The 263,738-nt window shown below is 46.6% G+C and overlaps 38 protein-coding genes, 2 long non-coding RNA genes, 2 other non-coding genes and 1 pseudogene across 77 annotated transcripts; 23 read left to right on the forward strand and 20 right to left on the reverse strand.

Moving 5' to 3' along the window:
* Positions 1–18,336: 18,336 nt before the first annotated feature.
* On the reverse strand, positions 18,337–21,671 carry LOC112889651 (annotated as a pseudogene).
* A 729-nt stretch (positions 21,672–22,400) lies between these two features.
* Positions 22,401–22,487, reverse strand: TRNAM-CAU. Its single transcript is given in 2 exon segments — positions 22,401–22,436; positions 22,450–22,487. It is a non-coding gene; the product is annotated as a tRNA-Met (tRNA).
* A 1,717-nt stretch (positions 22,488–24,204) lies between these two features.
* LOC112889642 (glutathione reductase, cytosolic) lies at positions 24,205–29,566 on the forward strand. The gene is made up of 17 exons (XM_025956376.1): positions 24,205–24,361; positions 24,469–24,630; positions 25,208–25,272; positions 25,396–25,465; positions 25,576–25,647; positions 25,747–25,950; positions 26,264–26,337; positions 26,428–26,511; positions 27,050–27,137; positions 27,222–27,303; positions 27,628–27,701; positions 27,849–27,956; positions 28,056–28,120; positions 28,585–28,698; positions 28,905–29,004; positions 29,106–29,159; positions 29,241–29,566. The coding sequence occupies exons 2-17, from the start codon at positions 24,496–24,498 to the stop codon at positions 29,334–29,336; spliced, it is 1,485 nt and encodes a 494-aa protein (XP_025812161.1). The 5' UTR covers positions 24,205–24,361; positions 24,469–24,495; the 3' UTR covers positions 29,337–29,566.
* Positions 29,567–30,278: 712 nt separating this feature from the next.
* Positions 30,279–33,686, forward strand: LOC112878975. The gene is made up of 2 exons (XR_003225918.1): positions 30,279–30,783; positions 31,776–33,686. It is a non-coding gene; the product is annotated as an uncharacterized LOC112878975 (long non-coding RNA).
* A 5,699-nt stretch (positions 33,687–39,385) lies between these two features.
* LOC112879584 (3-ketoacyl-CoA synthase 12-like) lies at positions 39,386–41,338 on the reverse strand. The gene has a single exon (XM_025943887.1). It carries the CDS (start codon positions 41,155–41,157, stop codon positions 39,772–39,774), a length of 1,386 nt encoding a protein of 461 aa, XP_025799672.1. The 5' UTR covers positions 41,158–41,338; the 3' UTR covers positions 39,386–39,771.
* A 7,540-nt stretch (positions 41,339–48,878) lies between these two features.
* LOC112890028 (transcriptional corepressor LEUNIG_HOMOLOG) lies at positions 48,879–56,724 on the reverse strand. 2 transcript variants are annotated; one of them, XM_025956857.1, is made up of 18 exons: positions 56,557–56,724; positions 56,350–56,382; positions 56,164–56,261; positions 54,891–55,000; positions 54,514–54,809; positions 54,324–54,399; positions 54,116–54,227; positions 53,495–53,544; positions 53,096–53,398; positions 52,886–52,984; positions 51,893–52,111; positions 51,658–51,799; positions 51,484–51,593; positions 51,239–51,388; positions 50,679–50,834; positions 50,456–50,572; positions 50,080–50,277; positions 48,879–49,393 (listed from the first exon to the last, which is right to left on the reverse strand). In XM_025956857.1, exons 2-18 carry the CDS (start codon positions 56,379–56,381, stop codon positions 49,250–49,252), a joined length of 2,412 nt encoding a protein of 803 aa, XP_025812642.1. In that variant the 5' UTR covers position 56,382; positions 56,557–56,724; the 3' UTR covers positions 48,879–49,249. The 2 variants fall into 2 exon arrangements, with proteins under 2 accessions (XP_025812642.1, XP_025812649.1); XM_025956864.1 differs by having other exon boundaries at positions 52,886–52,981; positions 56,557–56,723.
* A 2,749-nt stretch (positions 56,725–59,473) lies between these two features.
* LOC112882653 (desumoylating isopeptidase 1-like) lies at positions 59,474–61,012 on the reverse strand. Its single transcript, XM_025947761.1, has 3 exons — positions 60,713–61,012; positions 60,519–60,616; positions 59,474–60,433 (listed from the first exon to the last, which is right to left on the reverse strand). Exons 1-3 carry the CDS (start codon positions 60,719–60,721, stop codon positions 59,731–59,733), a joined length of 810 nt encoding a protein of 269 aa, XP_025803546.1. The 5' UTR covers positions 60,722–61,012; the 3' UTR covers positions 59,474–59,730.
* A 108-nt stretch (positions 61,013–61,120) lies between these two features.
* On the forward strand, positions 61,121–62,317 carry LOC112882662. Of its 2 annotated transcripts, none has more exons than XR_003226693.1 (2): positions 61,121–61,575; positions 61,754–62,054. XR_003226693.1 is itself a non-coding variant. In XM_025947771.1 (2 exons), the coding sequence occupies exons 1-2, from the start codon at positions 61,390–61,392 to the stop codon at positions 62,209–62,211; spliced, it is 576 nt and encodes a 191-aa protein (XP_025803556.1). In that variant the 5' UTR covers positions 61,121–61,389; the 3' UTR covers positions 62,212–62,317. The 2 variants fall into 2 exon arrangements, 1 of the variants encoding a protein (XP_025803556.1); XM_025947771.1 differs by having other exon boundaries at positions 61,822–62,317.
* LOC112882580 (phospholipid--sterol O-acyltransferase) lies at positions 62,204–70,846 on the reverse strand. 11 transcript variants are annotated; one of them, XM_025947729.1, is made up of 17 exons: positions 70,500–70,639; positions 69,215–70,256; positions 68,719–69,026; positions 68,085–68,220; positions 67,112–67,256; positions 66,414–66,583; positions 66,243–66,319; positions 65,533–65,746; positions 65,258–65,432; positions 64,608–64,707; positions 64,416–64,510; positions 63,845–63,896; positions 63,691–63,762; positions 63,376–63,544; positions 63,057–63,170; positions 62,882–62,966; positions 62,204–62,805 (listed from the first exon to the last, which is right to left on the reverse strand). In XM_025947729.1, the coding sequence occupies exons 4-17, from the start codon at positions 68,185–68,187 to the stop codon at positions 62,724–62,726; spliced, it is 1,653 nt and encodes a 550-aa protein (XP_025803514.1). In that variant the 5' UTR covers positions 68,188–68,220; positions 68,719–69,026; positions 69,215–70,256; positions 70,500–70,639; the 3' UTR covers positions 62,204–62,723. The 11 variants fall into 11 exon arrangements, 10 of the variants coding, with proteins under 10 accessions (XP_025803514.1, XP_025803481.1, XP_025803488.1 ...); XM_025947696.1 differs by having other exon boundaries at positions 68,085–68,262; XM_025947703.1 differs by having other exon boundaries at positions 68,085–68,262; positions 69,215–70,343; positions 70,500–70,631.
* Positions 70,847–71,405: 559 nt separating this feature from the next.
* Positions 71,406–74,884, reverse strand: LOC112882648 (protein ECERIFERUM 1-like). The gene is made up of 7 exons (XM_025947747.1): positions 74,726–74,884; positions 73,481–74,536; positions 73,220–73,327; positions 72,306–72,506; positions 72,105–72,203; positions 71,813–71,986; positions 71,406–71,717 (listed from the first exon to the last, which is right to left on the reverse strand). Exons 1-7 carry the CDS (start codon positions 74,783–74,785, stop codon positions 71,538–71,540), a joined length of 1,878 nt encoding a protein of 625 aa, XP_025803532.1. The 5' UTR covers positions 74,786–74,884; the 3' UTR covers positions 71,406–71,537.
* A 5,714-nt stretch (positions 74,885–80,598) lies between these two features.
* On the forward strand, positions 80,599–81,617 carry LOC112889632 (cytochrome c1-2, heme protein, mitochondrial-like). Its single transcript, XM_025956365.1, has 3 exons — positions 80,599–80,869; positions 80,942–81,161; positions 81,266–81,617. The coding sequence occupies exons 1-3, from the start codon at positions 80,691–80,693 to the stop codon at positions 81,374–81,376; spliced, it is 510 nt and encodes a 169-aa protein (XP_025812150.1). The 5' UTR covers positions 80,599–80,690; the 3' UTR covers positions 81,377–81,617.
* On the reverse strand, positions 81,603–87,621 carry LOC112889570 (protein PHOSPHATE STARVATION RESPONSE 1-like). Of its 6 annotated transcripts, none has more exons than XM_025956310.1 (14): positions 87,242–87,617; positions 85,972–86,030; positions 85,800–85,889; positions 85,272–85,579; positions 85,068–85,190; positions 84,378–84,815; positions 83,880–83,997; positions 83,383–83,781; positions 82,960–83,170; positions 82,735–82,811; positions 82,612–82,651; positions 82,405–82,462; positions 82,112–82,181; positions 81,603–82,002 (listed from the first exon to the last, which is right to left on the reverse strand). In XM_025956310.1, the coding sequence occupies exons 7-14, from the start codon at positions 83,952–83,954 to the stop codon at positions 81,808–81,810; spliced, it is 1,125 nt and encodes a 374-aa protein (XP_025812095.1). In that variant the 5' UTR covers positions 83,955–83,997; positions 84,378–84,815; positions 85,068–85,190; positions 85,272–85,579; positions 85,800–85,889; positions 85,972–86,030; positions 87,242–87,617; the 3' UTR covers positions 81,603–81,807. The 6 variants fall into 6 exon arrangements, with proteins under 6 accessions (XP_025812095.1, XP_025812072.1, XP_025812103.1 ...); XM_025956287.1 differs by having other exon boundaries at positions 85,005–85,190; XM_025956318.1 differs by having other exon boundaries at positions 82,956–83,166; positions 84,378–85,190; positions 87,242–87,621.
* Positions 87,622–87,653: 32 nt separating this feature from the next.
* LOC112889610 (protein PHOSPHATE STARVATION RESPONSE 1-like) lies at positions 87,654–90,038 on the reverse strand. 3 transcript variants are annotated; one of them, XM_025956345.1, is made up of 6 exons: positions 89,719–90,038; positions 89,221–89,338; positions 88,724–89,122; positions 88,297–88,507; positions 88,076–88,152; positions 87,654–87,992 (listed from the first exon to the last, which is right to left on the reverse strand). In XM_025956345.1, exons 2-6 carry the CDS (start codon positions 89,293–89,295, stop codon positions 87,885–87,887), a joined length of 870 nt encoding a protein of 289 aa, XP_025812130.1. In that variant the 5' UTR covers positions 89,296–89,338; positions 89,719–90,038; the 3' UTR covers positions 87,654–87,884. The 3 variants fall into 3 exon arrangements, with proteins under 3 accessions (XP_025812130.1, XP_025812138.1, XP_025812123.1); XM_025956353.1 differs by having other exon boundaries at positions 87,660–87,992; positions 88,297–88,511; positions 89,719–90,025; XM_025956338.1 differs by having other exon boundaries at positions 87,667–87,992; positions 88,301–88,511; positions 89,719–90,022.
* Positions 90,039–90,808: 770 nt separating this feature from the next.
* LOC112875658 lies at positions 90,809–93,811 on the reverse strand. Its single transcript, XM_025939593.1, has 9 exons — positions 93,644–93,811; positions 93,295–93,393; positions 92,780–93,219; positions 92,465–92,666; positions 92,204–92,371; positions 91,548–91,648; positions 91,390–91,458; positions 91,256–91,299; positions 90,809–91,150 (listed from the first exon to the last, which is right to left on the reverse strand). The coding sequence occupies exons 1-9, from the start codon at positions 93,809–93,811 to the stop codon at positions 91,080–91,082; spliced, it is 1,362 nt and encodes a 453-aa protein (XP_025795378.1). The 3' UTR covers positions 90,809–91,079.
* A 181-nt stretch (positions 93,812–93,992) lies between these two features.
* On the forward strand, positions 93,993–96,524 carry LOC112882761 (60S ribosomal protein L23). Its single transcript, XM_025947900.1, has 4 exons — positions 93,993–94,133; positions 94,964–95,248; positions 96,021–96,062; positions 96,213–96,524. The coding sequence occupies exons 1-4, from the start codon at positions 94,121–94,123 to the stop codon at positions 96,293–96,295; spliced, it is 423 nt and encodes a 140-aa protein (XP_025803685.1). The 5' UTR covers positions 93,993–94,120; the 3' UTR covers positions 96,296–96,524.
* LOC112879159 lies at positions 95,528–95,661 on the forward strand. The gene has a single exon (XR_003225984.1). It is a non-coding gene; the product is annotated as a small nucleolar RNA snoR137 (small nucleolar RNA).
* A 267-nt stretch (positions 96,525–96,791) lies between the features above and the next one.
* Positions 96,792–98,507, forward strand: LOC112882703 (glutathionyl-hydroquinone reductase YqjG). Its single transcript, XM_025947823.1, has 2 exons — positions 96,792–97,607; positions 97,695–98,507. Exons 1-2 carry the CDS (start codon positions 96,883–96,885, stop codon positions 98,140–98,142), a joined length of 1,173 nt encoding a protein of 390 aa, XP_025803608.1. The 5' UTR covers positions 96,792–96,882; the 3' UTR covers positions 98,143–98,507.
* Positions 98,508–98,886: 379 nt separating this feature from the next.
* LOC112882712 (nicotinamide/nicotinic acid mononucleotide adenylyltransferase-like) lies at positions 98,887–101,031 on the reverse strand. 7 transcript variants are annotated; one of them, XM_025947858.1, is made up of 10 exons: positions 100,848–101,031; positions 100,678–100,760; positions 100,463–100,548; positions 100,297–100,380; positions 100,077–100,170; positions 99,905–99,984; positions 99,668–99,769; positions 99,519–99,572; positions 99,280–99,344; positions 98,887–99,200 (listed from the first exon to the last, which is right to left on the reverse strand). In XM_025947858.1, exons 1-10 carry the CDS (start codon positions 101,015–101,017, stop codon positions 99,155–99,157), a joined length of 864 nt encoding a protein of 287 aa, XP_025803643.1. In that variant the 5' UTR covers positions 101,018–101,031; the 3' UTR covers positions 98,887–99,154. The 7 variants fall into 7 exon arrangements, with proteins under 7 accessions (XP_025803643.1, XP_025803663.1, XP_025803650.1 ...); XM_025947878.1 differs by having other exon boundaries at positions 99,514–99,572; positions 100,848–101,029; XM_025947865.1 differs by having other exon boundaries at positions 98,887–99,180; positions 100,848–101,028.
* A 50-nt stretch (positions 101,032–101,081) lies between these two features.
* On the forward strand, positions 101,082–102,546 carry LOC112882764 (60S ribosomal protein L37-3-like). The gene is made up of 4 exons (XM_025947914.1): positions 101,082–101,209; positions 101,299–101,434; positions 102,136–102,237; positions 102,322–102,546. Exons 1-4 carry the CDS (start codon positions 101,207–101,209, stop codon positions 102,369–102,371), a joined length of 291 nt encoding a protein of 96 aa, XP_025803699.1. The 5' UTR covers positions 101,082–101,206; the 3' UTR covers positions 102,372–102,546.
* Positions 102,547–102,749: 203 nt separating this feature from the next.
* Positions 102,750–104,048, forward strand: LOC112882755. The gene has a single exon (XM_025947886.1). It carries the CDS (start codon positions 103,113–103,115, stop codon positions 103,905–103,907), a length of 795 nt encoding a protein of 264 aa, XP_025803671.1. The 5' UTR covers positions 102,750–103,112; the 3' UTR covers positions 103,908–104,048.
* Positions 104,049–104,861: 813 nt separating this feature from the next.
* LOC112902920 lies at positions 104,862–108,018 on the forward strand. The gene is made up of 2 exons (XM_025972119.1): positions 104,862–105,837; positions 106,519–108,018. The coding sequence occupies exons 1-2, from the start codon at positions 105,581–105,583 to the stop codon at positions 106,625–106,627; spliced, it is 366 nt and encodes a 121-aa protein (XP_025827904.1). The 5' UTR covers positions 104,862–105,580; the 3' UTR covers positions 106,628–108,018.
* Positions 107,291–107,806, forward strand: LOC112899130. The gene has a single exon (XM_025967479.1). The coding sequence runs from the start codon at positions 107,291–107,293 to the stop codon at positions 107,804–107,806; it is 516 nt and encodes a 171-aa protein (XP_025823264.1).
* A 316-nt stretch (positions 108,019–108,334) lies between the features above and the next one.
* Positions 108,335–110,966, forward strand: LOC112902904. 2 transcript variants are annotated; one of them, XM_025972099.1, is made up of 9 exons: positions 108,336–108,631; positions 108,722–108,781; positions 109,027–109,074; positions 109,168–109,300; positions 109,407–109,483; positions 109,833–109,928; positions 110,007–110,077; positions 110,494–110,584; positions 110,686–110,966. In XM_025972099.1, the coding sequence occupies exons 1-9, from the start codon at positions 108,404–108,406 to the stop codon at positions 110,800–110,802; spliced, it is 921 nt and encodes a 306-aa protein (XP_025827884.1). In that variant the 5' UTR covers positions 108,336–108,403; the 3' UTR covers positions 110,803–110,966. The 2 variants fall into 2 exon arrangements, with proteins under 2 accessions (XP_025827892.1, XP_025827884.1); XM_025972107.1 differs by lacking the exon at positions 109,833–109,928 and having other exon boundaries at positions 108,335–108,631.
* Positions 110,967–111,720: 754 nt separating this feature from the next.
* LOC112902894 (alcohol dehydrogenase class-3) lies at positions 111,721–115,318 on the forward strand. The gene is made up of 9 exons (XM_025972089.1): positions 111,721–111,914; positions 112,048–112,184; positions 112,517–112,563; positions 112,655–112,980; positions 113,495–113,577; positions 113,656–113,731; positions 114,442–114,599; positions 114,710–114,871; positions 114,969–115,318. The coding sequence occupies exons 1-9, from the start codon at positions 111,875–111,877 to the stop codon at positions 115,083–115,085; spliced, it is 1,146 nt and encodes a 381-aa protein (XP_025827874.1). The 5' UTR covers positions 111,721–111,874; the 3' UTR covers positions 115,086–115,318.
* Positions 115,319–115,618: 300 nt separating this feature from the next.
* On the reverse strand, positions 115,619–118,153 carry LOC112902883 (2-(3-amino-3-carboxypropyl)histidine synthase subunit 1). Its single transcript, XM_025972079.1, has 2 exons — positions 116,675–118,153; positions 115,619–115,961 (listed from the first exon to the last, which is right to left on the reverse strand). The coding sequence occupies exons 1-2, from the start codon at positions 118,074–118,076 to the stop codon at positions 115,930–115,932; spliced, it is 1,434 nt and encodes a 477-aa protein (XP_025827864.1). The 5' UTR covers positions 118,077–118,153; the 3' UTR covers positions 115,619–115,929.
* Positions 118,154–118,615: 462 nt separating this feature from the next.
* On the forward strand, positions 118,616–122,749 carry LOC112903396 (carboxyl-terminal-processing peptidase 2, chloroplastic). Its single transcript, XM_025972654.1, has 13 exons — positions 118,616–118,891; positions 119,331–119,661; positions 119,765–119,917; positions 120,328–120,410; positions 120,499–120,707; positions 120,871–120,939; positions 121,039–121,154; positions 121,255–121,330; positions 121,405–121,446; positions 121,731–121,839; positions 121,986–122,083; positions 122,172–122,265; positions 122,371–122,749. Exons 1-13 carry the CDS (start codon positions 118,802–118,804, stop codon positions 122,497–122,499), a joined length of 1,599 nt encoding a protein of 532 aa, XP_025828439.1. The 5' UTR covers positions 118,616–118,801; the 3' UTR covers positions 122,500–122,749.
* Positions 122,750–123,100: 351 nt separating this feature from the next.
* Positions 123,101–125,591, reverse strand: LOC112903406 (exosome complex component CSL4). 2 transcript variants are annotated; one of them, XM_025972673.1, is made up of 7 exons: positions 125,354–125,591; positions 125,205–125,279; positions 124,459–124,547; positions 124,187–124,271; positions 123,887–123,968; positions 123,657–123,777; positions 123,101–123,389 (listed from the first exon to the last, which is right to left on the reverse strand). In XM_025972673.1, the coding sequence occupies exons 1-6, from the start codon at positions 125,531–125,533 to the stop codon at positions 123,689–123,691; spliced, it is 600 nt and encodes a 199-aa protein (XP_025828458.1). In that variant the 5' UTR covers positions 125,534–125,591; the 3' UTR covers positions 123,101–123,389; positions 123,657–123,688. The 2 variants fall into 2 exon arrangements, with proteins under 2 accessions (XP_025828458.1, XP_025828451.1); XM_025972666.1 differs by having other exon boundaries at positions 123,665–123,777; positions 125,354–125,590.
* A 339-nt stretch (positions 125,592–125,930) lies between these two features.
* Positions 125,931–131,696, reverse strand: LOC112899354 (receptor-like serine/threonine-protein kinase ALE2). 2 transcript variants are annotated; one of them, XM_025967827.1, is made up of 8 exons: positions 131,280–131,695; positions 129,878–129,991; positions 129,704–129,793; positions 129,137–129,511; positions 128,797–129,054; positions 128,051–128,440; positions 127,422–127,662; positions 125,931–127,041 (listed from the first exon to the last, which is right to left on the reverse strand). In XM_025967827.1, the coding sequence occupies exons 1-8, from the start codon at positions 131,347–131,349 to the stop codon at positions 126,375–126,377; spliced, it is 2,205 nt and encodes a 734-aa protein (XP_025823612.1). In that variant the 5' UTR covers positions 131,350–131,695; the 3' UTR covers positions 125,931–126,374. The 2 variants fall into 2 exon arrangements, with proteins under 2 accessions (XP_025823612.1, XP_025823690.1); XM_025967905.1 differs by having other exon boundaries at positions 126,375–127,041; positions 129,137–129,508; positions 131,280–131,696.
* Positions 131,697–140,545: 8,849 nt separating this feature from the next.
* Positions 140,546–144,465, forward strand: LOC112901253 (FT-interacting protein 1-like). 2 transcript variants are annotated; one of them, XM_025970135.1, is made up of 2 exons: positions 140,546–143,444; positions 143,549–143,904. In XM_025970135.1, exons 1-2 carry the CDS (start codon positions 141,016–141,018, stop codon positions 143,655–143,657), a joined length of 2,538 nt encoding a protein of 845 aa, XP_025825920.1. In that variant the 5' UTR covers positions 140,546–141,015; the 3' UTR covers positions 143,658–143,904. The 2 variants fall into 2 exon arrangements, with proteins under 2 accessions (XP_025825920.1, XP_025825911.1); XM_025970126.1 differs by having other exon boundaries at positions 140,546–144,465.
* Positions 144,466–145,212: 747 nt separating this feature from the next.
* LOC112901268 (haloacid dehalogenase-like hydrolase domain-containing protein At2g33255) lies at positions 145,213–147,914 on the reverse strand. Its single transcript, XM_025970148.1, has 5 exons — positions 147,404–147,914; positions 147,243–147,285; positions 146,358–146,418; positions 146,056–146,190; positions 145,213–145,679 (listed from the first exon to the last, which is right to left on the reverse strand). Exons 1-5 carry the CDS (start codon positions 147,795–147,797, stop codon positions 145,494–145,496), a joined length of 819 nt encoding a protein of 272 aa, XP_025825933.1. The 5' UTR covers positions 147,798–147,914; the 3' UTR covers positions 145,213–145,493.
* A 3,464-nt stretch (positions 147,915–151,378) lies between these two features.
* LOC112878825 lies at positions 151,379–157,382 on the forward strand. The gene is made up of 3 exons (XM_025943055.1): positions 151,379–151,789; positions 151,961–154,761; positions 156,820–157,382. Exon 2 carries the CDS (start codon positions 151,964–151,966, stop codon positions 152,987–152,989), a length of 1,026 nt encoding a protein of 341 aa, XP_025798840.1. The 5' UTR covers positions 151,379–151,789; positions 151,961–151,963; the 3' UTR covers positions 152,990–154,761; positions 156,820–157,382.
* Positions 157,383–171,436: 14,054 nt separating this feature from the next.
* On the reverse strand, positions 171,437–173,754 carry LOC112899139 (uncharacterized mitochondrial protein AtMg00810-like). Its single transcript, XM_025967490.1, has 4 exons — positions 173,679–173,754; positions 173,417–173,510; positions 171,563–172,565; positions 171,437–171,451 (listed from the first exon to the last, which is right to left on the reverse strand). The coding sequence occupies exons 1-4, from the start codon at positions 173,752–173,754 to the stop codon at positions 171,437–171,439; spliced, it is 1,188 nt and encodes a 395-aa protein (XP_025823275.1).
* Positions 173,755–173,919: 165 nt separating this feature from the next.
* LOC112899148 lies at positions 173,920–175,248 on the reverse strand. Its single transcript, XM_025967500.1, has one exon. The coding sequence runs from the start codon at positions 175,246–175,248 to the stop codon at positions 173,920–173,922; it is 1,329 nt and encodes a 442-aa protein (XP_025823285.1).
* Positions 175,249–180,853: 5,605 nt separating this feature from the next.
* Positions 180,854–182,612, reverse strand: LOC112879616 (GDSL esterase/lipase At5g33370-like). Its single transcript, XM_025943959.1, has 4 exons — positions 182,314–182,612; positions 182,033–182,160; positions 181,664–181,906; positions 180,854–181,548 (listed from the first exon to the last, which is right to left on the reverse strand). The coding sequence occupies exons 1-4, from the start codon at positions 182,546–182,548 to the stop codon at positions 181,048–181,050; spliced, it is 1,107 nt and encodes a 368-aa protein (XP_025799744.1). The 5' UTR covers positions 182,549–182,612; the 3' UTR covers positions 180,854–181,047.
* A 9,050-nt stretch (positions 182,613–191,662) lies between these two features.
* On the forward strand, positions 191,663–200,769 carry LOC112899157 (CLIP-associated protein-like). The gene is made up of 19 exons (XM_025967509.1): positions 191,663–191,750; positions 192,317–192,843; positions 193,351–193,516; positions 193,823–193,984; positions 194,102–194,199; positions 194,446–194,520; positions 194,616–194,684; positions 194,758–194,843; positions 194,914–195,031; positions 195,601–195,699; positions 195,814–196,132; positions 196,248–198,016; positions 198,176–198,232; positions 198,363–198,467; positions 198,575–198,649; positions 198,738–198,806; positions 198,971–199,039; positions 199,281–199,382; positions 200,238–200,769. Exons 1-19 carry the CDS (start codon positions 191,663–191,665, stop codon positions 200,388–200,390), a joined length of 4,206 nt encoding a protein of 1,401 aa, XP_025823294.1. The 3' UTR covers positions 200,391–200,769.
* Positions 200,770–202,543: 1,774 nt separating this feature from the next.
* On the forward strand, positions 202,544–207,852 carry LOC112878797. Of its 4 annotated transcripts, none has more exons than XM_025943013.1 (6): positions 202,544–203,061; positions 204,514–204,680; positions 204,792–204,868; positions 204,962–206,713; positions 206,820–206,973; positions 207,061–207,852. In XM_025943013.1, the coding sequence occupies exons 2-6, from the start codon at positions 204,527–204,529 to the stop codon at positions 207,705–207,707; spliced, it is 2,784 nt and encodes a 927-aa protein (XP_025798798.1). In that variant the 5' UTR covers positions 202,544–203,061; positions 204,514–204,526; the 3' UTR covers positions 207,708–207,852. The 4 variants fall into 4 exon arrangements, with proteins under 4 accessions (XP_025798798.1, XP_025798801.1, XP_025798800.1 ...); XM_025943016.1 differs by lacking the exon at positions 202,544–203,061 and adding an exon at positions 203,504–203,599; XM_025943015.1 differs by lacking the exon at positions 202,544–203,061 and adding an exon at positions 203,802–203,936.
* A 6,575-nt stretch (positions 207,853–214,427) lies between these two features.
* On the forward strand, positions 214,428–216,050 carry LOC112886099 (tubulin-folding cofactor A). Of its 2 annotated transcripts, none has more exons than XM_025951881.1 (4): positions 214,428–214,568; positions 214,751–214,904; positions 215,617–215,703; positions 215,783–216,050. In XM_025951881.1, exons 2-4 carry the CDS (start codon positions 214,752–214,754, stop codon positions 215,879–215,881), a joined length of 339 nt encoding a protein of 112 aa, XP_025807666.1. In that variant the 5' UTR covers positions 214,428–214,568; position 214,751; the 3' UTR covers positions 215,882–216,050. The 2 variants fall into 2 exon arrangements, with proteins under 2 accessions (XP_025807666.1, XP_025807673.1); XM_025951888.1 differs by having other exon boundaries at positions 214,463–214,568; positions 214,652–214,904.
* A 603-nt stretch (positions 216,051–216,653) lies between these two features.
* LOC112886085 (uncharacterized protein sll0005) lies at positions 216,654–221,115 on the reverse strand. The gene is made up of 13 exons (XM_025951864.1): positions 220,708–221,115; positions 220,458–220,607; positions 220,101–220,277; positions 219,853–219,996; positions 219,647–219,752; positions 219,411–219,559; positions 219,201–219,326; positions 218,902–219,045; positions 218,692–218,779; positions 217,891–218,264; positions 217,369–217,695; positions 217,021–217,236; positions 216,654–216,935 (listed from the first exon to the last, which is right to left on the reverse strand). The coding sequence occupies exons 1-13, from the start codon at positions 220,906–220,908 to the stop codon at positions 216,801–216,803; spliced, it is 2,337 nt and encodes a 778-aa protein (XP_025807649.1). The 5' UTR covers positions 220,909–221,115; the 3' UTR covers positions 216,654–216,800.
* A 918-nt stretch (positions 221,116–222,033) lies between these two features.
* Positions 222,034–224,834, reverse strand: LOC112886089. The gene is made up of 4 exons (XM_025951873.1): positions 224,568–224,834; positions 223,293–223,363; positions 223,046–223,181; positions 222,034–222,281 (listed from the first exon to the last, which is right to left on the reverse strand). Exons 1-4 carry the CDS (start codon positions 224,731–224,733, stop codon positions 222,193–222,195), a joined length of 462 nt encoding a protein of 153 aa, XP_025807658.1. The 5' UTR covers positions 224,734–224,834; the 3' UTR covers positions 222,034–222,192.
* A 166-nt stretch (positions 224,835–225,000) lies between these two features.
* On the forward strand, positions 225,001–229,413 carry LOC112878136 (NADH dehydrogenase [ubiquinone] 1 alpha subcomplex subunit 9, mitochondrial). The gene is made up of 12 exons (XM_025942557.1): positions 225,001–225,234; positions 225,300–225,408; positions 226,465–226,529; positions 226,607–226,692; positions 226,772–226,856; positions 226,939–227,009; positions 227,860–227,991; positions 228,141–228,256; positions 228,393–228,516; positions 228,603–228,671; positions 228,760–228,880; positions 228,958–229,413. The coding sequence occupies exons 1-12, from the start codon at positions 225,123–225,125 to the stop codon at positions 229,092–229,094; spliced, it is 1,227 nt and encodes a 408-aa protein (XP_025798342.1). The 5' UTR covers positions 225,001–225,122; the 3' UTR covers positions 229,095–229,413.
* A 6,385-nt stretch (positions 229,414–235,798) lies between these two features.
* LOC112881728 (myosin-6-like) lies at positions 235,799–248,797 on the forward strand. Its single transcript, XM_025946563.1, has 39 exons — positions 235,799–236,091; positions 236,694–236,822; positions 236,983–237,126; positions 237,251–237,396; positions 237,550–237,706; positions 237,803–237,861; positions 237,957–238,116; positions 238,205–238,354; positions 238,442–238,578; positions 238,656–238,802; positions 238,923–239,024; positions 239,772–239,829; positions 239,925–240,026; positions 240,492–240,529; positions 240,639–240,765; positions 240,858–241,028; positions 241,110–241,241; positions 241,322–241,431; positions 241,535–241,595; positions 242,396–242,573; positions 242,684–242,889; positions 243,636–243,755; positions 243,857–243,955; positions 244,436–244,648; positions 244,862–245,001; positions 245,126–245,240; positions 245,333–245,371; positions 245,462–245,545; positions 245,615–245,785; positions 246,171–246,326; positions 246,409–246,594; positions 246,715–246,849; positions 246,922–246,992; positions 247,072–247,171; positions 247,244–247,300; positions 247,572–247,628; positions 247,761–247,841; positions 248,126–248,208; positions 248,290–248,797. Exons 1-39 carry the CDS (start codon positions 236,089–236,091, stop codon positions 248,402–248,404), a joined length of 4,539 nt encoding a protein of 1,512 aa, XP_025802348.1. The 5' UTR covers positions 235,799–236,088; the 3' UTR covers positions 248,405–248,797.
* A 980-nt stretch (positions 248,798–249,777) lies between these two features.
* LOC112892668 lies at positions 249,778–255,952 on the forward strand. Of its 2 annotated transcripts, none has more exons than XM_025959804.1 (6): positions 249,778–249,949; positions 251,212–251,457; positions 251,848–252,378; positions 253,332–253,393; positions 253,461–254,013; positions 254,368–255,952. In XM_025959804.1, exons 2-6 carry the CDS (start codon positions 251,281–251,283, stop codon positions 255,658–255,660), a joined length of 2,616 nt encoding a protein of 871 aa, XP_025815589.1. In that variant the 5' UTR covers positions 249,778–249,949; positions 251,212–251,280; the 3' UTR covers positions 255,661–255,952. The 2 variants fall into 2 exon arrangements, with proteins under 2 accessions (XP_025815589.1, XP_025815595.1); XM_025959810.1 differs by lacking the exon at positions 249,778–249,949 and adding an exon at positions 250,057–250,346.
* A 527-nt stretch (positions 255,953–256,479) lies between these two features.
* On the forward strand, positions 256,480–260,078 carry LOC112893735. Of its 2 annotated transcripts, none has more exons than XR_003228915.1 (4): positions 256,480–256,770; positions 257,679–258,001; positions 259,343–259,458; positions 259,627–260,078. It is a non-coding gene; the product is annotated as an uncharacterized LOC112893735 (long non-coding RNA). The 2 variants fall into 2 exon arrangements; XR_003228906.1 differs by having other exon boundaries at positions 256,481–256,770; positions 259,357–259,458.
* Positions 260,079–263,738: the final 3,660 nt, after the last annotated feature.

The raw sequence follows: 263,738 nt of genomic DNA on the forward strand, positions 1-263,738 counted from the left end.
GAAAAAGGAAAAAAAAGAGAAAGGAAAAAGGGAGGAAAGGAAAGGAAAGAAAGAAAGAGAGAGGGATTGGAAAAGAAAAGAAAAGAGAAAGAGGGGAAGGCGTGCCGGCGCCGGTCGCGGCGGCGACCGCGGCCGGTCGGCCACGCGCGCGCGGGGATTCGCGCGCGGCACGAGGAGCGCCGGCGCAGAACGCGGCGGGTGATCGCGTGCGGGTCGGCCACGCGTGCTCGGCGTTCGCGCGCTGCGCGAGGAAAGAGTCGCGCCAGCGCTATTCGCGGAAGCGGTCTTGTGTGAGTGGTGCGGGATTGGGACGGCGGTCAAGTCCGCTGTCGGTCGTCAAGGTTAGAGTTAGGGTTTGACGACGAATGGTTTTCATTGAAACATTTAGCGCGTGGTTTAATTTGGTAAGTTTTCAGGCGTCACAAACCTACCCCACTTAAATGAATCTCGTCCTCGAGATTCGGCTGGCTCCTAAACAGATGGGGAAATTCCTTCTTAGAGCCTCTTCGCGCTCCCAGGTCGCTTCTTCTACTCCGTGTCTACTCCATTGAACTCTGCATATCCGTACTTCGGAGTTTCTGGTCCTCTAGCGACAGTGTCTAGAATCTTGACCGGCACTTCCTGATATCGCAATCCGGCTGCAGGTCTATTGTTCCACCAGCACATGTTCTCCTCGGGTTACTCTCAGACACCTTCTTAATTGCGAGACTGAACACTGGTGTATATCTGACATTCTTCTGGTAACTCTAGTCGGTATGCCACGGCTCCGACTTCTTTAGAACTGATACGGTCCAAGTATCGAGGGGCTAATTTTCCTTGTACCTGAAATCTTCGTGTCCCTCGAATGGGTGAGACTTGAGATAGACAAAATCGCCTGGATTGAAGCTTATTTCCGCCTCTTCTTGTCTGCTAGCTCTTTTGTCGGGACTGGGCTGCTTTCAGTTTCTCGCGGATCTTCCGCTACTTTTTCTTCTGCCTCTTTTATGAAGTCGGGTCCTCTAGGGCACGTTCTCCAACTTCCGACCACATTAAGGGAGTTTTGCACTTTCTTCCGTAGAGGGCTTCGAATGGCGACATCCCAGGCTGGCTTGGTAACTATTTTGTACGAGAATTCTGCATAGGGCAGACTCTGTTCCCAATCGTTTCCATAGGTCAGGACACATGCTCTCAGCATATCTTCCATGATCTGATTCACCCTCTCGGTTTGACATCCGTCTGTGGGTGGTATGCGGAGCTAAAATCTAACTTAGTGCCCATGGCTTTATGTAGGCTTTTCCAAAACCTAGATGTAAATTGGGTCCCTCTATCCGAGACGATTCTGCTGGGCATTCCATGTAACTTCACTATTTTTCCACGTAAAGTTTTGCCAGCTTTTCTCCACCATAAGTGGTCTTACGGGTATGAAATGTGCGATTTAGTGAGTCGATCCACTATTACCATATGGAATCATGTCCTTCTGTGTTCTGGGTAGGCCACTACGAAGTCCATTCCTATTCATCCCATTTCCAACCGGGATGGCAAGGGTTGCAATAATCCTGCTGGCTTTTGATGTTCGGCCTTGATCCTTTGGCAGTATCACAGTGGCCATAATCTTGCATATCCCGCTTTCATCCGTTCCACCAATATTTTTGCTTATGTCCATATACATTTTGGTGGATCCTGGGTGGATAGAGTAGGCCGAGTATGGCTTCGTCCATGATTATTGCCGGAATCTCCATTCTGGGGTACACAAATTCTATCCTCGTACCATAAGTTCCCTTATCGTCCACTCTGAAACCCGGTGCTTTGTTTTCTCCAGTTTGTTTGCGAATTTTACTAACTCTTGATCCGAGCTTTGGGCTTCTCTAATCTTATCCTCTAATGTTGATTGGACGTTTAGCACTTGGCTGGAACCTCGAGGTATAATGTGCACATTTAATCGTGCCATTTCCTCTCGCAGAGGGTCATTCGTGGGCCCATAGGATTTCCGACTTAAGGCATCGGCTACCACGTTCGCCTTTCCGGGGTGATACTGAATTTCCAGATTATAGTCTTTGACCAACTCCAACCATCTTCTCTGCCTTAAATTTAAATCTGGCTGAGTAAAGATGTACTTTAGACTCTTGTGGTCGGTGTAAACCTCACACTTATTTCCGATCAGGTAGTGTCTCCCAATTTTAAGGGCATGCACTACGGCTGCTAGTTCCAAATCATGGGTCGGATAGTTCTGCTCATGAGTCTTGAGTTGGCGGGAGGCATATGCAACGACTTTCCCGTCTTGCATCAGTACGCACCCTAATCCTTGTCGGGATGCGTCACAATAGATGACAAAGTCCCGATGAATGTCCGGTAGGGTCAGCACTGGGGCGGTTGTCAACCTTCTTTTCAACTCTTGAAAGCTTCTTTCACAACTTCCGACCAGGCGAACTTCTTCTCCTTCTTAAGAAGTTCCGTCATGGGTCGGGCTATCCTGGAGAATCCCTCGATAAATCTCCGGTAGTACCCAGCTAGTCCAAGAAAACTCCTGATTTCACTAACATTAGTCGGTTGCTGCCAACTGGATACTGCCTCGACCTTTTCTGGGTCCACTGCTACTCCTTCCGCGGTTAGAATGTGACCAAGAAAGCTACTCTCTCCAGCCAGAATTCGCACTTGCTGAACTTGGCATATAACTTATGTGCCCTCAGCTTTTCTAATACTACCCGCAGGTGTTGCTCATGTTCCTGAATACTCTTAGAGTAGATAAGTATGTCGTCGATAAAGACTACGACAAACTTATCCAGCTCGTCCATAAACACTTTGTTCATGAGGTTCATAAAATAGGCAGGGGCATTGGTTAGTCCGAAGGACATTACAGTGAACTCAAACTGCCCGTAGCGGGTGACAAAGGCTGTTTTGGGGATGTCACTTTCTCTAATCTTGAGCTGGAAATACCCTGATCTTAGATCGATCTTCGAAAAGTACTTAGCTCCCTTTAGCTGATCGAACAGGTCATCAATCCTGGGAAGAGGGTACTTGTTCTTAATGGTAACTTCATTCAGTGCCCGGTAATCTACACACATCCTCATACTCCCATCTTTCTTTTTGACAAACAGGACTGGGGCTCCCCATGGCGACGAGCTTGGTCTGATGAAACCAATCCGTTGCAGTTCTTCTAGTTGCTTCTTTAATTCTGCCAATTCAGAGGCGGCCATCCTATAGGGTCTCTTGGCTATCGGAGAGGTTCCGGGAATAAGGTCTATGACGAATTCTATATCCCTGTCCGGCGGCATACCGGGAAGCTCTTCAGGAAATACATCTGGGTATTCGTTTACTACCGGGACTCCTTCTAAGGGCTTGGCTTCCATGCTAAATACCATTGGGTCAAATTTACTATCCCGGGTACGGCAGATCACTTGCACTCCTTCGTGGTTGGTTAGGTGTACCACTTTATCAGTGCAGCCTATGAGACCATTGTGTCGGCTTAACCAATCCATCCCAAGGATCACGTCTATTCCCCCAGGCTTAAGTACTACCAAATCTGCTAGAAAGTCTACCCCACTTAAGTTGATCCTTACCCGTGAACAACCTAATTGGCAATTGATGTCGCCTCCAGGCGTCCGGGTTAATAGGGGTGTTTTTAGTAGTACTGTAGGTATTTTGTGTTTCTCCACATAGCTCGAGGATATAAACGAGTGCGATGCTCCAGAATCGAATAATACTGTCGCCAGGGCTGAGTTGACTAAGTACTCACCGAGCACTACTCCCTGAGCTTCTTGAGCCTCCTGCGCGTCGATGTGATTGACGCGGGCTCGTCCAAATGATTGCTGCCTCACTTGCTGGCTGTTGTCGTTGTTGCGGACGGGCACTCGGTTGGCACCGGTCAGGGCTGGTCTGGGCCCGTTCACCGTGTTGGAGAAAGTCGACGTTGCCGGCTTATTCTTGGCGTAGGGGCAATTGGCGATGAAGTGCCCTGTCTCTCGGCAGTTGAAACAAGCCCTAACATTGTTGTTGTCGGGGGTGGCCTGACTTGCATTGCTTTGCGGGGCCCTCGAGGTATTCTGGCTTCTAGGCGGGGCCTGTGATCCTGTCACCTGGGACTGAGTTCTATACTGCATTGGGGCCTGAGTTCCTGGTGCAGTATAGCTGGAATTTCTCGGCTTCTGGAAACGGTCTTGTTGGCGAGCCTTACTTTCCAAAAACTTGCGTTTGTTGTCCTTTCTTTCTTCGGCCTTGGCCCTTTCTGTGAGGATGGCCTTGTTCATCAGGGTGTTGAAGTCCGGATAGATCTGGGGAGTAAGCAAGGTCCGGAGCTCTGGGCTTAGCCCCTTCTTGAACATGTCTTGCTTTTTGTCGTCGTCGTTCACCTCTTCCGGCGCATATCGGGCCAATTCTATGAACCGGTGGGTGTATTCTTCCACCGACATGCTCCCTTGTTGTAGTGCGCGGAATTCATCCGCCTTGCGCTTCATAGTGGCCGAAGGGATGTGGTAGCGGCGGAACTCTCTTACAAATTCTCCCCAGGTGATGGTAGAGGCATCCTCGGCTGCGGCACAATAGTTTTCCCACCAGGATAATGCCGTGCCGGTGAGCTGATGGGCTGCCAGTAGGACTTTATCCCGGTCCTGGCATTCGAATGGTTCGAGCTTCCTCTGAATCACTCGCAACCAGTCGTCCGCATCCAACGGGTTGCTGGATCCGGCGAAGGTGGGTGGCTTGGTCCTTAGGAAGGCCGTCAGCTTGTCGTTCATATTCTGCCCTCGTGGCTGCCGGTTAATGAGGGCATTCGCCAGTGTCTCCAGTATGAGGGTCTGGTTATGGATGATCTGCGCCAGGTCTCCGAGGGGTGGGGGTGGTGGTAGTTGTTCTCCTTCTTGACTTCCCCCTCGGTTCTGGCTTACTTCTTGTTCTCCTTGGGGAAGATCTTGTTCAACGGGATGTGCTCCGACACTAGCGGCTACGGGGTTCCGGCCACGGGAGGCCCTCGCGACATTCCGGGGGGTCACCTGTTGATTGGGTAAACTAGGGTTACGATATGTGATGTTTAAGTTGTTTAATTCGTATGCATATAAGGCAGAATCTACCTTCTGCCGGTAGCTATATAAACAAGCAGCATACAACAACACAGCACACAACATCATGAGCACAAACATCTTTATTACTACCAGGAGGTACAACTTAGGGTGAGACTAGGTCTCGTGCTACTCGTCCAGGGTCATTTCCCAAGGCACGACTTAAACAAAAGGGGCTGGGGTGTACACCGCTAGGGTGGCGTCGGTCATTCTACTCGCGGGGCAGGCCTTCTTCTGGGGCGGAAAGCGTGAGTGATCCCTGCTCGCCTTCCTCTGGATTTCCATTGGTCGAGGGTTGCGCCGCAGCGTCTCCCTCGACGGCGGCAGCAGAGCTTTCAGGGTTCTCGGGTGGTGTTGGTGTGCTTCCAAAGAGCGTTCCCCATCCTATGACGGGTGTCCCGAGTAAAACATGGTCTTCTCCAATTGCCGGGACTGGCGTTCCGCTACGGGTCCAATCTTGCATACACCGGTCTCGAGCTTGCCTGAGGCTTTCTTGGGCTACGGCTTCGCTGCTAACCGCGGCTGCGGCTCTTGCCTCAGCATGGGCGGCTCGAATCTGTTGCAGTCTCACTGCGAGCTCTGCTTGCTCGGCTCGATGGGTCTGCTCCCTCAGAAGGTTGGCTTGCTCATCAAAGAGATGGTCCAGGGCGGCTAGATAAGTAGCCACTTGGTACAGGGGGCTTTCTTCGTGGCGGCGTCGTTCCAGGTTTCTCATGCGTGCTTCCCAAACCGGGGTTCTGATGGCCGGCGGGAAGAACCTCGCTGGTGTGGGGGCGAGGTGTTCTTCAAAAATCCGGCACAAATAACGGAGCGTTTTCCTGATGGCCAAGGGGTAGGTGTCTTGGTGTCTAAACCCTGTGGCGGTCGCTCGCCAAGGCTGGATGTCGGGGTAGCGGTTGCTCCTGGCGATGACCAGGATCACCCTGCAGCGGAGGGTACCATGGTGCTCATACTCTCGGCTGTAGTACCTTGGACGCTCCGTAACGCCAAGGTCCTCCAGGGTGTTGATCAAGAGGCTGGGGAATCCAGGTGCGGCTTGGCAATCGCCCTGGGTCCATCCTTCCTCAGCCATCTGAAATAGAAACAGGGTAAACAATCGGGTACAGGTGCAAAAGGGAGTAGATGATATTTATTATTACAACAAGGGTGGTACAGTTTTCATGGATACGTGATCATTAGGGTAGGGTTCCAGCTCGGGGTGCTAATCCTATCACGGGGATTCTTCCTCGGTCCTGATAGAGCGCTTCTTTATTGGAAGGAACCGATCCATCTCGTTTTCGGTCTGCGTACCCTTATCCCAATGGGTCTCCATGGGTTCTTCTTCTTCTTCCTCGATCCATCCACCTATTCCGTTGCGGTTCTCGTACTCTTGCATCTGGGCTTGGAGGGCGGCTAAGGAGTACTCGGCGTTTGCGGCTCTTGTCCGTTGTTCCTCCAGCTCCTGGGTTAACTTTTCAATCCCATGGATTAGCTTCTTCAGTTGTGCCGACTGTTCGCGGCAGAGTGCATCCAAGCCAGTAAGGTAGATGGATAGGTGGGAGACCGCATCTTCTAAATCTTCTTCTTCTCGTCCAAGTCCCCTCATCCGGGCAATCCAAGTGCGTCCACTTCTTTCAGCGGGTGGGAAAAATCCCATAGGAGTCCGCTGAAGGTAGTGCCTGTAGAGCACACGTAATCGGCGCAGGGCTTTACGGGCGGCCTTTCGGTAGGCGTCGGGGAATCGGAAGCCCTTTGTGGAGATGAACCAAGGGTCCACCTCAGGGTAGCGGGTGCTTCTTTCCACAAAGATCATCGTGTCGCACCGAAGGGTGCCACCGGAGATGTATTCTCGGTAGGCGTACTCCGGCGTTTCCATGACCCCGACGCGTTCCAGGCTGAGCAATAGTAACTTGGGGAGGCCGGGCTCTGCGTGGCAGATTCCGCTAACCCATCCATTGCCAGCCATCTGGAACAAAGCAAAGACCAGTGGTGAGTGCTTGTGCAGAAAAATATCTAAACCAGGATAAGTTCTAGGGTCTGAAAAGGGGTCTCGCTCCTGGGGTTACGTCCTACGGCCAGCCTACGGCTCTGATACCACCTGAAGCGTCCCCCCATCAGGGGAGACTTAAAAGTGTCACTTTATCAGTCCCAGGAGGCTGATAACACTTTTATTACATCAGATGGTACATCACCGTACGATTCTACGCGGTAATGGGCAGTGAAGCGCCACTATCGCGAGGATTACAACCAGAACCCACACAACTACACTGACTACGAACAAGGATCATCAGAGTCTTGCGCCATGCGGAGCTCCAACGGTGACCTCACCCACAGGCAAGACTGGGTGCAGGACGGGACCCTACTCGTCGTTCTCGGGGTTGTAGTCGGGATCCTCCACTGTAAAGTAAGAACGGGGTGAGTACAAACGTACTCAGCAAGTCCAATCACACCCACGGGGGGGGTTATAACAGAATTAGATGCACAGGATAATCCAAGGGTAAAGTTACGGTTCTTTTGCGGAAACACATTTGTATGCAGGGGTTCGTTTAAAAGCATTTTTCAAAACAAGTTTTTCAAGCCTCTAAGAACGCACAATGTCGATCTCCACGGATCCAAGTTTCAGGCCGCTACCGGACTCCCCGTCCGTCGTAGCACACAGCACCATTGCCGGATACTTTTCAAACAACTCACACCAGTTCAACCATTTCCCAGAGAGAAACACTAGTTATGTGACCACACCGTAACCTGCCCAATACCGTGGGCACGGCTATTCGAATAGTTTTCTAACTCTGCAGAGGTGTGCAACTTTACCCACAGGCGGGGTACCACAACACGAGCACCTTGGTGCCGGTGCAGATCCCATCGAAGCCCTTACCCACCGTAGCTAGACCTGACTAGCCACCACGGGATCTATCAAGGGGTCATTCGACCTAACACCGAGGTTTAACCGGGGCGTAAGTCACACAGAGCTTATCCCGTCTCCTTGATCACCCGTTGCTCCCAGCTCTCCCGATGGCTATCAGACTAACTAGTGGGGTTAGGCCAAGCCGTTGCCCATACAACGGTCCAGTGGTTCGCACTACGAGAAGCTAGGTGAGATGTCACATCAACTCGGTCCTTAGGGGTGACAAGATGGATATCTCCCATCCACGCTCAACCACACAGGTACGAGCACACCAACGGCAATTCACACAGAAATGCCATCCATCTCATCTAACTCGCTTTTCAAAACCACATTTTATCCCTTTCCACACACACGCATTTTCTTTATAAATCAGGCAGTCAAAATATAGTTATTTCAAACAGGGGTGGCTATCCTACCGGGTTTCCAGCACGCAAAACAATGCAATTTTATAAAACAGGCCATTGGGTCGTGTTTATAAAAACTAGGACAGAAATATGCATCAAAGGGCGGAATTGAACTTGCCATCGTCAAACCCTTGCGGAAAGTCCTGATCGGAGCACTGTCCTTCGGGTTCGGGGTCGCAGTACTGGTCCTCAGTTGCTTGGTCGCGGTCGGGAACCTCGTCGTTCACTCCATGTCCTACGACGCAAACAAACAGACACACAATCAAGCGAAAGAACTAAAAGCTTTTATCGTTGGGCTTGAATCGGAAATAATTTAGTTACGGAGTTAGGGGTGGTATCTCTAGGTGGTATCTTAATGGCATGGCTGAAAACTATACTAGAAAGGGTGTGGTAAAGTTTCGGGTCAATCGGAGGTCGTTTCGCACATAAAATGACGCGCTAAAGGTGGTTTCCGGGCTCAAACGGGGGTTCGAGGGCTTGTTCGTAAATATCAGAAAAGAGTAGGGATCTATTTGCGAATCTTAAAAATATTCTAGGCATGCTAAAAGGTTGTCAAGTATATCTAGATGTATGCATTGGAGGGTTCGAATTGAAATACAAAACAGGCGAGGTTTCATTTGTAAAACGGGAACGGATAAGGGTACTCTTAGAGAGGGGGGGGGGTTTTCTTTGGAAAACAGAAAACGGCAGGGGGTTTTGGGCAAAATGGTTTCTTCCTCCTCTCCTCCCCCGTGACAAAAACAGAGGAGGGATTGGGGGGGCGCCGGCGGTGGCTTGACCCGGCCGGCCGGGGCACGGCGGCGGCCCGGGAGTGGGGGAAAGCGGGAGGGGGGCGCGGGGAACCCATCCCCGGCCTTACCTCGGGCCGAGGTGAAGCGAGGGGACGCCCCCACGGTGGGCGGCGGGCGGCAGGGGAGGTTGTGGCGGCGGCGGCGCTGTGGGCTCGGGGAAGGGCAGCAGGTGGCGGTGGAGGCCGTGGGGAGGCGGCTGCGCGATGAGGGGGGGGTTTTATAGGGAGGGGACGGCGGGAAGGAGGCCCTCGGGGAGGTGGCGACCGGTGGCTGCACGGGGCGCCATTAATGGTGCCCCGGCGGCTTGTGGGCGTCGTCGAGCGGCGAGGGCGCCGAGGGCGGGGCGCTGTGCGGCCACAGTGGCCGGAGGGGACGGCGTACGCGCGGCCGGGCAGGGCGCCAGCGACGGGCGGCGCGGCACGCGCCCTTGCGCGCACGGGCGGCGCGGCGAGGCGCGGGCCAGGGCGGGCGTGCGGCGACGGGTGGCGCGGCGAGGCAGTCAGCGCGGTACGCGGGCACGCGGAGCACGCGGGGTGGGCGCGCGGCAGCACGGCCGGGCACAGGCGCGGCGCGGCCTGGGCGGTGTGCGGGCGAGCGGCAGAGGAGGCCGGGAAGGGAAGAGGGAGAGGGAAAAGAGGGAAAGGAAGAAAGAGAGAAAAAGAAAGGGGAGAGAAAAAGGGGAAAAAGAGAAAGAGAAAAGAGAGAAAAGAAATGGAAGGGGAAAAGAGAAAGGAGAGAGAGAAGGGAAACGCGTCGGCGCCGGTCGCGGCGGCGACCGCGGCCGGTCGGCCACGCGCGCAGGATTCGCGCGAGGAGAGAGGAAAAAGAGGAGGAGTCGCGCCGGCGCTAATCGCGGCGGGCGGTCGCGCGTGAGTAATAGACCATTGAGCGAAACGGAACGGGACAACGTCCCGTTTGGGTTTTAGGGTTTCGACGTTGAACCGTTCTTACGGATTACCCTAGCGGACGAGCAATGCGGCGGACAGGCTCGCGTCGGGCGTCGGCGTGACGGCGAAACAGAGAGAATCAGGGTTTTACGACGATTACATTTTCGGCCAGGGTACTCTAACGCGTAGTTTTAAATTTGCAAATTTTCAGGGTGTCACAAGGACCCTGCCCAGCAGGCTGTGCTCTGGCACCAGCGGCTGCGGGGTTCCGGCTACGGGAGGCCCTCGTGACGCTCCGGGGAATCATCTGTTGATTGGGTAGAGTGGGATTACGATTAGGTGATGTTTAAGTTGTTTAATACGTATATACGGCGGAATCTACTTCCTGCCAGTAGATATTTAAACAAGCAGCACACAGCACACAACATCACACACAACGGGCACAAACAACTTTATCACTGCGGAAAAAGGGGGTACAGCTTGGGGTAGGGCTAGGTCTCGCACTACTCGTCCAGGGTCACGCTCGAGGGCACGACTTAGACAAAAAGGGGCTGGGGTGTACACCGCTAGGGTGGCGTCGGTCATTCTACTCGCATGGTGTGTCTTCTCCCGGGGCGGACAGGGTGAGAGGTTCTTGCTTGCCGTCTTCCGGGTTCCCATCGGTCAGGGGTTGCATCGCAGCATCCCTTTCGTCGGCAGCAGCAGAGCTTTCGGGGTTCTCGGGTGGGGCTCATGCGCTCCCGAAGAGTGATCCCCACCCTATGACGGGTGTCCCGAGTAAAACGTGGTCTTCCCCTATCGCCGGGACTGGTGTTCCACTTTGGGTCCAATCTTGCATACGCCGGTCTCGGGCCTGCCTGAGGCTTTCTTGGGCGACTGCTTCGCTACTGACCGCGGCTGCGGCTCTCGCCTCGGCATGGGCGGCTCGGATCTGCTGTATCCTCACCGCGAGTTCTGCTTGCTCGGCTCGATGGGTCTGCTCCCTTAGAAGGTTGGCTTGCTCATCAAAGAGTTGGTCCAGGGCGGCTAGGTAAGTGGCCACTTGGTACAGGGGGCCTTCTTCGTGGCGTCGTCGCTCCAGGTTTCTCATGCGTGCTTCCCAGACTGGGGTTCTGATGGCCGGCGGGAAGAACTTCGCTGGTGTAGGGGCGAGGTGTTCTTCAAAAATCCGGCACAAGTAACGGAGTGCTTTTCTGATGGCCAAGGGGTAGGTGTCTTGGTGTCTAAACCCTGTGGCGGTCGCCCGCCAGGGCTGGATGTCGGGGTAGCGGTTGCTCCTGGCGATGACCAGGATCACCCTGCAGCGGAGGGTACCATGGTGCTCGTACTCTCGGCTGTAGTACCTTGGTCGCTCCGTAACGCCAAGGTCCTCCAGGGTGTTGATCAAGAGGCTGGGGAATCCAGGTGCAGCTTGGCAATCGCCCTGGGTCCATCCTTCCTCAGCCATCTGAAACAGAAACAGGGTAAACAACCTGGTACAGGTGCAAAAGCGAGTAGATGATATTTATTATTACAACAAGGGTGGTACAGTTTTCATGGATACGTGGTCATTAGGGTAGGGTTTTTGCTAGGGGTGCTAATCCTATCATGGGGATTCTTCCTCGGTCCTGATAGAGCGCTTCTTTATTGGAAGGAACCGATCCATCTCGTTTTCGGTCTGAGTACCCTTATCCCAGTGGGTTTCCATGGGTTCTTCTTCTTCTTCTTCGATCCATCCACCTATCCCGTTGCGGTTCTCGTATTCTTGCATCTGGGCTTGGAGGGCGGCTAAGGAATACTCGGCGCTTGCGGCTCTTGTCCGTTGTTCCTCCAGCTCCTGGGTTAACTTTTCAACCCCATGGATTAGCTGCTTCAGTTGTGCCGCCTGTTCGCGGTAGAGTGCATCCAAGCCAGTGAGGTAGATGGATAGGTGGGAGACTGTGTCTTCCAGGTCTTCTTCTTCTCGTCCAAGTCCCCTCATTCGGGCAATCCAAGTGCGCCCTCTTCCCTCAGCGGGTGGGAAAAATCCCATAGGAGTCCGCTGAAGGTGGTGCCTGTAGAGCACACGCAGTCGTCGCAGGGCTTTACGAGCGGCCTTTCGATAGGTGTCGGGGAAGCGGAAACCAGTGGTGGAGATGAACCAAGGGTCCACATCAGGATAGCGGGTGCTTTTCTCCACAAAAACCATTACGTCGCACCGAAGGGTGCCTCCGGCGATGTACTCACGGTAGGCATACTCCGGTGGTTCCATAACCCCGACGCGTTCCAGGCTGAGCAATAGTAACTTGGGGAGGCCGGGCTCTGCGTGGCAGACTCCGCTGACCCATCCATTGCCAGCCATCTGGAACAAGGCAAAGACCAGTGGTGAGTGTTTGTGCAGAAAGTTTCTAAATCCGGACAAGCTCTAGAGCCTAAAAGGGGTCTCGCTCCTAGGGTTACGTCCTACGGCCAGCCTACGGCTCTGATACCACCTGAAGCGTCCCCCCATCAGGGGAGACTTAAAAGTGTTGCTTTATCAGTCCCAGGAGGCTGATAACACTTTTATTACATCAGATGGTACATCACCGTACAACTCTTCGCGGTAATGGGCAGTGAAGCGCCACTATCGCGAGGATTACAACAAAAACCCATACTACCACTCTAACTACGAACAGGGGATCATCAGAGTCTTGCGCCATGCGGAGCTCCAACGGTGACCTCACCCACAGGCAAGACTGGGTGCAGGACGGAACCCTACTCGACGTCTCCTGGGATATAGTCGGGATCTTCCACTGTAAAAGTAAGGACGGGGTGAGTACGAACGTACTCAGCAAGTCCAATCACACCCGCGGAGGGGTTATAACAGAATTATATGCACAGGATATTCCAAGGATACGGTTATGGTTCATTTGCGGAAAACTTGACTTTATGCAAAGGTTCGTTTCAAAACATTTTCAAAATCAAACCGTCAAACATCAAGGAGCACACGGTGGTGATCCACACAGGATCCAGTGTAAAACTGCTACCGGACTCCCCGTCCGCCGTAGCACACGGCACAACTGCCGGACACTTTCCAAACAACACACACACACACCAACCCATCCGTTCCCAGGGAGAAACACTAGTTATGTGACCACACCGTAACTTGCCCAATACCGTGGGCACGGCTATCCGAATAGATTTTAACTCTGCAGAGGTGTGCAACTTTACCCACAGGTGGGGTACCACAGCACGAACACCTTAGTGCCGGTGCAGATCCCATCGAAGCCCTTACTCACCTTAGCTAGACCTGACTAGCCACCACGGGATCTGTCAAGGGGTCATTCGACCTATCTCCGAGGTTTAACCGGGGCATAAGTCACACAGAGCTTATCCCGTCTCCTTGATCACCCGTTGCTCCCAGCCCTCCTGATGGCTATCAGACCAACTAATGGGGTTAGGCTAAGCCGTTGCCCATACAACGGTCAAGTGGTTTGCACGACAGGAAGCTAGGTGAGACGACACATCAACTCGGTCCTTAGGGGTGACAAGATGGATATCTCCCATCCACGCTCAACCACACAGGTACGAGCACACCAACGGCAATTCACACAGAAATGCCATCCATCCCGTCCGACTCGTTTCTCAAATCCACATTTTTACCCTTTCCCACACGCATTTTCTTTATAAAATCAGGTGGTCAAGGTATGGTTGTCACAACAAGGGTGGCTATCCTACCATGGTTACGGCACGCAAAACCATGCAATTTTATAAAACAGGCCATCGGGTTGTGTTTATAAAAACTAGGACAAAAACATGCATCAAAGGGCGGAATTGAACTTGCCATCGTCAAACCCTTGCGGAAAGTCCTGATCGAAGCACTGTCCTTCGGGTTCGGGGTCGCAGAACTGTTCCTCAGTTGCTTGGTCGCGGTCGGAACCCTCGTCGTTCACTCCGTGTCCTACGACGCAAACAAACAGACACACAGTCAAGCGAAAGGACTGAAAGCTTTATCGTTGGGCTTGAATCGAAAATAATTTAGTTACGGAGTTAGGGGTGGTATCTCTGGGTGGTTTCTTGATGGCATAGCTAAAACTATACTATAAAAGGCGTGGTAAAGTTTCGGGTCGATCGGAGGTCGTTTCGCGCATAAAATGACGCTCTAAAGGTGGTTTCAGGGCTTAAACCGGGGTCCGAGGGCTTGTTCGTAAATATCCGGAAAGAGTGTGGGCCTATTTGTAAATCCTAGAAACACCCTAAGCATGCTAAAAGGTGTCGAATATGTTTAGGTTTATGTTCCGAGGGGTTTGATTTGAATTAACGGGAAGGGTGGGGCTATTTTTGCAAAAAGGCCAATAGTGTGGGGGCTATTTTAATCAGTTAGGGAAGAAGGGAGGGGGTTAAGGGCAAAATAGCCCTCTCTTCTTCCTCTAGCCGTGGAAACAGGGGAGGGAGAGGAACAGGGCGCCGGCGGCGGCCCAATCCGGCCGGCCAAGGCACGGCGGCGGCCCGGGGGTGGGGGAAAAGAGGGAGGGGGGCGCGGGGAACCCATCCCCGGCCTTACCTCGGGCCGAGGTGGAGCGAGGGGACACCCCCACGGTGGGCGGCGGGCGGCGGGGAAAGCTGTGGGCGGCGGCGGCGCTACGGCTCGGGGAGGGGCTGCAGGTGGCGGTGGAGGCCGTGGGGAGGCGGGCTGTGCGGTGGGGGGGGTTTATAGGGAGAGGGCGGCGGAAAGGAGGCTCTCGGGGGGGTGGCGGCCGGCGGCTGCACGGGGCGCCATTAATGGTGCCCCGGCGGCTTGCGGTCGTCGCCGAGCGGCGTGGGCGCCGAGGGCGGGGCGCTGTGCGGCCACAGTGGCCAGGAGGGGACGGCGCGCGCGCGGTCGGGCAGGGTGCCAGCGACGGGCGGCGCGGCACGCGCCCTTGCGCGCGCGGGCGGCGCGGCGAGGCGCGGGCCAGGGCGGGCGTGCGGCGACGGGTGGCGCGGCGAGGCGGTCAGCGCGGTACGCGGGCACGCGGAGCACGCGGGGTGGGCGCGCGGCAGCACGGCCGGGCCAGCGCGGTGCTCGGCCTGGGCAGCGTGCGGGCGGGCGGCAGAGGAGACCAGGAAGGGAAGAGGGAGAGGGAAGGAGAGGAAAAGAGAGAAGGGAAGAAAGAGAGAAAAAGAAAGAAAAAGGGAGAAAGAGAAAAGAAAAAGGGAGAAAAGAGAAAGGAGAGAGAGGGGGGGAAACGCGTCGGCGCCGGTCGCGGCGGCGACCGCGGCCGGTCGGCCACGCGCGCGGGATTGGCGCGCGGCACGAGGAGCGCCGGCGTTAATCGCGGCGGGCGGTCGCGCGCGAGCGACAAGCCCTCGAACGATGCGGAGTGACGATCCGGTTAGGGTTAGGGTTTTGATCTCGAACCGTTTTTACGATTTATTCTAGCGCGTGAGTGGTGCAGGACGAGACGGCGATCGGGTTCGCGTCGGCCGTCAGTGGGGTGGCGAAACGGAGAGAGTCAGGGTTTTACGAATAAATTTTTGGTCCGGGCACCTTGACGCGTAGTTTAATTTCGAAATTTTTAGGGCGTTACAGTGTCAGGCTAGAACGCTGGTGTGTCCACGTTCTGGGTATGGTAGTAGGCTCAGCCGGATGGTGCGCGTGTGTGTGCTCGCATTCGTGTCCGGAGTTGAGTCCAGCATGACGTGCGGCGCGTGCTGGTGGTTCAGTAGGAGTTGCAGTCGCAAGGATGGTGAAGCCGTTGGCCATGGCGTAAGTAGCGGAGGAGAGCGCGACATGGCTTGCGGGCAGAACGGAAGACCGGCTCTCATAGAAGAGTTCGTGGCTCAGACGTGGAGAAGGCCGGGTCGCTAGGGGAGTGCGCGTGCGGCGCGCCAAGTTCGCTGCAGTGGGTTGCGTGGGCGCTGCGTCGTCAGAGGGGCTATAAAGGGCCGTGTAATCCTTGTGTGCAAGGTTGAGTCGAGTCCTTTGATCCAGTAGCAAGCCAACGTACAGGCCGTGTGGTGGCCGGGGCGTTCGTCGCCAAGTTTGTGCTCGTGCACTGTTTATCTTCCTCCTCCGTCTGGTGTGGTGAGAGAGTGATCTGAGGGCTCAATTCCAACAGGCTTAACCAAGCCACGCGGATCCGATCCAAGCAGCCTTCTTTCTTCCTCGCCAATTCAGCGCCGCCCAATCATGTTTCGAACCCACTCGATTCGATTCAGCAAATGGAAATACAGTATGCCAAATTGAATGTCTAGAATGTCCTGGATTGTTCTAGAGTAAGAGGAGGGAGGTAAAAAGAGGAAGAAGATAGGAAATCTAGCCTATGCTAGCCTCGAGCATATGCTCGCCTCGAGCGTGAGCTCGCCGCTGCCGGTTGCCCGGTTCTGGTCCATCGACAGACTCGCCCAATGCAGTCTCCCCTCCTTTGTATTGCCCGTCGCCAAGTGAACTGGGCCAAGGCAAGCCCAGCCCATAATCCCTTCAAGGCCCATTGGCAGGCTCCTGACATCCTTCCCTCCTTGAAACATCCTTAAGCTCTGAACCAACTTCATCATCTATGTTATTACCACATGAAACTCCAGATGCACTGAATGATAACCAACATCGTGGAAGCAAAAGGATAGCTTCCATTCTGTCTGATACTGATCCATGAACTGCTTGATCCTCCAGCAATTTTTCATTATCCAAAACCCATTTCTTATAAATTGCAAGATGAAGGCACCTCCAACCACCAGGATCACATGGCACTCGCAACCATTCAGTTTTATAGACAGCATGGCAATCCACATCGAGCTTAAGATCTTCCATGTTGCAACACTCAATAACATGAATCCAGGCATGGTTGTCATTGATGGTCAGCTTGGTGTCTTTGATGCCCATTGCTCTTCTTTCAACACAATAGTGCTCATCAAATGTCTTTTTATGCTCGGAGAGACCATAATGTTCTGGCACCAGAATAGCACTCTGAAGCAAGTCTTTGTACTTGTCCAAGCCTTCTATTTGGATATCTTGATCTGTCCAGATTAATTCAACAATTTGATAGGAAAACAAGTACTTCTGAAACCAATGTAGGCTAAGCAATTTAACCAATTCCACAGAAAGTAAAAATCCTCAATGAATATTGCCAAGCCTGGAGCTTAACTTGATTTGCCACAGAAAGTAAAAATCCCACCATGTTTGTGCTGCTCAAATATTTTCCCTTTAGCAAAACTTCCTATTCTGCATTCGTGCAGATGGTCATATGTCTGCATAGTCTCTGATGCTGATATGCTTGAATCCAAGGAACTGTTGAACCACTCAAGAGCCAGTTCAACTCCTCTCTCCAAAGACAATTGCTGCAAGAGTCTCCAGAATCCAAGCATAAAAACAGAGCTGTGTTGTTGTACTTCAGCGAAAAACCAAACCTGATGCAAACTGGTTTCACTTGCAAGCACCACATGACCAACAGAATATATCATCAAACAATAGTATGCGTCAAATGTTATGTTTTCTTCCTGATGCAGCTGGCCAAAACTCCATACCCATTGACTGGGTGTATCATCAAATAGAGGACAATACATGGAGCAGGTGGTGGCCATTGTTGTGGCAGTGACCACCCACCATATAATTGAAACTGCTTCAATTTGTTCTGAATGACACTTGATGCAGTAACTGACAATATGTATTGCTCAATATCTTTAGGTAAGAGAGTAAGAGGAATATGAATTACACTTCCATAGAGCAACTGATGCAAGCCTAGATCGCCAACTGCCAGCACTGGACTCTTGAGCATGATTTGTTCAAGCACATACTGAAGATAGTAAACCCATGTCATCTTTTCCTTATTGCAGTCCAGCCCAACCACAGCAGAAAGATAGTCAACCAATGAATGTATACAAATGATGCCATGTGGAACATCCACTGCTAGCCATTGCTGTTGTGATTGCCTTCCAACTTGATAGCAGCTAAAATTGAAAGATGGCCAAGGCATAGGACGTTGCATCAGACTGTTATCATGAACATGTGCTAGTGCTGGTGGTGACCATCGTTGATACAGCTCTAAGCACTCACTCAGATGAGCATGTTCAGTAGTAGGAACATGAGCCTTAGTCTTGCCATCATCCAGTGAGAAAGCATAAGGATTATGGGTCAATACCTCTAACAGGTTCTGAAATCGTGAACTTTCATTTATGAGAAGATGGGTGCCAGCCTGCCAGGACTTGAGCAGGGTGTTGCTCTTGCGGCGGGGGTGACCGCTTCCCCTTCACGCTCGGCGCCGACAGGCTCAGCTCCGCCACTGGATGATGGCGAGCCTGGAGCCAACTACACACGGATGGACGCATGCGCAGCAATAAATGGTTCAGTGCCAAGGTAAATAGCGACATCTCAAGCTCTTCAGAGTTCAGAAGCCATTGAAAAGATCACACTTTCATCTTTTTCTTTGGAAGGAAAATGGCCCCAAAGGGGGTAAACTTTGAATTCAGCATCAGATGCTCCCACAAAGTTTGGCCCGAAAATTCCAGTACAGAGATTTTTCAGCATGGACAGTCAGCATAATGTCAAAACTCTGAAATTTACACATAACACTGCAGGACAAGTGTTACAGCCATCAGCACTTCCAGTTCCTGATCATCTTATTTCTCTGGTCTGTAGCCAGAAGGATGACTGATCGCTCGATTTGCCAACTGGGTTCAAGCTCATCCCTTGTAGACGAGGGGCTTGTCAATCCACCTGACACGACATCCGCAGGCCTGCAGCATCTGGAGGAGCTCTGGAGAGAGCACAGACCTCAGCCTGCCCAACAGCTTCAGCTTCTTGAGCCTCCCGCAGGAGGCTTGCAGTGCCATCTCGAACCCCTCGATGGAGACCCAGGAGAGGTGGACCATCTTCACGTCCTGGAGGCACCTCAGGATACCCAGCAGATGGCCCAGGCCCAGGCCAGTGACTTGGCAGTAGGATATGGTAAGCTGCAAACAAACCAAGGAATACAATTTAAGGTCCCTGGTGCTTCACAAACTGCAAAAGAGAAGCCAAAGTTGTCGAGTTCTTTACTTGTCTGAGATTTTGGGAGTATCTTGAAAGAGCCCAGAGGCCAGCATCATCCACGGAGTAACAGCACTTCAGATCTAGTTCTATCAGGCTAGGGCAATCAATGGCTATGGAGGTGATCCCGATGCCTGTGATGCGCACCAGGCACCTCAGCTCAAGGTTTGTGAGCTCTTCCAGAGTGCTTAGGTGCTTCAAACCAGCATCAGTGATTTGGGTGCAGTAGCATAGGTTTAGCATCCTGATCCTCTTGCAGCCATGCGCTAAAGCTGCCCGCCCTTCATCAGTAATAGCTCTGCAACTGTGAGGAAGAGGAACAAGTGCATTTAATTTTCAGTGATCGATGATTAACTGGTAAGTAATTACTAAACCATATATAAACATCAATTACCGGTATAGATCAAGTTCTGCAAGCTTTCCACAGTTTGAACCTATGTAAACAAGGTCTTTATCAGAAACGCTCGAGCAGAGGCCAAGCTTCAAGATTTGCAGTTCTTAGTAGCTTGCCAAGTGCTGCAGAGCTGAAAATGTGGGACTTTAAATAATGTAGCTCGAATGTAATGATAAACTATGAGAGAAAAACAATTGAATACACAGCTATCTTTCAATTACCCTCATCATTAATGCGGCAATCAGTGAGGTCAATCTCCTTAGGAGCAGAGGGTTCCGATTCGCTCTAGTCCCTTCTCGTTTATAAAAGGGCAGGACTCCAACTGGAGGCATTCAACCATTCTACAGTTCTCGGCGATTGCAGCAAGGGCATCATTCTTAAGAAGATGGCAACATGTGACGTCAATAGTCCTTAGGTAGCTGCAATTGACAACAAGTGAAGCGATACCATCATCTGTAACACCATTGCATCTGCTGAGACCAATTTCAACCAGGTTCTTGCAGCTGTCACCAAAGATCTGAAGATTGAGGCAAAGATTTCAAGGCCGTCAAGTCTTAAAACAGTCAAAGTCTCGCCTATTGTTGATAACTTGGATAGGAAGCAAGTTTCTATCTCCTGCAAGTGTAAAGCAGCGGGTGAACAACCACTGGAAGTGTGAATTTTGACTTTTAAGTGATATCGTGCATTTGCATCATCTGTTCTCGAAAAGCAAAGAGCAAAGGAACTATACTCACATGCAAACTGTGTCCAGCATTTATTTTTCGGATAAATCTTTGACTGTCTATGAGTAAAGCTAAGCCCTGAGAAGTCACATGGTGGCACCTCAATACATCAATACTCTGGAACAGATGAGGTTGAAAATGCAATACAAAATATCAAAAAAGAGAGAGCGAGAGAGAGAGGCATTATAGTATACAAAGTGAATCATACAGGATCTGCATCCCTGCAAGGTGATTACCTGCAGGGAGTTGCCTGCTCTTAGCATTTGTAGGCCATCATCGTCTATAAACAAGCAGCCGACCATTGCTATCTCCTCTAACTTCTCAAGAGTGGAGAACGATCTAAGGGATTCACTGCTCACCTGCGAAAACGCCGAAAAGGAGAAGAAATTTGAGCATTCTTAGATTTTCACAGTAAGAAACAATCATAACCATCGAGCGGCCAAGCCCCATTAGATATATCCATTGGAAACCAGATAGCAGGAATACACATGTCATGTATTCAAAATAGACAAGTAAATCTTACACTGCGGAACAAATTTATGGACAGAACCTAAGTAAATTCAATAAAGTTCTATTAAAAAATTTAATCCTCTAGCATCTGAAGCCAAAATACATTGTAAACATTGAACAAGTAACATCAAGATGCTGAGCGTTTCAGATTACAGAAATTTTAGTCACATTGTCTCAAGCTATCATTCTTTTCGGATATCATTTTCCATTTGAACAGGCATCCAATTTTTAATCAAACATTGTACCTGCAAGTAAATGCTGAATCTTTCCATCTCACTTGATTCACACATGCAAAACAGAGTCAAACATCCCGCTCAACGAAGTAAGAAGAATCATAACGTCTGAAGGAAACAGCATCCTGCTAACATTGCAGTATTTGCAACTCATTCTAGTTATTTAGCACATGAATGTACACTTTGAATCCTCGAGAGGTGATGTCACAAGCAATTTCAATTGAATCGGTTAGAGGCTTCACAGCAATATCAAAAGAGTATTTTCGTGCCCCTATCATGTTATACTAACCAAAGAGACTGACGCAAGTTTCAATGCTACTTGAGGTAGGACATGTCAACGCTGCGGAGATCAGGGCACTTGTTGGCGAGCAGCTCGATGCCAATGTCGGAGATCTCGCGGCACCACTTAGCGCTGAGCCTCTGCAGCCCGGGGCACCCGACGGCGACCTTGGCGAGCCCGACGTCGGTGACGCCAAGGCACTTGTCCATGACGAGCTCCCTAAGCCCCGCCGCCGCGGCGAGGGCGGCCATCTCCCTGTCCCCGGCGGCGACGCAGTGGGACATGTCGACGGCCTCCAGCCGCGGGCACGCCGCCACCAGCGCCTCCCGACCCCGCTCGCGCGCGCCAGCCGCACCCGCCGCACGGCCAGCTCGGCGGCGCCGCCGGGCGCTGGCAGCAGCGCCGCGGCGAGGGAGGCGTCGTCGAGCCCCGCGCAGGCCGAGAGGTCGAGCGCTGGCGGGCCGCCTCGCGCCGCGTCTCGCGGACCCCTTCCTCCGGAATCTCGCGCTTGGCTTGTTCCAGTGCCGGACCGACGTCGTCGCGCCGCCGCGGTTCGTGCCCCTGTCCGCCGCCGGCGCGCGCCTCCAGCGCTCGTTCACCGCGCTCGTGGACGGCATCTCCCTCGCTGCCAGGAAGGCGGAGAGGTTGCTGGGAGTGACGCCGGATGGGCGGATGCTCCGGGTGGAAGCTAACAGCGAGACGATACGGGCCTACTGCGGAGGAGACGCCGACGGCGAGCGACGGGATCGGCGGCGGCAGGCGGCGTGGGGGATGGCTGCGACGGGAGGGAGGGGGAGGCGGCAACGGCGACTGGCGGCGCGGTGTCGGAGGCGGCAGCGCAGGGGGGAGAGAGAGAGAGAGAGAGGAATGAGGGGCTGGGGGGCGGACGCGCGCCGCGCAGCAGGGGCGTCGGGGGTTCTTCCGCAAAAACGACGGCGGGCGTCTTTTTGCAAAATTGCTGTCAATCCCGAATTTTCTCTTCTTCGCGTTGAAACATTTTGAACATCAGGGAGTTTTGCGTAAAAACGACGAGCGAATTTACTGTAGCTGGAGGGCGTCCCTGGACTGCGGGTTGAATTCAGTAAACAAGGAGGATGTTTTTGCAAATAGTCACGTGCCTGCCCTGCTTATGGACGGCCGGATCGACCACGATCGAACGGCTGCGAGAAAAGAGAAGCGCTGCTATTTTGGCAAGCTAAGAATTTATACATGACGTAAAATACAACGCTCAGATATAGAGAATCTTACAAATAATAATATCTTAAAACCTCCTCCAGCCCGCATAGTAATACTAAGAGAAGGAAAAAACATAACCAAAAGGAGTTGGGGTGAGAGAGGCTCGAACTCTCGACCTCAGGATAACTCAAATTAGCTATGAGACCTACGCGCTAGCCAACTGCGCCACCACCCCTTTGTTGTTATTACGATCTGCATTTGGACAGAGATCATCTGAAGTTCTTGTGCCATCATTCCATCCATATTTCTTTATATATTTAGGGTTCAGAGTTCGGATGAAGATAAAACGATGAGGTCGGCACCCATGCTTGGTTTTCAATTCTAAGCTAATCAAAATATTAGATGCTTCTACAAGAAGGAACGTGAAATGAAAACTGAGTACATCATGTGCAGTGCTGAGAAAAGAGGTATGGAGAATGGCTATTGCAGTGCTGTGCCGTTTTGAGCTATCTTCAGCATATCACTTTATAGCACTTTGCTAATGTTAAGGTTTCATGTATTAAAGCTCAAGGTTGACCTAGCATAGGTCTAGCTAGCTCTGTTCAGAAGTAAGCATGCCTTGAAGTCTGAAGAGTTCGACATCTACACATGATTCGAGTGCTCCAGTATAGCAGCAATGAGTGCTCCTCCTAAATCCTGTCTAGATACACTGAACATAAGCTCGCATCAGGAACACACGCGCGGCATAGACTGCACCACGTACGCGGTGAGAATGTAGCTCAAGATCAACAAGAGGGATGAATCGCTGGCATGCCACGGTGGAGGCATTCAGTCGTACCAACGCAACAAAAACGAGCGTAATAATAAACCGCAAGCTAGATGTTCCTTGCACAAGACTCTGACAGGTCAAGCAGCCACTTGCCTTTTCTTCTGCAGCACAAAGCTCTGCATCTGGGATGTGCAACGTGTCAGCCTCCTCTGCAAGAATCTGCTCCACGCACGCTATCCACGCGGAACATCCACAATCTTACAGTTACCCTACTTGCGTTGCATCCCATTTCAGACCTGTATAATCAATGTCCTTTGCTGAGAAATTTCGGTGCGGTTCTCTCGGGCATCCATCTGAGAGCATGAGACGTTTCAAATTCGAATCGTACCTTATGTCCCTGAATCGAATGACTCCCTGACGAAGCTGTTGTTTTGAATTTTATCTGAATCTCGTGGTTCTGAGTAACTGAATTCTGACGAAAGCTGTTACCTTGCGGTAGACAAACCAAACACGATGAGCAGGAGCAGCGCAGGAGCGGATGCGTGCCATCCGCAGGAGACCCGGGGGACGTCATCGGTGATGTAAGCTCGCACCCTAGCCGTCTGATGATCGCCGCCGCGTGTGAAGACCAGCGGGGGCTGCCATAGGCGGGTCAACAAGCTTAACGAATTCAGAGGGGTTCTATTGTTTTGACACATAAGTCCCTCCGTTTTTCACTAATCCGTAGTTTCTCCTTTGATTTAATTATTAATTAGATTAGCAGCAACTCGCAAAAAGAAAATTAGATTAGCAGCCAGACAATGAACGTCTGTACCTTGTCCTTTGGCTAGATGGAACGAAGCGTTAAATTAGACATAATTGATGGCACCTGTGAGTTGTGATAAACAAAGTAGCACATATTATATAGTTGTTAGTTGTTGGCGATGTTTCTTTTGTTGCGCTGTAGGAAGCTTCCCAACGCTGATTAATTAGAATCATCTGCTTTATCGGTAGAAACAGTGCACAGTCTTATGCGTGTTCGTTCAAAAAGAATACTTAACGTATATTTTTCAATTGGCACTTAACACCAGACGAAAGCAGATTTGATGATCTTTCTTTTTCTGAAAGAACAGATTTGATAATCAAATAGTTAAACTAGAGGGACCTTTGTGTAAAACCCAACACAGTAGTAGTTGCGATGCAAAAATGGAGTTGAGCCGAGCATAAACGGAACCCGTGGAATCCCGCAAGGCCACAGACGAGCGCCGCGAAGCTCCGGAAACGAAGGCGAGAAGGGAAGCTCACGATTCTGCTGCCATCTGTTCAGAACTTAAGATCCATCCAATCCAAGCGCGTCGCAGGTGTGGATTTTTGTATGATACAAGTTTGTTTTACCGGCGAAATCTCGACTTGTTTCCTCCCACTTCAGTTTTGGAGACGGATTTCTCAAAATTCAATTGCGCCCTAGGGTTTTGTTCCGCGGCGTTGAGAACCCATGGCGAGGAAGATGCTCGTCGACGGGGAGGCACCTGTCGCCGACGGCGAGCAGTACGACTACGATCTCTTCGTCATCGGGGCGGGCAGCGGCGGCGTTCGCGGTTCTCGCACCGCCGCCTCTTTCGGAGCTAAGGTTGGTTATCTCCACCCTTCTGTTATCCAATCTGTGCCTCCTCTTCGCCGTGACGCCAAGACCACCCGCACTCCTCCCTCCTGCCCTCGCCGCGTGATTGACGCGGATTGTTCCCCATCGGTCGCTACTCCCATGGCCGGCGGCTGGCACCCGCTGACCGCTGCTGCCCTGGAGCATATTGTATTAGATGGCTGCCGCCTACCACTGACCCACCCGGCCCTTGGCTTGCTAGTTGAATTCCGTGGCCGCGCGTTGAATGATTGTGTCCGTTCTATTCTAAACGGTTGGGTAATGGATGCAGCTGTTATGCTATCATATGTTCTTGGCCCAGCTCTGTTGTTTTGATCTTCCCCTTCTTTTTCCCGAGGCCAAATTTTGAAATGTTGTTAGGCTTGTACAAGTTCCTTCACTTTTGTTTGGTTCTCTAATCATACCTGCCTTTTTTTTCATATTAACATATTACCACAGTGAATATCCTTCTTTATTGTATCGTGTCTCAAGTCCCATCAGGTGATATTGGTGTATAGTTTGAGTTTTATTGCTCCTGGAATTTGATTGGTTCTGAAATTTGTGTCAGGTTGCTATTTGTGAGCTCCCGTTTCACCCTATCAGCTCGGATTGGCAAGGAGGACATGGTGGGACGTAAGTATCACCTAATCGTTTCTGTGCATTTTTGGTGCTCGATTAATACATACAGCTAATTCTGCTAGGTATACTGATGCGTTCGAATTCTACGTGCTCATAATGATCTGATTGCTGTCCTAGGTGTGTGATACGTGGTTGTGTTCCTAAAAAGATATTGGTGTATGGTGCATCTTTCCGTGGTGAATTTGAGGTTAGTCGCTTTACTGTCTTACCCTCATGGGAGAACTATTGTACTCAAAATAGTTCAGAAGCTGATGATGTGGAATCTAAGAACATGCTTCTTTTGGGTGTAAAATGCAGGATTCGAAGAATTTTGGGTGGGAAATTAATGGAGATATTAACTTCAATTGGAAAAAGCTATTGGAAAATAAGGTCAGGTCTTAACCTCAACTACAAGCACATCCTCCACAGCTGCTAAGCATGATAGGAGTGCCATACTGCCCAAGGTCCTAAAATTTTTCTTCTTTGCAGACTAATGAAATTGTTAGATTAAATGGAGTATACCAGAGGATCCTTGGCAATTCTGGTGTGACAATGATTGAAGGGGCAGGAAGTTTAGTTGATGCTCATACAGTTGAAGTTAGCCAGTCTGATGGTTCAAAGCAAAGGTATACAGCAAAGCACATCTTGATTGCGACTGGTAGCCGAGCTCAACGTGTCAACATACCTGGAAAGGTCTGTAAGATCCCCCAACTACTTTTGTAACTTTCTTTCTTGTCCTGATTGATTGTACTGATACTTGTTTGTTAGCTCGTTGATGCTGAACATCAAGGAGTTTTGGATTCCAATATGCTAGATTTGCCACTGCATGTTTGAAAAGGGTCTTGCACCATGTTTCTTTCTTTGAAATGTTTTGAGCGAGGCAAACATTACCTTTTTTAGACAGCAGTGCCATATTTGTTATGTTTTATATTGTTTGTTCATTTTCGGTTTGTCCTAAATTTATCTGGTGGATTATTCTAACTCTAGTGAAAATAATCTTTTGCAGGAGCTGGCTATTACTTCAGATGAGGCCTTGAGTTTGGAGGAGCTTCCAAAGCGTGCTGTAATCCTTGGTGGAGGGTAGAGTGCTATGCTGCAATTTTAAAAATATATTGTGCTGTTGATACCAATTCTCTGACATACCGCTGTCCATGTGGCCGGACAACACAGATATATTGCTGTTGAATTTGCTTCTATCTGGAGGGGGATGGGTGCAGAAGTAGATTTGTTTTATCGAAGGGAACTTCCTCTAAGGTATGTAGTTTAATCCTGTAATGGCTAGCACAGTTTCTTGTTCAAGCAATACTTCTGTCCTTACATTCAGGTTATGATCGTGTGGTGCTACTTTTGAACTTAGGTAGTCTATTATCAATCATCGTCGTGTATACAATTTGATTATTTTCTGTGTCAATGTGAACATTCCTAGTAATAATCCTATTGATCTATTACGGATTCTGCTGCTGTGACAGTACAGAGAATCTTATAGTACAACAATACAAAATTATGCTGCACATGCACATGAACAACCCACCATGAATAGTATATTTATGGGGATGATGTATTTTTTAGCTTGTAACTACTAACTGTGCAAATTATTAGTCTTATTCTGGATCCTGGACATATGAATCAGCTATCTGATTACAACACGACTGCATAGCAGGCATTTATTATCTAGTGTTTTGAGTTGTATGATACTTTCAAGTAAAGAAACAGGAAGATTGTTGTGAGATTAATGTGGACAGTAAACGCGGGCATAACCATAATGATACATTATCGAACTGACTACTTGCAGAGGTTTTGATGATGAGATGAGAGAAGTTGTTGCAAGAAACCTTGAGGGAAGGGGAATCAAATTGCATCCTGGGACAAATCTGTCTGAGGTGATTTGAACTTAATTAAGCCCTATAGTGCATTTTGATTTCTCAATTTTAAGTTCGATCAATTTCGTTTTGTTTAAACCACAGTTGAGCAAAACAGCTGATGGCATAAAAGTTGTAACTGATAAAGGAGAGGAGCTCATTGCGGATGTTGTTCTATTTGCTACAGGTATTTAGGAGATCCCCTTAGTTGAAACTTATCTTCTTTGTCGCACTTAAACATTCCTTTAGAGATCTGTCTTGAAACTGTATGATCTTCCTTGGTGGCATATTTATTCCAACCAGAAATTTGGATGTATTTTACAATACTTCTAACGATTTAGTACCATAACAACAAAAAATAAAAGAAAATATCTGTAGCTAAATAAGACATAAAACTGGCAGTCTTCTTATTTGCTAATGAGTCAGTGATTTCAGATTTTCTTACCCTATGTGGAACCCACTATTATAGTGTTGAATACTATACCCATACATGGTATTTAATTGATTGCAGGGCGCACACCCAACTCCAATAGGCTGAACTTGCAAGCTGCAGGTGTTGAGGTTGACCAGATTGGAGCCATCAAGGTTGATTTTTCTTTCTTTGCTAGCTGTTTCTTTCTTCTTTGTTTGTTGGGCATATTTACACCTGGAATTTACTTCTGATATTTCTTCGATGTGGATCGTATATTTTGAGTAATTTAATTTGGTTATTTTGATGCTTTCTCTGTTTAGGTTGACGAATATTCTCGTACATCTGCTCCTAGTGTATGGGCTGTAGGTGATGTAACAAACCGGATCAATCTAACACCTGTCGCATTGATGGAGGCTACTTGCTTTTCCGTAAGTGGCTGTGGTAGTTTATAACGCTCCAGCAGAAATCGGTTAAGTTCTCTTGTCTGTAACCAGCAATTGTTTACCTTTTCACGTGTTCAACTGCAGAAAACTGTGTTTGGTGGCCAGCAAGTTAAGCCTGATTACAGAGATGTTCCTTGTGCTGTTTTCTCGTAAGTCACAATCCTGATTGCTTATTGTTGGATGTTGCTGTTTCGATTTTCTTAAATCTAAGTTGCAACGCTGCATAGCTGCTATGCTTTGCAACTCAATTGTTGCAGTTTTGTAGTCTTGTGTTTTTCAAAACACCTATGGTGTACGTATACCTATGGTGTATGTGTTTTTTTTCTTTGTTATGTTTCCACTTTTAAATCCATTATCCATGCTGATGAAATGCTAAACAGTACTAAAGATGTGCACAAATTACAGGAGTGAATAAAGAGGTCTTAAATTCTGAATTGTTTAGGATGTCTCTGAGCGATAAAAGTTTTACATCTAGTTGATGAACTTATTGTTCAAAGAAGCTTTATGTTTTAATTGATGCAATTTTTGGCTGCTGCTGCTTTCTTTAGAGTTTATGCTTTGTATCCATTACTATCCCTCCCATAATAACATGGGACTCTATTATGTTCAATAGCATTCCACCGCTCTCAGTAGTGGGCCTCAGTGAACAGCAGGCCTTGGAGGAAGCCAAGGGTGATATTCTTGTTTTCACTTCATCATTCAACCCAATGAAGAACAGCATATCCAAGTAAGTATTGTGAATAACATGAAGTCACCAGGGAAATGTTTTCTTCTTTGCACGACTTTGCAGGCTTCAGACTGTGCACTCTGACATGTATTTTTAACTCACATTCAATATGGGTTGTTCCTCTGTTTTCATTTGGTTCTCATGGGCTCTGCTTTGTACATTTTATCTCCTGTGGCACGGTTTGTAACCCTGCTATGTTTTTCTAGGCGACAGGAGAAGACTGTCATGAAACTGGTAGTCGATGCTGAAACTGAAAGAGTACTTGGTGCGTCCATGTGTGGACCAGATGCACCTGAAATTATCCAGGTAAGCATATGCACAATTCATTTGTTACTTTTTCGGTGTTTGGGTTCCTTCTCCCTCTTCACTTTTGGTTTCTTATGACTGAGCTTCGGCATGATCCCCAGGGCATTGCTGTTGCACTTAAATGTGGAGCCACCAAAGCGAGCTTCGACAGCACGGTATGTTTGTTTAAAGAGGCACCTTGCAGTAAAGCAGCTGTCAATATCTAGCGGTTAATGGTGTCCCCGCTGGCTTTTCAGGTGGGAATTCACCCTTCGGCTGCTGAGGAGTTTGTGACCATGCGGACCTTGACCAGGCGCGTGAGCCCGACTTCCAAGCCAAAGACGAATTTGTAAGCAACATCGGTGTCCTGGGCTACACATGTAATAGCTGTTTGATACGCAGACTCTGTTTCCATTTTGGTCATTTTACGTCATTCGAACTGGAACACCGTGTATTATAAAGGAATAAGATTTTCGTGTAACAGCCATATTTTTTGTGATGGTCTTTTCCTTTTCTTTTTGTTGCGCACACAAAATAATGAGATCGTGAAGCTTCATTGGTGAAGTTTGACATCGGCGCCTCTGCCCTGTTCTCTTGACCCTAATGAAAAGCTTATGAACCTATTGTCGTTTGTTACTCTCGTACGAGAACGGTGCTCGTACGTTGTTACGGGTAATATAAGTGCTTGTACGTTGCTACAGGTAATATAAATTTTATTCGGATTTATACAAGACCACCAATTTTGTGAAAATCCGAGACCACTAATTTTATGCTCTTTTAATTCACTGTGTATAGACCGCGCGAAGCATTCCATGTTGTGACCGCGCGAAGCCGGTTCTGATTGAGATTCCGATCTATTTATCCGGAATTAGGATTTTTAATTGACGGACCAAGGAAATTACTGTAGAGATAGAACTAGGTGGTGAAATTACATGATGTAACACTGAGCTTGTTTTTAACCACCCAGTCTCTGTTCGTATTAGTAATAGTTTAATGGAGTAAAGCACTTGTTATCTGCACCCGATTCTGCCCAGGCGGCAGTGCTCTTTCGATTGTAGTACGAATTACTTCATCAAGTGTTCTTCACCGATAGTAGTACGAATTACCTGCGGTAACTAAGTTCTCTGACGATGCTTAGCATTTTTTTTGTTTGGATTATAAACTTATTAATGTTTAGCTTTTTGTTGATGCCATACTACATCATCAGTTGCTGATGTGTCGCAAGAACATTACTATCCACTGTCGAAACAAATATTCGTTAGAACGTGCACTTGGCACAAATGTGTGTTGTTGGATTGTCACGGCAACCGCAACAGATCGAGTCCCCCCGACGCATGCGCTGGGACTCATGCGAGCGAGCCCGCCCACCGCCCCTGATCCCCTCCGTCTCAATCCCCGGCGAGCTGAGCAGGCCCGTCTCTCCCCGCACCCCTGATCAATGGAAGCTCCAAGGCGGCGGCGAGATTACAAGACGGAGCGAGTAGTCGTCAGCCAGGCCCCGCGCTGCCGCCTTCTCAATTTCGAACCCAAATCGCCAATTGCTCGCCGCGCCACTAGCGCTAGCTTTTGCCGCACCGCTGCTTCCTCCACGCCCTCCCATCAGCGGCCTCCTCCTCCACGCCCCTCCCAGCAGCGGCCTCCTCCTCATAGTGGAGAGGCTACTCGCGCTATTCCACGCAGCCGCTTGTGCCGACCAGATCCGGGTGGGGCTGCGCGGGGGCAGATGTGGACGACGGCGAAAGCGGTGGCCGGACTCGTCGACAGCTGGGGCCGGTCTTCCCCTCGGCGCGATTACCCTCGGTGCGGAATCCTCCTGCTTCCTTCTGCCTCTGACCTGGTTGTTCCTCATCGCGCCGCGGGAGAGTTAGGAAACTGGAAGCGCATCCACCGCCCCATGTCCTCGGTTCGCGTGCGCTTCGTCGACGCCACCATCCAGCAATAGAAAGCCTTTCGTGATCTCTAGCAAACCATTCTCGACGCTGCTTTCGTTATGGCCGTCCCGTTCCTAGATTTTTTTTCTGAATTATTTACGTTTTTTTCTCCTTCAATCCTGGATTTAGGGTTTGTGGGAATTGCCGAAGCTGAATTGTTTAGTGTATAATTTTCGTGGACTTGTAGGGACATGGCAGTTTTCTCATCGTTGCCCCATACAATGCTCGTAGAATGAAACTAAAATAAAGTTTTACTTATTATGTCTTGCAGTTGCAGCGGATTTTAATACCAAATCATTTTTTCATTATTTGAGGAATATCAGATATTAGATTTCTTCCAAAAAAAATGTCAGATATTAGATAGAAACCCCAAGTACATGCTCAGGTTGTGTTGTGATGGATCATATGGCCCCTTGTTTGAATAGTTTATATTAATTGAGTTAGTCTGCAAGAATTAAGCCTATTCCTGTGGTTATGAATTTGACGTGCCTTTTCTTAGTACAAAACACAAAGCAACACCAAGCCATGGAAGGTAACTGGCAATTCTCAAAGATGTGTTTGTGCCCCTCAAGGTTTCTGGATAGAAGTTGGCTCAATATCATATGATATTATGTACAAAATTAATGTTAGTTTTGGTATTTTTGTTGTGTTCAAATATACTCAGAACTGCTAATAGTCTTGTGTCCTACTATCCATGATAATTATTAACTTTATTAGGTCTTTGTGCATTCAATGTAATATTTTAAGAGCAGTAAACCTTGGCAAATGAAAACATGAAACATAAGCCTATAATTTTATTTCCTGCAGGTATACATTCTCCATTATTTGTCTGAATGTTTTAATGATTGTGTTTTGTGGCAGTTCAATCCAAACCTCAAGAGTTGAAAAGATATCAATTTGTAGTTGAATTATCATGGATGAAGCACATTGCTTGATAGATCCTAATTCCTGGTAAGTTTTGCACTCAGAACATGTCCTTTGTATCTGGCTTAGGGTTTAGTGCTTTATCTCAGCCTAGTACATATTCTTTTATGGTACCAAGTTTAAATTACAATGCATCCATGCATTACATGGTACCAAATTTCATGTCACATCCATAAGGTGCTGCACACTGTAATATTTTACGCTTGTTACTCGCCTTTATTGACCTTATGTGCAAATGCCATTGTTAGTGTCGGAACAGCTTATGTTTCCTTTTTAAACTTATTTTGTTAACGCCACACCCTTGCTATGTCGAATATGTTTTGTTAAATTATAAGTGCTGCTGTTTAGGTGCTTACAATTGTTAGGGTCACTGTTCATGTGATTTGCAATTAAGTGGGATCTAAATCTGGTCATTGTTTACTCCATGTTTAGAAGTTTAGGTAATTTATGAGACTGTTCAGGTGCCAGGTCATCTAAATGTGGTGTGTGACAAGATTTAATTCTTTTAACTTGATGTTTCTGAACTGGAGGTAAGTTATAAAATTGTTTTATATGGTGAGTTATCTAAATGCATGCATTTTGCAATGCAATGTAAACAATTGTTTTGTATAGTAATGGAAGGATGAAATGATAAATAAGGATTCAGGATTGTAATAAACTTGCTACTGTCAGTTCAGTGCTGTATTTGAACATGCAACCAACTATTCTAGCTTTGATGAACAAGAAATGATGAATTTGTAGGTTTGCCATATGGAAATGATGAGAGTGCTTTTCATAGGACTGTAAATATAATTCAAATTTAATTGGTGGACATAACTATTAATTGGAAACCTTGTAGGTGTCTTACTTACACTCAATTATTTTTGTGGAGTATCATATAATGGTGAAGCTTGTATCTAGGCACTGTAATTATCATTTATCACTTCAAACCATATACTTCATTTATTTATGTCTTGTAAACAACATAGGATGGCTGATGAAAGGAATGTCAGACCCCATGGTATACATAGTAATACACTGTCCATTGAGGATTTAGTACACTTTCAGCCCCCATGTCAAACCAACAAATATCGATGTTAATGGATTTCACCTTCAAAAGTACATACATGTCATTATAATTATGCAATATATATGGAAACTAAATAAGGAGAGGGGGAGTGACATTGCATTATGCAGTAATTTACTACGCTTTTATGGTCCACATTGTGATATTTGATTAGTTAGCAGCAACTGAGTTATGTATTTATGATGCATTTAACAGTGACAAGAATATGTCAGTAGTCTGTTAAACTATTACTCTGTTGTGGTGGTATATCACAATGATTGATTTCATATTCATGAATATAACATTATTTTTTTAATATAACATTTTAGCTTTACCCAACCTTCTGCTCTTCTCAACTGATTTAACAAATGTTTCAGTACTAACTTGGCATATTATTTTGTGATTAGCTTTACCTAAAACTTCTTCCCCACTAATTACCAAATGGTTCTTCGGAAATTAAAGTGACATTTATGTTGTTTCTTTTCATCTTGTCCTCATCCATTATTTTTACACCACCACTAAAATTTCTTAGTCCAAAACAAATGTCCATCATAGAATGCCCTTCCATATATTTATTTTCCTTGCGCCATAAAGTATCTGTTCCTCAGCAGTCACTTGGTTTACATTATTCATATAGTTCTCTTAGGTAATATGACTACTCTTCATTGTTGTACCTCTTTGCTATGTTGTTATGCGGCAAACGTTTGATCTGATAGTTTGGAAGTGTTCGGACCTATTTGGTATGAATGCGAACTAAATTCTAAAATTCCTAGCTGAATAAGTCACAGAATATTTGTTGTCAAGAGGATGTACACGTCCATTCTACCACCGTTATCTGAACTGTGCTAATTTTTTATTTTGTGTGTGTGTGTGTGTGTGTGTTTTCTATACAGATCCGTTCAGAGAAGCATGTGTGGCTAATTATTGTGATTGCAGCAATTGTATAGTTCTCCGTTTACGCTCGCTTAAAGATGATGCATCACGAAAGGTGGAACGTAGCAAAATTCTCTGTGTTCGGGCTGCTCATTACGCAATGGTAGGCTCAATAGTAAATCTTATATGCCACCGTCGGATCAACTTGTCGTATTAGCGCTGCAAGAAATTAATAGGAGAGCGTAGTTGTTCAGGGAACCAGCATAGTACGATGGAGTTAATGTGCCAGCCTAGTACGATGTTCAGATCCAACTTGGTCCAGAAGGCCCGTGTATCGGACCAATGGTAAATGACGGCCCATCCTATATTGACGCGCAACTTGGTCCTGAAACATGGGTCCTTGTTGGGCCAATGCGGGCCCATATTGACGCAAAACTTGGTCCATAACTTGGCCTGCTAGCAGCCCGCCTGTTAACCGCATGGGCCTTTGTTGGGCCAAAACTTGGTCCATAACTTGGCCTGCTAACGGCCCATATGTTAACCGCATGGGCTCTTGTTGGGCCACAACTTGGTCCATAACCTGGCCTGCTAACGGCCCAAATGTTAACCGCATGGGCTCTTGATGGGCCACAAGTTGGTCTATAACTTGGCCTACTAATGGCCCATACTGACGCATAACTTGATCTGTAACTAGGCCTGCTAACGGCCCATGCTAACGCGGGCCCATTAAAGGCCTATGGTAACCGCAAGGGCCCTTACTGGGCCAGTGCAGGCCCACATTGACACAACTTGGTCCATAACTAACCTTACTGGGTCAGTAAAGGCCCACGTTGACGAATAACTTCGTTCGTAACTGGGCACGATTAACGATAAGTCCAACAGTTTCAACTCAGAGGAGCTCAAGTAGTTTGGATAGCTCAGCAAATCAGTCCTCTATTAGGTTAGTTTCGCCTTGCGAAGCCGCAACCAGGTCCACAAGTTACACATGCGCTTCGCTGGTCCAATCTATTTCATATAACTAAGCATTATTCTAACAAACATTATTTTTATCCCAGGACTGAGCATTAGCATAAGATGCCAGATTTTATTTTCCCACGTTTAGCACTGGCACTGGCACTGGCACCAGCAGTGTCCGTAAGCACTGGTTTTCACCACGTTATTTCTTTCAAAAGTCCCATTAATACAACCACGTCCAAAAGTCCCATTAATACAACATGTAACAGAATATTGTAATCGTACAGTGTCCGCCTGTCCGGTTAGGTTCATAGCCATTGTACAAAAGTCAGGAGCTTGGTCTTTCCTTGCTGCAATTGGGAAATCAAAATAGGTTAATTCATACGATAATTTACATTTTGTAAATATACACAAACAACTCAGGCAATTTTGCAAACTCTAGGCTCAGATATCAACGACGTAGTCGTATACATAGAATATGATGGATTTATATTACGAAAGAGCATTTCACAACGCAAACTTTGATAAGAGATTTTGGGCTTGGAAATCAGAAAGCAGAGGATTCAGGAGTATGTAAAGAAGAGGAAACATTTACAGCATTTTACAAACTTTAGAACATGCAGCTACAGACAGCAACCACGTGATGTTACTGCTGAAAATGATAGAGCAAACTATTGTAGATTAACACATACCTCAGGATTTGGGGGTTGGACTGTTGGGAGCATGCATATAATTTCAGAAATCAGCACCCTAGAACCAAACTGGTTACCATAATTTAAACCGTTTGCACTTGAAGCTAAGAATAGGTAATAACATTTGAATTCAAGAATTAGTAATAGTATCTTTGAACAGAATGCATTCTGCAATTTGAATCAGCAGATATCATCAGTATGAAAATAGGAGCTCTGCAAAATGTATGTCAAGAGTACACAGTGGTCCACAAAGTTGAATGATGGTGAACTACCGAGAAACCTAAGCACGCAACATATATCATATAATCGCTAAATATTTAGCCTTTAAGGTAGCGATATTTTGCAGTGTCAGGTAACTAAAAGTCAATCAGCAGGAGTTGATTGAGCAATTACAGAGATGGTGCAAGTCAACAATTGTAACAGTACTTGTATTGCCAGATCAACTGTAAAGCCAAGCATGTTAACCATCCATAATATGGTAACTAACAAATAAAGGATAAAAGTCTTCTCTGACATCATGGCAGCACAGACAGATACCATACAACTCAGTTTTTATTTCATATTTCATAAAAGCACAAGAAAATGTTCATGGCAGCCTTACTTTAAAAAAAAAAGGATCACATTGTTGTGTAAGCTAATCTCTGTTCCAATTCCCAGCATGAATGTAATAAAGCTAGTGCATCTCAGAACATGGACATGATGATGAAGTCTTAAGTGGTGGCTCAATGCAAGTAGCAAGTATAATTCAACCAGCAGCAAGCAAAGTTGCTGGTAACACAAGTTGCCAGTAAAGGGTGGACGACGAGGGGCTGACATGTTGGTCTGGCTGATTAGGATGCTTCTTCAGAATAAAAGTTGATTAGGTGGAAGATGATACTTTGGATTTTAAACTGTTTTCAATTTCAGGATGAAAAATAGAAAAGAGCTGAGGACTCAAATTGGACTTCTACTTAGTTTGTCACATATCCAGCCTGCAGGCTCCGTATCTAGGCGCCCATCAACTGCGGAGATGTAAGAGAAACAATCGCACACCAAGAACCCCGTAAATTGGAGAAACTATACGATGCTCTGGTCTAAAAAAACTATACGAGTCGAGTCATGACACGAGACGCGATCGGCGCATCGGGCTGCCGACACAAGACCAAAGCCCCTACCTCAGCGACAAACGGAAGGAGCGCACGAAAACCCTAGCGACAGGCGCACGGGAGGATGAATCTGCCCGCACGAGCTCTAACCCTAGGGCAAAGCATCTGCTGCGAGGAAGGAAGGGGAGGAAGGAAGGGGGTGGAGAGAAATGGCGTGGGCAGCTGATCCCTCACCTGTCGGGCGCGGTCGCTTCTCGGAGGCAGCCCCATGCGCCCGTAGCCCCCGCCGCCACCGGTGCGCAGGACTCGTGCGCGCCCGGCAAATCGAATCGAAACGTGCCCGGATCGATCAGCGGAGTCGACGAGGAGGAAACAGCCAAGTGGGGTGGGTTAGGATTTGAGGCGGAGCATGCTCCTTCGCTTGCCTTCGGGGATGGGGAATCGCAGATTGGGGATTCGAGGGAGGCAGGGAGCGCCGGAGCGGAAGGTAGAAGACTCTGGAACAAAGCTGTCCGAACTCCGAACGGGGGAAGAAGGGCGGCGCGATGCGGCTGCGGCTGGGTTCATTCAACTGCTATGGGCCAATAAGGCCTGACCAAGTTTGGTCCAAGAGGCCATTCGTTTTGGTGGGTTGAAATGGACTGAACTTTAGGTACTTGTGTGGCCCAAACCTCTTTTTACTAGTAAGTTAGAGAGTATGGTTGTTTCTCTGCATCTGAGGCGGCGGATTTTTCACGTGTCTTTTTACTAGGTTCTTGGTGTCACACTTTACTATGTTGTATATTGGATTATTGGCCGTAATTTCGAAGGCAACGGTGAAGGCTTTCCAAGTCGCATCACGAGCAATCGTAGCCGTGCCGTGGTACCGTGAAAAGGAGAAGGCTGTAGTTAAGTCAGGATAGCCTCTGACTGCAATCAGTTTGAGCAGATGAGATGGTACCCAGGACAGGCGTGCAGCTTGAAATGATGAGCTAGACGTGCATGTGCATGAAGACCAGAAGTGGCAGGGTACTGTTTACCTGAGCTAACACGATGTGAAGTTTCCATGGAGCTTCTGTGCCATTGGTCTATCTGTAGTTGTTTCTGAGGGAGAAGGGTCAGCCGCAACCAACATCAGGTCGCTGTCCAATTCAATATGCTATGCAGGTGACCGATTTCATTGTGCTGTGTCCTCAGATACGAACTAATGTCGTGCAACGAAATGGACCTATATACAGGGTGGCGATTTTATGGTGAGGGAGAGTCAAACAAGCATCGCGGGGCGGGAAATGCCCCCGTGGTGTTCACGTGAAGTGCTTCAACTACGAAAGGGAAAGAAGTGGTAGTAAATCGGCAGCGGCTGCTCTATAATTGCATTGGCTGGTGGTCGAGACGACGAGCACCGTAGCGAATCCGGCGTCTGCCGGCCGGGCCAGGGCCACACCGACGACGCTGGACGCCGGGCGGCGGCGCGCCGCGCGCGTTCCACCGACCCGCCGCGGGGCATCCTATCGACGCTTCGTTCACACATGGGGCGCCCGCGCGTGCATTCACGCCCGCGGCGCCACCCCGTCGCGGCTGGCCGGCTGGGCGCTCAGGTTCGACGTCGACGACGACCCCGGCGCAGGCGCGCAGCGGTGGACAGGCCCCATCCTCGACGGGGGGCGAGGAGCATGCATGCATGCATCTGTTTGCATTGGGCTTTGGACTGGCGCGGCGCCAGCTAGCTTCGTTCTAAAACTCAGTAGCGCAACACTGTCCCGGGCCCCGCGTGTCCGCCGCTACAATTCACTGGCAGCATTGACTAGGAGAGCAAGCCTTCATCTATTATATTGGCTATCTATAGGTGACAATGTCCTTGCTGTCTGTGTTCCAGCGCAAAGCAGCAATCCAGAAACGCCCAGCTGAAGCAACAGCGACGACGAGCTACCACTGGTCCAGCCTCATCACCACGGGCCAAGCAAGCGGCACAGTGCTTCCATCGCCGATCGATCCTAACCAGAGCTATACGATATGCAACGGGTAGGTCATGCTGTCTTCTGTTCGTTGGTGCGACTCCGAACAGGTGGATCATGCACCATGCATGACGCTGAGTAGTGACGAGCGAGACACACATGCATGGCAAGGCATCCTTGGAAATTAAGCATGCGCTGGCTATTAATCGGGTGGTGGGGGCGATCGGGCCATTGATCCCGCGCGCGCAGCCGCAGCGAAGCATGAATTCAGTTGATCGAGATGAATGGTTTAGTAGGGACGCCACCATACATGTTGGCCTGCGCCTCCTCCATCTCACTGTACGACGTGCCCGCCAACTTGCTGCCCCGTGCCACAGTTGCCGATCGTACAGCACGTCCTCTCACAACGACTCCCTGGGCATATGCCTGGAGGCTGCTAACTCTAACCTAGCTGCAACTCCATCCAGAGCAAGTTGTCAAGATTGAAGTAGCCCTGTGTGGCTAGCTATGTCTGTGTAATCAATGGCGCTGGCGTCCCTGTTCAGGCCCATGTTCCTGCGCCTTCACATCACATCGGTTACCTTTCTCCGATTGCAATTGCACGAACGCCGGCCAGCAACAGCAAGGCAATATTAATGGCCAGCGCCGTTGGAACGCATGTCCCTGATCCATTCATGTGATGGATGGGAGTGCCATATATATCTATCTGGCGTCCGAAGCGTAATCGCCAAGCCAGCGATCAATCAATGGTTCGATGCATGGAACAGGGCATGCAGGATGGCATGCATGCAAAAGGACTCCACCAAAGTCTCTCTCATTCGGCGACCGAATGAACAGTGGTTTTCTTCTTCTTCTTCGTCGTCGTCGTCTTCTTCCTCGTCTTCCTCCTCCTCCTCCTCCTCCTCATCATTCAACAAAATCAGTTGAGGAATTAAGCAAATAGTTACAGCTCGGATGCAGGGGATTGATAATGAAATGCATATGTTCCTGTAAAGGTTGAGAGCCGCATATACACATATATACATACATACATACAAATGTTCCCTGCTACAACACATTTGTATATCTTTCTTTCTTTCATGCACCACCGTACCCTGCTACACTTCTTCCTTCTTCACAGGGCATACTTCCAAGCATGTACAGGTGTGATCCCATGTAGAAATAGTACGAGACAAAAAGAAAAGGAATTACAGCCACCCGAACCCATCTGTGTACCTTGTTGACCTTCCAACTAAATAACCAATAATAATCTTAATTTTGCCTGCCGCGGCGCAGAAGGATATAGAGCCGAGTGAGAAATTTAATCTTTAGCAACCACGCAATATTAAATTATAGTAACTCAATAGATTATTAAAAGACGAAGCCGCCACCCTGGCCCTGGACGTCGTTGACCCACCCGAACTTGTCCATGTAGGGGTTGACCAGGGTCTCCGGCGGGTACTCGTCGATGCAGTCCTCCCATGCGCCGGCGTCCGCGAGGTCCCTGCTCACCTCCCAGTAGCAGCTGTTGCACTTGAACCCGGACCCGAAGGTGACCATCAGCACCCTGTCCCCGCGCTTCAGCCGCCGCTTCGCCTCCATGTACGACAGCACGTACCAGAGGCTGCTCGCCGACGTGTTGCCCCACCGGTGCAGCGTCATCCTCGCCGGCTCCACGTCGTGGGCGCTCAGCCCCAGGCTCTTCCGCACCGCCTCGATCACCGCCGTCCCGCCGGGGTGGAGGCAGAAGTGGTCCACGCCGGTCCTGAAGTCGATCTTGGGACCCTCCCCCTTGGCCGCCGCCTTGCGGCGGAGGAGCTTGCGGATGAGGAGGCGGGACGCGAACCGCGCCAGCTCGCGGGCGGGGAGGATGCGCGGGGCGAGGCGCTGGAGGTTCTCCGTGAAGGCGCGCACGGCGGCCTTGGGGAGCGCCTTGCTGAGGCTGACGCCGAGGCGGCCGTCGGCGTCCTCGCGGTGCACGGCGGCGGCGTGCGCGTCGTCGTGCGCGCCGATGTTGGCGCGGACGAGGCAGCGGAGCTCCATCTTGGCGCGGTCCCGGAACGCCGGGTCGTTGGTGAGCAGCGCGGCGGCGCCGCCGCAGCGGAAGAGGCAGTTGCCGAGCATCATGGACTTGTCGGTTCCGACGTACCAGTTGGGCGCGCAGGACTCGGAGGTGACGAGGAGCGCCATGGTGCGCGGGCGCGTGAGCATGACGTTCCGGGCGAGGTCGACGGCGATGAGGCCCGCGCTGCAGCCCATCCCGGAGAGGTTGTAGGCCATGACGTCCTCCCGCATGCCGAAGTGGCGCACGATCCTGGACACGAGCGAGGGCTCCGGGGCGAAGGATCCGACGTTGAGGACGACCAGGTCGACGTCGCGCGCGGCGACGCCCGTCTTGGCGAGGACGGCGGCGACGGCGTCGGCGAAGAAGTCGTCCATCTCCTCGAGCGCGTCGGCGAGGGTGGGGCGCTCCTCGCGGCCCTCGAGGACGTTGCGCGGGCAGTAGGTGTGCTCGCCGATGCCGGAGTTGACGATGACCTTGAGGAGGAAGCGGTACTCGGAGAGGCCGAGGCGCTTGTTGCGCTCGATGACGGCGCCGGCGGTCTCGGTGGTGACCTTGCGGTCGTCGGAGGGCTTGTGGCAGGCGTAGTCCAGCAGGTAGCAGCGCGCGCGGCGGCGGCGCGACACGGCCTGCCACGCCAGGTACGCGGCGGCGTGCGCCAGCAGCAGCACGGTGAGCAGGGCGAGCAGCTCCATGGATGGAATGTGACGGTGGGTCGGTCGGTCACGGTAAGTAAGGTCACACTAGCTAGCTACTAGTACTAGCGAGTAAGGTGGCTGGCTTGGCAGGAAATGCGTGTGGCGTTTATATAATAGACGAAGCTGGATCGGAGGCAGGTGCTGGGACGGGCCGGGGATGATGCGCCGTGGGTCGAGCGTATACTTGGCTTGCGGTTGGTTGCCTGGGCTGGGTACGTATATTTGTATATCCGTCCGAGTTTTTGGAGAAGGTTATATTAATGCGGTCGCCGCGCCGCAACCAACTGCTAACTAACCACTGGCTCATTTTTTAAAATATAGGACGTCTAGGATTTTAAATTTTATCGGTTTGTGCCAAATTTGTCCCAAATCATACACAGATATTTTTTTTCCCACACTTCCTGTAGTACCCCATTTTGGCCATACACGCACACACGTGACAGAACCAGCAGGTACAAATTGCAGCGGAGACCCGACTTTAATTTGCACCCTTCCAACCTTAGTTAGCTTCACGGTGGCCATAAAACGCGCGGGGCGGCCGGGCTGGCTCCTGCACGTACACACGCTCTCCGTGATCGACAAGACGAACATGGAGCATAACCATACATGGCCGACGGATGGATCTACATGGGCTGTGCGTTCTGTACTGCTGCTTTTGTACCACCGCCTCTTTTGTGGACCAATTTCAGCTTTTATTGGAGTCACGGTCTATCGGCCGCGGCCGGTCACGTACATCAGCCGGATGCCTGCATACTTTTTCACAATACCAGCACACTCTTAACTAAAACGTCGTGCCCCAATTACCGAGTAGCTGTGCACCGTGGGTTCGCACTAGGCAACCCTAGGCCCTAGCCTAAACGCGCACGCGTAGTAGTAGCTGCAGCCTGCAGCTGTGTATTTACGCTGGCTACCGGCTCCTCTGACTCCAGCGGCGGTGCATGCAGCAGGTGCTGGATAGTGTAAAACTAACCGAGCCACAATACAATAGCGGTTGTTGCTTGGTGCTGTACGTCTCAGGCATCATTCAGGCCAATCGATAAAAGAAAAAAAAAGGGGAAAAAAAAGCTTCTCCATGCACTACACTACTATGTGGGATGGACGCTTACACGTAAATTAATTTGCAAAGGTCCGCGAGACCAACCTTCTGCAGCAGCAATACCAATAATGCAATGCGGCACAGGCACGCGTGCATTTTTGGGCATTTGGCCCGGCCCGGCCTGCATTATTTCCATAACTGCACGCAGATGCACAGCACAGTCACATGGTGTGTGTCAGGCGATTTTTCAAGAGAAAGAAATGGTGTCTGCCACAGCCAGAAGAGCCGCCGGTACACGTACGTGTGTACGGCAATTATATCGCCCTCGCCCACAGATCGACGTTGAATCCGGCTGGCATTTCAGCATCAGGAGATCGTCACGTGCGTACGTACAGGGGCAGGTATGCTGTACACTTGTGCTGCTATAGCCTATAGCCAGCCAGCTGCTACATACAGGCCAGTCCAGGGATGTGACTTTGGAAGGGCTGCTTCTGGATGCATTTCAGCGTCTCCTTCCCTTCCGCGGGGCAAATCGGAATGCAAAACGCGCATATACACTAACTCTGAGGTCAGTCTTGGTAGAGGTTTTGTAATTAATTAAAAAAATTTACAGGAGTAATTATAAAGAGAGAGAAAGGAAAGTTTTAAGGCAAATTTGGTAATATGCCCTAGTTTAGAAAAGAACTAGGGCAGAAGCACTACCATATCATATAAGGAAGAAAAGAATGTTAAAGTCATACACGTGTATGATTACATAAATAAAAGCTAAATACGGTACTCGAAGAATGACTAATATAGGAAAACTAGGATACAACCGGGGCTCCACAGGCCCTGAAACGCAGCTGCATTTAATCTTTGATGAGTTGCAACACAACACCTGCCCTGCAACTTTTCCGTCGAAGACGCGCCTGTTTCTCTCCTTCCACATGTTCCAGCCCGTGTACATGAGGACGGCTGCAACCTGTCTTTTTTTCCTCTTTGGACAATGAGCAAAGCTTCTAATTTCTCAATCTTAGTAACTGTACAATAGAACTATATTGGTCTAAGTGGATACATTGCGCACGGCTTGAATCGTCCTTGCCGGAAATGACGCTCCAATTTTAATTTCAACAAACATCAAGGAGCAGAGACCACCCGTTCTCGCCCCAGCAAGCTAGCTCATTCAAAGGAAGGTTTGACTGTACCCCTGCTGGATCAACCAAACCCAATGCAAGCACGTGCAGTTGTGCATGGAGAGTTGGCCGGTAGAGAGTCCCGGCCCGTCCGTGTCCCGATCCACAGACGATCCATGGCGTGCAGGTTTGCCCGCAGATTTCTGCTTAGATCGCGTAGCCGGAAAGCGCCCCTCTACCTCACGAGGAAACCAGTTCGTCCTCCAGTCCAGACTCCAGATAGAAAGCGCAGGCGGGGGAGCAATTTGCACTCGCATGCACCACCTCCTTCCTCCTCCTGCCAACAGCACACTGTTATGCATGTTGGCAGCGAGATCAACATGCGCTGCTAGCGAAACGGAGCTGGCTGTGGCTAGCTGCTGCCGGTAGCCGGTAGGTAAACCTGTCGGCGGCCGATGGATCGGAGGCTGGCCAACCGGCCGGCCGGTACTTTGCTTTCTTCTCAATCTATCTTGCGAGCGTTTCCTTTATTTCCTAGCTCGCTCGGTAGGAGTAGCTCCTTGTTGCACTGCATTGTTGGGCGCCGGCGATCGATCGCTGTTGTGCTAAGAGTATGTACGTGCACTCTCGCTCGTGGCTGGCAACAATTTTGTCATGGGCAGGACGACCTTGCTGCTATCATATTCAGACTTTCAGACATGATGCATCATATCGTTCTCCATGCTAATAAAGGATCGGAGCAGTTTGTTGATATCGGTCGCGGTTAGCTTTCGTTCGCATTATGAGGGCTCGGGCTAGGCGATTTGGCAGTGGTTGGGCCTTTGTGTCGTCGTCCGTGCTTGCTGCTGGATCGGATAGCACAAGTGGCGTATTAGCTGCTTGTTTCAACCTCTCGAAGCAAGCTTACTTCAGCTATCTTGTTTCCTTCTACTGCAGTACTATGCTGCAATTGTTGCAGGGGTAGCTAGCTAAGAAATCCTATTCAAGTACAGTAATGTGGAATGAGTTGAATAATCGGTACTTCTTTCGTTCTATCCTGCATGAAACCTTTAATGTTCACTGACTTAATTTGGAGTGACAGTTAGCAGATAGCTGGTTGCCAATTGAATTGACGACCTGATCACGACCTCGATCATGACACTTGCAGTAACACCAGCCCCAACAAATTGCAGACGTGCCTGCATCGATCAAGGTACTACAGGCCGGCATCCATGGACATGGACCACCATCCCTGAAACTGAATGAAGTTCGACTCTTGTTTTCTTTCTTCGGTCAGAAGAAAATCATACTACTACTGTAGATCTATCTTATCTCGCGGATCGGAGACGAAGCCTCTCGATCCGTCCGAGTCAATTTCGCACGCAATACAATTTATTTCACTCGATCGCGTGTCAAAGAGTCGATCCCGAGCAGCTAGGTCATCTCTCTGGGGTACAGTGAAGTTACTTGTGCCATTTTCCGATCGTCCTTATTGGCCGGATCTGTCGATCAAGTTGGCTGCTCTGACTTTGCGCGTGCGACGCGCGGCATGATAAATGCAACTACCGACGCGTATCCCTCTCAAAATCTCTCCCCCACAAGATCGATCCTAACGAAAACCACGAATTAAACAAATGCAACTATATGCAAGGTTGCTGAAACGTACACTCCAGTAGAGGCTACATATAGGAGCGTCAACGCAATGCAATGCAAGGTGGGCCGGCCTTGATTGTATCACTGTGTATCATGCCGAGTACAGTACATAGCTTTCAGGCTAGCTAGCTAGGGAGTGTACGTCGAACTAGCAAACGTTAGCTGAAGGCCTGAAGCTGGGCGGCCGCCCTTTTCTAAACAGTGAATGTGGATCTGAATGACCAGAGCAGGCGATGGTACATGTATAAACAGATTTTATTTATTACTTCTAAATAAATAGTAAGATTTTTTTAAACGTGACGTGATTAAATTTTAGCCATCCGAAATCACTACATACGAATTCTGCTTGCTTGTGTGATCCGGCCGGCGGCCACGTGTCTAGCCGCCGCCTCTAGGTAGTGTATTATACACGCGTGAAGTCAGCCAACACGAGGAGGAGCATTGAAATGCACTGTATTACGGGGCTATGTACATCGGACACCAATTATAAGTATTAAATATATGTTAATTATAAAATTAATTGTATAAATGAAGACTAATTTGCGAGACGAATCTATTAAACTTAATTAGCTCATGGTTTGGCAATATTATGCTATAGTGAATGAACTATTAATCGCTCGGATCGAAACGGGTTCTTAGCCACCGGATCCAAACAGACCCGTACATTCCCCCTCGAGGATGAGACGACACAAAAACAGGGAGATCGAGCAATGCTGGCGCCTGGCCGACGTTGCAGTAAAAAGTCTTTCACCTAGGCTACCTACCGCCTTTTGGAACCGAAACCGCGTGCGCCTGAAATGAAATCTGTGTGCAGCGGCGGCACCGGCAATGCTAGCTAGTGGCGCTACGGCAGTCGGCAGAGCAGGCCACCCGGATCAGGATCGGATGCGCTTTCATTTCATTTACAACCAAGTACTGACGGGACGAGGATGGATTTTGCTACGATGCCAAGGCGATACCGATACGAGGGTACGTACCAGTACTAGGGGTCCGTAGCAAGCAGGGCATCAAGTTGCCAGCCAATCTTCGGATCCTGACACGGGATCCGGTAGACCTTGCTAGTTTCTGCACTCGGCCTGCATCTAGGCAAAATAACATCCTGAACCGGAACCTCTGCATGTAGTCATGTCGACGTTGCAAATGAACGAGCGGAAGGTTGTTGGAGAGGGGGCTGACTATACGCACCTACCAAGCTGGCCCGGCCCGAGCATATCAAGCTGGCCCACCTGGCCCTTGCGCGTGATCCAATAGAAGAAAAAGCCGCGTCCGGCCTGACAAGACCGCGCCAGGCCCATTTGCGCGCATTGGCCGGCGCAGGAACACGGACTCCAAGCGAATTTTTTTTAAAAAAGGGTTAAAAAAAATTTTAAATTCGAAAAAAGGGGGGCCGATTTGGAAAATTTCTAAAAATGGGTACTTCCCGCCCATCCAACGGGCGGGAGGCGTGGGGCCGGAGGTTCCCGCCCATCCAACGGGCGGGAGGGGCCTGTTCGCAAATAAGAAAAAAAATTTATTCGCGAAGAGGGACCTCCCGCCCAACCAACGGGCGGGAGGTCCCTTTTCGCGAATAAGAAACTTTTCTTATTCGCGAACAGGCCCCTCCCGCGGCGGCAAAGGCATCCCGCCCGCCCAACGGGCGGGATGTGCCCTTTTCTTATTTTTTATTCGAATTTATATTTTATAAACTATTTAAAATTCATATTTTTTCAAATACAAAATTTTTATTCACCATACTCTCGTGTAAATCAAAGTTGTGTAAATTATACGAAATTAGTCATGTAAATCAAAGTTGATCGAAATGATAATTATAAAGGACTTACAGCTCGAACATGCGGCAGTACCGCTGGACGCTGCGTGCGATGCTGCAGAGGTCGATGGGCCAGCTGTGTATACGTGGGCGGACGCATGAGATGAACTGGAGACCCCCTCGTCATCTCTGCTGCAACACGCCAGTGCACGTAACGCTCGCGTCAAGTTACCATGAATCCGACGAAAGCTCTCTTTGTACTGTGCCTCCGGTACACGTACTCCACGGTCAAACAACGTGATCTGAGATGCAGCTTCGACCTCCGTGCAGTGGATCAGATCGATTTGCATGAGTAATGAGAAGCAGAGTAATATTGTTATTGATTTTTTTAAAAAAATTTATATGTATACAAAAGAGTATGGCAAATAATTCTTGTATTTGAAAAAAATATGAATTTTAAATAGTTTATAAAATATAAATTCGACCAAAAATAAGAAAAAGAGCACATCCCGCCCGTTGGGCGGGCGGGATGCCTTTGCCGCCGCGGGAGGGGCCTGTTCGCGAATAAGAAAAGTTTCTTATTCGCGAAAAGGGACCTCCCGCCCGTTGGTTGGGCGGGAGGTCCCTCTTCGCGAATAAATTTTTTTCTTATTTGCGAACAGGCCCCTCCCGCCCGTTGGATGGGCGGGAACCTCCGGCCCCACGCCTCCCGCCCGTTGGATGGGCGGAAAGTACCCATTTTTAGAAATTTTCCAAATCGGCACCCCTTTTTCGAATTTAAAATTTTTTTTAACCTTTTTTTAAAAAAAATTCGACTCCAAGCACGACTCGAATTCCACTAAAAAAGGAAAATAAAATACGACTCCAATAGAGGAAATTTTATTGGCACTTTGCATGTTCGCATCCAGTCTCTCCAGGTTACAGTTACACGCGGATCATCACCATCATCATCCATCTATGGCAAGACCATCACCTCGCACTTGGGGTCGCCCTCTGGCTGTATCAGGATCCCGCTCGCGCCTGGACCCGGAGCAGGAGGAGGCAACGGCGAGCGCTAGCATGACGGCTGCGAGGGCCAAGAGGAGAGGCGGCCCTTTCCCAAGGACTGCCGCTGCCATCTCCTTCCTTCCTTGCACCGCTTCTCCTCTGAACAATCTGGTTTCTCCGTGCTTGCTACGCTGGTGAACTCTGCGTTTTATACTAGTATAAATGTGCATTTCATTTCTCACCCATTATTGGCTGGTAGGTCCGTGTAGATCGAATAGGATCTGCGAGATTTTGGTACGGTACTCGACGAGTAAGATAAGCAGCAAAGATACAGGTTAGTTATTCATCTCATCCACCGGAAACAGACCATGCCTGCACTGCTCCTTTTCTTTTTCTTTGAAAAAAACCTAAGATCGTGTCCATTGATTTTCTAGTGCTACACGCCTCGTGGGCCAAGGACACACGCAGGTCATCTCATCTCTGCGTAGAGTAGAACAAGAGGTTTTCAGGCGGACACGACGGGGCAGCAGCAGTAGAACTGGAGGTCGGGCTTGGCAGTGCAGAAGCCCTTCTGCCGCAGCCCGACGTTGATGCGGTGCTGCGTGCAGTCCAGGACGTTGCAGGGCACCATCACCTCGCACGCGGGGTCGTCATGCTCATGCATCACCATCTCGCCTGACATGGCACCTCTTGCGGTTGCTCCACAGGAGGAAACCAGAAGCGCCACCATTACCAGAGCAAACAACGACGGCGCGGCCATTGCTGCTTCCCTTCCCACTTCCCAGGTGGTAACCCGCTTTGTAGGGGCCTTGTTGCTAGCATTACAAACCTGCCTGTCATTTTTGAGGTGTCTGTCATATCCGATGTAAAAGTCTGAGATGTTTTGCATTAATCACCGCGATTTTAGCAGCCTGAACGAATAAATACTAAGCGAAAACACAGAATAACTAATTCCTTCATTTTGACCGCTGAGGCAAGTTCTAAATTGCGTGTCTGCGTCATACAGCATGGCAGCAGATTTCCCCCTTATCGCGCATTAAATTTGCAATCCGCTTATTAAATTTGATATCGTCCTAATGGTTGTGATTCCGGCAAGATATGGCATTATGCGGGCACGCATTGCAGCAGTAGGGTTAACTCAGCGTGTCATTCAAGTAGACCAAACACACAACAGGAACAAGCCGCGCAAATTCCCAACCAACCATCAAGGGCCAAATGCAGCGAGTTCCAATTGAAACATATAAGAGTTACATATGATACAGCATAAATAAAAATAGAACAGGAGGCCACCTTTCAGCCAAAGTTCTATTCTTCTTTTTTTTGTTTCTGAGCTACACAAACGACCTATCAGGATAAATACAACACATCCACAAACTCGCTGCACTAAGTACTTAAACAGCTCAACCGTGACAGGCAACCAGCTGCCGCTGCTACTACTACTACCCACTCTTATTTGCCTGAGTACAACACAACAGCCCACGCCACCAAGCTCACCAGCATCTTATGCCTCGATCCGACAAATCAATTACCGGGTTAAGAATAAAGCTACCTAGATTCATTATTTTTGTTGCTTTGTTATTTCCACACCTTGACAGAGTGGTCATGGCTTGCAGAAGCTACCATCCCGGTGACTGGTGACTGTGCCAGCGCAGCAATTAGACCTTCATGAGCTTGTACTGTCAGGCTCTGGTTCTTCACCATGTTCCATACCTCCAGAGACTGCATGATAAGAATTTCAGTGAGAAAACTTCCAAAAAAACATGCTAAAGAGCCATGTGACATGAGTACATTGCAGACTATGCCCCTTGACCCTTGAGAAGGGAAAAGTGGTACTGCTAACAAAACTGGACAATATACAGTGCACTAACAAGATTTCAATTGCATCTCGTTGTTAATACTCCCACTGAATATGTCATTTCAACGCCTTCACTACTTGACAAGTGTATGCCATTCTAAGATTGCTTGGCAATTAAACATCTGAATATGTTGTTTAAACTTATTTACAATTTGATAAATGTACTTCAATCTAAGATTTCTAGGTAATTTCACCTCATTTGTTCCAGTTTTATCCTTCATCAATTCTATCATTGACTAACTTCTTTTCCGTGCCTTGTTTGCCAAGCGCACTTTAGATAGGATTAATTGAGGTCAGGATGGTCCATACACCTCAACTCCTTAGTTCCTGTGCCCCACTCTAAAACATCTTACGCATTTGTGATCATGGGGATTAGGAATAAACATCCAGCGTCAAGTGTATTGGACTACATATTCTTGTCAACAGAGACGAGGTAAAATACTACCACAACTAGGAGACACAAGTTTAGCAGTAGAAACACACAACGACGTACGCTTCCTCAAAAAGGCTGCTTTGTAGTGATGGCTAGGTTCAATAAAGTCACAATTACCTGGTAGCCTCCAATAACCAAGAGATTGGTATAGCTCGGGTGGAACACACAGGAATGGAACTTGTTTCCATTGGAGCTAAGCTCATGAATGCACTCTCCTGATGATATTGACCAAACCTTAACTAGGTCCTGACTGACAGAGGCAAGATATTCCCCGCTGTTGTCCCAGCACACTGACTGCACATCGGTGTTATGACCCTGAGATTACAAATCAAGTACTTCAGTTTCACATCATAGAAAAAAGAGAGGAGCTTCACTACTCCAAAACAGAGAAAAAAATTATATCTTAATGAAGTTGGAATTTGAGATGTGCATGTGCAGGGTTCTAGTGAAGTAAAATGTAGCAAGGGAACTTTTCGAACAAAGGAAAGAGAACCTGCAGAGTGTATTTTTTCCCATGCGTCTCAATATCAAATATGGAAACCATGTTTTCAGCAGCCGCGGCTAAATATTGTCCAGCATTAGGTTGAAACCGAACTTGGGCAGTACCACCCTGTACAAGACAGTCGGATAAAACTGTAAGTTACTAAATTCATAGATTCGTTTTTTTTCAAACACTCATTCGGGAAACTTCAAAGGGTGGAAGGAATATCGACAACCTTTATGGCACGCATACACGTAAGCTGGGTCACATTCCAGTATCGGATTTCACCATTGCCATCACAAGAGCACAGAAGATCTGTTTTCTTTGGATGGAAATCTAATGATGTGACCTGGAAGCTATGCCCGGTGAACGTATGCAGAGAGAATCCAGGCTGCAAAACATTTTAGCATAAGCTATACTGTACCACATGCAAGTGCAAACAAATACTTAAGATTCAAGGCAACGCAAGTCACACAGATGGCATATTTTACCCATTATATTGGTGCATTGAATTAGGATGTTCATAGTAGAACATAATTTGGAAGATCAAAACACAAAAAGAAAAAAATATTTATATGCCAATTCATACATGACATGGTTGCACCTTGTTACCTTTTGTGCCATGGGACAATATGGATTAGTTGTGATCACATTACAGCATCCACTAATACTCAAACAAAGTCTACGACTGTACTTGTGTACAAAGAGCAAAAGCATAATTGTAGCGTTGCTATAGGAGGAATAATAGTAGTACAGCACAATATCCATAAACCCTATCAAGGACAAGTAACTTACATCTGCAGCATTCCATAGTTTAATAGTTCTATCGAAAGATGATGTCGCCAGATGATTAGAGTTTGGCCTGAAACGGACATCAGTAATAATAAGACCATGCTCTTCTGATGTATACTGTGTCTGGAAATTTTCCATGTTCCAAAGTACAGCCTACAAAAAAAAAGTACCAGTCTCAGAACATTAGAGGTTCCAAAAAAAGTGCAACTTCTAATGGAACCAAAATCATAATTGCATGAGAGTTTTACCTTCTTTTCATGTCCAGCGCTAGCCAAAATCTTGCCATCTGAAGAGAAGTGGCAGCAAACAACTTTGCTGTTGCTTGTGCGCCAACAATTAACTTCACTGAAAGTAAAACCTAGAAACAGAAAAGCATGTCATTTGATGTTTGCAAAACCAATCAAGAACGTTACAAATATTACCTTTCGAAGTGGTTGGGTTAGGCTCTGCAGGACTTCTTTTGAGTGCAGCAAAAATATCCCTGGCATCTCCATCATCGTTGGATAAGAAGGATTCAACATTATCATCCAAAGAGCCCACGTCACCAAACTGCTCAAGATCATCCTGCCACATAGAGCAATCAGGTTACCAATCCATATCATATAAAGATTGTTTACATCTGAGGGTATACTTTAAATTAAGAGTAAAGGCTCTAACCATTTGATTTGAAGAGGATGCAAGTCCAGTTCCATCCGCACCATACATCATTAAATTCTTCGGAACGTGGCGCATATTACCAGCCATTCCAAGTCCATCCCCAGGCGTATGTGTGGATGGTGTAGATGGTGGAGAATTGGTTGAAGGACCCACAGTGTTTCCTGTACCAGTACTATTTGCTGGTCCTGATGATGCAGGCTGCTTTCTTTTTCTATTGTTCTGGAAATAACAAATAATTACAGAATATGGAGCATATAAGATAAATGGCAAGCATATCGTTTCATAATAAGAACCAAATTGCAATAACTCACGCAATTGAAACAAATAAACTGAAAAATATCTGAGTGCTCAGTATTAGTCATCACAAAAGTGAAATACTTTTCCAGGGATTATAGAGTATATATGCACTCATTAAAGAAACAAATTCTTTGTTACTAATTGGTGGGGGCTGGGACAAATTTCAAGCTAGGCAGGCTGTCATGCATTATGTGATTGCTTTATGGAGCAAATGGCACAGAAGGATAATTGCACCAATCAGGCCCATAACTACATGGACCCTGGTCATATCATGCTAGCATGGTGCCTTAAATTAGGATCGACCAATCTGGAGTCTTCAGAAATCAGAACAAACGCTCCTATTCTTCTACTTATGTTTTATTGTTCCCTTAATTTTTTTTTTTTTTGCTATGAAGGTTGCGGAGTTGTTAGAATAAGAACCATGGAATTTCCGAATAAGACCATAGTACACTCATGGAACCACCCCCATTTTGAGAAGAATGGTAAAATGCACATCACCGCACCATCTGGTGTTCTTTTAAGGCATTCTCAGATAAATGTCTTAATTCCATTGGCACTCTATATCTAAGTGTTTCACAATAAGTTTAAATTTGTTGATAGAAGTGCTGCAGTAGATGCTCGAGGGGAAAAGACCACATGTGAGTTAACAACCAAGAATAGAACATGAAATACATAGGTTGGGCATACTGTCAGTACCTGCTGCATTTGTTGGTGCTGGCTCTGCTGCTGCTGCTGCTGTTGGTTCTGCTGCTGCGGCTGCTGCTGCTGTTCCTGTGGTTGCTGTGAAGATGTCTGCTGCATGTGGATACTTTTTCAGATATATTGAGATCCTGACAAACTAGAGCCAGAAAATATACAGATTTAAAAGACAAACTCAATGAAAGCACACATCTAAAGCAATCCGACCTTCATGAGATACTCCTGGTCTGGTCTGACTTTGGGTGAACTGGATTGCATAGGGGAACTAATACACACATCAGTTCCAGCAGGTTGTCCATCTTTACCATTCAACCCACTCCTGGTCAGCGCTGTAAGTCTACGGGGATCAATATCCCCATAATTAGTTGAGTTGCCAAGGTTCCCTTGTGCTTGGGCCTGTGCTAAGTATTGCTGCTGCTGCTGTGGTGACATAAGTTGGAACTGTGACTGTGTTGAAAGAAATGGCTTCTGCATTTGAGCACCTAGATTCGGCCGCAATTGATCAATTCCCTGTAAGATGGTTGCATGGATATTCACAGGTGGTCAGATTCCGAATAGAGACATGGGTGTATAAGGTTTTTTTGTTGCTGCGGCTGCAGATCTTACAGTTAATGGCCAGCCCTTCAATGGTAAACCACTCACACCTTGGTTCAGTCCTGTTGAAAACAGAAGGTATCTCAGAAATGTATGATAATCTTGAAATGAATGCTTCACATTATATACACAAGACCCCCCTAAAAAAACCTCAAAAATTATATACACAAGAGAGTCCCCAATCAAACAAAAGAAAAAACATTGTAGTTATTTACCACTTACTTGCCAAAATATACATATGTTACAACATTATAATGGTATGTCACAATCTAAGCTGTTGAAAGTAGATAACACAACAGCAAAAACTTTTAGTCCCAACTCCCATGGAAGTTGGGGTAGGCTAGAGATGAAACACAACAAAAGCCAGAAGAAAGGATAAAGAAAAGGTAAAAAGAAAAAAACGATATATCAATGATAGTAAGATAGCAAGAGGGGCATGGTTCAGCAGGCATGTGGATTGCTGATTTGGGGGACAGAAACTAGTGCTCAAAGCTACATTTGGGGGACCATGTTGATGTCCAACACGTCACTTATTCCATCATTTGTGACTGCAGCGATAAAGGCCAGGTGTTCTAAATAAGGTCCCTGTATATCAGAGTGTGGAACTTGCAACAAACAGGGGAAAGGGCTCACCTGCACCACTCAATCCAGGTTTAGGCTGAATTATTCCCTGTCCATATAAGGATGATGGATCCATGGGCAAAGATCTCTGAGGTACTCCCATGTTACCTTCGCTCTTAATATCCTGTTAGAAAGAACACCCAAGTTATCAGCGCATAAATTTAGTGAACTACTGAAAGTACTTGTAAACTGAATAAACAAGGTGTAACCAATAACCCACAATTGTTTGCTGATTCCGAGCCTGGATTTGCTGCAGAGTTGTAGACACATTTCCAGGAGTCCCCGGAACTAATTGCCTAATTCCACAACATGGTAAGTTGTGTGAGTACCGCAAACATATCAGTTTTAGCTTATCCTTTTTTTTCCTTTTGTAGAAGTGCATAAGAGAAAAATAGGAGTCGGTGGATCACCCTGCATGGTTTGTTGCAGCTGACTTCAGAAGAGCCATTCTACTAGCATCAAGAAGCTGTGATCCCTCAGAATCCATTGAATGTGGGTGCTTCAAGCGCTCTTCATACATCTTGGCAGCTAAAACACTAGCTGTTGATGGCCCCAAAATGCCATCAGAGTTTAAAGCATTTATTGGACCATTAAGTGAAGGATGGCTTGCATTAGTACGCTGAAGTTGAGCATGTCTTTGCTGCATAAGTTGCAATTGCTGCATCTGCATCTGCTGCTGGTGCTCTCTTGCTTTTATTTGTTGTGCCTATATATCCAACAAAGATTTACAACCAGTGAGATAAAAAACAACAACAGATGCATTGTAATTTAAGCAATCCCAAGCTACCTCTAGGTATGCCGCTGCAACTTCAGAATGCTTTTCATTCGTCCTTGCTATGAATATATCCCAAAAGACAGACCACCACTCAAAGAGAAACCCTCCAGGAGCATCAATTGCTGCATTGCACTTCACAAGTCAAGTATGACATAATGATACTTCGAGTAGGCTACAAAGTCTTTTAGACCCAAAGCAAGATAGGTAAACTGGAGATGAAACCCAACAAAGGGCACGAGAGCATAAAAAATAGGTAATAGAAAGAGTAGCAGTAGTAACTGATAGCCTAGCTCATCGTTCAGGCACATGGATTGCTCATTTGCAGGCTCTCCTATCCAAACTTCAAAGACAGTTATTTGGGTATATTCATATTACATTCTCTTGAATCTCTCTGTACTGCCTCTTACCATGTAAGGTTTCATCCACTCAAGAACAAGCAACAAAGTAATTATTGAACTATTTGAACCTTCAGGAAGAACACTTGAGCAAAACATAGCATGTTTGAGATAATTAGATTGGATGGCATTGGATGAAATAGCAGCAGCATTTAGCAAATCATCACTAATAGCTTATTGGCGAGTAGGGACTATACAGATGCGTAATATTAAATATATGAATGCTACTCATGCAGCTTCTATTTTGCATGCATCTGCGATCCATCCATACAATAACCTCATGCACTTCACAAGTACAAATGTGAGCTGTTATCTAAATCAATATGCTCCGAGGCAAAAAAAAAAAAAGGAAAAAAGAGTAGCAGAAATAAAATGAACTACTGCATTTAGAATTCTGAACTTATTAAATTTCGACTAGAGCACTGTTGAGAACATAACAAAAAGTTAGTTACATCACAGGATGTGTCAATTCCCGACTCCATCAAATCCATGTCCATGACCATGCAAAAATATCATAGCACGCCGCAAATCCTCTCAATAACAATAGCTAAACTACAACCATTATGTGCCTAGATAGGGAAATAAAATCAAGTGGTTTCTTCCGATGTTATGCACCCATCTCAGTCTTCACCAACTCCCATTCAGCTTTGAAACCACCATATTACTTTAGAACTTTCTGACCAAATAGCCCTCAAAACTATCCAGCCCCCTTCAACTTTGACACTATATAACCCTCTTTGGCTGAAAACCAATCTAGAAGAGTATCACATGGCCTACTTCAAAATTCGAATTCACACCCCACCGATAACTAAGCTCCTGTCGCAATCAAAACGTAAACCAGCACAAATGCGAAAGGGCAAAGTAACAGAAGCGGAGGAGATGATGATTACCGACTGGATCAGCAGCAACCTTCCCCTCTGCCATGAAGGCCTTCGCCGTCGTCTGCAGGTTCCTCTTCAGCAAATAGTCATAGATATACACGTCAAGCCTGCACGACAAGCACGAGAATCGATCAATCACAATCGAACGGGAAAAAGCCGCATAAACCAACGGGAATACACTTCAAAATCGCTCACATCTTATCCGCTTCCCAGTTGCTCTGCGCCATTCTGCATTGTTGGATCCAGCATAGGACATGGGTGTACACCCGACAGTTTTTGCAAAAAATTCGAGTTAGTAGGTAATATATGGTAACTGGGTCAGATCCGAGTACAAATAGCTTTGTTAGGGTTTGGGGGTGCTCCGTTTCGCACAGCGGAAGGGAAAAGAAGGGGCGGGCATACCTGGCGGATGCTCGTCGCCGGCAAAGGGCCGGGCGGAGACGTGACGAATGGCGCCGCCGCTCGCCCAGGCGTCGCCGCCCGGAAAGGAAGACCAAGGGAGGAGAGAGGCAGAGGGAAGAGAAAGGCCGAAAGGGGGGAAGAAACAGAGATGAGCCTGAGGGGGAGGGGCTGTCACCGAGCCGAGCTCGAGCGAGCCTGCCACTCCAAGCTCGAGTACGATAGCATCTCGAGCCGAGCTCGATCCGAGCGTGAGATCCCGCCGGGCCTACAGCAAAGCTCGAACTATAGATGATCGCGAGTATGGAAACAAAGTCATTCTTCCAAATCGCAAGCGCTCGAGTCCATAGAATAACTTGCCAACACTAAGAAAAAAGACGCATCCAAAAAAAATATCACCGGCGTGGAGGTGCCAAAAGGAAGACACATTATCCCTTATTCTTTTAACATTTGCTACAAAGTTGAGGTCTCCGAAACAACTTTGTAATGTTCTTATTATTACTTAGATGGAGGGTGATTTGCTCCTGTAATACTAACGTTTTTCAAAAGAAATATGTTGGGAACAAATATTTATGCTTGCTCGTGATAATCTAAAAATATAAGGGTCGAACTGCAATTTGGAGGTTCGGAGCCGGAGGAGTAGGCTCGGAGGCATGGGGATCGGCGTGTTTGATTAGGTTTGGATTACCGATACTGGAAGCAAAACACCAAGCACGGGGTCTGACCAGTCATGTGAAGGGAGGAGATGACGTGTCTGTGAGTGGCTAGGGTGGTGGAATGGCTGCTGTCTGCCACGGGATTCGTGAAAGATAGGGTGAGCTGGTGACCTTTCACAGTGACGATGTCTCGCACGTTTGGTATTCCTCCTAAGCCCAGCACATTGCTAAACTGTTAGTATTACCGTGTAGGTTGTATCTTGTATGCACATTGTTAAGCTGGCGCTTAAACTGTTAAGCATTTCTAATCAAGCATACAACCCAACTTTGGCATCAGACATAACATGACATTTTACTATACAGACCGGTCCATTTTTTTTCCATTCATTTTTTCCCTGCCAATAGAGAACACGTCCTTACTGGCAGGGGCGAAGCCATGCCGAGTGCACATGCACCGGGAAAACCCAAAAACTCGGTGATTAGCATCTTAATTTTACTGCAGATAAGGTTCTTTTACATATGCACATTATGTGTACATTAAGCTTCGCCCCTGCTTACTGGCTGACCGGGTTATATTTTCGGCCGCTTGTTCCTGTTTCCACTCCTTTCGGTGGGTGATTGGTTGAATACTAGTCAGGGGACTAGTCTTCTCTAGGCAAGCTGTCGCGGTTGATCGGGTTGGTGCTGGTAGTTTTTATGGCTCTGAGTGGTGATGTTAACGGCCTGCCCTGCCTAGGTTAGCAATATCCCATTGCTTTCTAGGGGAGTCTGCATCAACCATACACCATGCCTTCCTTGGAACCTAGTAGGAATAGGAGTAGACTTTTTTCAACTTTTTTCCGATCCATCAATCCTGACTGTCCGGAGGTTTTTCCCGTCCATCAAGCCTGGCCGTCCGGATCGAACCGTTGGTTATTTTCTTCTACTAGCAGTGGAGTCGCTTATTTTTCATCGTCACACGCGCGATCACTATTTTCGCTCTCGTCTCCTACCCACCCATCTCCACCTGTCCCTGCAGCATCCTTGCCACTTGGTTCCCTACCCACGCCAAATTATCTATCGTGTTGCCTTGATAGTCTGTATTCATATAGAGATGGGTTTAAATTCAGTGGATACAAACCCACTGAATTTTGCAGGTCCAAACCCAAACCCAAACAAGATATCTAAATTCATTAAAAAATCATACCTGTGATGGGTTTAAATTTTGCCCAAACCCGTACCGGCGGGTTAACGGGTACTCACGGGTCACCTGTAAGTCTACACTTTATTATACTAGTCTTATTATAATCAATAAATTTAATACGATAAGCATCAAATTTATAGCGCATAGAAATATATAATGAGCAACAATTTAAAAGTTACTCGAGGAAATAAAAATATAAATGACAAGTTCTATATTCAAATGATCACTATACAAAGTCACCAATCCATCGTATGCATATACAAACGCTGCAACTGCAAAGCAACAATATCCCTACCTACCATCCAAACATTCAAAGTTCACCAAGATAAGAAGTGGAGGAGAAGGGATATTAAGTTCACTATAAATTCACAAAATAAAATGACAATTGCACTAGGTTGGATCGGGTTTGAAAAATTTATAGATTTATAGGTTCGGATATTGTAGGAACAAACCCGTACCTCTCAACCCGACGGCTAGAATTTTGTAACCCTTAACAAACCCACGGATCTAAAAATTTGATCCAAACTCGTACCCTAATGAAGTAAAATCCATCGGTAAAAATTTGGAGGCTAGTGTATGCTTCCTTCGTTTATAAATATAAGATTTTCCAATTAAACACTAGACGGAGGGGAGCGGGTGAACTGCATGGTCTCCTTGTTGATTTGGAATTTTAGCCGCCATGGGCCACGGATCTAGATTTATGCATCCAGTTTGCACTATAGTCAGGGAGAATAGATTTATGAATCTTAATGTGAATTTTATTAGAAATTTATGAGCATTAAATAACATATCACATCAACAATTTTGCTAATTTGACAGTATTATCACGAGGAGAGAAGAGAGAGTCTCATAAGTAAGATTTGAGGAGTTTTATCATCCAAAAACCCAGCTAGCAGTTACCAAACTTTTAATCAGCTTAGTAACTATCCGACAAAATTGTGCAATGAACTAGCCTAACAGCTAAATGCAACGATAGCGTGGAGCTGGAGTAGCACCCTTACTCTGCACTGATCGATTGATCAACTGCTAGCAGTCAATGCAACAATAGCACAAATGGCACTGCTCTCGTCGAGCAAAAACAACAAACCAGAATACTCGGACCGGTTGGTAGAACTAGAACATGCATGGATCAGACACTCGCATAACATAAATAAAATTAACGCATCTTGTCAAATTAACCACCCATCGGATAGGCGGCAAGTTCGGTCGCAATTAAAAACCGAATTAATCTTAACCATTGTCCAGACAGGCAATCTTCTTCTTCGTACGGAGGCACCAGCAGCACGCAGTTGACAAATTCTCAAGCCAAAATGTTGCTGTTCGCAACCGCATCGCCGCCTAGCCCTGCTGCATGGTGGCGGCGTCGCCGTGGCGCTCCATGACCCGGCGCATCGCCAGCGCCGCCGCCTCGCTGGCCCGCAGCGTCCCGCTCGCCATGATGGCCGCGAACTCCCTCATCACCTCCTCCTGCACCTTTCCCCTCGCGCTCCCGAGCGGGTCAGCTGCAGGAGCAGGAGTGGGAGCGGGAGCGGGAGCTTCCTTCGAAACATTCTCTGCCACCGCCGCCGGCGCGGGCTCTTCCGGCTTGGCGGCGGCGGAGCTAGGAGTCGCGGCGGCCTTCTCGGGCGCCGGCACGGAGACGGAGGCGGGCGTGGGCACGAACTGCGTGGCCTGCGGCGCGGCGTTGTTCCGCAGCGTGGACTCGAGGTTCTGGATCATGGGCATGATGAGCGGGCCCATTGGGCTGGACATGACCTCGGCAGGGAGGTTGAGGATGTAGTCGGGGATGCCGGTGCCGACGAGGAACTGCGCGACCTCGTTGCTGAAGTTGTTGCAGTTGTGGGTGAGGAGGCGGTACGTCTCCGCCGTGTAGCGCGGCGCGATGGCGCGGAGGTAGTCCTCGAACACCTCGCGCGGGAGGTGCGTGACGCCCAGCTCCACCACCCGCAGCGGCCGCCCGTACGGCGTCGAGCCCGCCGGCGTCGACTGGATCCCACCGCCGAAGAAGTACTCGTTCCCGTACACCACCACGCCCGTGTGCCTGTTGGATCGATACAGGAACGGTCAGAGACACCGGCGCCAGGGCTCAGATCCGAGGGAAGGGAGCGGGGGAGCGGCGGGCTCACCAGATGGCCTCGATGGGCTTGCCGAGGAAGGAGGTGGAGAGCTGCCGCGCGAGGCCGTTGCTCAGGTCGTACACGTTGAGCGTAACCTTGTACCCCTCCTGCCGCCATTAACGACCACCGCCATCAGATCTCTCTCCATGATTGTGTTGCGCGTACCCAGCAACGAGTAGATCGAACAATTGAACAGGACTTACCTCCGCCATTAGCCGATCTCCGTGCAGATCGAAGTCGCAAATTCGCAAATCCCTTCAAGAGTCGGGGGTCAATAGACGCAGCTGCACCGGACAAAGCGCGTGGATCTGGCGGGCCGGACGGGGTAGGCGAGGCGCTCGATAAATAAAGCAACGCGGTTAGATTAATGGAGGAAGCTTCTGGAGCCGTCTGGTTTCCAGGCGCGGGGTCGTTGGAGAAGGAACGGGACTGGTTCCAGCTTGCGGGGAAGTGGGAGGTCTGTGGGTTGGGTTCTCGCGGGCCGTTGGATGGGGATCGGGCGGACCAGGGGGGGCGGGCAGGTAGGCAGGGAGCTTTCGTGGAGGATTCCAAGGGTGTGAGGAGAGGGCGGGGATCTTCTGGAGCGGGGAGGGCTCGAATCCGATCCCGACGCGTGGTTGGCGATCGCACTGCTGGAATTGTGCTCGTGTTTCTGTAAAAAAAATTTCAATTGCGATGACGTGACGCCGTTTTCAGAGCCCTTTGGCAGCACTTCAAACCCGGCTCCACGCGAAGTTCTGCCAAACAGGGTGGAGGCAGCCGGTTCCACGGAATAAGCCCTTGAAAAATATGCTCTCTAAAGTCTAATGATGGAGGAGGAGCCAGCTCCTCCGTCTCTCCTATCGTCTTTACCCCTGAGCTCGTCTACTCGTGAGGGTGGATGGGGCTCAGCCGCGGGAGCACCACCGGGGCGGAGGCCGCCGGCGGCGCAGAGGGAGGGCGCGGAGAGGAAGGCAGGCCCGTAGCGCGCAGCGAGCAGCGGGAGGGAGGCCGGCGCGAGGAGCGCGCGGCCGGCCGCCGGTGGCCGGAGCATGAGGAGCTGGTGGCGTGTGCAGCGAGGGAGAAGGTAATAAAGAGGAGAGAAAATGAGAAGAAAAATTTAGAAGAAAAAATAAGAATAATTTGGATATTTCACCTTTTAGATAATATGAAAAGGTTATTTTGTCAAATGTTTTTCAAAACAGTTTCAGTCTAAAAATTCGCTCCACCAGAGAAATTGAAACTGGAGCTTTTTTTTTTTTTAGGAACCGCAGCCGTGCGGAACCTCATATAGGTGGTCTAGAATTGTGGTCTTTTGTGTGCGAGACTGCAGGTCGGTCTCACTCAGCCCTCGTGCTCGCTTCGAATCCACACACGATACACGCAGTACACGAACCCGTACAGCCGGACAATAGACACAGAAACCGTCTGGAGAAAAAAGAGAGGGAGAGAGGAGCTTCACGTGCATCAGGCAGTCAGCAGATTTGATGGAAGCACACCACACAGCAGCGTGGAACAGACATCAGAATTTAAGCCCAACAAGGAAGGTAGTAGATGGCAGTCGTCCTTGGACAGAACTTCGATACCAAGCAAAGGTGATACGATCATTCATCGCGTCAATGATTTCCCAATAAGCTTTTCAAAAAAAAATTATTTGCCAATAATGTTGAGCAGCAAACATTCATTTTCTGGAGGACGCATCACAATCAATGTGGTTAATTGAGCACTAATTTTTTTCTGACTGCGCATCTAGAGCACCTTCCTTGTAAGAGTCAATTCGCAACTCTGGTTGATTTCCCAGATAGACATAAGTGTTTACAATACACACCAGTGTGATCTCATGGCACCTCCAGGACGCCGAAAGTACTGGTGCTACAAATGGCTTCTACATGGGCTGAAAACAAGAACAAAACTATACACTCCTGGGAACGACGACTTCCATCTTCAACCAAAATTAGTTAGGGGAACGTGTAGTTTCAGCTTGCACATGTCCGGCTTCAAAGATTAACAGTACCAAAATGGCCACCAGCCCACCAGAGCAAGAGTTGACCTGTTTGGTTGGGCTCTAACTGATCCTGGCTTCTACCTTGCCGAGTATTTCATTCGCAAATCAAAATGGGAAATCAAATATAATTCCCATCCAGTCGACAAACTACAATATTTGATGTCACTAGAACATGTCAGGTGCAGTTTCCATCAACGAGAGCAAAATGGAATGAGGGCGATGCACATACTTCAGAGATACTGTTGGAGGAGGTTAGTTGATGTATTTTTCAGTCTGCAGCTCATTCCCAGATGCACATCACCAAATATATACCTGGATTTACAGTCACTAAAAAAGGGTGCTTTGTTGCCGTAATTGAAAAGGAAACAAAGAAAAACTGTGTGCGGACCTGTATTCGCAGTGTTCTGGAAAGCCACACCGAGCCTTTCCGTAGTCCCAGCGGCAGTCTTCGTTTCTCAGTGGACCTCGGAAAGCTGTTTATACACCTCCATTAGTGATTTGGAAAGCTGAGAGTCAAACCAGGGAATGACAATGCTGTTTGGGGAGTTCAAATTGAAGCAAACCTTTTGTCACAAATTTTGATTTTGAATCAGGATGCATGTCATGCCACATTTCAAGCCACAGCTCACGCATTAGTACTGGCGTCCTAACAATATTCCTGTGATTTGCTGTAAAAACTAAGTTGTATATGAATGTGGAAAGAAAGAAAGTTATGGAGAATAAGGCAATACCGCACACAAAAAGAACATATGCCTGAGCCTGTGTAAAAATATGCTCACATGAAGAAGCACAAAACTTCCTTAAGGGGCTATGCAGAATGACAGGTACAAGGAAAAGTGCTACAGCTATATAAAATAATAGAAAAGAATACTAGATTTGCACCTTTATCGAGCTCCCAGACCGCCGTTCTCCATCCTGGAAGACTTTCCGCATCCTCATAATAGGTTATGTACTTCACATGCGGAGCCCTCGTCATGTTTGGTCGTACATCCTGGCCAGCGTGGCGATCGACATTCATAATTGTTTGCAAATCAGATCCATCATGTTCTGCCTTCAAAAGGAGAAGAGGATAGTTAAGGAGGGCAACTTAATGTTGTGATATACCGCAAGATATAGTCTATAACAGTTGAATTAACCAAAACGAATATACTAATAGACAGGCCACACAAGTTCACCATAAGGAAGAAAATAAAATACCTGTGGAGCCCTTGTTATGTTCACTTTTGGTCCAAGCCAATTCTTGCACCATGAGAGGGAGTTGTAGGATACCTGCCATGAAACAGCTATTCATTTGCTTAACTAAACTGGTTTAGATCGACATGAATTAAGAGTTTTATTTGGCAATACATACCGTTCCATCACCACTGGAATTGTTAGGCTTTCCAGAAACAGAATTACCTGATCTGGTAAGAACAAATAATGTTACAAGTGTGTTGTAAGGTAAATAACTAAATATCTATGTAGATCAAAATTAGTGCCATGAATTTTGTGATAGTACAAAGATAAGAACTGTGGGTTCTATCTAGAAAACAAAAGCTACGAAAATATTGTCTGAAAACTACTATATCCCTCTGTTTCAAAGAAAAAAAAGGAGAAAAAACAACAACGTTCTTGTTATATTGTGAGCCATCCAATGTCTCTTTGATCCCTGACTCTGAACAAAAGTTAAATATGGAAACATCATGATACCGACTAGTGAGTGAATGAAAATCCGTTTTGCTCAAAGTAGCAATAGCGTGACTGAGTGTTCCATTTATCTTCAGAATTAATAAATGTATAGAAGAGCCATTTGGATACTCTAGATGAAAAGTTGCAATTAGATATCTTGAGCAAATTTACCATGCAGAATCAACCATTGACAGATGGATATGAGACTAAAATGATACTAAAGACTTCTCAAAATCAAGTTACATGAAACCTGCCTTGAAATTAGGGACCCTTCAAACTCATAAATAATATCCGTTATTATCCAGTTGTCTGGATATGGTTTGCCACTTGGTGCAAAATAATATCCTACCTGCTTGATAAAAAAGAAAGAGTTAAGGAATGATACTGTAATTTGAAGCAACATAAAGTGGGAGACTTTACTATGAATATATATACCGCAATCATACCTCAGTCTTTGAATCAATCCCGTAAATGCAAAATACATTCTTAATTGGAGGTCTTTCCCAGGGTGTGAGAGGATTCAGAACTGGATCGCCCTGATAGTACCTGAGATCAACACAGATCAAGATGCAATGTCTTAGACTCGCAGTTACCACCTAACGATTTAAATCAAGAATTTGTCTAGTCAGTACATGACAAATATCATAAGTAAACCCAAGCCTGAAACATTGTATTTTATTTGTTTTAAAGACAACAGATGTGGGAAATACAATATAGCAGCAATTGGATAAAGGCCTGTTTAATCCCTTGCCTGTTAGTGATTTCATATATATGGTAGCTAGGATTGTTTTCCTTAACCACCTAGCCATATATAATTATTTAGGATTACTGCCTTAGATGTCCATATTCCCTTGTCGTATATTGCTGCTCACCGCTCCACAGGGGCGGAGGCAGAAAAGTGCGGTTTGGGGGGGTGGGGGGTGTGTGTGTTGGGGGGGGGGGGGGGGGGGCGCTCTTCTTCTGCCACCCCACTGCTCCTCTCCCTCAACTCTTGCCTTGCCTTGCCTAACCTTTACTTGCAAGACATGGGGGAGGATGCATGCTCACTCGGTTCGTAAAAGGAATCAATCAAAACCCCCAAAAAATGTAGACTTACTTCTCAAGCTGATAAACAAGTGCCTTGCTTTGAGGGTCATAATCCTCTATTGTTTTGAACAAAGTGCCATCCGAAACTTCTCTGGCAGAAAATGACAGGAGAGTTGGCTTTCCGCACTCCATGCTGGATGTTATGTCCTCCGTTATGTCCGTAATGGATGGGTATGGCCCCATATCTGTGATGAAAAACGAGGAAAGGGGAAAAAGGTTAACCTACTTAGTGCAAGTAAAATCTTAAACATCACATCAAGAAATCAAACGATTATTACAGAGAACCTCGAACTGAAGGAACCTCAATATTGACGAGGTCTGTGGGCCATCCAGAGTAGTCTGAAATATATTCAGCTTCATCGCATTGTTGTCTGTGGGGACAACCTCCCTTTCCCTCAAAAAAATGCTTCCAGTAAATATTATCAGCTTTGCAATATTTTGAGAATGGCATAAGCCATAAAGATGAACCAAATGCATTAAACATCAATCGTGCTGTGCCCTGAAAACAATGTAGTAATTATAAAAATGTAAAAACAAAGACCTTGCAACAAGAACTGCAGCAAGCTAAGTGGACAATTGTGATAATTAACTCTGGACACAATTGGACTCTTACTCTGTCTAGTGAAACATTAAGTGGAATGATGAAAGGTAACAAATAATATAGTTCACGTGAACATCTAGGAGCATACTTATGAGCTGCAGATGCAGGGAAGAAGAACAAGAAGAAAAACTGTTGCCACAATATTTAGTGCATGGGCCAGTAAACTTAAAGTTGAAAGTTTCAAGCTTACACAGTTATGTTTATGGAAAATCAGAAATAAACCTACTGGGTATTAAGAAGTAGAAGAGTCAGCTGTAAAACCATAAAGTCAATACTATGTTGCAGAAGAAAAAAAAAACGTGTTAAACCTGTGGTAGCAGAACAGGGCATTCAATGATGGGGAATTAATAATTTATTACAATAAAATGAAACTAAATTTCGGAGGATGACTGACCTCACTGACTGGAAGACCAAAAGTTGTTCCAGAAAGAGCAGCTCTAACTGCTTCAGTAGAGCCGAGAAGAGGAGCACCTAAAAACACAAAACTGGAAAAGTTGAGGACAAATGGATAAAAATAATGTATTGTATGGTAATAATAAATTAATATTCCTTCTAGTTCACATACCAACTGCAAAATATGCATGTATATGTTCGTCAAGCCACTTGATATAGTGCTTGGGAGCAATTTCTAGTTTCAACCACTCCAAAAAGTAGCGAAAGACATTATTTCCCATCGAATGAGCAAATACCAAAGATGGCCCTCCTCGGAGTTTCAAAGCAATTTCAAAAGTTAACCTGCATCAAAAGGAAGGTATGTAATTTTTCAAAAAAAGGAAGGTATGAGCATCACATACTCCGTTCTATCCTCGTGCAACAATGAATTCCCCCTACACCATACATCTATGCTCAGCATGAGTTCTTCTCCATTGTTTCGGAACTCCATATTTGCTTGAATAAAACTAAGAACAAAATATGACAAAATAAGAACCACGCAACAAAGCTAATCATTCAGCAATTGGTCACCTGCATGTTGCAAACACATGAAATGCAGCACACCTTTGTATTACTTGTACCGACAACAACTATGTCAGAGGTTGATTTGAGACCTTTTAGAATTGATAGGGCCAATAAAGAAAGTATTTAGATTTAGTTCAGAAGTGGTCACACACTCACACCAATGCTAGAGGAAAAAATGCAACGTAACTAAAACAGTATTAATGACTGTAACCTAATTATATACTTTTGAAACACCTAAAGATCTAGACACTATCAGCAGTGAGGAATTTGGTTGCTTCATAGCAAGTTGAGGCAAGTGTTACAAACTTTAATTTGTGAAAGTACAGATCTCTCTCCTCAAGCATTGATGGTGGCAGTCTCCAATCGTAAGGAACAGCAATAATTGCATTAGCTTCAATGCCAAACTCTACACACCATTTGACCCATTCTTTCCATACTGAAGAAAGAGGACCTGAAACCTTGCCCAATAAAAACATATCAGTATAAGGTGTTTTCCCTCTTCTCCTATTCCTTCATGAATGAATGAGATGGATAGCTTCACAATGTGCTAACAAACATGAGTACTGAATGTGGCCTTTCTAACAGGACTATTCCTAAAATGTAAAATGCAATGCCAATATCAAAGTTAAATACAGGAAGTTGCTATTTGAAAATAGATGCACATAAATTCTTTTCAAAGAAAGAAACAAAGGTCTGCAAACTTGAAAATATCCCATCCTCAAAAACTATCCTAAAAGGCAGGAACATTACTCTAGCAGTTCAATTTGTATAATATCATCTGCATCAGATTGAATAAGAACAATTACAGTGGTAGATGATTGTGCATGCACAAATTAATTCCAGTTCTTTAGCTTACACCAGAGGCTAGGATGTGATTCGATAGTGGCCAATACTTTAGTGTACCACCTATGATCATTAGTTAAATCAGATGCCATGTTTTCTGTTATCGTTTCAGACACCTTAGTTCAAAACTTGCAAAAAAGATGTGGAAATAAACTTCATTTCCCTCAATATGGATTAGCCTGACTTATGATATAAGATAGCTCAGCTGGTCAAGGATGTGGTGAATACCCAGACCACCCAAGTTCAAGTCCTCGTCGAGGCGAATTTGGCGACTATTTCTTCTCAATTAAAAAGACACCTAGTTCCTCCTAAGTTTTTCTTTTAATTTTACGACAAAACTGCAGATTATCGTATAACAGATGATTCCTACTATATAACTCATGGCTAGAAACTGCGATGTCAGTGCTAAGGAAAATAAGTAAGGTATAAAGTTTACCTGTTATATAACCAGGGTCCAACTCTGTAATTGCAGAAAGACCACTATCAGGCCTTGACTTGCATTCCGGATGGTCTGTCTGATTATAGGGTTCAAGCAGCATGCACTTAAGCCAGCAATTTACAGCAGAGAAAAGCTGCACCATATTGAACGTATCAAAACCAAGTGGTTAGGATACCTATCCATAGAAGAAGAGCAAATTTAGCCTCTATACACTACACAAGATTTTACTTTAAACCTGACAATCATCACAAAGGCTATTATGATCTGGTTTTGGACAAACAAGGCATTGCCATGTGATGAAATTACTCACATATGCTATTCATGGTAGCATACAGGCATTAGAGAATAGAGACTATACAGAGTAGTGAATGGTTACTAGAGAAACTGTTCACAGCTGCTCAAGTTAAGCCTCTTCTTTTCGCTGTGGGAAAATGAGGATGAATTCAAGCAGCTACTGCCCCCCAACCTCCCCAATGCCCAGCTTTATTAGAAAATGATGTAACAGAGCAGTTTACAATGATCAATTGCTTGGGATTCCAGCTAACGTTACAAGTACAAAAGTAAAAACTACATGAAGCACTACTGAACTTCAAAGTTTCCTTAATATGCGGCAAACTCTCTCGACCATTACCTGATGAAAATCGGCTAAGGTAACACTAATCTGGACACTAACCAACGAATTAACAGAACCAGAGCAGAAGGTCGGCTTTGCTGCGCTCCATCGACATGAATGCACAGTCTGGGGTCATGCCACAGAACCGACCCTCTCCACCAGCTTGTAGATAAGCTCTTCTACTCCTTGCATTTCTTTTGCCTTTACCAGCATCTTCCAGTTGTTCAGAAAGACAAGCATCTTGTGGATAACCACACTAGGAGAAGTCAAAAGCCTGTCACTGAATACCATGTTGTTCCTGGTCTTCCTAAGTGCCCACATTGCACCTGCACAAACAGATAAGAATTGCATTCTTATTTTACTACTTTCATCTCTGAACATTCTATCATACAAATCAATCCGGTAGTCAGGCAGGATCCTCCAGTCCAGTATTTCTTTGGAAAAATCCCATAGAAACCTCGCAATTGAACACTGGAAAACAATATGATCTGTTGATTTTGGTTGACCGCATTACCTTGCATAAATTGCCACCAGACCACTTCCTTTTCTTAAGCTGCATAGCTGATTGAATTCTGTCATGAACGATGATCCACAAAAAGATTTGAATCTTCAAATGTACTCTACACTTCCTCATGCCTATCATTTGTCAGTCTTTAACTCCACTGAAGGACATGAATTAATGGAGTGATTCGGTGGGATATTTGCCTGAATTTTAAAGCACGACTAACGGTATCTCTCCCCTGGTTGATGACCACAGAGCTCAACAAATGCTGAAGCCTCAACCATTAAGCCATATCTTCTTGCCGCAAAGCTCTTCTGAGATTAATTTGCCAACACCCCTCAACCATACCTCTTGTTAATTGACACATTTGGGTCATCACAGATCTGGAATAGCTGATAAAACTCAACTTTTAAGGTGTAATTACCCAGCCAAGTACCCTCCCAAAATCTGGTTTGCACTCCAATACTGACTTTCATAGCTCTCCCAATCTGGTACCATTGTCTCACTTCAAGTATACCTCTCCAGAATTGAGAACCATTGATCCTCTTAATCTGAAATATACTCTTCTGACCCAGATACTTCCTCCTCAATAGTTCACAGCATATGCTATTATCTCCCCTCTCTAATCCGTCTATCCACTTGGCCACTAAGCAAACATTCATAGCTCTGACAACCATGAAACACAGCCCACCAAAATCTTTTGGTCTGCTCAAATCTCCCATTTCACCATATTATGATGCTTCCTTTCCTTGCTAGTCCCTTGCCAGAAAAATCTTGATCTTGCTGTATCTTGTTGCAGGTAATTTCCCTCATAAAGCAGATGGACCCTCATTGTATCCAAAGGAACACTAGACAAGCATGAGTTGATTAGAATTGGAGATATTGTCACACTTCCATGTGCTCAACCTCTTCCCAGTTTTAATTGCTGGTTCTGTGGTATCCGACAAACCAAAGGTGTTCCGAAATTTTTCGTCGGATATCCATTTCCAGAGACAGTTAGATGTGTCGGGCCAGTACCAGTCTATCCCAACAGAAAATCGTCCCGTCTCCAAATCTATAAATAGACGATCATTTAAAAAGGCAAAGTATGGAGACAAACAATTTCCTAGGCTGCTCGTCGTGGACCCGTGTATGAGTATATCTACGTCACGCGAACAGACAAATAAACCAAACCTATTAAGAGAACCAATAGAAATACAAATACTAAACCCTGAATCGCAACAGTAACTAGCACCAGCAAAAGCAGAAATGAGGAATTACGAGACGGGTAGGTGAGATGCAGGACATGGATACCAACCTTGGCGGTGTCGAGCCAGACGGAGTCGAGGGGGTTGAAGTCGAAGGGCGAGTAGGGGCAATCCAGAACCGACCACGCGCGCAGCTGCGTCGACGCGAACCCCGGGATGATTATCCCCGACAGCTTTCGGTAATCAAACTCCGCCCCGCCGTCGCCTCCATCCACTCCCACGGCCGCCAGGGCCACCGTAGCCAGCGCCGCCAGCGCTGCCGCGACGACGAGGTCGCCGCGTCGGCGCCGCCGTCGAGGCATCACGGGCCGGTTGGTTGGCTGTTCCGGTTGGAATGGCCCGTGCGCGTCCAGCGCGTGCGTTGAAGGGGATGGGAAGGGGACGGCGTTAGGCGATCTGGGCCGTCCGTTTTGTCCGAGGACAGTTGGGATCTCGTTCTCGGCTTCTCTCGAGCCGTGGGGCCCAAAGCCCCAAAGCGAGGGATAGGTGGGAGGCTGGGAGTGGGTGCGGGCCCCGGAGGAGCGTCTCGAACTTGGATTGGAGGCGTGCTGGTCATCGGAACCGTCCGATGCCGAATCGATGGTTTACATCGATCTATCTTGTCACCTTCCCGAGGAGGATGGGTCAAAACTCCAACCGGGAGAAGTCAGAGTCGGACTGCCAGTTCGGGGCCACTCCGGCGAGCCACGTGTGTGGTCACTGTCAGTATGTGTGATTCCGTTAGGGCAGTGGGCCCGCAGTTGGTACGACGCGCTGTTGGGCCTGGCCCAAGTAATTGGTACCCGTACATCACTCAATTTTGTTCTTCCAGGCAATTTTAGCCTTGGGCCGAAATGCACCCTTGCCAATGTCTAGAGTAGTATGGAACGACGAAAGAGGATCGATTACACACTCGCGATGTTCAATAAGCTATTTTTTTAATCGGAATATTACTCATTCCATTTTCCAGTAGAAGAAACCAGCACATCTCAAGCCACGCATTACGCTACTACCACTTCATCGTCAGCAGCACAGAGAACAATCCGACACGCTTTCGTCGTTGCCATGGCACCGCCGGGATCGGAGCTCCATCCTCCTATGATCCTATATCACTTGGCGACGGCGGCGTCGTGGCGGTCGTAGGGGCGGAAGCCGTGGGCCAGCGCGGCTTGCCAGGCCTTGTCGACGCCGGTGACCCTGGCGCCGCACTCGTGCGCGTCCCACTTCTCCAGCGCGTGCACGATGCCCGCCGCGCGCCACGCGCTCATCACCCTCCGCGGCAGCCAGTTCTGCGGGCGCGCGTGCACGGACAAACAGGTTAGCGTATGCAACCAGGCAAGCAACGGCAATGGCAACAGCAACCAAAGAAATGGCGTTCACGCACCTCGCAGGCATGGAGGTTCTCGAACGAGTCCGGCACCACCAGCGCCGGGGTGCTGTGGTAGACGCAGTCCTCGCGGATCGCGTTGGGAGGGAACTGCGAGTAGGGCACGAAATGGACGCCGGCCTGGGCCTTCCACTGCTCCTGATCAGTCAGCTTGTCGCCGACGAGCCATACCTGCAGTGCCAGATCCGAGTTACCACTTACTACTGGACATGCTATGACAGGAGCTGTGACTAGTGACTACCCAACCGTAGAGCAAGGTTAAAAAAACAACAACAGAAGATGTAGTTACCTTGCTGCTGTAACTGCTAGAAACAAGCAGGTGCTTGTGCAGCTCTGGACGTAGCTCCTGCGTCAGGCAGTCATGCAGATCCTTGTCCACCATCTGAACCTGCTTCGACCAAAGGATTATAAGCGTCATGCATGACAAACTATAAAACATTGCAAATTGAAGGATCATTGTTATCATATAGTGTGTTTCTCGATCTGGTACCTGGATTTCCTGTTCGCAGAGAGCCGAAGCCAACACGGTGGTGACCTTGCTCGCGTCTCCCAGGAAGAGCACGTCCTTTGTGCCAGGAGGGATCATGTGGAGCACGGCGGCGACGGCCAAGCTGGCCCCATCGACGATCTTGGTCTTCAGGTTAGGTTTCCTGATGACATATAGCTCTCCGTTCCTGTTCAACTCGTTTGCCTGCGCAGACAAAGCTGTTGTTATCAGCACCATTTCCGTCCTTCGCTCTGAAGAATAACCATATTACTACTCTTCAATTAGGCACTGCAGATTCACAGCTAGCATTCTTTTTTCTACGGCCAGTGAAAATTTACATCGTCCGTGACCGTTTGGATCCGGTTGACTGAACTTTAGTTCCATCACATCGGATATTTAAATACTAATTAGGAAAATTAAATATAAGCTAATTATAAAATCAATTGCATAAATGGTGGCTAATTCACGAGATAAATCTACTAAGCCTAATTAATTCATCATTAGCATATGTTTACTGTAGCACAACGTGGTCAAATCATCGACTAATTAGATTTAATGGATTCGTCTCATTAATTAGCTTTTACGTATGCAATTGGTTTTTCAATTAAATTATATTTAATACTTCTAATTAGTGTTCAAACAAACGCGGCGGGACAAAATTTTAGTTCGAAACTAGTACGCCAATTTAAGAGAAGCAGAGCGGCATTGAGGATGGGTTGTTGCAAAGAGTTGAATGCGCACTGCTGCTCTGGGTTACTACTACGGCCTGCAACTTTCAGACTTTATATACTGCTGCTGCCAACATGCACGGTAAATCTTGCAAATGCGCTGTGAATGGAAAGTGCGTGGAAACATTGAAGGCAGTTAACTTGGCACGTACGACGGACTAGGCAATCAAGAGAGGTGTGTGCATGGACCTGGTTCAGTAGACCGAGCGTTAGCACCCTGGCGCCACTTGCTTCTGCATCTGCCACGGCCTTCTCAATCAAACGCCCGATCGCATGCAAACCTTCCTCCGACAAATACTGCATGGCACCCAAAAAGAGAAAAAAAAAGACACTTATTATTTTCCTTTTTGAACTGGAAAATAAACACACACTATCGCGTTCCATTGCATTGCATGCACACAGGTGATGGTTTTTAATAAGGAACAAGGCTGCCAATTATAGTACCAGTACCTGGGGGGTGTATCTTGGGACGACCCATGTCTCGATGTTGAGCTTGTCGAGCCTGTTGGCCTCGGCCCTGAAGGTGCTCCCGAGGAGCGAGGTGAGCTTGGCCAGCGGGGCCGCCCCCCGCAGGCGCAGCCTGGAGGCGAAGGGGGCGGCGAGCGGCGCGGCGGCGAGGGAGGCGAAGCCGAGGCGGAGGTGGAGGACGGAGTCCGGCGTGGTGAGGTGCGTGAGGTGGACGACGTCGGGCGCCTCCTCCCGGCCGTGCAGCGTGCGCTCGTACAGGTCGTCGCTCGACTTGTCCAGCGTCCCGTACAGGTAGTCGTAGAGCGGCATGAACAGCGAGTAGTTGGTGCGGAACTGCGTATGGTGCAGCGAGTGGAAGGATGGCGTGTACATGAGGTACTTGAGTGGAGGGAAAACGTCGAAGAGCATCTTTGGGACGAGCTCGAAGTTGCAGTGGCCGAGGTAGTTCATGAAGTCGATGTAGATGAGGTATCCGTTGGCCACGGCGACGGAGGCGGTGCCGGTGCCCACCATGGTGAGCAGCGGGATGGCGAAGAGGGCGAAGTAGACCACCTCCTCCGCGAAGGGGTGGATGACGGAGGTGATGGGCTCCGTCACGATGGACGCGTGGTGGTGCGAGTGGTAGCGGGTGTAGAGGTAGTGGTGGTGCAGCGCGCGGTGGAGCCAGTAGTAGAGGAACTCCACGGGGCCGACGTGCAGCAGCGCCGCCACCACCAGGCCCTTGGAGTTCCACCACGGCACCGCCTGCGCCGCCGGCACCGCCGCGTTGATCACGTAGAAGAGCAGCGCCGTCAGGAGGATCTGGTCGTCCCAGTTCCTCTCCCTGTCCACCTGGTCGAAGTCCAGGCTCTTGTTCACGATCCGGTGCTTGCTCCTCGCCGTCTGGTGCCGGGAGACGCTGATCCACAGCTGGCTGTAGAGGAGGCGGAGGAGGAGCACCGGCAGCACGGCGAAGCTGAGCAGGTCCCTCTCCTCGCTGCCGCTCGTCGTCATGAACCTGTACGTGCTGCGCGCCGCCCATGGAGCCACCAGCGCGTACTGCAGTACGTAGTTTCGATTCAGGCATCAGACAGAGCATTATCGTCAGCGCTACTACTACATTATTATTACAGCAAGTTTCTTTCTTCCCTTGATTATCGCGTGCATGCACGGTGACACTCAATTTGGAGGATCTGCATGCGATCGACAGCAAAATGTGAGCAATTAAAATGGCTTGTATATGCGTACCTTGTAGCTTCCAAGATCTTGCCATGGCCAGCGACTGAGGGGTCCAGGTCTCGTGGCCATCTGCCCCCTCCTTGCTCTCGCTCCGCTCCCGGCCCTAGTAGGGGTAGCTAGCAGCCTCCTGCTCTTTGGATCAGAAAGCTGGCCGCGTGAGGTATAGTATGTGGGATTGGCACTGGCACGGGTATGTATGTCCATTGCTGGCTTTATATAGAAGGGAGGAATGGTGCGACCACGGCTGTGTGGTCTCACCGTGCAGTGCCTCGTCGCTGACAGGTAGGCCCTGCCTTTACTACTCCATCAATAATTTATACATAAACATAGGGTTAAAAGAACTAATAATAGCTTTGTTCCAAGTTAAACTATTTTGTATTTAACAATTATACATTAATAATATCTATAACAGCAAATAGGTATATATATATATATATAGTCCAAAATCGACTAACTTCCGTTGGCCCGAGTTGGAAAAGAAACATTTGTTTGACCATAATAATCGTAAAATGCCTAGTACTAGCTAGGAGAGGTGTGGTAAAGTACCTGTTGTTTCATCCCCTTTTAATTTATTAAACCAGTACGTACAACGTCGTGCGTGAATTATTAATGTACTACAATGCCAGTAGTAGCTTCTGGCAGGCCCGACGGTGGAGCGCGGCCAATTGGATCCAGTTATACGTTGCCCTGGCACGCATCTTCATCGGCTAGTTTCCTTTTCTCCCTCCGCTAGCTCCGTCCGGCCCATTGTCGTTGCACGTTTAATGCATGTGCAGCAGAGCATCCGAGACACGTACGAATGGTCATGCATGCATGCATGATGCACCGCCTTGTGGTTCTTCACACTATTTGCGTCTTCTCTTCATCTCTGGATGACTGGATCTCTCTGCTCGTTGCGTCCCAAATCGTTCCGGACAGTGTCACGCGCGAACTGCTACCAGCTCGTGTGGTTGCCCATTGCCTATTGGCATGGCATGGCACCACCTTGTTACAAAAAAAGAAAAAAAAAAGAGAGGACGTGCAGTGCATGCGAGCAAAGCATGACAGACAGCGACGACCTCCAGTAGGACATGCAGCAGCATGCAAGTGCAGATGAAATTTGGGCTGACTGGCACGTGGGCCCCCCACGCTCGGCGTTGCTCCGGCTGGCGGGTGGGGCCGGTCGTCCGACGCGACCCACGCCCCACCTCTCTCACCATTGGGTGGCTCTTTGGTATAGCACGTGGAGCCATGTGCGAATAGCAGGCCGCCCATCTCGGCCCATTGGATCTCGCTCTACGTACTTTCTTTCTTTCCTAGATTCCACCGAATATTTTCCTTTGCATGGCAGCATGGGTCTACAGTTCTCCAGATGAACGAGGAATAATTTTAGACTGGTGCACGCATGGGCGCAACTTGAAAAGACTAGCTAAGCTAGGTTTTTTTTTTGAACCAAAGAAAAGATTTGGTATAGTTGGTGGATACGTAGAATTCAAAGCCAGATCGACTCGGCACAGTAGCAGCATGTTCCTACTGCTACTACTACTAGCGGACTAGCCGCCAGTGTTTGACCAATGCACGCAGAAACCTTTACTACTCTGGCTCCTCCAGATTCACACAGCTTTTGGTGGCGTCTGCCCGCAGACCCCTGCTAGACAGTAGTCGCCTGCTTCAGGCCTGCTGATTTCTGCCCGGGCCATTACTCCATATACCCGTTTCCCCATCTGCATTCGGAATTTATTGTTTCCGACCTCCACTCCAATGTCGTAGCTAGCAGTAATAAATGGCGCCCGGCCGCCGCTAGATATTTCTTTCACAGCGCGCAGTATAACGGGAGGTGCTGCATCGCATGGGAGCTGAGGGATCGATCACACAACGCAGTGCAAGCTGTTCTTCCTCTTTCGACCTTTAATTTGGCCAAAAGAACGCATGGATTGGTACCGCAGGCACATCCAGCAGTTCAGTTGATGCAAAAGCAATGCAAGCTTTGGGATCTGGACTCCTGTACGTGGTCACTAGCTATCTGTACACAGCAGCGCAGGAGAGATCCTGCATGCATACGATGTGAATGAATGCTGTTGATTACCTACTCCAGCTTTGCCGCCAATTACCGGGATCCCTATTAATTATATGGGTCCGGAGCATGCAGCGCGTACGACGACGACGGCGTTTAATCGACCCCTGTCGCCAGTGCAGACGCACAGCTAGCATTTCTTCCAAGGAACTAACCTAACCACCTTGTCTCTTGTCCGTATCCATCATCTATCGCCCATGATTATGCATCGGCCGCATTCACACTGATTAAATTGCATGTTGTACTGCTGCCCATCTATCAAATCGCGGAGATCAGCTAGCGCGACCCTGCCGGCCGGGGCGATCGACGACGTCCGATCCGACCAAAGACCATGCATGAATGGATCGGAATAAAATTAAAAGATATGTCTTGTCAGCAGCAAAGACACATGCACGGTGCAAACAGTACACCTGCTAGTGAAATATATGTACATACGTACGTACGAAAGCCAAGGCAAGCCAATGAATTAAGGTCTCCGATCCGGACGGAATGGCCTTGTTGGGCACAGCTATTACATTGGTCCTCATCAATTCCTTGATTGCACGTACAAATAAATTAAAGGCCCGCTATTACGCCTCTGCTGGATCGTCGAACGAGGACCAGCTACCACCGTCTTGCATGCGCCGACTGCTTCATCATCTCACTCTTCAATTCCCGGCGGCTGGCACCCGATCGACCATCACCGTCGATCTGTACCCTGCAAGCTAGGCAGCTAGCTAGCAGCCGCCGGATCGGATCGGAGTCCGTTGACGTCGCTGCGGCCTGCGGGGAGCCTTTGAATCCGCGGGTCGAGCACGGACGATGCATGCACTGCTCGTTATTCTTGCCAAGCCTAGCACCCAGAAAGAAGTTGCTCCGATGCTGCAGCACTACTGCGCATGCAATTTCTTCAAGAATCAGTACCTACGGCTTCCGAAGAACTGGAGTGATGAGGCGAGTTAGCTCACCACCAAGTTATTACCATACGATACGATACGAATTACCATAGTATATATGGCACGCAACTAATATAAATATATAATACCAGCAGCATATATACACTTACTGTACTGCTACTCTACGTTCCACCAAGAAAAATATATCTACATACAGCTTCGATCGAGACAGGACTGGCGGCACCTCCATCGCGCGCGGTCCCCACGGTCCCCGATCGAGAGCGGCTGGCACCGTGCAGTGGCCCGCGGCGGCCGGAGCCGGACCCGGGCAAGGTTGATGTCGCCAGTAGCTAGCTAGGGGCCGCGCCGCAGATCGGCGACACGGCATTGCCTCCCGGGGCGCGGTGGACGCTGCCATGCACGGCAGGTCGGCAGGGCCGCGCGCACGGCCCTGTCGTCTGCGCGCGCCTGGCCGGGCTGGAGCGGGGACCCGGCGCCCTCGTGGCCTCGTGAGTCGTGATCAAGGAGTAGCCCTGATCAAGAGAAGACCCACTGCAAATGCAGCTTCACCGCCGCCCGCTGCTGTGCTAGCGCGCAGGCGCAGCGGCGTGGTCGTCGCAGAGGGGGCCGGACACGGCGTGTAAATGCCGAGCAGCAGGCCTGGCTGGCATATGGCGGCCGGCGTAGAGCATGAGGCTGCTTTTCTTCGCCTGTCTGTGGGCGGCGTGGCGCCCATTGTACTTGCGGTAAACTCCGGCGCCCGCGGTTTCCATCAGATCTACCGCAGAGTGCTTGCAGCTGCACCATACGAACGGTCTGCTGCTGTGGACCTGTAGCTAGCGTGCACGAGAACGCAGGTGCAGGTCCTCAGGCGACGATCGGAACAGTACTGCAGGTTGGGTGCCCGTCGGAGACCACCGTTTGCACCTGGCAGTAAAAACTAAAAAGGTTTGAGGGGTGCTGGACGAACAAAACTTTTTTTCTTAACAGTGAACGCCACGACATAAAGAGTCCGGGTCCAGGAGAGATTGCCGAGCCCTAACATCACACTGATCCGAAGGCACTAGGCCCATAAGCCCATCCAAGAGTCCGGGACTCAACAGACTGGGCCTCACATTCGCTTTAGGCTGCGGGCTGCGACTGATCGCCCGGCAGAGCCGACAGGCTGAGCTGAGAATCAGACGAATTTTTTTAAAAAAAAGTTAAAAAAATTAAATTTGAAAAAGGGTGCCGATTTGTAAAATTTCCAAAAATGGGTACCTCCCGCCCGATCAACGGGCGGGAGGCGTGGGGCCGGACACCTCCTGCCCATCCAACGGGCGGAAGGTGCCAAATCTTTTTCCAGGCCCCTCCCAAGGGCCTCTTCGCCAATAAGGTTTCTTATTCGCGAAGAGACCCCTGACGCGGCCGCGGGGGCATCCCGCCCGCCCAACGGGCGGGAGGTGCGGGGCTTCTACGGTGCGGAGGGGTATCCCACCCGTTGGGCGGGCGGGAGGTTCCCCTCCCAACAAAGAAAGGGAGGAGAGGAAGAGAGGAGAGGAAGCGGCGAAGCCCTATTCACACGTCAGTTTGGATGTATATTCCAGTTCTAGTCGTAAAATTACTTGAAAATAATTACTTGAAAATATATTTCAGGCTCAGGATCTCCATCCTTTGGCTGGGCAGTACGAGGTGTCGCGCTGCCTGGAGGCATATCTGTTATGGTTGTTCGGCTGGACTCTTTTCTGCAGCTCTAGCGGCAACTATGTGGACAAGGTTCTCATCTAGTACGCGCGTGCGATTGCGGATGCGGAGCCGGGCCAGGTACATGAGTAATGTCAAGCTGCAGGAGTACGTAGGAGGGTGGCTAGACGCACCTGACAATGTGTGGGACGAGCCGCAGCCATACACAGAGGCGTCTTACGTCTCTCCTGTCGGATTCGACGCCAGCTGCTCCGTATTTTTAGGGCATTATTCAGCATGTGTGGTCGATGGGAGCTCCTGCACACGGTGGTCTGTTCGGTGTGCCGGACTGGGACGGCGGCTCCGTCAGTTTGTCGGAGTTGGAGGGCGGCGGCGCCGGGCCAGACATCATTGGCCCCTCCCAGACGTATGACGCTCCACCTCCACAATCCTAGGATGACCCGTTCACGCCGGTGCCTCCTCCGCCTCGTTCTCACCGTGCTCCAGATGCACTCACGTACTCGGAGGGACACATACGCCGACGTCCTAAGACTAGAGGGAGGAACAAGAGAGTGTGAGGACCGGGACAGACGGAGTAGATACTCCTGATTCGGTGGATTCTGTATATTTAAACTATTTTTTGTATCATACTATTTTATTTTTAATGGCTTGATGTATCGTACTATCATAATATTTGGATTCTACGTTGCAAAACGTTATGCTTAACCATCTTCATATGAGTTTTAGATACCGTAATCTTCTTCGTAAAATTGAACTGAAATTTTATATATATACAAAAGAGTATGGCAAATAAATCTCGTATTTGAAAAAAGTATGAATTTTAAATAGTTTGTAAAATATAAATTCAAACAAACAATAAGAAATCCGCACTGTTGGACACCTCCCGCCCGTTAGGTGGGCGGGATGCCTTTGTACGCTGTGGGAGGAGCCTCTTCGCGAATAAGAAAAGTTTCTTATTCGCGAAGATATTCGCGAAGAGACCCTCAGGAGGGGTCTGGAAAAAGATTTGACACCTCCCGCCCATTGGATGGGTGGGAGATGTCCGGCCCCACGCTTCCCGCCCGTTGATCGGACGGAAGGTACCCACTTTTAGAAATTTTCCAAATCGGCACCTTTTTTTCAAATTTATTTTTTTTTATTTTTTTTTTAAATTCGCCCCCTCCCTCGTACGCTCGTCGTGTAGCTTGCCGTGGATCTCACTCGCTGGCACCGTGTCCACACGTCATCAGATCCAGATCCAGAACTCGAGCCAATGCAGCCCACCACATGCGGCCCTTCCACAAATCCTAGAGCTACTACCCACCAACCACTTGCGGCAGCGACCACCAGCCATTGGAGCTCGCGTCGCAACTGAACATCTGCAATGGCTGCGGCGAGGGCCTTCGCGAGCAAGCTCCTGCGGCCGCAGGGGATCACGAGCGCCCACCGGCTCTCCGGCATGAGCGTCGGCGCGTTGGCCGGCTTCTTCAGCGCCGCAGCCGTCGCGTCGGCGTCCGACGGGGGTAGCAACGCCTGCCCGGCCTACCCGTGGCCGCAGGACGGGTAAGCTCACCTGCACCGGGCCACCGGCGGGTCGCCGTTGATCAGTTTTCCCACGACTTCCTGTCTGAGCAGGGCGCGGGGCGGGCAGAAGGTGTTCATGCAGCACGACTGCGCGGCGTGCCACTCCATGCTCCCGTACGCTGGCCTCGCCGAGGCCGCGGCGGGACGCGGCGAGGTGGAGGCCAAGGTGGCCGAGATCGTGGTCGTCCACGAGGCGGCGCGGCCGGAGCCGGCAGCAGCGACGACGCTCCATGGCGGCGCCTGCCCGCCGGACCTCTCCGTCATCACGAAAGTAAGCGGCCATTCTGTTCTGTTCTCCCTCAACCACCGTACCTCTCCTGCTGCTACCACTCCATTGCTGATACAAGTTGCTCTGTTCTGTTCATGCAAAATCAGATGCTGGAAGGGCTGCACCACAACAACCTGTTCAACGCCGAAGAGCTGAAGAAGAGGATGGCGCTGCCTAACCCAGTCTGGCTGCAGCTCCTTCAGCCGTACCGTACATGAGGAATCCCCAGGCAATCTGAACGCCACATTCTAGCGACGTGCTCTGCTGCAGTGTGCTTGTATTTCTGGGAACTGTCATGTGTAAAAATAACATTGGAACCGTGCTGGATCCTGTCTTAATACTGAAAGAAACAAACCATATCGCGTCAAACTGTATTGTGGTCTACGTTATGTTGTGACAGTAGTCAAGAGGCACAATAAAATGATGCGAGCAATATGGACGAAGTTTCTGATGCTGAAAGGAATCAGGTCAACCTGGATTGACTCTGAATCGATGAGCCATAACTTGCTCTCACACTGTCTACAGCACAACCATATTTGTCAAGGGCAAAAAAATATACCTTGCAACGTGAAAATCTGTGTCCCGAAGGCAACTCATACTCTAGCAAGAAACCAATAAGTTTGCAGCCTGTGAGCTGCGAATCATTTTCTCATAATCTGTGTTCCGCTGAATGTGTGCATACTGTCCATTCTTCACGTTCTTTCTTGTTATCCGAAACCTGAAGGAATCGATCTTGAAACCCTGGTAATGCTCCAAGCTTTTTAAGGCTCTCATTTTGCTTCACAATTATCATTTCAAGGTACTTGCTCTGTTCCTCTACTTGCAACTGCAGCTTTCTTTGGATCTGTGTAAAGGAAAATATAAGTGCGTGCCCATCTGCATGCCTTCTCTTTCTTGTAGGAGTTCCATTTTCCTTTTTAACTAGCATCTGATTTTTAAAAGAATACGCATACCTCAAGTTGTTCATGAAGTTGTTTCTGCAAGGTAATCTGCGCCATCAAGCCTTCAACATTCCCTGTGCCTCTGCAGTAGCCATAGAATTATAAATGCTAACTGAATCTTAAAAAGAACTTCACTATCAGTGGCGGGCATAGCAAATTGAAAAATATATCCTGAACCTAAAAGGTTGACTAAAAATTCATTCACGCAGGCAAATAGGTGAAATCTGATGCATTACTGTCTACAAAATAGGACAACATCCTGTCTACTTTATAACAGCAGGAAAGGCCAGTAAAAATCATCTCACTTTAACTGCAGAGTGGACACTTCATCCGTTTGGCTGCTTCTCCGTCCAGGCACACCTGCTGGAAGGATAAAAGGCATAAAATTGTAATTAATTCAATTTCTCAAATAACAGTTTGCCTGCATAATCCTATTCACTCCTATATGAAAGGCATTATATATGATGCAGGATGAATTCAAACTGGTATGACACATAGAGACACAGACTGACCATCTGATGATTCAGGTCGATGTTGCACCGTACGGTACTTCTGTAGAACAATAATACATGCCTGTCAGTAAAAGGAGAAGTGTGGTACAGAAGCTTTGAAAATTTGAAGAAATAAATAGTTACCTGCAGATGACTTTTTACATGGTATATAGTTAATCCTTCGACCTTCATAACCTTCTGGACTGCTTTTGGAGTTGCTTCTGCCGGAACAAAGAAAAGGAATGAAGTCATCTGGCAATAAGGGTACGACAACTCGCAACGTGACAGAACAAATTGAGACTTGCACTTGAGTGACAAAAGTATGATAAACATAAAACAGATCTTAGAGAAAAAGCTTTAGCAACCTACTTTCGCTCCCCCCCAGCTTGTTAACAGCATCAACAAAACGCTCATGGAGCTCAGGTGTCCAGCGTATCCTTGACTTTGGAGCAGAATTTGAAGAAGGCAGGTTGTCAGTGCAAAGTTCATCACAGTTGAAAGGATTCGGTAGACTTCTTTGAGTACGGCAGTACGGATAACTTTTAGGTGTGGCTGGTGTTGCACTTCTTGCATCAACTGTCTACAAACAAGGAATATTTCTAGCTGCATTCAGCATGCAGGATAAAGTCCACTAATTCAATTTGCAAAATGAAGTTCACTATTGTTCTATGGCAGAACAGGCAAAAGAAAACAAAACAAAGGAGAGGAAGGAATCAAGAAATAGTTAGGCCATGGAATGAGCAAAACATTATTATGTCCAGATACTTTCAGCACAGATTCAGCAGAACCTACATTTTTGGGAAGCTGCATGGAACTCCCAGATGAGAACCACTCATTTTGCAGTGCAACACCGCCAACACGAGTGTTAGGATCGGTTATGATGGTGTCTTGAACTTGTTGGCCAAAGGCAGTCACGTTTTGTGGATTGGGAAAACCAACACTTGATGGATAATCAAATAAACCTAGGAGTTGTTCTTGGTTCGAACTTATCTGTTCAGATACTTCTGGAAAATCCATCATTAAAGGCCTTGAATTACACAGGAGCGATGAATGTGTTGACAGCAATTGAGTATCAGAATCAGATGGCTCAGTAACATATGGCCCAGAACAAAGCTTCCCATTTGATGATTTATTGATGGCATGAAGGCCTGAGGTGAAGTTGGGAGCTAACATACATGTTGACATGGTGTCCTGTGCAGCCATAGAAGTACCAATGAGGTGACAGATCTAATAGGCAGTTTGCTTTCACCATAAGATGATCTCTGCTCTGCAAATCTAGGAAATGATACCTCTGAGAGTGCTGGTACTACTGTTATAGCTGATGAAAGACATGGGGGAACTGTTCCATTGTAAAGCCGATTCATGGTTGATGTATGGCTGCATGCGGTACCTACCCATCAGTTCAATCTGTTGAAGTGAAGAGATGTATTGCATCAATCTTGTGAAGGAAATCATTGGAGAAAACAAAATTACTTCTAGTGACTGCAGCCAAGCAAAAGACTGTAATCATGATGTAATAGAGAACAAGCTGCAAAGGATTGAGGAACACATCTGATATGAACTGTGAAGTTAAACCACTCCTTAAATATAAAGACAAAAAGGAAAAGATGCGTTGAACAACTGGTTAGAACAAGATACACCTATTAAAGCAGTTTCTGACAAGAGTTGATAAATGCCATGAAGAACACAAGGAAATATAACATCAAAGAAAGAGATCATAAGCGAGAAATCAGACATAAAAATTGCAACAAGAGTAAGCTGGAATTGGCACCAGGGTTACTGCTTACTTGTTTCTTCAGGCAATGGAATCGATGAAGAGGTGTTGCAAAACTTTACACTCACATCATCAAGAATTATATATTGTTTTTCCTTTCAGACGTCTAGGGTGGGGACAATGGTTCTGGAACTGCTACATGTGCCCCTTGTTTTATATGATCACTAAACTAATAGTCCACTGCCATCCCATATTGCAGCAACGTGAAATCCTATTGCTTGATGGCAAATATCAGTTTCCAATCAACCACCAACCCTAGCTGATTGGTCACTGAATATCAATGTGGCAGTGAATGCTGCCTGCCATGGCTTCAAAACAGGGCAGTGAGCCAGCCAGAAATTTGTTTCCCCAGGACAACACTAGACTGTCTAGACATCACATTGTAGCAAGTTCCCTTCATCTGAAATAGTAACATGAAACCATGGGATATGTCTACATGACAACATCCACACTGTCAAAAAAGAAAAAAAATGAGCCACACTCTCCAACAGCAAGGATCAATATACTGTCCCCTTAAACAAACAGCATCTTTAACTTGTTTTTCATTCTAAACAGATGTTCAAGCTGAATAACACATTTTGGAGGGGGCAAAAGTAGCAAAACTAGTAAAAACATCTCGAAGACTGGTTATTCCATCTACCTTACATTGCAGGATCCACAAACAAAATTGACCACATTTAGATGGGGGAATAGCATAGCATACTATGGCTTGGAATTAGCATCGGGTTCAGATGAAGTGGTTGAGGTGGTGGTGGATTTGCGGAGGTCGTCTATGATGTCACCAAGCTCTCGCCGCGCGGACTCCCTTCCAAACATGAAGCCATACCTGCAGCAAAACAGGTGTGGGAGATCTAGCATGCTCAGAGCGAGAGTTCGCAGGGGATGCTGGATTATCAGGCTGTGTTACCAGCAGGAGACGGCGGAGAAGACTCCCGCGGCCGCCACCGTCTGCAGCAGCGTCAGCTTCTTCGCCTGCATCGCCCGCTGGGATTCGGGAGGGATGGGAGTCTAATCTGCGCGAAGCCCACGCAAGCGCCCTCGGCGAGTTCTCTCTGCTCTGCCCACGCGAAGATTCCGCGCGAGGCGACCGCCGCCTCGGGAGGAGGAAGTTGGCCGGGACAGCGGCGGCGCGGCAGATTGTGGGAGCGGGGAGGTAGCGGCCGCCGACGAAGAGGAGGGGGCTTGCTTGCGGCTTTAGCCAAGCCCACGGCCCATCTACAAAAATATTCATAATTTGCATCACATTAGGTCATGAATTATCAAGATGCCACAATGTAACTGTAAGAGAAGCACTCACTAATTTGTCTAGAGAAGGCAAAATAAAATCAAAGAATGCTTTACAGTGAAAAAGTACTTAATTTGCTCCATTCATGCCTTGCACTGCTATCAGATGACCATAAATTCTTTCTACTTTAGTCAATCCAACGTAGCTCACCTCTTTTCGAGGGGATGGACCGACGGATGTGTTCAGAGTTCAGCAGTGGCCCTTGACCCCTTCTACAACCAGTCCAGATGAGTCCAGCAGCTGAAAATAAGACAAAATATGAAGTGGGCGCTTGTTCAAGTCCCAAATTCAGACGAGTACAGCAAGAGCCGAGAGAACTTACAGTCCGTTCCTCAATGCAGTGAATGGATGACGCAAAGCTAGCTAACTACTGGGACGTGCCTGCAGGAGAACAGATAAGAACACATAAGAAGCGCTTCAAATAAGGTTGCATAGGTGTGCACAAGGTGCAGATATATGTGTGCTTTATGTTCCTGCACCATGGCAATTGCAACAAATAATTCTAGACTGCATCAATTCCTACTAATCAGAAGGTTGTAACAGCAAGAAACATAGATTTCCAGCAAAAAGAAAATTTCAGCTACAAAAAGAACACCTTCAATAATGGGAAAATTAATACCCCAAAATCTCAGTGAAAACCTCGCATAGATGTAGACAGGGTGAGCAGGATGTTACTTGGTCAGCTATACATGAAAGAGGGGAACCACATTGTGTAGAAAATGTACCGAGGATCTCAGTGGTGACTCTCTCAGTAGACATGAAAATGCTAGTTTAGGGATCAACACCAAGTAGCATCGAAATATGCTCAGTTTCATCCTAAACCAGGTTGATTTGAAGTGGCAAAGAGTGGGAGCATTTGGTTTCAGCAAGAACCTGATGTTTTATATGCAAACTTGTTAACTACTACTCCCTCCAATTCAAAAAAAATATTTTGTTTAGGAATCCTGCCAGCCAAGCTTTCCTTTAACTCTTTTAGGGTTCTAAAGTGAAAAATATTAAAACTATACTCTTGTTTACTTCAATGATCAAGCACTATGAAGCAACAACTGCAAATAAAATGGATAAACATAGGGCAATGGAGGGTGTACAAACCAAAAAACATATGACATTTATCCTCAAGCAATACAACCAAGACATCACACACAGAAACAAAGTGAGTCAACGACAACATGCTACAAACTTTCTGTTACTATTTCGAAGACATGAAAGATGTGCATGGCACAAAAATTTCGGTCAAAATTCAGCAGAATACAATAGATTTTCAGTCAGGAACTCCAATTTGTGCCAAATTAGTCAGGGCCAAATCAAGTAGGACAGCCAGGGCAGAGTTCATGTCGTATGTCCTAAAAGTTTGGTTAGTGCCAAGGACTAACAGAGTCGACATCCAAAACCTGCACGAGGCATGTGAACAGTCTGGTACTGAATCTCAAGGCACCGACAACAAATTCTGAGTTGTTTCACATGAACACATGGAAGAAAACTGGTAAATAAGTGTAATAAACTATTATGAACCCAATTTGAACAATCAGATAATGGAACAATAGGCATGACGATCTCTGCGGCACGCACGGTTAGTGTGGTTGGCACGGTACCTGCGACGTCGTGGCCGGAGAAGATGAAAGTGGTCGTGGCCTTGTAGTCCGCGAAGAGCCCGTCGCCCACCGACGCCGCGGCGGGAGCCTGGGCCGAGGCCGAGCCCGACCTTGCGCTAGATCTAGATCCGGATCGGAGGAGTGGGCGAGGGGCGGGCGCGGCACGAGGACGGGGGGGGGTGTGGCACGAGGTCGGGGGTGGAGGCGGTGGCGGGAGCTCGGCGGCGTCGGGGGGCGCGGCGGCCGGCGCGGCTGCGGGCGCCGCGGCAGGGACGTGCGTCGGGGCGCGGCAGGGAGGCGCGGCAGGGAGCCGCGTCGGGGGGAGGCGGCCGGCGGCGGGGGCGCGTCGGGGGGCGCGGCGGGCGGCGGCGGGGGCCGCGTCGGGGGGCGGCCCGGGGGGGCGGCGGGCCGCGGGCGGCGGCGGGGGCGCGTCGGGGGGGAGAGGGAGAGGGCCGGGGAGGAGGCGCACGGGGGAGGAAGAAAAGAAAAGAAGCGAACCGTTATCACTTAGCAGTGGCAACGCGGGTAATTACAGAGCGCGAATCGGTAGAATCTGCCCAGACCCCCGCTGCCTCCTCGCACTTGCGGGAATCGGTGGATTCCAAAAAATCGCTGCAGCTGTGGAACCCCTTTGGTTGCGTTTTCAGATTCTGTGAAGCGAATCGGCATGGAAAATTGGAACCAGACGGACCCATAGAGACACAGACTGACCATCTGATGATTCAGGTCGATGTTGCACCGTACGGTACTTCTGTAGAACAATAATACATGCCTGTCAGTAAAAGGAGAAGTGTGGTACAGAAGCTTTGAAAATTTGAAGAAATAAATAGTTACCTGCAGATGACTTTTTACATGGTATATAGTTAATCCTTCGACCTTCATAACCTTCTGGACTGCTTTTGGAGTTGCTTCTGCCGGAACAAAGAAAAGGAATGAAGTCATCTGGCAATAAGGGTACGACAACTCGCAACGTGACAGAACAAATTGAGACTTGCACTTGAGTGACAAAAGTATGATAAACATAAAACAGATCTTAGAGAAAAAGCTTTAGCAACCTACTTTCGCTCCCCCCCAGCTTGTTAACAGCATCAACAAAACGCTCATGGAGCTCAGGTGTCCAGCGTATCCTTGACTTTGGAGCAGAATTTGAAGAAGGCAGGTTGTCAGTGCAAAGTTCATCACAGTTGAAAGGATTCGGTAGACTTCTTTGAGTACGGCAGTACGGATAACTTTTAGGTGTGGCTGGTGTTGCACTTCTTGCATCAACTGTCTACAAACAAGGAATATTTCTAGCTGCATTCAGCATGCAGGATAAAGTCCACTAATTCAATTTGCAAAATGAAGTTCACTATTGTTCTATGGCAGAACAGGCAAAAGAAAACAAAACAAAGGAGAGGAAGGAATCAAGAAATAGTTAGGCCATGGAATGAGCAAAACATTATTATGTCCAGATACTTTCAGCACAGATTCAGCAGAACCTACATTTTTGGGAAGCTGCATGGAACTCCCAGATGAGAACCACTCATTTTGCAGTGCAACACCGCCAACACGAGTGTTAGGATCGGTTATGATGGTGTCTTGAACTTGTTGGCCAAAGGCAGTCACGTTTTGTGGATTGGGAAAACCAACACTTGATGGATAATCAAATAAACCTAGGAGTTGTTCTTGGTTCGAACTTATCTGTTCAGATACTTCTGGAAAATCCATCATTAAAGGCCTTGAATTACACAGGAGCGATGAATGTGTTGACAGCAATTGAGTATCAGAATCAGATGGCTCAGTAACATATGGCCCAGAACAAAGCTTCCCATTTGATGATTTATTGATGGCATGAAGGCCTGAGGTGAAGTTGGGAGCTAACATACATGTTGACATGGTGTCCTGTGCAGCCATAGAAGTACCAATGAGGTGACAGATCTAATAGGCAGTTTGCTTTCACCATAAGATGATCTCTGCTCTGCAAATCTAGGAAATGATACCTCTGAGAGTGCTGGTACTACTGTTATAGCTGATGAAAGACATGGGGGAACTGTTCCATTGTAAAGCCGATTCATGGTTGATGTATGGCTGCATGCGGTACCTACCCATCAGTTCAATCTGTTGAAGTGAAGAGATGTATTGCATCAATCTTGTGAAGGAAATCATTGGAGAAAACAAAATTACTTCTAGTGACTGCAGCCAAGCAAAAGACTGTAATCATGATGTAATAGAGAACAAGCTGCAAAGGATTGAGGAACACATCTGATATGAACTGTGAAGTTAAACCACTCCTTAAATATAAAGACAAAAAGGAAAAGATGCGTTGAACAACTGGTTAGAACAAGATACACCTATTAAAGCAGTTTCTGACAAGAGTTGATAAATGCCATGAAGAACACAAGGAAATATAACATCAAAGAAAGAGATCATAAGCGAGAAATCAGACATAAAAATTGCAACAAGAGTAAGCTGGAATTGGCACCAGGGTTACTGCTTACTTGTTTCTTCAGGCAATGGAATCGATGAAGAGGTGTTGCAAAACTTTACACTCACATCATCAAGAATTATATATTGTTTTTCCTTTCAGACGTCTAGGGTGGGGACAATGGTTCTGGAACTGCTACATGTGCCCCTTGTTTTATATGATCACTAAACTAATAGTCCACTGCCATCCCATATTGCAGCAACTTGAACAACATATTCTCTTAATTTAGAAAATGACAATTATCAAAACCAACCAGCTATTTTACACCCAACCTCTCCCACAAGCAACATGTATTCCTTCAATTCTTAAAAGCTTTACATTTCTCAAGATAGATAAACTAGGTTGCTAGTACAGTGCAGGAACCTGTGTCTTCAGACATATCAAGGCCAACTGTTTATATCAATAAAGCCAGTTATAACAAATTTCCAACATCTGCCTTGCCTAATCTTCTGTCTGATGCGCTAACTATGTCGATGAAGCAACGTCTATAATAAATTCCAACAATGAGCTTGCAATCTAGGAGTTCTTTTTGGGCAGCTATATGCTTTGGAGTTGACAAATCCAATTTGGCATGTACCCAGCCTCCATTGGAAAGCTGGCCTCACAACGCCCCTTTATAAACTAAGTTTTATCTTTTGCCTTTATCCACCATCATGCATCTTTTCATTTCAAACAAAGGAGTAGCAGAAATATAAAACTGAAAGGTCTTAGGGACCTTATTAATTACATTAGGAGTTCTGATCTGGTGTAGGTAGAATCTAGAAGCAATTAAGGGGGAAAATAATTGAGGAAAGAAGTCAACTGGGCATTACTTGGTTTACAGAATGAAAACGTTAGAAACTTTAACAGAGGTAAAAATTAACTAGGCTGATGTCAGACACTGTTTGCAGTCAGCTTATGAGACTGGCTGAAAACTAAATAACAAGAAAAATTCGTATTACAAAATTATTTACGAGTCACCGCCAATATTTGACGCTTCACCGTAAAAAACTTAAGTTTCATGTTCAGAAAGCACAAAAGGAAGAGAAGAATGAACAATATATGAGCAAATCACATGAGTCAACATGGGAAGAATCTAGTAGCAATCTCTCATTACTCGTCATATTGAAAACGGAAAAGAGGAGCAAGAATTCCTTCAATCCCCAGATCTACATATAAGCAACAGCCATAATCGGTATCTCTTTCAGTTCAACTGTCCCATCAAGCAGAAAGGCGAAACCAATTGATTTTCTGCTGTTCAGACAATCACAGCCATACATGTGAAATACTATTTGCAGTGAGCTTGGAAATCAGGCACTCATTTAAAAATGAACCATCAGATTTGACGCACACATTGCTAATATTCAGCATAATCTTGAACTATAACTACTGTCACTATGGCACAGTTAGATGAGGTTGTTGAATATGGAATGTGTAGAGACATCGAATCCTCTCAGTAATCTCACCTAGAAGGGGAAAAAAAAAGCTTCAGTAGAAGAGTTTGGAGCACATGAGTGCTTATTTCAATTGAAATCTGAACAAGGGAGCAGCTGCAACTGTAAATTACTTACAGTTATGATGCTGCTCTATTCCATCTCCTCTGCAGCAACACTTTCTGAAAAACAGTCAACATCAGCACATAAGAACTAACACAGGAATTTGAAATGTGACATATCTTGCATCAACTCATTTCTTAATAACATACCGATCTGCAGGAGCAGCTTCATGAAATTGTCTATCTATTTGAGCAAGGTATATCTGGAACATGGTTGACCTATACGATCCATTACAACACCGACCTACCATTAAAATGATCACAAAAATAAACTTAAAAGGGCATCCTGAGGTAAGAAGTAAGCTCACCGTGGTGGTACTGCTGCAGCGGTAAGAACTGGAGGTAGAAGCCATAATATGGAGGGTTTACTTCGTAATGACTGACTTGCATACTCAAGAATATCCTCTTCCTGTAAGTTCAAAACTTTGGTAAACAGGGGCGTAGCTAGCTGTAAATTGACCCTGCTGCACCACTCAAGGAGTATATATAAATTTGCAGAAACATACAGTGAATATGAGTCTAGGCACTAACAGCTTTGAGAAAACAAAAGATTGTAGATACCAATAAAAATAATTCATGCCCTCTTGCTAACATTATGGCCTGCTACACGCTTTTATTTCCTGAGAGATCTCTAAAATACATGCTAACTATAACTACTATAATGCAGTCAATTCTAAAGAAGTTTTTCTACATTAAACAAGTTCTAAGGCTAAAGAAGCTGCACCGATCGATCATAGGCCCTCCTCGGATTCCAGTCACAGAAGGACAGACAGTTGACACAGACACATTACAGTACTATTTAGGTTAACCTTTCTGAATTTATTTCTTAAGTTGTACAGATATCTACTGGGTTTTGAGGCTACAATCCCCACTTTTCGAAGCTCTCAGTGAAATTAATGTTTCCAACATACAAGAATACTCGACAAGATCTCGCAACATGACATAAGATCCGAATAGGAAGAACCTGCAAGTCAAGAAGTTTGTCTTGGCATTTGTCCTGAGAAGTTCCCTGAAGCAACTGGTGCAGATCAGCATACTGCTTGGATATAGGAACTAAACAGAAAGTGTGTGTCATGAAGCCCTCTATCATTGGATTCCATTGCCTTGAAATCAAACCCAGAAAACATAGCTCCTACAAAGGCAGTGCATACATGTTTATGTGACAATGTAGAAAGCTTATGTACCAAAAGCGTTTACAATCCAAGACCAGACCATAAATAGTTACCATGATTTCGACAAGACCATTTTGACTAGATTCTTCAAAACCTTTTAAGGGCTCAAACACTTTCATCCACTGCTCTTTGGGAGCTTTAAAAATCAAACTAGCTCCAGACATGATCCGAATGGTTCTATCATCAAGCAGATATGCCAAGCACTTTGCTCTCCATTGCTTCCACATGAGAAACTCATCAACCATTCGAGATGTTCTGCGTAATAACAATTTTGGATAAGTTCAAACTGAGGCATGCTGTGATGAAAAATAAATGACACAGGAATGTGGATTAACAAGAGAAGCAATACATAGCATGTGAATGTTTACTTCGGTATTGCTGGGGTGCACAGCTTATTACTTGCATCATCAAAGCTGTTCTTTTTTACACTGTTCAGAAGTGTTCCCAGTCCTCTCTCAGACAAATAAGAACATGATGCCGAATCCAGCCCTTCCAAAAATTCTTTAACTAGAATCTGCGAATGGCCCATGGATTCTGCATACAGTTCATCAGAACTAGCGGGAAGCCCAACATCACGAGCATTGCTGCTCTGTGTAAAAGATAAAGAATTCATAACCAATATTGACTTAGCATACTCTTGGCATGCATTGCGCACACCACTAGCACAAATGACATCAGTATCCATCTCAACAACTGCTTCAAGAAGAGCACCAAGATTTTCCACACACATTGCTCTTGCTTTCAGAAAATGTCGTATAACCAATACCCTTGCAGTGGAAAGGGTTTTCGACCGCATAACAGCAAGACCCTGCCAAAGAAAAGTGCATCACTACACGCAAAACCCCTGAATCAACACATATACCGTACAGTTTTGGACAGGCACCTTCGGAAACTCCGGACTTGAAGTGAGCTCAACGAGGGCTGCATCGAGTTCTCCTGCAGAATCCTCGTAATGGCCTGATACACGCAGGTCCTTGAAAACCTGAACACAGTGCAGGCACAATTGAGCAACTCAGGAGAAATGTCTCGGACGAACTGATTGGCACTACTTCAAATTACATTTATCGCACAAATTCTGCAAATGCATAGCATACGCAAGCGGCACAGTGAATGCGGGATTTTGAACTCCGAAGTACGCGAGCCACCTTTGAACGGGGAAGACAATGGCGTCGAAGGAAGGGCAGGAGCCGAAGCTAGTGCCCGGAGCAGTTAAGAGAGGAATCGCTACTGACCTCCTCGAAGAAGAGAGCCCACCGGAGGGCCTTCTTAACCTCGTCGGAGCTCCAAGTGGCGGCGGCGCCGGACGAGGTGCGGCCGCCGGCGAGGACGAGGACGTCGACGAAACCCCGCACCAGGCCGAGCACCTCCTCCATGGCCACTGCCGCGTGCGCCCACCCCATTTTCCTAGTCCCTTTCTCACAATCCTGACTTTGGCAGGGACTAAGGAGCAACAAATCCTTCACCTTTCACTTTGCATTCAGAACCCTATACTTATTCATTTTTGTTTTTTAATCACGAAGGGACATCGTTTATTTGTTTGGTTCTAACACTGTGCTGGCCTGAGGACCCGAAGATGCGACTAGAAGTAATAAGGGGGTAATTGAAAACAATAGCAAAACCCTAAAGACCCCCGCCGTATAAACGAGCAACCCACCCCCTGCGCCGCCGCCACTCAGCGCCGCTTGCGTTTCCTCCTCTCCGCCTCCAAGATGTCGAAGCGAGGTAAATTTACTGCTCCTTTTCCGAATGGATCATATGCTCGATACTTTGCTGTTTGTGTTGTTGTAGTTTCGTATGCTGGTTAGATGCTTCGATTTGATGGTTTGCTATTCTGATGCATGAATCCTTTTTAAGGGAGTAGATCGTCTGATGGCGGCAGATCGGTTTGGGATTATTTATTTTTCTTTCACAAATTCTTGATGTTGATGAAATAATCATGATTCAGATACTTGGATCTGATGTTAGACGTTGAGCTTTATATCTTAGATGTCACTCGTGGTTTAGGATTGTTAAATCCCTATACTAGCGTGCAGCTCTAAGCTTGTAACAGATCACTTTCTTTCTTGTCGTTGGATCCACTATGAGATTGGATGATGCTTCTATGTTTTGATTATGCTGTTTAGATGGCTGTGATGGAAGACTCATCTAACCTAACATGCATAGTTGTTAAATGTTTAGCTGCTGGCAATCCTTCTATGAGAAATAAGAGCTGTGGAAATGTTCAATCTGCCCTAGCTGTAAGTATATAAGAGATATGTTTCCGGTCCAAAGTATTCTGTAATTGATCTTAAGTGAAGCATCTGAGTTGTGACATGTCACATTTAAGTGTTGGTGTTTGTACATTTCATCGTTTGCTCAGGTTGCTCCTATGAGTTGCAAATCAGATGAGAGCTTCATCTAAACAAACTATGAGCATATCGTGTAATTAATTCAACATAACTGTGCTTTATATGTCATTTTGTTTAATCTAAAGCTTAGGAACTTAGTTTACAACCAATGTACCAGAGTTCTGTTCTCTAAATGTGTGCTTGCTGTTGTCTTTTGAACTGCAGGACGTGGAGGTACTGCTGGTAACAAGTTCCGGATGTCACTGGGTCTACCAGTGGCAGCCACTGTGAACTGTGCTGATAACACTGGAGCCAAGAACCTGTACATCATTTCAGTGAAGGGAATCAAAGGGCGCCTTAACAGGCTTCCTTCTGCCTGTGTTGGTGACATGGTTATGGCAACTGTGAAGAAGGGAAAGCCTGACCTCAGGAAGAAGGTGATGCCAGCTGTCATTGTGAGGCAGCGCAAGCCATGGCGCCGAAAGGATGGTGTCTACATGTACTTTGAAGGTACATCTCATATCATGACTGGGTTGATTGACTTGGCAAGGGTTTAATCGTTTGAGCTAAAGTGACTATAGCTCTCTTGAAATTGTGACTTCTTTTCATTTGGTTTTTCTTTAGAATCTGCAGTATATGGATGGAGCTAACATTGTACTTTGAGATCACTATTCATATTGATCAGCACACTATATTTGTTCTCTGCAATACATTATTCTGGGAAGTTATGATAGGAAACTTGAAAATCTCCGGAAACAACCTCAGCGCACTATATCAATATCTGGTAGTGTTGCTTCGTTACATAAAGAGTGACCTTCCTGTTTGGTCATTTGTCAGGAGGAAGCATTGATGTGACTTTGCCAGTATTAAACAGCATTGTGCATTCTTCTGTCGCACAGTGTTACCTGTCTCCTGGCACATGTTAAAGTATTCGGGGCACAATATCCAGGACTTTGCATTTGCCCAGATAGTATGTTCCCTATATACCTTCTGCTTGGAGGTACCCCATCATAGACACTAGACAATTTCTGCAAGTGATGTTACATTAGGGCTGGATTGATCCTAGCGAGTCCTGTGCTAATATAATTTGGTCTGATTTACAGTTGCTTTGAGCTTTATGTTTTTGCTTTACTTCACATTATCCGAGTGAACTGGACTCTTAGACCTCTGGTTCATCAACATTTTATATCTACCTGCTGCTGTTTGCACCATTTAGCTTTTATAAGATCACACTGATATGTCATGGTTCATGTTCTAATGTTCTGTTTATGTGATATTCCAGACAATGCTGGAGTGATTGTGAACCCAAAGGGAGAGATGAAAGGTACACACTGAAACTCCCTGTATTTTTGTATGCATCGCTAATCTGCAGTAGGATTAGTTGTAAGTCGTTCCAGAATATTAGAAATGTTTAAAGTTATGCTAACTGATGTTTGCTCAGAGCAATCAGAATGATATGTATTTCCTGGTGTAGGTTCTGCCATCACTGGACCTATTGGAAAGGAGTGCGCTGATCTGTGGCCCAGGATTGCTAGTGCGGCAAATGCGATCGTCTAATGGAAGCAGCTAGTTGAAGTTTAATCCATAGCATTTCCTTGTGTTCAAGAAGAGAGCGAGAGTTCTTAGCTAGTTGAGCTTTTGTTTCCCAGGATGGTGTTTGTGTTGCCGGATCGTTTTCTCTGTTAGCTTTGAAGACAATTCTCTCGATATCGATAAGAACCTGTTACTTAGACTGACGTTCGGCAGAGTTCAATGTTTACATGTTCTGATGTGGCGTGCTGTTTCATTGATATTGCGTTGCGCTGTGCAGCATTCAGTGAGTTCTTTACGTTGCTATCGCCGTCGGATGATTGTCTGACCAAGCCATGCGTTGTGGTGGGACAAAAGATGATAATCTTTTTGTATCCTTCTCGTAGTAGTACTGCCTTCAAAGCTTGTAAAATGGATTGGATTAGAATCGCTTAAAAATTCTAGCTCGTAACTCGGCCAATATCACTCTACTGGGCCCAGGCTGATAATACCCACTCTCAAGCAAAAGCGGACAAAATTGGGCCCGGCCCATCCCCAGCATCGTTTCTCAGCGGAGAAAGAGGACGAGGTGGAGAGCCCTTCTTCTATCTCTCCGGCGGCGAAGCAAATCAGCCATGTGGGCCACACCACCTCAGCCGCTTCCCCTCCAACTCCAGCGACCACCAGGTCCGCCGCCTCGTCCCTTCCTCACTCGCCATCGCAGCAGCCGCCTCAACCGCATCGCCGCCTCACAGGACCCCCTCACCTCCCTCTCCAGCCTGCTGTGGGGTCGCGCGTTGCCCCCGGCGCAGCTTGTCCTCGCCGTTCGCCACGGCTGGACCGCCGCGTGGCAACTCCTCATGCGGCAGCTCGCGCCCTCGGACCCCGAGACCGGCGCCTTCACCCGCACGCCGTCCCGCTTCCCCGCCGTCGCGGAGACGCCCAGCTCCCGGCTCCACCTCTACGTGGGCCTCCCCTGCCCCTGGGCCCACCGTGCCCTCGTCGTCCGCGCGCTCCTCGGCCTCGAGGCCCGCCTCCCGGTCTCCGTCGCCGTCCCCGGTGACGACGGCGCGTGGTCCTTCACGCCGGACAGCCCCGACGGGCTCTACGGGAAGCGCAAGCTCCGGGAGGTGTACGCCGTGCGGAGCGGCGGGTTCGAGGGCAGGGCGTCGGTACCGATGCTGTGGGACGCCGAGCGCCGCGAGGTGGTGTGCAACGAGAGCATCGAGATCATCAAGTTCCTCTGCGGCCTCGCGAACGCCGACGGCGGCGGCCTCGACCTCCGGCCACCGGAGCTGCGCCAGGACATCGACCGCTGGTACGGCGTCATCTACCCCAGCGTCAACAACGGCGTCTACAGGTACAGCAAATTTTCTGCAGCACTGCCCAGATCAAGCTATCAATTTTCAGCAGCTGAATTCTATGCCAATGGCTTTCAACGACGCAGGTGTGGATTTGCACAGAGCCAGGCGGCGTACGACGCCGCGGCGAGCGAGCTGTTCGGCGCGCTGGACAGGCTTGAGGCCCACCTCGCCGGCTCCCGCTACCTGTGCGGGGACAGGCTCACGCTGGCCGACGTGTGCCTCTTTACGACGCTGATCCGGTTCGACCTCGTGTACAACACGCTGTTCCGGTGCACCAGGCGGAAGCTGGCCGAGTACCCCAGCCTCCACGCCTACACGCGCGACATCTACCAGATGCCCAAGGTCGCCGAGACGTGCGACATGGAGGCTATCATGGCAGGATACTTCAAGACCCTCTTCCCCCTCAACCCCGGCGGGATCCAGCCCCTCCCGCCGGCGAGCTGCGACAGCGAGTCGCTCTTGAGGCCGCACGGCAGGGAGGCCTTGTCCTCTGCTGCTGGCACGCCGCTTGAAGCAGCTGGTGTTTCCTAATTCAGGATATGAACAATGCTTCTGAAGAACAGCAGAAAATAGTTTACACGTGCTGTACCGTTTACTGATGCTGCACAGGGTCAAAGAAATCAAATATGTTCTCAAGATCTCATCGTGTTTTCTATTCATGTTTATGATACAGATCTTATAGATTAAGATAGAATCCGTTCTGCTCAGTTCCCCAACTGTGAATTTCCATACTACTTGCAAATCCCTGGTGTAAATGGCACACCTATGTGGAGTTGTGGACATGTAAATTCTGTAAAGCAACTCATGAGTTGCGTAAAAAGCGGACTTATCAATTAACGGCATATGTTCTGTGGGATGTAACTAATTGCTCATTACAAGGTGAGTTGGTTGTACTATATTTCCCTAAAGATGCTTCATAACTGTGTGCAAACCGAGACATAGGGCCTGTTCGTTTTCTACCTCTAAACTTTAGACCCATCACATCAAAGAGAATGTTGCTATTTAAAAGTATTAGATAAAATCTGTTTATAAAACTTTTTGCACAGCTGGGTGCTAATTCGCGAGACAAATTTAATGAGCCTAATTAATCCATAATTTGCCACAGTGATGCTACAGTAATCATCCACTAATCATGGACTAATATAACTCATTAGATTCGTCTCGCGAATTAGCACTGGGATTCTGCAATTAGTTTTGTAATTAGACTTTATTTAATACTTCTAAATGACAAGATTCTCTTTGATGATGTGATCCCTCTAAACTTTAGGCCCCAGGAAACGAACACACCCATATTTGATTTATCAACCAGTACAGGACAGCATTTCCATAATCCTAGTTCACAATATGTAGCACTTGCTTCTGAATATTTTCTATTTAAGCCAAACTAACAAAGATACAAACTGCTCCTTTTATTTCATGGTGTTTTTCTGTAACCCTTTTATTTTCTCTTTCAAATGAAATTTCCACAATTGCTCAACATGCCCGATCCAGATGTTATCTGGAGATAGCCGTCCACAGCCCATACATGTTGATTACGAAGAAGTCATTTAACCGCATGATAGTAAAAACCTGCATCAAAACCACATGTTCTAAAGCTGATACATTGCATGGGTTGCCTACATTTATGATATATGTTACAGGATTAAAAAGAACTGTATGTTAAATTACCTCCAAACACCATTATCATCACAAGGGTGTATCACTGCCTTCAGCTTCCGTAAACAGCTTGTGTTCTGTAATGTATTCAATTACTTCATCGCAAGTAAGATACTTTATCGACAGGCATCTCTTTATGCAGTCTCTGAAATTTAGCCATACATAGATGTGTCTCAAGGTTCGAAAAACTATTATTCATATGATAGCATAAAATTATCCACAAACCAATGTCTGTAAAACTGATACCTTACTCTGGATGAACTGATTTGATTTGGCACAATCTCATCGACTGAAATGATGTTATCCTGAAAAGGAGTTAAGAAATGAGCATACACGAACAACATCAGTAAAAAAGCTTATACTGCTCCCATTTTAAAATCCTCTGACTACAAATTTGCACCCTGCATTCTTGCAGTATATCACTGCCGGCTATCAAATTGCCAACATCTTTTCCTTCCCTGCGTATACATATGACACCAAAGTCCCTGCATATAGTTCTGACCTGGAAACAAAAGTCGGTGTCATCAAAGTAAATTGATATACAATGAAAACCAAAGTGAAACTAACAAGGGCATCATAAGTTTGTGAAAAAGTTGCAAAAGCTTTTATTGTTGTTAGCAAAGTTCAAGATTTCTACCTGATCTGGGATCCAAACTCCTGGAGTGCTGAATGACTCAAGCAAGTCAGAACCACATAAAAGCATTACCTTCAGGCTGCCTGAAATAAAATTCTTTCTCACTACATATTGAATGTAATACTATGGAAAAAATGAGGAGATGAGGTGCTATGTTGGAGAAAACAATACTCACTATATATACCTTGATCAGCTAAACCATCCCTGCACAAAGAGTTCCGAATTCTCGAGAGGACAGTCAAAGTGCGCTGATAACCTTTCTGCATGGCCTATGAAGTACAAGGCATAAACAATACCATGTATGAGTTGTTGCCATATCAAAATTACAAATATCTACATTATACATGGCAAAACCCAAGGAAACTTATGAGTGAGAGCATGTAAGATCAAATTACCTCCCATGGATCAACCATCACGAAAGATGAGCTTTCGCACGCAAGTTCACAAAAACGAACCCGGTGAGCAGCCGGTAAGAGGTCCTAAACAACTTTAAATCTGAACTCAGTTAAAAGAGCAGCAACTCTCAGTTTCATATGCTTTTTGCAAAGCCGCAATAAATACCTTCTTCTTATAAGCATCATTCACCGGAGACATGTAGCCACCCAACACATAATACCCTCGCTGCTGAAGTTCATCCTTTGCCAGTTCTACAGGAAACAGGGAGAACAAAAGCTTCACTGCTCGATGCCTCGATCCCAATCAGAAGCTGAAGGGGTACCAAACTACCAAAGCAATCGATACTCGATAGGCAGCAGAATTCAAACTTTGAAGCTTACCAAACATGCGCAGGTGCATGTATGTGGGAGGATTGAAGCTCCCGGTGGCCACGAGGACGACGCCGCCTCGGGTTCCTCCGTCCCTGCCGCATCAGAGAATTCGAGAATCAGATGACAGCCGAGTCCATCCATCACGCGATCTAAACAAACAAAGCCCAGATTTTGGTTACCTTCTCAGTTCAATGGATAGCTTGTCTCTCGGGAGAGGCACCTCCACTCCCACCTCGTCCATCGCCGGCGAGAGGGTCGCAGGCGGCGCTCGCCGTGCCCCGTGCGCTCGCTCGTCGCGCTGTCGGCTCCGATGGGCAAAGCAGCTCCTACTTGTGTTATGGGCTTCCATGGGCCAGGGCCTGTTAGTCACGGAATAAAAGGCTCATGAAGAAAGCATACTGGCATTAGGCCCATCCAAAGCCCACCCTGCGGACTAACCCTTCCGGCTGCTCTATAAAAGCTCGCCCCGTCCGCTGGCTAGGGTTTTGGTGAGTTCTCCTCGGCGGCGGCGGCGGCAAGCGAAGAAGGCGACGGCGAAATGGTGAGACCGCATCACTAGCTCTCATGGCCGCACCCTCGAGCTCTTGCATGGATCAGATGCGCTAATCGATCGTTTGTCGTTGCGTGCAGGGCAAGGGTACGGGGAGCTTCGGCAAGCGCCGGAACAAGACGCACACGCTGTGCGTGCGCTGCGGCCGGCGTAGCTTTCACCTGCAGAAGAGCACCTGCTCCTCATGCGGCTACCCCGCGGCCCGCATCCGCAAGTGTAAGATCCCTGGGTGCTTTCTCCTTCTCTGGTTCAGTTTTCTTATGTCCGCAGTAGCCGTCATTGCTTGTGCCCGGGATCGTTGCTCTTACCAGTGCGAGAGTGCTTCGTTTTGATTGATATACGTTTGGGATGTGTGCTAATTGATGAAATTGAATGCTAATTTTCATGGTTAAATTGCTGGATGTGCCTTGATCTTTCAGAAGTTATTTATTTGTGTGGTTTGTTAGTATACTGTAAAAGCAGCTATACGCCTATACCAATCTGAACCTTCATGTTTCTCGCCTGTAAGCCCAAGCTGCCTACCTGATTTGACTTATTGTCTTCATGCTTGTGTTGGCACTTTAAACTTGCTTAAATAGTTGTACTGAGCTCTAAGTCTTTGGACGTATGTTACCCTTGTATTTTTTCCTTTTAAGGAACTGTGTGATTCAGTTATGGCTCTAACTCAGCTACTACTGTTTCATCTCTACTAGTAGAAGTTGCTATGGCTTTTATGATTTATCCAAGTTGTGACATATGTTACATATTTTTTATGCTCGTGAAGTGTGCAGATCTCGGGAGCTACAAAATTATTAGTTGCCCGTTGAAGACCTAGTAAATTAGGTTCTATTCACATGTTTTGCTAGCTTTTTGCATTTTTCTAGGAAATTTCATGTAATTCTCTGATTCTGTTATTTCTGCTTCTTCCAAAAAATCAGACAACTGGAGCGTGAAGGCTATTAGGAGGAAGACTACTGGCACAGGGAGGATGAGGTACCTTCGCCATGTGCCCCGGAGGTTCAAGAGCAACTTCAGAGAGGGTAAATCCTTGCTCACCTCTTGTTACGCTGTGTGATCCATTGGTTATTATTGTACTAAACTACCTCTTGGCAACAACTTACCAGGAACTGAGGCTGTATCAAGGAAGAAGGGAGCTGCTGCTGGCGCCAACTAAGTGTGTTCTCCACTTATGCTAGGCAGGACCGTGGGTCAATGAATCTAGTGTTTTTGTTGCTTTACTTCTATGTTCCTAAATTGAGAGGCAAACGATGCTTGTCTATGTTATTTCATATCCTGGATGTTAAACCTTCTGTTTTGAATGTCGAATCATGCCAGGTTGTTAGTTGTCACCCTATTTACAGAATTAACTCTACATCTGCCTGTGTGATGATGTGTTACGTTTACAGCTATGATTTCTGTGACTCTGATGATGAATTGTGGTGCTTGATTCTGTTTGTTTGAGGAGTAGAATGCCCATTTGCGATGGTCATTTGGTCTGTAACGTTTGTCTAATGGACATCGTGAATTGTTACATTGATGATAAATTGTTGATACGTGGGCATGGCTATCGTGTCATCGTGAGCTTGTGCTATGGTCTATCATCATCCAGGTGCGCGACGCTGTCCGCCTTGTTGTTTCTGTTACTCGTGGTGGTGAAACCAGTGCAACTTGAGAGAAATCAGTTTGCTAGCGACTTGGCGAGGGTGCTGGCGTTGTTGGTAACAGTTCAAAGGAAATCCCATCTGGAACGCGCCAAATTTATTCGCAGCAGCGTTGGTGCCAGCTCTGCCGCACCCTAAACTTGTCTTCGTTTCTTTGACGTCCTACAATTACCCCCGCTCTTAACCGACTGTGTCTCAAGCTTCCAAATTTTTGTTTCCTTGCCTGTCTCGTTCCACGCCTCCCAGCCGGCGCAATGTCGGCGGGCAGAGGACACGGCAACGACTCCCTGAGGTCACCGCCGTCCTCCCCGCTCCACCTGCTGGAGGTCACCGTCATCTCGGCGCAGGACCTGCACCGGCGCCGCCTCGGCCGCCGGGTGCGCGCGTACGCCGTGGCGTGGGTGGATGAGGCGCACAAGCTGCGTACGGACGTGGACCGCACCGGCGGCGCGGTGCCCACGTGGAACGACCGGTTCCTGTTCCGCGTGGACGACGCGTTCCTGCGCTCCGACACGGCGGCGGTCACCGTGGAGGTGCGCGGCGCCCGGAGCCTGGGCGGCGACGCCGTGCTCGGCCTCACGCGCATCGTGGTGAGCACGTTCGTGCGCCCCGGCGGCCGTGGCCGGCAGGTGGCGGCGCTGCTGCTCCGGCGGCCGCGCTCGCTCCGGCCGCAGGGCATCGTCAACCTGGCCGTGGCGCTGCTGGACGCCACCCACGCCGCGCGCACCGTGCCGCTCTACGACGCCCCCAGCTCGCCCGACGCGTTCGCCGTCCGGGACCTCGTGATGACGAGGCCGGCGTCGCTGTGCAAGATCGCCGAGTGCAGCGAGGAGCCGGACGTCGACGAGGACCAAAGCAACCAGGCGTTCATCGACCACTACGGGTACCTGGAACCCAAGGGCGCCGCCGTGGAGCAGAGGAAGCTCGAGCAGAAGCTCGAGAAGTGGAAGGCCGACCTGTCGCCAGGCCCCAAGGAAGGCAGACGCGGCGGCGCCCGGAGATGGGGTCGGGGCTTGTGCTTCCGCAGCAGCGGTGAGTGGGATAGGTAACATAGCACTGCCGCATGGGAACGGCGTGACAGGATGCTCGTTCTTACCGCAAAAAGTCTTTGATTTGTTCAGATTGTTTAGGTTTTGCCACAGTTTTTCGACTTCAGTATCTATCTAGTATTATATATGTAAAAAACTTGCAAAAAAAAATAAAGAGGGCTCGTGTGCTTGTTCTTCTCTATGTTGCTCGGTGTGTTATAATTACCAGAGCTGGCGATGATCAAAAGTTGACAGGATGTGGCTACAATCTAAACAAACCTGAACCAGTGGTCTCATTGTGCTCGGTGGGCTCAATGTGGCGACGAACCGCACGGACGACGTGCGCATGATCATGCATGTCGACGAGACACGCCGGCGGGCAGGAGCCTCGCGCGGGGCGTCTGGACCACGAGGTCGAGTCCGCATCAATCCTTCGCTATTCTTCCTCGAGATGTGATGAGGAACAAAGGCGGCGGCCGGGGCAGAATACCTGAACACGAAGTCCTCAGCGAGGCCGCTGCCTTCCCGGGCGGCGCCGGGGCGCTCTCTGAATGGAGCTCAGCTTAGCGCATCACGCCGGGGAATGGCGGTCAGGCGCGCAGTTCGGCGTCAGCTCTGTGGCGCTGCTCGCGTCGCTCATACAGACGGCCTCGACGGCCGCACGTGCGGGCAATGTACGCACGCTAGCTAGCTCATGGCGACGAACCGCGCGGACGACGTGCGCGTGATTATGCATGGCTACGAGACACGCCGGCGTGCAGGAGCTACGCCGGGGCGCCTGGACCACGAGGTCGAGTCCGCATCAATCCTTCGTTCTTCTTCCTCGAGATGTGATGAGGAACAAAGGCCGCCTCCGGGGCCGAGGCTGAGCACGACGTCGTCAGCTAGTCCGCCGCCTTCCCGGGCGGCGCCGGGGCGCTCGCTGGATGGAGCTCGGACCAGCGCATCGCGCTGGGGAACGGCGGTCAGACGCGCGAGGACGATGGACCCACTCCCTTCCGGCAACCAGTCAGGTCGATCTTTGGCCGTACGAGGCCGATCTGACGACCAGGAGAGGCCAAGGGGTGGACGGTATGAAATACCGTCCGCCCATGTCCGGCGTTCCTCGTCGCGCGCGGCTTACCGAGACGCTCGAAGCGCCGCCGGTTACCGTTCTGCACGCCCGGCGACCGGACCTACACGTTCCCGCAATTGCTCGAGCGCGGCGTGCGGGTGCCGGTGAGGTGTCTGATGGGAGCCCCTGCCCGCCTAACGGGTCCATGTCTTCTCCCGGCGCGGGGCGCCACCGGCGCACGCGTTTGCGTGGCGCGGGATGGGGACGCTCGAGCTCTGCGACGACGATGGCAACGGAGCTTGGAAGCACACGGGTGGGAGTCGCTCCGACGAGGCCGTCCGGTGCAGGGTGTCGGCCGCGCGCGGATGGGTGTCCCGTGTCCGAGGAGATAATGGATGGAGGCGTTCGAGACGCGGGCGGACGTGCGCAGCTCCGCTGCGTTGACGCCCGCATGGGCGCGCAGGACGGGCGGCGGCGACGAGCGTCGCCTCCTGCTTCTGCCGAGGAGATGACTTTGTGTGGTGCTTCAGGTCCAGTACGCGTCCGGCGCGCGCGTACGAGCGTCTCGTCGCCGACCACGTAGCCGCGCCCGCGGTGCCCGTGGCGCGGAGGCGCGGGCTCGCGCCTCGCGGTCACCGCGATGGTGTCGCAGGAGGAGGCCGCGGCGGCGGCTGTCGAGGAGGAGGAGGTCGCCGAGGGACAGTTGCTAGAGCAACACGAGGTCGCGGAACAAGAGCAGCCGAAACAGGAGAACGATGGGGTCGTCGAGGCCAGCTCGGACGACGGTGCCTCGTCGGAGGCGCCGAGCACCACCACCACCCAGCTGTACTTTGGGAACCTGTCGTACAACTGCGACAGCGCGCAGCTTGCCAGTTTGCCAGCCTGGAGATGGTCGAGGTACGCCTGCTGTTCACTCAAATGCCCAAATGCTGGGGGCGTCTATTTCTCGCACCTGCGACTGCGAGAGGAGCAGTCGCAGAAACGCTCGCTCCCACCGCGGCCATCTCTTCCCTGTCTCCGGCGGCGGGACTCCCGCCGCCGGATCCACTGCCCGGTGCCGCCCCTGCCCGAGCTAATACCGTTCCCCCGCCTGGTCCCTGATCCACCGGATGTCTAGCCGCCGCCCGCAACCCGCCACTGCAGCCGGTCTTCCCTTCCACCCCTCCCCCGCTTCTAAGGCCGCCGGTGACCCCCTCCCCAGCAACCCTAACCTCCCAAAGTCCGGCCGCCGCAGCTCGCCGGAGAAGAAGCACAGTAGCGGCGCGGCGCCTTCTGCGACAGCACGCATCGCACCCGCGCGCGCGATAAATAATTGCCGCGCAAATGTGCGTCTGCTTCTGTAAAAATTTAGAGGCCGAACAATCTTTGCCTGTGCGTCAACCGGATGTCCACGTACTATAGTAAAATACCTTCAGGATTTTATTATTAGATTGTCCAGTAATTTTACTACGGCATTTCATTTCACGTTTTAGTATAACCCAAAGCCTTGTTATTGCTGAAGAATAGCGTCATTAGGGAATTGTTGCAACACATGTTTAGGTAGCTTGCAACATTAGAGATGGGCTAATTTGATCTCAGAACTTCCATGTTTGGTGCTGTACGATCGTACCACGGGAAGAAGCCGAGGGTTCGCCTCCGTGACAATAACCACAGTTCAAGACTGCGAGCTGGTCATCAAGAACCATAGTTCAAGGGGCAGTGGGCAATGGTCCATAGTTTCATCCTCTTGGAACTAGGGCTTTTCAATCTGTCTAAATTGTGAAAGTGTTTTGATGGCTCCTCTGATCATTGGAGCACCAATTTGGTGGATCCATGCACTGGTGCACATTTGAAGCTGCTGTTGCGGAAAGCCTTGATAGAGTCGAGTCTGAAAGCATCAGCGGTACGCAGATGGTCGTCGCAATACTGACAGATACATCACCCTGGTCCCTGGGGATGAAGTGTCTGTCTGTGTCTAGTCTCCACAAATCACAAAACCGGGTGTTGACAAAACTCATCAGTGCATGCATCATATGCGGATGATGGCCATCAAATTTGTTTCAGTTTACGCGAACTGACAAGTAAATGGATGTCGTTCTTGAAGTGATTTGCAATCTATTCGGACATAAATGTTTCAAGTCACGGCAACCATACATAGGCAGAGACACATTGAGTAACATACAGCATGAGGAGAGATTTTTGCCCAGGAAAGAAAAAACATCGCAAATGGAGAGCCACATGTGTTGTGTGACATGTCCGGATCTCGTTGGCGGCGCCAGGAGCCACCACCACATCCTGCACCGGACACCTCCCCGCCACTCACTCGCCACGCCTCAGTAGTCCGTCCCCACGCCAGAGCGACCGTGGCACCATGGCCATCTCCACCGCCTGCAGCATCCGCCTCCACGCCGCCCCTCCCTCTCGCCGCCGCGGCAGCGTCGTCGCCTCCGCCGTGCGGATCGACAGGCGCTCGGCCGTCCTGCTCCTGCTGTCCGCGGCGGTGCCGGCTGGGACAGCTCCTCCGGCGAACGCTGCGGGCATCGGGCTCTTCGGCATCCGCAAGAAGCTGGAGCGGGCGGAGGAGTCAGCGGCAGAGGCTGTGCGGGAGGTGGAGGAGGCAGCAGCGGAGGCCGCGGCGATCGGAGGGGAGGCAGTGAAGGAGGCAGCGGTGGAGGCCGCGGCGGTCGGAGGGGAGGCAGTGAAGGATGCGGTGGTAGAGGCGGAGAAGGAGGCGAGCGAGGTTGCAGGTAAGGGACTGCAGCTGGTGGCCGGCGCGGAGCTCGCCGGGGACGGTCTGGTGCAGGCCGCGGTGGTCGCCGGCGCCGAGGCGCTCGGGGTTGTCGTGGGTCTGTCCGTGGTCAATGGCATCCTGAAGCCCGAAGCTTGACAGAGAGACAGAGCATGCGAGTGTTGGGCCTTGTAGATTAGGCTCAATGAAGTGTCTGGGCTTAGTTATTCCAGTGCTCTTGTAATTTCTGACGATTTTATGATGTAAATAAGAGTGCGGAGGGCAGTAGATGACTCACTTTGCCACACCTATTTCTATATTCCCCCCTTCTTCGGAATAAGAGGATGGATCATGAATTTGAATTTGTAGCACAAGCGGTGTATTTCCTTATAGTTATCGAAATGGCTCTTCTTCTTTTTTGTTTTTCTGGCCACGTGTGAGAAACACTGCTAACAGTGACCCGTTGGATGAGATAGATTTTTTTTTTTTGAATCGGTTGTATTGTATGGGATATATATATATATATATATATATTTGATTCAGTATGGGATATATTTTGGTTTCGTGCCTGTTTGTCCAGAAGATCCCTCCGGCTTCCATTGGAAGGGAAGAGATAGCGTGGGCCCAACCGGAAGAACTAGACAATTCGGCCCGGAAAATATATCAGAAACTATAGCAAATGAAAAACAGGGGGCTAAAACGAAACACACACACACACACACACACACACACACACACACACACTGCCGTTTTCGAATGGCCACGGCCGTCCTCCGCCGCCCACTCCTCGCAGCGCTCCTTCCCGCCGCCGGCGGCGCTGCCGGACCCTCCCGGTTCCATATCCGGAGACGTCGGTCCCAGCATCCTGCTCTCGCCGTGTCTTCCGACTCCTCCAAGCCCGTAGCCTCCACATCGTCCTCTTCTGCCGGCGGCGACAACCCCGAAGAGGAGCCGCCTGTCCTGCCGCTCCTCCAGGAACTCGCGGTAAGACGACATCCTCATCTATCCCTTTTCCGTATCTGACTCCTCAAAATTTCAGCTTTTGAATTGTTTCCATGTGCTGTCTGATTGCAGGACTGCTTGGTTCTTCCGCCCAAGCTCCTCTCTCAGCTCCCCCGTGACCTTCGTCTCGACGTAAGCGGCTACTTTGGCTCATCACCTAGTTTTAACATCTGCTATTTTATTCCCACATAAGTTAGCAAAATGACAAAATCCATTGAGAATTTTGTGCTCTACAGGAAATATTATTTTTAGCACAGAAAGAATTTCAGTAGATTGTTATTGTATCATAACAGTTAGTTACACTGAAATGCTAATATCTAGTACTAGAAAGTATGCTTGATCAATCTGTTTCAACTACCTGTTTTCCTTTCTTGAAGCTCAATGATGCCGCGTTTGATCTCTCCAATGGGCCAGTTCTTGATGAGGTGGGGACTAAAAACTCAGTAAATTGGATGTACTGAAGGTTTTAGTGTAACCGCACTAACAATGCTTATATAATCGTTTCTGCTGAGAGATAGTGTGGCCAAGAAGTTGGGGATCTGCTCCTGAACCTGGCAAAAGCATGGGAGTTGGCTGATACATCAACATCAAATAACCTTGCCAAGCAGCTGCCATCAATGGAGCCCTACTTGACGTGCAGCGCTAAATCAGGCATGAACTGCATCCATATGATGTCACTTGTCAAAACTCGCGTTCGATGCAATTTTCTGTCTTGATTGAAGGTTGTGTCCCTTGCTGTTTGCTTTACATAGTGTAGCATTTGGCAAGCGGCTGGTGTCAGCTGGAAGGAGATTTCAGTCAATGGGGCAGTACGGCCAGGGAGAACTCAAGAAGGTTAGTTACTTGCTCACACTCTTACCATGCTTCTATTAGTTATGGTAGGTCTCCTTATTCCTGGCTAACTACCTGATGACTGGGATCAAATATCGAATTGGTTCCACAGAAGCATTTTTTTTTTGTAAAAAGTTGATTCCAACACGACAACAATATCTACAAAGCGGATGTATTAACGGCAGATCTTACATCTGAATATTTTTCCCCTCGAAATCATCCTGTCGTAGTGGCTCAGCAAACATTATTTCTTTTTCTGTGTTATTGCTAACTTACCCTGTATCAAACACTGTCAAAGATTGAACCATGAGGCATGTGAAAAATGTAATATTTATCTCTAGTACTTCTGTAGATTGCTGAAACAATGATCAAGAATGGTAAGCTACTATCGACACGCCCAGTAGTTCAATCTGATGTTCAGGCTATGAAAGAAAAAAGAAAGCTGAAGGTAAGAACCTTTATAAACTTTAATAACACTTACATGACCTTCGAGCATGGCTTAATTATCACCCCTTTCTCTGGCTAGTTTGGAGAACTCGAGTTCGAACTGACTGCTGAGAAGGCCAATATTGGTGCTGCAGTAGGAGCGGTTTTCGGGTAACATTCAGCCTAGCACACCATTTCTTCTGTTGAAAGTACAATTTGGAGTTCTCTAGAGTTATATTGGTAAATTCTCATGTATTCCTGTGAAGCCAGTTGGATGATATGTTATTCGATATAATATTAATGTTTCTCTTTCATCTGGTGATGTATTATATGATGACATGATTATCTGTAAAGATTCTCCTAAGTTATCTGCAGTTAGTCAACACCATTTGTAAAATGGATAGTCTAGTTGCATCCCCTGATTTTGGACACACCAATATTTTTTTATCTATTTTGTTCTTACCATATTATCTAAAGAACTCAGCCCCACATACTTTGCGTTATCATTGGAACGACCTACTGGCTTGTTTAGTGCATCTCTCATATTAAAAAGTAAATCACATCTGACATTTGTTTTTTTTGTCCAGATTTATCTCATGGCAACTAGCACAAGGCGTGCAAGGCATTCCGGACGGTACGACGCAGTACGCAAATGACAATGCCTTGCAGCTGGCCAAGGTAAAAAAAAATAGCAACCTGCTGACTACAGATTCCTTGAGTTTGTCAGTTCTATTCGACCCTACAGCTAACTTCTCCCGTACCATTTTGTCCTAACACAGTCGCTCAGGGTCGCGCTGCTTGTTCTTGGCTACACTTCTACCGGCCTATCCTTATTTGCAGCTCTGGGGCTGCTGGTGCTAGCCCAGCAGATAAACTCCGAGAACAAGTCAGAGTAGCTGGCAAACTTTTTTTTAAAAAAAAATATTATGGATGCCTTTGTATGCTCGAATACGGCAATGTTCATAACATTCTGGCATGTGACACTGGACCGTGCATGGATCAATCTATTCAATTTTCTGTACACAAGAAACAAACATCCAGTTATTGTGAGTTCGAATAATCGGTGGCAAGCAAGTCAGCCAGCTTGGGACTGGCTGAAGAACACATAGCTAATGCGCTTGTGCCTTGTGGAGTTTAAGGTAGATCTGCCCTTGTACTGGTTCCCAAAGAATGCGGAAGAACGCAACACGGAACTGCTTTTACTCGGAATTGTGTCAGAACACTAACTTAAGCATTACTGATATGGTCTCTGTTATAAGCATGATGGTTTCTGTGCAAGAAAGGGTGTTTTTCAAGTGGAGTAAGAGCATGACCTATGAATCTTCAAGCTCAAAAACAAACAGAGATTGCGCAGGAACCAAGAGTTGACTGTACCTTCTTCTTCTTCTTCTTTTTTTGAGGAGACTAGGTGGAGAGCATCCCACCTCTTCATTCATCATGGAGCTTCTTGCAAGCTTGCAGAACATGCGGTTCAGCGATTTACAATAGCCCCAACACAGCATAACACAACACGACACCTAGAACAGGGATGGAACAACATACATACAGCTCAAGAGATATGGTGACGACACAAGCTAGAAAGACGACCATCGCCGACGAGAGCTGGCCACCGAACAACATAATCGCAAGATACGTCATGGTCATTGTGTATCCGTACCACCATCGTAGCCGGAGTATCTTTTTGATCCGTGTGGATCTTTTGTTTGGAAATTGGGAGCAAAATTGCTCCAGCGAATCTCGGACGGATGATCTGTCTGGCGCGGCTACATCCGAATAATTTGGAAAGCCCAAATCCAGGCGGGCCCGGCCCAGTTCATCCTCCACGGCTCCGCCGGCCGCTCCTCTCTTCTTCTCCCCTCCCTATATCCCCGAGGACCTCAGCCACATCCTCCGCTGCGCCTCTCTAGTCTCCACTGCTCCATCCATCGCATCTACCACCCAAACCCCAAACCCCCACGGAAGGAAGCAATGGCTTCCTCCACCCAGGGTCAGGTCATCACCTGCAAAGGTAACCTGATTGATCTTGTCTTGCTCTAGGTTTTTCGCATCGGTGGTGGTAGCGTGCCAGTGTTGTTTGCTGTTCCTGCAACGTTTGATTTGATCTGGCGTGGGGGGATTTAACGGCTGCTGCGTGTGTGCAGCGGCGGTAGCGTACGAGCCGAACAAGCCGCTCGTGATCGAGGACGTGCAGGTGGCGCCGCCGCAGGCCGGCGAGGTCCGCATCAAGATCCTCTCCACCGCGCTCTGCCACACCGACCACTACACCTGGAGTGGAAAGGTTTGTCTTTGTCCCCCGCAATTCACGCTCACATGGGTTTTTTCTTCCAATCTAGGGTTCCTGGAATTCTATTTACTGTTCATTCACGCTGGTTTGAGTGATAACCACTGTGGCAAACTGGCAGTCCTGAAATAATTTTATCAAAAATATAGAGATCAATTTTAGGGCATGTTGTAAAGTCCTTTTTTCCCCTACATTTCCTCCAACTGAGAGTAACCTTGGGGAAGAGATTATTTTCCAGAATGCTGAACCGGATCAGTGTTGGATAATGCTGCGCTATTCTAGGAGATTTGTGATCATATCAACTGTATTAATAACCATTTGCTATGCAGGATCCTGAGGGTCTCTTCCCCTGCATTCTTGGCCACGAAGCTGCTGGGTAAGCATACTGATTTGTTTCAGATTCATACACAACTATGTATAATAGTTGGGATGTGATGGGCATCTTTTTCTTTTTCTTATGTCAATAGAGTTGTTGAAAGTGTCGGTGAAGGAGTGACTGATGTGCAGCCTGGGGATCATGTCATTCCTTGTTACCAAGCAGAATGCAAGGAATGCAAGTTTTGTAAGAGTGGAAAGACCAACCTCTGCGGAAAGGTTCGTAGTGCTACAGGGGCAGGTGTCATGATGAATGATCTCAAGAGCAGGTTCTCGGTAAATGGAAAGCCCATTTACCATTTCATGGGAACATCAACATTCAGCCAGTACACTGTCGTGCATGATGTAAGTGTTGCAAAGATCAACCCACAGGCACCTCTAGATAAAGTCTGCCTGCTTGGCTGTGGTGTTTCTACCGGTATGTTCTTGTATCCTAATAATGGCTAATTCAAGCTACATATTTATCCATTTGCGCACTGCTAAGTTTTGAGGATTCCTTGATCCGCTCAGGATAGTTTCCCTGTCACATAGGTTGTTTAGCTTCATGCTAAGTAACTTTGCATGCAGTTATATATTTGTGTTCATCAATGTCATGCTGCATATTTTTATTACTAGCAATGCATTTTTTTCTTCCTTGTTAACACCTGAAATGCAATAGTTAGCATAGTTTTTTTTCTTGACGTACTTTTCATCAAGTTAACCCTGGTTTTGATCTCAAAACAGAAACTCACATGCCATTTGTGTCTGTGATGATGCAAATCCCTGTTCTTATTCTGTGAAATGGATTAATTATAAATAATCATAATGTTGTTACATTGTTTGAATTACTGACCACATATTTAGCACTTTCACATACTTTTCAGTATACTAATTTTTTCCCCAGTAATAATGAATATTTAGTTTATCTATATTAACAAAGTACAATCATCCAGGTCTTGGAGCAGTGTGGAATACTGCAAAGGTTGAAGCTGGCTCTATAGTTGCTGTTTTTGGCCTTGGCACAGTTGGACTTGCAGTAAGTTTCTCGTGTTGGTTCGTGCTCATAAACCTGAGTTGGTGAATAGGATTTTGTCTTCTGAGCTTTATGTTTTAGGTTGCTGAGGGTGCAAAAGCAGCTGGTGCTTCTCGGATTATTGGCATTGACATTGATAGTAAAAAGTTTGACGTTGGTATGGTTTATTCTTGTGATAATTATCATCAAACCTTTTTTCTTCTCTCATGTTGTTTTTTATCAACTACCAACTGGTGAAATGAGCAATTCAAATTACTGTGTTTTCAAGGCATTGAGATTTGAGAGTGTTTTTCTCATGCGCAACTTGTGGAATCTATTATTAAATTCTGTTGCTTGATACAAATGGGGAGTGCCCACCTTTGTCTAATGTGGAATAGAAAATCTCGGTTACGTTTTGTATTGCTATATTCAATAATTTCTACCATGTAAACAGTAATATTTACCACCAGCCAATAGAAGTTTGAAGACATTTTGTTCATAAAGTGCAGGGAAACTTTGATTCATCGCCATCTACACTTACTGAATCTTACAGTAACTTGTGAGTTCTGATAGAAAGACACGCATTGATTCGTGATTTTCATTGTCTTATGTTGCATTCCCAATGGTCAAAGGTGCATGCTGAGGACATTGTCAATGCCCAAAACATTCCACGAGTGCAAATGTATTCTTTCAAAGTTCGAATGTGATGTGCTTTACTAGTTACCTAGCTAGATTATTAATCACATTGCTTTTCAGTAAAGGGTGTGCAGTTACTTGTGCTGGTTGAGCTATCATTTATATAGACTATGTATTCATTATTTTACACCAGTTGTCTATACCTACCAAACATGTGTCTTATAATTGCTACTTCCACTGTGCCTGTTGCAGCAAAGAACTTTGGAGTTACAGAATTCGTGAACCCAAAAGACCATGACAAACCGATCCAACAGGTCTTAATTGATCTTACAGATGGTGGTGTGGATTACAGTTTTGAATGCATTGGAAATGTATCTGTTATGAGGGCTGCACTGGAATGCTGCCACAAGGTAAGCATTCTCGTTGCAATATCTGAATTTTTTTTCTGCAATATCAGCCATTTGAAGTGAAATATCCTTTTTTTTTTCTACTGAACTAAGTTTTGTGCGCACATCTGTAGGGCTGGGGAACCTCTGTCATCGTTGGTGTGGCTGCTTCTGGCCAGGAGATTGCCACACGGCCATTCCAGCTTGTGACTGGCCGTGTCTGGAAGGGAACAGCTTTCGGTGGCTTCAAGAGCCGAACCCATGTCCCATGGCTTGTTGAGAAGTACTTGAAAAAGGTATTATACTACACTGAAGTCCTGAACACTTCCTGGATCAAGTGCTGGATGAGTTTTTTGTTCTCCTGTCACCGAAATTTCACAATGTTATCCGCAGGAAATCAAGGTGGATGAGTACATTACCCACAACATGAACCTGACTGACATCAACGAGGCGTTCCACCTGCTGCACGAAGGTGGTTGCCTGCGCTGCGTGCTGGCAGTGCAAGATTGAGTTTCTAAGCGAAGCAGTTTGCGTCATGTCGGGTTGTAATCTAGATTGTGTCGTTGGTACTAGAACTCTTTTGCCTCGTTTGGCCTGGAGCCTGGATGCCCTCTGAACCCACTGTCACAATAATATGCTGTTGGATGCCCTGGTGATGGTTACTGCTGTGTGCATGTTTACTTGTATCTCGGTCGCAAATGTGCTGTTTCTGAAATAATTTTTGCGTGTCAATTTTCCTTGCATTGATAATTGATCTTTATTCATTGTCGCTCAATTTATCATCTGTAGACAATGTGAAATGTAAAGCATGGTTAGACATGTACCCCCTCTGTTCCAAACTATGCATCTTGATTTGCCAAAATAACCTACAATTTGGAACTGAGGGAATATGAAATGATCAGGGACAGATGGAGATGCAAGTTTTACTTTTGATCCACCCAATACTCGTTTGCTAACCAACCCAAAATTCCGAGCAAAAGTAGAATGCAAATAGTTATCTAGCTGACATATCTAGCGTGACCACGTGCATCAGGCAGAAGATGTTTACCATGAAGGATTGCACAACAATACACAATTACAGCATACGCATATAGTGAAGGGTGGAGTACAATATACTGGTCAGTATCTCAAGATTCCGTATTGGCGTTTCTGATAAAGTGGATGATAATCTGATTTTTTTTTAAAAAAAAACACTCTCATAAGGCACCGGTAAGTTTCTCCAGCCTGGTAACTAGCCACTAGCGACAGCATTGGGTGTACAACAACACTGAATTCTGGTGCCAAAATTTCTGAACGAAGTGAAGCTGTTGTCGATATCTCTATCCACCTCACTGCCTTGCAACAGTGCTCGAATTCATCGCTTCTCCGTGACTTCAAATCCGTTGCCTGCCAAATAGAATTGCCATAAAAAAGCATAAATCCATGTGAACCAACCAAATAGCATCTCAACAGCTCCAACTGCACATTACCATGCAATAGTGACCTTTGAATTAAACCAAGAACAATTTGCATCAAAATCCAGATAGTATTAGACTACATGGAGGTCCTATGTCTGATTCTGATCTCAAAATTTTCTGAACGAGTTATTTCCCTCAGCCATTGATCTAACAGAAGTAAAAGGAATTCTCGATGTTCAGTGTTTCTTTCCTTGAGACTATAAAATAGTCCCGTGTATCTTCATACTAATCACAACAATTGTAGAGATAACCTCGTCGGAAATGGCATATTCAGTCATACAAGCAGGATTCAGTAATGCTAGAGTTTTCAGAAATGTCGTTTCATGTTAAAATAAACAGCACTTCTGTTTTGGAAAGGACGTTGGTTTACAAAAAAATTACCATGCACGATTTAAGTGGGGGTAGAAGTACCATTCATCACTTAAGAGTACTTTACAATGGAAAATTCAACAACAAGATATTGCACTATAACTTGCCAATTTTATAGTGTTTGCTTCAACATATGCAAGTACCAATCAATTAACCAACATTAAGTGCAACTGTGCAAGATATGACATGGTCTGAGTACTAGTGTGCAGGATAAGAACAAGACAAGGGGCAGGCCGAAGCTGCATCCGAAGTGCTAAGAATTTGTGCGCATACCAATCCGAACTCGTGGCTTCCTCTCACCAACAGATGGCTTCTTCTTCATGTAGCAGCTATTCCAATCACCTCCATCTTGAGAATAATAATCCATCGGGTAGTAGCCTCCAAAATTCCCACTAGAACAATCACCACTACTACAATCACAATCTCCACAGCTTCCTGATCCTGAACAACACCCACTACCACGTTTGCCACCACATTCACTAGTGCCCTTCTCCCACCACCCAGGGACGTAACCCAGCGCGACATCGAACTCAAAGGTCGTCAGCACTGGCTTCTTGAAACCCTCCCCCCAATCGATGGACAAGCGAGGGCAAGCAATTTGAACCCAAGCATCAACTGAATCCCCAAACAGCTCCATCCTCGCCGGGGACAGCTCCGACATGAGCACTACTGTGTGCTCCAGTCCTTTCTCCTCCAAATGCTCCACCACTCTGTCAAGAACCTTCACACTCCCCTGCCTCCCAAGGGTGCCGAGTATTACTCCCCAGCTCTTGGCCTTCCTTGCCGCCAGAACCGCCGCTTTCCTTGCCTGCTTCATGCCAACATGATCATACTCCTCTAGCACAAGAACCCCAAGAAATGGGTCAAAACGGTAGGCCTTCACCGCGGGATTGGCGATCATAAACGCCTCGAGGTGGAACCTCCCGTCGGCAACAAACACCACCGCCCCCACCTCCTCTGATTTCTTCAACGTCGGGGCGGTGCACCCCAGAATCTCGCCGGCGGACAACGGTTTCGCCTGTGGCACCACGATGTCGCGGTACCCCTCTTTTGTGAGCATCTCGCGCGCGGCGTGCACTGCTGAGATGAACTGCACGGTCCCAGCGATGGCCAGGCGGGGCGCGGCGGCGGGGTCCGGGAAGGCGTTGCGGACGGCGGCCGCGAGGCGGGTGGCATCGACGTGGATCTCGACGAAGACGTAGAGCACTGGGAGGAGGGAGGACGTGACGGGGACGAGGCAGGAGTGGCCGTAGTGGACGAGGACGTCGGCGGCGAGCGCCTTTGCGGGGCGGTCCGCGAGGCAGCATGCTCCGTAGGTGGCGTCCGCTAGGACGAGGACATCGTTGGCGGGGTCGGGCTCGAGGTAGGGTGCGAGGAGGTGCGACAGCGGGAGCGAGAAGAGGAGCAGGCCCTCGGGGAGCTGTAGCGCGACGCGGCGGGCGCCTGCGGAGCGGATGCGGTGTGCCGTCTTGGGGAGTTCGAAGTTGTAGTTGGCGGGCAGGAGGGAGGTGGCAGCGGCAGTGAGGGTGGGGTCGGAGAGGATGGAGGGCGGGATCGGGGTGTGGACGAAGCGCTTGGGCGGATTGGCCGGCTTCTTGTTCCTCTTGGTGGGGCTCTGCGGAGATGCTTCGGCCGCAGTGAGGGCAAGCGAGGTGGAGGGGTCGCCGGCGTCCATGGCGGCGGGCGGCGGCGGCGGCCGGGTGGGAGAGAGCCTCTGAAGAGGGTTTAGCCTGACGTGTAAGTATGGAGCGTGGACCCAGCCGAAGAAAAACAATTCTATGGACGAAACAAGATCAGACATGCGGGCCGAGTCGAAGCTGAAAGACAAGGCCCAATAACTGTGGGCCAGTAATTGCGCCAGATTCGGCCTGACCCGCACAAGTCGGCGAGTCGCCATCGGCTGAAGCGCGTTGCGTGGCGGTTGCCCGTCCACCCAGCCCAAAAAAGTGCAGAGTGATGGGCCAGACGACAAGTCTGACTAGCAGTTAAAAAATGTTACACAATCGTACTTTTAAAACTATATATTTAAATTAAAATCCGATATTTCTTACGATGAAATATTTAAAATAATTTAAAATAAGGTTACACTTAAATAATTTTTTTGGAATATTTATTTTTCTGAACGCAAAATAATTTTTTTATTGAACTGTTCCAGCGATATAAAAAATGTTCCGCGCCTGTGTGTGACCGCTTAGCCCAATCCCCTCTCCTCTCCGGCGTCGCCGTCGTCGTCTAGCTCGTGCTCTCCCCTCCTGGCAATTCCGTGGCCATTATCCACCCCGGCAAAAGAAATTCCAATTTCGCGTCGACTCCACCGGAAAAGCGCGACCCCAGAAAACGGGAGGCCCCTCTCCTCTCCGTTCGAAAAGCCATACCCAGGGAGCGAAAAGGGGGAGATCGATGGCGACGTGCTCTCGCCCGCTCTTCGTCTCCGCATCCGCCGCGTCGTCCGCCTCGCCGTCGCGGGCTTGCCTTGGCCGCCTTCACACGGTGATCACCCCACCACCCCGCTTTCTTCTTATGCCACCTGTTCATCTCTGAAGCTCTCGCGCTGGTATTTCAGTAAGCAAATAAGCAATTGGCCCCGGCGGTTCGTGTGGGTCGTTGTTGGGTAGGAGCTAGTGAGAAGCGCATGCTACTGCTGATGATTGCTTCTACTGTAGCCGTGTTGATGCTTCATTTCCTTTACGACTCTAGACTATCTACCTAGGATTAACACATTGGCATGTAGAGCTGGCTGATGACTCCGTTGAGCGTTTCTTCCATTGATGTTTGCTTACTTGCTGCTGGTACCAGTACCACTGCCGCTGCTTGGATAGTTGGCCTCGCTTCTTACATTCATGCTACTGCAACTTTTTGTTGGCCTACATAGTTATGCTTAACATTTCAGAGTTATCATCATTTTGAACCATTGTTGATTGAATCACAGGTGGCGGTTGTATCTATATGGGAACCTTGTCCACCTCTACGTGCAGCAGCCTGCTGTTTCGCTCAAACAAAGCATTGTTGTAGATCCACCAAATGTTTAGCAAGTGGACCGTCTGTGTCCAGATTGACACGACCAATAAAGAGATTGCTGTCTCGTTACTCTTCACTGATGATTGTCATGCACTGCAATATAAATCGGTTTTATCAGGCCATTAGTGCATTACACCAGGATGGGCGATCCAAGCACTTCATGTCTGTTGGTTTTGGCCATATGGTCTTAGGGATGGTGCTCGTCATGTCCATCTCGGCAGCTTCTTATACAACACCTTCATGTAAGTGATCAACATTTGTAGAACCCTGCAGCTTCAGCCTTTTTCCACATTGTTCTGATGTCTGCTTACACCTATGTGTAATTTGTTATTGGGTAAATCCAAGCATCGGCACTTACAGAGGAAAACTTGCTTTTCCTGGAGGCTTGGCGCGCAGTTGATCGAGCATACTACGACAAATCATTCAATGGGCAAAGTTGGTTTAGATACCGTGAAAATGCCCTTCGCAATGAACCGATGAATACAAGGGAAGAGACATGTATGGTTCTGAACATTGCCCTTCCCTTTTCTTAACTAGAACTAGAATCTTGCCGTTCATACATCACAAGAACATTTCTATTGTTGTAAGTATAGCTGCATCAGGCATTTGACAGTCATTTAATAAAGTGGTTACAAATAGATTTGTTATACAACAAGGGCAGGTTTAAGTGTCCAAATGAAATCATCATTGCATATTGCAAGCTTTTCTACGACAGACGGATATTACAATGTGCCTCCTTTGGTAGGAGCTGTAACGCTGAACAGCAGTGTTAGTATATAACTAATTAGCTAATAGCATTGGTAGGATCCAGAAGTCGAGTGCATTATAGATTTGTGGAAAACTAATCATCTTACTGTTAGAATTTGGATTCCATATGATCATTTTGCTTAGCCAAAATTGCATTGCAGATGCAGCAATCAAGAAAATGCTTTCAACATTGGATGATCCATTCACTCGTTTCTTGGAACCTGAGAAATTGAAGAGCTTGCGGGTATAAAACTCAACCATTGGCTTCCACAGAAGCTTACAATGCAGTTAGTATAATTTATAATGCACGTCATTGTCTTTTCTGAAGGAAGTCTGGTACGCAAGGCGCACTCACGGGTGTAGGTTTATCGATTGGTTACCCAATGGCGATTAATGGATCACCTTCAGGAGTTGCTGTAATGACAGCCACCCCAGGTGGTCCTGCAGAAAAGGCTGGCATTCTTCCTGGAGACATCATTTTGGCAATTGACAACAGAAGCACTGAAGACATGGATATATATGATGCTGCAGAGCGCTTACAGTAAGGCCAATTATCATTGTTACACACGCACTAACCAATAGATGATCAGCGGCTAAAACGCAGTGTTAGAGAAACATATATACTTGTATCCTTTAATTTTGCCCTTGTTTGATGTTTTTTGATAGTTTTAAGAGGTGATGTTCTTCTGTCAACTCTTTGCTAGGGGCCCTGAAGGAAGTTCAGTAGATCTGTCTATTCGTAGTGGGCCCAGTACCAGGCATGTGGTTCTAACGTAAGTCAATGATACAATCCTTTTTTACATAGTGAAAATAAAAGGAGTGAATTCGTCTTGAAAAGTAGCCAGTAATTATTCTATGATGTTTGTTGCCAGGAGACAAACTGTCTCTTTAAACCCAGTGAGGTCTAGGATGTGTGAGATTCCAGGTGCAAAAGATAGCTCAAAGATCGGTTACATCAAATTGACAACATTTAACCAAAATGCTGCAGGTTTGCCACATCGAGAAGCTCTAATGTCTTTGTAAAGCATCATAAATTTTTGCCAGATGCTAAGTCCTGCTAATCATGTCAATTGATTATCCTCCCGCAGAGTCTGTTAGGGAGGCCATTAAGACATTAAGGGACAACAATGTAAAATCCTTTGTGTTGGATCTGCGCAATAACAGGTTTGGACCTCCAGAAACTGGGGTATATGTTGACATTTTCTTATTGGAACTTTGACATGTTATATCTGATGCAGTGGTGGCCTGTTTCCTGAAGGAATTCAAATTGCAAAAATTTGGTAAGCTTGTATTAGTGGCATTTTATTATGTATGGTATTTATCCACATATCTTGGTGGGCTACTTAATTGTATATGTGTGCATGCATGTATGCACCTATAAAAAAATGACTGGCATATTAATTCGAGTTCTGAAAACTTGGAGCTTCTACCAGTCAGCTTTGTGTAAGGTTGTACATGCTGTAGTAATATATTTAGCATTTCATGTGGGCTTAGAACATCTAGCAGCTGATATCATATTAAATTTAACTTCTATTAAAGTATTAATTTTTTGCTCCTTTGACAGGATGGACAAGGGAGTTATTGTGTATATATGTGATAGCCAAGGTGTTCGTGACATTTATGAGGCAGATGGAGCCGACACAATTGCTGCATCAGAACCTTTGGTTGTGCTGGTATGGCCTAGCATTGCTTAAAGAAAAAAATGACAGACGGACTCAGTTAGTCTTTACCAGGATGATTGCATTTTCCGTCATTCTGCTTTCCTTACCGTTTCTTAGGTTAGTACACATCAAATGATGCCATTTTTTGAACTTGTTAGGTAAATAAAGGAACTGCGAGTGCAAGTGAGATCCTTGCTGGAGCACTGAAAGACAATAAAAGGGCAGTCGTATATGGGGAACCAACATATGGAAAAGGGTACTGCTTGCCTGTACCTGTATGATTGAAATCCTTGTTCTGATTCTGAGTGCTTATCATCTCACTCCCGTTATCTGCCAACATTCAGGAAGATTCAGTCGGTTTTTGGATTATCTGATGGATCTGGCTTAGCTGTGACCGTAGCACGCTATGAAACTCCTGCACATACCGACATAGACAAGGTAGGCAATTTGTTCCTTGCCTCAAAAAGCAGAGTGTTTGAGGAAAACAATCCCTTACTTATGGTTTAGCTGCTTTTGAGTTGTCCTGAATGATAATTTTGGTAGGTTGGTGTGATCCCGGATCGACCACTGCCAGCGTCATTCCCTACAGATGAAGATGGCTTCTGCAGCTGCCTTAGGGATTCGACGGCTCCTTGCAATCTGAATGCCGTGCAGCTGTTTGCGAAATCATGACCAGGCCCTTCTCTTAACATTTTGGGTTGGATGGGTTGTACAGATAAGCATTGTGGTTCCCATGCTTGTGTGTGGCCGTGTTGGCGGTTTATCATCTATTCATTTCATTAACATTGGCTTTGATTCCAATTTCATCGTATGTGTAAGATAAAAAGTATTTGCTTCTGAGTGAAGCCATGGTCGTTTTGAACAGATCCTTGCTGCAACAATTTTGAATCGAAGAACTGGCAAACTCTGCTACTTCCACTTCCTTCGTGCTGTTCCGCAGCATATGCCTGCATCGTCCGTGATTTGACCTTCCGGGGCGGCGTGCATTTGCTGTGGTTTCGGTCAAAATTTTGGACAGGAGCTTTCTATGAATCTACGGCTACGCCGGTGACAAAACTGTTAATGAAGCTAGAGCTGGAGCCTGGAGACATGGGGCTCCGCTGACGCCTGCGGTGGTCGGGAAATAAAAGAAATACTAACCAGGCCCGAATGATCTCAAATATCATCACAAGATGCCCGTTTGAAACCAGTACGGTCCTCAAAGCCACGCACTCACGCAGGACACCTCATCTGGCGCTGCGAGTAAGCCATTTACCGTCATGGCAACCAGAAAGACACATCAACATATCTCAATAATGCAAAGCCAGAATTTCCACTGTATACAAAACTCGGCTCAACGGCAATGTCAATAGCTCACGAGTTACAGATCACAAGATTGGTGGACTGCAGGATCCATGGCTAACATTTTTGGTGAACCATCTCCTACTTAGATTCAGCCAGGGTTATCCCAAAAAAAGATACTCAATACAGCTTCCAGCATCACGAATTCAGACATTGCACAATCAGTAGTCCAAGGCCGAGTTTCTGGTCTCGCTGTCCGACATGTTCTACACCATCACAGCCTGTAATGTGTGGACAGAAATTTGTGGTAAGAATGACTTGTAACTTTCAATCACCTTACATTGTGACCAATTGAAAGGACATATGAGCATTTTGCAGGGAGTGAAGAAAAGGCAGTCTATTTCTACTCTAATTGCATAAGAAATTCGAACGGATGCACCAAATCATCAACATTGATGCAGTATTGCGAATAGGCTTTTTATATAGAAGTCCATATATTCAATACTTAGGAGTGCAGAAGAAAACTCAAGATAATACCAGTTACTAACATGTTTACCATTTGTCAGGAAGGCTAGCACATCTATTCCACCTTTGCAACTTTCCTTTGCTCAATTTGGCCAGTCAAGTCACACTGCATCTCAGTCCAACTGATTGGGACCAATGTACCACCTGAAGAAACATATGGGAAGCCAGATCAATAAAATTATGTTACATCATAGAATGATGGGAGCAGTTCCATGTTTCGTACAAACAAATTGTATGCAGCACCCTTTCATACCAGCTATACTTTGTGCTGAAACAACACCAAGTTCATTCTTCGCAGTGGAAAGATAATATGCCCTTGCATCACCAAGAGAAAGCTTTGACATCATTTAAGGATCTCAACTTCCTCAGCCAGCCAAAAATATTAACTAACCAAACAGGATAGATATCAAAGTGAAAGTAATTAAAGATAAAAAAATGTTGTCAATTGAAGCATAGATGCGAATGACCCAAGGACAAGTGAACATGATCAAGGTTGGTAACAAAAAGGGAAAAAAAGATTTTTTTTGCATTAGATTTTTTCCCTTAAGGATACAACCACAGCTCTAACAATGTCCCCAGGCCGATATGACTGGTACATATCCACCTTGTCGATCTCAGTCGCACGAACATCTTGCTGCCTGCCAATAAAACAGAGGATATGCATGAAACTTTTTGCCCTGATTGGTTTTCTCTAGGATGAATAAGAGCATGAATCCATGCATGGAAGTCAGCAACTAACTAAAGAAAATGTAGTGCAAGACATCAGCTGGAAACAATAAAAGATGGAAGCAACAGTGCAAAACAAAATCATTTGCAAGGCACCACCTTATCAGGCCAGTGAATTTTTCTTTGATAGCCTTTGAGTCAACACACATGATATCAGCATTGGCCATTCTAGCCATAACCTTTGTTACCTGCAGGAGAAAAACTTTCAGCAATCAGCAGTTTCAGAAACTTCCACTGTTTAAGAACAAAGAGACCCACAATTATGTTAGACAAGTACTTTCAGCAAAGATGCCTGAAATTACCATTTAGTGTCATGACAATAAAATGGCGGTAGGGAAATTATTGGAAAAAAGAAAATTAACAACGCTCTGGTGACTACACTTGTGCAAGATCTCTCCCCCAATTTATTCTGTAAAAATAATTTCTAAATGATGCTAACAAGATACAAACATTCAAACCAATGTGTGAACCAGTAACACAAGGAAGCCAGTAGCCTGAGGCTCCAAGGTTCAAGAAACACATCTATGAACAGGTTGGGTGTCACCAGCACTATCCTAATTACAAACATGGCCGCTAAGACACACCCCACCCCCAACCTGAACTAGGACATGCATGTGGACAAGGAACATCCAAATTTCACACAAGCATGGACATGATATGAGTGTTGACAAAATTAAAAGTAAACTGTAAACCATACACCATACTCCCACCAGCCCATATTTACATGCATAATTACTGACATGGACAAGAGATGGCTAGATGCCCACTGATTCAACTATGGTATTCGGTGACTATAAGAATCTACACAAGAGCAACGAACGCTGGTGATTGCTGAGATATCTTACTCGGGCGATGACGACGCTTCCAGGCTGCGGCACGGCTCCATGGGCCTTGTGCCCCACCACCTCCACCGTAGACCTCTGAAACCCAACCTAACCAGCTCGTCACACGTACCAAGAAAAGACATTCGAAAACCCGAACAAACAAACCCTACCTGGTCGTCGGAGCCAGGTGCGGGCGGCACGATGCGGCGGTGGCCGGTGAATGACGCGCGCACGGAACGGCCTTCCGCGTAGGCTCCGCGTCCGGCCACGAGGGTTAACGAGTTACCCAGGAGCTCCCCCGGCGTGACGACGTCGCCGCCGCCGTCGTGGTCCATCGCGGTGGCCGCCATTGGCAGATGTCGGGGTTTGGGGGCAAAGCTGGGGAGGGTTTCCGTTTCGTTGCCCCTCTCACTCGGCTTCGTGGGTTAATGTGCTGTACGATGGGCTTCTTGGGCCCAATATTGCAGAGTTGGACCTCGTATTCTCCTTTTCCTTTTTAATTTTTGAGGGATTTTCTTTCAAGGGGAGCCGGACGATAAATCGAATTTTTACAGCATTTGTAGTGGCAGATCAATTTGAAATCAGAATAGAAAATGTTGCAAGCATTTTCACACAATGAAACGGCTCCGTGCTTGGGCTTGACGCCACGAGAACAAGGACACTGGAGCCACGACCTCCACAAGAGCACAAGTATTGTGAGCAAAACACTCGCATGATAAACGATGCAGCTAGAGAGGCAAAGTACCATGAGCAATAGCGAACCAAGATTATTACCCAGTTACCACCTGACAGCTGAGCCGGTTTACAGTCACCTCGCCAACGCGAGGAAGATCACTGGCACTGTTTACAATGAACTCGAACTGCAGCAAGTACAACCACCTAGTCGCAACAACATGATGCCCAGAATTTCGGCAATAAACTTCCCTAACCAAGATTACACCAATCAGATGCATGAGGAATGAACCGCAATTTGCAAAATTAGAGAGCATCTGCCAACCCCATCCTCATTGCTTCCGGGGAAGAAGCAGAAGGCAAATGAAAACACCTATACCCAAGGCACCACGCCCCAAGGGTCACCGGAACTGTACACTAACATGAGGCAAGAATCATCGAGAGGTGATGACAAACCTCCCAGCCTCATTCCCAAAGTCAAACCAAAGCTAACAGCCCTAACACTAGCTTACTGATCAATCAATGCCGCGGCAGGTGCCCATGCTCGCTAATGCTGCCTCTAGAACGGTAGAAGGAGGCAAGCTTTTTCTTCATCCGCAAGGGGCCTGATCTGTTCTGCAGCACTGGTGACTGGACATGGGAGTCCGTTGACAATGCCGACCGAGGGTCACGGTGTCCTAGTCGTCCAGAACTGTAGTCCATAGTAACAAATGGTAAGGAGTTCCGGTAGTCTAGACACCCAGAGGCCCCGAATCCCCAGCTGCCACTCTCAAAGACAAGGCCCCCTTCATAGTCACCGTCTTGGTCAGATGAATTCCTTGGGCTATAGGAATCGTCACAAGCCTCATCTGGATCATTGTAGATAAGCTTCAATGCCTGGACCACTTCTCCCATGAATGGCCTCTGTGATGGATCGGTGTGCACACACATGGAAGCAATGGATGCCACTTTAGCTACATTGTCAAAGTTAAACTTTCCATTCAGAGAAGGATCAATTAACTTCTCCAAGCCCTCCTTATGGCTTAGCAGAGGACGGGCCCAAGTCACAAGGTTCTCAGGATCCTTGGACTCAGAGATGCTTACGGGTTTCCTTCCTGATAAAAGCTCCAGCAAGACAACCCCATAACTGTAGACATCGCTCTTGACAAGAAGATGCCCCGTCATTGCATATTCTGGAGCAACATACCTGTGCAGCCATAGAGAAAAATTAAAATACAATCAAATAAAAAGCAAGAGACTCTGGAGCATGAGGTGTAGGTAAAGCCATGTCTGATACCACGAATTGTCTGGCCAAAAAAAAATGATCTCTCAAGAGCATTACTCAACACCAAAAAGGTATCAACAAACTCTAGGAACTAATCATGATAGTTATATTAGCTGCATTTTTCCCCCCAAAAGTGGCCTTCAGGAGTGTATCCATGTAATAAGTATCAATCACAAAGAACAGAAGTCATCCTATCATAATCATAAGTAACAAAATGCCGCACATTATATAATTCATTGACAAATGATCTCATGGCTATTGAAACCGTTATATTGGATGGACATAAGCGAAGTGTGCCTTACCCAAAAGTACCCATTACCCTGGTAGATATGGGTTGAGTTGCATTGGATGCTTCCCTTGCCAAACCAAAATCAGTAACCTTGGGAGTGAAGTCTTCCTCTAATAATATATTGCTGGCCTTGAAGTCACGGTGTATAACATGAGGGTTTGAATCTTCATGCAGATACGCCAAGCCTCGAGCAGCCCCAAGAGCAATTTTCATCCTAACATCCCAGTTCAGCGATCCCTTAGCCTTGTCAGCACCTATGGACAGAAAAAGGCTGAGATCAACCCAACAATCATAATCTCACAAATCCTAGACTAGACACAAACATCGCAGAGGAAAATATGAATTTCTGTACTTCTTGTTTCTGAGTGTTGTGGAAATGCAGTTTAAGAAAGACATGTCATCAGAGCAATTTTCAGTTTTTTTTGAAAAAAATTGGAACTGCCAGTTAATACTGTACAAATATGCGCTTCCTTAAAACTACACCATTAAAAAACTCAAAGCCCTACAATTAGAATGGCTGCTGATTTAGCCAGCCATGTTTGAACAAAATAAATAAGCCTCATCTGATTATTTTATGGAGATCAATGCAGTCAACGCTTTCCATTCAAGAGTTGTCAAGCATAGCTTTTCTATTTGGCATACCATGAAGATGGGATTCCACACTTCCATTGCGTATGAGCTCATACACAAGACACCTTTTGTTCTGCTCAATGCAAATACCAATCAGTTTGACAAGATTACGGTGGTGTAGTCGACTGAGCATTTCCACCTCTGCAATGAACTCACGATCACCACTCCTGTCCTCCCTTGTAAGCAATTTAACAGCAATTTCGTTTCCATCCTCCATCATCCCATGGTAGACACGTCCAAAGCCCCCTTGACCCAAAACTCTTTTTGAATCAAAACCATCTGTGGCCTTCTGTAGCTGGGCTAGTGAAAATGTCTTTACAGACAATGTGCAAGTAGCCACTGTTGAAAGCATTGATGCTGACACAGAGCTCACCATGCTGGTTGACAAAGTTGATCTGGCGCCTGCATCATGGATTAAGCTGTCAGTATAACTGCAGAAGCACTTTTAAAAGTAGCAATCATTTAGTGTACTCGGGAGACCTTTACCACTAGATTTTGTTACAAATCATATGCTAATAAAGATTGAAAAACAGAAACTGTTAATGCATGTTTATGGTAATCAAACTTTCCCAATGTTGACCATAAAAATCTAGACTTAGCAAGATGAAAATGATAATAAATGTTCTAGGAAAAAAAACAGAGTGACGCTAACATTCCTATCACAGCATTAATTCTAAGATTTTTCCAAGCAGCCATAAGCAACAGATAGTCGACAGAGCATAAACAAGCAAAAAACAAAAGAAGTAATAATACCATACCATATCTTCTGTTAGCTGCTGTGGTAGTTGCAGGGCTCATTGCCTCATGAAGCCGTCCAAGTTTCTTCCATTTTACTATTAAAATCAGGATAACAGCACATGTCAACAGAAGTCCAAGAGAAGACGCTGAACCTATCACAATGATCCAAATATCTGATTTCTTGTGCTTTTTCTTCTGATTGGGCACTGCCGCCGTTATAGGATCTTCAGTTCCTGGATCCAATTCCCCAGGCAGAGATGGTGACACGGATTGCAATCCTGCAGTGACAACAATGCGTATTTACAAACATGATTCAAGCAAATAACCTATGAAAGGGGTATTCCATGTACAGGGCTTTACCATGATAGCTTATATTGATAACTTTATAATCTCCAAAAATAGATGAATTTATCTGAACCTTTTTATCCCTGAACCTATCAGATATTAGGGATGCCGTATAAGTATCAAAGTGTTCTCTTAATGGCACCAAATAGATGGTCACCCGTGTCTTCTGGTCATCCTGGATACTTGCAACTGCAGCCATGATCTTCACCTGGCTTTGTTTAAGAAAAGTCCCAGCCGCAACTTCAACTTCCAACTCTGCTATGCGCATGAACAGTAGATATGGAGCTACATCCAGATCAATGATAACACTAATAGGCTCGACACAACCACAAGGGGAACCAATTGGTGTTGCAGTCAGTGGCTCGTTGCAAGTATAGCTAGAACAACCTGCTAAAGATCCAAGAAACTATTCAGTGAATATAGAAAAGTGCAACAATCACATGTTTAGTCATAAGATGGCTCAAATCTCACTAGAAACGGTGCTAGACAAATAGACCACAGATAATGACACAAGTATAGGATTCAATAAAGTAATACAAGGATTCCTGACAGGGTAAGAATGTGAAAATTCCAATGCCAAACCTTCTGGTGGAGGTGATGAGGATGGTGAAGGGCCCTGATTTGATTCTCTGTGGTGCTGATGCTTGTGCGGATGATGGCGCACGGCAATGCCTACAAGAATAAAAGGAAATTAAATAGCAGTCTATGAGAATTTGAAGCTTGAGATTGTAGTTTTAAGTTGCCATGGTTGTGTACCAGGAGATTCAGGTGACGGTGCCCTTGGTGGAAATGAAGGGGAAATGCGAGGTCCAAACAATCTCGCTTCAGGGGATTTTGATGGAGCCGGTGCTGGACTAGGCAATATAGTTTCTGCAGAACATAGAGGGATTAGGGTTTACACTAAAGAAATATAGTTAAAACCTGAGAAAATTATGTATCAAACATATAATAAGTCCTGTATCAAGTGTAACATCATAAAGGCATGTGGTGCATGGGAGTTTAATGGCCAATGTCCATCGGCAATTATTGTTTCTCAAACAAGGCTTGGTGATAATTGGGGATGAAAACATTTTTTTTTTCAAAAGCTTGATTCTGAATAAACTTATACAACATCCTAATATTGTTGTAGCTTTACATAAGTTATTTAATTACAAACTTGATACTTGTATTTTAAATACCTAACGAGAATCATTTCCTCCCCTTCCTAAAAAAAGGAGACGAATACACTTTCAATTCTCAATAGTAACCCCAGACGAAATAAACTACCAAAGAATATTCTCCTTACGATTTTATGCACCGCTCCACATAGGCTACATTCTCCCTAACATTTTATGCCTGGTCATGAGGCTTACTAAGGAGCAACTTAGTGCAGAAGGCACTACCAAGGTCTAGTTGAGTACAAACTACAAAAGCATGAATGGTGAGGAAGCTCAGCTAGCAATCACCAGCTCCCTACACAAAACGCACTAGATGGCAAGTTGGGAAACTTTGCATCCAACAATCTCCTGTACCCTGAGTCCTTCGAACAAGGAATACATGGCAGCATCTGCTTGCAGCATGAACAGCCTTCAGAAAGGCATGCCAATCGAAGTAGAATCCCTCAAGCCTCAATGTCTCCTGATTCCGAGCATTACGGGCTCGATGTCAGCGAAAATTCCAAAACACACTTGCCCGTCGCTGCCAGAGCCGCACACGCAGGGGCGGGGACGAAGTGGCAACCCAGCCCACCGACAGTATCGTAAGCTTCACGCCTCACTAGTCACTAGATCCTATCCACAGAGCAAAATTCTTCAAACACGCTGCAATCTAAAACATCCCCCCCCCCCCCCCCCGCCGCCCCCAAAAACGCGCCCCCAGCAATTGAATTCCGCATCCCGCACCAAAAATGCCAAACCCCGGGACGCGCGCGCGCTGGAGACGCCAGCGTCACGCCCCGATTCCAAGGACCCGAGCCCGTGACAGGAACAGCGCACCATACCAGAGCCCCCGGCAAGCTAAGGATTTGCGATGGAACGCGCGCAATCCCCGCACCCCCAGCCCAAAGCGCGAGAGCACAGCCCCGGTGGGCCAACCCGCCGAGCAACACAGCGCAATGCCAGCGTAAAGCGAGCACGGGCAGCGAAAAGGAGCGAACGAGGAAGGAAGGAGCCGTTCGTACCATGGAGAGCGGAGGCCGCGCGGAGAAGGAGGACGAGCAGGAGCAGCAATCCGGCGCCGACGCCACCCATCCCGGCCCGCGGCGCTACAGCATTGCCCGGGCGGCGGATCTGGAAGCTCCTGGCAGCGCCGGATCGGTGGGGAGCGGCAGCGAGATTGGCAGCGAGCGAGGCGAGCTCTCTACACAGAGACGAGAGACGGGGTGTGGGGGGGAGGCATTAAATTGCGGTGGCTGCTCTCCCGCTGGGTTTGGTGGTTTTGCTGGCAGTGGCTGCTGTGGATGGACGCCGATTACTACCAGTACTGCCGATTTGGAGTTGGAGTGGAGTTAATGAGCAGCTAATCCCGCTAATCTCCTGCTGTGGAGAGGGAGGTCTTGGTTTCGTTTCGAAAAATCCAGCGAGCGATTCAGGAAGCAGGAGGGAGGGGAGACTGATGCTGCGAGGCTGCGAGTGAGGGAAGCAAGGACAGAGGGGGGGGGGGAGGTGGTGGCCTGGTGGGGCCCACCCCGGGCGCTGTGCAGGCCTGTGCTTTTGCAGGTCTGGCGCGGCCGGAACAGTTCGCTCGCTCGATCGCTGAGGTGGTCTGGTCAGCGAGGTGGCCAACGCGGTTGCTTTGGAGGTTTGCTTGCTCTTTCTGGCAAACCCTTGCATAGGTTATTGGGCTTGGATTTTTTTGCCTCTAGAGTCAAAGTGTTCTTTTGTCGATTTATACTGCTTTTGTTTTTTTTTCTTCTTTGGTATCAGTCAGTTGGAAAACAGAATAAAAAAATACGCCAAAGGTCAATGCGGATATGACGAGATGATCCTCTTTCAACAACATTTTTTTAGAACGACGTATTTCAACTAGATGAGTTAGCATATGACGAGAACATATGTTGCATCAAGCCACCAACGACAAAGGATAGATGTTCACAAGATGAGGATAACATCTGAACTGCTGAGGATGAGGAACAAAATAGGCATGCCAGGAATGTTGCATAAGCTTCGTTCAAACAAAGTGTTTGGTTCATGGCCTGGTGAGCCAAGCCAAATTCTGGCCGTAGCCAAAGGTAGGGCATTACCCGAAAAAAAAAATTAAGAGAATGTTCGGAAAATAATTTCATAGACTCACTTTTTGTGGTAGATAATGCAGCACCTAAAGTATCTGCTCTTACTGGTACTGGAGACGTTACCACTAGCTGGCAACTGGCGCTTGTCACTGCACCTCGTTCAAGTGAAAACAATGTTACTTCAAGCAAGTTGGTGTGTAATTGAAATGAACTCATTCTTCCGTCAGCAAAGCTAAAGGAGCCTAACAGCAAGGGAAAAAAACACCATACTTGTTCGACTAACCGCACATTCAATGCTGCGGGCTAACAATGATACAAAATACATACACCAGTGCTCCATCAAGCGCATATCCAAGATAAATTTATTCACGTTAAACATCGCTATCTTAATCTGAGAAGCACAAGATAACCAAGAAGAAAAGTGTAACGACACGCAATTAACTTCAGCCATGGCACAGACATGAACAAACCTTGTGTGTCAAAATGCCTGAGATCAAGGTTCATTGGTTTCAAACTCAGTAACATTGGTCTAGATTTAGATTACTGATTCGGATGGCCTAGTTATTGCAGCACAAAATAGATACAAGGTTTACGCAGATGGCTCATGGTTAATTGCAATGCAGAGCACAGAGAGCGAAGCATATTAAGCTGCAAATTCATGATAGTCATCGACTGTCAATCCAGATCGAATCAGGTTTTCTAACCTAATAAAGCAGCAGAACAAGCTTATGATCCACTACAAGATAGACCAGGGCCTTATCCCCAAAGAAAACCATAAAAGTTACCATCAATTAGATTTGACCACACTACAATAGCCATTCTTTTAATCCTTGGTGACATCCAGAGACAATAATCGAAACAAGAAATCACTAAAGCCACAGGCCGGCTCCTTCAAGAGCAAATAAGAGTGAAGACAAACGAAACTGCATCATTTATTTTGTTTAGCCTTGCATCACCCATTTTGCCTTAGGCCAGGTTTAGGAATGCCACCATCACTAATTTCATCACAAGCAAAGTGTACTTCTGCAATGTATTGAAACCCAACAATGTGTAAACCTAACAAACAGAAACCATACACAACGTAACGGACCGAACTAATCCAATTTGGATCAAAGGTGTACTAGAACTAAATGCAGCAACAGCAAAACCGAAACAACTATCATTCTGATAACTATTGACTATACTATGACTGGTATCAATATTCAGGTATTGGCTATTCCTCTAAGTATGTATATCGCTATATAGCAGACGTCCTTTAGTGTACTTATTGTCAGAATCAGAAGAGGCCCGGCTGATCCCCAGAGCGAGAGCATACTGCAGTGTCGAGAAACGTATCAAACTCAGCATTTGCGGCTCCCAGATAAGTTGGTTCCTGCAGGAATTGCTGCTCCAGACCTGCCAAACTCTGCATGATCCGAGCCTTTGACGTGTTCAGAGCACGAAGATTGGCATTGACGACAGCAAGGCTGAACTCATCCAGCGCGCGCTCCTGGCTCATCTCCCGGGCCTTGTACGCTGCTTCACCCCAGTAGACCTCATCGCGGTCGAGCGTGTCCGGAGATTCCGCCGTGTACATCGCCATGGTCTCGCCAACGTTCTACTGGTGGCGCTGCTCTGCCATCCAAATTTCGGTGTCCTCAACATTAGGACCCTGAAACAAATTGGACAAATCAGATATCACGCAAACCAATCCAAATCCGCGAAATCACGCGTCAGAAAACAGACCGTAAACCCGCCGAAACAGACATCAGAACATAAACCACAGGCCCACCAATCTCACATTAGCGCGATCAGCCACGAACAGATCGAATCATACCATATCAATGTCCAGATATGCAGTGGGACCATCCAAGACGACCGGCTCGTAGCTGCGTCGTAGGCCACGATCTCCAGCGTCCATGTCGGCTTGAAGCCGACTCTTCTGGTTGTTGAGGGTGGAGATTTGCTGGTCGATGTCCGCCACCCAGCTTCGCAGCTCCCCCAGCTTCTCCTTGACGAACAGCCGAGCCTCCTGCTTCCCCCGGAGCATCTCGATATTCTGAAGAACCCCGTACCCGCCAGGAGTGCTTCGCGCTTCCCCCGGAGCATCTCTATATTCTGCAGAATGCCGTGCCCGCCGGCCGTGGACACGTAGCTCCAGAGCTTTTCCGCGTCGTGGAGGCTGATGGAGTCCTTGACGGAGATGTGGAGTTCTCGGCTCTGGTCCTCCCACCTGACAACCTTCTGCAGATCGTACAGGGATCCCACCTCCACCTCGTCGACGTCCATGGCGCGTGCGGGAATGGCGACAGGAGAAGGGACGGAGAGGGATGGGGTGGAAGCCTGGAAGGGGCGGCGCCGCCGCCGAAGCGAAGCGGGTACGGGGGGACGGAGAGGAATGCGGTGGAAGGGCGGCGGCGGCGGCGCCGAAGCGAAGCGGGTACGGAGGGGACGGAGAGGAATGCGACGGAAGCCTGGAAGCGGCGGCTCCGAAGTGCGCAGCGGCGAGCCGGCGACGATGATTTTGAAATTTGGGGTGGGGTGGGGGCGCGATGGGTTGGGGGGGTGGGGGAAAATTTTGGGCAAGAGGGTGGCGGTGCCAACGCGCTTCAGGTACATATATATATTGGACACAACCTGGGCCGCATGTTGCGCAGATGCGCTTAATTGGGCCGCAAATATTGGACCACCTGAGAATAGATAGATCAATCAGTGCACGGGCTCGGACTCCCCGGGCCCAGGTGTCCCCTCACAGGCTGAATTAGCACCGTTTCTCAAAAATTAAACAGTTCAATTAGCACCGACTCCAACACACGTGCAGGCTATTCACCCATTTCCTAAAGGGAGTGATTACTCAACGACCTAGTGCTTTTTCTTTGTTTCAATCAAATTTTTACCCAATGAAATGATGCCACGTAAATGTATTTGGTGAAGAAAAAAATGGCGATGACAAAACCAAATTCAGCCGATTCTAAGCACAACCAGCAAAAAAAAAAAGAAAAAATCCGGTTTATATCCTTTAACTATAACAAAAGTCCGATTTTCAATCTTCAATCTTAAAATAAGATAATATAGACCATCCAACTATTGAAACCGAACCTATTTTTGCCCTTTGGGCGGTTCCAAAGGTGGTTTTATATTTTTTTGAAATTAAAATTAACAAAAATCTAATTAGATCTATCAAAACTAATTCATTTTAAATCAACAAAATGTGAAACTAGTACCAATTTTTTATAAAAATATAACCTATCTATATTGCTCTATTTGAATCTTATTTATTCAAAAATAATAGGCATAATTACAAGCAACCAAATACTGTGAACATAAATGGATCCGGATAACTAACAAAAATAATTGGATCCGGATAACTAACAAGTAGAATCCTAACTTTAACATCTATTAACATTTATATTCTTACTAAAAATTTTAAAATCTCGGCTAAGGTTCAATTAGTAATTGGATTTAAATACCCTATAAAATTTGTTTGGATCCCACGTAGCTAACAGTTGGCTGAAAATCTGTTTAGATATCAAATTGATTTGTCAGCATTCTGAAATCATGAATAAACGGGACGTTTATTCATCGCATGTGCGACTAGCCTTCATATCATCACATATGTCCGCTGGAGATATCCAGACATTGTTTTCTTCAACATTTTATTTTTTTAAAAAACAATTTCTATCTCTAAAATATTATTATCTCAAGTAGAAATATACAATAATACGCTGACTAGCCCTACCTGATAAGACATTTCGGTGGAGTTGACGATTGCACTCTTCCACACCTTGGAACATGGCACGCGCAGCATGTCCGCGTGTGTCAGCCGTCGACAACTCCCGCTGCTCGGCCGCGGGGCCGCTCTCGGTCTGACGGCCACAGGGAAAAGCCCATAGGCAAAAGCCTGAAAGCCAGCTGCCAGCAGGCAAATGAACATATAGCTTCTGTTTGGTTCGAGGAACTAAAAATAATACCGTTAATACCATCATATTTGATATTTAGATACCAATTAAAAATATTAAATATAAACTAATTACAAAACCAATTGCATAAATGGAGTCTAATTCGTGAGATGAATCTATCAGGCACAATTAGTCTATAATTTGACAATGTTATGCTACAGTAAGTATGTGCTAATGATGGATTAATTAGTTTTAATAGATTCGTCTCGTGAATTAGTCTCCATTTATATAATTAATTTTATATTTAGATTATGTTTAGTTTCTCTAATTAGCATCCAAATATCCGATATCATACGGACTAAAAACAAATGAGAACAATACTAAGACTTGTGCACAATCCATTCAGAGATGAGGCCTTGAAAGCCGACGTATCCCGTGCAACTAAGAATTAAAATGGGGACACGCGTCTCTTTCTTTTCCTTTCTACTTAGGTTGACTACCTAGAAGGCTAGAACAATGTATTACATGGGCATGATCAAAAGGTAAGTTATAATGCAACGCCATTTTGTGGTGAGAGTCTCAGGCAGACCTATTAAAAGATTTTTTTAATTTTTATGTTCATCCTGTTTATGCTTGATCTCATTTGTATAAAAAAAGCAACAAAATGACATAAATAGATCTCACTTGTGTTTGATCATGGATACATACATGCATTAAAAATGTAACGAACAATCAAATAGACAACCACTATACAAGTTGTCTTTTTTTTTTGTCTCCGACTCTGTGTTATGTGGATGTACTTGCAGATAGCAGCCGTCTAAATGTTGTCCATACGCTAAGTGTGTTTATAGGTGACATTGCTGTGCAAGCAAGGGAGGGCTCTACACCTAAGCCAGTGTCAGGTCAGGTACGACAAGTGGCAGGGTGGGATGAGCAAAGAAAACAGTCACGGACGGCTCGAGAACCAAGACCTGACAAGGGACGACTTTTGTGTAACAGAAACCGTAGCACACGGTCAGTCACCGGCTCACAACCGCCCGCGGCTGCGTGCCTGCGTCTGGCCTCTGAGGCTCTGAGGCCTGGATCCTCAGCGTCCCCGTAGGCTGCGAACGAGCGCCTAGCGTTGGACGCATCGCTGACATGGCATCGTCGTGCCCGGCAGCCTCATCCCCGCTGTAACAGTGGCAGCCGCTGATTTCCTGTGCTCGCGCTCTGTCTTGCTTCCTGTATTGTTCAACCCATGAATCTAGCTATGGTTGCTTGGCCAGACTGCACTTGTTCAAAAGTGAGTAGCTGCTGCGCTAGAAGATGATGAAGCCGGAACTGCAGCGGCGACTTGAAGGGAATTTGCCTCCTCTGACCCTTTCCCTGTCTTCCCCCATGAACCGGCCCGGCCGATTGCAGGATGCTCTCCTCAAGCCGTGAAACCGCTTGGCTCTCCACTCTTCCTTCCTTGAGATTCTCAACAGCTCGTGTGCCTTGGTCCATCCTAATATCTGAAAGGAGGATAAAAAATTCAGCAGACGTTCATTCGGAGGAGAAGGTGGATCCGCAGATGGTGCTTGGATCGGAGGAGAGAGAGTAGTGACGGGGGAGCGGATGTCGCTGGCATGAAGACGATGGTGAGGCGGAGGATGGCTGAGAGGAGAGCTGAGCGAGTCGAGGGAGGAGGCGCTAGGGGTGCCACTGGCCCATTTAAATTTGTCCCAAGAAGAACTGGCTGGATTAAGCATTTGAGCCCACAAAGCATACGGCCCAATATTTTCCCTCGGCTGTCAATCAAATCTGGGCCTGCCATCTTTCTTCCCGGCCCGATGGGGAGCCCAAACACATTAACAACCTTGGGCCATTGTCAACTGAGGGGTGCTTGGATCCTGCGCCAGTTCTCGTCCCATCGGATATTTGATGCTAATTAAAGAGATGATGAATTTATTAAATCTAATTAATTTATTATTAGTATATATTTATTTTAATTAGACTATATTTAATATTCTTAACTAATATTTAGACATAAATATTTAATGTGACCGAAATTTATTTTAGTCCCTTTAACCCAACGGCGCCTGAGCGACGAGAGGAAAGGGGACCGTTGTCAACTTATTAACACGACCTCGTACACGTACTCGTGGATTACTAGGAAAGGGGACTGGTCGTCCTTATCCGAGACGGCCGGGCCGGTCGCCATCAGCGTTCTGAAAAGGGTCCGATGGAAAAGGCAGCTCGTCGTGCTGCACTGCTGCTTCCCAGCCCTGCCCTGCCCTGCCCTTTCTCTGCAGGACTGCAGCCTGCGACTGCGAGCATTGCTGTGGCAGCAGGCAGCAGCAGCGCGGTGAGATGAGGAGCCAGCCTGAACGCGACAAGGAAAAGCCCAGGGGCAGCGGTCCAGCACCAGCAGGCGAGCACGCAATTCGCAAAGAAGGGACACGAGAACGATGGTGCTGTCCAGTGTGGGATCGACAAGGCCTATGCCGTGGCTGCAGTGCTGTGCTGTGCATGTTGTCTGTTGTCACGCACGGATCACCGCTGCGCGTGCCCAACCATGCGACGCGAGCGAACGTATGCCGCTGCCGCTGCGTGCCGTCGCCACGGCCCTGCCCCTCCCGACGGAAAAGCAGGGCGGCCATGGCGTCCGCACGCCAAAGATCACGGTGCGCGCGCGTGCAGGCACGCCCACGACGACGCGCTCCATTTTCAGACCATGGAAAAGGACACGGGACCATCCGCTGTCCCATACCCAACCCATGGCAACTCGCTCCTGCAACAAAAGAGAAGGGTACTGGGGCCAAGAAAGACGAGAGGCCGGCCACGGCCAGACCGGCGGGCGAAGCATGCGTCGCTGCTCGCCTGCTTCTTCGGCTCACGAGGGGAAGGGGGAGGGGGAGGGGGGAGGCGACGCCGATGCAGCCAGCGAGCGAGCAGACGTGCCTTTCCACGCCGGGGCCTCGAGCGATACGCACGCCCCCCACCGATCTTGGCCGTTCCTTCCTGCTTACTACCTTTCGAGGAGCAGAGCAGCGTAGCCTTTTTGGATCGTATTTGGACTAGCGAGCGGTGGTTAACGGTTTCCTCCACTAAACACGCATCTACTGGACTAGTACTAGAGTCTAAACGCAAGCTGACAGTGGATTAGTAGTACTCGTAAACGGGAACTGTCCTGACTGTAGCTGCAGGGAGGAGCAGCTGCTGGGTTCGTTAAATGCCAACACAGAGTCTGACTGCGCAGCAAATGCTGCTCCCAGTGAATCGGTGGAAGCAACAAAAGGCATTTATTAAACAAGAAGCCGCAGCGGCCCGACCCGCCTCCATTGGCCGCCACTGCACGTCGGCACAGCCGCCCGATGCGCCCGCTTTGGCGTCCACACCACACGCAGAGGAGGAGAGACACTTCTTCGTCGCTTGGGCTGTTGGACACTCCAAGCAGCAGCAGACCCAGTTTTCTTTCAAAAGCAAGCGGAAGAAGAAGCTGTTGGGCCGGGGCTCGAAAAGGAAAATGCTGCGCGTGGAGCGAGAAGCTGGTCTGGTCTGCGCGGCCTCGACCTCGTTGTACGGTCGTGTGGTATCCTCGAGGGCACCGGATTGAGCTCACCCGTGCAAGTGACCTAATATTTTTTTCAGTGGGGTTGCTTCTTGCTTGCTGTGCTGTGTACTTTCTTTGCTTGCGCATGAGCATGACCACGGGCCACTACTGGACGTGGAGGAAGCAGCAGCCAGCAGGCCTATCCAATCCGGTCGCAATCCCAAGCCCCCGGGCCGGGCGGCACGGCCACGGGATGACGGGAGAGGAGGACGAATTGCTGCTTCCGGTTCCATCCGTCCATCCATTCCTTTCCTGGGTCCTCGCGCCAGTAAATGACGGGCATATGCTTGGGATTTGACCAGTGCTAGAGCAGGAGTCCTCCAACATGCCTTCGATCTAGTACTTGGTTGACTTCCTAAACTTTTCAAACGGTTGGATTGGATTGAATTGGATTGTACAGTACAGAGTCTGTTGCCAACGGGATGCAGTCGCTTGTAAAAATCTCTGCGCACGAGCCGAGCCCATCTTTGCACTGTTCGTTTTAGCACAGCCTGTTGCTGCTGCTCATGAGGTAAAAGACAAGCATGCCAGCGCCAGATGATCAGATGAAACGCTTCCAGGTTTCACGCTGGCTGGCATCATTCATAACCATAGCAAAATCAGATTTCTCCACTACAGCTCACTAGAGCATTCGACAATCAAGACGGTTTTGCTCCTGCACTACAGCCCCGTGCTCACCAAAGCGCTCGCTATTGGAGGGAGGAAGCAGTGGCATCCTATGCGGACTGAGGAGTGTTCTGACATCACCGCCCGGCAGTCCATCTCCAGCCGAGCGGAGGGAGGAGGAGGCAAAGCCAAGCACAACCACAGCACTGCAGCAGCGATTCCGAAACCAAAACGGCAAAACAAAACCCGCGCGGCGCCTCAAAAACCACCCAAAGCGAAGCGCGCAGCAGAGCAAAGCAGCCCCGGCAGAGGCACACACCACCGCGGCAAGGCAACCCCCCCTGCCCAAGCAGCGAGCAAAGGCAGAGCCCACCTCCTCGGCTTCCCTCCCCCTCTCCCCCCTCCCCTCCCTCAGCCTCATCGATTGGGATGATGGAGATTCCTCCACGCGCGCCTGCCCCCTCGTTCTCGCCCCAAACCGTATAAACCCCCATTCCTCCCCAAAACCCCAGGCCAAGAACCACAATCCCCTTTGCCACCAGTTTCAAATCTTGAAAAAAAAATCTTCAATCTTTGAGAGGTTTCGGTGCCTGGAGGTCGCCTCCCGTCCGGGGGTGAAGAGCGGATGGCCAAGGCGGAGAAGCTCGTGGTGGAGGTGGTGGCGGCGCACAACCTCATGCCCAAGGACGGCCAGGGCTCCTCGTCGGCGTACGTCGAGGTGGAGTTCGACCACCTGAAGCGCCGCACACGGGCCAGGCCCAAGGAGCTCAACCCCGTCTGGAACGAGCGCCTCGTCTTCCCCGTCGCCGACCCCGACGACCTGCCCTACCGCGCCATCGACGTCGGGGTCTACAACGACCGCGCCGCGGCCGGGGCCGCCAGCGCGGGACCGCACGGCCGGAACTTCCTCGGCAAGGTGCGGGTCCCGGCCGCCGGCGTGCCGGCGCCCGGGGAGGAGGTCGTGCCGCAGCTCTTCACCCTCGAGAAGCGCAGCCTCTTCTCCCACATACGCGGCGAGATCACCTTGAAGATTTACCGCATCAACTCCGGCGATGTCGTTGTCAAGTCCAAGCCGGAGAAGCCGGCGAAGGCGGTGGTGCCTGGGCCGGAGGTGGTGGCGGCGCCCACGGTGACTGGGCCCAAGAAGCAGCCGCAGCCGCAGCATCCCGTGGTGACCGTGCAGCCACCGCCTCCGCAACCGGAGCCCCCCATGGACATCATGCCGCAACCGGCCCCGATGGTCATGAAGCCGGTAATGCACGCGGACCCGTACCCTGTCCCGGCCATGTTCTCCGGCCCCGGCGACTTCTCTTTGAAGGAGACGCGGCCCCGCCTCGGCAGCGGCGCGGTCGCCGATAAGGCGAGCGCGACCTACGACCTGGTGGAGCAGGTCGAGTACCTCTACGTGCGCGTGGTGCGCGCGCGCGGCGTTCCGATGGTGGGCGAGGCTGTCGCGGAGGTCAAGCTCGGGAACTACCGCGGCGTGACGCCGGCCGTCCCGTCGCACAACTGGGACCAGGTGTTCGCCTTCTCCAAGGAGACCATCCAGTCGTCGTTCGTGGAGGTATACGTGCGCGCGCGCGGCAGCGACGACCACGTCGGCCGCGTCTGGTTCGACCTCTCTGAGGTGCCGCACCGCGCGCCGCCGGACAGCACGCTCGCCCCGCAGTGGTACAGCATGGAGGACCGCAAGGGCCAGCGCGGCGGCGCGGAGGTTATGGTCGCCGTCTGGTTCGGCACCCAGGCCGACGAGTCCTTTGCGGAGGCCTGGCATTCCAAGACCGCTGGCGTCCATGGCAATGGGCCACTGGGCTCCATCAAGTCCAAGGTGTACGTCGCGCCCAAGCTCTGGTACCTTCGTGTCTCTATCATTGAAGCGCAGGACTTGTTTCCGATGGACAAGGGGGCATTGGCAATTGGTCGGTTCCCAGAGTTCTTCGTGCGCGCACAGGTGGGGAACCAGATTATGCGCACACGGCCGGCGCCCATGGTGTCTACACGGGCACCGTCGAGCCCATTCTGGAATGAAGACCTGATGTTTGTGGTGGCAGAGCCATTTGAGGAGTTCTTGGTGCTGTCCGTGGAAGACCGAGTTTCCCCAGGCCGGGACGAGTTGCTGGGGCGCCTTGTTGTGCCAGTATCCGCCATTGAGAGGCGGTGGGATTGGAAGCCAGTGGTTTCCAGGTGGTTTGGGTTGGACCGTGGCACTGGTGGTGGCAATGTCTCTGGTAGTAATGCACACAGGTTTGCGAGCCGCCGTGTCCATCTCCGGCTAAGTCTTGATGGGGGTTACCATGTTCTGGATGAGGCTACAGCTTACAGCAGCGATCTCCAGCCTACAGCTAAACAGCTATGGAAACCACATGTTGGTGTGCTTGAGCTCGGTGTTCTTGGTGCTACTGGCCTAACACCAATGAAGACCCGGGATGGCAGGGGTGCGACCGCAGATGCTTATTGTGTTGCAAAGTATGGCCAGAAGTGGATCCGCACACGCACTGTTGTTGACTCGTTATGCCCCCGGTGGAACGAGCAGTACACATGGGAGGTATTTGACCCCTGCACTGTCATCACTGTTGGTGTGTTTGACAACTGCCATGTTGACAAGCCTGCATCTGGGAATACTACAGTGGCTGTCCGTGATAATTGCATTGGTAAAGTTCGCATTCGGCTTTCGACATTGGAGACTGATAGGGTGTATACCCATGCCTACCCTCTGCTCATGCTGCATCCATCCGGGGTCAAGAAGATGGGGGAACTTCACCTAGCCGTGCGTTTTTGCTGTGGCAATGTTGGCAACATGTTCCATGCCTATGTACGCCCATTGCTTCCAAAGATGCACTATGCTGAGCCGCTGCTTGTGCGCCAGGTTGAGACTCTTCGGTTCCAGGCTACCAATGTGGTAGCAGCCCGCCTTGGCCGTGCTGAGCCGCCGCTTGGCAAGGAGGTTGTTGAGTACATGCTTGACCACCGGTCACATCTGTGGAGCATGCGCCGCAGCAAAGCAAACTTCTTCCGTCTCGTCAGTGTGCTCTCTGGTCCTATGACCATAGGCAGGTGGTTTGAACTTGTCCGCTCTTGGCAGCGCCCGGTGCATTCATGCCTTGCTGTATTCACATTCCTGGTACTTGTCACAATGCCGGAGCTGATTCTTCCAACAGCCTTTCTGGCCATGGCATTCACAGGCCTCTGGAGGTACCGAGTCCGTCCAAGGCACCCACCTCACATGGAGATGAGGCTGTCTCATGCAGATGGAGCTACTGCAGATGAGCTTGATGAGGAGTTTGACACGTTCCCTTCGAGCCGTGGAGATGTCGTGCGCTTCAGGTATGACCGCCTCCGCAGTGTAGCTGGGAGGGTGCAGACAGTGGTTGGTGATATTGCAACACAGGGTGAGAGGATGCAGGGCCTGCTCAGCTGGCGTGACCCGAGAGCGACACTTCTTTTCTCCATTGCCTGTGTCCTCGCTGCTGTCATTGCTTATTGCGTGCCTATGAAGGTGATGATTGGGCTCTGGGGCCTGTATGCCATGCGTCCGCCAAGATTCAGAAGCAGGATGCCATCTCCACTGATGAACTTCTTCCGGAGGCTTCCTTCCAGGGCTGACATCCTGCTCTGATGCTAGTGATTTCTATTGATTGCTATCTGTGGCTGAGCAGCTGGCCTTCTGATTTGATTTGGTGATTTTGGCGGGAAGGGGGAACTTCAAAGGAACCGAGGAAGAAGCAAACTAGTCTGCTGTTGGTGCCTAATGGGGGTTGCTTAGTTTAATGTTGTTAGCATGTTTGGTAATGTAGTAATGTTGCTTTGTGGTGCGTCTAGTAGTAGTTGTAGACTTGCAGTAGTAGCAGCTGGCAGTGTTGCTGTTTGTACTTCAGTTGTGCAAACTGCAAAGACTAGCAGAGTAGATGGTAACGTATGCGGTATTGATGAGCTGATGAGACTATGAGCTCTAGTTTATTAGAAGGATGCTTGGATCTTTATGCCCTGTGCTCAGGTTTTGCTGGACGCAGTGTGGCTCAGCAACTGTTCAGCGTGATCCTCTTTAAGACTTTGGTAGTACAATTCTGTTATTAAAGAAAATGTCTTATCTGTAGTTCTTTTCTTGGATGATGGCACGGTCGTTGCTCCGATTCACGTGGGTGTGGCTTTTTCTGTGACGTTATACAGCTATCATGTTCTCTTTGGAGTTACATCAGACTAAGCTCTTTTTGTTTGGTTTGTCTCGATCCTGTTCCCATGTGGCTGCATGCTTAAAGTAATGGAACAAGGAATTGTTTGTTCCTGTCTGTAGTGTAATGTGCCAAGTGTTTTCTGTTTATCAACCCGATGCCATTGATAGAAGTTGCAGAGTGCTGAATACTTATTCTTACTCTGTTGTTTCTGATGGAGCAATGGTCAGGCCATGTTTTGAATTAGCTAATGCAAAAGGGAAAGGTTTGCGTACTAGTACTTGTTGCCTTTTACGTTCAGAGGCTTGAGGCTTCACTTGTCTTGGAGGAGCAACTTGTTCTGTACTTGAGCTAAAAAAATGGACATGTTCTGCACTAGTCATGTGGATCCATGGCTAAGAAGGGCGCGGATATGAGACATGGCCATGGTGCCAATTACCTGTTTGCTGTGAAACCAATTAACCAAAAGAAGAGGAGCTGGCCATTGTATAGAGAGGGTAACAGCGTGCTGGCAACTTGCCAAATGCTATGAATCAGTAGCCCGCTGCATATGTCTCGAACAAGAGAATTCCATTTCAGACAAAGCAACGAGTGCTCGCCGCATCATGAACCAGACTGACCTACAACCACTGCTATGTGACTAACCAACCAAATTGAACAAATGGCACGCATGGAAGTTTGAATGGTTATATTTGAATGCCCCAGATATTCATGGCCCTTCTGCTCCCAAAATCACAAGAGCTGATTTAGTGCTCTACAACCATTGTATGGATTTACAACACAATTGTTTCAAAGAGAATCCACTTTTGTGGCAGCAATCGTCTTTCTGGCTGCAGCAGGGCTTGTGACACTTGAAACGCCTCTCATCCAGATTATTCAAGGTGCTGTGTGCCGTTTTCACGTTAGACCACAGGTAGTTTAGAACTTTTTCCTGTCATATTCTACTCTCAGCAGGCACTGTTGCCAAATCAAAATTCTCTTCTAGCACGGTGAACACTTCGGTAAGTGAAGAGACCTTGAAGTCAGGTTTAACTTCCTCAGGCAAAGAATCATGCGGCCCATATTGCCCCGTTTCATCGAGCAAGCAAGTAAAAGCTCCTGCTCTCTTTCCACAAACAACCTGCCAAGTTTTCAAATGGCAAAGTATTTAAGTGAAAACATAATGCCGAGTTCTAGTTCTCTAGCAGGACAGCTCTAACTTCAGGTTGTAGTTTACCAAGAAAGCAAGAAAGGACTTCAGGAACTAGTAAAATTGGTAGGCATTTATGAAAGTGACCAGTTTATGTTGGTTCCTGGTTATGATGCAAAGATAACTTTAAGCAGAGATTCAGATTAATATATAAAAAGAAAAAAGATAAAAATGCAATCGTTTGTAGGCATGAAATGTGGAAGTTGGTTTCTGGTTATTGCATCATGCTAACTGAATGGAAGAGAAGCTGTTACATTATAGCAATCTTTTGAATGCTAGAGTTCATAATGAGATGAATAATACTCACATCATCCTTGAGACTGTCACCAACCATGATCACTTCATGTGGTGGAATGTTCCAAGTGGAGCAAATGTGAAGCAATGGAGCTGGATCTGGCTTATAGGGACGAAATTCTCTGCTCAGTGCAGGAGCAAACGTCATCTGCAGCGACACCCAATACACACAGTTATAGAATATGGTCACAATCTCATAATCTGGAAAAAATTTACAGCATTACTTTCAAATTTACTTGACAGGTATGAGCATCATAGATAACCAAATGAGCATGACGTGTACGTAATCAGCATAAGGATAATGCGACAACTTACACCAAATCTTTGGTGAAACAAATCAACTGCATCCTTCACATTACGGGTGATCAAACCTCTTCTGCAAAAAGTTGAGATAAGAATCAAAATCTGCAAACACATCTCTAATTCAACAAATGATTTGCAAAGAATGACACCCACACATGCTAGACAGCAGACATAAATTCAATGGCATCTGTCAACAAACACTATCATCTCCGGAAACCACAACAAACTAGCGAAGAAGTAAAAAACAGCGTTTCGACACACAGGAGTACATGACTGATGCTAGCCAGCTTCTTTCTGATCACATCTCTATGGTTGGACTAGCAGTAAAGTCATAGAATCGCAATATATGGTGTATTAAAATCTATTTAAGCATGAAAGCGCATGGTTTTATTGAACCATATATAGCTCCTGGTGATCAGCAGGTTATGATGCATTATCGTTTATTTCAAGTGGCACCATTGCATTGAAATAGTCAGAGCACAGTCTGCTTGTACAAGAATTATTTAAGAGACAATAATACAGAAGATGTGACAAACATCACAAATGTATACCATGAACGAAAACTTAGCCAGCAGTACACTGTAACTACAGATTCCGGTTGCATGGCGATGCTCATATGTCAAATTTTCATCCATCCAATTTCCAATCAAACATGGACTCCTATCCTTTGGCAACCACTCATGTATCATATATAAGAAATCAAATTTAAACGGTTCAGGCAGAGCATATAGCTAGCTCTAAATGGATCACGATCAGCTTTGAAGCAACTAGGGTGTGGAGGTGAAACTACCAGGTGGATGATGCACCAAATCGATACCATGAAGGAAGTGCAGTTGGACTCACAGTCAATCTGGGGAAAGCAACTTCAGCTACATTGTAGAGCTAGCAAGCACTGACCTGATCTGCTTCGTGTCCAGGAACCCGCATAGCTCTGACGCCCCTGCAAACCCAGGGCAAATTGCAAGCAGTCACACACCGACGAGAGGCCAGACCACCAGAGCACAGTTCCGGCTAGAAACTAGAATCCACCAGCGCAGCAAGCCAGGGCAAGCGCTCACCGGGCATGATCTGGAGGCGGTCGAGCCCCTCTTTCTCGAAGCGCGCGATGACCTCGTAAGCGTGGCGCTGCTTGTCGGGCGCCCAGTTCTCGATGCAGTGGAGGATGTCTACGGAGCCTCCCCCGGCCGCGCGGGCCGCGGCGTAGGCCGCGTCCCCGCCGAGCACCTCGCGGTACATGGCCTGGAAGTCGATGACGGGCACCGTGAGGGTGCCGTCCATGTCGAAGACCACCCCGCGCAGCGGCCGCCTGGAACGCTGGGCTGGCGCGGGGGAGGCGGAGGACATGGCCCGGACGACGGCGATGGCGCGGCGGCGGGGGAGGGGCGCCGCGGCGGGGGGGCCCAGGAGCAGGCGGTGGGGCCCGAGGCGGAGGAGCAGGCGGCGGGGGAGCATCCGTGGCGCGATCTGGGCCGCTGGATGGCCCGTACCACCGGGAAGGCTGTGGTTGGGTTTATGGGCTGCGCCTGACTGTGTGAGTGTGTGGTGGAGTGGTTGGTGCCTGGTGGTGCTGCTGCTGGGTGGAGCCTGAGCGAGCGCTGCTCTCCGACCTCAGCGTGGAGCCTGGAGCAAGCTGCTGCTGCAATGATGGGTTGCCGCCCGCCTCCGCTTCATGGTTACGTATTCCGGGGATTACGTCTTCTAGATCAATGCGCGCATCTGTCCGCTGACAGTTTTCGTTTATGTAGACAACGCACGCAGCAAAAATGCCAGTTTTTTACGCTACCGGGAGAAGGACAAAGAGGCTGGGTGAACTATCCTTTCTTGCTCCGGGAGCCATTGACCCCACAGACGACTCACTCTACCTGATTTGGAGGCTGTTGAATTGAATTCTTCAGCAAGTACCGTGCACTTGCCTGTTTGACACGTGCATGCGTAGGTGGTAGGTGCATGCTGAGTCTCGTTGTTTTGCCGCCGCAACATCTTCGACCTGTGGGTGCGTACGGCGTACCTTGAGATTTCCTCCTCCTCTTCTCTGCTGTCCTCGATTCAGATTTGGGTGCTGGTTCAGTTGCAGTAGGAGGCCGGCCGGATTGGGCCTGATTGATTTCTATGAGCATTTGAAAATCGAGATTCTTCTTGGAACTCAATTCGCAGCGATCAAGGTGCAGCGTCCACAACGCCTTTGAAAGAGCGACGTCTGGCCGAACCGAAAGAATCGGATCTACTACTGAGTAATAATCCAGGAAAAATTGAGTCTTCGTGCGCCGGTTCGGTTGGTGATGGACAGGTCGTGGTGCAGCCTCCCGGAGCTACTCCCATTCCGAACGATGGACGTCGTCCACCCTCGTCCGCACCAAGAGTACTGTAAGTTATGCCACCTCGGCCACATTCAGCTTCCACACCGAGGAGTTTGTGTGGAAACAGCTCGGTGCCTTTCACCGTCCGCGCGCACTACGACAGGGACCTGGAAATCTTTGTTGGGCTCTCCAAAGATCCAGCGGCCCTCGGCCACCTCTGCTTCTGTGGCATGAACAGTTTGAACACCAGCAGCAGCACTCAGTGTCCCGCCCCTGCTTGGAAGCTCTGCCAGGAGAAGCTATTCAGCAACAACCCAGGTGAGGAGCGTGTGTCTGCTATCCTCGTCTACATGGGAAGCGAGAGCAAATTCTGCCTCGTGGAGTGCATCTTTGTTTGTTTTTAATTTAATAATGCGTCATCTCAATTGTGATTATGTGAATCCCATCTTTCATGAGGACGAGTCCTCAACAACAACGAGGATTACATACATGCCTTTAATCTCAACTGTGATTCCGTTCCATGTAATGTGTTATCTCGACTGTGATTCTGTGAGTTCCTTGCTTTGTTTTCATGAGAACGAGCGGCAACCTGCAACCAAGAGAATCTCACGCATATGTATGACAATATCTTCAGGGCAAAGCATAAGAGCCTCTTTAGCAGGGCTCAAGCAGCCAGCGGCTCCAAAGCCGGCTCGAGCAGGAGCCCTGCCAAACGGCTGCAAAGGGAGCGGCTCCATGTCAGGAGCAACACCTGAAGGCCCTTTCGGCTTCCACGGAGGCGGAGCCACAAAATGTGGTTCCGCGCGGCTCCTCCCGCAGACCCCGCGTCCCCTCGTAAACGATTGCCACCCAACTTCGGAGTAATTACAACGATTTTTGCCACCCCTTCTTTTCCCGGACTCGGCCCGCACGCGTCGTAAAAAAAAACGTTTCTTCCGCCCCCGCTGTTTCCCCCTCGCGAAACAGGGGCGGCGGCGCATGAATCCCCTCCGGCGGCCAGCGACGCGGCGCGCAGGAAGGGCACTCCGGGCAGCGAAATCGACGGATCCACTCCGGCGGACGTCCAGGCTGTGGGGGCGGCGGAGGGTCCCCATACGGGCGGATGACGCCCTGCGGCCGGGCGGAGCTGCAGCGGCCGGCCAAGGCGCGGCGCACGCGCTGCACGCTCCGAGGGCGAGCGGCGTGGCCCAGCTCTTCGGCGGCCGCCTCGACCGCGTTCGCTGCGGCAGGGCGCGAGCTCTAGGCGACCGCGGTGCCCGCTCTTGGCGGCACGCGCTGCCCACTCGAGGGGGCCGCGGCGCTTGAGCCCGGCGCCTGCCGCCTGCAGCTGCTGTGCTCTCCCTTTCCCATACGACCCTCTTAACGACAATCAGGAGGACGTGAGGAGATGAGCAAATTCCGGCCGATTTCCATGGTTCTTCGCCACGAATTGCTCGATTTTTCACGATTTCGTGCGGTTGCACTTGCACTGCAGGTGCCAGGTTATGACCGTGTGCTTTGTGTGTGTTGATAGTTTCTAGGGATTCCATAAATTTCTCCAAGAGATAATCTTGCTCACGATCGGTATGGGGGAAGAGGTATACTAGTTCGTGCTCGTCATCTGCCTCTCGCAAATTTTTTAGTGACTTACAGCAAAAGCCACACTTTAACGATGTCCACTAGCAAATTTTCCCTTCAAGAAGCCCCTGCTCGCCGATGAGGACGACACGGTAGCCGCGCACCTAGGCCGAGGGCGCCAGTTCGTGCTGCTCCTGCTAGCGTCGACGTCGACCTTACCGATCCAAACATGACTTAAAATTTAAAGTCTACTTAATACGAGAAGACAGTGATTATTAGCTAGCCAATATTTCTATTTTATTTATTTATTTATTGCATGAATTAAAATTTAAACTTAGTGCAAATATAAAATTCAGCAGCACAAACACATCAAATAGCTAAGGGTATATTGGATATTTGATCTCTTCAATCCATTCATGATGAAAAATAAGGTGAGGCCGTTTTACCAAATATTTTTCAAAATAAGTTCAGCTCCACAGAAAAACTGGAGCCGGAGCTGTTTTTGGAGGAGCCGCAGGCCTACCAGGAGCCGCAGGCCTACCAAATAGGGCCTAAGTTGCAAAGTATGCAGTGAGGTGCTTCATTGCTTTAGTTCTCAAGGAATGTATTCATTTTAAACTGTTCCTTTAGCATGATGATATTTCTACATATGATTTGATCTACCGTCACGTGTTTGATTGCCTCCAGAAGGATCATAGCCCTGATGCTTTTTCACAATCCAATTTGATCTTATGTATATTTAGCTTAAAATTAAATAATATTAGAGTCCAGCCCTTTTAAGTCCCGCGGCTCTTAAATTAATTAGATAAAATTTTAAGTCCCTTTACCGCCCCTAAGTACAGCGCACTCACAGTTGATGTATGTCCTTTTCGGTAATGAAATCATGACAATACTATGAAGTGATGCTTTGCTTGCTAAACATAATTTTGTGAAAATCATCCCGTCTGAAGAAAAATGATTTACAGCTTGGACCACAACTTCTCTGACTGTTGTTCAGTGCTCAAATCATCCCATCTTGTGTATACATATATTGCTCAAGTTGGTTATGAAAACCAAAAGGCTCTAATAGCAGGCCGCAACCCACCATTACATTTTCTTTCATGAATCATCGACCCAAGATTCACAAACCACGGAGTCAGCATATGGGGGCACACATTTCTGCCTGGCATAGTTCTCAACAAATACAGCATAACAAAAATACTTCAGCCCAGGATTCACATGAACGTACAGCACAGTACTGCTACAAAGGGCAGACAAAGTTCACTGCAACTGAACAGATAAATCAACATCACATCTTTACAAAAGAAAGGGGACGCGAGGCTAGGAAGAAGTTATCAACATGACAGGGAACTGCAGCTGTTCCATCAATCATCCAGCCATAAGTTGGATCATCAATTGAATTTTACACCCAAACTATCCATCGGTGTATCCATACCAACCCAGTTGTACTAAGGGCTGCCTTCTCTAGTGTTCCTGAGTGAGCAGTAGAGAGTGGCGTTTTCTCCACCTCTGTTCTTCCCCACGAGAATCTCGATCCAGGAGATCGAAAGGGGATCCTGCAGGCATCCGCTCGGATCGCGCTGCTGTCGGGTGAGGTCTCTATTGTAGTTCTATTATTGTTTTTGCTTTCCCCACATTCTGCCATCTCCACGAGACTGGTTTTGATTCGAGATGAACAAGGGGTGATCCTAGCATCACTGCCCGTCCTTGGTCGAAACCTAGATTCGTGGTGCTGAGCGGTAGCTGTGTCTGGGGAAGCAGGAAATGGAGAAGAAGAGTGCAGTCTTGGAGAAGGGAGAGGGCTCCCTGTCGACTCCTAGAGCTGATAGAAGGAAGGAGATGCCGCAAGGATTGGAGCAGCAGGTTTCGGATTTGTTCGGTAAGCTTAACCTGACTGCAAAAGAGAAGAATACTCTAGTTCTGGAGGATGCCGAGGATTCCGATTTAGCTGTGGTAAATCATGTAGTGATTGGAAAGGTGCTTGCACCCAATCCTATGCAATTGCAGACGATTATGTCTGCTATGCGACCTGCTTGGGGCAACCCAAGGGGTTTGGAAGCGAGAATGGTGGGAGATAACCTTTTCATTGCTGAATTTGAATCTGAATTTGACAAGAGCAGAGTTCTTGAGGGTTCTCCATGGTACATTGGCCGGCAAGCTGTAGGTAGACAAACTGTTATTTTGCAGGACTTTAACTCTGATATGCGGCCAACTGATGTTAGCTTTAATGAAATGGCTATTTGGGTGAATATCCTAAATCTTCCCCTTGGGTTAAGGAATGAGAAATGGGGTTTCGAGATAGCAGGCAAGATTGGGAAGGAGGTGTTGAAAGTTGATGTGGATGAACAGAAAAGGGCAGTTGGAAAAGAACTAAGAGCAAGGGTGGTTATTCCTTTAAATGAGCCACTGCCACGGGGAGTATCTGTGTTTTCATCAAGGAGACAAAGAAAAGAATGGTATGATGTGGTGTATGAGAGACTTCCGTATTTCTGCTTCTCCTGTGGTATTATCGGCCATTCAGAAATTGAATGTCCCACACCAGCCATGCGTGATGATAAAGGTTGTTTGCCATGTAGTGAGAAATTACGTGCACCTAAAGATAGAAGATTGAAGTACCAAAGTGAATGGCATGGCCAGGGAGACACCTCACCTAGGAAAAGTAATTCTTCAGGAATGTGGGGAGGTTCTGGTAGGAAAAAGATGATCTCGGAAAAAAGTAATGATCACAACAAGGTTTGTAATAGGGAAGACGAGGATCAGGATGGCAATGGAGTGTCTTCACCAGATTAGGACCAAGAATCTGACACAAGCAGGCAGGATCTTGTGGCGTATGATAAAGAAATTATCTCTCTCACGAAAAAACGTAAGTCTGATAAGAGAATGGAAGGACAGGGAAGGAATATCATGGAAGTTGAGAATTTATCTTTGGCCTTGATGCCACACACACAAAGCGGTGGGGACCTTCAAGAAAAGAGGGGTACTAAGGAGGTTATCGATGGCTCAAAGAAGATGAAAAAAGAAAACGCGGGGCTGCCGGAGCAGCTCCGCGCGCAAAAATGAAGCTTATAAGCTGGAACTGCCGTGGGTTGGGGAATGCCTCGGCAGTTCGAGGGCTTCTGGATCTCCAGAAGCGTGAATCCCCAGACATTCTCTTTCTGTCTGAGACAAAAATGGACTGGAGGAGAATAGAAAAGTTTCGCTGGTGGTTACAAATGCCAAATCTAGTGGTGAAGGACTGTATGGGCTGCAGTGGTGGTCTTGCTCTGTTCTGGAGAAGAGATGTAGATTTAACCTTGATGAGTATTTCAAAATATCACATGGATGCTGTGGTGAAGGAGGAGGATGGACATGTATGGCATCTCGCTGGGATTTATGGGGAGCCAAAAGCAGAAGAGAAGGAGAAAACATGGCGATTGATGCGAATATTGAATAATTTGTACAAGAAACCATGGCTGTGTTTTGGAGATTTTAATGAAATTCTTTTTGGGTATGAGAAGGAAGGGGGGCAGCCTAGGGCTGCATCATGCATGGAGCGATTCAGAAGCACTTTGGAGGATTGTGGCCTTGAAGATCTGGGATGTGAGGGCGACATGTTTACTTGGAGGAATAATCATCATAAGGCAGCAGGATATATTAAAGAAAGGCTTGATAGAGCTGTTGCATGTAATGAATGGAGAGGCATCTTTCCTCTTGTGCGTGTTATTAATGGTGATCCACGAAATTCAGATCATAGGCCAATAATCGTTGAATGTGGAGAGAAAGAAAACAGTAATAGCTTTGTCATTCGTGATGTATCTCCCAAGTTTGAGGCAAAATGGCTGGAGGAGGAGGGTTGTTGGGAGAAAGTGCAAAGCGCTTGGACTGAAGCCATGCAGGCTGGGGAGGTTAATATGTTGTTTATACAAAAGAAAATCCTGGGGGAGTTGCAAAATTGGGACAGGAATGTTCTAGGTGAGTTGGGGAGAAGAATTAGTAAAGCAAAGAAGGAGCTCGAGGCATGTAGAAGAAGGTGTATAAATCAGGAAAATGTGAATCGAGAGCATGTGTTGCGATACAAGTTGGAGAGATTACAAGATCAGCTACATGTTTATTGGAAACAAAGAGCTCATACATTATGGCTGACAAAAGGGGACCGTAATACAAGATTTTTCCATGCAAGTGCTTCTGAGAGGAAGAGGAGGAACTTTATCAAGAGCTTAAAGGGAGATGATGGTGACATGGTGACAGGGAGGAGGCTAATACCTTTTATAGCTAACCACTATGAAAATCTCTTCTCTTCCAGTGCAGGTCAGAGAACTGAAGTTCTCTGTTGTGTAGAAAGGAAGGTATCAAGACAAATGAATGAGACCCTCATCAAAACTTTCACGGGAGAAGAAGTGGAGGAAGCCCTAAGGAGTATAAGGGATCTAAAAGCCCCAGGACCAGACGGGATGCCTTCAGTCTTCTACAAAAGGTTCTGGTCATTGGTGGGTGAACAAGTGAAGAAGGAGATCCTAGCTATGCTAAATGGAGGTCCCATGCGGCAGGGCTGGAATGATACAGTCATTGTGCTTATCCCTAAGGTAAAAAATCCTACTCAACTCAAGGATTTACGTCCAATCAGTTTATGCAATGTCCTATATAAATTAATTTCAAAATTTCTTGCAAATCATTTAAAGAAAATTCTGCCGGATATCATTTCTTATTCACAAAGTGCTTTTGTGCCGGGAAGATTAGTAACTGATAATGTGCTTCTTGCATATGAGATGACCCATTATTTGAGAAACAAAAGGACTGGAAAGGAAGGTTGTGCAGCTATCAAACTTGATATGAGTAAAGCTTATGATAGAGTCGAGTGGAAATTTTTGGAGAAAATGATGAAGAAATTGGGATTTGCGCATAGGTGGATAAAGATGGTTATGAAATGTGTTACCTCTGTGAGATATAGGATCAAAGTTAATGGGGTGTACAGTGAACCTTTTAGACCGCATCGTGGGCTTAGGCAGGGAGATCCTCTATCTCCATATCTTTTCATCCTGTGTGCAGAAGGTCTCTCTAGCCTAATTAAGAGAGCAGAAGAAAAAGGAAATATCAAAGGAATTCGTATATGTTGGGGCGCTCCTGCTGTCAGCCATTTATTCTTTGCGGATGATACATTGACGCTGATCAAAGCTTCAGCTTCTCATGCTGAATGCCTACAGCATATATTAAGTTTATATGAGGATGCGTCAGGTCAAATGGTAAATAAAGAAAAAACATCCATTATGTTCAGCCCTAACACATCAAAACATGTGAGGCATCAAGTATTGACAGCGTTGGGTGTTGAGCATACTGCAAAAAATAAAAAGTATCTGGGCCTGCCAATATACATTGGAAAATATAAGCAGCGCATGTTCGAGCACATCAAGCAAAGAATTTGGGCAAGAATTTAAGGTTGGCAAGAGAAACTCCTATCCAGAGCAGGGAAGGAGATTATGATTAAAGCGGTAGCACAAGCTATACCAACGTATGCCATGTCATGTTTTGACCTAACAAAAGGTTTGTGTGAACAGATCTCTTCAATGATAGGGAGATACTGGTGGAATCAACAGGACAAAGAAAATAAGATTCATTGGGTAAGCTGGGAGAAAATTACAAGAACAAAGCGGAATGGTGGTCTCGGCTTCCGAGATTTGCATATTTTTAACATAGCTATGTTAGCCAGGCAAGCATGGCGACTATTGATGGTTCCAAATGCTTTATGCTCTCAAGTCCTTCGGGCTAAATATTTTCCAACAGGAAATTTACTAGAAGCTAGGCCGAGGGGAGGAATGTCCTATACATGGCGAAGTATTCTGAAGGGTCTGCAACTTTTGAAGGATGGTTTGATTTGGAGGGTTGGTAATGGCAAGACAATTAATATTTGGAAGAATCCATGGATTCCCTGAGGGGATACAAGAAGGGTCATCACCCCAAAAGGTGCCTCCATCCTCCAGAAAGTTGAAGAGTTGATTAATCCGGTCACTGAAGATTGGGATGAACAGCTAGTGCGAGATACATTCTATGAAGAAGATGCAAATATCATATTGTCACTACCGATCTCTGTTGAGATAGAAGATTTCTTGGCTTGGCACCCAGATCCTAATGGAAAATTTTCTGTTAAATCTGCGTATGTTCTAGGAACAAAGAGGAGGGATCATCAAAATAGCCGTGACACATCCACCTCATATGCAGAAGGAAGGGATTTTGATTGGAGCAAAATATGGAAATTGAATGTGCAAAACAAAATCAAAATGTTTGTCTGGCGGATGGCTCATAATGCTTTGCAGGTGAAATTAAACAATGCAAGAAGAGGCGTGGATCTTGACACGCGGTGTCCTATGTGCCTAAGGTCTGATGAAGATTCAGGTCATCTATTTTTTAAGTGTAAGGCGGTAAAGTTGTGCTGGCGCTTGCTGAATATGGAGGACATAAGAATCATGCTGAAGGCAGAAAATTCACCCAAGACAGTGTTGGAGAAAATTTGGGGCTTTAACACAGATAACCAATGTAAAATAATTTTATTTATATGGTGTTGGTGGTCTGCACGTAATAAGACAAACTCAGGTGAAAGAAAGAAGTCTGCTCATGAAGTGATTAATGACTTTTATTTCCATTTTCAGGTGTGGAGAGATACAACACACATGAGGAAGGCTTTAACCTCAAATAGCAAGCCAAAATGGAAAGTCCCACCAGAAGATGTTTACAAGATCAATTGTGATGGAGCTTTTATCCCCGGAATAAATAAAGCTGGATGGGGTTTTGTCATTAGAGATCACACTGGCATGGCGATAGCTGCTGGTGCCGGCTCAGCTAATTTCCTAATGAGTGCTCAGCATGCTGAGGCAGTTGCTTGTTTGAAAGGTATGGAGTGTGCTGCTGGTTTAAGAATGAGGCGTATTATTTTGGAGACTGATGCAGCTTTTGTGGCCAAGGCTTTATCTGCTCCAGGGGTGGACAGATCTATCTTAGGCACAATATTAGGTGATATCAAGGCTTTAATGTATGAGGAATTCTCTGAATGTATTATATCTCATGTATCCCGAGATTGTAATACAGTGGCTGATACTCTGGCGGCTATGGGCTTAAACTGTACGAATGGTCCTTTGCTGTGGCAAGGCTGTATACCAGACTTTGTAACTTTGTTCCATTTTCAAAAAAAAAAAACCAGTTGTACTACCACTAACAGGTGCCATTGCTATAAGGCTGGTGCCAATGGGGGGCGGTACCGCCCCCGGTTGGCCCGGCCCAGGCGAGAGCGAGGCGAGAGGCGGGCGAGTGGGAGAGAGAAGGCGTGAGCAGTCACGCCGTGCGGGAGCGGGCGCTATCGCCCCGCTCTCACCCGCGTTGGCAGGCGCGCGGGGGCGGTAGGCGTGCGGTAGCGAGGCGGTGCGCTGGCGTCGGCGTGCGCGGGCGAGAGGACGTGACGTGGCGCGTTTTGATTGGTCCACGCGGACTATCCGTTGAACTAGCCGTTATTTGACCGTTTGAACTCCAAAAAATTCAAAAAAAAATTGCAAAAAATTTCAAATTTCATCTCCAACCCCAATAAATACCCCACCCGGTTTTCACTCCTTCCACATTCCATTTGAGCTTATTTCTCTCCTCTATAATCCGAAATCTCTTCCACCATGACTGGTTGGTCTCCAGATTTCCATACCTTCACCGATCTCTTGCAGTCCAACGGGTCACAAGCATCTCCCCGAGATGACCCTTCTCCGATGCATCGCCGTTCCGATGTCAATTCTTCGCCGCAACCCCGGGCATTATTCCCCCCTGCTGCACCTCCGGCTCCGGGGGCACCTCCACCGCCATATCATTATCCGTACGGTCCGTACTCATACCCACCACCTCCATATGCTCCACCTCCAGGCACAAGGAGCGGGACTGAAGGTCCGTACCCGCTACCTTCGTACGCTCTACCTCCATATGCTCCACCTCCATACGCTCCACCTCCATATGCTCCACCTCCATACGCTCCACCTCCATATGGTCCATACCCACCACCTCCGCATGCGGCACCCACGGTTCCAAGCTCCGTCTCCGTTGAGTCTCAAAATGAAGGAGTGGAAGCGACCGAACCAAAGCGTCAAAAGAGACTTGACTGGATGATTGCGGAGGAGGAAAAACTAGTAATTTAATTAGTGTTAATGTATTTAAATATCGTGTTTTTTTCAAATAACTAACAATATTATGTTCGGGCTAGGTACATGCTTGGGTTTATCACTCAAATGGCTCTATCACCGGCAACAACCAGACCGGTTCGAGTTTTTGGGGCCAAATAGCGGAGACCTTCAACTCTACCACGGAGCCGTCCTGTCATTGCACCGTGAAGCAACTGAAGGATCATTGGAACGTGTGCAATCGCGATGTGGCCCTGTTTAATGGATACTACATCCAAGAAGAAAGAGTACGTCAGAGTGGAGCAGACGATGCAATGGTCATGGAGGGGGCAATGGTGAGGTACGAGAACGACCCGAAAGTGACGACAGCATTCAAGCGCCATCATTGGTGGAGAGCTGTTCGCCACGAACCCAAGTGGGCAGCGAAACATGGTCCTGACAGTGGATCCGATGTGAGTAGCAAGAGAACCCGCCTCGGAGTTTCGGGTGAGTACAGCTCCGGCGGAACAGAAGATACCGAGCAGGACAATGAGACTCGTCCAATAGGCCGCGATAGGGCCAAGGCGGCTAAGCGGAAGGAGAAGGCTAAGGGGAAGGAGAAGGGGAAGGAATTCTCATCAAGTAGTGCGGTAGGAAGTAAAGCATTTGCAATGAAGAACATGTGAGGTGGCTTAGTGAAGGCTAAACTATTCAAGAAATGGAATATAATGAAGTCCCGATCAACCGCGGATATGGACGAAGCAGAAAAATGTACTCATTTCAAAGCCATCAAGATGGTGGAAAAAGAACTTGGACTAGACGAGAATTCGGAGGAGGATTAGAATTTTCTTTTAATTATTATGTATTTTTGCTATTTTTAATTGTGATGTAATTTATTCTTTTAATTATGATGTAATCGGTAATTTTTTTAGTTGAATAAAATTAGTTTATTGAATTATTTTGCGTACGTGAACAAAAGAGAGTGAAATAATTAAATCTGGAAAAGAAAAGCTGACGTGGAGGAGAGAGAAGTGAGAGTATAGCCTGTGCATTGGAGGGGTGGGGTGAGAGTGAGAGTGAGAGCTGACGTGGCGGGGAGATATCTCCCCCGCCACTGGACTCAGCCTAACTATAAAACTTAAATTACTACGGCACTTTTCCATAAAAGCAACCTCACTCAGGTGGCCTTACGAAGAAGGGGGGCAACAGAAGGCTCATCGTCTAACTGCACATTTCCTAGCTCGCCCACCTCGAACATGGCCATTTGGAAAGCTGTCAGATACCTGGGAAGTGCAGCACTGTACATATGCTCAATTTGTGAAGCAGCGAACAACCGCATTGGATACTTCTGTGGGATTCCTGAAGGATGCTGCTGCTGCTGCTTTGGATAGCTGCTGCTTGAGCTGCTTGGCCCACTGTTGTTTGTCCTGTTGACTTTGTAGGAACTGGGATTCGGGAAGTTACAATTGCTTCTGCGGCGGCAGCTGCTGCTGCCGTAGCAACCTCTAGGCAACTGCTTTTTTGAGCCTGAAGTGCTCGCTCTATAGCTCTGACTGTTTCTGCTGCTACCTTTATATGAAGGGTTTGCAGGCAGACCCCTAAAGGAAGAGGTGGTTGTATCTTGTGTAATGCTGCAATGGCTGCAGTCAAGGAGGCTTTCTTATGCAAGAGGTCCATAGAATAATCTTTCTCTAAACGAGCTTGTCCATTGCAACGGAACTCAAGTAGACCTTCAACTGTTTGCGGATAGCGTGCACATGTAGTAAGAAACACAGCTGTTTCTGCACCAGGGGTGTTCACCTTGTTCGGCGGTACAGGATTGATGCGCAGAACTGCAAGAAGATGGATGTTATCCATGACCTTGGACATCCAGTCTGATCCATGTGGAAGTTGCTTTATAATGGCATCATACTTTGTCTTATCTTTAACCTTCAATGTCATCAGATAGTCGAACATCTTGGTGTAGATTGCTGACATCATCACTTCCCGGTAATGGCAAACATGACAAACAATGAGAGGATAATACCTTTTCTTAAACTTCCTGAGGAGAAATAGGAGATCTGCCACATCAGGATTTGGCTCAATGGAAGCATAAATGCCGTCCTGGATAATGTCAGCTACTGCCTTCATATCCTTCCTCCTCTGTTTCTTTTCCCCAATCCTTGCGACTTTTTCAAGCAGGTGTTGTTCACCTCTCAAACGCCCAGTGTGTGCAATACCAAAATCCGATGCTTTCATATTGCCATCCAAACAATACCCATGTGAATGAAGATCTGTTAGCCAACAGGTCAATGCAGCTGTACTCTTGCGAGCTTCCTCTGAGGATTTTTTGTGTGTTTTGTTGGCATCCCCTGGTACATCCACAGAAGTCACCGGTACCGCAGAATTTGCAAAAGCAAGCAATGATTCACGCCTTTCGATTGCAGGATACAAGAAAAACAGCACTCGTACAGCAGCCTACAATATAAAACCTAGTAAGACCCCAAATGAAACCAAATCCAGAGCATTTACAAGTACACTAGCAGGATTGCTGTAATAACTGCGCAAATTGCCAGTGATGATTGAGGTATTAGGTGTGTTTTATTAGAACAGCAGAATTGTAAGATTGGCCCTACACTAACATGAAACAGCATTATTCTACCAGTTAACAAGGCACAACGTCTCTTATGAGTTTCTAATCTTCTAGTTGGCTGAAGGACTTGAAATTAAGAGTTACCCCCTCCCCCCTTCTTCTCCGCCCCCAACAGTACAGCGCCTAAAAAAGACAAAAATACTCACAGGAATGCGCGATGTAGAGGGATAGGCCAAGTCAGCCGCTGCCAGCGTCGCTGATGCCGCAGTAACCGGCGGGGCATGCTGGCTGCTGCTGCGCTTCTTGCGCTGCTTTTGCACGCCTGGACCCTTCGCCATCTTGACCGTAGTCGCACATGGAAACAATGACAGATTCAAGAGACTAATGATAGGTACATTGAGAAGAATCAACATCCATAAAAGACCCAAAAACTATGCTGGCAAAATAATGACCATTGCCACAGGTACATTGATAATTTAACACAAGCAAGTATATTTGATAATTCCTATTATATCATTGGTGAAGCAGTGCGCAAAAGTGCTCAATCGAGAGATGACTTGTAAAAAGCAATGGCAAGAAACAGTGAATTTCTTGGCACAATTGAAGGAGACATCTGCATCAAGAAGATCCGTTGTGCACATATACATGCAGTACAGACAAGTTAAAACTAGCAAAGCATGCATGTTTGTATGTCTGGTAACTAGCATGGCCTTCATGCATGTTTGTTTGCATCATGAAACTAGTATATATGCATGAGAGATCAAGGGTAAACAGCTATCGAGACAGGGTAGGCCATCTGGCCTACAATGACTGAGCAACCACCATCTGTTCTAAAATGTGGGCAGTACCATCTAAAAGCTATTTTTGAAAGCGTGCATTAAACAAGTTGAACAAGCAGTAAGCATCTAAATACTCTATAGCCTAATATGAACTGGTTGTCAAAAGATGAAGCAAGTATAACTAAACTTTTTAAGCTTCAGTGCAAATGTAAGTGCAGGCTGCTAGGCGAATGTATATACTAATTTTCAGAGACAACATAAATTTTCAGAGATAGATACATGGCAACCTTTCATGTTAAATTGAATGCATCTTAAATGACAGCTATATTCTGTGTACAGAAAACAGGACAATACATAATTGCTAAGTATAGATTGAAAACAATAGATGTTTTGTCCAAAGCAAAACACCTGAAGTATACTACTAGCTCACTGAAAAGACACTTGCAATCTCAAGGCTATCAAGATCATAGAAACCAGACAAGGGCAAGCAGATAGTATTGCAGTTGTGCCTAAGTACTGATTTTGGATCACAGACACCAGATGAAAAATTTGACTCGACCTGCTCTTGATATGGTAGTATCACTTAGCTGGTCCTGTTCAGAAAAAAATCATTAGTTAGTTATATACCTAACATCAGCAAGGAAGGCGCCTGGCTAAGAAGGCGCGCGATGAGCAAGGAACAAGGATGCCAAAGCGCCGATCCAGCGAAGGTGACGGCGGCTCGACGGCAGAGCGTCGGCGGCCGCAGCAGCTTTACCTCATCTTCGATAACTGGTCGCGTGGATACAGCATCCGCGAGGTAAACTTGCCGTCCGGTTCTTCTCATCTGCCTGCTGTCTCAGGCAAGGTCGCCGAGCAGCGCCTGCCTCCGCCTATCTTCCGCTTGGCGGTGCCGCGTCAGCTCCCCCAGTACTTCGTGTGCGCCTTTGGCACCAAGATCATTGCGGCGCATCCCAAGGATCCCGTTTTCGAGCCCACAGGCGAGAACTCCATCCCAATCCTGGGCGTCCGCAAGCGGAGTATCATCATAGGCCCTGCTCAGAGCTTGTTCCCTGTTTATCCCACCTACGTCCCCGTCGGTGACAGAAGGCTGTTCTGTCTGCACTCGGGCTTCATTGAGCTGCTCTGCCGCTCCCAGCGGGAACAACCTAGCGGCGACAACATGGAATGGGCGTGGTGCAACCACAAGGCGCTACCATTTGAATCGAATGACGTCTCCTCCTACGCTGTTCACCCTGCTGGACCGAGCATCCTCGTCAGCACCAAGAGTACTAGGTATGGCACCACGGCCACATTCAGCTTCCACACTGAGGAGTTTGTGTGGAAACAACTCGGTGGTGAGTGGATGCTGCCTTTCACCGGCCGCGCGCACTACGTTAGGTACCTGGAAATCTTTGTTGGGCTCTCCAAAGATCCAGAGACCCTCGGTCACCTCACCAGCAACACTCAGTGCCCTGCCCCTGCTTGGAAGCTCTGCCAGGAGAAGCTGTTCAGCGACAACCCAGGTGAGGAGCATGTATCTGCTACCCATGTCTACATGGGAAGCAAGAGCAAATTCTGCCTCGTGGAGTGCATCCTCTTTGAGGATGTCAGGGCTGATCAGGTGCTTGAGGAGAGAGGCCTGCGCCAACGTGGATCATGCTATATGTATCGTTTGATGAAGTTTTCCCTCAGGTTTGACATGAACGGAGACCTTAAGACTAAAAGCCAGCGGGTTGGATACTTCAAGGTGCCTGAAAAAACATCAATTGAGCTCATCTTTGGTGGCCCTGTGGCATTTGTGCTGTAAAAAATGCTAAAATCATGTCATGATAATGTTCCGATATATGTTTTCATTCAAGTGTGTGGCTTTTCTCTCTGATGTGTAATTATTCAACTGTGATTCTGCTGCTCTTTATTGATGTGTAATCTCAGCTGTGTTTCTCTGGTGAATCCATTGCTATGTTTGTTTTTTTAATTTAAAATGTGTCATTGATTATGTGAATTCCATTTTTCATGAGTACGAGCCATCAACAACAACGAGGATTACATACATGCCTTTAATCTCAACTGTGATTCCGTTCCATGTAATGTGTTATCTCGACTGTGATTCTGTGAGTCCCTTGTGTGTTTTCATGAGAACGAGCTGCAGCCTGCAATAAAGAGGATTTCACGCAAATGTATGACAATGTCTTCAGGGTAAAGCTTAAGTTGCAAAGTATGCGGTGTGGTGCTTCATTGCTTCAGTTCGTCTAACCGCCCCTCGACTCCCAACCTAGTGTCATCATTTAACAATGCTTCTCAACGAATGTATTCATTTTAAACTGTTCCTTTAGCACGGTGATATTTCTACATATGATTTGATCTACCATCACGTGTTCGATTGCCTCCAGAAGTGCAGCGCATTCAAGCAGTTGATGTATGTCCTTTTCGGTAATGAAATCATGACAATACTGTGCATTCATGCTTTGCTTGCTAAACATAATTTTGTGTAATCATCCCGTCTGAAGAAAAATGATTTACAGCTTGGACCATAACTTCTGACTGTTGTTCAGTGCTCAAATCATCCCAATAGGCTCTAATAGCAGGACGCAACCCACCATCACATTTTCTTTCATGAATCACAGCCTTTATTATATTTATAGGCCGATGGCTTTTGCCCCCACATTCAAGAACAACCAATCTGCTCTCCCCGAACTCAAAACAACCATATCTAATCCTCTGCCTAATCTCTAACTTAACGAGCCTAACAAACTAACTTGTATCAACGGTCTTCATTTGGCGGCTTGGCGCCATCAGCCTGAACTGTGCCTCGCCTGTGCTGCTTGCCCCACATGACATGATGTATTCTGGGGCTTCCATTGACCCTGGCAACCGAATTTGTGGTATCTTTAGATGTCAATCAACGGTTGACATCGAATTCTGGTTCTCAGGAGAAAACGGGTGTCACATCAATTCACAACCGATTTCTGAACAGACTAGGTAAAGGCCCGTATAATGCTACGGGCACATAATCTTTGAACAAAATAAAATAATTTTAGAAAATATGGTAAGAAGACGATAGGCATATTATCTAAGCCATAAATTCAAGTAGCAAAATACATGTTAAAGATGATGGAAAAAAAATATATCCAGCATGTCAAATATCTCAAACTTCTGATACACTCTGGGATAAGAGGGAGAGACGGATAAGGAAAAGAAACGGGAGGCGAGGCGCGTGACCACGGCTTGCCTGACCCTGACGCAGCATCAGCAGCACAGCAGTAGTATAATCTGACGGCAGAAGACGGGATAACAGAGGGCAATCATCATCGTCAACCTTTCAAAAGGGGCTGACGGGACGCAATTATCATATGGGATGGGACCATGGCTGCCTGCACGACCAAAAGGTTAAAGATACAAGCGACCAGGTTTTACATAGGAGCATGGGCACATTCATATTTTTCAGAGGATGAAAAGAAGGAAGTGGCTGCAGTTCAGCAGTGCCATGTAAAAGGTCACGCACTGAGCTAGCTATCTTGAGGTTGCTATGTACATTCATGCATGTAAAACTTCTTAGCTCTTTGGATCAACCGTCAGCGATCAAGAGGACGCAGGCTTCAGCTGGCATGTCAACTATAGGCCGCATGACACTGAGGGATGCAGAGGAGGACAACCACCAGCTGTGGTTCAGCTTCTTGCGTTTGGCTAGCTTCCAACATCGGTGACAGGAACCCTGGGCTGTTTGTTGTTGTTCTCCGGAGCGAGATTGTCTGGAGCTGCTCTCTTTGACCTCAGCTAGAGTTCAAGACAGGATTTAAGCATAGATGGTTAGATTCCATAGTCATGTGATCTATATAGCCTTGATGGAACAGCTTACCTTCTCCTCGGATTTCTGATAGAAGTGCCTCAGCAGGATGTTCCTGGGCTCTGTAGTTATCACTACAATCCAATGGCACGATTTGTCAATCAATGAATTCAGGAAGCAGTAACAATACAACACAGATTACTTTTATATAAAGCGCTTGTTGAGTCTGATCTAACATGAGTGTAGCATATCTATAGACGAATGCACTCACATAGTGAAAAGAAAAAACTAACCAACAGATATATTGGTTAACAAAACACCAACGAATTGTTCACTGAATGTATCTACCAAAACTTGGAAATGAACATGGCCGCATACAACTTCCTTAAGGAAAATAGACAGCAGAAATAGAATCTGCCAACAGCCTTTTAGGATTCAACTCCATGCCTGTAACATCTATGCATGGTATTTAATAAATATTCACCAACAGAAGTTTGTGCCTGAGGACTGAGTTATAGTTCAGATTTAAGTATGCCTCCAAATGATTTGAATTGTTCACACAAAAACTAATCCAATAGTATCTCATCACCTCATCAGCCCCAGAATAAGGCACATGCTTTTCTCTACCACCTCCTCTTGCCCTTAACAAGAATAGTGTGTTTCTTTCTTTAATTTGTCTTTTGTTACACTTGGTCAGCAGTGCACTATCAAGTTTTCACCAACACAAGGAGGACATGACTGGGCCAAAAGGCCTGAATGCAAAAGGACTTCTTGTGGTTCTGTTTCGCCTGGTAAATGTTTAGGGTGAGAGAAAAGACCACAACAAACACTTTTCATACATGTTATAGAATTGACAAACCAGTGTTTAAGCCAACAACCTAATCAGTTTGACCATTAGGCTGGTTCTACTACTCTGCCGATTGCATTTTACCTGGAAGGCTCCAATGGTTCAGTTTTCCTGATTAAGTCTTGAGGGCTCCACTCTGAAGGTGTGATAAATGTGTTTAACTAGAATTTTGTTCCGTCTTAAATACTAACACCCATGCTCTACCCTCGGCTTTGAGCACTACTTACCCAACCTTTCTTCATCTTCCTCATCCTCCATTCCTCCTAGATCAAAATTCTTTTGGGCACTTAGTATATAAATTAGTGCAATGGTTCCGAGGGATCTAGATGGCAAAATGAAAGGCAAACCAACCTAGCCATAATATATATATATAAGCTACACGACGGGCGGGCCCCAGCGCTGGTGGCGCCAGAGCGCGCTGAGGCTGTCTCCAACGGTGCCCTCTAAACCGTTCTCTACCCTATATATAGAGAAGATTCTGTTCTCTATTGCTCCAGCAGCGTTCTCTAAATGGTCATCTAAAATAGAGAACGCTACAGGTTTCCTTTATATATAGAGATTCTCTCTCCTCTTCTCTATTTTTTATTTACGTTTTAAACACTAAATTAAATAAAAATAAAATATGTCCATAGCATTTGAGGTATGATAAATACGTACGTATAAAAATTTGGAACAAAATATGTTTCTAATATAGGATTTAATGTATAGAGAACGAGATTTAGAGAACGTTGTTGGAGAGAAATGAGATATAGAGGAGAGAATCTTGTAGAGAATTCTGTAAATGAAGGATATAGAGAAGGATATAGAGAACGACAGTTGGAGGAGGAAGCGCACGAGGGCGGAGGCGGAAGGCGACGACGGGGAGGGAGGGGGGGCGCCTCTGGCTCTGCCAAGGGTGTCGACGCGAACACCTGCTGACTCCGGGTATTTTCATTCTGACACAAAAAGAAACCCTGAAGGGCCTGCATGCCTGATAAGCAACTGCTTACGCAGAAAGGTTGGCAACTTGCACGTCTTGGGTTCGGTCCAAAAAATTCATACGGCCCCAGAACTGAACAACTGTGCCTCGCCTGTGCTGCTTGCCCCACATGACATGATGTATTCTGGGGCTTCCATTGACCCTGGCAACCGAATTTGTGGTATCTTTAGATGTCAATCAACGGTTGACATCGAATTCTGGTTCTCAGGAGAAAACGGGTGTCACATCAATTCACAACCGATTTCTGAACAGACTAGGTAAAGGCCCGTATAATGCTACGGGCACATAATCTTTGAACAAAATAAAATAATTTTAGAAAATATGGTAAGAAGACGATAGGCATATTATCTAAGCCATAAATTCAAGTAGCAAAATACATGTTAAAGATGATGGAAAAAAAATATATCCAGCATGTCAAATATCTCAAACTTCTGATACACTCTGGGATAAGAGGGAGAGACGGATAAGGAAAAGAAACGGGAGGCGAGGCGCGTGACCACGGCTTGCCTGACCCTGACGCAGCATCAGCAGCACAGCAGTAGTATAATCTGACGGCAGAAGACGGGATAACAGAGGGCAATCATCATCGTCAACCTTTCAAAAGGGGCTGACGGGACGCAATTATCATATGGGATGGGACCATGGCTGCCTGCACGACCAAAAGGTTAAAGATACAAGCGACCAGGTTTTACATAGGAGCATGGGCACATTCATATTTTTCAGAGGATGAAAAGAAGGAAGTGGCTGCAGTTCAGCAGTGCCATGTAAAAGGTCACGCACTGAGCTAGCTATCTTGAGGTTGCTATGTACATTCATGCATGTAAAACTTCTTAGCTCTTTGGATCAACCGTCAGCGATCAAGAGGACGCAGGCTTCAGCTGGCATGTCAACTATAGGCCGCATGACACTGAGGGATGCAGAGGAGGACAACCACCAGCTGTGGTTCAGCTTCTTGCGTTTGGCTAGCTTCCAACATCGGTGACAGGAACCCTGGGCTGTTTGTTGTTGTTCTCCGGAGCGAGATTGTCTGGAGCTGCTCTCTTTGACCTCAGCTAGAGTTCAAGACAGGATTTAAGCATAGATGGTTAGATTCCATAGTCATGTGATCTATATAGCCTTGATGGAACAGCTTACCTTCTCCTCGGATTTCTGATAGAAGTGCCTCAGCAGGATGTTCCTGGGCTCTGTAGTTATCACTACAATCCAATGGCACGATTTGTCAATCAATGAATTCAGGAAGCAGTAACAATACAACACAGATTACTTTTATATAAAGCGCTTGTTGAGTCTGATCTAACATGAGTGTAGCATATCTATAGACGAATGCACTCACATAGTGAAAAGAAAAAACTAACCAACAGATATATTGGTTAACAAAACACCAACGAATTGTTCACTGAATGTATCTACCAAAACTTGGAAATGAACATGGCCGCATACAACTTCCTTAAGGAAAATAGACAGCAGAAATAGAATCTGCCAACAGCCTTTTAGGATTCAACTCCATGCCTGTAACATCTATGCATGGTATTTAATAAATATTCACCAACAGAAGTTTGTGCCTGAGGACTGAGTTATAGTTCAGATTTAAGTATGCCTCCAAATGATTTGAATTGTTCACACAAAAACTAATCCAATAGTATCTCATCACCTCATCAGCCCCAGAATAAGGCACATGCTTTTCTCTACCACCTCCTCTTGCCCTTAACAAGAATAGTGTGTTTCTTTCTTTAATTTGTCTTTTGTTACACTTGGTCAGCAGTGCACTATCAAGTTTTCACCAACACAAGGAGGACATGACTGGGCCAAAAGGCCTGAATGCAAAAGGACTTCTTGTGGTTCTGTTTCGCCTGGTAAATGTTTAGGGTGAGAGAAAAGACCACAACAAACACTTTTCATACATGTTATAGAATTGACAAACCAGTGTTTAAGCCAACAACCTAATCAGTTTGACCATTAGGCTGGTTCTACTACTCTGCCGATTGCATTTTACCTGGAAGGCTCCAATGGTTCAGTTTTCCTGATTAAGTCTTGAGGGCTCCACTCTGAAGGTGTGATAAATGTGTTTAACTAGAATTTTGTTCCGTCTTAAATACTAACACCCATGCTCTACCCTCGGCTTTGAGCACTACTTACCCAACCTTTCTTCATCTTCCTCATCCTCCATTCCTCCTAGATCAAAATTCTTTTGGGCACTTAGTATATAAATTAGTGCAATGGTTCCGAGGGATCTAGATGGCAAAATGAAAGGCAAACCAACCTAGCCATAATATATATATATAAGCTACACGACGGGCGGGCCCCAGCGCTGGTGGCGCCAGAGCGCGCTGAGGCTGTCTCCAACGGTGCCCTCTAAACCGTTCTCTACCCTATATATAGAGAAGATTCTGTTCTCTATTGCTCCAGCAGCGTTCTCTAAATGGTCATCTAAAATAGAGAACGCTACAGGTTTCCTTTATATATAGAGATTCTCTCTCCTCTTCTCTATTTTTTATTTACGTTTTAAACACTAAATTAAATAAAAATAAAATATATCCATAGCATTTGAGGTATGATAAATACGTACGTATAAAAATTTGGAACAAAATATGTTTCTAATATAGGATTTAATGTATAGAGAACGAGATTTAGAGAACGTTGTTGGAGAGAAATGAGATATAGAGGAGAGAATCTTGTAGAGAATTCTGTAAATGAAGGATATAGAGAAGGATATAGAGAACGACAGTTGGAGGAGGAAGCGCACGAGGGCGGAGGCGGAAGGCGACGACGGGGAGGGAGGGGGGGCGCCTCTGGCTCTGCCAAGGGTGTCGACCGAACACCTGCTGACTCCGGGTATTTTCATTCTGACACAAAAAGAAACCCTGAAGGGCCTGCATGCCTGATAAGCAACTGCTTACACAGAAAGGTTGGCAACTTGCACGTCTTGGGTTCGGTCCAAAAAATTCATACGGCCCCAGAACTGAACACATTTTCACACGTTCATGTTTTGTCATGATATATAACGCTGAACATAAGCACACACACATGTTTTGTCAGATGACCGCCACTCGTGAAGAACACACCAGGAGCCGGATAGCTTCTGAGATACACATACCATCACATGCCTTTTTTTCCCTGTAGAAAAAGGAAGCCTGAGAAAACACAGGAGGTAAAATGTCAGGTTCCTAGTGTGAAAAAGAAGACTCAGAAATCCAAAAAATAACACCTAGTTTTGCCTATGGCAGCTTCCTGATGTTGTTCACCTAATTCATGTCATAAGCAGGTCCAGAAATGGTCATGGTTCAAGCTGGTGTGAAGATGACGGCATCATTCAGAACAGCGAAGCCAAGACATGAATCCTCTGCTGGAGTGTTGCACGAACAAAAGTCAAGCCGGAGTCCTGGTCAACAACAATGCGCCCAACGGGAAAAGGCGTTCCTTCCCAGGAAATGTTGCCCAGCAATGTTCACAATCAGCCAATGGTTCAGACGAACAGATCACCCTACACCCCCCCCCCCCCCCCCCCACAACACCCCACCCCTACACACACACACACAGAGTAGTCGTCTAGCCGATCCTGAAGCCCAGGTTCAATACCAAGGCCCAAAAAAAAGTTGCTAGCACTCAAGTTGCTCCTTTCGTGTAAGCAAGTCCATGGAAAATTAAAAAGAATAGCACGCATAAAATGGTGGAGGTATTACTAAGAAAACACTATAAACAGTAACGGTGACTATTAAGTGTATATGTGCCAATAAGTTTTAAACAAAGCGTATATGTGCCAATAACTGTGGCATGGATCCCAAAAAAGAAAATATTAATTCACAGTGCCATCGTATGACTATGACAGTAACCATGTAACTGTAAAATTGATTTGGATACCATCTATGTACCAGAAAATTTCTCTGCGTATATGTTTGTACATACAAATGAGATGAGATATTTGGATGAAAAAGAGACATTGATTCATACCTTTGGTACAACAGGCTACAAAATTCCCCCTCCTTTTTTCTGAATGAAAAAAATTAAACTTGGTGTAAATGTTTTGGCATGATAGCAAAGTAATCACGTTGGATAGACTGCAATAGATGCCTGCGTAGGCAAGGGTACAAAATATATAGGACTGAGATCAGGCAACAAACCTCCCTGACTTATAGCAACAGAATCAGGGAGAGTCCCGATCTTATCCTCACGTGATTAGGGGAAACCCAGCTAAGGCTCAACTGTAGGCTATCTGTATCAACGGAAAGAAACAATCCTTAGTAAGGAAATATTTCTAACACCCCCCCGCAGTCGGAACGTCGGAGCTGCAGATGTTCAGACTGGATCGAAACTCAGTGAAAACCGAGGTGGGGAGACCCTTGGTGAAGATATCAGCAAACTGAGACGATGTCGGCACATGAAGAACCCGAATGTCACCAACAGCAACCCGTTCCCGTACGAAGTGAAGGTCAATCTCCACATGTTTCGTGCGCTGATGCTGAACAGGGTTGGTAGAGAGGTAAACTGCACTGACATTGTCGCAATAAACCAGAGTCGACTTGGAAAGCGGATTGTGGAGCTCCTGAAGAAGCTGTCGAAGCCAGGTGGTCTCAGCAACTCCATTGGCGACAGCCCTATACTCAGCCTCTGCACTAGAGCGGGAGACGGTCGTCTGGCGTTTGGACGACCAGGAGATCAAGTTGCCACCCAAGAAAACAGCATATCCAGAAGTTGACTTGCGAGTGTCCGGACACCCAGCCCAATCAGCGTCCGTGTAGACCACAAGCTCAGAGGGGGAAGACGGACGTAAAAGAAGGCCATAGTGCATCGTGCCCCGAAGATACCGCAATATTCGCTTGACAGCCGAGAGATGAGGATCCCGAGGGGCATGCATGTGTAGACAGACCTGCTGGACGGCATATGATATGTCCGGGCGAGTGAAGGTGAGATACTGCAGAGCACCGGTGAGGCTGCGGTAGTGAGTCGCATCACTGACGAGGTCTCCTGCAGTGGCAGACAATTTGGCATGAGTGTCCACAGGTGTGCTGCATGGCTTGCAGTCTGTCATACCAGCACGCTCCAAAACATCCAAGATATACTGCTGCTGGGAGAGGAAAAGACCGTCGGGACGCCGATGAACAGCAATGCCCAAGAAGTGATGCAGGGCGCCGAGATCTTTCATAGAGAACTCCCGTTGCAGAGCTGAGATAGTGCTGCGAAGCAGTGCTGGACTGGAAGCAGTCAAGACGATATCATCAACATACAGAAGCAGGTAAACTGTGTCTGTCCCACGCCGGTAGATAAACAACGAAGTGTCAGACTTAGCCTTAGTAAATCCAAGCGTAAGCAAGTAGGTGGCGAAGCGGCTGTACCAAGAAAGACGCAGACAGTGGAGCGTGGGGAGAGCTTGTGTGGAGCAGTAGCGGAGAGATTGGGGTAGCAGGCGCAACCAAACACTCTAAGGTGGTCATATGAAGGTGGTCTCCCATAGAGCAAAGAGAAAGGTGTCCCAAGGGCAAGGGTTTTAGTGGGGAGACGATTCAACAGATAGGTTGCAGTGTGTAGACCTTCGACCCAGTAGGCGGCAGGAAGCGAGGCTTGGAACAACATAGAGCGAATCATATTGTTCACTGAGCGGATCACACGTTCCGCCTTGCCATTCTGGGATGACGTGTACGGGCAAGACATCCGCAGGAGGGCGCCATGCTGGAGGAAGAAGGATCGTGCTGAGGAGTTGTCGAACTCGCGCCCATTGTCGCTCTGCATGTGCTTGATAGCGCAGCCAAACTGAGTAGTCGCATAAGAGAAAAAGTTGGACAAAGTGGTGAACGTTTCAGACTTGAGGCGAAGTGGAAACGTCCACAGGTAATGAGAGCAATCATCAAGAATGACCAAATAATACTTATAACTAGACACACTCATGACAGGAGAGGTCCATAAATCACAATGTATTAAGTCAAAAACCTTGAGAGCTCGAGAAGATGAAGTAGGAAAAGGTAAACGTATGTGGCGACCCAGTTGGCAAGCATGACAAAGCGAAGCATCCAAGCCTGTAGTACATGATATGGCGGAGGTGCTGGCGAGCTTGGACAAAGGCTCGAGTCCGGGGTGACCAAGGCGACGATGCCAGACAGTGGCCGGAGCGGCGGCAAGAGCACAATGGGAGGACATGGGCGCTGGAAGCTGCAACGTGTAGAGGGGTCCCGGACTATTGAACCTGGCGATCACGTTCCTGGAACGAAGATCCTTCAAAGAAAGGCCAGAGGGGTCAAACTCAATGGAGCAGTGGTTATCTGTTGTGAACTGGCGTACTGAAAGTAAATTCTTAATAATGGAAGGTGCAACAAGAACATTATTAAGATAGAAGGGGCCAGGTAAAATGGAGTGACCACATGCTGTAACGGGAAGAGTAGACCCGTTGCCAACGACAATGGATGAAGGATACGATGAACATGGTGAACGGAACATGGATATGTTACCGGGATCCGGAGTCATGTGGGTAGAGGCACCAGTGTCGACAACCCAGTCGGTGGAGGCAGGGGGGTTCAGCGTCATTGTGCTAAAGCTGTTAGCTAATGACTGCTGATCCCAGGAGCCGGACCATGGTGTCCAGGGCGTCTGATGCTGCTGCTGGCCGGGTGCCGCGTGATGCTGCTGCGGGGCGAGCTGCTGCAGGGCGAGCTGCTGCTGCAGGGCCAGCTCATGCTGTTGGGCCAACTGTTACTGCTGGGTCTGCTGCTGGAAGAGGGCTTGCTGCGGCTGAAGGGCGGCGAGCAAGGCCGGATGGAAGGTGGCCTGCTGCGGCCCATTGCCACGCTGCTGTTGGTGGGCCGCCGGTCCACGTTGCTGCTGTTGGCCCGCGGATGTGCCAGGCCACATCGTGATCTGACCCGTCCAGGGATTGTAGATCGATGGCCAAGGCGCCTGCGCCTGCGCCTGCCCTTGCCCCTTGCGCCGCCGTCGCCTGTTGCCGCCGCCGCCTGTTCCTGTGTTGGCCGAGCCGCCGGAGCCACCGCTGGAGCCGCGACCAAAGCCACCGCTGGAGGGGGCCGCGGGGCCGCGCGAGGAATCGCCCACGGACGCACCCTTGGTGGTCGAGATGAGGAGGGCGGTGGGTGGAGCAGAGGCCGGCGCATCGACGGAGAGCTCCTCGAGGAGAAGGTCGTTGCGGACGTCGCGGAAGCAGGGGAACGGGTTGGTGCGGCGGAAGTGGATGCGCATGTGCGCGTACCGCTCGTTCAAGCCCCGAAGGACATTGAGAACGAGAGTGCGGTCATGGACCACTTCACCGAGGTCCCCGAGCTGATCTGCCATGGACTTCATCTTGGAGCAGTAGTCGCCGATGGAGAGGTCGCCTTGGGTGAAGATGCGGAACTTGGCATCGAGTTGGAGGGCGCGGAATTCGCGGTTGCCGAGAAATTGCGCCTCGATGCCAAGCCAGGCCGTGCGCGCCGTGCTGCCGCGGGTACGCACGGTCTCCATGAGCTCGATGGTGACGGCGCCGAAGAGCCACGAGAGGACGACGGCGTCCATACGACGCCATGCCGGGACGGTGGGGTGCGCAGCATCGCTGAGGACGTGGGAGGAGAGGGCATAGCGCTCGAGGATGAGGAGGACGAGATCGCGCCAGCGATCATAGTGCGTCGAACCGGGGTCGAGGACGAGGGGCACCAACGTCCGGATGTTCTGGACTCCGGCGGCTTGTGCATGAAGATTGGCGATGATGGCGGCTTCATACGCGGCGGCGTCGTGGAAGTCGTCGTCGGCGCCGCCGTCATGGTGGGTGGGCGGGTTGGCCAGCTTGTGGGCGTCGGCCGCCTTGCGCTCAAGGTCAGCAGCGGCGCGGCGCTCGAGTTCAAGAGCCTCGAGAGCGGCGCGGACGCGTTCCTTGGCAGCGGCGGCCTCCTTGGCGGCAGCGGCGGCGGCCGCGGCAAGGGCCAGGCGCTCCTTCTCCTGGTCTGCCGCGCGCTGCTTGGCGTCGGCGGCGTCCTGCGCGCGCTGCGCCTCGGCAGCGGCAGGATCGACGAGGGAAGGGGACTCCGGCGCCATGAGCACGAGGCCGGCGGCAGCGCGCACAGCTAGGGTAGCGGAAGCGAGAGGTCACGGATCGTGACGGTCTCTTGATACCATGATAGCAAAGTAATCACGTTGGATAGACTGCAATAGATGCCTGCGTAGGCAAGGGTACAAAATATATAGGACTGAGATCAGGCAACAAACCTCCCTGACTTATAGCAACAGAATCAGGGAGAGTCCCCATCTTATCCTCACGTGATTAGGGGAAACCCAGCTAAGGCTCAACTGTAGGCTATCTGTATCAACGGAAAGAAACAATCCTTAGTAAGGAAATATTTCTAACATGGCAATTAACATGTCCACGTTGTAAAAGGATAATTTTAAATGTGTATATATAAAGAAGACCAGAAGATAAAACTGATTCCTTTATAACCATGGTGTTAATACCTGGGAGCCTGTACATTGTGTAATGCATTTTCTAGACAGAAAAAATGTGATCCATAATCCTATCATATTAAAACTATCATCTATTCAAATACTACACGTATTCAGAGGTGCGCGATTCAGAGTAAGCAGTGAAAGTATAGTTCAGAGTAATTAGGAAAACACGGCAAGAGACAAAAGCCCTTCAAGAGTACAAAGTGATTTCAAGGGAGCTGATTGCTTCACAGGTTCACAACCAACCAGCTTAGTTCCAGAAATAAAACACAACAGTTCATTTGTCAGTTTAAGATGGTCCCAATGAAATAAGCACATTGCTCTTGCCAGGGAAACAGAATGCTGAGGTGAGATGTTTTTAAATGCGACGGAAATACTCTGACCAATTGAAACAGATCCAGGTATTACTGGCAGCTTAAACAGTTGAAAAACAGCTTCGATCCTTTTTTCTCAATTACTAACCTGCAAGTATCAGAATTTTGCAGAACAGTTTCAAGGAGACAAGCAACATTGCATATGCACTCAGGAAGAAATATCTCAATGGAAGAAATATGCATCTAGAGGAGCCTCAACCATTTTGCCTGAGCATCCCACTTCCGAAGGTACACTGTCACTCTGTGTTGTAGCTCCCCCCACATCAGTATCCATGAGAACAGCTGCAGAGGAATGATCACATTCCGTACAGGAATTAAAGTCTCCACCATACAGAATTTTTGAAACAGTGTTCAAGATTTCAATAAACATGTCTACTCAAGAGGAACGTAACGATGATGATGGCGCATTAATTCATCGAGTTCACTTGATAAGGCCCTGTTGTGTCCCCACCAACTGTATTCAAGCTCAGCCCCAAATATATAAAAATCTATCAAGTATCAAGTGGCATGAAACAAAGTCAAACAAAAACTCTTGCTTAGACAATAACATAGTACTGACGAATTAGATAACTTACTGAAACATACTAATGCCAAAAATAAGCCACCCCTCCAATCCAGCTAATGATGACAGTTATATAAATGAAAAATACACTCACAAATACCCTGCCGAATCTACTACTTGGGACTCTATTTTTGGGTGCTATGATTCTGAAGTCAAATATTCAGCCATATATGCAGCTTAGAGTTTAAGATCACTGGTGTATACGGGAGCAATATTTATTCGGTGGCAGATTCAGGAATTAGGTTTATGCCAATGGCACAAAGAATTTATCCTAGCTTTAATGAATAAGTGATGGATGAACACAGCTACGACAAAGTTGCTAATATCGCCTCTAGGCATAAGTTTAGAAAATACAAAAATGTAGCAACAACCATTATATATTATTTATACATAGAAATGTACCAAACAGATTCAATAAAAATCATGGTCCATGTGATGCATAGAGAAAAATATAAAATTGCCCATGGTATAAATATTGATGTTTAACAGATAAAAAAAGCAAAAAAATTATTGCTCATCCCATACCCCCTCCGTTTCCGTGGAATAGACCTCACCAAACCCAGGGCTAAGAAAACCGCTAATCCAGCCTTTCAATTTGTTGCTGCAACATTAGGAGGGTTGGCAAATGGGTCCAGACAAGAAACACCATCAAAACCTGACAAATAGCTTTATCGCAGTTATAAGTTGTGTTACGTATAGATTGCACATCAGGAATAAAATGATGACTTGATACAGATTGCTCCATGATACCATGCTCAAGCACTCGGTATAAAACACCCCTCAACAGTACACAGGTTATTTAGGGCCTGTTTGGATGAATGGGAAAGAGAAAGAGAAAGTGCAAAACTTTTGCTCTTTTGCACTTTTTTTGCACTTTTGGATCCAAACACCCCAAAGTGCAAAAGGGCAAATGCTACCGTAATTTTGCTAATTATGGATTAATTACGCTTAATAGATTCGTCTCGTCATTTAGTCCTCATCTATGTAATTAGTTTTTTTAATTAAACTCTATTTAATACTTCTAATTAGCGTCCAAACATCTGATGTGACAGGAGCAAAAATTTTACCATTTGCCCTTTTGCCATTTGGGGGTGGATCCAAACAGGCCCTTAACTGACTATGCATCAGTCCATGTCAGAGAGACTCCCAGTGAATTTTCCATTAAAAGAAATATAGATGGACGGACATGCTCAATCACTCCGTATAAAACACCCCTCTACAGTACACAGGTTATTTTAACTGATTATGCATCGGTCCATGTCAGAGAGACTCCCAGTGAATCATCCATTAAAAGAAAATATAGATGGACGGAAAATTGCACAGGCTTAGTAAGATAACTTACGCATCATGCATTGTATGACACAGCAAAATTTTTACATACCATTAGAAAAAAAACTAGTCCTAAACACAAAATGAGAAATGAGGCCCCTCCCAGGGAGATCACCACCTGACAGAAAAAATTGACAGAAACCAATTTGAGAATGTAGTCAAGCCAATATATTCAGTGGCAAAAAAAATACTGCAACACAAAAATCACTGTTGGATTCAATAAACCACAGTACCACACCCCCTTACCCAGTGAAAGAAAGATACTACTAATCTGGTATCCAGAAGTAGAACTAGATGGGGTAGCTTGGAAAAAACACACATCTCGCAGCATTTCGAATCTGCAGCATTCAGGTGACCGCATCTAAACGGATCAATTATTCACTATATACTTGCTAAGGGGGATGAACCACAAAGGCTACTGCAACGCACACAAATCAACACACACGGACATCACATTTAGCTGCGGAATCAAAACACAACACAGAAAAAATCACACAAGATCAAAATCACACACAAATCATTCATTTTGCCTGGGCATAGTTATCAACAAAGACAGCATAATAAAAATAGTTCGACCCAGAATTCACAAACCACGGAGTCAGAATATGGGGGCACAAATTTCTGCCTGGGAGCATAACAAAAATAGTTTGACCTAGGATTCACATGTACGTACAGCACGGTACTGCTAATATGGCAGAAAGTTCACTAAAACTGAACAGATAAAACTAGCATCATATCTCCACAAAAGAAAAGGGACGCCCGGCGAGGAAGAAGTTGTCTACATGCTAATATGGCAGAAAGTTCACTAAAACTGAAACTGTCCCGTCAATCATCCAGCCATAAGTTGAATCATCAATTGAATGTTATACCAAACTATCCATCGGTGCATCCACACCATCCCAGTTGTACTACCACTAACATTAGCTAGAACTACAAAGGTTAAAAGACTCTTGAGCTTACACAGAAAACCAGTCCCACTCAGGTGGCCTTGCGAAAAAGGGGGGCAACTATTGGCTCATCATCCAATTGCACCTTTTCCAGCTCGTCCGCCTTGAACATGGCATTTTGGAATGCCACCAGATGCCCAGAAAGTGCAGCACTGTACATGTGCTCAACTTGATCAGCAGTAAACAGCCGAACTGGATACATCTGAGGAGGTTTCGAAGGATACTGCTGCTGGGCTGTGGCGGCGGCTGCTGCTGCAGCAGCATGTGCTGTTAGGATAGCTGCAGCTTTTCAGCAGCTTCAGCTGCTTTCTGAGCTGCTTTGGAACCTCCTTTCTGGCTCACTGATGGTTTTCCTGCTATGAGAAATGGGATTTTGGAGGTTGCAAATGATTCTGCGGCAGCTATTGCTGCTGCCGTAGCAACCTCTAGGCAACTTTGTCCATGAGCCTGAAGTGCTGTATGTATTGCGATGGCTACTTCATACCCCAGCTTTGCATGAAGGCATTACTGGTCTAGAGGAAGAGCTGGCTGCGTCTTCTGCAGTGCTGCAATGGCTGCAACCAAGGATGCTTCAATGTGCAAGAGGTCCATTGAATAATCTTTCTCTAGATGCGCATGTCCATTTCGCCGAAACTCAAGTAGGCCTTCAGCAGTTTGCTTGTACCGAGCACATGTAGTAAGAAACATGCGTGTTTCTGTACCAACGAAGATCCTCATGCCCTGCGTGACTGGTTTGAATCGCAGCAATGCAAGAAGGTGAATATTGTCGATGACCTTAGAAATCCAGTTGGACCCATGTGGAAGTTGCATTACAATGGCATCGTACTTTGTCTTATCTTCAATCTTCAATGTCATCAGATAATCATACATCTTGGTGTAGATAGCTGACAGCTTAACTTCCCTGTAGTGGCAAATGTGAGAACGGATGAGGATAATAGCTTTTGTCAAAGTTCCTGAGGAGAAATATGAGGTCTTCCACATCAGGATTTGTTTGAATGGAAGTATAAATGCCGTGCTCGATGATGTCAGCACCTGCCTTCATGTCCTTCTTCCTCCTTTTCCTTTTCCCATTAATCTAAGTGACTTTTTGCAGCAGGTGTAGTTCACCTCTCAAAGACCCAGTGAGTGAAATACCAAAATCTGATGACTGGATGTTGCCATTCAAACAATACCCGTGACTGTGAAGATCTGCCAACCAATGAACAAGAGCAGCTGTACACTTGCGGGCTTCATCTGAGGATTTTCGGTATGTAATATTGCCATGCCCTGGTATATTCACAGCAGTCACCGGTACCACAGAATTTGCAAATTCTAGCATTGATTCGCGTCTTTCAATGGCAGGGTGGAAGAAAAACAGCACTCGTACATGAGCCTACAGTATAAAACCGAGTATGACCCCAAATGAAACCAAATCCAGAGCATCTAGAGGTACACGTGCAGGATTGTTGTAATAACTGCGCAAGTTGCGAACGATCATTGAGGTAGTAGGCGTGTTTTATTAGAACAGCAGAATTGTAAGAAACAACATTATTCTAACAGTTAACAAGGCACATCTCTTATGAGTCAACCTATTAATTAAGCCCCACTGCACCAACCTAGTTGAACATGTATCGAATTCCGTGGAAAAATAAATACTCACAGATACGTGGGATGCAGAGGGATCGGCCAAGTCAGCCGCCGCAGGAATGTAGGTTGCAGAGGGATCGGCCAAGTCAGCCGCCGCAGACATGTGGGCGGCGGTGCTAGGGTAAACGAGATGTAGGTGCATCAGGGACTCGGGGTGGCCGCGTGCGGATTTCGGCTGCCCAGCTAGGGTTAGCCGCACCATTGTGTGCGTGGGCGGGCGTTCCGGCCCTATTCTGGGCCGGCTGAACGCCGGGCGTTTCACTAACCCAGGTCCAACTTTTTTTTATCAAAAAGAAATTGGCGGCGCCGGCGCGTGTTGGTTTGACGAATTGGACGTGTGTCGCTTAGAGAGACCACGCATGTCAACGGGAAATCGAGTTCCGATGCGGGTTGAGCTCTGAAACAGACACTAGCAGGAGAAGTACTCTACATACGCACACACAACACCCTCAAAAACACGAGAAAAGAAAAACAGGCATGCGAATTGCAAGCACGAATACAATCAGTCTGAGACGAAGACGAAGCTAGCTGCCGTTGGATCAATCAAATAGATCGATCATGTGCGCATCTGCTCCTTGTGGAGGTCGACGGCGAGGACGGTGCTCAGGTTCATGGGCGCGATGTAGTCGACGGACCCGGACATGAACTGCTGCACGATGAGGCGGTTGGCGCGCTCCGTGGGGTGGAAGGCGTCCCAGAACACGTAGGCGTCGCGGTCGGCGCAGAGGCTGGACACCACGGTGCAGAGCCCCATGCCGTTGAACCGGCCCTGGCCGCAGCACGCCTGGGTGGCCGTCTCGAAGCCGTACGCCTTGGGGTCCTCGATGAAGTCGTTGTGGATCCGCTGCATGTTCACGCCGACGAACACGCCGCTGCCGTACCGCGCGTTCAGATCCTCCAGCAGCGCCATCAGCCGAGGGTTGTACATCTCCGCCGCGCGCTGCAGCTCCCGGTCGCAGCTGCCGTCCAGGCTGTGCAGCGCGAGCTCCGCCGGGACGCAGCCGATCGGCCCGACGCCCTGCACCAGCACGCGCCGCGCGCCCAGGTCGTACAGCCTCTGGCGGATTCATTCATGCCATCATCATCAGGTCGGCCATGGCAGTCAGCTCGTACGTGGTCAAGCAATGCAATGGTGTATGTACAGGAGGCGCGCAGTGCAGGGCGTGCGTTACCGTGAGGATCTGCCTGTACTCGGAGAGGATGTAGTTGATGTAGTCGGGGAGGGAGAACTCGCGGGAGCGCGCCGAGTAGGGCACCAGGTAGTAGTTGTTGACGAAATCGTTGCCGCCGAGGGTGATGAGCACCAGCGAGCCGTGCACCAGCCGGGCCGTCTGCTCCGCGCCGATCAGCGAGCTCAGCCGCTTCTGGTACTGCTGGAAGTAGAGCAGCTGCTTCGAGATGTGGATGATGTTGGCCTGATTGCCACATCCAATACAATTCCATCCATTATTAGTTCAGCTTCTGATCAGCCTAATTAATATATAATTTCTTGATTAATTAATTAGTTCAACGACGCATATATTGGCAGTATAGTAGATTACGAATTGGATTCCGGTGTCGTTCAGGATCCCGACGCCGGCCGACGCGAAGTTGGCGCCGACGAGCATCTTGTCGCCGTCCAGCTCAGGGCTCAGGTACGGCAGCACCGGCTCGGCGCCGAGGTGCTCACCTGCATGCATTGTGTGCAGCAAGTTAGACGACGTACTCAGACGACGATACTGTTCGTTCCTGAGCAATGCTCACTGGAGTACAGTCTTGATTCTACACAGTCTATATTATATTAGAGTGACTTCAGAGACAGCAAAAAAAACAACGACTTAACTGATGATGTCCGGCACGTTCTTGCCGTTGCTGAAGCGCCCCGTGGCGCGGTGGTCCGGCGTGTCGATGCCGTAGGGCGGCGAGTCAGCCCGCGCCGCCGTCACCAGGTAGTTGTTGTTGCCGTTGTCGACGAGGGAGTCGCCGAAGACAAAGAAGGCGCGGGCCGCGTGGGAGGTCGGCAGCGTCCCCAGGCAGAGCGCGGGGAGCAGGGCCAAGACGAGCCACGAGGAGGCCATCGCAGCTAGCTGCTGCACTTGTCAGTGGCCTGCTGCTGATGCGATGGACTCAGTTGCTGCTGCACTTGTCAGTGACGCTTCTTGCAGCGTCGCAGCCGGCCTTTTTATAGCGCCCTCTTGCCCATGCTGACGAGAGAAAGAGAGAGAGATTGGTGGTTGGTGCCCGTCATTAGTTCACTGTTCTTCATTTGCTTTGGGTCTTAGTACTTAATTCTCTGGTTCTAAATTTGGGCTGCAGTTTCTTCTGCAACTGGAGCTTTCGTTCCATCCCTGGTCAAATTTTCAGATGTACACGATTGGATCCTTATTTCCAGCTTTGCACAATCACAACGCTAAGCTCACAACTGATGCAAGCTCACCATATTGACCTGTATAGGAGAGATGGATCTTGGAGTTTCCTTGCAGAAAACATGGATGGATCTATGAACAACTTTAAGGGGATGGATTTGAATGGCAAAGAGCCAAACTCAACTGCTGGGAGCGGCTCATCACTGGTTTTCTGAAAATGCACATCATTCTGAAGGTTCTACTGACTGAACAACCCAGACTGAAAAAGGAATTCGCCAAGAGCTTGACGGAGATGGTTACAGCAGGGTATTCATGAGGGCAGTTGGATCTATCCTATCGTCCATGTAATGATGCCTGGGGTTAGATGAGATGAGCTGTATGTATCTAGCTACTATATATGAGACCTTGACAGTGAGCAGTAACATTGATCTGGATCAGTAGCTTGCATCTACATCCCACGTGGGCCTGTCTTTTCCTCATTTCCTGCTGCGTCGTTACGTGGGACTGACTCTTCGATGGAACACGCACAATATGGATGGAGTTCAGAGGCAACAAAACTAATGCTACTAATCAAACGTTACCATTTTTGCTAGCTTAATGTTTACTACTCCATTGTATTGAGTTTGTACCACCTAACGTGAAGTTATTACTCCACTGGAGTTCTTCTCAAAACATCTACTTCAGTATACAAACTACGGTGCAGCATCCATAGGCGTGCCGGAGTACCGGCACCAGGTCGTACCACCTAATCGAAGGGCACTGTGCACTGCTCCTCGTATGATTGCCGCTAGGGTTTATGGAGCACAAGATTCACTGGTGAAATCTAAAGGAAACTGATTAACTGAACCTGTCTAAGGCAGTAGAGTAGGGGGCCCTTCCCAACCTTCAACCGATCTGCATTTACTACTGAATTTGTGATGAGACTGCAATTCTGCATCGTCTCCGTCCATGCTTCTTCATTCTTGTAAATGTACACCGCGCTTGGGTTTCGGGTTTGAGTAATCTGAACTCTGGACTTGCCAGGGCCTTTTCATGCTTGCTAGCCTGGGGCACATAGAGAGAGAGGTTTTAGGTTTTGTGAGCAGGCATTTCGCCGAGCTGTAACCGTTCCTGCACTGTCAATGTGAAGTTTTTTGAGAAGGTATGCGCCAGAGGAACACGCACCTTTTTACTCTGTGTTTGTTTTACCAAGTAGTAGTGGGACAGACTGGAGAAGTGGAGATGGAGGAGACAGAGAAGTACCCTCCAATTACAAATGACCTGGCGTAATAACACCGGGTGCAGGCACACCATCTTATGGAGGCCATTCAAGTCGGGTGTTCCCTGGACAGGAGGATGAAAACAAGAGCAGGTGGAGATGGATCTCATCTCATCTGGGACGGCGTCAGGTGAAGTACAGAATTTCTACTACTTCTCACCCTGTCGGTCGCTCGAATTGGCCATTGACTTGCAGAGCCTATATGAGGTCAAGTACACGGCTGTCCCGGTCCAAGATTAACCTTCCCTCTTCTGATTACTTATTACTGCTCAGGATGCCCCTATAGTTCGCTCAACTATCAGTAATAATAAGTAAAAGTTCGAAATTACATCTCTTTGCTGCACAGTAATAGCATACAGGCAGAAAGCTAAACTGAAGCTACTTCAAACATGACGCAGCAGCACGATGATCCGAGTGAGTGACAAATGCAGCTGCCGAGCAGTAGCATTCAGTACTGATCTCCGCATTATCGTCGCATGGACCTACCAGGTTGAAGTGTGTTCCGTTCCCGGCCGCGTCATGGCTTCCTCTGACGAGCTCCACTAGCAGTAAGTGTCTGACGAGCGAGCTCCATTACCAGCGATCCGGCCATCCCGTTCCCCCACCATGACGCTGCAGGTGGGCAACAGCTAGCGATGGGTTCCGTCTCGAGGCTTCCTCGTTGATGGATTGGCGCGATTGAATGGCGCCAATCTCTGCTCGATGGATCATCCTTTAATCGTACGACGTTGTTGCATTTGCAATCGCAGTTGAGAGGGCACGCAGAGGTTGATCGCGGGTCGCGGTCGCTGTCACTGTCACTGTATCTGTATCCCTCCCGTCCCTAACAACGAACGCATCCTACTGATCTGAGAGCGATGCCAGTCGGTGGTCTAGCACTAGCAGAGCCATCAGGCGGGCAAGAGCTGATTTGCGCATCGATCAATGGTCGATCGCAGACCGAGCACATCCGTACTCCGAAAGTGCCTCTGATTCTGTTTCTAAAAAAGGTTAAACACTAAGGAAGCTAGCCGTGGAATTGATTAGGAGAGATTGACATGGATCCTTCCTGGCCTGAGAAAATAGGGCATAGATCTATTCTTTTTCTTTTAACAAGTCTAGGTGGGGTCGTGCGTGCGTGGACCGTGGTGGAGGCGGCGACCGTCCATACATACCCGTTTCACCGGCTATTTATGGGCGGTGGTACGGCGGCGCGGTGAGAGTCCTGTCCTCCTGCTCCTCCTGCCTCGCTGCTGCTGCTGCCGCTGCCGCCGCCTTGGTTTCCCGGCGGACCTCTGCTCTACTCCGCTCCGTAGGCGTAGATCACCAACCGGCAGCGGAGTCATTGCGGGGACACAGCACGGCTCGCCTCGGCCGCAGGGGCAAGGCAGCGCCGGTGTCTTCGGCTCTCACAGTGGTCGGTGGATGGTGGTAGATGGGTCCACTGCCGGGACCACTGCTCAGATGCCAAAATGATCCGGGCCGGCTTTGCTTTTTGGGCTCACGCAACGGAAGCATCTGAGCCCAGCCCAGGTAGCATTTCGTTGGGTGGTCGAGATGTCAATCTGCCCTGCCTCGCACGGGCCCGTTTGTTTCTTCTCCCTCGACCTCGAGACGGCGACAGGCACTTTTCTCAGTGGGCGCGCGCATGTACTCCGATATATATCCCAACTGCAGAGCAGCAAGTATATGGAGTACAATCAAGCACATTGTTGTTGCAGCATTTGACTAGGAGACGGCTGGACCCCATTTTTAATTTCATCTTCCCCTAAACTACAGCTGTACAGCTGTGGTTCGGACTAGTTTCACCGGCAGGCCCAACGAACTACTACTCACCTACGAGCAGTTGGATAAGCAGTGCAGCAGGAGATAGGCTAGACGTGCATTACTCACCTAACAAAGCCCATCCTCGTCGGATGTTATCATTCGCCCAGTCAAACTTCATGGGTGCTAGCAGCTGAGAGATAGAATCATCCCCTGGTACTGCTACAAGAAGACAGCCAAGGTAGTTGATCCATCACAGGGACGAATAATTAAGGAACTTGAAGTATTTTTTTTAAAAAAAACTCTGTATATAGAACATGAGAACGAATGTAGACTGACGCCTTTGGCCTGGCTAGCTCAGCTCGCACATCCATCCAACAAAATAGCAGTACGTACATCTGATGTGCATTTTGCAACGATCGATGCGACCGTCCGTGCTGTTCTGAAAGGAGCATACCTAGCTACCTTTCTCCAGTTTTACCACCGCGCTTTTTTATGGTGGGTGACATAAAATTAAGGTGTATTTAATACTCAAGCAAATACGCTGGCAGGTGGGGGGAGGGTATATTATTATTTTTCAGAACATCTCATCTCATTGCATTCAACTCTTCAGTAAAAACCTTCTTAATGCGTACGTAGCATTCGATAAAAATAAGCTAGCTAGTTGCTTGGTTGTTGGGGAGTAGACGTTCTGAAAACAGTATGCAAGGAAACTGGCAGCCGTTAGATGTATTCTTCGGTCGTCTGGTGTTAGGTCCCATTTAGGAGGATTGCTCCGGCTTCTCCTGATAAAGTATTATTCACCGGAGCTTCCTCCTGACTCTTTGGGAGGGAGGGGGAGAGGAGAGAGGAAACCGGCTTCAGTGAATAGTATTTTGTCGGGAGGAGCTGGAGTTGGCCGGAGCGCTCTCAAACGAGCTCTTAGTGTTATATTGCAAAGGACAAGCAGACAAGCTCATTTGGTAGCATGCACATGACGTATAAGTACAAAAATACCAGTATAAGACCAAAGGCCGGTAGTCTACGTACGTACGCGCGCTGACGCACGGGACGGAGCTTCAGCTTCTGTTGAGGAGGCGGCATCATCACACACACACACAAACAAAGACGGAAGCAGCAGCAGCTGTCCCGCCCGTTCCACACCACACCCAACCACCGCACACTCTGAAACTGAACAGGTCGTAGCCGCTAGCTGATGCTGCATCGGCAGATCATCATCATATCCTGGCCGCCGTTGGATCGAATGAATGAAGACGATGCGGCAGTGCCATGGATGCTGCCCTGGATCGGATCGGAGCAGGTGCCATCGCCGGCGACTGGGCCGGGATAGATCGACGAGTGCTACCTGTATCTGTATGGCCTCATCTCCCTGGCCGTTAGCAGCTCGATCGAGTTGCCATGCATGGGAAACGGGATAGAGACATATATAGAGCACATCATATACACAGACAGTGTGATCGATGCATCAGTGTGTCGGTACGTGTGTGCGCTCTTCTGCATGCACATGCAGTATATATATGCCTGTACTACTGTGTGCTCTGGTCTGTCACAGATCATATACTACTATATATGTTTGGGGGCCAAAAACGACTCGTGCGTACAGTACAGTGATCGATGCCAACGTCTTAACGGAGACGGATGCCCAACAGCCACCTCGCCGATAGAGCAGCTAGCCCCGACGATCATCAGCTAGAGCTCAAGGTTAGGTTCTGTTTGGATCACCTAGAACTAAAGTTTAGTCCCGACTAAATTTTAAATAGCTAAATATTAGATAACTAAATTTTATTCCATGCCTATTTGGATCCATGAAGTAAACTTTAGATGAAAAACTATTTGAAGCACATGAATGGATGAAACTAAACTCTAGTCCGACCGAATGAGGTGGGTTTTATGTACTAATGGATTAAATTTTAGTTGGGATGAAACTAAAATTTAGTCCACCTGTTTGGCTCACGTAATGGACTAAACTTTACGCCTAAAGTACTCCACGGATCCAATCCAAACAGAGCCTTACTTGACAGAGTTTAATTTGCATTCGGAAATGTGGCGATGACGCCGGCCATGTCTTTGCGGTTTGATGATGTGCATGTCTCAATATTTTTAGAGGGTAAGGCAAAATTGCCCTGCTCCATTTCATGAAACGAAGCAAAACATGGTTTTACGAGAGTTTACAGTTCTTGGTCGCCTGGGATCTGGGATAGGAATCAGACCCCCCTAGCATTACAGTGCAAGGTTATTATGGGAACAGTTTGCTGGCAACACGCTCAGCAGTTCACAGAACAGAAAGACAAAGAAAGGAAGGAGCTCCACCGAGGCTTCTTCTGTCAGGCTCCGGTGTCTCTCTTCTTTCTATCCTCCACGATTTGCATCATCAGGCCCAGGTTCACCCCTCCGGCCTTGATCTTCTTTACGAACTGTCGATCGCCAAAGGGGTCCTGAGCACTCCCTCCAAGTAATTGGACCATGCTCTCCTGCAGGTTTGGCTTGAACACTGGTAGCCAATCGCTCACAAGCCTCCAGCTTCTTCTCAGCACCATCTTGATATCTAACCAACTCTATCCACGGAAAACAAAATCGTTTCTGGTCATCCAGATACTCCATGCAACTCCAGCATAGATGCATTTCAGAGTCTCGAATCTTTTTTCACACAACCATCTTTTTGCTAGATCAGTGTAGTTATCAACTGGAAACCCAGTGAAGTTTTTCACATAGCCGCCCACATACATTTTGCCACTATACAATCAAAAAATAGGTGCTGAATACTCTCTTGCTCAGAACAGAATTGGCAAAGCAAAGGTTTTGATACACCTCTCTTCAAGAGGTTATCAACAGTCATCAACTTGTTATTTGATAAGAGCTACAGGAACACTAACACTCTAGGTGGGGCTTTAATTTTCCAAACTGCTGGGATGTAAACCGGCTGTACCCCCTGAAGTTAATAATGGCATAAAGGGATCGGGTTGAGTAGATGCCTGAGCTTTCATAGACCCAAACAAGAGCATCTCCTTCCTGACTAAATTGAACAGAAGAGACAATCTCCGCTAGTTCTAGCCATTTCGGCATCATGTTTTCAGAAAAGTTTCTCCTGAAATTTAACTTGACCTCTGGCCATCCCAAACCTTAGCCAAGGATTTACCCACTTGGTTGTTGATGCTATAAAGCTCCCAGAACTGGACTGCTAAAGGGGCAGTACCAAACCAGGTATCCTCCTAGAACCTGATTTTTTCCCCATCCCCCACATGCCATCTATAGCCAAATTTGAGGGCCTATGCTGCCTAAATGATACCTTTCCAAAAAGGAGGAAGAAGGGACTTGAGGTGGGCAAAAGATATTTACAGGTTGCCTAATATACTTCCTTTTAATGATCCCATGCCAAAGCTCTGCATCTCAACAGGCAGAGCTCCATCCATATATATGCAAATACATACGGAATACTGATCGATATATAGCCTGCGCCCTGCTGTTGACTCGATCTAGTACTGCATGTACTACACGTCACGTATATTTGTATTTTGATCAGCTAGCTGGTGAGACGAGCCTGCACAGTACATACAGGGCTTAAAAATTTCCAGCCTTCAATTCGGTCGGTACGTCGTCGTCTACGTCCACATTATATACATACAATCGGTCTGCAGTATACGTCTAGTGTTTAGGTATGTATACTTTTATATATATACACACGTTGTTGTTTCCCAAAGCTAGCTAGTCATTATTATTTTCAATATTTCTGATGAACACACGAGACGAGACAAAAGATGGCAGGCAGTACGTCTAAAGCTAAAAGGGACACAAGCTTGTTTGTTTGCTTGTTGTATGTATACGGTGTACGCTTTCAGATTGGATAGTAATGTGCGGCTTGCTTTGCTGCCTCTGTTTCTTTCCCAGAAGCGTGCGGCGTCAGAGTAGATGAGGGAACTACTGCTTAATAGCCCACTAAGCATCGGATGCGCAAGCACCAGCAGGCAGCACCTTATACATCATGCACGAACAGACACGCACGCTGTTTCTTCGCATGTTCAAGTTAGCTAGGATCCACTGTATATAATCGTCATCCATCACTACTTAAAAAACAATTAGTAGGGATGTCTTTTTTTGACGGCCCAGAAGATAACCCGCTCCCACAAATAGAGCGGGATTACTGTAGCAGTTCACCCGCCTCTGGAGATGCATTTTTAGAAGCTGGTGATGGCGTCACCCACCCCTGAAAGTTCCACGGGCATAGAAATGCATTTTAGAGATGGGTGACGCTATCATCTACCACTAGAAATGTACTTTTACGTGTGGGTACCCGTACAAATAGTCCCACGTAAAAAAATCATAATTTTTTCATATCATCTCGGATGAAGTCAAACTTTACACTAAAATAAGATTGACAAGACCTACAATTTTATAGTTGATAACTTTTTCATTCAAGGTCATTTAATAGTTCAAAAAATTATTATAAATTGTCTAATGCAATTTGAGTTATACTTTGAGATTTTTACAATCTTAAACTTTATACACACTAAAATATACTTCGCATATATTTTTTTACTACAGTTCACAATAATCATAGTGTAGAAGTTTTATTTTTATTTATTTATTTTGCTATATGTAACGATTTAAACCCGCCCTTAGAAACGATTTTTAGGGGGCGGATAATGATGTCACCTGCCTCTACAAATCAATTTCAGAGTTAATATAAAAAATAGCATAATCCATAGAATCATAAGTGACTGTGTAGTGTGATGGAGAGAAAGGTACACGCGATGCTTGAGGTATGCGGTTCGAACCTCAGGTGATGCAAGTGTGTATATTTCGTAAAAAAATTATAATACAGGAGCTTGTGGTGAATAATGATTTATAGGGGTGGGTCATGGCGTGACCCGTCCCGACCCGTCTCATTGATTGTCAGGGGCAAGTGTGTTACCCGTCTCTAAAAATATAGCATTTCTAGCTGCAGAAAGTAGGGGCTGATGCGGTACCCACTTCTAAAAGTATGTTTTTACCCGCATAAAAATCCTTTTTTTCTAAGTAGTGCATGATCCATTGCTCAATATATTGAAGCTTATATATTTGACACGTTGAATGACTTTCAGACTTCCAGCATTACTTATCTCGATCTGCACTCTGACCTGAAAGTTTGTTGCGCTCATCAACAACCAACCACTCTTTTATATACAATCTTGAGCCGATCGAACGCGTTCTTTCCTCTGCTGTACATACTTTGAAAAGATTCAGACGACTACGTGCTTTGTAGCTACATGCATGCTGTCTGCCCCTTCATTTTAAATTCTGACGGAGCTAATAAGCGTTGGCTAGTTTTCTTTCTTTTATTCTTCTTCAGAACGCCAAATATAATAGTGCTGCTGATGCTGAACTTAACTACCTTCAGGCACGACGTAGCTAGCTACCACTAGCTTCTCCACCACGCCCCAGCTAGCTGGCGCACATACGCACTACAAGAACAATGAGACAGCCGAATGAGCTAGTTAGTGCTGTGACGGATGAACAACTAAGGTTAACAGACGTGTCAGTGTAGGCTTGCTCTGATGAAAGGAACAGTGAAACAACCATCATGCAGTACAAACAAGAATAGCAGGGATTGTATTATACGCGTACTATACCTTTCCGATCGAGTAGTCATATATGCTACAAATGAAAGGCATCTACGGAAGATCACACATTCGGAGGAGTGGTTGTGCAGTCCCCACCACGTGTACGTTCGTTCCCGTGTCGTCAGCCTGCCAACGCTAGAAATGACATGCATTCATGTTTAACTAAAACCCGACCCAAGCCAACACTGCGTGGTAGAAGACCAGCTGTTGCCCCAATCTATAACAGCGATGCTGCAACCGTGCAACGGCTATGAGTTGAGTTCAACCGATGAAACCAGTGGAACTTATCAACTGCTCCCTCCGTCCCGCAAAGACTGTTTGTTTAAAAAATTTTAGATATATTATAGTAGTGGAAAATAACCATATTATTTCTAATTAACTATAACAGTTGTGATTGAAAACTGCGCTGTTTATTTGATTCTCTGGAATCCTCGATAAATGCAAATGCATTGAAACTGGAAAAGTAACGTCTACTAAAGCATTTGATTGGCTACCTGCTCTTTTCTATGCAATTATTTCTTGATATTTAATATTGCTTTAATTAAATGGACTTTACTACAATATAAAAGAATACTCTTTGTGGAATAAAATGTGAAGGCAAAACGAACAGTTTTTATGGGATGGAGGAGTATCTAGCGGTGTTTCTAGGTTCAAACAATTTGACAAATCTTCCCTTAATGATAGGCCTTGGAGGCATGGACACGTAATAACAATAATAATTTCAACCCTCAGTATAGTTGACTAAAAATTTCTAAACCAATCACACACAGTTGGCAGTTCTTCGAATATTAACCCTTAGGCTTAGACACTTTTCACATTATTAGGCTATACATGTCGGTGCCCAACCATACAAGAATTGCCAGTAACTTTCACCTGCCACAGTGCCACTGCAGCACCTCCACATTTTGAGCTTGCCAAGTAGGCCGTCACCGGCTAATAATCCTGGTCAAAGCCATTTCCAAACCGCTAAACCCGCGCATATAAAACCACCGCTCTCCAAACCCCGCACCTCGCTCCGTGTCCTCCTCCCTCGCGCCGAATCGCTGATCACTTCTCTCTCCTCTCCACCACCACCTCACGCCCTCACCCATCGAACCCTCGCGCCGGCGGCCGCGATGGCGTCCTCCGCCGCGGTGGCGCGGCTGCGGGAGCTGGCGACGGCGCCCGGGGCGGGGCTCGACGGCCCCGGTGCGGCCGCGCTCGCCGAGTGCTGCGCGGAACTCCTGCGCGCCGGCGGCGGCGACGCCGAGGCCGCGCGCGAGGCGCTCGAGGCGCTTTGCGCCGCAGGCGGAGGGGACGCGATGCGGCGCCACGCCGACGGGCTCGCGCCGCTGGTCGTGGCGCGGCTTGGGGACGGCGACGCGGCCGTGCGGGAGGCCGCTAGGAGGTTCCTCGTGCTGCTCATGGAGGTAACCACCCATCGTGGCTTCCGATTCTGTTGGTTCGCTTTTATTCGCTCCTTAGGGATGGATTGTACTGGTGCTGCGACTCCGAAATGATTAATCGAGGTTACCTTTGTAGCCGTATGGGTTTCGAGTTAATTGTTCCAAATTAGCCCAACCTAGTGATAGAAGCATAGACAAAGGATTTATGGGGAAACCATTTTGGTGTGGAGAACTTCTTATGGCGATAGGATTCTCGTACAGTGCATAAATGGTACGTTATGCAATTTATTTGGCGCAAAAAACTTCAGGCCATACTGTCTGTTAATATCTAGCTATTATTCACTTATTACAATGTATCTTATGTTCTAAATTCATAAAGGCGGTTTGGTCATACTAAAAGAACAAACAGAAATTATAAGGACTTGTTGTAAAACCCAGAAAATAGTGGTTACCGTGAGTTATGCAGTGATTTGCGTTTATTAATTGTGTGTTCAGAAATTGATGGACCTGCTTTGGTTGTTGATGTTGCAGATGAAGGAGATGAATGCAAGAACGGAAAGTACACAGCCAAATACCTGCATGTCAGACTCAGATGACCAACACGTTCATTGTACGACAATCAAGATGGAATCTTACAGTCAAGTGAGAAAAAGCTCCAAAGAAAAGATCACCACAAGAGATATCTCACTTCTTGCAGGTACATTGGGCTTACATTCAGTTTTTCAGTCTATTCAGTGTAAAATATGTAGTTGGTTTCTATATCCAATAGGAGCCTTGTATGAATTGATAAATAAGAAATTGGTATATCACATTATTCCCAAATATTTTTTACTATAAATCCATGATTTTATTTGATGCTCAGAGTAGTAGCAAAGTTTTGGAGGAAATTGACTGGTTATGTACCCCATGTAGGAGTACCGGTGCACTTCTGTAGCTAGTTTCCTATCTTACCATATCAGTTCCTGATTATTGGGGTATCATATATCATCCTTTTTTGTTGCAGGAGAAGGAGACATTACAAAGAAATTAGTTGAACCTTTAAAGGTTTTCTCTGAGAAGGACCTACTAAGGGAAATAGAAAAGGTAGTATCTACTTTGCAGCCAGATAATGAGTGGTCGATCCGGATAACTGCAATGCAAAGAGTGGAAGGCTTGGTGCTCGGAGGTTCCTAATTATTTCTTTTTTGTGTCGGCTAAATTTACTGTACATATTGATAAAATAATTAAATTTCTCAGTTGAAGAAGTCTTCTGAGGGCCTTTTCTATTGGACCTTTATGCCAGGTGCTGCAGACTATTCAGCCTTCCCCATGCTACTAAAACAGCTCGTGACCCCTCTAATAACTCAGCTTCTGGATAGGAGATCAAGCGTCGTAAAACAGGTTTGGTCATTTGCGGTTTCATGTTTGCAACCTAACTTCCTTTAATTGTTTGAGGAAAGAGAATTCTGCTTACATGTACCGCAAAACGACAAAATTTCCATGTTGGTGCCTTATTAGATTTGCGTGACCCAAAAAAAAAAAGACATGATGTGTGCTTGTCAAATATTCTAGTGAACAGAACATGGCATATTTCGTCCATTTTTAGGCACTTGCTGAATTGCTATTTTCTATTTTGGTTACCTGTAGGCATGCCATTTACTAAACTTCCTATCGAAAGAGCTACTACGTGACTTCGAACCATACGCAGAGCTGCTCATTCCGGTATGCTGTTGCTTTCTTTCTCTAAGCATCCACTGTTAACAACTATCAGCGTCAGCCTCATGTATCTGAATCCACTATGTCACTTAAACTCACAGGTCCTTCTTAAGAACGTCGTAATCACCATTCTTGTAATTGCTGAGTCTGCTGATAACTGTATAAAAGAGGTATACATGCTGAAGAGCTTGCTGTGGCCATTTTGATTTCTTGTTGTTTGATTATTGCTCTCTCTATGCACAGATGCTAAGGAACTGCAAGGTGGCTCGTATATTACCAAGGATTATTGAATTTGCAAAGAATGATAGAAGTGCCGTTCTTCGTGCCAGGTACGAAGCACCAATCTGGTATAGCGATAGTACTTGACGGAAGCTTAAAAAGGTTTTTTCCCAATTGCAGGTGTTGCGAATATGCAATACTAATGCTAGAGTACTGGGTTGATACTCCAGAAATACAGAGATCAGCTTATCTGTACGAAGACCTTATCAAATGTTGTATAGAAGATGCAACTAGCGAGGTATTTACATTCTGCCATTTGTACTTCTACACTATTTTTTTGTTTATGAGAAATGCCAGTTAGAATTTCGACTGGGATACCGGATACCACAAGGTCATTTCTTCCTCCTGTTAATTTGGAGCACATTTTAGTGTTTTTCTTAAGAAAATCATTAGATGTGGCACATAGATAATAGATTTATTAAATTATACAGTGAACTTATGAGTAGCCCGTTGCCTGTCAAGTCATATTACTATCAACATATGCTCTACATTGAACAGAGAAGAGGAAAAAGGAAAACCTGGACCGTTACAGTTTCTTCTTAGCTGCAGATCTTCAATCACTCTAGAAGAGAGAATTATTGTCTACAATTTTTGCATTTGTTCCCCTCAAAAATAAAATAGTGCATTTGTTTCTTTGACCTTTTTTTTATAGTCATTGGTTATGGAGATTGTCAACTGAAAGATGCCTGTGAAGAATCGAAAATTCTCTGCTTCTGGTCCTCAACTTCTGATTCTGGCCTGTTGGTTTCAAGTTGTCTTCTTGGTGTAGAAATCCTCTGATTTATTCAGCTCTTTTCCAATTTCAAGGTTCGGTCAAGCGCTAGGGCATGCTACAGGATGTTCTCAAGGATATGGCCTGAGCGTTCACGCATGTTGTACTCATCCTTTGAACCATCTAGACAGAAAGTATCTCCTCAAACTGATTCTCCCCTTAAAACATACCTTTCATTTGTAAGGAATTTATCAGACATATTTGTCTGATTGATCATCTAATATAACTTGATTTTTTTTAATTTGTAGATGATAAATGATGAAGATGCTGAGACACATCAAAGGCATCTGCCTCCAGTAGAAAGTGTTAAACTAAGTCAACCTCAACCTAGTTCTTGCACTCCAGCTGTAACGGACAAAGTTGTTAAGGTTGATTCTGGGACATCATTTTCTTTTGGAGACTTGCAACCATCACAGATACTATGCCTCGAGTATGATGATATGACCTCGAAATGCCAAGATCAAGGCAGTAAGAATGACACTTCGGCTATTGGAAGTTCTTTTGAAGATAAGATCACACTGGGAAAGGAAGAATTTACAAACAGAGATACTGGTAAATGTGATTCAGGTACTAGTCATTGAAAAACAATTCTGCCATTCCCTGTAAAAGAAAACATTTGTTATTTTTGTTTGTTTAACCGGAAAGATTAGGCTCCACTGACCAATTTCTTCCATAAATTCAGACAACAGTGCAGGTTTCAATTCATCGTCTTGTGACCTACCATCTGATACTCCCTTTGCAACAGGGGCACCTTCAGAGATGCCATTAACTGATGCAGCTGTTGTAACAATTGTTCAAGATAAGGCTGAATGCGTTTCAAATGCTGAACAGATAACTTCTCATCAAGTTCAAGGACCAGAGGATCCTTCTGAGTTGACGAGCATGCCACCTGCCGTTAGCTTGAGAGGATCAGGGAACTTGCTAAAGCAAAATCCTATTGAAGTAAGCTCTGATGCCGGATCAGGCGGAAAACTAGGCCCTCAGCAGGAGAGGAAGCATTGTTTTGGCACTCCTAAGAAGAGTGCTGTTTCTAAGGAGCCACGTAATAGTTACACTCCTAACTTCCGGCGACCACTGTTGAGTAAGCAGATGACAAATTGGTTTTACGCCAGTACCAAAAGTGATTTAGATGAGAAGAAACTCATTTTAGGTGACATGATCAGCAACATGGATGTGCCCTCATCTCTCACAGAGGCACTTTCTTTAGGTCTTAACCCAAGGTCAGATTGGATGATGAAGGTATATGCATTTGATTTCTTAAGACAGTGTTTGTTAGAACGTGGACCAAAAGGCATTCAGGAGGTTGCACAAAGTTTTGAGAAGGTTATGAGGCTTGTTTGTCGATATCTGGATGATCCCCATCACAAAGTGGCACAGGCTGCTCTCTCATCACTCACTGAGATCATGCCGGCTTTTAAGAAACCTTTTGAACATTATCTCGACAAGACACTGCCCCATATTTTCTCTCGGTTAAATGATCCAAAGGAATCAATTAAGAAGCAGTGCTTGGCAATTTTGAAACTTGCAAGTGAACTTTATTTCATTGATTCTCTCTTACCCGCCTTACTTCGTTCACTAGATGAGCAGAAATCTCCAAAGTCAAAGCTGGCAGTTCTCGAGTTTGCAAATGCCTCTTTTGCAAAATGCACAATCAATTCTGAAAGCTATTCTAGCAGCAGTTTCCTTAAGCCATGGTTTGGAAAACTTGCCCTTTTGTTTAAGGATAAAAGCAAAAAACTGAAGGAGGTTGCGGTGGTTGGTTTCTCATCAATTTATTCCCATTATGATCCTGCATCAATGTTAAGCTTTTTGGTCAGCTTGTCAATGGAAGAACAGAAGCGGCTAAGACAGGCAATGAAGCAACTAATACCAACAATAGAAGGTGATTTAGAAGAGTTCTTGCAGCAAAGGAGACATAAGCAAAAGGCTTCATCTTTTGATATTTTTACTGCAAAATCACCGCTTCATCCTGCATCTCAATCTGCTAAATCACCGATGCATCCTGCATATCGATCTGCTAAATCACCGCTTCATCCCACATATCAATATGCTAAATCACCGCTACATCCCACATACCAATCTGCTAAATCACCGATGCATCCAGCACATCCATCTAATTCTGTTAAGACTGATGATTGTTTCAGTTCTGCACTCCAGTGTCTCCCAAATATATCTTTGGAAGTGCAGGAGCGCCGTACTGAGAGGGTTGAGTTTGAATCCAGTAACGAATATTACGGTCACAAAGCTGAAATGATGGATAAGAAGTCTAGTACCATGAGGCCAAGGAACAGTCTCCAGAGAAGAATTGACTTCAGTATGATATCAGATAACACAATCCAGAATGCAAGCGGGGACAGTCAGAATATGAAGGTATTTGATAAACCAAATGCAAGTGAACTGAGCATGAATTTCAGAAATGAAGCCACGGGGTATGACTGCCAGGATCATAAGGTAAGCACTTTCCCGTTAGCTTCTCTCTCTCTCTCTCTCCAGATATAACATCATAATTCTAACAACCTGACCGATCTGCTGATGTTCTGTTGGAAAACTACTTTTGCCTTTTTCTCATCTCTGCAACAGTTAGCAACAGATTTCATTTTCTATTTACAGGAGGCAGTGAGGCAATTGGAAGAAGTTTCGGAGACTAACGGACATCGTGTTCCCAAGGTTAGATTAGACTGCACTTTTCTTGTTCTGTATGGTGTGTCACCTTAATGGTAATTTTTCAGGGTATTCGTTGTCCACTGGTTACTTTGTTGGCTGTGAGTCTGTGACCTCATCTTGAACTCATTTTCAGAATTTACATCAGATGTCTTCTTCACTTCTTGAGATGCTTGATGATCCAGATGTGCCCACCAGAGAGCTAGCCCTTTCTCTATTGGTTGAAATTCTTGAAAAGCATGTAGGCGTTTCTGAAATTCCTTGACAGTGACTACTTGTTTCCTACATGTGCCATTATTGAATGTCATCTTCCATGAAAATGACCCCTGTCTTGCCTTTTCCGTCCAGAGAAAGGCAATGGAGAGCTCTGTGGAAATTCTCATAGTTAAATTACTGCATGCAACCAAAGACGCTGCCTTGAAGGTAATACACTTAATGCCTGTTTCAGCTCGCATTTGCTGATGCAACCATAAAGCTTGCCTCTGAAGCCTTTAAGTCATTGTCACTGCAGGTTGTAAATCAGGCCCATATCTGCTTGACAACTGTGGTCACACAATTTGACCCACTGAGATGCCTTGGGGTACGCTTGTTTTGCATTTTTGTTAGTGCTATATCTGTGAATACCTTTTGAACTGAATCTGGTGGAAAGGGGCCTCGAACAACTTGTTGCATGTCTTTTCCCCCACTTCAACTGTTCTTTTACTTTGTTTCTAAGTATTATTGTCTCCTCTTGTAAATTTGCAGGCCATATCTTCTCAATTAGCCTGCCAGGATGAGAAAATTCTTATTATCAGCATAAATAGTTTGAGCAAGGTAATCAGCCCACCAAGTTTCCTACGTTTCTCATGTCTGCAAACCAGTTCAAAAGCTGCACTACGAGCCTCAATTTGGCATTTGTATATTCATGGATAGAACTGGGAGTCAAGTAGGATTTAGCTGCATGTGTACAGCTCATTGTCTTACTTTGACCCGTGTTATGAGTTGGGTGAAGCGTACAGCTACCTTATCTTTCCCATATCGGATATTGCTAATCTTTGTTCTTCCTTATTTGCAGCTTGTGAATCGATTGTCACAGGAAACCCTCATGGCTCATTTGTCAACATTTCTTCCTGCACTTCTGGATGCTTTTGAAAACCACAGCCCATATGTCCGCAAGGTTGTTAATCCACTCCCACTTTGTTCTGCAGATTTTTTCTGTTGTTCTACAGATGTCGTCTTTAATAAGGCAATATCTTTTTGGCACCTGTTCTTATTGTACTTCATCTCCTCGAATTTACCTGTAGCAAAAGGTCATAGGAACAATTAAGGGGTCAATTATTTAGGCCATAAAGGAGCATAATATGTAGAAGTTGCACTAACCATCAGCTTGAGCTTATAAATTTGTCAACTTGAGTCTGTTCGTTCATTGAAAGGTCCACAGTAAGAAGACCCTAACCGAACTATGGTGGCGAAACATCACATAAGAATTATGGTTAGAACCTTGAGCAACTCCCAGTAGCCTTGCTAGCACACCCTATTCAATGTGTTCATAGGACCAGAAAACTCAGTAGCATTTCTTCGGCACATGTTTGGTCTGTTCCCTTCAGTTAGCCGGGCCATATCCGTCTTTACTGAACACAGCTCAGGCCATGGGGTAACTTTATTCGGATCCAGTCAACATAGAAGTCATGCATGTAAGCACTGAATTGGTGGACCCTGGTCGTTTCTCATGCATTCAGTGTGCATCCTGACACTAGCTACTCCCACACATAAGCATGCTTTCTTCGCGCACACATGACTGAATCTGAATCTGAATCCACCGAGAGAAGAAACAAGAGACCCTCATCAACTAGTGCCTGCAGTAGCATTTACCTGCTGCAGCATTGTACTTGCTTGGAATCATACGTACCAAGTATTTGCTGGAGAGAGATGATATAAAAGAAAAAAAGAAAAAGAAAGAATAGCTGATGCCTACCATTCCATCCAACCGCTTACCCTGTGCTGCATTTGCATTGGCCCGGCTGCCCTGCAGGCTGTGATGGTGTGCGTGGTGGACACATACCTGAAGCTGGGGCCGTCGCTGCTGCCGTATCTGGAGGGCCTGGACAGCGCGCAGCTGCAGCTCGTAACCACCTACGCCAGCCGGCTGTCCCAGGCAAGATTCATTGCAGCAGCGGACGGCTGATGCAGGCCCCGTCGTGGAGGATGTCTCGCGGCACGGGCAGGCCGGCAAGGGTACCACCACTCCACTCGCCCTCCCCCTCATAAACGCCCGTGGCCGGTGGCCGCACCAGAAGAAGAAGAAGGGGTGGAAGAATAGCAATTTATGAGGATAGATTTCGGCCATAATTTCCCTGCATCCGGATGGAAATGTGCAGCGTCGTACGAGTCCTGTGGCGGAGTAATGGTTGCGTTTGGTTTTTTCCTTCCCCGTGGCTGTTGTGGATTAAAGGGGAAAAATAAAGGGCGTGCAGTTCCTGGGATGTGCTGTCTCATGTGTGAGTGAATTTTGTGAAACGAAATCTGGATGGATTCCAAGCCAAGCCAGCCAAACTGGTTGTCCAGAGGCTCCTGTGCCCGTACTGCCCTCATGGTGGCCAGCAGCTGCATGTGCACCATATCTCCTCGCTGATACCATACTAGTCGCTGCTTGATCGATCAGTCGGGCTGGCTGGCTCTGTTCTGACCACCCTGCACGTCCGTATGTAATCTGAATATCTGATCGCCGGCCGTCAGTTGGTAGTCCACTCTCAGCACAGGCAGAGGCAGCACAAATGGACCATCATCTTTCATCTCATCTCAAGTAGGCAAGTAGCAGCTGCGTTCTGAATGGATCTTCAGGCTTTTCTGTCTTTATTTACAGAAGAGGAGAGAAGAGCTTTCAGGCATACTGTTAAGCTATGCATGTAAGTATGCAGGTCTTTCTGTTTCTACACAAGGCAAAAATGGTAACTATTTGCACTGCTCTGCTAGGTCCCATCCCATGGCAATTCTATTCTTGGATTGAAATCCAAGAAGAAGCCTGCTACCACCACTGCTGGCTGCTCTGGGAAGCTGCAAGTTGGAAGTCGCCGAAATGATACCCGTAGACATGGCAATTGGCGAGGCAGGTATGCCTGTGGTATGATCATCGACAGCAGCGGCGGCAGGACGCATGCCCGACGGGCCACGGCTCATGAGCACGCGCACCACACGGGGCACGGCCGGGCTGTCGAGGCAGAGAGGGAGCGCACGGCACACATCAAGGGTGGTCAATATAAAGTTTTTTTTTACCAGCAAACACTCACTGACCGCAGCACACGGCTGTAATTACCGCTGCCAGTGACACTGTTTTCACTGTGTGTGTCCCGGGGGCGGGGGTGGATTTTGCCTGGGGCATCGGGCAGCGCCCATGAATGCCCAGCGCAGGAGCAGCAGCGCGCTGTCGTGGCGCTGCCCCCTGGCGCGGACGGACGACGACGGGCCGGCGCGGCGAGGGAGGCGGACGGCATGCCCTGCCCTGCCCATCCGGAAACTCGCGAGAGCAGCAAGGGAAAGAAGGCGCTGGTGGATTGTAATGGCGGCGCGGTGAGACGACGGAGACACCACCGGTGAACCGGCATCAGGGTCAGGGCAGGGGAGCTTGGCGCCACCGTTCGTCTTTCTGCGGCTGAGTGGATTGGCTGCTGACTGGGAATAGAATAGCCCCGGGCACGCAAGGATCAGTGCGTAGGTCGGTCCAGTTCAGTCTAGGCTTGCGGCTGGCGAGGGGGCACTGTGAGGGCACATGCGCGTAACGCCGAGCCGCCAGTGCCACACTGCTACTGCCATGCCGCCCGGCCCAGCCAAGTGCAGAAAGAAGAAACGGCACGCGAAGGCCGGACCGGCCCCCGTTCAGCACTGAGCTCGTGAGCAAGCTGCAGCCTCTGCGAGGCAAGCGCACACGGGCGCACTTGAGTTTGTGCCGGCACATGCGGATCCGCAAAGCCCATGAGCCACTCCAAACCCGTGGATAAGCCAATAAGATAATACTGCTACTAAGCCGGCCTCGGAGAAGGAAGATTACTGCTTAGAACGATGAGTAATTCAACGACCAGATGGGATGGACGGGATCGAGGAAAAGAAAACATCCCCCCGACCGTCCCCGATTCCCCGAGCACTCGCATGGCCCTCGTAGAAAAGTACTAGCCTACTCTACTCCGGTAAAAGGCCGGGCGAGCGCCGCCGCCGGCTGAGGAGCTGAGCGCCTGAGCTGTGTGCGTGTTGGGGGGGGGAGAGAGAGAGAGTGTGTGTGCGTGTGTGCCGCGGGCCATTAATGGGGCTTCACGTGACCTGCCACGCCCCCACCTCCGCTCTCCTAACTCGCTCAGCTCCTCCGCCCCTCCTGCCCTCCCCTTTGGCCTTTGCTAACCTCTCCCCCCTTCCTTCCGTGTGCCAGTGTGCGTGCGCCATTGCGACCTCGCCTCACTCTTTGCCTCCCCTCTCCCTCTCCTCGCTCGCTAGCTGCCATTTCTGTCGCCCTCTCCGCTCTACCACAGCACCCGTCGCCTCGCCACGATCTCGCGCTGCTCCCTGGTGCGGCCCCCGCTCCGTCCCTGCCACCGGCGGCGGCGCCGGCCGCTCTTGTCTGACGAGGCGGGCGCGCGCGCGACGGCCTTCGGTTCCTGACCCGGCCGACTGCCGGAATCCGGCGCTGGCTGGCAGCGGCACAAGGGCGGCGCCTCCGTCGCGGGAGCTCCGCTTGCCCTCGCCGCGGGGAATCCTAGATCCGCGCGCCTGACGGGTTGCCTCGGCCCCGCTCGCCGCATTCCTCGGCCACACCGGCGGCGGCGGCGGGTTTCCTCGTAGCCGCAGCCAACGCAGCCGCTGCAGTGCAGGTCCGTCCTCCAGCTCCCTCCCTCCCTCCCCTGCTTTGTTTGGCTTACCTCCTCTCTCTCTCCCTTTGGCGGTGGTGGGTTTTGCCATTTTTGGGTCGGGGACGGTGGGGAGGTGACCGCTCGTTCGCTGGCTCCGTCACTTTCGCTCCCAAAAGCGGCGGCGCCTTTTCAGCCGATTGCTCCTCCACCTTTTAATCTCCCCGCTAATCCCATCTAGGAGTAATCGCAACCACCTCGTCCACTCTACGGCGTGCCACCTACGCCTCCAGTGATCAGTGCGCAGTTACTTCTCCTAACCTTGTCTCCTACCACCGCCTAATCCCAGCCGGCCGCATCCATGGGGACCATCGCCATCGCCAGCTTGACCTCCACCACGCTCATTGGCCGCGACCTTCACTCTCCGTTGCCGTTGCCGCTGCCACTCCCCGTTCTTCTCCACGCCGCGCGGCGCATAGGGGGATAACGAACGACCGCGTCATTTCCTCGCGTCTCCGCCAACCCCCGATTCGGTGGTTGCCGGCTCCGTTCCGCCGACCAGGTAACATGCGCACCGGCTGGCGCCGCGCCGCCCGTCCTAATCACGCCATTTCTGCCGCGGGTCTCTCTCTCTCTCTCTGTAATTTATTCGTTTCACCGCTGGGTCTTCTTTGATGTATGAAGATTCGGTCGGGTCTTTTTCCCTGCGCCCGACCGTTCGGGCAAGAAAGGCCGGTGCCTTTCTTCTGCGCCGCGCTCCTCCTGCCGTCGCAGCTTCCTTGGCGCGTTTGCGGGAGAGGGAATGCGAGCTGGGCTTTCGTGCCGCGCGCTTTCCTTTTCGTGTGGATTTTCTCGGTTGGACTCGCACCGCATGCCTCTGCGACACAACCTCGATTTGGGTAGGAAATCGCCCCACCTTTCGCCGCGTGGTTGCGACATTCGCAAGCTTCTTCCAGGTTTTCGCTGCGTTTGCGTGCCAGTTCCTACTAAAGCAAGTAGGAGATTGCCCGAGCTACTGCATCGAAGGTTTTTGTTTTCCTTGCAGCCGAGCGAAAGAGAGAGGCAGAGAGGAGGAGGAGCTTTTCGCGCGGCGCATTATTTTTCTTCTTCTCTTTTTATCTCTGTTCGTCTCTTGCGGGCTGTTCCTGTGGCCTTTTCCGGGGCCGGCGAAATGTGATGATGAGTTGTTGTGGCATCGATCTGTTCTCTCATCATAGTTCTCCATATCGTCCTCTGCGCTTTGTTCTCCTCGGCGGCGAGGTGGGGGATCGCGCTTCACGTGTTGATTTCGTGATTTTGTGATGTGGAGGGAGCTTTTTGGACGCAGTTGTTTTTTGTTCCGTTCTTGCGCGCTTGTCCTATCCGGTTCCTCTCTCTCCTCTCTGTCTTTAAAAGTTTCAAACTTTGAAACCTCTGCTAGTAAGTATGATGCTGATATGATTACGGCATCTGATGTGGTGTAGCTCTCAATTGCAGGAGGACGGTGTGAATGAAAGGGGTTCAGGATAGGAGGCACAAAACGAAGCAGGACCTCCAGGTTCTCGCCCCCTTCCCGGGATGCCTGGGGAGGATGATCAACATGTTCGACCTCAGCAATGGTGTGGTTGCGACCAAGATGCTCACGGAGAAGGCACATAGAGATGGTACATATTTCTCTTTCCCTTTTCTTCTGTTCCCTGGGATGGGTCTCTACTTCAGTGTAAGCAAGGTTGCGCTGCACAGAACCTCTGATGCAGTGTACCATACGTTTGCAGTTTCTCCTGCCGGGAGAGACCGGAGCAACACTTTCAAGATGGCAATTAACCCCCCAGCTCAGACTGAAGATAAACAAGTACGTCGATAGTTTTCTTTCTTCATCAAGTGAAAGTAAAACTTGGAGTAAACTGAAGTTACACAATTTGTTTGTTCTCTAATTTACGTGCAGAGAGATAGTCAGGCAAGAAGGAGTTCCCCTACTAAAAGATCAAACTCACCTACTAAAAGATCTGGTGGGACGCCCGTTAAGATGCTCATGGAACAGGACATGTGGAAAGAAGGGGTGCCTGATGAGGAGCCACTGAATGTTGTTGCACGATTAATGGGTCTACATGATGCTCCGGTTCAGCAATCTAATTTCGTATTAGGAAGCCAATTGGATAAGGAATATCAGTCTGGCGGATTTGAAGAGAACTACCGGAATATCAAGATGAAGAAGGAAAGCAAATGCCATCAAAACCGAAAGGCAGGACCACGCCATCAGCATCCATGGAGTGGTTTTGGTGATCAACCTTCAAGAATCAATAGCAGCCAGAGCAGGCTCCAAGGAAATGAGCCTTGCTGTGAGAACAGAATGTCACTTGTTCGTGAAAAGTTTGCTGAAGCTAAGCGTCTAGCCACAGATGAGAAGCTTCTTCATTCAAAGGAGTTCCAAGATGCACTACAGTTTTTAAGCTCAAATAGAGACCTATTCTTGGAGTTCCTTGATGAGCCAAATCCACTGTTATCAAGCAACCGCTATGAGTTCCAACCTGCTGCACCACCTTCTGAAGTAAAGCAAATAACCATACTGAAGCCATCGGAACCAACGAAGAGAAGAGGCAGTGTTCTTGTGGGGAGACAACTATTTTCAGATGGAGATGAAAGTGAGCGTAACAGGTACAGGCGTCATCAGAGCTTAGATGTTTCCCCAGCAAACTCAAATTTGTCTGAGCCAACAAAAATTGTAGTACTAAAGCCAGGGCTAGCAAATTCTCATGATGCCAGGATTGTAAGGTCTCCATTATCATCTGCAGAAGAAAGTGAAGATGAAAGTATGATGACAGTTGATGAAACAGTATCCTCAAGAAGGTTGGCCAAGGAGATCACTTGGCAGATGAGGATGCGGCTCAAAGACAAGCAAGATGAAGAAAGCATGCTATCATGTGAATATCCTGATTTTTATATCGGAGATGACTCTTTCAGTAAATCGGAAGTTGAGATTGCAAAAGAAATGTCTGGTGAAACAAGTGAGGATTTGGAGTTTGGCACTCCGACGTCTGGCCGTTCTTGGGATTTTCTGAGCAGGAGTGGAAGTCCTTACTCTGCATCATGCTCTAGTCAGACATCCCATAGACGGGAACCGTCAGTAGTTAGGGAAGGGAAGAAGAAGATTTTAGAGAGATGGTCTATGGTATCATCAACTGTCAGTAGTGAGGAAGAAATGGAAGGTCGTAGAAGTACGGGCACACTGGGTGACATGCTCACAATTCCGAAAGTCAAGGTCCAGGAAGATATTGAGGGTGAAACACTGGAGAGCCAAGCATCTGAGCTGGAAGCTGAAGAACCTTTCTCATGTTTGCCAAGGTCTCGATCTCTTCCAGTTTCTTTGTCAGGCATTGAGTCAAATGGTGTAGCCTCTGGCACTCAGGTAGCTCAAAAGGAAAGAATCAGGAAGTCATCATCATTTAGGGAAAAAGTTTCTAGCCTGTTCTCTAAAAATAAGAAATCAACTCGGGAGAAGGTAGATCCACCTGCCAGCAATAGACTCCAGCATGGAGGTGCTGTGACTAATGGTGATGTGAGGGAAGGCTGGAACCATCTTGTGCTAGACAATTGTCAGAAACAAAATATTTGCCTTAACACAGATGAGAAGAAAACTATGCAAGGACTAGTGATTAGTTCTTGGCATACCAACAGTACAGCTAACATCCCTTCCAAGGTAATTAAAAGTTTATCTTATCAAAGCTGGTGCTCATAGATTTTGTGCAACTACTTGTTTAGCCTGGAGAAGTTCAAAATATGAATAGTTAGCTTTACTTTTTCAGGATATTTCTTCTATGTCAAGTCTTAGCGCCCCAGGAATCATTGGTGACCCTCAGGACCAACCAAGTCCTGTATCTGTACTAGACGGACCATCTATATCTGATAACAATAGGAGGCTACTGTACTCATCTGAAAATTTAATCGCTTCATCCCCACGTAAGCCTGGAAACCCATTTCATCAAACTTTTACCAGATGAAACTTTTGTCATCCATATGCAATGACATTTCTATATGTATGTGCAGAAGCTTTGTCGAGGTCTCCCCTTATTGGATCGTTTTCACGGTCCCTATCATGGGAGGATCCGCCGCTGGAAGTCATGTCGCCAAATTCTTTGAGACTCTCAAGGCTTTTCTCAAAGGCTGATGAAGATCTAGATTCGCTAACTTTTATCCAAAAGCTGGTCCACTCTTGTAGCATGGATAGAGAAGGCTGCTTATTAGCTGAACCTTTGGACCCAAAATTGCTTGAGAAGTTTTCAGATTACCAAGAGGAGGGAGTTAAGTTGGGGAAAAGGCGGTCAAAACAGAGGCTTCTTTTTGACGCCGTAAATGAAGCACTCACTGAGCTTGCTTCGATGGCAGAACTGACTGCATACCCTTGGGGCAGATCATGTTCTTTGGAGCACAGGGATTGCAAGAATGGTTCTAGTAACTCAGCGGCTGAGGAAATTTGGCGAGTCATAAGAAACTGGTCGATACTCGAGAAGTATCCCCCGGGCGAAGCTATTGAAAGAAATATATTGCTGGAGATGATACTCAAGAGGGAGGTGGCAGAGGCGGCCAGTGCTGACACGACTCGGTTAGAGATATTTGAAGTCAACGCGACAATTTGCGCAATGGTTTTGGAGGACCTGGTTGAGGAGATACTATTAGATCTGACTAACAACTAGTGAGGTACCTCTGCCCTCTAACTAATAATTTTACCTCTGCTCCCTAGTGTTGGTGCTCAAGTGATACTTGCTGCTGTAACACTGCTCCATTTGTTCGCGTTACTTGCAGAAATGTGATGCCGTGTGCCTTTGCCTCGTTTGCGTTTGTCTTTATCTCTTCTCCTCTGATATTTGCCCTCTCTTGTTTTGGCAACAAAATTATGTTTTGGCAATAAAATTATGCCCATCTTTTCTCTATAACTGTTTCACATACAACAGAAAGACAAAAGGCAATGAATTGCATGACTCCACTAGGTTGTTGATGTTGCCTGTAGTTGAGATTGTCTCATCCAAAGATGGAGAAAAGGAGGGTAGACACAAGAGAAAATAGTAGTGCACTGTCTCCTTTGTGGGGGAGAGGGGGACCTATTCTTGGACCAATAATCAGTTGAATTGCATGATCATGATGCAAAAGACATGAAACCATGCACATGGCATCTTGGAGCCTGTCCTGTCCACACAACTCACAAGGCAGCAAGATGATCTTGTTAGGATGCATATCAACTGCCATTTGTTTATTCATTTGCTTGATTTGAGGACACCTTTTGATTAGTTTAATCCAATCTTAGAGCCTATGGCACTAGCCTGAAACTTAGTACACGTTTAGCAGTAAGACAAATGCTGCCTGCCCATTGGCATGATTTGGTGGAGGAATCAGACAGAAAAACTACCTTGTCGTGGCCTCGAGATTAGCGCATTTCTGGGACTTGCATAAACAAAAGCTACCGAGAGATTCTGTTGATGCTGGATATCAAAAGTTACAAGTGGGGAAGAGCAGTTTTGAGGTGAATCTGAAAGCACGGCGTCAAACATGGAGCCGTGCCCTGGTGTCTCGTGCCATTCCACCAGTTAAACAATTTGACCCCCGAGCGATATATACTTATACTCGTTGCTGGAACTTTAAGAAAGGAGATGTGCTTGGATTGGGTTTTGTGGTTACGTGTCGGCTGGTCACTGCCATGTGGGGCTACGGTAGCTCCACGTGGGGGGCCCACATGCCAGGCAGATGAGATGGCTGACAGATACCGGGGGCGGGTCTGCTACAGGTGACTGGGGAGGGGACCTGGAGGGGGGCCAAGCCGCCAACAGGCCACTAGGCCAGAGCCAAAGCCGGCCCTGTTTATCTTTTCAGGTCCAGCATGTGAATTTCTCTGGGGCATCAGCCATCGGCAGTGAAAGTTCGCCATCTCCTGAGCCCTGGCTTTGGGTGGCCTGGCCCCAAGCAGTCGCCACTGCTTGCTCAGTTGCTCCCTACAGGAACAGCCCTCTTTGTTTGTTTCCTAGGGCGAGCTGTGACTGATGTTACATTGTCCTGTCTCTGCAGTAACAATTTGTTAGTGGTGGTGGCGTTGCACGGGAGCTGTGGTTGCAGGGTGGTAATTGGTAAAGAAATGCAGTGCTGTGCCTGTGACTCTCTCTCTGCTTCAGGATGCAATCAGGCCTGTGCCTTTTCGCTCGCCAGCAGTATCAACTTTTTCTGGTGCCTGTGCATACTGATTCACACACCCACGAAAAAAAAGGGAAAATAATAATCAAGATAATAGTTGGTGTGAAGCTATGAACAGTGGAGTGGTGGTGGGTGCTGGTGCTGGGAGATGCGTGATCTTGCTACGCGTTCGTAGCCGTTCGCAGTGTCTCTTGCCCAAGCCATTCGCATCGCTGGGTTTGGCGAGCAGGCAATGCGTGAGTTGTGACGTGACGGCAGATGAGGTCACGAGGAGGAGAATAAGGGGGTGTGTTCCCCCGTTAAATTATCTCGCGAATTAGCATCAATCTATAAAAAAATTATAAATATATTTTATTTAATACTTTAAATGATAAGATTCTTTTTATATGATATGACTAAATTTTATTTTAGTCCTCCGAAACCAAACATGATCTAAATGCGGGTATGGTCTAAATGCGGGTGCAGGAGGAGGTTGTGTTTGAAATCTGCCATTCCTTATTTAAAAGGAAAAGGAGAGAAGAAAATAAAAAAAAAAACTGTCCTTTCGCTTCAGCCGCTGGTGGTGCCAAAATTGTTGTAGGTTTTGTGATGGATATTAATGATGGAAGCCTCATGCATTGCCCGAGCTGCTTGTTGATGGGTAGGGTGGGGTAGCTATTTGCTGCTGCGTGCTGGTTGGTTCTTTCTTTCTTCAGATTGCACTGTACAGTGTACAGTGATTTACAAGTGTGAAGAAACAGGGCATGCATCATGCATGGCAGGCGCAGCGCCGTTGGGAGGGGAGGCTGGCCTGGCCTGCCACAACGGTCACTGGCCAGAGGCCCTCATCTGAAAAGCAAGGGAAAGGGCGGTTGCTTTTTTGATCTGGCAATGCAGTCGGCGGCAGTCGCAGGCTCGCAGTGCAGTGCAACCCCCGGGCATGCAGAAATTTGGTTCAGTGATGATGGAGCAGAGTTAATCGCACATGCATGTTGTTTAACTAGCTAGTTATTAGCCTGTTGGTAGTAACAGTCATTTTTGTAGCATTCCTGACGATGCAATGCAAGCTTCAATTCGTGCCTGCGCTCGGGCATTCATCTCATCTGTGAGCATCTATCTGTACGTATCTACATGGCATTTTCCTTAATCTAAAAAAATGCATGTGCGCATGTAGCTGCAAGTATGAGTAGTAGTAGTACTTTACAGCTAGCTAGATATGTACATGTGCAGTGCATCTCGTGATGAGCGTCGTCGATCAATGTCTACAACGAACGAAAAAAGGTAGCTGCAGTAGTACAAGCAAGTACGCATGCAGCTGGAGTAATCCTGTGCTAGATCATGTACCACTACTATGATTTCCGGCCGGTCAGCAGCTTAATCTGCAGCATGCAGTAGTTGAGTTCCCCGGCCCGGAAGCTAGCTGATGGAGTCGCTCATCTACCCCGGCCGGCCAGCTGCATTCAAAGCTAGTCGTCGCCAAACCAAACCAAACCGCAAGCACGTACGAGAGACGATGATGAGAGAGGGAGGGCACGCATGCCACCAGTGACCGGCCTGCAGCCAATTACCTGCTACTATCTATCTATCTATATATGCTGGTAATAATAAGAGAGGATGATGATGATGGCTGCTTCTGCTTCTGCTTCCGCTTCCGCTTCTGATCGATGCAGCATGCTTTCCGTATCACACCAAATAATATAAAACATGTCACGTGAGATGAGTAAATGAACAGGTGTGCGTGCATGTAAACAATCATTCATGCATGCATGCGTTAGTAAATGAACAGGTGTGCAGTACGTATACCCACGCCCAGCGTTGTACTGTTGCGTTGCGCCCACTGTAGTAGCAGCAGCACAGGCACAGCTAGCTACACTCCAAGGACTAGTAGTCGTCCCCCACACCCGCAGACACGGCGACACATGCGTACGGAGCAACGACTTCGCTGTCCCGTCGTATCACAGTCACAGATCTCGCGTCCAATTCTAATAAGTGCCAGCGTAAAAAGCTACACTAAATGTGTTAGTTTGTGTCAGCACGCAAGAGCAACAAGCTTCAACTTCAAACACTAGTTCAGCACACAAGTGATGATGAATAGAAAGAAAAAAAAGGCCTGCAGAGCCTCCGCTCGTGGTCAAGTTTTTCTTTACATACGGTAATGCTTGGATTAGGGCGTCAGACGTACAGAAAAAATCGGACGCCCCGTCCCCAACGCGCTCATGTTGCAGTCAGAATTTTCTGCATATAATTTTGTTACGATAGGTATGAGCTGATGTTGCAGTGATAAAGATACTCCAATCTCAATGTGAGATGTTGTGGTGGACTTCTTATACATGTTTTTTAACAATAGACATACGATGATGTTGCGGCAGGAATTTAAGTTGATTATTAATGTTGCAGTGGAAGTTTCAATTGATTATTGATATTGCAATAGTTGTTTTAAGATTGTTTGATGAGTCGATATGTGATCATTGCAGTGGTTATTTTCAGTATATTTGAGATATGAGGTGATGTTGCAACAACTATTTTAGAATGTTGCATAAATTTATTCTAAATGTTTCAATAATTGATTTTCCATGTTGCACCTTTTCAATCTAATTGACTAATTCTATTTATTTTATTATTATTTTAAAAACTATTTTTTGGGAATGTTGCAATTTTAGTTTAAAAATATCATAATTATAATTTTTAAATGTTTCAAAAGGTAAGTGTCGATGTTACAGAACTCTATTCTACACATTATGGTTCATATTGGATGTTGCATTAAACATAGTGTCATGCTGCAGCGGGAATTATCTATCATAGAATCGGATGACAGAGTTAACTTTAAATATATTTTTTAATGCTGTAAGCAGTGATTTTGAATGTTGCAGTAATTAATTTTCAATATTACGACGGAGCGTCTGATAAAAAGTTTTCCACGAGACGTTCGAGCGCTACCAGCTCCGTTTTCTTTATATACGAGTATACGCTTAAAATTCACAGGTTGTACTTATTATTAGAAGCCGGAAGGCGTCTGTTACGCTCTCGGATGCATAGGTCTGCATTATTTATAGGTTGGCAGGAAAGAAAACAGGACGAAAAAGAGATGCATTTTACCTCATCAGTTCAGGTTGCTCCAAGCTTTGTTTGCTTCTTAATTGCTGGTCTTGGCCTGCTCTTACTGAACAATGTCTACCTCATGGTGCAATCGTCCAATGAATCACATATATTATTAGCCGCAATCTTAGAGCACCATGCGGACGGAACGATGCATGGATGGTCTCAATAATGCAGGCACACACACTTGGACTACTCCATGCATCTAGAAACGAGCAAAGGCAACCACATCAGTACGCCATTATACGCCCCAATTTCCTTCTGTTAAACATACAGCAGGACCACACCACTGCTCATACCAAATCTTATTCACGAGCCTATAGCTACTACTTGCTTCTATACACAAGCAAGCTACTTGCATCTCGATCGGTACACAGCAATGCAACATGGAGTGGTAATAATACACCAATTCAGCTCATAATTCAAGGCTCTTAGTGCAGACAATCTGCCAAAACGAGCACTGTTTTGTTTCATAATTTTTCGTAACATGCACAGCCCTGAACCCAAGACAGCATGACAGAGTGGTGGTGGTATCATGCTTCAAATAATCTCGGCGATCATAACGATTGCTAGGTTACGACCATTCAGAGAGATGCTGCATGCAAAGCCTGTGATTTAATTAGTTAGGTGATACCCTGCAGCATGACAGATTATCCTAATTAAGCAGCCACATGAACTAATTTACATAGTTAAGTAATGTAACGATCTTTAAATAATACTCCAACTGCCTGCCTGGTCTATCAGCTAGGATGGAATCCTTTCCGCCTATTTGGGCCATTTTTAATGATGCACTCTAAAAAAAAGCAGAACTGTTAGAAACAAATCCATACGAAGAAGCTGACAGGTATCTGACAGGAAATCAGGGATATACTAGTATCGTCAAATTTCGGTTAAATTAAAATTATGGCATGCATATACGCATACAAAACTTGTGACCTGATACTGTATTTAATAATTTGTCATGCCTATCCAAGACATGATATATGTAATTGTCTGTACCTGATCACAGGCGATGAGGTCCTGGATCTTGATTAATGGTCCTGGTTCATCAAGATAGAGCCTGGGCGAGAGGATCTGGATGCAGATCAGGTGATGACATAAATCTGCAGTAACCTATGCTTATTAGTAGCTCAGGACAATGCCTACTTAAGCTATGGTTCTATGGATATATATGGCTCAGTACATGTGATGGGCTGAAAACCTACATGAACGTATTGATAGCAGGCTGCCATGCATTCTGAACTGACTCGATCTGCTGTCTCTGCATGAAGCCAGGCATGTACAGTTTGCTAGCTGCTAAAGTAATGTTCCAAAGCTATATATAAATGGTATCAACCAAATGTTACACACTCGCCGGCATAAACTTCATACGCCACTGGACCAACAATTAGCAGCAAAGTTCAGTTAATATATACGAAGTTGTAAAAAGTATTTATGCCGACATACAACAGGCTGAATGCATACATCCAGGTCCCATGGAAGACTTGCCGTTGGGTTTAAAGTACACTGACCCAAGTGATCACCAACCACCCCCTGGCTGAATCGTACCTGATCACGGGCGGAACCATCGCAGCATCAGAGATTAATAACTCGCTTGCGATTTGTGAATAGTATAAACCCCCAATGGTCATTAGGGAACCCCACAGCGCACATGCGAAACAGCATCCCCGCGTACTGAACCGAATGGCCGGTTACTGTTAACATGAACCAATCCAGACATGCTTCAGACCAACAACCGATTCACTGACTAATAAGCAGACAGCTAGGCCTCACACCAACCAAAAACAGGGAGATCACGAACCAAACCAGAGCGCAAATGCATAGTTGTATTTACCGGGATGCAGTCAAGTCCCGCGCGGTAGTCTAAACAACCATTGAAACGAGAGAAGCCACACGGTACCCAAGTCGGACCGGACGCCAAGCCGGGGAGAGTGTTGTTGGTGGGGGGGGGGGGGGGGGGGGGGCGGGGGTGGCAGCGCCGCCGTGGCCGGAGTCTCGGAGAGGAGCCAAGAGGGAGGCGGCGGTTTAGCATATTCGGCCCATGATCGTGGCTTCGTAACTTGACCCAACCGGCCCAGTCAGAAGAAGACGTGGCTGTGCGGCCCACGTAGTACTTGGGTTAGGATGGGCCGAGCGAGAGAGAGAAATTTCTGGGCCGACGGCTGAGGCGGATCGGTGGTTTTCCTTTCCACCAACCGACACGACCGCTTCTCACCTCCCTGCCGCTAAGCCCCGCACGCCGCCGCGAGACGTCACCGGAGAAGAACCCGCCGCGAGACGTCGCAGGACAGTACCCTTAGGTACGCAGTTCATCGCCTTTCTGACCTCTCAGTCTTAATCTTCGCCTCCTCCGTGGTCCGATCTCACAATCAACAAGGATCAGATCCATTTCAGATTCACTGTCTAGGGTTGTCCTCGCCGTCCTGTTTCCCGGATCCCCATGCTTGGAGTGCCGATATCCTTTCAATTTGTTGCATTCTAGGATGGCGACCCTGAGGAACTTGAAGATCAAGACGTCGACGTGCAAGAGGATCGTCAAGGAGCTGCGCTCGTACGAGAAGGAGGTGGAGAAGGAGGCGGCAAAGACCGCCGACATGAAGGAGAAGGGCGCCGATCCCTACGATCTCAAGCAGCAGGTGACAATGCTCAAAGTTTTCTTCCTTTTCTCGACGAAGTTATTAACCTCCCTGCGACCCTGCAGGTTAACTTAGGAGTATAAAATGTTGTGCTCTTTGTTCACTAAGATCATAAAACGTTTCCATATTGAAGACATACAAATACTGGTTACTGGCTGTAATCTAATAGTTCACAGCGTTTACTGAAGTTGCTGTATCATTGTTCGCTGGTTGTTGAATGAGCATCTAGTTTGCTTGCTTACCATTGCTATGCGATAATTGGTTCAGTTTAGCCTTGGGGAAATAGGAAGGTTCATTAGCCAGATTTTTTGTCTCTTTCCACTAAGAGGAGATATTTTGTTTGATATAATGAAGTGTTTCTGAAAATTGTATTTTGATCAAAGTATATGAGCATCTGTTCCCTTTGAGGCTGTAAGGATAGGAGGATTAATTTGACTGTTGACTGATGCATTTCTTTTTTTTTTCTTTGTTCTTGGACGGGAGAAGATTCATTGAGATTAAATTTCATCCTAGTTTATCTTTTTGTGGCCTAGAATTAAAATCGTGCATTAAACGGATTTTCCATTTCTAAACTGCATTGCATTTGTCAGGCCACATGAAGCGGCTGAAGTGTTTTTCCCCCCATTTCCATGTAATCGAGGTTGTGAAAGGTCATGTTGAAATGGTCTGATGGTCTAAAGAAATCATTGAATCTCGAACTTCAACTCTGCAGGAGAATGTTTTAGCCGAGTCAAGGATGATGGTCCCGGACTGCCACAAGCGACTTGAAACTGCACTGGCAGACTTGAAAGCAACGCTGGTACTCTAAAAGATGGCCATATCTAGATCCAGAAATTGTGCATCTTTGTCCATCTATTGCAACAATTGTTTCATTGCAGGCTGAACTGAAGGAGTCAAATGAACAAGGTGCTGAGATCGGAGAAGCTGAGAGTACAATCGCAGAGGTTGAAGCTGTGGTCAAGCCAACAGAAGAATGAATTCTGAACTCCCAATTGCTGAACTACTAGCAAGCATCCTCATTGCCCTTGTTGAGACCTTGTGAGCTCGTTAGTAAGATGTGTTTGATGTAAACTCATGTACCAGTATCTTGACTTGGAAATTATATGACTATGAATGGGCAAGGAATTGTGTTTGCTGCTCTGCTTATAGGTGGGATGGCCCAGGAGAGAGCACCTTCTTTTGACCGAACAGCAAGGGGGAGGCCCTGCTGAGATTTTTATGTTTATATAAAAATATAAAATGGAAATGAAAGATTATGTACAAGTACATGGTCGTGGACCAAAGAAAAACTCTAATACACGTACTATGAGAAATTACTCGTCCAATTTTCTGGAAGCACCTGCACTGATGGTGTTACCCTTGAACAAGTAGGGCAATGCCTTTGAACGATCTCTTCCTTTATAGACGAGAAAGAGTTCCAGGATGAAAGATGATACTGTCACGGTGGCACCAAATGGTCCAGCTAGCCAGGATGATGGATGACACCCTCTCTGAAGATGGTGGAACCAAATCTGCAAATAGCACAACGTTTCCTCCATATACGCTGGCAAAGAACACGATAGTAGTCATCTAAGACACGCTTGGCAAAGAACAGTAGTTATCTAAGACCGTTTTCTTCAGAATGTTCCTTGTGTTCACCTCAACAAGGTCTCTACATCCATTTGAAGAGTAAATCTTGTATGTAAGAAAAAAAAAAAAGGCGAAATATAGGGTACGCGCCACCATGCGCGCACGGCAGCAGAGTCAGAATTGTCGGCTAAACTTTGGTTAATTTGCATAGATATAAATTATATACATCGTACTGCTGTACAATTTTCTATCATTATGCGTGTGTTGTTCGGGTGGGTAGGTATAACTAATTGTATTTTGCTGTTAGAAAGAAAAAGAACCAAAACTTTACAAAAATGCCTCTCTGATCAACCGTGCAAATACTCGTGATGACAACCGGCTCAAGACATCCGGTAGGATCTTCGATGAGATGCCCGGCAACACAGGAAGAAGTTCTTGGACTACAGACACCATGTTTACGTCCTGCCAACAACGAAATGATATCAGAAACCTTCAACATCCATTCTTTGTTGATACACAAAAATAAAAGGCAGCTTAGGATGCATACCCCATTCATGGTTGTAGTTGCAGTCCCAGATGTTAGGAACTTCACAACCTTCTCGACATTGTTCAAGATGACTCTGTCTTCCTCTGTGATTGTTGGAAGCAACGCTCTGGCCCTAACAGGAACCATGCTAAAAACAGGGGTTGCGTTTCCTACCCCGAAAGATGCAGCAATCTGTATTAATTGCTCCCTTGAAACTGCATCAATGGCTTTGACAATCTGCAAGGCACAGAATAAGAAGGTTTTATATGTTAGAAGTTCTTCTAAGCACATCTCTCCATATCTAATAAATTAATGTGCCAAGTACAAGTCCTGGTTCTTGCTGTTGTAACTTTCAACCCGAGAGCTCACCTCATCAAGAATGAACTCCCGAAAGAAGTTCCCCCTCTCAGAGAGTAGAAAAGCAAGAGCTGCACGGGCTTTAACTGGCTGCTCAGGCTGGGCTATGGCCATTGGAAATACAGGAACCAAACTGGTGCTAGGTTGAGCTCCTATATCAGCCAGCTCGGCCATGTTTCCCTTCAAGTTCTCCCCACCGCCGCTCTTTGCTGCACGAATAAAATTCTCGAAGGCTTGCATAACATCAATGAACCTTTCTGCGTCGAAAACACCAGTTTTGCCATATATTGTGTAACGCAAGGCACTCCTTAGCCGAGGTGATTCATCTGTTAGTAGCCTCTGATATTATCAAATAAAACCACATATTAGTAATACAGAACCTTAAAATCAAACTCCCATTAGAACATCTATGTGCATCCTTTTTGTGTTTCTTTGACAGAAAATGAGGAAAATTTTAGTTGCAATTGCAATAGTGTCCACGCATAGACTATAGAGTAGAAATATATGGGGAGGATGTGCAGGTTGAATGCTGACCTGTGCAATATATGGGTATGCTTCATCCACAATGGCAAATTCAGGATCTCCCACCAAAGCTATACCTTCTAGTACTCCAATTGCTCTAATAATCAAAGCAAAATATGGAGGTATCCTGAATGGATAATCAAAAGTTATCTGTGCTAGATCCGCTGCCAATTCTTGAAAGTTAATATTCTTGGCACCGCCTCCTTCAAGTGCCTGATCAAAAACCTTGGCCAGTACAGGCAAGATTGGATCCAAGTTAACTCCCTCAGGGATGAAACCAAGCTTCACAAAGTCCTTAACAATTGCATCATAATCACGATGAATAAGGTGAGCAATTGCTTCAATCATTCCATACTTCTGATCATCTGTCAGTTTTGTTACAAGCCCTAGAAAGAAAAAGGATACAATTTTTATTGGATGTTGATGCGCACAAAAATTGGAATGAGAAACATAGCAAAAGTAGGCTGATAGAAAAGCTAACGACACAATTAATTATTTTTAAAATTTAGTCAGCAGAGTTGTTGCTAAAAAGCAATACAGACAGGCTTAAATGATACTGAAAAGGAGGATTGCACTTGTCATGCTTTCATCTAGTGTGTGCTGCAGTAGTTAGTAATGCATAGTTACAGAAACTGCCAGAATGCACGCAATTGTACGAATAGTAAAGCATACCCATCTGCACCACAGATTAGGTAAATGCATGGAGCATTTGTTACAGTTTTATTAAAGTAATATAATGTAGCTTTTTTTAGTAGCAAAATAACATAGTTGAATGCAAGAGTCATCTAAGGATTTCCAAACAAGTTGACTAACCAAAATCAAGAATGGCCAGCTTTCCATCGGGTGTTCTAATCATATTGCCTGGATGTGGATCAGCGTGGAAGAATCCGGTGTCAAGCAACTGCAAATAACAAAAAAATATAACATGAAATGTGACTCGAGCAAAGAAAATAACTGACAAACTATCCTGGATTCCTGGGAATAGTATGAATAAGATGTACATAAAATGATTAACAAACTAACCTGTTTGAGATAGCATATGACACCAACACTGACCAATGATCCAACATCATCCTCTGTACTTTGTGACAGCTTCTCTCCCTCTATCCATTGTGTGGTAAGAACTTTTCTAGATGTGTATTTATGGTATGTCTTTGGTACAACAACCTGGAAGATTGTTAATAAATTGTAAATCCATAAGTGAACAGAATGACAAGGAAATTAACATGTACATGCTGTATTCAGTAACATTATAAAGTCATAAACCATATTGTTAGTTTGTTACACGACACGCTCCTACAAGGCAAGTACAAAGCAATTACCTGTGGCAGATCTTCTTTCATCATTTCAGCAAAGTAGGTGCCATTTTCCCCTTCATTTACATAATCAAGTTCTTCAAAAAATCGAGCAGCCCACTCATCTACCAGGCCAACAACATCAATGGAGACCTGACAGTATTCAGCAGTGTTTCAGTTAAAATAAACAAAGGTAATATCTCCATCTATTCTTCTCAAGTAGATGAAAATCAATACCTGTGGAAATCTCCTGAGTACCAAACCCAAGTTTCTAATGATGAATAAATCTATGGTGACAGTCTCAAGTACAAATGGTCTCTGCACTTTGACAGCTACCAGTTCTCCAGTTTCTTTCAAGCGGCCTTTATATACCTGTCCCAAAGATGCTGCAATACAATGTATAAGACAAGTTTAGTACAGGAATAGAGAATAGTGCAGTACACAGAGAATACATAGTTCTTTAATATAATTACCAGCAGCAATTGGGGAGGGGGATAACTCAGAGTAAACTGCTTGCCAAGGCTGACCAAGCTCTTCTTCCAGAAGAGCCATTGCTATATCATCCGGGAATGAAGGAACCTTGACATAGAAGTAGAAAGCCCAATCAGCAAATAGGTATGTGTTACATATCATAGCAAGGGAAACATAATGAACTTAAAGACAGCAATATTTACTTTACCTTATCACATAATTTTTGCAACTCAGTCATCGCTGCAGGGGACAGAATATCTGGCCGTATACTTAGCGCTTGCCCAAGCTTGATGTAAGCAGGACCCAGAGATGTTACAATTTCCCTCAGTTCAATAGCGCGAGCTACTTCATTCTACGGACAAACATTTGACAGCAATGGAAGAATACATAGTGATTAGCAAATGCATTTACATGGTTTTGGGGAAGGTGACGCAGCTGCAGGAAGATGATACCAACCTCCTTGAGTTTCTTGTTAATAAGATCGGATATGAGAGAAGAGATGAAACCACCAGCAACAGACAGCAATTGCACAACACGAGTGGCGACAGCCCTCGGACGCTTTCCCCAGTATGCTGATATGATTTCAGGACTATAAACAAGAGGCAGCCCCTCATTGTTGTCCGCAGATTCTACCTTGAACCAAGGAAGAAAAATAACAGAATCAATAACAACCTACTGTATATTAATGTCCTGCTTTTGTCGGGGAAAAACATTTGTTCTGCTGGAAATGATTCTGTTCTGTAATTGGGTAAAGAAGAGAGCACGCTGTGTGAGAAGTTAACGGAAGTACATCAAGGAGGTTGTGGTTTGGACCTCGACGAGGCGAAGGCGGACATTGTCGTCAGCAAACTGCTCGTCGCGGAGGTTCTGGCCGCGGAGGCCACGCATGAGCGTGGCGAGCTGCTCGTCCTGCTCCATCTGCTTGCGAACGCGCTGGATCTCCTTGGACACTCCTCCGAACCTCTGCGCCATCCACAGGCAAGCAAACAAGCAAAACATATCAGCAAGGTCACAGCGACAGTGAAGGGGGAAAAGGAACAACGTTGGAGTGGCTTGAACTTACGGTGTTGGAGAGATCATTACGGCTCCTGGGCCTGGGGCGAGAGGAGGAGGAGATGGACGGCTTCGGCTCCGTGGCGACGGCGCGGACGCGGGGGAGCTGCTGTCCTCGGCGGCGTCGGCGACCGGGGAGCGCCGGGAGGTGCGCGACGCGGCCGAAGCCGCCGCAGTGCAAGAGATGCGGCGCCGCCGCCGCGGCCTCCATGCTCAGCTGCGCAAATGAAGGGCCCTGAGGACTTGGCTGCAGCTGGAACCCGCCGCCGCGTCTCTCGTGGGCTGTGAAGCGAAGCCGGGCAGCCGGCGTAGGACGCGTGCAGAGGGAAAGGCGGGGGTGCAAGTAGGTAACTGAACCGAGTAAACAAGTGCGAAATGGTGGTTGGGGAAGAAGAAGAATTGGGGCCGGTCGGTCAATGGGTGGTGGGAGCGGAGGCAGCAGGCACCCAGCGCCGGGGAGTGGGGCGGCTGGCTCGCGCGCGGCCACGAGGGCGAGGCGCCTGTGCTTGTGGTTGGTGCTCGCGCTCCCGCCGCATGAGGCCCGCGTGCCCGGGGAGTCCGGGAGCGCATGGGCGGCGCCGAGGCGGACACCGCGGCCGCGCCGGACAAAGATCGCGTGGACCTGTCGACGACGACGCCCCCACCGTGAGAGCGTGGGGATCAGGGAGATCTCCAACCACAAGCTACCATATGCCTGATGATCGATAGCATTCGCCGAGTGAACGGGTGACCGGCAATTCTCGGGGGCCGTTTGCATACCGTGATACCGGATCACATCGGATCGGATGATTGATACTAATTTGAAGAATAATTATAAGATTAAATATTAGCTAACTATAAAACTAATTGTATAAATGGAGATTAATTCACGAGATGAATCTATTAAGTCTAATTAATTTATTATTAGCACATGTTTATTATAGCATAATATTATCAAATCATAGACTAATTAGACTTAATACATTCGTCTCGCGAATTACTCCCTCTGTCAAAAAAAGTTATTATAGAATTCAAAATTTATCTTAAAACGGATCTCCATTTATACAATTAATTTTATAATTACTTTATATTTAATACTTCGTATCAAACAAACGATGTCTCTGATGTGACGGGACTAAAAAAATTAGCGCAGGAATCCAAACGGCCCCGCACCAAGAACAGCTGACGATAGCTGCAGGACCAAACAGGGTTACTCGTCTTAACCGCGTTTTTTTTTGTTCTTATTGATGCGTGGTTGAAACTGTTTCAGATGAAAACAGTTCAAATCTGTCAAGTTTGATTTCTCTCGACTACATGGATAGAATGTGAACCATTTTCTTGCACCTCTTCACACGACTTGAAACAATAAAATGTTGTTGTATATCTTTTAATCATTAAATGAGCAGGGGAAGGTAGCATTTTTTTTTACAAAGAAAATTTACAAACATCGGAGAGACGGAGACCACAGCTCCAAACATCAACAAAATCCCTTGTGCGGAATAATACTTCTCTCGCTTCATAGTGTTTTTGCACCAGATATCCCATTCTTTTCTATTGCTCGCTGCCTTGCACGCTCCATCTTCCGTTTACGCCATTCTTCAAGAGCTGGAGATGTTGATAAAACATCACGTTAGATAAGTTCGCAAGAAGAGCAGTGGGGAGAAAAGTCTGCCCAGCTGCTCTAGCAAAGCAGTAACACCACTTACAAATCACTATTCAAGAACAACAAGTTGCAAACAGCATTCTGTTGCATACACTGGAAAGAAAGCTTATTTTTCACATATGCTGACTTCAGAGCTGATAACACTAGCATTTCATTGTTTTTCTGCTCTATCCGTGTGCTAACTGGATCATTGCATGTTCAATTTAGTTGATTCTACCTACATCTAGTGTTCTGTTATTGGGAGGATATTCTTAAACCAGAAAACAAAACTTCAGCCAATCGGTTACAGCTGCCATGATATGCATCACTGAGCTGTAAATACTTATAGATATATTTCAGAAGATGTTCGAGTGAAATATATTTCGACAAGAAAAGAAGCATCTTTTTTTTTGTCAATCCAGTGGGAACAACAGTGTAAATTATTTTCACTAGTGAGGAAGATATAGAATCTGTCGGCTTTGATCATGTATTCATCTAAAAATTGTGGGGCACAAATTGACAGTAGTATGGCATCATTACAAAGATTATGATGCTCTATCCATGTATGAAAACAAATAGGTTCAAATTATCTGTGATTTGTTCTGATTAATGTACCATGTTTATCAAATCCTATCACGCATATTGCAGAAAATAAATAAATTGATCCAATTATGCTTGCCCCTAAGTCTGCAGGAAGTAAAAGACTGAGCAGTGGGTGGAAGAAAACCTTTTTGGCTGCTGCCATCATTCCCTGCCCTTAAATCTTTCAGCCTATTTGATAAATCAACAGCAGCAGTCTGCTTAGGATCTTCTTGTGTTGCCATGCCATGCTCACCATAAGCTTCTTGCTCAATTGCCTTCACCTATGCAACGATCAATGAGATTTGTCTAAAATAAATTTTTCATTGCAGCAACATGGTGTGCATCCCCATTTCTTTCTCAAATCACTATAAGCAAAGTGCATGGAAACATACTCTTCTAATCAAATCCACAGGTTCCATGGCACGGCGCAACTCTTCAGATTCCCATATATACCGAAGCTGAGCTGCATAATAGTAGAACCCAGTACTTAGGCTGAATTGAGTTATTGAAGAATAGAAGTGAAGTGCAACACCCCAATATGTAAAATTCCAACACTTATATACTGGTACAGACCAGATACAGCACCGAAATGGCTAAAAGTACTAGCAGTTGAGCAGAGAATGCTGACACAGGGTAACGGATAACCTTTGCAGCGTCCTTTTTTTCTGAGAAAGCATAATCTTAGGCTCATGTGGAATTCAGGATGGAAAAATGAGGTCCCTCCGGAGCTTACACAGCAAAATCTGCTTACCAGTTAACAGCTTGAGGGCAGGGTCAAATCGCCCACGGCTGCTTCCATTTGGAAGTCGTGGGGGCCAACCAAGTGCAAATTACCTGGCTGCTCCTCCAAAACAGAGTTTGGACAGCCGATAGGCTTCTTCTGCGGGAATGGCCAAATTACTACTTCTGCCCCCTCTGCCAACGAAACTTGGAGACAGCTCTTCACCTTGTAGCTGAATGCCCTTTCTCGCAGCAATTTTGGGCGGCAGCCTCTGTGTGGGCAAACTGTCCATCGCTCACGCCTGCAAACTGGTCTCCTTTGGCATTGGATCTACTTTCTTGGTTCACGCAACTTTCCGATGTAAGCAGCCAGCGAAAGAAAGGAGTCGGCTCACTGATCATTTTAATACTTTGGTCCCTTTGGAAGGAACGGAACAACAGGATCTTCAGACAAGAAGAACTCCCAATTGCAAGAGTCCTTTCCCTCCTCAAGGACGACATTAGACTCTGGATTTTCGCAGGGGCGAAACATCTGGACTCGCTTGTTGGTCACACTTTTGGCGAGTAGTTTCTTTCTTGCTCTTGCCTTCCTAGCACTCTGAATAGGAAGGATGTTGTAGATGGCGCCTCTGTAATTCTGACTCCTCTTATTAATGAATGCCCGACAATGTTCCGGGTCTTTCAAAAAAAAAATGAGGTCCCATCTTTCTCCCAGGTGCTCACAATTGCCACATGGATCGAAAGGTCCTGCGCTGGGATGTAATCAGAAGTTCTCGCCCCACGTTTAATTGAAAGAAAATTTCTGAAATTCGCTAGATTTAGTTCGCTAGCCAGTGAACCCTACTAAATTGGGAGCAAACCGAACACATCTCTCAATCCAAATAGTCATAGTAAAAATAAAAAACTTAGGGCGAATACGAGCAAGGGATGACGGTATCATATCATACCAGAATCGAACTGGTCACCGCCTGCGATGCGCGTCCAGGACGAGTAGTAGTTGTGAAGGAGGAGGGCAGCAACGAGGAGGTTAAAGGCGCACACGGCGATGGTGGCGTTCTTGTACGACAACCTCGAGGCCGCTGTCCCCGCTCTCCAATTAGGCTGGGCGTCCATCCCCTCGACGGCGCCGCCGTAGAGCTCGCCGGAGAAGACGAGAAAGCCGACGAGCAATCAGCCAGGGCGAGCCGGATCTGCTGCACAGCTGCAGCCTGCAGCCTAAACACACCTGAAGCCCGGCCCATATCCTCTAAACCGTCCACCTCCTCATCCAACGGACCAGATTAACGCCCGAAGCTCGCAAGGAAATGGGCCTGGCCCAGTAATGGAGTGCCATTGATTTGGGCCTCCGGTTGGCAGATCCGGACACCCCCAAGGCCCCCCAACCCTACCTTCCTTTCTCTCTCTCGCCGTGCCCGTCGTCGTCATCGCCACCACCACTTGGCCCCCTCGTCGCCTCCTCCGCCGACCACCACCACCGTCCACCGGCGACAAGGACCGCGAAGATGCAGTCGGCGGCGTGGAGGCGTCACCTCCTCGACCACCACCTCTCCCCTTCCACCTCGGCCGCCATCGCTGCCTTCAGATCCGCCTCCCAGACCGGGCTCACTCCCCAAGGTAGCTACCATTTCCCTCGGCACGCGTGCCCCTCCGGGTAGATCTTAGAGGCAATTTCCTTCCAGGGTTGTGTGGAGCGGATGGCGCGAGGTACATGTCGTCCGCGAGGGCACCGGCGGTCAAGGGGTCCGGGCATCTCGTCCGCAAGGGCACTGGAGGGAGGTCTTCTGTGAGGTGAAGAATCAACTCCTTTTTTCCCAATTGAGTGTGCTTCAATTGAACGGCCACAAGTGTTGCGGCAATGCATCCGGGTCTGTCCTTCGAGGCGATTTAGTCTATTGTGACTTGTGAGTGAGATTGAGCTAATGTCCTGATCTGTTTGAACTGCCAAACATTGATGGGGTGCCTAGACATGCCCTTTCTGATGCTCATATCGTCAGATCATGTAGTTCATATTGTCACAGTTGGCAATGTATGCATCAAAATTTAGTTAATTGATCGATTGGTGTAGTAGCTGTTATTTGAAACGTGCGTACCATTAACTTTGCCTGCTATGGAACATAGTGAGGACTTTATAATGTGTAACCTGGAAAATTCTGAAGTACAGTTCTACTCATTGACGCAAGTGTCAAAGCTTGTGGTGTGATATATATTAAGACTCAGTGACAATCTTAGGAGTGCTACTTGCAGATTCGTTATGCTTTTTGGTTGATGTTTTCTTCTCAATTGTTTGGCTACTGAAAAATTATGGCTTTAGCTTCTTGGTCTACTTCATGTGGCAAAGTTGCTGCCCCTTTTCGCGTTTCAATTTTCGAGTGCTCTGCTAGCTCTGTCTCGCTGGCAGGTGGATACTTATGTTAATCTGTGAACACAGCTTGTTTTTTATACTGTTAACCTGTATAAGCATGTATGAGCCTAACCATGTAGATGCATTGATCCATGTAGCTTTTGAAGTTTCGGAAATTTTTAGTGGATCTTAACATTGCTTGGTTTGGTGTCGCACAGAATCTGAACAGTTGCAATATGGTCTAAGATGTTTTTTTTGATATTTTGCAATGCTACAGTACCATTCATCTTCTTGTGCACTGCAGTAAAGACTTGAATTAGGGATTCAGGTTAGAGTACATATGTGTGATGTGCTGATATAATTTGGTCCAGCATGATTGCTCAATCATTGCATCTGCCATATCTGCAGGCGAACGCTAGAGTTTTTCAGTCATAGTTTAAAGCTGTCTTAATCATGTACCTTATCTTTGTTTATATTGAGCATATTATTTTGGCCTTTTACAGTGGGATTGTAGCTACGGTGTTTGGAGCTACTGGGTTTCTTGGGCGTTATCTTGTGCAGCAGCTTGGTGAGATGATAAGACTATGATTTTTTATAATTTGAGTTATGAATAGAGAGGTTACTCAAACACTGAATTTTATTCAGCCAAGATGGGATCTCAAGTGCTTGTCCCATTCCGAGGTTCTGAGGATTGTCACCGCCACCTGAAGATTATGGGTGACTTGGGTCAGGTAAAATAGTAATGAAGTAGCTTCAGCAATTAACTCATTTTTCTATATATTTATTTTTCATTCTTTTAACTTCTGGCAGATTGTGCCGATGAAATATCATCCAAGAGATGTTGATTCTATTAAGGCTGTTATGGCCAAGTCAAATGTGGTTGTTAACCTCATAGGTGTGTTTCACTTGAGACGCATATTGTATTCAGCTTTTCATGATCAAATCTTATTCTGACTTTTTTAACTCCACCTCAACAGGACGAGAGTATGAAACAAGGAACTACAGCTTCGAAGAAGTAAACCATCATATGGCTGAACAGCTTGCTATGGTATTCCCTGTATACACGTCCATTTTACTTCCTGTTGCAGATCTGCTCTCCAAGCATGTTGCCCATTTTTCTAGAAATATTTGTTTTGGGGAAAGAAAAAAACTATGTAGGTTGTTTTCTGCAAGGGAGTTGAAAACTATGATTTGATAGTGCATACTGCTTAGCTGTAGTGAAAAACTTTAGTAGTGGGCCTTCTGGCTCTGGCTCACAGACACAGATCACGTAAGCATAAGAAGGCAGCTGATCTCATTATTTTGCATATTGCTAAAAGGTTGCCACCTGGCAGGATCACATAACCCATGGTTATTGATTTTCAATTGTACCTGCGTAGTTAACTTAGGTAAGGTTGCTTCCAGATCTAGCATGATCCATGCCATATCAAAGATATGTTAGCTTTCTATTCTGAGTTTCTGACAGGGTAACTGTAGCTGGCCTTTTGATTAATATCAGTTCGTATATCTCTTATTTATCTTCCTTGCTGTAAAGATTTATAGCTTAGCTTCTTGGTATCGTGTAGAGGATGTTGCTTTACTTCTTGTGTAATGCCCTTTACTCCTCTCGAAAGTGAAGAATGTATGTCTCCTCGCACTGAGCCATTGCTTTGTTGGTCTGTTAGTTTAGGGCCATATTGGCAGGTTCTGGTACGGAATCTAACCGCTACTTGTGCAAGAGTTTTGCCCTGAGGAATATCCTGATTACATAATTTCTTAAAGCCACTAACTATTCATGTTGCATAAGCAATTGGAAATTGCATTATCATTTATGGTACTTTTGTTTGCAATATGAGAACTGGACTCATGTTAAGACTCTGGTGCCTGGCTAGTAACCTGATGCTCTGGATTCTACACAGCTTGCTAAGGAGCATGGGGGTATCATGAGATTTATCCAGGTTTCTTGCCTAGGGGCATCACCCTCTTCTGAATCTAGAATGTTGAGGACAAAAGCTGCAGGAGAGGAATCGATCTTGAAAGAATTTCCTGAGGTGATGACCTGCTTTCAACTCTAGTCACACAGCAGAGGATGATAGCTCTTGTTTCAGAACCATCCAAAGGCCAATGTCAATAGTAAATAATATACCCCTTTCCTATAAGTAATGAGTTTAACTGAAATTTTGTTTCTATACATCAACAGGCTACAATCATGAGGCCTGCAACAATGATTGGCACAGAAGATCGAATTTTAAACAGATGGGCCCAATTCGCGAAGAATTGGGGTTTCCTCCCGCTTGTCGGCGGTGGAACTGCAAAGTAATTGAGTTTACCTGTTGCCTGTTCTCGTAATGCCTGACCTGAAAGTTAGTTTAGATAATGAAATAGTCCACTCTCATGCATTTTAGAAGTTCTTTACCAGCAGGTAAATTACATGGATGCTACCTTTTTGCAGGATTCAGCCTGTTTATGTGATTGATGTTGCTGCTGCTATTGTCAACTCCCTCAAGGATGATGGTACTAGCATGGGAAAGATATATGAGCTCGGGGGACCTGAGATTTACACTGTCCATGAGCTGGTAATTATTACTCAAACCTTTGTTGTGCTGATGAATAAAATTTAAATTTGCATTTGAGCTGATGTGACTGTGATTGGGTATAACAGGCTGAGCTGATGTATGAGACAATCCGTGAATGGCCGCGGTATGTCAATGTTCCGCTTCCTGTTGCAAGGGTATGAATTTAATTACAAGCACATGTTGACCAGAAAACTGGGCATCATTTAGACACCCCTTGTTGACTTGTATAGTTCTGAAATGCAGGCTATTGCTTCTCCAAGGGAAATGTTGCTAAACAAAGTGCCATTTCCCCTGCCAACCCCTTCTATTTTCAACCTAGATCAGATCAATGCATTCTCTGTGGACAACCTCGTGTCTAAAGATGGTGAGGATCTCATTAGTAGCATCGAATTTTACTTTATTCACTGCATCCTGCTCATACTGTTCCAACACATCTTGCAGCTCTCACTTTCGAGGACCTGGGCATCATGCCTCAGAAGCTGAAGGGGTACCCTGTGGAGTACCTCATTTGTTACCGGAAGGGCGGGCCTGCTTTTGGCTCAACCGTGAGCGAGAAGATGAGGAGCTCCGAGATGTAACAGCCTCCTCCCATCCCTGAAGACACTGTAGATTTATAATCATTTAGTTGCAGGTGCATTGTTGTGTTTGTTGTCCGGCCATCTGTCGCCGCCGCAGCTGCTCCCGCCGGCTGCCTCACCAGTGGGCAGGAGCAGGACCCAAATTCCATGCATGGCTCCTGCTCCTTGTTTGTTTTTACATCAATAAGAAGAACGCTCAGATGTTTTCTTTTGTCAAAATTCTTGAGCCGGATGCAACAAGTGGAGAGAGGAACCGTTCCAACGATGACACGACTGTGGGGAGGAGGTCTCAGAGCATAATATAATCCTTGATTCTGAATACAGGGCCCCATTCTTTCCCAGTGTTTTCTTCTGTCCGCGCGTGGAATATTTTTGCTAGCGGGAGCGTTCGCGTCGAGTTGAGTAGTAGCCGAGTTTGTTGGAGACGGGGTTCTGCCGCTGCATCTGGGGGCTGGGGCTCGTCGTCGTTGATGGCGCCCCGTCGGTTGGCGTCCCGTCGGTACATACGGACAGGAGTACCTTTTGCTAGGGTATCCAGACTCTTAGTATATCACTGTCGTCTTACAGGTAAGGGCACGATGGAGTCTGGCTCCGGCGTGTGCGCCAAGCGCATCGTGGTGGATGCGCGCCACCACATGCTCGACCGCCTATCCTCCATCATCGCTAAGGAACTGCTCAACAACCTTCGTAATAGTCCGCTACGAGGAGATCGGCATCTCCGCGGGCCTAGCCCGTCACGGAGTCACCTGGCAGTCTGTCCGCCATGATGGACACGAGATTATCCGTGACCTCACCCTTGTCCTCTGGGAGACGAGACGTACGGCCCGGACCTGACAGCTGGGATCGTGGCCTTCGAACCTCCCCCTGGAGCTCATATAGGTCCGGCGCCCCTACGTGCCCATAAGGACAAGGTACTTGGGGATGACCTCCACAGGCCCGGACCTCCCAGGGGGTCCGGCACCGCCACGTGTGGGAGCCAGACCCCTATGGGGCTGTCTCTCCAACTGGTCTCAGGGGCCCGGACCCTCTTTTTCCTCCGGGATGGGGTCCGGCGCCGTCACGTGCTGCCAAGGTGGCAGCTCCAGGGCCGTCCCTGCCACGTGCCCATGGCAGAAGGTTCTCCGCGGGACGCCAGCCCAACAACAGCATTGAATGCGGGTAGGTGGGCCGGGTATGCCCAAATCAAAGCATGGTCTACCCAAGTGACACCACGGTAAGCCCGCCTATTTCCAAGGCGGCGCGTCACTGTGCTTTGCGCACGGGTAGACGGCGTGTAGTCACATCATGTCGCCGCGCGCGTGAGTAATGATGGCCTGCTGCAGGTGCGCTGAGGCGTGCGCTGCAACAGTGCATGCGGAGGCGACGGCGCGGCAGGGTCAGCGCTGCTTCTTCATCTGTCAGAGGGACCTGACCCAACAGTGGCAACACGGCTTCTACTGTTGGGTAACACTGACATCATTCACTGTGCCGGCAAGGCGGCACACGGCCATATCCAGGTTGTAGATACGCACATCAACTTCCTGATAGTGAGGACTACAGGAAGGAGCTGAAGAAGAAGATCACATATCTCTCATATTACAGGTTCCTGTTGGCTGGGCCCACCTGTCGGGGGCCCGCACAGTGTAAGCACTCCCGTTGGACTATAAAAGGGAGAGCGCACCCGTTAGAACAGGTTCCTCCGGAAGTCCCTTCTCAGTCTACACAAGTACTAGACCCACAAGCCTTCCTCCAAGCTTCCACAATCAATACAACACTCAAGTGGATATAGGGTATTACGCTCCGGCGGCCCGAACCACTCTAAATCCTTGTGTCCTTCCCGTGTTGATCGGCCCATCGATCAAACGCTCCTAGATCTCTCTCAAACTCTTCCTAAACTAGGATTAGACGGGTATATTCCGCCACCCGGCTGGAGATTTCCTCCGACACGCCGCATTGCTCGGCGAGTGTCGCATTGAGGTTTGTGCATCTTGTGACGTCCGCATAAAATGGTGCGTTGACAAAAGACCTGCAGCACGGCAAAATCAGTTGCAGATGGTGAGATGGAGCCCAGCACGCCCAGTGAGTGGAGTGGTGCTCTCATGAGAGATGGATGTGCCACCACCCGTTACTGTAACATGGGCCAGCAGCACGCGTGGATCACTCGATTGAAAACCGCATCCAATCACGCAACGATCGCATCCATCGCCGCGATCGTCTCTCTGAATTAACTTGATTTCATTTGATGAGGCATGGCTACCGTTTGTTTATTCGAGTACAGTACATGGTACAGGGCATACGATGATGCCGGTGGGACAGCTCACGTTAAAGCCACGCACCGTCGTGTTACAAAGGCGCAGGGTGGCATGGAATCATGCTCTTTATTAGTCAAGTCGTCGACGGCCCTACGACCAGAGCACTAGCTTATACTACCAACTTGGTTGTTAGATTATCTAGATCATTTGTCAGAGTGCCGAGCATGATTCTGGGATTTGATTCAACTGAACGTTTCACGCCCAGGGTGTCATTCTTGATCACAACTGGCCAGGCATCAATCAGCCATCCAGATTATTAAGTACTACTAGAAATAGCTTATTTTCATCGCCATCTTGTCTGAAGTCTGATGATCTAGGCACAGAAAATACTGAAGAAAGCTGGCATGTAAAAGAGGGCGGGATACTCTTGGCAAAACAAGGTGGCCATACCTTGCTATGCCACTGATCTAAGGCGGAATCAGTCGATCCTAAAAACTGAAAAACATGTACATTTTCTCTTTTTTCTCTCTAATACGCATAAGAGTTGTGTATTATTTCAATGTAAAAGGAACGTAACAGGTAGCGCTGGCCCTGCATATTTCAATCCATCGTTTTCCTTTGTGACTTCTACCTTTATACGATCAGCGATCAGAAAAATAAAAAATGGCAATAGCTAAATGATGATGCGTGATATCGCTCAACCATATGTATACGTCCGGTTATTATTACGTTGTGACAATTGAAAAATATCAACCTACTGTAGCCACATCATTAACGGACAAACGCATGCAGATCAAGGGGCGCCAAGCCCTGCAGACTGCAGAGGTGCCGATCGGTCGAGCCTCGTCATCATTTATTCTCAATCGTGGTGCTTTGATGCCCTGATTTTTTGGTTTGGTGTGTGCTCTTGTGGCAATTCTTCTCCTTTTCCCTGGGTTCCTTCTTGCCAGTTGCCAAGCAGAGACAAGCCATTGATGGGGGGATTTGACCCTTTCTTCCCCCAACGCGTTTACTTGCTTTATTTTATTTTTAGTTTTCTTCTGCACGAGCACATCTGATCTAGTGATCCCGGCGTTCATGTACCTTGCCGCTTTGTTAATTCACGCAGTGCAGGTACCCTTTTTCGCAGTGATACGATACGCTTCTCTGCGGAGCAAGTACTGCGCTCACTTTTGAGCTCGCTTTTCAGCACTTCAATTCACTTGCACTGCGCGGCTTCGTCAGCTTACTGTACCCGACTACCCGTAGTATAGAAGAAAGTATCTATCCAATGTTCTTCTCGTCAGCTTCAGATGCAAAACTTGTCTCTTCGCTTTCCCTGAAAGAGAGAAGGCGCAGGACGAGTACGTTTGCATTGTGTGAGTGAGTGAGGTTTGGGGCCGTGTGTCTTCAACATTCTTTTTTTTTCTTTTCTTTAAATTTGCGATATGCTGTCCACAGCAAAATAATGAAAATAGGCAGTTAGTCACATGCATGGAACGAGACGTATTTAATTCACACTTTTACATGAGCAGTGAATGAATGGCCGTACTGCCGCTCGCCGTAACGTGACCCGCGGTAAACAAAACGGGCAGGGCGTGAAGTTGAACTGATTCCTATCTACCAGCCAAACGTGGTAGGTATGCATGACGACACCACTCGAGCTATCACATAGCACAAGAAATGTGTATACTCCATTATAAATAGGATAAGAGGAAGATTCATCATCCTGTTGAAAAATGGCCTAGCTCCGCGAATGCCGGCCCAGCCACATTGTTAGGCGTCAAACCATAGGAGAGGAGCTAAGGAAAAGTGCCCGCGGCCGCCTCCTGATCGCTGGTTGAAGTTTTGTCATAACGCCCGGAGATGTAAAAGATATTCACTCCGTCCTAAATTATAATTCGTTTTGACTAGATACATATATTTGTCCTAAATTATAATCCGTTTTGACTAGATACATATATTTCTAGCTGTATTTTATGTCTAGATGTATAAAAAAACTTATATCTCTAATCATTGCTAAAGGGTCGAGGGTATATCTTTTGCGCTAGTCAAAAGGAAGTGGTGAACACCGTACCTTAGCTTGAATCGTGAGCTGGTGAACCCAGGTGAAATCTGTCTTGTCCTTGGCACAACACTAATGCACATGTATACTCTCTGACTAGATGCGCACAGCACCACACGTGTGTTGTGCATGTAAGATACGTATGCATAAAATTCTACCCATCCGCAACATTTGCATACCAATACCAATACTTGACGACGAAGCAAGACTACCGCCATCAACAATGAAAGCCCACCGGCCACATGCATGTCAATTAAATTCACCAGCTAGCCGTTTCCACGGGGTACATGTAAGATAGCACGGAACTACTCTTCTTCCTTTCGCTTTCGTCATTCCTTGGAAGCACACACCACCAACGCACCACGGCTGTTTCCGTTCCGTTCCGATTCATGACCATGTTCATGGGGGACAACCAAGATCACGAGGAGACGTGGGCGCCACCACCGTACCTGCCGCCTCCGTTGTGCCCAGTTCCGGCACGGGCATTGCACCCGCGACCCTCCTGCCCAGACCACAAGCAACCAGCAGCTGCGGACCTTTTAGAAAACGCGCCACCGACCAGGTAAGCAGCGGGGAAATCCCCAAAGTGCCCTCGCGCCTGAGTTGTGTGGCTGAGGGGACGGAATCACGAGGCCATGATGGAGCGGCATAAACTGCCACCAGTTAAGGCTAAGCACGGTGTCCCACCGCTCACCGACACCGTGGGCCCCACCCGCACTAAGGTATGCAAACGGCCTTGGGGCGGTGGACGGCCCCCGCTCCTGTCGCGGGCCCACGGCTCGGGACGCGGCGGGGTCCACGGGAGAAGGGTAGGAGGGGCAGCCAGCCCCATTTTTTCCGTTTTCGGTTGGGCCAATGAGCAGGCACCACGTCGGACGTTAAAAAATCTCAACGGGGGTCATGCTGTCGGATCCGGGCTTTGCTTGGCTTCGCTTTTTTTTAATGCTAAGACACGGGCGTCTGGACTCGGTGAAAATATAGAACGCCTCGCTTGAGCGCATGGCACGTTCTTCTCACCCGCTAAAGATATTATTTCGACTGCTCGTCTCGCTCTTGCTGCTCCCGGCCATCCCCACCTCGTCATCCTTCTAGAGCACACTGCCTCATTTTCCAGCATACCGCGCTGCCCTCGCACCCGCTCCCCACACGCTCCACCGATGGGACGGCCCTGGCCGACGAGAAGGGCAGCGACAGAGGCCACCGGTGACCCCATCGCGATGCGGAGAAGTAGGAGCGCGCCCAGCGCGCGGCACGACCGCGCAGCGCTCCGGCGAGTAGGGTGGCGACGGCTCGAACAGGGTGGAGGAGAAGAGAGCACCCTCATGCACACACGCTCGATACGCGCAGCTCTCCTGCTCCCTGCGCCGCCTCGAGACGTCCCGGTTGGCGACGTGGCAAGCCCCCAAGACGGCGCACGAGGCCGGTGGCGAGCTCCATGCCACCAATGGGAGAGATTAGGAATGACCAATGAAGATGGTACTTATATATTTATCATAATAGGTCCCATTACAAGTAAACCGTCCATAGAGATTAAAGATGACCAATAAAGATGGTGATGATTCCGGAGGGACGAGTTTAGACTACTACGCCTTATAATCACAGTGGTCATAAGAAGATTCTTTGTATAGTATTTTGCGATTTTATTTGATTTCCATAACAATCAAACATACAAACTAGTAAAACATTTATTAGCCTTATTTTTTGAAAACATGTGTGGAACATTCTCTGCTACTAATTAGAGAAAGTATATATTTTTCAACCCGTAAAAAAGAACATACAAGAGCAAGTGATATAACTATCTTTCTACAATGTGTATCAAAGAACACGACGAGATAGGAGTAAATTAATACCATATTAAATAACATTACATTTGCAAATATTATTTTACACGTGGATGCATGCTACCGTAACACCTTCGCTTATAAAGATTCATCGTGTGACGATAAAACCAACTTGTCATAGTATTTTCCTGCCTTTCTCACTGTAGTATTTTTACTTTTCTTAAGGTGAGTGTCCATATCATTCTTGCGATTCACCTATATATATTTTTGTTCTTATCATCACTGCATTAAGAGAATCTTACCCGAACTCGGTGCCATCCAATGCTTGAGATCTTGTCAACGTGAGACCACCTTCACCTAAAGTTACCCCTGTTACCCTGTAGTTTCTAAAAAATCCATTGCAAAATCATTTACCAAACCTGCAGGAAATATTAACAAACCAATAATTTCAGCAGGGAAGGAATCACTCCTAATTTTTCTTCAGGGTGCAGGGAAGAGAAGAAGAAACCCAAAACCCGCAATGAAGCCAGCACGGCCGGGCCAGAATGGAGAAAGGGAAAAACCCATCGAAACGGCGCAGTAGGATTTTGGCGACGGCAGTAAGTAAACGAGAAGTGGAAGCAAAAGGAGACAGAAAAAAAAAGCGTCTCCTTCGACGCAGCTGTGTTCCCTTCCCTCCCTCCCTCCTCTCGGTCTCTCTCCTCTCCCCTTCCCTTTCCCACCGCCGAAGCGGAAAACATCGTCCGACACGAGGGGTGCCCCCCTCCGCATCGCCGACCGGACGCGCTGCCGTCCGCCGAGTCTAATTCGCGCCGCCACCACGGAGGGGAAGCCTCTCTGGCGTAGCATCCGTCGTCGTCGGCGCCGCCGCCTTCCCCCTCCCCTCTTCTGGACCGGCGTGGAGCCGAGATCCGTCCGACTTGGGCCGTTCTGCTGTGATGGTAAGGGAGCCCTAGCTTGCTTGGATTACTGCTTTGCTCCGGGAGTCATCGCATCTCCGAATCTCTCCCCCTCCCCGTCCAGTCAGTTGTGGATTTTGTTCGCCGCGTCATGGTGCTTGATTCAGTCCTGCTTCCAGAGAGAGCGCGAGATCCGGGAGCAGCACGACGCGTCCGTGCATGGTCAAGCACACATTGTATCAGGGCTCCTGTTACCCTAAGCTGGTAGCGCTGAGAGCGGTTTATTTTTCCAAAGAAAAATCTGGGGTCCTACTGGACCCCCGCCGCTCCCCGCTTCAAGCCTTCTCATGGAGATCTAGACCGAGAAATGCGAATGACATTTCTGACGAATTCTAGCGCCACAGGCGTTGACTTGTGCTTTGCTACCTTTCTGATCATTATGCCCAGGACACTGCTCTCTTTCGCGCCACGAAAATGGGCGAATGCCCCAACTTAGTTTCTCTAGTTTCCATATGGAGCTGCTATGACGGCTCTGGAGTGCATGAGCGTCGGCATTTTATGTTCTGTTTGGCAAAGCACATTTTTTTCCATATCAAACATATGCAGCTAGTGTCTAATGTCGTCATGTCGATGTGTTCCTGCAGGCAGCGCAAGCTTCCATTGCGGTGGGATCCCAAGTTTGGGTCGAGGACCCTGATGTGGCCTGGATTGATGGGGAGGTCATAAAAGTCAATGGAGACACGGTTACGGTCAAATGTTCTAACGAAAAGACGGTATGTTGCTTTTGGCAAGTCTGGGGTTAGTGCTAGGCTTGTAAAAGACAAAACTGCCAAGAAGGGCCACCCCAAGCTGAGACAACCTTCTATAAATAGGCAAATCACTTGCAAGTTGCAAATGGCATGCACGCTGAATTAAAACCTGCTCCTGTGACAGGTTACGGCGAAAGCAACTAATGTCCATGCTAAGGATCCTGAGGAAGCGCCATGTGGAGTTGACGACATGACAAAGCTTGCCTATCTGCATGAACCTGGGGTTCTTCAGAATTTGAAATCTAGATATGACATGAATGAAATTTATGTAAGTTAGAAAACTGTATAGCCTAACTATATTTCAATGTGGAAATAATTTCCACAGCTACTTATTAACTGAGCCAGCCATGCTTTTCTGACATGTGTTTCTAACTTCTTCGTTATCAAACCAGACATATACTGGAAATATCTTGATTGCTGTAAATCCTTTCCGAAGACTGCCCCATCTATACGATACTCAGATGATGCAGCAATATAAAGGGGCGGATTTTGGTGAATTAAGTCCCCATCCTTTTGCCGTTGCAGATGTTGCATATAGGTAGGTTCATTCTGATACATTTGATAGTTTTTGGGTGGTTTGTACTTATATAATTTAACAAGTACTTTCCATAGAAGAAATTCTATGTTGTTATCTCCTTTTTTATTTTGGAATTCGACTGAGGAGAATATCTTGATTACTTTACCGTTGCAGATTGATGTTGAATGAAGGAATAAGTCAGTCGATTCTTGTTAGTGGAGAAAGTGGTGCTGGTAAAACGGAAAGCACAAAAATGATCATGCGCTATCTTGCTTACATGGGTGGGAAGGCCGCATCTGAAGGGCGAACTGTCGAGAAGCAAGTGCTTCAGGTGATAATTTCTTAGACACCTAGTTTCGAAAAAAGTATTGCCGTGACCACTTTGTTCTTGTTTTACTGAATAACACATATCATATTCCTTTGACAGTCCAATCCTGTTCTTGAAGCATTTGGAAACGCGAAGACTGTCAGAAACAATAATTCAAGGTAAGAGGTATTTCTTTACATGATCATCTTGGCTAATATTGTCGGTAGCTATATTTGTAACTCAACCAGCTTTGTTCTTGCTGCTATTACTTCAGTCGTTTCGGTAAATTTGTTGAGATCCAGTTTGATCAGAAAGGGAGAATATCAGGAGCTGCCGTAAGAACTTATCTCCTTGAGAGATCCCGTGTCTGTCAAATATCTGATCCAGAAAGAAATTACCATTGTTTCTACATGCTATGTGCTGCCCCTCCTGAGGTGCTGCCCCTTGCCTATCCATGCACTTCTCCGATATAACATGTTTACAATAAATGTGTACCCTGTAATCATATCCTGCATCTATCAGGAGCGTGAGAGATACAAACTCGGAGATCCCAGAACGTTTCATTACCTTAATCAGTCTAAATGCATCAAGCTTGAAGGCCTAGATGAATCTAAAGAGTATCTTGAAACCAGGAAGGCTATGGATATTATTGGAATTAGTTCTGAAGAGCAGGTACTCATTTTATTGCATTTCCTTTTTTTCCCCCTCTATGAAATCAGTTGGAGCCTACCCTTGACCACATGCTCGTGTTTCATTTAGGAAGCAATCTTTCGGGTTGTTGCTGCTATTCTCCACCTGGGGAATGTTGAGTTTGCAGAAGGGGTTGATGGAGATTCATCAAAACCAAAAGATGAAAAATCTCTGTTTCATTTGAGGACAGCTGCTGAGCTCTTCATGTATGTTTTTTTTGCTTATTTTTAGAAACTTTACATGGTTACTCTGGCTTACAAGAACTCCAAATTTGGTATTGTAGGTGTGATGCGAAAGCTTTAGAAGATTCATTATGTCAGCGCATCATTGTGACTCGCGATGAGAACATAGTAAAAACTTTGGATCCTGAAGCTGCCAAGGGAAGTAGAGATGCACTCGCTAAGACTGTGTACTCAAGGTTGTTTGATTGGTGAGTCTGCTTCAACATTTTGCGCTGTATTTGCCTGCTATTCTTGCTCAAAAGTAGCTTCATGGCTATTTTTCATATGTTTCCTTTGACACTTATATGGAAAATGACATTTGATCTTAGGCTTGTGAATAAGATCAACAACTCTATTGGCCAAGATCCAAACTCCAAATGCTTGATCGGAGTGCTGGATATCTACGGGTTTGAAAGCTTCAAGACAAACAGGTGCTTAATTGGCACACTTTGATGATTGGTTGCATGTTCGGTGTTTTGTTGTCAATAGGCTGCGAGCTAGTTGTAAAGTGCTGGAGCATTTGGCCACATAACTTCCTTTTTCAGGGATGGGGTGGCTATCCTTGGCTATTTCTCTTTGTTGGAATCTTGAATTCTCGTTCACAGCAGGCTTTTCATATGTCTCATGTTCTGAAGAACTGACTAACTTTAGTGGAAGTTGCCACAGTGGTTCCTAACTTTCTTCTAATTCTGCCTGCGTCTTTTTCTTTTGCATCAGATGTTAAAAAATTAGCATTTTTTGGGGTAAATTCTTGGATAGTACACGGCAGAAATTTAACTTGTATAGAAGTCTTTAACATCAAGCGACATATGTGGAATGAAGGGTATTCCCTTTTTCTTTTTGCCGTGAACTTGCTGTTCTGTTTATCCATAGATTTCAGTAACAGCATTTGTTTTGCTATTATTTGAACAGTCTGTATAAGCAGTTCTGCAGCTTCTGCTATGACATGTATGTTTGTATGGTAGTTATGACATGATTATGAATGCTTATGGTAGCGAAGTAGGTTATGGAGACTCTGAGTCTGTGACTACAATGTCTAAGTTTTTTCCCCCTAATTTTCAATCTGATGAGCAAATGGTCTAATGTTACATTTTACTTGTGGTGAATAAAATATTTAGTCATTTGTCTTATTTTTTTCTGCTACTGCTTCTTTACTTGAGGCTTATTTTTCTTTACAGCTTTGAGCAGTTTTGTATCAACCTGACAAATGAAAAGCTGCAACAACACTTCAATCAGGCAAGTTTATAGAGCCTTTGTTAGTTGGTGCCATAGTCGTAATTCCATTTGTCTTTCTGAAAGAGATTTTAACTTTGTATTTCTGCTTCCTGCAGCATGTCTTTAAGATGGAACAGGAAGAGTACACCAAAGAAGAAATTAATTGGAGTTATATTGAGTTCATTGACAACCAGGATGTTCTTGATCTCATTGAGAAGGTAGTTTTCTTTGCATGCCATCATGTTTTGAATAGTTGCTTGCTGTTTATTCTATATTTTTAATTTTCATAAATCATAATACCACTGATTTGGTGAACTAGTGATACTCAATTGCCATCCCGCATCACCTTGATGAAGCAAATGAATAGAATCCCAACTGCCTTATACATCACATCAAATTAGTAACTTGCATGTCCAATGGGAATGATCCAACTGCACCATCAAATGCTCAGATGAGAGCGTACATGCTATCGAAGACACCAAAGCAATGGCACCATGCTTAGCTATCAAATATTGTTGCTGATAGCCTGATACTGCTTTAATCCTTAGTCCCAATTCAAATAGACATTTGTGCTAATGTCTCTGTTGCACAGTGTATTTAAACTTTGCGACTTCACCTGGTCATGTCATGTTTTTCTATTGTTTTGCTATGTTCCATCTAAGCACTCAATCCTAACTTTGCAGAAACCTGGTGGAATTGTTGCCCTTCTAGATGAAGCTTGGTATGGATGTGTGATAAAATATCTCTTTATAGTTGCCTTTTTGCAATTATACAGGACTCTAATCTATCCAAAAACTTTTAACATGTCTGCATTTGCTACTGTGTTACAGTATGTTGCCAAGATCAACACATGAGACATTTGCTCAGAAATTGTACCAAACTTTCAAAAATCACAAGCGCTTTGCTAAGCCAAAATTATCTCGGTCAGACTTTACTATATGCCATTATGCAGGAGATGTAAGTATGAACTGCTTTTGCGTTTGTTTGTTAACTTTGTTCACAGAACTAAACCTTTGATAAAATTATCTCCTTATATTTTTTTTGTATAGGTCACCTATCAAACAGAGTTATTTCTGGACAAGAATAAAGATTATGTTGTTGCTGAACATCAGGCTCTCTTGAATGCTTCAAAATGTGCATTTGTTTCGGGCCTTTTCCCTCTTTTATCCGAGGATTCCTCTAAATCTTCCAAGTTTTCATCCATTGGTTCTAGGTTCAAGGTGAAAAATGGCTTCCTCCCAATGTTTCAATGGGATTTCATTAGAGATCAAGTCTTATTAGTAATTATGATATAAATGCAGCAACAATTGCAATCTCTCTTGGAAACTCTGAGTGCAACTGAGCCACACTACATCCGCTGTGTAAAGCCCAATAATTTGTTGAAGCCTGCAATTTTTGAGAACCAAAACGTTCTCCAGCAACTAAGATGCGGAGTAAGATTTTCTGTCAGTTTTCTTTTGGCTTTCAACGTCAGTATTTACATTATTGGGTACTAATAATTGGCTTGCTTCAGGGAGTTATGGAAGCAATTAGGATTAGCTGTGCTGGATATCCAACCAGAAGAACATTCTATGAGTTCATAGACCGTTTTGGTATTCTTGCTCCTGATGTTCTGAGCGGAAGGTAATGATGTTCAGTGAATAAATAAGAACATATTTTACCATGTTCTTATTTTTCTTTTGAGCCTAATTGTTGATCTGGTCTGTGGAAATTGTCACTGTTGTAGTTCTGATGAGGTCAGTGCTGTAAGGAGGCTGTTAGAGAAGGTAGATCTGCAAGGTTATCAGGTAATGGATGTTAATGGAAATCTGAATTCTACATCTGTGCATTTTAGGCGTCAGCATTTTTGATGTCTGGTCGATCCTTACTATTTATCAGTGATTACGAAGCTAAGTTTTCAAACTCTTTTGCAGCGTGTCTAAACTCTAGAAGTGCTTATTTTTAGGACTAGAAGTAAAGTATTGCGTCCTTATAGACTGTTTAGTGATGCTGCCTTAGATGATGCTGAAGTTTGTGCACCAAAGATTTTGAAGAGTCTCTTAGATAGTCAGATATTTGGAGCTGGTAGACATTTATTTGTGGATCTATCATCGGACCTTTGTACAGACTTCTATTTTGAATGCTGACTGCTGGTTGTGGAACAGCATCATTTGAAATCTCACATTATGGACCTTCCTGTGGTTGATACCTCAAGCAAACTATATTGCTTTTCATATTATAGTTGCTTATTGGCATGGTGCCAACTAAAAGTAATTGCCAGTTTACCACCCATGAACCTTTAGAGATCATAGTATAGCTAGAACTGTGAATCTATGTGCAAGAAAGGCGTGTTCTATCCCAAATAGATATATATTTTGTAGGCCGTGGAGTGAAGATATTTAAAATACAACAATGATTGGGCCTTTTTCTTCCAAGCAAGTTGGGAATAGGCTAGAGATGGAACCTAGCAAGAACCACAAAAGCGTATTACCTTCAGATCGGATGTTCTCTTTTGGCACCTACTATTATGTTATCTTTTCAGCCATACAATGAAGGCTCTTTGTTGTGTGGACTAAGCTGTATGTCTTCTGCAAATATGACCATCTAGATTGGCAAGACAAAAGTCTTCCTTCGAGCTGGTCAGATGGCTGAACTTGATGCTCGTAGAAATGAAGTGTTAGGGCGTTCAGCTAGCTTGATTCAGAGGAAAGTCCGCTCATTTTTGGCACAGAAGAGTTTCATCGCACTGCGACGATCAGCTTTACAAATCCAGACAGTTTGTCGCGGTGAGATTATTTTGTTCTCCCAAAGTTATTCTAATAGTTAATCTATTTATCTGAAACTAATATTTTTTTTGTGAAGATTCTCTGATGTGGCTTTGGTTAACTCTTTGTAGGGGAGCTTGCAAGAAGAGTTTACCACAACCTGCGCAGAGAAGCTGCTTCACTCAAGATCCAGACTTGGTACCGTATGCATACTGCCAGAAAAGCATACAAAGAGCTTTCTACTTCAGCAGTTACCATTCAGTCAGCATTGCGCGGTATGTGTGCACGTAAAGAGTTGCACTTTAGAAGACAAACAAGAGCTGCAATTATTATCCAGGTAATATGACAAAAAAGAGAAACCTTTACATATTCATATTGTGTTACAAGCAATGGACTACCAGAAGGAAATAATCATTATGAAAAAATTATACTGGTATGGTTAGAATCTAGCAGTGGTCATTCTGAAACATCCAATGTTAACTTTACTGGTTCAATATCCGAGCCAGTAGTTCTCAGTTTTTTACATGGTTAGTGGCTGAATCTTTTCCGGAGTAGGAAGCTAGATAAGCCATAAAAAATTGTGGAAGTCGGTTTTCTTAATGTTTTTTTCTATACAGTAAGACAGGGGAAATTTGTTTATAGGATATTTTTAATTGTATTTACGGTTTTGTTAGTACGAAAACAGCAATATGAACATGGGCGTACTTTAGATGGACCCTAAACCAAAGCAGTGTGACCATGCTGACAAACAGCGGTCGCACCACAAGAGCAAGGATTGATAGGGAGTAGCAACTTATGATCTATTTTTTTGCTTAATCAAAAGAGATGCAATCCCATCCTTATATAGATGAGGTGACTTGACTCCTTAGAAACCACAATATTTCTTACCCACTTTATATATAGTTGGATTGTGCCACGATATTTCGTAAAACATGATATCTATCTTGATGAAACCTGACAACTTCACTGCTACTAATTTGTAGATAACATGCGTATTAGTATAGGTGATGATCCTCGGTATCCTTTATCAACTAAGTAGGTAAATGGTCCTGACCTTTATGATCATTCATATTTCTATCCCAGAGTCACTGCCGCCAATTTTTGGCGAGGTTGCATTATTCAAGGACAAAGAAAGCTGCAATTACTACACAGTGTGCCTGGAGAGGAAAGGTTGCTAGAAAGGAGCTCCGAAAGCTCAAAATGGTAAGTTCGAGCACACTGACACCTTTTGTGTTCTACCAAGGCTATTTCTGTGGAATATGCATATTTCTCATGCCGATTCTTGTCCATATTAATGTTATTAGGCTGCCCGGGAAACTGGTGCCTTGCAAGCGGCCAAAAACAAACTTGAAAAGCAAGTTGAAGAGCTTACCTGGCGGCTACAGTTGGAGAAGCGCATGAGAGTGAGTTTTCTATAGTAACGTTTGCAACTATCACCATGAACATGTAATCTAAAGCATGTTTCCCCACTGAGATAGCACCATCTAGTTTTACATGCTCCTTGCTCCAGTTTTTTTTCCCCCTTCTTTTTCATGTTAAAAACATGAATGACTACTTGTTCAAGTTCCCTTTTGATGACATTACCTGAAAAGGGCGCAGGCCATACTATTTTGAATTATTGTTTCAGAATTCCTCATACAACAAGCCAACTTAGTTGTATAGTTGGGAGGCTGTCTTATCAGTAAAATGTGTAGATTGTAGTGATTTTGAGACCATATATTGTGTGTAACGCAGGCCATACTATTTTGAATTATTGTTGCAGAATTCCTCATACAACAAGCCAACTTAGTTGTATAGTTAGGAGGCTGTCCTATCAGTAAAATGTGTAGATTGTAGTCATTTGGAGACCATATATTGTGTGTAATGCATCCTTGTTGTTGTAGGCTGATCTTGAGGAAGCTAAATCACAAGAAAATGCAAAGTTGCAAGCTGCACTGCAGGAGGTGCAACAGCAGTACAAAGAAACAAAAGAAATACTAGTACAGGAGAGGGAAGCAGCCAAGAAGGCTGCAGAGATAGCTCCGGTTATTAAAGAGGTCCCTGTTGTAGATACAGAGCTCATGAATAAGCTTAGAGATGAAAATGACAAACTGAAGGTGAGAGAACTTAACACAATGTGGATTCCTCCCACTTATACAACATTGACAAGCGTTTGCATTTCTTTTAGTACTTCTGCCATAATTTAAGAACAATTATTGTTTTGTTATATCTTTCTATGCGACTCCTTTTCCTTGTAATTTTTCAGCTGCATTAATTTTTTTTCTCATAATTGCTAGCTTTGTTTATGACACTTGCATGCCATGCTACAGACTTTGGTCAGTTCTCTTGAAAAGAAGATTGATGATACTGAGAAGAAATATCAAGAAACAAGCAAAATTAGTGAGGAGAGGCTCAAACAAGCAATGGATGCTGAGACAAAAATTGTTGACCTGAACATGGCAATGCTAAGGTTTTCCTATTTTCCTAGTCGTTACACAATAGCTAGTTGCTACTTCTCCTATATTTTAGGTTGCACTTGGTTTGCATAGATCCATAATCGTTGAAAACATTTATGTTTTATTATTCTGCTTCAGGCTTCAAGAGAAAATATCCACCATGGAATCTGATGAGAAAGTGCAAAGACAAGCGCTTTTAAACACGCCTGTCAAGAGTATGTCTGAACATTTGTCAATTCCGATTGCTCCAAAGGTACAAGTGATGGAATGATTGGAAAATGATGGTTCTTGCTATTGAAATTCTTTATTTCCTTACTGAATTCTTCTGTTCTCTTTGTTATGCAGAATTTGGAGAATGGCTATCATGAGGTTGAAGAACAAAAGGTTTGAAATTTTCCGTCTTAGTACCTACTTTTTGCCTCTCGAACTTTCGTTTATACTCATAATCTCATGAGAAACATTGTAACTTTTCAGGAACCCCAAAGTGCACCACCTGCTATTAAGGAATATGGGAATGGTGATCCAAAACTGAGGAAATCTTGTGCTGACAGGCAACTTGTAGGTTACCAAAATTTTATGTTTAAATTGCTTATGTAAACATGGTCACCTGATGCTACCTTTCTGTAGGAAAATGTGGATGCACTTATTGACTGTGTAGGGAAAAACCTTGGATATTGTGCTGGGAAGCCAATTGCTGCTTTTACCATATACAAATGCCTTCTTCATTGGAAATCTTTTGAGGCGGAGAAGACTAGTGTTTTTGACCGTCTCATACAGTTAATAGGATCTGCAATCGAGGTAATATGGAGCTGGGATTTTAGTCAAGATACTGAAATATGAGAGTACCTAACTGTCCATTAAAATAAGCCGTCCTTTGCTGATAAAGTTAAAAATTTACTCTCGGCATGGAACAATGAAGATGTGTAAAAGCTGGACATATTATGCAAAAGTGTTGATGTAGAGGCAGAAATCACCTGTGACATTTCACTAATCTAGCACATTCTTGTTAATGAAGATATAAGCCATGACAGCACACCACCGTACTTTTCCTAATCCAAAATCTTTTAAAAATGAACCTGCTGCTATGCTCTTTAGGAGTTCTTTTTTCCATTTTTATAAGTGGCAAGCTTATTATTTTGTTTTTTATCCTGCCACCACTCACTTTGTCTAGTGTTTGATGCAGAACGAGGACGACAATGACAACCTAGCCTACTGGCTCTCGAATACATCTAGCTTACTGTTCCTGCTGCAGAGAAGTCTCAAGGCTGCTGGTGCTCCTGGTAGTGTTTCACGAAAGAAACCTCCTCAGCCGACATCATTATTTGGCAGGATGGCTCAAGTATGTTACCGACCTTTGCATGCTTGAAAAATGAATCATTGACTTGGGGAATATAAAGTATAACATATATCTATTTGTCTAGGGCTTGCGTTCTGCATCTTTTGCCAATATGCATGTGGAAGCAACAGATGTTGTCCGCCAAGTTGAGGCCAAATATCCTGCTTTGCTTTTCAAGCAGCAGTTAACTGCCTATGTGGAGAAGATATATGGAATCGTACGAGACAATATTAAAAAGGAATTATCATCTTTGATTTCGCTATGTATCCAGGTAGCATATCCTCTCTGTGGTTTGTTTACTGTTGTTGATAAATTCATATTGAGCATTAGGTCCTAATATTTTATCCAAAAAGATTCATGGTTTGCCATCCTTGATCTTTTTAATCATCAGGCCCCAAGAACAATGAAATCTAGCATGCTGCGGGTTTCTGGACGATTATCAGGTCAGCCTCAGAATCAGAGCAACCACTGGCAGAAAATTATTGAAAGCTTAGATAAGCTATTGAAGACACTGCAAGATAACTATGTATGTGTCTCATTGTTTCCATACGATGCACTCGTGCTGGATGTATGTTTACTCTTTTTTTTTAATCCTCAGGTACCCCCAGTTTTAGCTCAGAAAATCTTTACCCAGATATTCTCGTACATTAATGTACAGCTATTCAACAGGTGAACATATTTTTCAATGTTTCAACTTTTATGCATGTGGCAACTAGTGTAGTGACTGGTTTCGCTGTTTGTTCTGCAGTCTATTGCTTCGCCGTGAGTGTTGCTCCTTCAGCAATGGAGAGTATGTCAAGGCTGGTCTTGCTGAGCTGGAGTTGTGGTGTGCAAAGGCAACAACTGAGGTGATCTGCTTGCTGTGTAAATGGCTAGTTTATTTATTTTATTGATTAATTACTGAAGTTTCCTGTTTACAGTATGCAGCATCTTCATGGGATGAGCTCAAGCATATCAGACAGGCTGTTGGCTTTTTGGTATGACATGTTCTAACAAATTATGCATTCTAATTTATTCACGTTGAGATTTGTGCATCGATGCTTGGATATAGTTCTGACACCCACCTTCAATATTCAATTTTGTGGCATCCTAGAACTCAGTCATACTCTTATGTTTGGATTTATCAAGTTTCATGATCTTGGAAGACAAACACAAGAATTTTGTAGCTTGATCTTTAGTTTAAACTGACTTGTCTTGTGTTATGAGTTAAACTTGCATGTACTAATACTTATTTAATACTCTTTTCAGGTTATATTCCAAAAATTCAGAATATCTTATGATGAGATAGTCAATGACCTATGTCCGGTAAAATCTGAATACTTGGAACCTACTTTATTGAATCTTCTCGTATTTTTCGTGTTCTACTTCTATTCACTTCTTTTGCAAAGTATAGAGGCATCTTGTTTCTAATACATGTTCTATTGTGTATGCTTGTAGATCTTGAGTGTTCAACAACTGTACAGAATTTGCACACAATACTGGGATGACAAGTATAATACCCAAAGCGTCTCGTCAGATGTGAGTTCCTTTTCTGAAGAGATTCGATATTGTATCTGCAACCTTATCTTTTGAAAATGTCTTTATTTCGTTAGTATAAAAATTCACAATTCCCTTCTTTTCTCGGACACGCAAAATTCACAATTCCCTAGTCGTATGGAATATGCTGATACTCATTGCTCACTACTTGATGCATTTTTTAATAGAAAACTGCAACACTATTTTGCATATCCACCTAACTGGTAGATTTTTTACACGGTATTCAAGGGAAAAAAGAAAACTAACTTGACTTTCTAATTTTTCAGGTTCTTAGTAATATGCGGGTGCTAATGACAGAGGATTCTAACAATGCTGAAAGCAGTTCATTTTTGTTGGATGATAATTCAAGGTATCAAATGTACCATTTCGCTCAACTGTTGGATTATCCTGAATAATGTCATAATCTCAACATATATTTTCTGCAATGTAGCATCCCGTTCTCGGTGGATGATATCACCAACTCAATGCAAGAGAAGGATTTCTCAGATATGAAACCAGCTGAGGAGCTACTCGAGAACCCTGCCTTCCAGTTTTTACAGGACTAGGGCTTGTGACGTCTCGAGCTTTATACTGCTAGTTATCTTGTCAGATCATCTCTTGATTTGTTGTAAAGTTTTCAATCCTTTCTACTCCATATGTGCCTTTGTTTAGCTATCTTTTCTTTTCAGCTAGTTTTTGTAAAATCCATATAGGTATTTGTTAGGGTTGGGATGGGATTCCCCCCTCACAGTTAGAAAAGGCCGTATCTTTTAAAGCGGGGCAAATGATTCTTTGTAGGGCAACATCAAATCAATCTTTTACCCAAGGGTGGTAAGGAGGGGGAGAGGCAATGTTAGTAGCCTCTCCCTGGCTATAGATTTTGTAAATTATACTGTAAATCAACAGTGCAAGGAAAAAGAAAGGAAAGCCGTATACCAAATGCAGTTATGTTCGTGACATGCTGTCCGTGTCTTGTGTCTGAACCGTGTGCAAGTGGTATGCCTATCATGTGTTCGTTTGTTCATGTGGTGTGCGTGGCTGGACGTGCTTGAGTTGCTTCCGAGCGGATGCCGCATTTTCGGCTATATTCTGTGATTTGTTCAGCTTCGCGGAGATGTTGCGCGACTAGACTAGGGTGGTAACTAGTAAGGAGCAGTAGCTTCTCCCCAATTATAAGATTGTGTGCATCATACTTGTAAATCGACAGCGCATGCAAAAAGGAAGGAAACACATAAATCCAATGCAGGTTATCTACATGACATCTCCACTTCTCCCTGTCTTGTGTCTGGCCCCCGTGTACTGTAGGTGTGAGGGTTCATGAGTGAGCACTGAGCATAGTTCCCAGTTCAATACGGGTGTTTTATAAAACTAATTACATAAGACTATTTTAGGAGACGAATCTATTAAGCCTAATTAATCTATTATTAGCGCATGCTTACTGCAGCACCACATTATCAAATCATAAACTAACTAGATTTGTCTTGCAAATTAGTCTCCATCTATGCAATTAATTTTATAATTAATCTACATTTAATACTTCTAATCAGTAACCAAATATTTGATGCGACGTGTGCTAAAATTTAGCCCTAGGATCCAAACAACCCGTTATAATTATTATTATCCGTGCTTGTTCCAACTTCTGAAGTCCCAGTATTTATCGGCACCTGACGCAGGTTTCCCTCCGGCCTCATGTCCTTTCCTGTTCGTTGGCGGGAGAGGTCCGGGCAAAAAGGATGGCTCTCCCCCCGCCATCGGATTTCGAAGGTTCGGATTCGTGCCCAAAACAACCACCAACATTCCCCGGGAAGCAGAAACAAACCAAACCGCTCCCAACTTTTCCGCTTTCCAAAGTTACCCCTCCCAGGAGGCCCCACCCGCGGCAGGCGATCAGGGGCACTCCCGTCCGCCCGAATAAACAATGCATGAAAAGGGAGGACGCTGCTGACTGCTCCTCCCTCCAGCGGTCCAGCCCTCCTTTTCTCTCTCTTCCCCTGAGGAAAAGCAGCAGGTCCGCCCTTGTCCCTTTCCATCCATCCCGCATTCCTTCCCCCGCCCGAATCTTCCATCGGTCCCCAATCCGCCGCCGAGCCTGCGCGATCGAGGAGAGAATGGTAAGGGGCCCAGATTTCTTCTCGCTCGATTTCTTCTCGGTTTGCTCCGCGATGATTGCCGTTTCGTTTCTGGGAAGTGGTGGTTGGGTTTGGTGAGAATTGTTTCTTCGTGGAACGAGGGACGAAAGAGACACCACCCTTGCTTCGCTTCGCTTTGCTTTGCTGTGGGAAAAAGGCGCGCGCGGCCGCCTTGTTCCGCTCCTCCCATCCGAATTCTTCCCTCCTCCGATTTCTCCCCAATCCTCGGCGGCGGGGAGGCGGCAGGGCAGCGCTCGCTTCACCGGAGCCTCCGCTCGTTATCCTTCTTCCTCGAATCATCCTCATGCCCCTTCCAATGATACTGCACTGCCGTGGAGCGGGAGATCCATCCGGACATGCTTCGTTTCTTATTTTGTTCGTGAGTAGCCCTACCTTGCGTGCGCGGATTCTTCTAGGAGTTAGGCGTTCCTTTCGTTGCGTGACTCCATTCGGTTAGTTGAGGATTTTATTATTATTTTGGCTGTGGCAATCAGTGGTTCGATTAGGTTCGCCTTCCTCAGCGCATAAGGTCGATCCATCTAAACTCCCAATTAAAGTGACAGTGCATTTTGTTTCCTATAAGATTTTGGGGATTCAACTAAACTCCCAATGTCCCACTTGAGTTCTGGGTTGGTGTGTGAATTACGATTCAGCGATGATGGTCGCAAGGAAGTCCAGTAATTTCCTAAAATCAGCAATATTAATGTCCATGTAATGCATTTGAGCAAAAAATGTTGTAGCGCGTAATCTATGGAGATTGGAGAGTAGTGGGTTCACTTCACCAATGGGGAGGAGCCTCCCTTCTGGAACAAGTGGAATTGGATTATCATCTTTCTCCATAGGTGTTAGTCTGTATTTCAATGGAAGATTGAAGTCTGTGCTGTAGGTCCAGTCAACTGATGCAGAAAATTAGCTTTGTGAGAGGGAAAACAAAAAGTTAGGAGAGTAGTCCTATCATCACTATCTTCTGTAAAGCTGGCATTACTGACTGGTTGGTCCATAAGGGCTTGCCTGAGTGAAACATTACAGATAAGGTTGAGTATATGACGCTCACATTGCAACAACACTAATCTGTGCGGGAGAATGGTTGAGATGTAAATCATGAAAAAGAATTGTGGCTTCATTCTATATGATAGTCTCTCTTGCTTTATAACTTTTTGTTCTACCTACGTTTCACAATTTTTTCAGCACAACTGTACCATTGCTGGGGCTCTACTTACAGCTTATCACTTGTCTCTTTGCAGTGAAAACAGGTGGAACAAATCTGATACAGTTGGCAGGCTTTACTTTCCATCACATTTGCGCATTTCAGGATGACCTCCAAGATCATGATAACCTACAAGAGGAAGCGTGTTACCTCACAAGACCATACTGCTGATGACACAGTTTTTGATTCATCTCCTGCTGCTTCCAGTAATGTAGTTGCCAGTAATTTACCCCCAAAGTTTGAGGCGCATGCTGAGAACACCATTGCAAATGAAGATAATTTTGTGAGAATCCTGTCTTGTTTCTCTTCCTGTTGATAATTGTTATTTGACGTCATGTCTATCATATGTGATTATCTAGGTTATTGCTGTTCCCACATTCCTTAAAAGGCATAAGATTACTTATGATTTTTTTGGGGCATGGAACTTGTGATGTCATATTGATATTTGCATCTAAAGATGTTAATTGCGACACGTTTTCATCAATTGTCTGTGTGTGCCTTGAAAACTCTATCACTAAACCTGATATCCTCTAAAGTGATCCTTGATATTTATATGTTCTGAAAAACTGGTAGCAATTGGTTTCCATCTTTGATATCACTGATGAGTCTTCAGGTTTCCTCTTCCATCTACATTTTTGTCTGATACCCTTTTCTCACCTGGAATGATTGGCAGGTTACTCCTGTAAAGCAACAGCGTTTGTCAATGCAAAAAAGCATCAAAGAAGAATGCGAACCAGACAGAGGGCAAAATGAGTTGCAGGTATCATTACCACAGAAAGAGCAACCTGAGATTTGTTCTGCCATGATTCTGACCGCAGTGGCGCATAGCGAATTATTACAATGCAGCGAGGACACAAATAATCAAATTCCTGTTTCAAGTTCTGTGTGTGATCTCATGTATGCTGATGGAACGGTTGGTCAGACAAAAGATCCAAATACCTCTGCCATTGTGGAAACAAATTATCATAAGGTGCCAGAAAGTACTATGGGATCTCGCCAATATAAGAATAGGTCTAGCCCTCTGCTTACCTTTCGCAGACGAGCTAAAAAGAAAATTAATTTGGATGAACCAACAGAGGAAATTTGTTCACCAGAAAACGAGAAACAGCATTCAACACTGACATGCAGCCAACCAAGCTCGTCAATTAATGATAAACCCTTGCTCAAATATACTGCTGGAGACCCTTTGGATACTGAGGATAAGGTATTCGTTTACCCTTATCTTACCCTGGACCTGTACAATGACGCAAAGTGGCATGTTTTTTTTATCTTTCCTTCACGTTTCCTGCCTTACTTTAGCTGTCTGTATGTGGGTGGGTGTGGTTGTGAGCTGGCGATCAAGAGAAGGAAACTAGTACTTTTTTAATGCTGACAAGATTTCATAGTGTATGCACAAGAACTTATCAATGTATCTGTATCAAGGTATGAAGCCTGTAACTAAGCTATGAGGTTCAGATGCTAGATGAGTGATCTAATGCACTTCTTTCAAACACACACAAAAAAAAAACAAAACTGTAAATATACTAAGCAATAGCCTAGTTGTAGAAGTTGTTGTTTATCTTACTTCGCTACATTAAGTTCCAAGAGCATAATGAAGCAGAGGGGACCTTGTATACTGGATGTATCTGTATCTGCTACTTTCAGTACCTTGTACTATTGAAATGATGTGTCTTGTCTGTAAATATTATGATAGTTAAAAGGCTTTCAAAATTAACCAGATTAGCATTCTGTCATGTTTAATTTGTAATTTATTACCGCTACTTTCTGTGTTTAAATGTTAGAAGTAGATCTTTATAGGTGTAGAGAATGAGGAAAAAAATGACGCCATTAAAAGTTTATTGTTTTCAGTATATAAAAAACTCAACATTACAGTACGCATAGCCTTTTGGTATCATGGAAAATTTTCTATACAAGGTAACTTAAAGTAATGAAATAGGCGACACCTTGTTTGTGGTGCTAAAGAAAAATTTTCTTACTGCAGTTTCTTTTTCTCTATTTTTTAAATCCATTTTTATGTCACATAGATGCACTTGCTCTGTTTTTTTATGTATTGCTTTAGCAATAACCCATGTGGCTGTTGATAATTTCCTTGCTTGTCCCCACATTATCTGCCTAGGGCATTCAGAAAATTAAAGCTCACATTTAATTCAATTACAGGTAGCTTCAGTGAGAAGTACTGGGCTATCTGCACAAGCTGAACACATGCCTGAACAAGAAAGGTAAGGTGATGGTACTTGTTTGTTATTAATACACAGGCAAAAAATTAATACAATGTTCCTTTTGTAGTTCTCAAATCATAAAATCCTCAGTTCAGCCTATGGTTCCACAGAGTGCTGATGGTGGAAACCGAAACATGACCCTGGAAGGTGATGGTGCACCAATGTCAAAATTTGGTACACCAATGTCAAAATTCACTTGTGTACAAGAGGTCAGAGAGCAAGATGCAACAGTGGAGGATTCGAGCAAAACATTGCCAATTACTATTGAAGTACCGAACGTTATTGATATGCAAGGGGAGGGACATGGTATTGGGCAAACTACAATGCAGCAGCTGCCAAGACAAAACTTAAATGTCAGTTGGTTGAAACCAACCAATAAATCTGCCGCAGAAGATGTTCCAGAGTCGCAAGGTTCAACAAAAAATGTAGCAATTATTGTCTTGGATGATGATAGTGATGAGAGAGGCAAAGAGATGGAAAATTCAGAGGCACTTGATCAAGGAGGTCTTCATCAAAATAAAAGTATTTCTTTAGGGACGATTGACCTGAACTGTGCTGACTTACGACAAGAGGATTCTCTCCATTTGGGTGATTCATCATTTCAAAAGCTCACAGATCAGGTGAGGATAATAAAATTAGATGTTTTATCACGTGATCACTTGGTTGTTCAGCATATGTCCAAATTCTCCATGCACTAAATGAGAATTGTTTTATTGGTGCTGTAAACTATTTTATCTGAATAATATATAGCCGTTTCCTTCATTCTAACAGAGTGGGTTAAGGTTTTCTTTTCTGTTCAGTTTTATTTGTGATGTGGTTTCACATACTTCATTCAATTTTTTGCCTTTCATATAACCACCAAATTCTATATAAGCATGAAATCATTTTCTTTTGTCATACAAATACAATGTACTATCACTGTAAAAATAAAATCTTAACATAGATGTTCTGAAACATTTTCTCGCTGCTCGCAGGATCTAGTTGGTAGTACTCGAAAGCAGATGTCCCAACCAATTGAAAGGATGTTTTTCACAAAGGAGAAAGATACTATCCATGGCAAGCAGCAACAGCATGAAGAAAGATCAACCATGCATACCTCATACTCAAATTTATTTGGCCTGACTCCACCATGGAACACTGGGAGTTTGAAGGGACCAAGTAGCTTGCCTTCAGAATTGAAGTTCAGAATAATGGATAAGGCTCCTGAATTCAGTTTAGACCTAAGCCTGGATAGTTTCCAAGAGAATAGAGTTTCTGCCCTGAGGAGCGACAAGTTGTTTCTTGGAGGCACCTCCAGCATATCTCATAAGCTGACAGAAAGGCTTGGCGCATACTCCTACAGGAGGCACTCAGCTCCTTGGTCAGAAGAAGAGTTGGATTTTCTTTGGATTGGAGTTAGGAGGTATGGCGTCAATAATTGGAATGCAATGTTGAGGGATACACGGCTATGGTTTTCAAACTCAAGGATGCCTGAGGATCTTGCTAAGCAATGGGGCAAGGAGCAGAAGAAGCTGCTGACATCTGGTCTGGGTCCTGCACCGCCCCTTCATATAGCGGAAGATTGTCTTAGTAGAGCTTCGTGCTCAGGTTGCTCAAAGTCTCCATTTCTTGGAGCCCAAACAGACCTTTCATTGGGCGATGTCTACCTTCGCAATGCTCGTGCTTCAGAAAGAGATCAGCATCATTTGTCAAGTTTGGGCATGGTAAACCTTCATGGAACTGACAGTGGCCCAAGAAATCTTTCCCTGGGAGGCTTTCTTGGGGCTTCTTCGTCGCATGCAAGAAGTGGCAGCCGGCGCAGGAGGGCATCCAAGCTCCAAAAATCATACTACGATAGCAAGTCACCTTGGTTCCGAGAACCATCAGAGAGGGCGCCTCAGCTCTTTCCCATGAACCAACAACGGTTGATCAATAGCCTTCCGCAGTGGCTGACCAAGGTTGCGGAAACCGGTACAAATCGAATCGACCGGGAGATGTGGCCGAGCTTGGCACCGGCACCAGGACATTCTGCTGCAGAGCCACCGAGGGAAAGCCTGGGAGTTAACCTCTTTTCTGACGACCTGAAGCCCCATGTCCTCCCTGATGCTTCCCTGAAGCGCGCGATGCGGAGGAACGCGGATTGGCGCTCGTTCAGCAAGAGGCTGTTTCAGACCGGCGACGCCTTGGATCCGAACCGGGGGACGGCAGCTGCAGCCATCGCAGGAGCCAACGGTGCCACCCCGAGCAACACCGGCGCATCATCGGAAGAGACGGTGTCAGACAGTTGAGGGCCCATGCTTAACATGGGCCGTTGGTATACCTATACGTCATGTTGCAGTTGATCTAGTATTTTGATGATGAAGCTGGTGAACAGTGGCAACAAAGTGTTTAATCTGCAATGTAATGCCAGTGAATAATCTGATTGCATCTTGTAAAGTAGCAGCAGTGTATATCTTACTAGGTGTTAGCTCTCTCCATCCATAGAGAGGAGAGGTTCTATTCTATCCTGTAATATCTCGATTGTGTAAGCAGAAGAGATATTGTTACCTTAAATTAATCATATATTTCTGGTTGCCGCGACGGTGTGACCCTCTTGGCTGTCGAGATTAGCAATACGGTGGGCATGATTTGAGAAAAAAAAGAAGGGAAATGCAGCTTTACAGCTAAGAAAGGAGAAACAAATTTGGAGCCTGCGACACCGTGCACGTGTCCTTCATAGTTTTTTTTTCTGAAAGAAAGTGTCTTTATTAGCTGAGTTATTGAGTTATTAAGGGGGGTGTTTGATTCGAGGAATAATTTTTAATTCGAATCACATCGAATATTTTGATGATAATTAGAGAATTAAAAATAATTGGATGGCAATTAGAGAACTGAATATAAACTAACTATAAAACTAATTGTATAAATGAAGACTAATTTATATATTAAACTTAATTAATCCATGATTAAACAAATTTACTCTAGTACAACATTATCAAATTATAGATTAATTAGAATTAATGAATTCGTCTCGCTATTTAGTCTTTATTTACACAATAAATTTAATTTTAATTAATATCCAAACATTCCACGTGATATCGACCTCGCCCGAATCTAAACAACCCCAGCAAGGCGGTGGCATTTGATCTGCGTGGTGGACCCACCCAGCACAAGGACAAATGCGGAGGAGCGTCTCCTCATCTTCCTCGACAAGCCAAAACGGAGGCGAGGAGGGCTCGAGGCGGTCGGAGGCGGAGCTCGCCGCCGCGGCGTCTCGTGCCAAGCACAACCTTCGCCTCCTTCGCCTCCGTCGCCTCCTCGTAGCCGTCGTCACCTTCGCGCGCCGCTGCTCCTCTCGCTCCCTGGAACCCAGATCCGGCAGCGAAGAGATGTTGCATCGCGCCATGGCGTCGCTTCAGGTCAGCCACCCCAAACCCTAACCCTGCTAGTTCACGCACAGGATATGGTTGTGAGTTTCTGGATCATCTTCTCCTTTCCCTTCGGGTTGCTAGGCACACGCGTGTGTTTGGGGTCAGTGAATTCGCGTCGGTGTCTATCTCTTATTTTTTACGCGTCCTGTTCAATTTCGCGTTTCTGTGCCTAGATTGTGCATCTAATCTTCGTGGTTAGGCGTTTGGTTGGTCCTGTTCACTGGCCACCTTCGGTTTTTATTCCGTTCGATTTGTAGCCATTTGGGAGGCCTAGTAGCATTATTTGCGTATTCTGCTCGTGTTGTTTCTCTTAATGGTATATCAGTTAGAATTCGGGTCTACTTGTTTAATGCTTATTTTCCATGCTATTAAGGGGCTAATTTGGTGCGTACATTGAAATTTGTTGATTGTTTTATTTAGGTGATTCTGCCAAACATTTTGTCGTGAGCAACACCTGCGTATGAATAAGGTTCTCTTTCCTTTTGCATTGACAAGGATTATTTTGATCCCATTAGATATCTCCTGATATCCTTAGTACATGAGCCACAGGGAGGGTTTTAAGAGAACTTTGCAACTTGCTGACAGCGTGCAATATGTAGTTATTCAGGAAACTATACGGTACTGCAAAGGTGCCTCCAGTAACTGAGGGGCTTTAAAGGATTTGGGAAATTTACGAGAACTAGGGCTTAGTTGCAGAATATAATATATATGATTTTTCTTGATAAACAATAAGTATAGCAGTGCTTTTCTGTATCCTTTGTTGTGTATTTCAGTTAATTTACAATTTGGGAGCTTCAATAGCATTCAGTGGTTTAGACATGGAATGTGTTGTTTCCTTGCTGTTGTTTAGGACTTTGGAGTAACCTGCATTGACTTTTGCTTTTTGTTGATGCTAGATAGGAACAGTGGCGGAGGACGGATAAAAACTGAGGTATGGCGGAGTCAATCGATTTTCAAGCAACGGAAACTTGCTATTTGTTATGCGGATGTATGACTGTGCAGATCACTTGCCTACTCCTGCTGCTAAGCAAGGGTTTCCTTTTTTTTACCTTCCGCTACCGTAGAATACTCATTACTTATCCTCATTCATGACAGTGTGACGTAGGATAAGTCAGAACTAAACACAGAGATTGAGGATTAAGAAGAGTAGGCTATCATGGAACAGCAAGGTATGGCAGGGGCCATACCTTGCCACCGTGCCCCTCCGCCACTGGATAAGGTGGCTTTATTTCCCGTGGCTAAGTTTTGACCTGTCTGTTTCAGCTGTGATACTATGCTTTGATTTTTGGGGAGATGGCATATTTGGACTGGACATGGTTTGCAATCTTTACCGCCATTGGAGTTGGTGCATCTGTATACGTGCTTACAGGTGCAGCAGTGCACATTCGATGAATATAGAAGTACCTCATTTTAGACTTCGGTAGTTTACTCTGCTGTTGAGGAACTCAGCATCACTCTGTTGATGCTAGACCACCCAATTTCAAATCCTCATCGAGGTGAATTTGGGTGCCTATTTCTTCTTAATTAAAAAAATGACCTAGTTCCTCCTAGATTTGTTGATTTTTTTTAGTTTACTCTGCTGTTGGATCTTTCTTGCTGCACTGTTTAGTCTCACCATATTGGAGAAGGTGGTGATTCTGATTCACATTGCCCTTTAAATGCTTGTCTGTTGCTTCTGACATTGATCTTTGTTGTCGAATGAAATGGGCAATCCTTACTATCTTCTAACTTCATATTGAGTTTTGGAATTTCATGTGGTGCTATTGCATCTATATGATATGTGGGCTCATCATAGCTTATATAAGTCAGACTACTTGCTGTTAATTTACTAGCTTGGAATTTGTGTTGTGTTGTTCCCTTAGGCCCCATTTGGATCCTTGAATTGAATTCCATTCTAATAATCATAATTTAGACATAAATTAATTAAGCTAATATAGTTGTGTGTGGAATATATTTGCATATTATTGTTGGCCATATGGGAGAGATACTTATGTATCGCACTTCTCCTGTAGGGAAGCGAGTTGAAGAGTGTGCTATAAGTTGTACATTAGAAGCATAACATGAGGATCTATAGAATCAATTTCCATCTCCCACCCCATGAATTTAAGATAAGCTTATATATATATATATACTTTGGAAAGTTGTGGAATGCCACATTCCAAGACAAATAGCCTATTCTATTAAGTAGATTCCAATTCCTCAAAATGAAGGGATCCAAACGGGGCCTTAAGACCTTTTGAAGGGGGATATTTCTTTTGGCGTATACTTGAAGTATTCTGGGAGATAACTGATGCTAGTGAAAAACAAACATAGCTCATTCCTTTCGCTCCCCATCACTCCATTGCTAGTGTGTATACAAGATTGCATCATATTTGAATACTTTTTTGGATTTTGCCCGTTGGTGATGTACTGATGTTGTTTGATGTCATTATATGATTTAGAATATGTTTGATCTTGTAATTAGGTGGTTATTCTTACTTAGGTGCCTGCCACATTTGATGATATGATGTTGATAAATTTTAGTTTTGGCTGTACAAATAATCAAAGTGAAATATTCCAGTTTCACTTGTGCAGCATCTTTTGAGCCTTGGAAACATTGTCAACAGCAGCTCTAGCTAATTGGGTGGAGGCATCAAGCACAAAAGGCTGACTTTACTTTTGCACTTGATGAAGATGGTAAGAAAATCCTCACATTATGCAGTATGTATCAAGTGTAAAGTGATGGTTCAGAAGGTGTAGGGTCTAGGCTTGTTTTCACTCATTGTCTTCAAATTGGCAAGCAGTTCTTGCATGTATCTGGGAGTATATTTTTTTTCTAACCGATCTTACCTTGCGTTTTTGCAGTGATTTACATGCTGGCACCTGAATCCCGACCGAAGTGGACGGACAATGTGTACTACAATCACCTGTGCACAAACCTTGCTGATGCGAACTACCAATATCATCGTGCTTACGCAATTATGTACATGAAGACACCTACTAAATCACGTTGTTGATATGGCGCCGTTTTAAATTAAATTATGTTAGAAATCAGATTACTAAATCGCCAGCATGTAAGATTAGAGATAATCTCATCCATAGGTTAGGGCTAATCCTAGCCATTAGATTAGATCAATAACTGATTAGCAGTTAACCTTGTAAATCCAACGGGTGTGTCCGTTGGTGTACCGATGTGTCCCTCCGCTTACAGACGCAACTCTCCACTGTACGGTCGCGTCCTTTTGGTGAAGGGACGCGTCCTCTCGGTTCTCCCTGTATTCAAAGATCAATGAAATCACTCAACAGTTGTTTTCAAATCTTTGTTCATTTACATTCACTTTGCTCTTCTGAACAAGAGGCAAGAACATCGCAGAGGCACATGCCTCTGAACCCCCCACGATTTTCTACGGGAGTCAATCCAATGGACGAGGAATTATGCCTTGTTGATAGTGGAACCACAAATTCTATACTTAGGGAAACAAAATATTTTCAAACTCTTACAAAGAAACAGGGAAACGTTTTGACAATCGCTGGACGCGATGCAACGATAGTTGGCACTGGTCGTGCCACTATCGTACTCCCTATGGGTACCCATATTACAATTAAGGATGCACTTTTGTATCCCGATTCAAAGCGTACGCTACTAAGTTATAGAGATATCCGTCAAAATGATTTTCATATTGAAACCCGTGATGACAATAATGAGGAATTCCACCTCATTACTAAAGATAACGGATATGGCAAACAAATTGTTGAACAAATTCCTTCTTTTCCGTCCGGATTGTACTACACATACATTAAACCCGTACCATATGTTGCATACAAGGTAATTTTTCAGAATGTTGACACATTCAAAACTTGGCATGACCGTCTTGGTCATCTCGGTGTAGGGATGATGAGAAAAATTATCAGCAATTCAAATGGTCATGAGTTAAATACTGCTAAATTTCCCAAATCATCAGATTTTATGTGCACTTCATGTACTACAGGGAAATTAATTTTACGTCCTTCATACGTTAAAATTCAAAATGAGCCACTCAAATTCCTTGAACGTATTCAAGGCGACATATGTGGCCCCATGCAACCTACTTCTGGACCTTTCAGGTACTTCATGGTTCTAATAGATGCATCTCCTAGATGGTCTCATGTGTGTCTTTTATCCACACGTAACCATGCTTTTGCAAAGATCATTACTCAAGTCATTAGACTTAGAGCACAAAATCCTGAACATCAAATTCAATCAATTCGAATGGACAATGCCGCTGAATTTTCCTCAAAGGCTTTCAACGATTATTGTATGGCTTTAGGAATTCAAGTTCAGCACTCTGTCCCATATGTCCATACACAAAATGGTTTAGCAGAATCTCTTATTAAGAGAATTAAACTCATTGCAAGACCCTTATTACAAAATTGCAACCTTCCAACTTCATGTTGGGGTCATGAAGTCTTACATGCTGCAGACTTAATTCAATTGCGACCAACTGCATATCACGTTGTCTCTCCTATGCAATTAGTACGTGGGAATATACCAAATATTTCCCATCTGCGAAAATTCGGTTGTACAGTGTATGTACCTATCGCACTACCTAAGTGTACCGCTATGGGCCCACACAGGAAATTAGGAATCTATGTGGGGTATCAATCACCGTCAATTATTAAATACCTTGAGCCCCTCACAGGGGACCTATTCACGGCCCGATATGCTGATTGCATATTCAATGAGGACCATTTCTCGGCATTAGGGGGAGATTATAAGTACCAAAATGAATGCTAGGAAATCAATTGGGATGCCCAAGGCATTTCCTCCTCAGATCCACGTACTCAAGAAACTGAACAACAAGTTCAAAAAATCATAAATTTGCAACATATTGCAAATAACCTGCCAGAAGCATTTACTGATTATAAGGGTGTCACAAAATCCTCTTATCCTACACGGAATGCACCCGAAAGAGTAGAGGGACCAAACAAAAATATTCAACTCCTCCCGCTTCCAAAGAAGAAGGGGAGAAGTATGGCTGCTCCCAAGAATGATGCTCAAATGAAGCGTCAGAGGATTCCGCGGACTAAATCTACAAAATCAGTAAATCCAAACCAACCTAAAGTTGGTAGACGCCCAAAAGTAGATACAAATCCCATACCAGGACCAAATCCACAACCCGGATCAATGGTGCACCGAAATACTGATCCTGGGAGATCGGAACATCCTGACTCCACAGTCTTAGGAAATGACGAGTCAGACCAAGGGGTGAAAGAAATTTTCGTCAATTATATTGATTCTGGAGAATCATACAATCGTAAGACTACTATTGTCAACATATACTTTTCCGCAGCAATTGCAGAAATCTTCCTGAACGATCCAGATCCCAAGACCATGGCAGAGTGCAAAAAGTGCTCGGACTAGACTCAATGGAAAGAAGCAATCCAAGCTGAAATAGCCTCGCTCACTAAAAGAGAGGTATTCACATCCGTACCTACACCTGCCAAAGTCTTCCCTGTGGGATTCAAATGGGTTTTTGTCCGAAAACGGAATGAAAACAATGAGATAGTGAGATATAAAGCGAGACTAGTAGCACAAGGGTTCACGCAGAGACCCGGCATTGATTACAATGAAACCTAATCTCCAGTAATGAGTGGAATTACTTTCCGATACTTGATATCATTAGCAGTTCAAAATCATCTATCTATGCAGTTGATGGATGTAGTGACAGCATATCGTTATGGGTCACTTGATTCGGACATATACATGAAGGTTCCTGATGGAATCCAAATTCCGAATCCAAACGCAAATCGCAACATGTATTGTGCAAAGCTTAAAAAGTCACTATATGGCTTAAAGCAGTCGGGACGAATGTGGTACAACCGACTAAGTGAGTTTATTCTTAAGAAGGGATACACAAATAATGATGATTGCCCGTGTGTTTTCACTAAGAAATCTCCAACGGGATTCTGCATTATATCCGTATATGTTGATGATTTGAATATCATCGGCAACCCAAAGGATATAGAAGAAGCACGCAATCACCTCACGACGGAATTTGAGATGAATGATTTGGGTAAGACTAAATATTGCTTAGGTTTACAACTTGAGCACCTTCCCTCAGGAATACTAGTGCATGAATCAGCCTATATCCAGAAAATATTGGAGAAATTCAATATGGATAAATCGTATCCATCTAAAACCCCGATGGTTGTTCGTTCTTTAGAAATGGAGAAAGACCAATTTAGACCACAAGAAGAGGGTGAAGAGATACTGGGACCCGAGGTTCCATATCTCAGCGCCATTGGAGCACTTATGTATCTTGCAAATAGCACCAGGCCTGATATTTCATTTGCAGTGAATTTACTAGCTAGACATAGTGCTAAACCTACTCAACGTCATTGGACGGGAGTAAAGAATATCTTCAGATATCTTAATGGCACAAAGGATCTGGGCTTATTCTTTAAGAAAATCTTGATCCCAGTATGATTGGATATACAGATGCTGGTTATCTATCTGATCCTCATAATGGTAAATCCCAAACAGGATTTGTATTCCTACATGAAGGTACTGCTATTTCATGGAAGTCTTCTAAACAAACTCTAACGGCAACCTCTACTAACCACTCTGAAATCATTGCACTATACGAGGCATCACGTGAATGTGCATGGCTTCGCAGAGTGATTAACCACGTACAACAGTCATGTGGTATTGGTTCAATCGAATCACCTACAATTATCTATGAAGATAATTCTGCTTGTGTTACACAGATGCAAACAGGTTACATAAAGAGCAATATAACCAAGCACATTGCTTCTAAACTGTTTTATCCCCATGAATTGCAAGAAAGCGGGGAAATAAACATCTTGCAAATTAAGTCATGTGATAATCTCGCTGACCTCTTTACTAAGTCCTTACCAACCTCTATGTTTCAAAAATTTGTGCATGATATTGGTATGCGACGACTTTGGATTTGCAAGGATCAGGGGGAGATATATCC

This window comes from Panicum hallii, chromosome 1 (genome assembly GCF_002211085.1).
Source record: "Panicum hallii strain FIL2 chromosome 1, PHallii_v3.1, whole genome shotgun sequence".
Lineage (NCBI taxonomy): Eukaryota > Viridiplantae > Streptophyta > Magnoliopsida > Poales > Poaceae > Panicum > Panicum hallii.

What these genes read in the sequence shown, in the direction of transcription:
- LOC112889642 (XM_025956376.1), top strand. Translation starts at nt 24,496, where the DNA reads ATGGCGAGGAAGATGCTCGTCGACGGGGAGGCACCTGTCGCCGACGGC. An exon ending in CTTTCCGTGGTGAATTTGAG is followed by an intron (nt 25,466 to 25,575) that starts GTTAGTCGCTTT and finishes TGTAAAATGCAG; the next exon opens with GATTCGAAGAATTTTGGGTG. An exon ending in GTGTCAACATACCTGGAAAG is followed by an intron (nt 25,951 to 26,263) that starts GTCTGTAAGATC and finishes AATCTTTTGCAG; the next exon opens with GAGCTGGCTATTACTTCAGA.
- LOC112879584 (XM_025943887.1), bottom strand. Translation starts at nt 41,157, where the DNA reads ATGGAGCTGCTCGCCCTGCTCACCGTGCTGCTGCTGGCGCACGCCGCC.
- LOC112890028 (XM_025956857.1), bottom strand. Translation starts at nt 56,381, where the DNA reads ATGGCGCAGAGCAACTGGGAAGCGGATAAGAT. An exon ending in GGTTGCTGCTGATCCAGTCG is followed by an intron (nt 55,001 to 56,163) that starts GTAATCATCATC and finishes AGTGCAATGCAG; the next exon opens with CAATTGATGCTCCTGGAGGG. An exon ending in GCTGCAACAAACCATGCAGG is followed by an intron (nt 54,400 to 54,513) that starts GTGATCCACCGA and finishes TTGTGGAATTAG; the next exon opens with GCAATTAGTTCCGGGGACTC.
- LOC112882653 (XM_025947761.1), bottom strand. An exon ending in AAGCCCATCGAGGCCATCTG is followed by an intron (nt 60,434 to 60,518) that starts GTGAGCCCGCCG and finishes TCGATCCAACAG; the next exon opens with GCACACGGGCGTGGTGGTGT.
- LOC112882662 (XM_025947771.1), top strand. Translation starts at nt 61,390, where the DNA reads ATGGGGCTCAGCCGCGGGAGCACCACCGGGGCGGAGGCCGCCGGCGGC. An exon ending in CGTGTGCAGCGAGGGAGAAG is followed by an intron (nt 61,576 to 61,821) that starts GTAATAAAGAGG and finishes GCGAGACTGCAG; the next exon opens with GTCGGTCTCACTCAGCCCTC.
- LOC112882580 (XM_025947665.1), bottom strand. Translation starts at nt 70,751, where the DNA reads ATGCCTCGACGGCGGCGCCGACGCGGCGACCTCGTCGTCGCGGCAGCG. An exon ending in GGACCCTGGTTATATAACAG is followed by an intron (nt 67,257 to 68,084) that starts GTAAACTTTATA and finishes GCAAGGTTTCAG; the next exon opens with GTCCTCTTTCTTCAGTATGG. An exon ending in GGATTGATTCAAAGACTGAG is followed by an intron (nt 64,511 to 64,607) that starts GTATGATTGCGG and finishes TTTATCAAGCAG; the next exon opens with GTAGGATATTATTTTGCACC.
- LOC112882648 (XM_025947747.1), bottom strand. Translation starts at nt 74,785, where the DNA reads ATGGCCACGAGACCTGGACCCCTCAGTCGCTGGCCATGGCAAGATCTT. An exon ending in TCCCAAGATACACCCCCCAG is followed by an intron (nt 73,328 to 73,480) that starts GTACTGGTACTA and finishes GGTGCCATGCAG; the next exon opens with TATTTGTCGGAGGAAGGTTT. An exon ending in CGCTCGGTCTACTGAACCAG is followed by an intron (nt 72,507 to 73,219) that starts GTCCATGCACAC and finishes TTGTCTGCGCAG; the next exon opens with GCAAACGAGTTGAACAGGAA.
- LOC112889632 (XM_025956365.1), top strand. Translation starts at nt 80,691, where the DNA reads ATGGCTGCGGCGAGGGCCTTCGCGAGCAAGCTCCTGCGGCCGCAGGGG. An exon ending in TACCCGTGGCCGCAGGACGG is followed by an intron (nt 80,870 to 80,941) that starts GTAAGCTCACCT and finishes CTGTCTGAGCAG; the next exon opens with GGCGCGGGGCGGGCAGAAGG. An exon ending in ACCTCTCCGTCATCACGAAA is followed by an intron (nt 81,162 to 81,265) that starts GTAAGCGGCCAT and finishes ATGCAAAATCAG; the next exon opens with ATGCTGGAAGGGCTGCACCA.
- LOC112889570 (XM_025956318.1), bottom strand. Translation starts at nt 83,954, where the DNA reads ATGAATCGGCTTTACAATGGAACAGTTCCCCCATGTCTTTCATCAGCT. An exon ending in CTGGGGGGGAGCGAAAGTAG is followed by an intron (nt 82,812 to 82,955) that starts GTTGCTAAAGCT and finishes TTGTTCCGGCAG; the next exon opens with AAGCAACTCCAAAAGCAGTC. An exon ending in GTGTCCACTCTGCAGTTAAA is followed by an intron (nt 82,182 to 82,404) that starts GTGAGATGATTT and finishes TGGCTACTGCAG; the next exon opens with AGGCACAGGGAATGTTGAAG.
- LOC112889610 (XM_025956345.1), bottom strand. Translation starts at nt 89,295, where the DNA reads ATGAATCGGCTTTACAATGGAACAGTTCCCCCATGTCTTTCATCAGCT. An exon ending in CCATGCAGCTTCCCAAAAAT is followed by an intron (nt 88,508 to 88,723) that starts GTAGGTTCTGCT and finishes GTTTGTAGACAG; the next exon opens with TTGATGCAAGAAGTGCAACA. An exon ending in CTGGGGGGGAGCGAAAGTAG is followed by an intron (nt 88,153 to 88,296) that starts GTTGCTAAAGCT and finishes TTGTTCCGGCAG; the next exon opens with AAGCAACTCCAAAAGCAGTC.
- LOC112875658 (XM_025939593.1), bottom strand. Translation starts at nt 93,811, where the DNA reads ATGGGGTGGGCGCACGCGGCAGTGGCCATGGAGGAGGTGCTCGGCCTG. An exon ending in TGCACCCCAGCAATACCGAA is followed by an intron (nt 92,667 to 92,779) that starts GTAAACATTCAC and finishes GTTATTACGCAG; the next exon opens with AACATCTCGAATGGTTGATG. An exon ending in ATGGTCTTGTCGAAATCATG is followed by an intron (nt 92,372 to 92,464) that starts GTAACTATTTAT and finishes CTGCCTTTGTAG; the next exon opens with GAGCTATGTTTTCTGGGTTT.
- LOC112882761 (XM_025947900.1), top strand. An exon ending in TGTCTACATGTACTTTGAAG is followed by an intron (nt 95,249 to 96,020) that starts GTACATCTCATA and finishes GTGATATTCCAG; the next exon opens with ACAATGCTGGAGTGATTGTG. An exon ending in CCCAAAGGGAGAGATGAAAG is followed by an intron (nt 96,063 to 96,212) that starts GTACACACTGAA and finishes TTCCTGGTGTAG; the next exon opens with GTTCTGCCATCACTGGACCT.
- LOC112882703 (XM_025947823.1), top strand. Translation starts at nt 96,883, where the DNA reads ATGTGGGCCACACCACCTCAGCCGCTTCCCCTCCAACTCCAGCGACCA. An exon ending in GTCAACAACGGCGTCTACAG is followed by an intron (nt 97,608 to 97,694) that starts GTACAGCAAATT and finishes TCAACGACGCAG; the next exon opens with GTGTGGATTTGCACAGAGCC.
- LOC112882712 (XM_025947843.1), bottom strand. Translation starts at nt 101,017, where the DNA reads ATGGAAGCCCATAACACAAGTAGGAGCTGCTTTGCCCATCGGAGCCGA. An exon ending in ATGATGCTTATAAGAAGAAG is followed by an intron (nt 100,381 to 100,462) that starts GTATTTATTGCG and finishes AAAGTTGTTTAG; the next exon opens with GACCTCTTACCGGCTGCTCA. An exon ending in TGATGGTTGATCCATGGGAG is followed by an intron (nt 100,171 to 100,296) that starts GTAATTTGATCT and finishes TGTACTTCATAG; the next exon opens with GCCATGCAGAAAGGTTATCA.
- LOC112882764 (XM_025947914.1), top strand. An exon ending in CGCGGCCCGCATCCGCAAGT is followed by an intron (nt 101,435 to 102,135) that starts GTAAGATCCCTG and finishes CCAAAAAATCAG; the next exon opens with ACAACTGGAGCGTGAAGGCT. An exon ending in CAAGAGCAACTTCAGAGAGG is followed by an intron (nt 102,238 to 102,321) that starts GTAAATCCTTGC and finishes ACAACTTACCAG; the next exon opens with GAACTGAGGCTGTATCAAGG.
- LOC112882755 (XM_025947886.1), top strand. Translation starts at nt 103,113, where the DNA reads ATGTCGGCGGGCAGAGGACACGGCAACGACTCCCTGAGGTCACCGCCG.
- LOC112902920 (XM_025972119.1), top strand. Translation starts at nt 105,581, where the DNA reads ATGGTGTCGCAGGAGGAGGCCGCGGCGGCGGCTGTCGAGGAGGAGGAG. An exon ending in CCAGCCTGGAGATGGTCGAG is followed by an intron (nt 105,838 to 106,518) that starts GTACGCCTGCTG and finishes ATTTGATCTCAG; the next exon opens with AACTTCCATGTTTGGTGCTG.
- LOC112899130 (XM_025967479.1), top strand. Translation starts at nt 107,291, where the DNA reads ATGGCCATCTCCACCGCCTGCAGCATCCGCCTCCACGCCGCCCCTCCC.
- LOC112902904 (XM_025972099.1), top strand. Translation starts at nt 108,404, where the DNA reads ATGGCCACGGCCGTCCTCCGCCGCCCACTCCTCGCAGCGCTCCTTCCC. An exon ending in GCCAGGGAGAACTCAAGAAG is followed by an intron (nt 109,484 to 109,832) that starts GTTAGTTACTTG and finishes GTACTTCTGTAG; the next exon opens with ATTGCTGAAACAATGATCAA. An exon ending in GCAGTAGGAGCGGTTTTCGG is followed by an intron (nt 110,078 to 110,493) that starts GTAACATTCAGC and finishes TTTTTTGTCCAG; the next exon opens with ATTTATCTCATGGCAACTAG.
- LOC112902894 (XM_025972089.1), top strand. Translation starts at nt 111,875, where the DNA reads ATGGCTTCCTCCACCCAGGGTCAGGTCATCACCTGCAAAG. An exon ending in TGGCTGTGGTGTTTCTACCG is followed by an intron (nt 112,981 to 113,494) that starts GTATGTTCTTGT and finishes ACAATCATCCAG; the next exon opens with GTCTTGGAGCAGTGTGGAAT. An exon ending in TAGTAAAAAGTTTGACGTTG is followed by an intron (nt 113,732 to 114,441) that starts GTATGGTTTATT and finishes TGCCTGTTGCAG; the next exon opens with CAAAGAACTTTGGAGTTACA.
- LOC112902883 (XM_025972079.1), bottom strand. Translation starts at nt 118,076, where the DNA reads ATGGACGCCGGCGACCCCTCCACCTCGCTTGCCCTCACTGCGGCCGAA. An exon ending in GAAGCCACGAGTTCGGATTG is followed by an intron (nt 115,962 to 116,674) that starts GTATGCGCACAA and finishes TCTATTTGGCAG; the next exon opens with GCAACGGATTTGAAGTCACG.
- LOC112903396 (XM_025972654.1), top strand. Translation starts at nt 118,802, where the DNA reads ATGGCGACGTGCTCTCGCCCGCTCTTCGTCTCCGCATCCGCCGCGTCG. An exon ending in ACCAGGCATGTGGTTCTAAC is followed by an intron (nt 120,940 to 121,038) that starts GTAAGTCAATGA and finishes GTTTGTTGCCAG; the next exon opens with GAGACAAACTGTCTCTTTAA. An exon ending in TTGGATCTGCGCAATAACAG is followed by an intron (nt 121,331 to 121,404) that starts GTTTGGACCTCC and finishes TATCTGATGCAG; the next exon opens with TGGTGGCCTGTTTCCTGAAG.
- LOC112903406 (XM_025972673.1), bottom strand. Translation starts at nt 125,533, where the DNA reads ATGGCGGCCACCGCGATGGACCACGACGGCGGCGGCGACGTCGTCACG. An exon ending in GAAGCGTCGTCATCGCCCGA is followed by an intron (nt 124,548 to 125,204) that starts GTAAGATATCTC and finishes TTTCTCCTGCAG; the next exon opens with GTAACAAAGGTTATGGCTAG. An exon ending in ACATTGTTAGAGCTGTGGTT is followed by an intron (nt 123,969 to 124,186) that starts GTATCCTTAAGG and finishes ATGATGTCAAAG; the next exon opens with CTTTCTCTTGGTGATGCAAG.
- LOC112899354 (XM_025967827.1), bottom strand. Translation starts at nt 131,349, where the DNA reads ATGGGTGGCGTCGGCGCCGGATTGCTGCTCCTGCTCGTCCTCCTTCTC. An exon ending in TATCAATATAAGCTATCATG is followed by an intron (nt 129,055 to 129,136) that starts GTAAAGCCCTGT and finishes TTGTCACTGCAG; the next exon opens with GATTGCAATCCGTGTCACCA. An exon ending in TGTGGAATCCCATCTTCATG is followed by an intron (nt 127,663 to 128,050) that starts GTATGCCAAATA and finishes TTCTGTCCATAG; the next exon opens with GTGCTGACAAGGCTAAGGGA.
- LOC112901253 (XM_025970126.1), top strand. Translation starts at nt 141,016, where the DNA reads ATGGCCAAGGCGGAGAAGCTCGTGGTGGAGGTGGTGGCGGCGCACAAC.
- LOC112901268 (XM_025970148.1), bottom strand. Translation starts at nt 147,797, where the DNA reads ATGCTCCCCCGCCGCCTGCTCCTCCGCCTCGGGCCCCACCGCCTGCTC. An exon ending in TGTTTCACCAAAGATTTGGT is followed by an intron (nt 146,191 to 146,357) that starts GTAAGTTGTCGC and finishes GTGTCGCTGCAG; the next exon opens with ATGACGTTTGCTCCTGCACT. An exon ending in GTGACAGTCTCAAGGATGAT is followed by an intron (nt 145,680 to 146,055) that starts GTGAGTATTATT and finishes AAAACTTGGCAG; the next exon opens with GTTGTTTGTGGAAAGAGAGC.
- LOC112878825 (XM_025943055.1), top strand. Translation starts at nt 151,964, where the DNA reads ATGGAGAAGAAGAGTGCAGTCTTGGAGAAGGGAGAGGGCTCCCTGTCG.
- LOC112899139 (XM_025967490.1), bottom strand. Translation starts at nt 173,754, where the DNA reads ATGACGCTGAACCCCCCTGCCTCCACCGACTGGGTTGTCGACACTGGT. An exon ending in CCACATGACTCCGGATCCCG is followed by an intron (nt 173,511 to 173,678) that starts GTAACATATCCA and finishes ATTTACTTTCAG; the next exon opens with TACGCCAGTTCACAACAGAT. An exon ending in TCCAGGAACGTGATCGCCAG is followed by an intron (nt 172,566 to 173,416) that starts GTTCAATAGTCC and finishes TTCTTGGTACAG; the next exon opens with CCGCTTCGCCACCTACTTGC.
- LOC112899148 (XM_025967500.1), bottom strand. Translation starts at nt 175,248, where the DNA reads ATGGCGCCGGAGTCCCCTTCCCTCGTCGATCCTGCCGCTGCCGAGGCG.
- LOC112879616 (XM_025943959.1), bottom strand. Translation starts at nt 182,548, where the DNA reads ATGGCCTCCTCGTGGCTCGTCTTGGCCCTGCTCCCCGCGCTCTGCCTG. An exon ending in GAACGTGCCGGACATCATCA is followed by an intron (nt 182,161 to 182,313) that starts GTTAAGTCGTTG and finishes CAATGCATGCAG; the next exon opens with GTGAGCACCTCGGCGCCGAG. An exon ending in ACGACACCGGAATCCAATTC is followed by an intron (nt 181,907 to 182,032) that starts GTAATCTACTAT and finishes TGTGGCAATCAG; the next exon opens with GCCAACATCATCCACATCTC.
- LOC112899157 (XM_025967509.1), top strand. Translation starts at nt 191,663, where the DNA reads ATGCTGCAACCGTGCAACGGCTATGAGTTGAGTTCAACCGATGAAACC. An exon ending in AGTGCCGTTCTTCGTGCCAG is followed by an intron (nt 194,844 to 194,913) that starts GTACGAAGCACC and finishes TCCCAATTGCAG; the next exon opens with GTGTTGCGAATATGCAATAC. An exon ending in ATGACTGCCAGGATCATAAG is followed by an intron (nt 198,017 to 198,175) that starts GTAAGCACTTTC and finishes TTCTATTTACAG; the next exon opens with GAGGCAGTGAGGCAATTGGA.
- LOC112878797 (XM_025943013.1), top strand. Translation starts at nt 204,527, where the DNA reads ATGAAAGGGGTTCAGGATAGGAGGCACAAAACGAAGCAGGACCTCCAG. An exon ending in GGAGAAGGCACATAGAGATG is followed by an intron (nt 204,681 to 204,791) that starts GTACATATTTCT and finishes ATACGTTTGCAG; the next exon opens with TTTCTCCTGCCGGGAGAGAC. An exon ending in CAGCTAACATCCCTTCCAAG is followed by an intron (nt 206,714 to 206,819) that starts GTAATTAAAAGT and finishes TTACTTTTTCAG; the next exon opens with GATATTTCTTCTATGTCAAG.
- LOC112886099 (XM_025951881.1), top strand. Translation starts at nt 214,752, where the DNA reads ATGGCGACCCTGAGGAACTTGAAGATCAAGACGTCGACGTGCAAGAGG. An exon ending in CCTACGATCTCAAGCAGCAG is followed by an intron (nt 214,905 to 215,616) that starts GTGACAATGCTC and finishes TCAACTCTGCAG; the next exon opens with GAGAATGTTTTAGCCGAGTC. An exon ending in CAGACTTGAAAGCAACGCTG is followed by an intron (nt 215,704 to 215,782) that starts GTACTCTAAAAG and finishes GTTTCATTGCAG; the next exon opens with GCTGAACTGAAGGAGTCAAA.
- LOC112886085 (XM_025951864.1), bottom strand. Translation starts at nt 220,908, where the DNA reads ATGGAGGCCGCGGCGGCGGCGCCGCATCTCTTGCACTGCGGCGGCTTC. An exon ending in GTAATGATCTCTCCAACACC is followed by an intron (nt 220,608 to 220,707) that starts GTAAGTTCAAGC and finishes TGGATGGCGCAG; the next exon opens with AGGTTCGGAGGAGTGTCCAA. An exon ending in TGAAAGAAGATCTGCCACAG is followed by an intron (nt 219,046 to 219,200) that starts GTAATTGCTTTG and finishes ACAATCTTCCAG; the next exon opens with GTTGTTGTACCAAAGACATA.
- LOC112886089 (XM_025951873.1), bottom strand. Translation starts at nt 224,733, where the DNA reads ATGGACGCCCAGCCTAATTGGAGAGCGGGGACAGCGGCCTCGAGGTTG. An exon ending in CGGTGACCAGTTCGATTCTG is followed by an intron (nt 223,364 to 224,567) that starts GTATGATATGAT and finishes ACTATTATGCAG; the next exon opens with CTCAGCTTCGGTATATATGG. An exon ending in CTGTGGATTTGATTAGAAGA is followed by an intron (nt 223,182 to 223,292) that starts GTATGTTTCCAT and finishes ATCGTTGCATAG; the next exon opens with GTGAAGGCAATTGAGCAAGA.
- LOC112878136 (XM_025942557.1), top strand. Translation starts at nt 225,123, where the DNA reads ATGCAGTCGGCGGCGTGGAGGCGTCACCTCCTCGACCACCACCTCTCC. An exon ending in TTATCTTGTGCAGCAGCTTG is followed by an intron (nt 226,530 to 226,606) that starts GTGAGATGATAA and finishes AATTTTATTCAG; the next exon opens with CCAAGATGGGATCTCAAGTG. An exon ending in CAACCTCGTGTCTAAAGATG is followed by an intron (nt 228,881 to 228,957) that starts GTGAGGATCTCA and finishes CACATCTTGCAG; the next exon opens with CTCTCACTTTCGAGGACCTG.
- LOC112881728 (XM_025946563.1), top strand. An exon ending in AATCCAGACAGTTTGTCGCG is followed by an intron (nt 242,574 to 242,683) that starts GTGAGATTATTT and finishes AACTCTTTGTAG; the next exon opens with GGGAGCTTGCAAGAAGAGTT. An exon ending in CTTGTGCTGACAGGCAACTT is followed by an intron (nt 245,546 to 245,614) that starts GTAGGTTACCAA and finishes ACCTTTCTGTAG; the next exon opens with GAAAATGTGGATGCACTTAT.
- LOC112892668 (XM_025959804.1), top strand. Translation starts at nt 251,281, where the DNA reads ATGACCTCCAAGATCATGATAACCTACAAGAGGAAGCGTGTTACCTCA. An exon ending in TTGCAAATGAAGATAATTTT is followed by an intron (nt 251,458 to 251,847) that starts GTGAGAATCCTG and finishes AATGATTGGCAG; the next exon opens with GTTACTCCTGTAAAGCAACA. An exon ending in TTCAAAAGCTCACAGATCAG is followed by an intron (nt 254,014 to 254,367) that starts GTGAGGATAATA and finishes CGCTGCTCGCAG; the next exon opens with GATCTAGTTGGTAGTACTCG.